This window comes from Mugil cephalus, chromosome 13 (genome assembly GCF_022458985.1).
Source record: "Mugil cephalus isolate CIBA_MC_2020 chromosome 13, CIBA_Mcephalus_1.1, whole genome shotgun sequence".
In the NCBI taxonomy this organism is placed as follows: Eukaryota; Metazoa; Chordata; class Actinopteri; order Mugiliformes; family Mugilidae; genus Mugil; species Mugil cephalus.
Genome location: NC_061782.1, coordinates 1,767,437 through 2,040,012, shown reverse-complemented (window position 1 = coordinate 2,040,012; position 272,576 = coordinate 1,767,437). Strand labels below are relative to the sequence as shown.

The following is a 272,576-nucleotide window of genomic DNA, read 5'->3' as shown; positions in this document are numbered from 1 at the left end:
GGAATTTGGTGATCATTTACTGTTATTGTCTGTTGTCCAGTGTTGGCTTCATGGTGTGTATCTCCCTAGAAAGGTAACTATCTGTCTGATCCAGTTTGTGTGTATCTACGTCTGTGTCTAACCATTTTATTAATCTATAATTCTGATGCTCCTCAAAGACTGTCTATGTGTGTCTGTCTTTCATTACAGGTATCTGGTCATCGTCTGGCCGCTGTGGTACAGATTCAGAAGAACCATCAAGACCTCTGTGGTGGTCTGTGTCCTAGTCTGGATCCTTCCTCTTGTGTTTTTCCTCCCATTGTATTACAGTTTTGGTTTTGTGACCACACAAACCATCGTAGGTGTCTACCTCATCCTCCCCCTCCCTCTGTTCATCTTCTTCCTGGGTGGGACTTTTAAAGCCCTGTCTGGATCCATCAGTGTCTCCTCTGATGAAAAACGAAGAATTGTGGCAGTTTTGGTCGTAGTGCTGCTTATTTACACACTGCTGTTCCTGCCCCCAGTCATTTTTGTGTTTCTGGTAGGAAGCAGACACGGACCCAACTTTAAACTCCAGCTTGCGTCCAACATTCTCATTCAGTTGAGTCCTCTTGCAGACTTGATTTTGTACATTTTCATGATGAAATGAACCACAGACAAGATTTTGGCCTCACTGTGTTGTTGCAGGATGCAGCTTCAGGAATCAACAGATGAACAGCATGAACAGCAGACAGCCTGTTCACAGTCAGATTCATGTAGGCAGGAAGTAGAAGTTTCAGTTTAGTTGTTGTAGTAGGAGGCAGTGGCCAGCAGGTGGTGCTGCTGCTGTCATTTCTGACTGCAGAACACAGAGATCCAGGCATAAGTTTCTATTTTAGTTTAGTATAGTTTACTTTAGTTTAGATGTACACTCAGTCATATCCATACCCAATGATAATCAATACTTTTTTATAATTAGTTTTGTGTTGGACTCTTTAACATCAATCTTCAAAGAATTCTATGAGAACACACAACTTCCTCTCAGTTCATACACACTCCGTCTTTCATGAAACAACTTCTGGATACATAGTGGCAGTAGATTAATATGTATCTTGTACATCAACAGTGATATTTTGAAATCTACAAGTTCATTGAAATCGAGTATTTGACAAGTTATGAATAATTTGTTTGTGGTTTCCTGACAATCAACTCTATTGATGATTCTAATTGCTATTTTCTGAAGCAGATAAATTGGATTAGTGATCAGTAAGTAGTGTATAATAGTATGAGGGGATAATATGATGTTGTAGCAAATTTGTATTAAGAATTTCTTCATATAAGATTGCAAGAGACATTTGATATTTTCTTTTTAATATTTTTTTTTTCATGTTTATCTGTCATGATTTGTACCTTAATATTAATTGTGGATTTCCAAACATCATATATTTAGTTTTATTTACATTTCCTGTCAATTCATTGTTTCAAATATCTAATTCAGTTTCCACAGAATCCAGAAGCAGTTCAACATTTTTACTGGAACAAAACAGTTAGTATCATCTCAGAATGAGACAAAATTTAAGAAATTAGCCACATTACAGATATCATTTATGTACAATATAAATAATCTTGCACCCAGTACTGATCCTTGCGGCACACCACATTCAACCTGTAGCAACATACTGATACCTGTTTACCAGGTTAGTAATAGTTAATTAATCCATTTAGTGCTATTCCTCTTATTCCATATATTTCTAGCTTGTTAATTTTTTTATATCAATGAAGATACCTGCTGTATATTCTTTGTTGTTAATTGCTGTGGACATTTGTTCTGAGGTCTATGGCTGCCATGTTTTTTGTTGAAGTAATCAAGTCTGTCAACAAAAACTTTTTTTTTTAAGATTTTTAACAACTGTGGTAATAAGGATATGACTCGATAATTTGTTAAAGAATGCTTGTCTCCATTTTTGTAAATGGGAATGAACTTTGCAATTTTCATTTGATCTGGAAAAATGCCTGTTTGAATTGATTGATTCGAGATATAAGTTAGTGGTTTTACTATGCTATGGATGATATATTCTACTAAATTCATGCCAATATCATTGTAATCAGTGTGTCCTCTGATTTTATTTCATTGCACAAATAATCTGCTTTTTTTGGACTGCCTGATCTTGAACAACCTATCCACACTGTATATACAGAATGTCCTTATATTTCTATTTACCTCTATATATTTTTCAGATTGCTATAATTTATTTGTATATTATTTCAAATTAATCATTGTGTTTTAGAAGCAGGAAAAGAGAAATGTAATGCTTCCTTGTCTGAAAATACTTTCATTTGCTCATCATCCACATTTAAACATTCAGTCTGTTTCTATCTCTGGGAATAAAGATGAGAACAGAAAACAAACTCAGCACTTTCTACATTCTTTATTCATGCATGTTTGTTAGTTGGATGTTTTAGTAGAAGATCTCACAGACTGATTCATATTGATGATGATGATGTGATATTGATAGTGACATTGTTCAGCTTGATCACTGAAACACAGTCTTAATGTGATAATCACTGACAGCTGATCATGGACTGACATATTATATTTATTCACCTCATATCTGATACCTCACTTCCTCATATGAACAGATTTGCATATATGAACCTTCCTACATGTCACGTTCTGCTGTAGACTGTTTAGATGCAGAGGACAGAACCAACACCAGTGAGATATATTTTAACTTTTAACTTTAACTAAGATAAGGTGATTATCAAGAAATAACAAACGAAAAGTTAAGTATGAGAAAATAAAGGTTGAAAATGTGACAATCAAAGCAGATTTCAAATGTGGGTGTGAAGAATGTGTGGAAGAAGTATTCAGACATGTTACTTATGTACATGTACTATAGTAGAAAGAGACTATAAAGATAATATTCCTGCAGGGAAAAATATAGTTGAATTAAAAAGTTAAAAACTGTAACATGTTACTGTTAAGTTGGCTGTGACCTAGTGGTTAGAGAAGCAGTTTTGTTTCTGAGGTTTATTTGTTCAATCTCCTCTATGTCCATGACTGAGGGTCCTTGAGAAAAACACCTAAAAGCTCCACGCTCAGTGGGATGTGTTCACTGTGTGTGTTCATGTATGTACATATATACAGTGGTGGAAAAAAAATGTTTAGCCCATTTTTTTGTGAAATAGAAGTATTTTTGTCTCCCAAATGTTCTTTTAAAACTGTGACTTGTGTTTACTTGTGATATCTTTGTCTTGTATTTACATTTGTGACAAAACATGCAAGCGAATAAATAAATAAGAATCCAGGAAGGGGCAAACACCTTTTCACACTGTAGGTAATGAGCTGCTGTTTATGTTAATACGGAGTTCACCAGGAAAAGTTGTGATGTATGAACTCTGATCACATTGTGTCTCTGTAATTTATAAATTCACAACACAAAAGGTGAAACATAAACACAAAACTGGAAAGTGATAGAAAGTCTGTTTTAAAATGATTCTTGGAGGATTTTTTGTTGAAATAATATTTGTTGATATCTGTCATAATGATCCTGTGATCATTTTAATTATGTCTGACCTCATATCTCATTTCCTTATATGAGCAGATTTGAATATATGAACCTTCCTACATGTCACATGCTGTCATTTCAGGATTCACTTGCTTTGATAAAGACCCTTTTTTTTCTTTACAAAACATTTGTTTCGGTTTGGACCAACATCATAAATAAACCCACGTGTGTCCCGTAGCTCTCAATCACTGGATAAAATTTATTCAGCCTCACTCAGCCTCAATTACAGGAAATGTCACGCACCCAGGTGAAGTGATTTCCTCATCAGACTGCCAGTGATGCGGTAAACCTGCCTCGCGCATTCTCTCAGCGATTTGCGGTAGACGGCTGCAGGTTTGGTCTTTTCAAACAGCCGTTTATATGCTTCCTATGACCATATATCGGGAGGCAGTGCATCTGTTTGCTGCCACACTTCAACCACGGCCCCATTCTTGGTATAAAGTAGAAATGAATGAATGAATAAAAGCGACGACTTCCGCAATCTTCTTCAGAAAATTTGGCATTTAACAGTAACAATGGAAGCCATGTAATCCAAAAGGGCTATCATTTTGCATTTGATTCTTAAAAGTTGCAGATTGCATTAAACAGAACAAAACGAAGTACCAGGGTTGTTGCGGACTGGTGCGGACCAAACAAGTGAACCGAGTCCGAGCTGCAGAGGTGGTCTTGGTTCACTTGTTTGGTCCGCACCAGAGTCACTGATTTGTATTCACACCTACCCAAAAAGTCTGCACCAGAGAAAAGGTCCGTTTCAAGTTGACTAAACGAGCCTTCAGGAATCACCAGATGAACAGCATGAATAACGACAGCATGTACACAGTCAGCTTCATGTAGGCAGGAAGTAGAAGTTTTAGTTTTATTTGGGTTGTAGTAGGAGGTAGTGGCCAGCAGGTGGTGCTGCTGTCATTTCTGACTGCAGAACACAGAGATCCAGGCAGAAGTCTGCTGCATGTTGCACTTTTAAAGCAGCTCATCACCAACTGTTGTACAGCTGACACTGAGACAGCAGAGATCCAACAAGTAAGAAGTTTCTCTCTAAAGCTGAGCGTTCTGCAGGGTGACAGTTTCTAAACCAGAAGAGTGAATCTGAATGTGTCATTATTCAAGTTGTTTTTTCTTATAAAGTGATAAATAAAACTGCTGTTGATAATTTATTCAATTAAAGGTCTATATGATGTGATCTGTTTCTCCTCCATTGATCCCTCAATGGGGAATTCTTTCTCTCCATTTAACCCATCCACTGGTTCACACAGCAGTTTGTACTCTGATTTTATTTCTTTGCACAAACAATGTTTTTTTGCTCTGCCTTATCTTGCACAATCTATCTCCCTGTCTCTATTTATATGCTTCAACTATATCATATTACCAATTCTTAGCAATTTGAATTCCCATTCCACACTGTATATACAGAATGTCTTTATATTTCTATGTTCCTCTGTATATTTTTCAGAGTGTTGTTATCTCTTTTTATATTCTTTCATATTTGATATTGGTTTTATTGTTTTTTGTTTATATTCTTGTCAGATTCTGCTCAACTATGTGGGACAAATAAACAATGTCTTATGTCTTATCAGTTTCTCATGTCCATTCATTTTTGTCACACTTAAGGGTTTCAGATCATCACACAAGTTCCTTTAAAAACTGTTACTTGTGTTCACTTGTGTTATCTCTACTTTACATTTACATTTGTGATAAATATGCAAAAAAAATAAGAAACCAGGAAGGGGCAAACACCTTTTCACACTGTAGGCAAATGAGTAGAGTGAATATATGAACCTTCCTACATATGACATTCTGCTGTAGACTGTTTAGATGCAGAGGACAGAATCAACAGTGAGAGGAACTCATTCAGTGAAGATCTTTTTAACTTTTAACTTTTTTAACTCAGAAAAAGAGATTATTAATAAATAAATAAATAAAAAAAGTATTTAGATATGTTATTCATGTACATATACTATACTTGAAAGAGACTATAAAGATAATATTCCAGCATGGAAAATATAGTTGAGTTTAAAGTAAAAATCTGTAACATGCTACTGTTAAATTGGCTGTGATCTAGTGGTTAGAGAAGCAGTTTTGTTTCTGTGAGTTCTATGTCCATTACTGAGGGTCCTTGAGCAAACACCTAAAAGCTCCATGCTCACTTGGATGTGTTCAGTGTGTGTGTTCATATACTGTATATACATACAAAATTGTGATGTGTTCATCACAATTTTTCATAGTAAACATATTTCTAAATGTGCTGTTGACATGGAATTTTCACCAGAGGCCTGTATCAGGAAGTGAGCTTAGATTACCCGGGGTTACTCCCAACTTATCCAGCTGAACCTATCCACAACAATGGCAATCTGGATAAGCGGTATCACGACGCTCGTTATCCACTCAGTAACTTAACCCAGGTTTGTCTTGTTGTGAATCGGTGAACATGCATGTATAAGGGCGGGTTCCAAGGCAGCAGACCAATCACATTCATGAGCGTTGGTTCTAAAAGAAAAAAGGAGCAAAGACTGTTCTACTCAAATATGAAGAAAAAGTAAATCTCACCGAAAAGTCAAACACCGCGGCTGCATCGAAGAGACCCCATAAGGCATGGTAAGGGTTGTAGGTTGCATAAATCACTCAGTTTACATTTAACAAAGCCATGAAACCCCACTCACTGCGCTGCATAGATGAATCACGTGTATGACAATTGGTGTCATTTCCCCAGATGTAACTCTGGAGTAAAAAGAACGTGGGAGCAGATAAAATCCAAGCACAAAACATTATTTCATCTGGGGAGTAGGATTTCTTATTTCTATAATGTTATATGTGCTACAATAAAGCTGGAAGCTGATGCCACAATTACATCATATCAATACATCAAGTTTTTTAGCCTGAATGAAATGATCCTGATTCTGAGCTTAGCGGAGACAAATGGCTAAAATCTGCTCTTCTTTGTGTGATTATCTTTGGAAAATGCGTTCACGCCGTCTTCTCATGATTTGGGCTCCAATCTAAATCAGGTCTTCAATGAAAGGACATGTGATTCTTTCCTGAACAGGTGATTGGCCGGTGGGTGGAGCCTTTTATCGGATTCAGATAAATCCTGAAAGGTTACCCTGACACGAAGCAGGTTTGCCGTTCAGAGTAAGTTACCATGGTAACGTAACTCGATTAGAATGAATCCAGTTTCGTGACCAGGGTTAACCCTGAAGTTACCTCGATAAGCCCGTAAACGTGCTTCATGATACAGGCCTCGGGTGTTGGTAACAACTCAATTAATTTACACATAGAAAGTAACCAAAACAAATAAGTTCATAAATGACGTTATGTGTAATACAGAGGGGAAGAATATTGAACACACTTACTAATATTTATTTAATCCTAAAGCCTATGTTGGTAATGAAGCTTCAAGATGCCTCCTGTATGGAGAAACTAGTCGCATGCATTGTTCAGGTGAGATTTTGGCCCATTACGTGGGCCTTTTCTACGAACTCTGATTTTTAGTTCTGTCCATAGATGTCCAGTTGGATTCCAGTCAGGTGATTGGCTGGACCGTTCTAGCAGCTTTATTTTCTCTCTCTGAAGCCAGTTGAGAGTTTCCTTGGCTCTTTGTTTGGGATCATTGTCTTAAAGAAATGTCCAACCTCGTTTCATCTTCATCATTCTGGTAGATGGCAGCAGATTTTTCTCCAAAATGTCTCGGTACATTTTTCCATTCATCCTCCCTTCAGTTATATGAAGTTTGCCAGTAGCATATGCAGAAAACAGCCCCACACCATGATGTTCCCACCTCCAAACTTCACTGTCCGTATGGTGTTTTTGGTGTGTTATGGCATCCAAAGAGTTCCATTTTGCTCTCATCTGACCAGACTAAGTTCTCCCAGTATTTTGTCCAAATGTTGTGCAGCAAACTTTAAAACGAGCTTCAACGTGCTTTTTCTTCAGAAATGGAGTCTTACATGGTGAGCGTGCATACAAGCCTTATGTTTTCTTTGAAACTGTTGTACCTGCTATTTCCAGGTCTTTCTGAAGCTCCACTAGTGCTTGACTCTTGGACAAACTCTTCTGATAATTCTTCTTATTTCTCTGTCGCAAATCTTGTGAGGAGCACATGGTCGTGGCTGGTTTACAGTCGACTGATGTTTTTTTTCCACTTCCAAATTATTCAAAGTTTAGAAATTCTTCTGCAACCAATGCCAACAAAATGTTTTGCAACAATAAGGTTGCGAAGGTCTTGAGAGAGTTCTTTCCTTTTTCCACCTCCCTTTCTGCATGTGTTCAATACTTTTTCCCTCTGCTGTTTTACATTATTACACATAACTCAATTTCTGAACTTGTTTGTTCTGGTTTCTTTCTATGTATGGAATACTTGGGTTGTTACCAACACCTGGTGAACATTTCATGTCAGTAGCACCTTTAGAAATTGTGATGTGTTCAATACATATTTTACTTATTTTACCAGCTGTATATACAGTGGTGGAAAAAGGTTTTTGGACACCCTTGTGAAATAGTAGTAATTTGTCTCCCAAACATTCATTTTAAAAACTGCATCTTGTGTTGTCTTTGTCTTGTATTTACATTTGTGATAAAACATGCAAAAAAAAAAAAAAAAAAAATGAAAAAACAACAAACCAGAAAGGGCCAAACACCTTTTAGGTAACCAAAGGTAAATGAGCTGCTTTGTATGTGTTAACAAAGTTGTCAGGAAAAAAAGATGTGATGTATGAACACTGATCACACTGTGGTTCTGTAATTTATAAATTCACAAAAGATAAAGAAGATGAAACAAAACCACAAACTGGATGTTGATAGAAAGTATATTTTAAATGATTCTTGGAGGTTTTTTGTGGAAATAATATTGGTTCATATATGTAATAATGATTCCTTTGATCATATCTCACTTCCTCATATGTGCACATTTAAATATGTGAACCTTCCTACTTGTCCCATTCTGCTGTAGACTGTTTAGATGCAGAGGACAGAGCCAACACTAGAGTGAGGAACTCATTCAGGTAAGATCTTACAACTTTTAATATATATATACATAGGTGGGGGTTAAGGTGTAAAGGAAAGGGGAACCATAGACGTTAATTAGGCATATTAGGGCTTATTTATCCAAATTTGATGTTATTTTACCTAGTTAACTTTTATGGATTGTTTTGTTGATGTTCATAAAGAAGCTAAACATAATTTCATGAATAACAACAGAAAAGTTCATGTATTCCATCATTTCTCATTGATTGTTCACATATGTACTGGACACCTTCATCCTGCAGTTGTTTGTTTCTTCCTCCTTGTTTCTCTCCAACATTTATACTGAACTAAAGGTATACTGTGTTCAACGTACACCTCAAAGCTTCATGACATCACTGAATGACATCAGACAGATAATCTCTCCAATCTCTCAAACACCAGGATTCAAACTGAACAATGGAATATTTCAACATCAGCACCACATGGAACGAAAGTTATGAAGAAAACAACAACAGCAACAGCTTCAACAACAATGAACACAACAATTTCCAATACTGCACATTAATGGCTGCGATAAACACAAAGCAGCATTCATCTCATATGTTATTACATGGATCATCGTCTGCATCAGTCTTCCTTTGATCCTACTGGCCATCTACTCACTGTCTTCTCTGGTGAGTCCATTATAACAGATGTGTGTATTTATAATGATGTGTTGTGTACAGTCTGTCAGTAAATGATAGTCTTTGACTCGGCTCAGGTGTAAAAGTCTTGGTTCATCTGGTTCTTAGATGGATAAATGTCTCTGACTGCAGTTTCTGCTCAGAGCCACATGTCATATTTGGAGGAGGTGAAGTTCAGAACATGTTAACAACTGCTTTAGTTCCTTTAAACCAATGTTTTCCTGCAGGTCAGAAAGGATCACGGTGCTCCACTCTACGTCATCAACCTCCTCATTTCTGATCTGGTTCAGCTCATCTGCATGATTGCTGGGGTGGCTTCCGGGGAGTTCTTGGCTGCTGGCTGCTCATTATGGTCTGTTGTCAAGCGTTGGCTTCATGGTGTGTATCTCCCTAGAAAGGTAACTATCTGTCTGATCCAGTTTGTGTGTATCTATGTCTGTGTCTAACCATTTTATTAGTCTATAATTCTGATGCTCCTCAAAGACTGTCTATGTGTGTCTGTCTTTCATTACAGGTATCTGGTCATCGTCTGGCCACTGTGGTACAGATTCAGAAGAACCATCAAGACCTCTGTGGTGGTCTGTGTCCTAGTCTGGATCCTTCCTCTTGTGTTTTTCCTCCCATTGTATTACAGTTTTGGTTTTGTGACCACACAAACCATCGTAGGTGTCTACCTCATCCTCCCCCTCCCTCTGTTCATCTTCTTCCTGGGTGGGACTCTTAAAGCCCTGTCTGCATCCATCAGTGTCTCCTCTGATGAAAAACGAAGAATTGTGTCAGTTTTGGTCGTAGTGCTGCTTATTTACATACTGCTGTTCCTGCCCAGAATCATTTGGTTTCTGGCAGGAGAATACAGAAAGAACACTAGCTTCATCACTTTGTGTGACATTCTCCTTGAGTTGAGTCCTCTTGCAGACTTGATTTTGACATTTTCATGAGGAAAGGAACCACAGACAAGATTTTGGCCTCACTGTGTTGTTGCAGGATGCAGCTTCAGGAATCATCAGATGAACAGCATGAACAACAGACAGCCTGTTCACAGTCAGCTTCATATAGGCAGGAAGTAGAAGTTTGAGGAATTAATTCTCTCCATCCATCCATTATATCATGCATCCAAACTCTAACATTTTAATTCCCATTCCACACTGTATGTACAGAATGTCCTTACATTTCTGTTTACCTCTATATATTTTTCAGAGGTTTTTTTTTTTTTTTTTTTTTGTAAATTCTGTCAAATTTGATAGTGTTTTCATAGGTTTTTTGTATATATTTTTTTATAATTCTGTGCAACTGCGACAAGGAAATTTTTCATATGTGGGACAAATAAACAATATCTTATGTCTGATCACTTTAGTGTGTCCGTGCAGTGAGTAGCAGGAAAAGAGAATCCTCATCATCCATGTTCAAACATTCATTCTGTTTCTATCTCTCGGAATAAAGATGAGAACAGAAAACAAACTCAGCACTTTCTACATTCTTTATTCATGCATGAAACGTGAGGAGAGGGAAAAAGGAACCCCACGCTGTGCTCCAGTGGGGAGTGCAGTGTGGGAACACATAAAAACACCTCAGCAACATAAGCACATAGCAAGTACATTTTACAACACGAAAAACTTGGGACTTGCAATGGGGGGGTGCAATGTATGCAGGAGTTCTTGTATGTGTTGGCCTGGAGAGTTGCTTCGCCTGGCATCACAATCTTGGTGACTCAGTCCACAGGATTTTCATAGGACAACACAGCAAGTTGCCATGGAGACAACCTTGATCGGGTCCCAGACAGAGTCAACAATCAGCAGATGTCCGTGGGAAGTGGGTGAAGGAATACAAGAGTGTCTCACTGCAGTGATCTTCAGGGGGAGATGTTGTTCCAGCAACGGCCTTAGGCCTTGACCGAGGCCGGTGCTGTGAGGGCGCCGAAAGCAGATAAGATTGGGATTGTTTGGTCTTGGGGTGAGTAGACGCATTATTTTACATGACTGCTCTGTTTCATACATTCTGGTCTCTGAATCGATCCATTGTCCTTTGCAAAGTCAAAAGCTTCTCCATGATGTTATCCATATTGTGGTCACCATTCTTTGATTTCCTCGATAAACCAGGGCATTGCCTAATCCAATCAGCAAAAGACTTGAAATCATCATGGTTCCGAATAGGTAGATGTCTTCAATGTCCTCCACGGAAAGAACCACCAGGCACACGACCAGCCACCTCTTCCACGTGTCCATCTTCAGTCAGTCAGCTGCGAACGTTCCGGCAGGACAGTCCGGCTCCTCCGAACCCAGGTTTCTCGTCGAGACAATTGTGTCAATAACGTTGAGAGACCAGTTTATTAATTCCATGATTTTTTTAGTATTGAGAGCAGTGCAGACAGAGTCTCTCAAAAGTATAGACAGTAGACAGACGGGACGAGAGGAGCAGGGAAGATAAGGAAGAGGAGAACCTAGTCGTTAAGAACCTAGAGAACATCCCATCGATGATGATAATGTGATGCAGACATATACGATTTATAAATTCACAAATTCAAATATCCAGTGCAAATATTAAATATTCAAAGAAATAAGCTGAAACAAATCCTCAAACTGGATTGATAGAAAGTCTGTTGTATGAATTTGAAGTGTTAAATGATTCTTGGAAGATGTTTCCGTTTAAAAGAATGTCTGCTGACGTTTTTCCTGATTACTTATGTGATATTGATCCTATCTGACTAAATGTATCACTTCCTCATATGAGTGAATTTGTTCATGTGAAGCTTCCTGCGTGTCACAGGATTCAGGATTTACACTGAACAACGGAACATTTCAACATCAACACGTCATGGAACGAAAGTTGGTAGCTGAAACTGTTGTTTTCATCATATGATTACGCCAACTATTTGCAATTCTGCCCTGCTCATAGCTGCTATTTTGGCAAAAGTGCATTGATCTTATATGTTTCTACATGGATCATCGTCTGTATCAGTCTTCCTTTGACCCCACTGGCCATCTACTCACTGTCTTCTCTGGTGAGTCCATTATAACAGATGTGTGTATTTGATTATATGATTGTGTTTGACTCGGCTGTGTGCTCGTGTGTGTCTCATTCCAGTGCATCGGGTTTCCAGCCCAAACTAAGAGACTTGGCTACTCCTCTCCTTCACCGCCACCTTCACCTGCACCGCACATCATGGGAAGCCAGCTCCCTCTCCCCTTGCACTTGATTCACCGTGTCACAAATGAACTTGCTGAACTTGGGACTGTTGTGAGCCTGTGTCTGCTTTTGGGTATGATCGCTGTTGAAACCGTAACAAGTTACTCTTATTTCTTAAGTCGCTCTCAGCCAAGAATAACTTCCTCCTGCCGTCATCTGTTGAGGCAACTGTAGACGACTGCAACGATTGACTAGAAAGAAATTTCAACACAGCATCTTGAGAAAAACAAGAACTTAATCATATTTGTTGTTTGCTTTAGTATTTTCATGCAAGTACACAACTGTGTGTGCTTCACAAACACTCCACACTAAAAAGTAAGATTAATCACAATTAAATATCATTCATTTTTCAATCTATATTAACAGCGTGCACTGCAGACTGAGTATTTTATCATATATCATTATTAAAATGTTCACACCATTACACAGATTCATACAAAGTAAATACTGAAGCTGTATGGTTTATGTTTTCGAGCTATGGTCATCTTTCAAAATCATTCAAAGTCTCAACATCTCAAGTATAAAAGCCACAGCTTGGATATTTTTTATCACACATGGCCAAATTTGTGTATCTTACAAACTGAATGACTTGTCTGCTACTACTACTACAAAAAAGGATCAACTGTGTGGTTACTATGCCGATCAAAGGGTTAAGATCTCTGAAATAATGAATGAACAGCAGTAAGAACTTCAATGCTTCATGTTAACATTTTGTTTAATGTCACATTTATACTAGAAAATCCAAGGACATATATAATATCGTCCTCTTCTAAATACAAAGGTTTCACAGTTTGGACAGAAAACGGCAGAATTGTTGTTAGTTTCATAAGTGTTAGCAACATTGTTAACAACAAAATGCATTACTAACAGGAGAAATGAACACTGTCATTGGAGCTGCTAACTTATTGCAGTCGCAGTGTTTCTGGCAACAAAACTGATGGCATCATCTTATAACCCACCTCTTATGCGTCAACAGTTTAAAAGCATGTGGCAATAACTACTGTCAATGTAACACACGTCCACACTTTTTTTTTCATCCTCTTGTTTTCTTTCTTTTTTGTGTCCTGAGAGGTACGTTGAGGTTCGCTTCATTTTGCCCGGCAGCTGCAGCAAGGTAGGCAGCCCCATTAGGGAGACTCCCAATGTGTCGTCATTTCAGTGTCCAAGGGGGTTTAAAGTTGTGTCATTTGATTACCAGCTGAATGTCAGCAGTCCCCGGGAGGCCCCCTCCAGCCACTAGCAAGCTGCCGCTATAAGGGGGGCCATCATTGACATTCAGTGTCAATGATGGTATTCCTCAGCTTTGTTAACCGTCTTCTTCTTCTGCGACCTGAGGCCTGTATCACGAGGCGAGCTCAACTTATCCAGCTCAACTTATCCACGGTATCACGACGCTCGTTATCAACTCAGTAACGTAACCCAGGTTTGTCTTGTAGTAAATCGGTGAACGTGCATTTATAAGGGCGGGTTCCAAGGCAGCAGACCAATCACAAGCATGAGCGTTGGTAAATCTCACCGTAAAGTCAAACACCGCGGCTGCATCGAAGAGACGCCATAAGGCATGGTAAGGGATTGCAGGTTGCAAAAATTTCACTCAGTTTACATTTAACGAAGCCATGAATCCCACTCACTGCGCTGCATAGATGAAATCGTGTGCATGACAATTAGTGTCATTCCCCCCCAGATGTAACTCTAGAGTAAAAAGATAAAAACATCATTTTATCTTCTTAATTCTATAATTGTTACCTGGGCGACAATAAAGCTGGAAGCTGATGCCACAGTTACATCATATCAATGTCAGATTTTTAGCCTGAATGAAATGATCCTGATTCTGAGCTGTGTTTGAGCTTAGCGGGGACAAACGGCTAAAACATCCTCTTCTTTGTGTGATTATCTCCTGGAAGATGCGTTCACGCCATAACGCTCTTCTGGTGATTTGGGTTCCAATCCCAATCAGGTTTTCAATGAAAGGACACATGATTCTTTCCTGAACAGCTGATTGGCCGGTGGGTGGAGCCTTTTATCGGATTCAGATAAATGCTGAAAGTCATCCGGACCCGAACCAGATTAGCTGTTCAGAGTAAGTTACCATGGTAACGTAGCTCCATAAGAATGAATCTAGCTTCGTTAACCCTGAAATTACCTCAATAAGCCTGTTATCCAGCTTCTTGATACAGGCCTCAGCTTTCTTGGATGTTTTAAATTCATATGCCAGCACAGCATTTTGTGGAGCATGTGCACACTCGTTATCCCATTGTAGTCCGATTAAGCGTATACATGCCGTAGAAAATTGAATTCCAATCTCCTTATCTGGGTGTCTTAATCAGACAAGGAGAACTCTGATTTTAGTCGGAGTAACGTGTTTGCATGCACTTCCAGTTGTCCAGTTAGAGTGACAATAAGGCAAGAATTAGTTTTTTTGTTTTTTCAACGTGCATGTAAATGTACTGATTGATATGGATCAGTTTCAGCTTGTCTCCCTTTCCAGCTGGGGCCCTAAACAATTGCCTCGTTTCCCTGTCCACTTGCGACGGCCCTGAGTGGCTGTCAAGAATAACTCAGAAATCTTCTTTCATCTTTATAATTATGGTCTGTTGTCCAGCATTGGCTCCATGGTGTCTTACTCCCCTTTCTCATTTTCTCATCACCTACGCTTTCTTCTCTTTTCTTTGCTTCCTCTTCCATCTGTCATTACAGCGCAGACAAAACTAAACCACCAGGTTTGAGTTGTGTAACCCTGCACCAGCGTATAGTCTCTGGACTGTCAGTTCAGGGGGTTGAGGTTTTGCTAAAGTCACAGCAGCAACTTATCACACTGATAGAAAGTTTTCCTCCTGATAAATATTAAGAAAACCGAACCACTAATTAGGTGAATAATAGTTTTATTTTTAAAAAAAGGTGCAAAGGAAATTCTCCCACATCTTATTTTAAATACTTCAAGAACAGAAAAGGATAATAGCCGAATATATAAACATTTACAGTTTCCCTTGCTGAAATATTTAAGTTGATTTTTATAAAAACAGTATGACCCCACAGCTTTTAGTTTTGCCCAAGTGCCAATTTGTCATCTAGTTGCTTTCCTGACCAAAAATCTAACTTCCTCATATGAGCAGATTTGAATATATGAACCTTCCTACATGTCACATTCTGCTGTAGACTGTTTAGATGCAGAGGACAGAACCAACACCAGTGAGATTTTTAGCATTTAACTTAAATAAATAGATTAAGAAATAACAAAGTTAAATATATGAAAATAAATACTGAAAATGTGACAAAGCAGATTTGAAATGTAAGTATGAAGAATGTGTGAAGGGAGTTGTCAGGTAGGAGGTGTTGAAGTGAGGACCCAGATGCAGGACTAAAGATGAGGCAGGGAGTTCAACAAAAAGTATTTAATAATTAACAAAAGGCCCCACGCAAGGGAGGAAAATCCAAAAATCAGAGAAAAGAGTCATGACATGGCATGGATACGAAGAATGTGGGCATGGAAATGAGGAACTTGGGTAACATAATGACACGACAGAACCAAGGCAAAGGCAGGGCTGTATATACACAAGAGGGCTGACAAGACACAGGTGAGACGCATGAGGACAATCAACACAGGTGAGACCAATAAGCAATCAACACACATGAGGAAACACAACAGGAAATCAAGTACTTAACAAAATAAAACAGGAAACTAAAAATGTGGCACAAAATAAAAGACAGATCCATGACAGAAGTATTCAGATATGTTACTTATGAACATATACTATTGTAGAAAGAGACTATAAAGATAATATTCCAGCATGGAAAATATAGTTGAATTAAAAAGTTAAAAACTGTAACATGTTACTGTTAAGTTGGCTGTGACCTAGTGGTTAGAGAAGCAGTTTTGTGTCTGAGGTTATTGGTTCAATCTCCTCTAATGCCCCAGGGACTGAGGGTCCTTGAGCAAACACCTAAATTCTCCATGACTCAGTGGATGTGTTCACTGTGTGTGTTCATGTATGTACATATATACAGTGGTGGAAAAGAATTTTTTAGCCATGTTTTTGTGAAATAGAAGCAGTTTGTCTCCCAAACGTTCATTTAAAACTGTTACTTGTGTTTACTTGTGTTATCTTTGTCTTGTATTTACATTTGTGATAAACATGCAAAACAAATGAAAAAGTAAAATACACCGTTACAAAAAAAAAACACCTTTTCACACTGTAGGTAAAATAAAACTGCTGTTTATGTTTTTACAGCGTTCCTGGGAAAAGATCTGATTTTATGAACACTGATCACACTGAGTCTCTGTAATTATAAATTCACACAAACAAAGGTGCAACATAAAAATAAAGAAGATGAAACAAAAACATAAATGGATATTGACAGAAAGTCTGTTTTAAATGATTCTCAGAGGATGTTTTGCTGAAATAATTGTGGGTTGAAATCTATTGTGATGATTCCTGTGATCATTTTCATTATGTTTGACCTCATATCTCATTTCTCTTTTATATATAGAGAAATATATACAGTGTGGAATGCAAATTAAAATAGTTAAATGTGGATGCTGCCTGCCCACTTTGTTCTTGTGTGTATAGGGCTCAGCCACATTTTGTCAGGTTGTAGGGTTAGTCTCTCCCAAGGAAGATACACCTGGCGCCACAACCAGGTTCTGAAATGTTAGCAGCTGCAATTGAGGAAAAACAGATTGAAGCAAAATTCCCCAACTGCTAGAAAGGAAAAAAATAAGCATATTATGTTTGTTCAGGAGGGAGATAAGGCAGACCAGTGAGACTCAGGCATAATGCAGGGCAGCTAATGTGGGCGGAGCCTGGGAGCTGAGGACCGTCCTAGTTTGGTGGCTTGAGCGTCCCACAATCAGATAGCCGTGACCCTCAAAAGACCGGACGTGCTGTTGTGGTCTGAGAAAGAAAGGATAGTGTATTTTGTGTTAGAGTTAACTGTCCCGTGGGAAGACAGACTTGAAGAGGCGAATGAGCGAAAGAGAGAATATATTGCGGATTTGGGCATCAGAAGGGAGCAGCGAGGCTGGAGCGCCCGTGTGCGCCCTGTTGAGGTCTTCTGCCGTGGATTTGTTGCGAAATCCGTTATTACTCTCCTGTGTGAGTTGGGCATTTGTGGAAAAGAACAAATTTCAAAAATAAAAATGAATAAGTCCTTTGGGACTTAGACTTTACGCGACAAACAAAAATGTACAAAAACCAAAGCTCAGGCTAAAAAAGACGACATTTTCAGAACAGATATGACAGATAACATCGATTATGCAAAAGACATAAAGAATAAGGATCTTACTAAAAACCCAAACAAAACTAAAAACTTTAAAACAAAAGTTAACTATTCCCAGAGGGCTCTGGTTAATAAACCCCTGGGGAGTAGTGTTTTGGAGAAACCGGACCTCGCCTCAAGGCAATTTGCATACCGATGCTCCTATCTATCTAACTAACGGGAATTATAACTGAGAGGTTCGATCCACGTCCCGTTGTGGCAAATACAGTTTGGAATAATTCACGTAAAACAAACATTTCATTATTGCTAATGTTAATCAGTAGGCCTATGCATGAAGCATTGATACAAGACAACCCCCAAACTTAGTCTTGACTATTTTAAACAAGGAGGCTAAAAACTAAATAAAAGGGGAAAGTGAAGCATGATTACTAATATTCTCTAGTATTTATCTTGGAGGATGTTTTGTTGAAAACTATATTTGCTGATATCTGTCATAATGATTCCTGTGGTCATTTTAATTATATCTGCCCCTCATTTCTCATTTCCTCATATGAGCAGATTTGATATACGACCTTCCTACATGTCACGTTCTGCTGTAAACTGTTTGGATGTAGAGGACAGAACCATCTCACTCCAGGTAGTCCCGGGCGCCGACAAGTCTCTTTCTCATCTGTGGAGGAGAACAGTACTATCCACTTTTGCTTACGCGCCAAGAAGTTAATTTGTGTTCTTTATGAGCGATTAATTGTTCTTTAATCCCTGGAATGCATCATTTTTACCACCTTGATTTGGGTTCTTCAAGTTTAGGGCAAGCCAACATCCACGTGAAAGTGTGAGAGGCCCCAACCCTCCTTTCTGGTTGCTGCAGGAAAGATTTGTCTCTGCTACACCGGCATCTGCAGCACAGAGGAGGTCATTTGTTACCATTAACAGAGATGTCTCTGCGCTGTGGTGTTCACAGAACCCTGACTGGAATTTTTCAAATATGTTGATCTGATTTAAGAAGGACAGAATTAGATTCAAACTATTTTTTATAACACCTTAGATAAAAAAAAAAAGAAAGCTTAGAAAGTAGTCTAATATCTTGAGGAGTGGCTGAATTGTAATATGAAACCAGGAAGGGCCAAACACCTTTTCACACTGTAGGTAAATGAGCTGCCGTTTATGTTTTTACAGCGTTCCCGAGGAAAAGATGTGATGTATGAACACTGATCACACTGTGTCTCTGTAATTTATAAATTCACACAAACCAAAGGTGAAACATAAAAATAAAGAAGATGAAACCAAAACACAAACTGGACAGTGATGGAAAGTCTGTTTTAAATGATTCTTGGAGGATGTTTTGTTGAAATAATATTTGTTGATATGTGTCATGATGATTCCTGTGGTCGTTTTAATTATATCTGACCTCATATCTCATTTCCTTATATGAGCAGATTTGAATATATGAACCTTCCTACATGTCACATTCTGCTGTAGACTGTTTAGATGCAGAGGACAGAACCAACACCAGTGAGAGAAACTCATTCAGGTGAGATCTTTTTAACTTTTAAAGGTAAATATATAAAAACATCTCACATGTAGTGATTATTAAGAAATAACAAAAAAATTAAATTATGAAAGTAAATGTTGAAAATGCGACAATCAAAGTAGCTTTTAAATGTAGGTATGAAGAATGTGTGGAGGAAGTATTTCACTTATGTACATACACTATAATAGAAAGAGACCATGAAAATAACATTCCAGTATGAAAAATATAGTTGAATTAAAACTGTGACGCGTTACTGTTCAGTTGGGTTCTGCTCAAGGTTTTTTCCTGTTATATTTTAAGATCAGGTTTTGTAAAACGTCTTGAGACAATTTGTTTTGTTATTGAACACTATAAATCAAATAACACTGAATCGTGCTGCTACTCTGATATTCTCCTACTTTGCAACTAACATGTAATGACAATATAAAATACATTAAAACAAAACAATCTTGTCATCACCTTATACAGTCACCCCAGTGACACATACAGTAACATTGCCTTAAGTAACCGAGAACAAGCAAACTGGTGGAGTGGGGCTGTATGGGGTGAGTAGATGGAGTGTGAGCCTGCAGCAGTGCAGAGTCCAGTGCATTGTTCTTGTGGCAGTTGTGTTGAATTGTGGTTGTGAACAGTAGTAGATGTGAGGACGGTGTTTTTTTAAACTGCTGGAGGAATGGGAACAATAGAGGTTAAGTTTTAGGTGTTATTAGGGCTTATTTGTCCTAAGTTGATGTTATTTTACCGAGTTGACTGTTTATAAAGAAGCTAAGTACAATTTTCATAAAAAACAACAGAAAAGTTATTTTATTCATTCATTCATCATTGACTGTTCACATACGTACTGAACACCTTCATCCTGCAGTTGTTTCTTTCTTCCTCCTGGTTTCTCTCCAACATTTATACTGAACTAAAGGTATACTGTGTTCAACCTACACCTCAAAGCTTCATGGACATCACTGAATGACTTCAGGCAGATAATCTCTCTAATCTCTCAAACACCAGGATTCAAACTGAACAATGGAATATTTCAACATCAGCACCACATGGAACGAAAGTTATGAAGAAATCTACAACAGCTTCAACTACTATGAACACAACTTTATCTGTACTGCACCATTGGCTGCTTTACAGGCAAAGATGCATTAATCTTATATGTTTCCACAATATTTCGTTATCTGATCAGCCTTCCTTTGACCCTACTGGCCATCTACTCACTGTCTTCTCTGGTGAGTCCATTATAACAGATGTGTGTATTTTATAATGAGTGTCTGTGTACAGTCTGTCAGTAAATGATTGTCTTTGACTCGGCTCAGGTGTAAACGTCTTGATTCATTGATTCTGGTTCTTAGATGGAAAATGTCTCTGACTGCAGTTTCTGCTCAGAGCCACATTTTCATATTTGGAGGAGGTGAAGTTCAGAACATGTTAACAACTGCTTTAGTTCCTTTTACCAATGTTTTCCTGCAGATCAGAAAGGATCACGGTGCTCCAGTCTACGTCATCAACCTCCTCATTTCTGATCTGGTTCAGCTCCTCTGCATGATTGTTTGGGTGGCTAAGAAGATTAAATTAGAGACAAAATTGTGGGAAACTTTCATGATCATTTACTGTTATTGTCTGGTGTGCAGTGTTGGCTTCATGGTGTGTATCTCCCTAGAAAGGTAACTATCTGTCTGATCCAGTTTGTGTGTATCTACGTCTGTGTCTAACCATTTTATTAGTCTATAATTCTGATGCTCCTCAAAGACTGTCTATGTGTGTCTGTCTTTCATTACAGGTATTTGCTCATCGTCTGGCCGCTGTGGTACAGATTCAGAAGAACCATCAAGACGTCTGTGGTGGTCTGTGCCCTAGTCTGGATCCTTCCTCTTGTTTTTCTCCTCCCATTGTATTACAGTTTTGGTTTTCTGACCGCACAAGCCATCGTAGGTGCCTTGCTCCTCCTCCCCCTCCCTCTGTTCATCTTCTCCCTGGGTGGGACTCTTAAAGCCCTGTCTGCATCCATCAGTGTCTCCTCTGATGAAAAACGAAGAATTGTTGCAGTTTTGGTCGTAGTGCTGCTTATTCACACAGTGATTTTCCTGCCCCCAGTCATTTTTGCGTTTGTGATAAAATTCACAGACATAATCAGCAATGATCTCCAGCTTGCGTCCAACATTCTTGTTCAGTTGAGTCCTCTTGCGGACTTGATTTTGTACATTTTCATGATGAAAGGAACCACAGACAAGATTTTGGCCTCACTGTGTTGTTGCAGGATGCAGCTTCAGGAATCACCAGATGAACAGCATGAACAGCAGACAACATGTTCACAGTCAGCTTCATGTAGGCAGGAAGTAGAAGTTTCAGTTTAGTTGTTGTAGTAGGAGGCAGTGGCCAGCAGGTGGTGCTGCTACTGTCATTTCTGACTGCAGAACACAGAGATCCAGGCAGAAGTTTCTATTTTAGTTTAGTATAGTTTAGTTTAGTTTAGATGTACACTCAGTCATGTCCATACCCAATGATAATCAATACTTTTTTATAATTAGTTTTGTGTTGGACTCTTTAACATCAATCTTCAAAGAATTCTATGAGAACACACAACTTCCTCTCAGTTCATACACACTCTGTCTTTCATGAAACAATTTCTGGATATGTAGTGGTAGTAGATTAACATGTACCTTGTACATCAACAGTGATATTTTGAAATCTACAAGTTCATTGAAATTGAGTATTTGACAAGTTATGAATAATTTGTTTGTGGTTTCCTGACAATCAACTCTATTGATGATTCTAATTGCTATTTTCTGAAGCAGATAAATTGGATTAGTGATCAGTAAATAGTGTATAATAGTATGAGGGGTTTAATATGATGTTGTAGCAAATTTGTATTAAGAATTTCTTCATATAAGATTGCAAGAGACATTTGATATTTTCTTTTTAATATTTTTTTTTTCATGTTTATCTGTCATGATTTGTACCTTAATATTATTGTGGATTTCCAAACATCATATATTTAGTTTTATTTACTTTTTCCTGTCAATTCATTGTTTCAAAATATCTAATTCAGTTTCCACAGAATCCAGAAGCAGTTCAACATTTTTACTGGAACAAAACAAGTTAGTATCATCTCAGAATGAGACAAAATTTAAGAAATTAGCCACATTACAGATATCATTTATGTACAATATAAATAATCTTGCACCCAGTACTGATCCTTGCGGGACACCACATCAACCTGTAGCAACATACTGATACCTGTTTACCAGGTTAGTAATAGTTAATTAATCCATTTAGTGCTTTCCTCTTATTCCATATAATTTCTAGCTTGTTCATTTTTTTATATCAATGAAGATACCTGCTGTATATTCTTTGTTGTTAATTGCTGTGGACATTTGTTCTGAGGTCTATGGCTGCCATGTTTTTTGTTGAAGTAATCAAGTCTGTCAACAAAAACTTTTTTTTTAAGATTTTTAACAACTGTGGTAATAAGGATATGACTCGATAATTTGTTAAAGAATGCTTGTCTCCATTTTTGTAAATGGGAATGAACTTTGCAATTTTCATTTGATCTGGAAAAATGCCTGTTTGAATTGATTGATTTTGAGATATAAGTTAGTGGTTTTACTATGCTATGGATGATATATTCTACTAAATTCATGCCAATATCATTGTAATCAGTGTGGTCCTCTGATTTTATTTCATTGCACAAATAATCTGCTTTTTTTGGACTGCCTGATCTTGAACAACCTTCCACACTGTATATACAGAATGTCCTTATATTTCTATTTACCTCTATATATTTTTCAGATTGCTATAATTTAATTTGTATATTATTTCAAAAATTTAAACATTGTGTTTTAGAAGCAGGAAAAGAGAAATGTAATGCTTCCTTGTCTGAAAATACTTTCATTTGCTCATCATCCACATTTAAACATTCAGTCTGTTTCTATCTCTGGGAATAAAGATGAGAACAGAAAACAAACTCAGCACTTTCTACATTCTTTATTCATGCATGTTTGTTTAGTTGATGTTTTAGTAGAAGATCTCACAGACTGATTCATATTGATGATGATGATGTGATATTTATAGTGACATTGTTCAGCTTGATCACTGAAACACAGTCTTAATGTGATAATCACTGACAGCTGATCATGGACTGACATATTATATTTATTCACCTCATATCTGATACCTCACTTCCTCATATGAACAGATTTGCATATATGAACCTTCCTACATGTCACGTTCTGCTGTAGACTGTTTTAGATGCAGAGGACAGAACCAACACCAGTGAGATATATTTTAACTTTTAACTTTAACTAAGATAAGGTGATTATCAAGAAATAACAAACGAAAAGTTAAGTATAAGAAAATAAAGGTTGAAAATGTGACAATCAAAGCAGATTTCAAATGTGGGTGTGAAGAATGTGTGGAAGAAGTATTCAGACATGTTACTTATGTAACATGTACTATAGTAGAAAGAGACTATAAAGATAATAATTCCTGCATGGAAAATATAGTTGAATTAAAAAGTTAAAAACTGTAACATGTTACTGTTAAGTTGGCTGTGACCTAGTGGTTAGAGAAGCAGTTTTGTTTCTGAGGTTATTTGTTCAATCTCCTCTATGTCCATGACTGAGGGTCCTTGAGCAAACACCTAAAAGCTCCACGCTCAGTGGGATGTGTTCACTGTGTGTGTTCATGTATGTACATATATACAGTGGTGGAAAAAAATGTTTAAACCCCCTGTTTTTGTGAAACAGAAGTAGTTTGTCTCCCAAACGTTCATTTAAAAACTGTTACTTTGTGTGTTTACTTGTGATATCTTTGTCTTGTATTTACATTTGTGACAAACATGCAAGCGAATAAATAAATAAGAATCCAGGAAGGGGCAAAACCCTTTTCACACTGTAGGTAAATGAGCTGCTGTTTATGTTTAATACGGAGTTCACCAGGAAAAGTTGTGATGTATGAACTCTGATCACATTGTGTCTCTGTAATTTATAAATTCACATACACAAAAGGTGAAACATAAACACAAACTGGAAAGTGATAGAAAGTCTGTTTTAAATGATTCTTGGAGGATTTTTTGTTGAAATAATATTTGTTGATATCTGTCATAATGATTCCTGTGATCATTTTAATTATGTTCTGACCTCATATCTCATTCCTTATATGAGCAGATTTGAATATATGAACCTTCCTACATGTCACATGCTGTCATTTCAGGATTCACTTGCTTTGATAAAGACCTTTTTTTTTCTTTACAAAAAACTTGTTTCGGTTTGGACCAACATCATAAATAAACCCACGTGTGTCCCGTAGCTCTCAATCACTGGATAAAATTTATTCAGCCTCACTCAGCCTCAATTACAGGAAATGTCACGCACCCAGGTGAAGGTGATTTCCTCATCAGACTGCCAGTGATGCGGGTAAAGCCTGCCTCGCGCATTCTCTCAGCGATTTGGCGGTAGACGGCTGCAGGTTTGTCTTTTCAAACAGCCGATTATATGCCTCTCCTATGACCATATATCGAGGAGGCAGTGCATCTGTTCTGTGCCACACTTAACCCACGGCCCCATTCTTGGTATAAAGTAGAAATGAATGAATGAATAAAGCGACGACTTCCGCAATCTTCTTCAGAAAATTTGGCATTTAACAGTAACAATGGAAGCCATGTAATCCAAAAGGGCTATCAGATTTTGCATTTGATTCTTAAAAGTTGCAGATTGCATTCACAGAACAAACGAAGGTACCAGGGTTGTTGCGGACTGGTGCGGACCAAACAAGTGAACCCAGTCCGAGCTGCAGAGGTGGTCCTTGGTTCACTTGTTTGGTCCGCACCAGAGTCACTGATTTGTATTCACACCTACCCAAAAAGTCTGCACCAGAGAAAAGGTCCGTTTCAAGTTGACTAAACGAGCCTTCAGGAACACCAGATGAACAGCATGAATAACGACAGCATGTACACAGTCAGCTTCATGTAGGCAGGAAGTAGAAGTTATTAGTTTAGTTGTTGTAGTAGGAGGTAGTGGCCAGCAGGTGGTGCTGCTGTCATTTCTGACTGCAGAAACACAGAGATCCAGGCAGAAGTCTGCTGCATGTTGCCTCCTTTTAAAGCATCTCAATCACCAACTGTTGTAACAGCTGACACTGAGACAGCAGAGATCCAACAAGTAAGAGTTTCTCTCTAAAGCTGAGCGTTCTGCAGGGTGAAGTTTCTAAACCAGAAGAGGAATCTGAATGTGTCATTATCAAGTTGTTTTTTTTTATAAAGTGATAAATTAAAACTGCTGTTGTCATTTATTCAATAAAGGTCTATTGAGTGATCTGCTTTCCTCCATTGATCCTCAGTGGGGAACTTTCTCTCCATTTAACCATCCACTGGTTCACACAGCAGTTTGTACTCTTGATTTTATTTCTTGCACAAACAATTTTTTTTGCTCTGCTTTATCTTGCACAATCTATTCCTGTCTCTAGTTATATGCTTCAACTATATCATATTACCATTCTTAGCAATTTGAATTCCCATTCCACATGTATAACAGAATGTCTTTATATTTTATTTTTCCACTGTATATTTTTGAGTGTTGTTATCTCTTTTATTTCTTTTCATATTTGATATTTGGTTTTATTGTTTTTTTTATTTCTTGTCGGATTCTGCACACTTTGTGGACAAAATAAAAATGTCTTATTCTTTTAGTTCTCATGTCCATATTTTTGTCACACTTAAGGTTTAGATCATCACACAATTCCTTTAAAAACTGTTACTTGTTTCACTTGTGTTTATCTCACTTTACTTTACATTTGTGATAAATATGCAAAAAAAAAAATAAGAAACCAGGAAGGGGCAAACATTTTTTCACACTTGGAAGGCAATATCAGCAAGTGAAATACTGTAACCCTTCTCTACATATACATTTCTGTCTGTAGACTGTTTAGAGCATGAGGACAGAATCACAGTGGAGGAAACTCATCAGAGTGAGATACTTTTTTAACTTTTAACTTTTTTAACTCAGAAAAAAAGAGATAATTAATAAATTAACGAAAAAAAAAAAGTATTCACGAAATGTTAAATCATTAAATATTCTATCTTGAAAGAGACTATATAAAGAAAATATTCCAGCTATGGAAAATATAGTTGAGGTTTAAAGTAAAAATCTGTAACATGTTACTGTTAAATTGGCTGTGATCTAGTGGTTAGAGGAAGCAGTTTTGTTTCTGGGAGTTCTATGTCCATGACTGAGGGTCCTTGAGCAAACACCTAAAAGCTCCAAAGCTCACTTGGATGTGTTCAGTGTGTGTGTTCATATAGTGTATATACAATACAAAATTGTGATGTGTCATCACAATTTTTCATAGTAAACATATTTCTAAATGTGCTGTTGACATGGAATTTTCACCAGAGGCCTGTATCAGGAAGTGAGCTCAGATTACCCGGGGGTTACTCCCAACTTATCCAGCTGAACCTATCCACAAAAAATGGCAATCTGGATAAGCGGTATCACGACACTCGTTATCCACTCAGTAACTTAACCCAGGTTTGTCTTGTTGTGAATCGGTGAATGAGCATGTATAAGGGCGGGTTCCAAGGCAGCAGACCAATCACATTCATGAGCGTTGGTTCTAGAGCAAAAAGGAGCAAAGACTGATTCTACTCAAATATGAAGAAAAAGTAAATCTCACCGAAAAGTCAAACACCGCGGCTGCATCGAAGAGACGCCATAAGGCATGGTAAGGGATTGCAGGTTGCATAAATCACTCAGTTTACATTTAACAAAGCCATGAAAACCACTCACTGCGCTGCATAGATGAATCACGTGTATGGCAATTGGTGTCATTTCCCCGGATGTAACTCTGGAGTAAAAAGAACGTGGGAGCAGATAAAATCCAAGCACAAAACATTATTTCATCTGGGGAGTAGGATTTCTTATTTTCTATAATGTTATATGTGCTACAATAAAGCTGGAAGCTGATGCCACAGTTACATCATATCAATACATCAAGTTGTTGGCCTGAATGAATGATCCTGATTCTGAGCTTAGCGGAGACAAATGGCTAAAATCTGCTCTTCTTTTGGGGTGATTATCTTCTGGAAAATGCGTTCACGCCGTCTTCTCATGATTTGGGCTCCAATCTAAATCAGGTCTTCAATGAAAGGACATGTGATTCTTTACTGAACAGCTGATTGGCCGGTAGGTGGAGCCTTTTATCGGATTCAGATAAATCCTGAAAGGTTACCCTGACCCGAAGCAGGTTTGCCGTTCAGAGTAAGTTACCATGGTAACGTAACTCGATTAGAATGAATCCAGTTTCGTGACCAGGGTTAACCCTGAAGTTACCTCGATAAGCCCGTAAACGTGCTTCGTGATACAGGCCTCGGGTGTTGGTAACAACTCAATTAATTTACACATAGAAAGAAACCAAAACAAATAAGTTCAGAAATGACGTTATGTGTAATACAGAGGAGAAAAATATTGAACACACTTACTAATATTTATTTAATCCTTTGTACAAAGCCTATGTTGGTAATGAAGCTTCAAGATGCCTCCTGTATGGAGAAAACTAGTCACAGGCATTGTTCAGGTGAGATTTTGGCCCATTACGTGGGCCTTTTCTACGAACTCTGATTTTTAGTTCTGTCCATTAGATGTCCAGTTGGATTCCAGTCAGGTGATTGGCTGGACCGTTCTAGCAGCTTATTTCTTCTCTCTGAAGCCAGTTGAGGTTTCCTTGGCTCTTTGTTTGGGATCATTGTCTTAACGAAATGTCCAACCTCGTTTCATCTTCATCATTCTGGTAGATGGCAGCAGATTTTTCTCCAAAATGTCTCGGTACATTTTTCCATTCATCCTCCCTTCAGTTATATGAAGTTTGCCAGCATATGCAGAAAAACAGCCCCACACCATGATGTTCCCACCTCCAAACTTCACTGTCCGTATGGTGTTTTTGGTGTGTTATGGCATCCAAAGAGTTCCATTTTGCTCTCATCTGACCAGACTAAGTTCTCCCAGTATTTTGTCCAAATGTTGTGCAGCAAACTTTAAACGAGCTTCAACGTGCTTTTTCTTCAGAAATGGAGTCTTACATGGTGAGCGTGCATACAAGTCTTATTGTTTTCTTTGAAACTGTTGTACTTGCTATTTCCAGGTCTTTCTGAAAGCTCCACTAGTGCTTGACTCTTGGACAACTCTTCTGATAATTCTTCTTATTTCTCTGTCGCAAAATCTTGTGAGGAGCACATGGTCGTGGCTGGTTTACAGTCGACTGATGTTTTTTCCACTTCCAAATTATTCAGAAGTTTAGAATTCTTCTGCAACCAATGCCAACAAAATGTTTTGCAACAATAAGGTTACGAAGGTCTTGAGAGAGTTCTTTCCTTTTTCCACCTCCCTTTCTGCATGTGTTCAATACTTTTTCCCTCTGTTGTTTTACATTATTACACATAACTCTATTTCTGAACTTGTTTGTTCTGGTTTCTTTCTATGTATGGAATACTTGGGTTGTTACCAACACCTGGTGAACATTTCATGTCAGTAGCACCTTTAGAAATTGTGATGTGTTCAATACTTATTTTACTTATTTTACCAGCTGTATATACAGTGGTGGAAAAAGGTTTTTGGACACCCTTGTGAAATAGTAGTAATTTGTCTCCCAAACATTCATATTTAAAAACTGCATCTTGTGTTGTCTTTGTCTTGTATTTACATTTGTGATAAAACATGCAAAAAAAAAAAAAAAAAAAAAAAAATGAAAAAACAACAAAACCAGAAAGGGCCAAACACCTTTTAGGTAACTGTAGGTAAATGAGCTGCTTTGTATGTGTTAACAAAGTTGTCAGGAAAAAAAGATGTGATGTATGAACACTGATCACACTGTGGTTCTGTAATTTATACATTCACAAAAGATAAAGAAGATGAAACAAAACCACAAACTGGATGTTGATAGAAAGTATATTTTAAATGATTCTTGGAGGTTTTTTGTGGAAATAATATTGGTTCATATGTGTAATAATGATTCCTTTGATCATATCTCACTTCCTCATATGTGCACATTTAAATATGTGAACCTTCCTACTTGTCCCATTCTGCTGTAGACTGTTTAGATGCAGAGAACAGAGCCAACAATAGAGTGAGGAACTCATTCAGGTAAGATCTTACAACTTTAATATATATATACATAGGTGGAGTTAAGGTGTAAAGGAAGGGGAACCATAGACGTTAATTAGGCATTATTAGGGCTTTTTATCCAAATTTGATGTTATTTTACCTAGTTAACTTTTATGGATTGTTTTGTTGATGTTCATAAAGAAGCTAAACATAATTTTCATGAATAACAACAGAAAAGTTCATGTATTCCATCATTTCTCATTGATTGTTCACATACGTACTGAACACCTTTATCCTGCAGTTGTTTGTTTCTTCCTCCTTGTTTCTCTCCAACATTTATACTGAACTAAAGGTATACTGTGTTCAACGTATACCTCAAAGCTTCATGACATCACTGAATGACATCACATAGATAATCTCTCCAATCTCTCAGACACCAGGATTCAAACTGAACAATGGAACATTTCAACATCAGCACCACATGGAACGAAAGTTATGAAGAAAACAACAATAGCAACAGCTTCAACAACAATGAACACAACAATTTCCAATACTGCACCATTAATGGCTGCGATAAAACACAAAGCAGCATTCATCTCATATGTTATTACATGGATCATCGTCTGCATCAGTCTTCCTTTGATCCTACTGGCCATCTACTCACTGTCATCTCTGGTGAGTCCATTATAACAGATGTGTGTATTTATAATGATGTGTTGTGTACAGTCTGTCAGTAAATGATTGTCTTTGACTCGGCTCAGGTGTAAAAGTCTGGTTCATCTGGTTCTTAGATGGATAAATGTCTCTGACTGCAGTTTCTGCTCAGAGCCACATGTCATATTTGGAGGAGGTGAAGTTCAGAACATGTTAACAACTGCTTTAGTTCCTTTTACCAATGTTTTCCTGCAGGTCAGAAAGGATCACGGTGCTCCACTCTACGTCATCAACCTCCTCATTTCTGATCTGGTTCAGATCATCTGCATGATTGCTGGGGTGGCTTCCGGGAGTTCTTGGCTGCTGGAGTTTTCTTCTATCATTATGGTCTGTTGTCCAGCGTTGGCTTCATGGTGTGTATCTCCCTAGAAAGGTAACTATGTGTCTGATCCAGTTTGTGTGTATCTACGTCTGTGTCTAACCATTTTATTAGTCTATAATTCTGATGCTCCTCAAAGACTGTCTATGTGTGTCTGTCTTTCATTACAGGTATCTGGTCATCGTCTGGCCGCTGTGGTACAGATTCAGAAGAACCATCAAGACCTCTGTGGTGGTCTGTGTCCTAGCCTGGATCCTCCCTCTTGTTCTTATCTTCCCCTTGTTTGTTTTTTTCAGTTTCTTTGGAGATCACATTCATCATGTATGCTTTCTTACTCCTCCTCCCCCTCTCTGTTCATCTTCTTCCTGGGTGGGACTCTTAAAGCCCTGTCTGCATCCATCAGTGTCTCCTCTGATGAAAAACGAAGAATTGTGGCAGTTTTGGTCGTAGTGCTGCTTATTTACATACTGCTGTTCCTGCCCAGAATCATTTGGTTTCTGGCAGGAGAATAGCAGAAAGAAACACTAGCTTCATCACTTTGTGTGACATTCTCCTTGAGTTGAGTCCTCTTGCAGACTTGATTTTGTACATTTTCATGAGGAAAGGAACCACAGACAAGATTTTGGCCTCACTGTGTTGTTGCAGGATGCAGCTTCAGGAATCATCAGATGAACAGCATGAACAACAGACAGCCTGTTCACAGTCAGCTTCATATAGGCAGGAAGTAGAAGTTTGAGGAACTAATTCTCTCCATCCATCCATTATATCATGCATCCAAACTCTAACATTTTAATTCCCATTCCACACTGTATGTACAGAATGTCAGAGTTTTTTTTTTTTTTTTTTTTTTGTAAATTCTGTCAAATTTGATAGTGTTTTCATAGGTTTTTTGTATATATGTTTGTCTAATTCTGTGCAACTGCGACAAGGAAATTTTTCATATGTGGGACAAATAAACAATATCTTATGTCTGATCACTTTAGTGTGTCTGTGCAGTGAGTAGCAGGAAAAGAGAATCCTCATCATCCATGTTTAAACATTCAGTCTGTTTCTATCTCTGGGAATAAAGATGAGAACAGAAAACAAACTCAGCACTTTCTACATTTTTTATTCATGCATGAAACGTGAGGAGAGGGAAAAAGGAAACCCCACGCTGTGCTCCAGTGGGGAGTGCAGTGTGGGAACACATAAAAACACCTCAGCAACATAAGCACATAGCAAGTACATTTTACAACACGAAAAACTTGGGACTTGCAATGGGGGGGGTGCAATGTATGCAGGAGTTCTTGTATGTGTTGGCCTGGAGAGTTGCTTCGCCTGGCATCACAATCTTGGTGACTCAGTCCACAGGATTTTCATAGGGACAACACAGCAAGTTGCCATGGAGACAACCTTGATCGGGTCCCAGACAGAGTCAACAATCAGCAGATGTCCGTGGGAAGTGGGTGAAGGAATACAAGAGTGTCTCACTGCAGTGATCTTCAGGGGGAGATGTTGTTCCAGCAACGGCCTTGGGCTTGACCGAGGCCGGTGCTGTGAGGGCGCCGAAAGCAGATAAGATTGGGATTGTTTGGTCTTGGGGTGAGTAGACGCATTATTTTACATGACTGCTCTGTTTCATACATTCTGGTCTCTGAATCGATCCATTGTCCTTTGCAAAGTCAAAAGCTTCTCCATGATGTTATCCATATTGTGGTCACCATTCTTTGATTTCCTCGATAAACCAGGGCATTGCCTAATCCAATCAGCAAAAGACTTGAAATCATCATGGTTCCGAATAGGTAGATGTCTTCAATGTCCTCCACGGAAAGAACCACCAGGCACACGACCAGCCACCTCTTCCACGCGTCCATCTTCAGTCAGTCAGCTGCAAACGTTCCGGCAGGACAGTCCGGCTCCTCCGAACCCAGGCTTCTCGTCGAGACAATTGTGTCAATAACGTTGAGAGACCAGTTTATCAATTCCATGACTTTTTAGTTTGGAGAGCAGTGCAGACAGAGTCTCTCAAAAGTATAGACAGTAGACAGACGGGACGAGAGGAGCAGGGAAGATAAGGAAGAGGAGACCTAGTCGTTAAGAACTAGAGAACATCCCATCGATGATGATAATGTGATGCAGACATATACGATTTATAAATTCACAAATTCAAATATCCAGTGCTATATTAAATATTCAAAGAAAAAGCTGAAACAAATCCTCAACTGGATTGATAGAAAGTCTGTTGTATGAATTTGAAGTGTTAAATGATTCTTGGAAGATGTTTCCGTTTAAAGAATGTCTGCTGACGTTTTTCCTGATTACTTATGTGATATTGATCCTATCTGACTAAATGTATCACTTCCTCATATGAGTGAATTTGTTCATGTGAAGCTTCCTGCGTGTCACAGGATTCAGGATTTACACTGAACAACGGAACATTTCAACATCAACACGTCATGGAACGAAAGTTGGTAGCTGAAACTGTTGTTTTCATCATATGATTACGCCAACTATTTGCAATTCTGCCCTGCTCATAGCTGCTATTTTGGCAAAAGTGCATTGATCTTATATGTTTCTACATGGATCATCGTCTGTATCAGTCTTCCTTTGACCCTACTGGCCATCTACTCACTGTCTTCTCTGGTGAGTCCATTATAACAGATGTGTGTATTTGATTATATGATTGTGTTTGACTCGGCTGTGTGCTCGTGTGTGTCTCATTCCAGTGCATCCGGTTTCCAGCCCAAACTAAGAGACTTGGCTACTCCTCTCCTTCACCGCCACCTTCACCTGCACTGCACATCATGGGAAGCCAGCTCCCTCTCCCCTTGCACTTGATTCACCGTGTCAAAAATGAATTTGCTGAACTTGGAACTGTTGTGAGCCTGTGTCTGCTTTTGGGTATGATCGCTGTTGAAACCGTAACAAGTTACTCTTATTTCTTAAGTCGCTCTCAGCCAAGAATAACTTCCTCCTGCCGTCATCTGTTGAGGCAACTGTAGACGACTGCTGTGGTTCACTAGAAAGAAATTTCAACACAGCATCTTGAGAAAAACAAGAACTTAATCATATTTGTTGTTTGCTTTAGTATTTTCATGCAAGTACACAACTGTGTGTGCTTCACAAACACTCCACACTAAAAAGTAAGATTAATCACAATTAAATATCATTCATTTTCAATCTATATTAACAGCGTGCACTGCAGACTGAGTATTTTATCATATATCATTATTAAAATGTTCACACCATTACACAGATTCATACAAAGTAAATACTGAAGCTGTATGGTTTATGTTTTCGAGCTATGGTCATCTTTCAAAATCATTCAGTCTCAACATCTCAAAAAGTATAAAAGCCACAGCTTGGATATTTTTTATCACACATCTCCAAATTTGTGTATCTTACAAACTGAATGACTTGTCTGCTACTACTACTACAAAAAAAGGATCAACTGTGTGGTTACTATGCCGATCAAAGGGTTAAGATCTCTGAAATAATGAATGAACAGCAGTATGAACTTCAATGCTTCATGTTAACATTTTGTTTAATGTCACATTTATACTAGAAAATCCAAGGACATATATAATATTGTCCTCTTCTAAATACAAAGGTTTCACAGTTTGGACAGAAAACGGCAGAATTGTTGTTAGTTTCATAAGTGTTAGCAACATTGTTAACAACAAAATGCATTACTAACAGGAGAAATGAACACTGTCATTGGAGCTGCTAACTTATTGCAGTCGCAGTGTTCTGGTAACAAAACTGATGGCATCATCTTATAACCCACCTCTTATGCGTCAACAGTTTAAAAGCATGTGGCAATAACTACTGTCAATGTAACACACGTCCACACTTTTTTTTTCATCCTCTTGTTTTCTTTCTTTTTGTGTCCTGAGAGGTACGTTGAGGTTCGCTTCATTTTGCCCGGCGAGCTGCAGCAAGGTAGGCAGCCCCATTAGGGAGACTCCCAATGTGTCGTCATTTCAGTGTCCAAGGGGGTTTAAAGTTGTGTCATTTGATTACCAGCTGAATGTCAGCAGTCCCCGGGAGGCCCCCTCCAGCCACTAGCAAGCTGCCGCTATAAGGGGGGTTCCATCATTTACATTCAGTGTCAATGATGGTATTCCTCAGCTTTGTTAACCGTCTTCTTCTTCTGCGACCTGAGGCCTGTATCACGAGGCGAGCTCAACTTATCCAGCTCAACTTATCCACGGTATCACGACGCTCGTTATCAACTCAGTAACGTAACCCAGGTTTGTCTTGTAGTAAATCGGTGAACGTGCATTTATAAGGGCGGGTTCCAAGGCAGCAGACCAATCACAAGCATGAGCGTTGGTAAATCTCACCGTAAAGTCAAACACCGCGGCTGCATCGAAGAGACGCCATAAGGCATGGTAAGGGATTGCAGGTTGCATAAATCACTCAGTTTACATTTAACGAAGCCATGAATCCCACTCACTGCGCTGCATAGATGAATCGTGTGCATGACAATTAGTGTCATTCCCCCAGATGTAACTCTAGAGTAAAAAGATAAAAACATCATTTCATCTTCTTAATTCTATAATGTTACCTGGGCGACAATAAAGCTGGAAGCTGATGCCACAGTTACATCATATCAATGTCAGATTTTTAGCCTGAATGAAATGATCCTGATTCTGAGCTGTGTTTGAGCTTAGCGGGGACAAACGGCTAAAACATCCTCTTCTTTGTGTGATTATCTCCTGGAAGATGCGTTCACGCCATAACGCTCTTCTGGTGATTTGGGTTCCAATCCCAATCAGGTTTTCAATGAAAGGACACATGATTCTTTCCTGAACAGCTGATTGGCCGGTGGGTGGAGCCTTTTATCAGATTCAGATAAATGCTGAAAGTCATCCGGACCCGAACCAGATTAGCTGTTCAGAGTAAGTTACCATGGTAACGTAGCTCCATAAGAATGAATCCAGCTTCGTTAACCCTGAAATTACCTCAATAAGCCTGTTATCCAGCTTCTTGATACAGGCCTCAGCTTTCTTGGATGTTTAAATTCATATGCCAGCACAGCAGTTGTGGAGCATGTGCACACTCGTTATCCCATTGTAGTCCGATTAAGCGTATACATGCCGTAGAAAATTGAATTCCAATCTCCTTATCTGGGTGTCTTAATCAGACAAGGAGAACTCTGATTTTAGTCGGAGTAACGTGTTTGCATGCACTTCCAGTTGTCCAGTTAGAGTGACAATAAGGCAAGAATTAGTTTTTTTGTTTTTCAATGTGCATGTAAATGTACTGATTGATATGGATCAGTTTCAGCTGTCTCCCTTTCCAGCTGGGGCCCTAAACAATTGCCTCGTTTCCCTGTCCACTTGCGACGGCCCTGAGTGGCTGTCAAGAATAACTCAGAAATCTTCTTTCATCTTTATAATTATGGTCTGTTGTCCAGCATTGGCTCCATGGTGTCTTACTCCCCTTTCTCATTTTCTCATCACCTACGCTTTCTTCTCTTTCTTTGCTTCCTCTTCCATCTGTCATTACAGCGCAGACAAAAACACTAAACCACCAGGTTTGAGTTGTGTAACCCTGCGCCAGCGTATAGTCTCTGACTGTCAGTTCAGGGGGTTGAGGTTTTGCTAAAGTCACAGCAGCAACTTATCACACTGATAAAAAGTTTTCCTCCTGATAAATATTAAGAAAACCGAACCACTAATTAGGTGAATAATAGTTTTATTTTTAAAAAAAGGTGCAAAGGAAATTCTCCCACATCTTATTTTAAATACTTCAAGAACAGAAAAGGATAATAGCCGAATATATAAACATTTACAGTTTCCCTTGCTGAAATATTTAAGTTGATTTTTATAAAAACAGTATGACCCCACAGCTTTTAGTTTTGCCCAAGTGCCAATTTGTCATCTAGTTGCTTTCCTGACCAAAAATCTAACTTCCTCATATGAGCAGATTTGAATATATGAACCTTCCTACATGTCACATTCTGCTGTAGACTGTTTAGATGCAGAGGACAGAACCAACACCAGTGAGAGGAACTCATTCAGGTGAGATCTTTTTAACTTTTAAAGGTAAGTATTTATATATTAAAACATCTCACATGTAGTGATTATTAAGAAATAACAAAAAAGTTAAATATATGAAAGTAAATGTTGAAAATGCGACAATCAAAGCAGCTTTTATGTGTAGGTATGAAGAATGTGTGGAGGAAGTATTTCACTTATGTACATACACTATAATAGAAAGAGACCATAAAAATAACATTCCAGTATGAAAAATATAGTTGAATTAAAACTTTAAAAAACTGATTCAGTTCAGTTCAGTTGGGTTCTGCTCAAGGTTTTTTCCTGTTATATTTTAAGATCAGGTTTTGTAAAACGTCTTGAGACAATTTGTTTTGTTATTGACACTATAAATCAAATAACACTGAATCGTGCTGCTACTCTGATATTCTCCCACTTTGCAACCAACATGTAATTACAATATAAAATACATTAAAACACACAATCTTGTCATCACCTTATACAGTCACCCAGTGACACATACAGTAACATTGCCTTAAGTAACCGAGGAACAAGCAAACTGGTGGAGGGGGCTGTATGGGGTGTGTAGATGGAGTTGTGAGCCTGCAGCAGTGCAGAGTCCAGTGCATTGTTCTTGTGGCAGTTGTGTTGAATTGTGGTTGCGAACAGTAGTAGATGTGAGGACGGTGTTGGTTAAACTGCTGGAGGAATGGGGAACAATAGAGGTTAAAGTTTTAGGCGTTATTAGGGCTTATTTGTCCTAAGTTGATGTTATTTTACCGAGTTGACTGTTTATAAAGAAGCTAAGTACAATTTCATAAAAAACAACAGAAAAGTTATTTTATTCCATCATTCATCATTGATAGTTCACATACGTACTGAACACCTTCATCCTGCAGTTGTTTCTTTCTTCCTCCTTGTTTCTCTCCAACATTTATACTGAACTAAAGGTATACTGTGTTCAACGTACACCTCAAAGCTTCATGACATCACTGAATGACTTCAGACAGATAATCTCTCTAATCTCTCAAACACCAGGATTCAAACTGAACAATGGAACATTTCAACATCAGCACCACATGGAACGAAAGTTATGAAGAAATCTACAACAGCTTCAACTACAATGAACCCAACTATTACCAGTACTGCACCATTGACTGCTTTAAAGGCAAAGATGCATTAATCTTATATGTTTCCACAATAGTCGTTATCTGCATCAGCCTTCCTCTGACCCTACTGGCCATCTACTCACTGTCTTCTCTGGTGAGTCCATTATAACAGATGAGTGTTTTTATAATGATGTGTTGTGTACAGTCTGTCAGTAAATGATTGTCTTTGACTTGGCTCAGGTGTAAAAGTCTTGATTCATCTGGTTCTTAGATGGATAAATGTCTCTGACTGCAGTTTCTGCTCAGAGCCAGATGTCATATTTGGAGGAGGTGAAGTTCAGAACGTGTTAACAACTGCTTTAGTTCCTTTTACCAATGTTTTCCTGCAGGTCAGAAAGGATCACGGTGCTCCAGTCTACGTCATCAATCTCCTCATTTCTGATCTGGTTCAGCTCCTCTGCATGATTGTTTGGGTGGCTAAGAAGATTAAAATATGTAATCAATTGTGGGAAACTTGGATGATCATTTACTGTTATTGTCTGTTGTCCAGTGTTGGCTTCATGGTGTGTATCTCCCTAGAAAGGTAACTATCTGTCTGATCCAGTTTGTGTGTATCTACGTCTGTGTCTAACCATTTTATTAATCTATAATTCTGATGCTCCTCAAAGACTGTCTATGTGTGTCTGTCTTTCATTACAGGTATCTGGTCATCGTCTGGCCGCTGTGGTACAGATTCAGAAGAACCATCAAGACCTCTGTGGTGGTCTGTGTCCTAGTCTGGATCCTTCCTCTTGTGTTTTTCCTCCCATTGTATTACAGTTTTGGTTTTGTGACCACACAAACCATCGTAGGTGTCTACCTCATCCTCCCCCTCCCTCTGTTCATCTTCTTCCTGGGTGGGACTTTTAAAGCCCTGTCTGGATCCATCAGTGTCTCCTCTGATGAAAAACGAAGAATTGTGGCAGTTTTGGTCGTAGTGCTGCTTATTTACACACTGCTGTCCTGCCCCCAGTCATTTTTGTGTTTCTGGTAGGAAGCAGACACGGACCCAACTTTAAACTCCAGCTTGCGTCCAACATTCTCATTCAGTTGAGTCCTCTTGCAGACTTGATTTGTACATTTTCATGATGAAATGAACCACAGACAAGATTTGGCCTCACTGTGTTGTTGCAGGATGCAGCTTCAGGAATCAACAGATGAACAGCATGAACAGCAAGACAGCCTGTTCACAGTCAGATTCATGTAGGCAGGAAGTAGAAGTTTCAGTTTAGTTGTTGTAGTAGGAGGCAGTGGCCAGCAGGTGGTGCTGCTGCTGTCATTTCTGACTGCAGAACACAGAGATCCAGGCATAAGTTTCTATTTTAGTTTAGTATAGTTTACTTTAGTTTAGATGTACACTCAGTCATATCCATACCCAATGATAATCAATACTTTTTTATAATTAGTTTTGTGTTGGACTCTTTAACATCAATCTTCAAAGAATTCTATGAGAACACACAAACTTCCTCTCAGTTCATACACACTCCGTCTTTCATGAAACAACTCTGGATACATAGTGGCAGTAGATTAATATGTATCTTGTACATCAACAGTGATATTTTGAAATCTACAAGTTCATTGAAATCGAGTATTTGACAAGTTATGAATAATTTGTTTGTGGTTTCCTGACAATCAACTCTATTGATGATTCTAATGCTATTTTCTGAAGCAGATAAATTGGATTAGTGATCAGTAAGTAGTGTATAATAGTATGAGGGGATAATATGATGTTGTAGCAAATTTGTATTAAGAATTTCTTCATATAAGATTGCAAGAGACATTTGATATTTTCTTTTTAATATTTTTTTTTTCATGTTTATCTGTCATGATTTGTACCTTAATATTAATTGTGGATTTCCAAACATCATATATTTAGTTTTATTTACATTTCCTGTCAATTCATTGTTTCAAAATATCTAATTCAGTTTCCACAGAATCCAGAAGCAGTTCAACATTTTTACTGGAACAAAACAAGTTAGTATCATCTCAGAATGAGACAAAATTTAAGAAATTAGCCACATTACAGATATCATTTATGTACAATATAAATAATCTTGCACCCAGTACTGATCCTTGCGGCACACCACATTCAACCTGTAGCAACATACTGATACCTGTTTACCAGGTTATGTAATAGTTTAATTAATCCATTTAGTGCTATTCCTCTTATTCCATATATTTCTAGCTTGTTAATTTTTTTATATCAATGAAGATACCTGCTGTATATTCTTTGTTGTTAATTGCTGTGGACATTTGTTCTGAGGTCTATGGCTGCCATGTTTTTTGTTGAAGTAATCAAGTCTGTCAACAAAAACTTTTTTTTTTAAGATTTTTAACAACTGTGGTAATAAGGATATGACTCGATAATTTGTTAAAGAATGCTTGTCTCCATTTTTGTAAATGGGAATGAACTTTGCAATTTTCATTTGATCTGGAAAAATGCCTGTTTGAATTGATTGATTCGAGATATAAGTTAGTGGTTTTACTATGCTATGGATGATATATTCTACTAAATTCATGCCAATATCATTGTAATCAGTGTGTCCTCTGATTTTATTTCATTGCACAAATAATCTGCTTTTTTTGGACTGCCTGATCTGAACAACCTATCCACACTGTATATACAGAATGTCCTTATATTTCTATTTACCTCTATATATTTTTCAGATTGCTATAATTTATTTGTATATTATTTCAAATTAATCATTGTGTTTTAGAAGCAGGAAAAGAGAAATGTAATGCTTCCTTGTCTGAAAATACTTTCATTTGCTCATCATCCACATTTAAACATTCAGTCTGTTTCTATCTCTGGGAATAAAGATGAGAACAGAAAACAAACTCAGCACTTTCTACATTCTTTATTCATGCATTGTTTGTTAGTTGGATGTTTTAGTAGAAGATCTCACAGACTGATTCATATTGATGATGATGATGTGATATTGATAGTGACATTGTTCAGCTTGATCACTGAAACACAGTCTTAATGTGATAATCACTGACAGCTGATCATGGACTGACATATTATATTTATTCACCTCATATCTGATACCTCACTTCCTCATATGAACAGATTTGCATATATGAACCTTCCTACATGTCACGTTCTGCTGTAGACTGTTTAGATGCAGAGGACAGAACCAACACCATGGAGATATATTTTAACTTTTAACTTTAACTAAGATAAGGTGATTATCAAGAAATAACAAACGAAAAGTTAAGTATGAGAAAATAAAGGTTGAAAATGTGACAATCAAAGCAGATTTCAAATGTGGGTGTGAAGAATGTGTGGAAGAAGTATTCAGACATGTTACTTATGTACATGTACTATAGTAGAAAGAGACTATAAAGATAATATTCCTGCATGGAAAATATAGTTGAATTAAAAAGTTAAAAACTGTAACATGTTACTGTTAAGTTGGCTGTGACCTAGTGGTTAGAGAAGCAGTTTTGTTTCTGAGGTTATTTGTTCAATCTCCTCTATGTCCATGACTGAGGGTCCTTGAGCAAACACCTAAAAGCTCCACGCTCAGTGGGATGTGTTCACTGTGTGTGTTCATGTATGTACATATATACAGTGGTGGAAAAAAATGTTTAGCCCATGTTTTTGTGAAATAGAAGTAGTTTGTCTCCCAAATGTTCATTTAAAACTGTTACTTGTGTTTACTTGTGATATCTTTGTCTTGTATTTACATTTGTGACAAACATGCAAGCGAATAAATAAGAATCCAGGAAGGGGCAAACACCTTTTCACACTGTAGGTAAATGAGCTGCTGTTTATGTTAATACGGAGTTCACCAGGAAAAGTTGTGATGTATGAACTCTGATCACATTGTGTCTCTGTAATTTATAAATTCACATACACAAAAGGTGAAACATAAACACAAACTGGAAAGTGATAGAAAGTCTGTTTTAAATGATTCTTGGAGGATTTTTTGTTGAAATAATATTTGTTGATATCTGTCATAATGATTCCTGTGATCATTTTAATTATGTCTGACCTCATATCTCATTTCCTTATATGAGCAGATTTGAATATATGAACCTTCCTACATGTCACATGCTGTCATTTCAGGATTCACTTGCTTTGATAAAGACCTTTTTTTTTTCTTTACAAAAAACTTGTTTCGGTTTGGACCAACATCATAAATAAACCCACGTGTGTCCCGTAGCTCTCAATCACTGGATAAAATTTATTCAGCCTCACTCAGCCTCAATTACAGGAAATGTCACGCACCCAGGTGAAGGTGATTTCCTCATCAGACTGCCAGTGATGCGGGTAAAGCCTGCCTCGCGCATTCTCTCAGCGATTTGGCGGTAGACGGCTGCAGGTTTGTCTTTTCAAACAGCCGATATATGCTCTCCTATGACCATATATCGAGGAGGCAGTGCATCTGTTCTGTGCCACACTTAACCCACGGCCCCATTCTTGGTATAAAGTAGAAATGAATGAATGAATAAAGCGACGACTTCCGCAATCTTCTTCAGAAAATTTGGCATTTAACAGTAACAATGGAAGCCATGTAATCCAAAAGGGCTATCAGATTTTGCATTTGATTCTTAAAAGTTGCAGATTGCATTCACAGAACAAACGAAGGTACCAGGGTTGTTGCGGACTGGTGCGGACCAAACAAGTGAACCGAGTCCGAGCTGCAGAGGTGGTCTTGGTTCACTTGTTTGGTCCGCACCAGAGTCACTGATTTGTATTCACACCTACCCAAAAAGTCTGCACCAGAGAAAAGGTCCGTTTCAAGTTGACTAAACGAGCCTTCAGGAATCACCAGATGAACAGCATGAATAACGACAGCATGTACACAGTCAGCTTCATGTAGGCAGGAAGTAGAAGTTTTAGTTTAGTTGTTGTAGTAGGAGGTAGTGGCCAGCAGGTGGTGCTGCTGTCATTTCTGACTGCAGAACACAGAGATCCAGGCAGAAGTCTGCTGCATGTTGCCTCCTTTTAAAGCAGCTCATCACCAACTGTTGTACAGCTGACACTGAGACAGTAGAGATCCAACAAGTAAGAAGTTTCTCTCTAAAGCTGAGCGTTCTGCAGGGTGACAGTTTCTAAACCAGAAGAGTGAATCTGAATGTGTCATTATTCAAGTTGTTTTTTCTTATAAAGTGATAAATAAAACTGCTGTTGATCATTTATTCAATTAAAGGTCTATATGATGTGATCTGCTTCTCCTCCATTGATCCCTCAGTGGGGAATTCTTTCTCTCCATTTAACCCATCCACTGGTTCACACAGCAGTTTGTACTCTGATTTTATTTCTTTGCACAAACAATGTTTTTTGCTCTGCTTTATCTTGCACAATCTATCTCCCTGTCTCTAGTTATATGCTTCAACTATATCATATTACCAATTCTTAGCAATTTGAATTCCCATTCCACACTGTATATACAGAATGTCTTTATATTTCTATGTTCCTCTGTATATTTTTCAGAGTGTTGTTATCTCTTTTTATATTCTTTCATATTTGATATTGGTTTTATTGTTTTTTGTTTATATTCTTGTCGGATTCTGCTCAACTATGTGGGACAAATAAACAATGTCTTATGTCTTATCAGTTTCTCATGTCCATTCATTTTTGTCACACTTAAGGGTTTCAGATCATCACACAAGTTCCTTTAAAAACTGTTACTTGTGTTCACTTGTGTTATCTCTACTTTACATTTACATTTGTGATAAATATGCAAAAAAAAATAAGAAACCAGGAAGGGGCAAACACCTTTTCACACTGGAGGCAAATGAGCAGAGTGAATATATATGAACCTTCCTACATATGACATTCTGCTGTAGACTGTTTAGATGCAGAGGACAGAATCAACAGTGAGAGGAACTCATTCGGGTGAGATCTTTTTAACTTTTAACTTTTTTAACTCAGAAAAAGAGATAATTAATAAATAACGAAAAAAAAAAAGTATTCAGATATGTTATTCATGTACATATACTATACTTGAAAGAGACTATAAAGAAAATATTCCAGCATGGAAAATATAGTTGAGTTTAAAGTAAAAATCTGTAACATGTTACTGTTAAATTGGCTGTGATCTAGTGGTTAGAGAAGCAGTTTTGTTTCTGTGAGTTCTATGTCCATGACTGAGGGTCCTTGAGCAAACACCTAAAAGCTCCATGCTCACTTGGATGTGTTCAGTGTGTGTGTTCATATAGTGTATATACATACAAAATTGTGATGTGTTCATCACAATTTTTCATAGTAAACATATTTCTAAATGTGCTGTTGACATGGAATTTTCACCAGAGGCCTGTATCAGGAAGTGAGCTCAGATTACCCGGGGTTACTCCCAACTTATCCAGCTGAACCTATCCACAACAATGGCAATCTGGATAAGCGGTATCACGACGCTCGTTATCCACTCAGTAACTTAACCCAGGTTTGTCTTGTTGTGAATCGGTGAATGAGCATGTATAAGGGCAGGTTCCAAGGCAGCAGACCAATCACATTCATGAGCGTTGGTTCTAGAGCAAAAAGGAGCAAAGACTGATTCTACTCAAATATGAAGAAAAAGTAAATCTCACCGAAAAGTCAAACACCGCGGCTGCATCGAAGAGACGCCATAAGGCATGGTAAGGGATTGCAGGTTGCATAAATCACTCAGTTTACATTTAACAAAGCCATGAAACCCACTCACTGCGCTGCATAGATGAATCACGTGTATGGCAATTGGTGTCATTTCCCCGGATGTAACTCTGGAGTAAAAAGAACGTGGGAGCAGATAAAATCCAAGCACAAAACATTATTTCATCTGGGGAGTAGGATTTCTTATTTCTATAATGTTATATGTGCTACAATAAAGCTGGAAGCTGATGCCACAGTTACATCATATCAATACATCAAGTTGTTGGCCTGAATGAAATGATCCTGATTCTGAGCTTAGCGGAGACAAATGGCTAAAATCTGCTCTTCTTTGTGTGATTATCTTCTGGAAAATGCGTTCACGCCGTCTTCTCATGATTTGGGCTCCAATCTCAATCAGGTCTTCAATGAAAGGACATGTGATTCTTTCCTGAACAGCTGATTGGCCGGTGGGTGGAGCCTTTTATCGGATTCAGATAAATCCTGAAAGGTTACCCTGACCCGAAGCAGGTTTGCCGTTCAGAGTGAGTTACCATGGTAACGTAACTCGATTAGAATGAATCCAGTTTCGTGACCAGGGTTAACCCTGAAGTTACCTCGATAAGCCCGTAAACGTGCTTCGTGATACAGGCCTCGGGTGTTGGTAACAACTCAATTAATTTACACATAGAAAGAAACCAAAACAAATAAGTTCAGAAATGACGTTATGTGTAATACAGAGGAGAAAAATATTGAACACACTTACTAATATTTATTTAATCCTTTGTACAAAGCCTATGTTGGTAATGAAGCTTCAAGATGCCTCCTGTATGGAGAAACTAGTCACAGGCATTGTTCAGGTGAGATTTTGGCCCATTACGTGGGCCTTTTCTACGAACTCTGATTTTTAGTTCTGTCCATAGATGTCCAGTTGGATTCCAGTCAGGTGATTGGCTGGACCGTTCTAGCAGCTTTATTTCTTCTCTCTGAAGCCAGTTGAGAGTTTCCTTGGCTCTTTGTTTGGGATCATTGTCTTAACGAAATGTCCAACCTCGTTTCATCTTCATCATTCTGGTAGATGGCAGCAGATTTTTCTCCAAAATGTCTCGGTACATTTTTCCATTCATCCTCCCTTCAGTTATATGAAGTTTGCCAGCATATGCAGAAAAACAGCCCCACACCATGATGTTCCCACCTCCAAACTTCACTGTCCGTATGGTGTTTTTGGGGTGTTATGGCATCCAAAGAGTTCCATTTTGCTCTCATCTGACCAGACTAAGTTCTCCCAGTATTTTGTCCAAATGTTGTGCAGCAAACTTTAAACAAGCTTCAACGTGCTTTTTCTTCAGAAATGGAGTCTTACATGGTGAGCGTGCATACAAGTCTTATTGTTTTCTTTGAAACTGTTGTACTTGCTATTTCCAGGTCTTTCTGAAGCTCCACTAGTGCTTGACTCTTGGACAACTCTTCTGATAATTCTTCTTATTTCTCTGTCGCAAATCTTGTGAGGAGCACATGGTCGTGGCTGGTTTACAGTCGACTGATGTTTTTTCCACTTCCAAATTATTCAGAAGTTTAGAAATTCTTCTGCAACCAATGCCAACAAAATGTTTTGCAACAATAAGGTTGCGAAGGTCTTGAGAGAGTTCTTTCCTTTTTCCACCTCCCTTTCTGCATGTGTTCAATACTTTTTCCCTCTGTTGTTTTACATTATTACACATAACTCTATTTCTGAACTTGTTTGTTCTGGTTTCTTTCTATGTATGGAATACTTGGGTTGTTACCAACACCTGGTGAACATTTCATGTCAGTAGCACCTTTAGAAATTGTGATGTGTTCAATACTTATTTTACTTATTTTACCAGCTGTATATACAGTGGTGGAAAAAGGTTTTTGGACACCCTTGTGAAATAGTAGTAATTTGTCTCCCAAACATTCATTTTAAAAACTGCATCTTGTGTTGTCTTTGTCTTGTATTTACATTTGTGATAAAACATGCAAAAAAAAAAAAAAAAAAAAAAATGAAAAAACAACAAACCAGAAAGGGCCAAACACCTTTTAGGTAACTGTAGGTAAATGAGCTGCTTTGTATGTGTTAACAAAGTTGTCAGGAAAAAAAGATGTGATGTATGAACACTGATCACACTGTGGTTCTGTAATTTATACATTCACAAAAGATAAAGAAGATGAAACAAAACCACAAACTGGATGTTGATAGAAAGTATATTTTAAATGATTCTTGGAGGTTTTTTGTGGAAATAATATTGGTTCATATGTGTAATAATGATTCCTTTGATCATATCTCACTTCCTCATATGTGCACATTTAAATATGTGAACCTTCCTACTTGTCCCATTCTGCTGTAGACTGTTTAGATGCAGAGAACAGAGCCAACAATAGAGTGAGGAACTCATTCAGGTAAGATCTTACAACTTTTAATATATATATACATAGGTGGGAGTTAAGGTGTAAAGGAAAGGGGAACCATAGACGTTAATTAGGCATTATTAGGGCTTATTTATCCAAATTTGATGTTATTTTACCTAGTTAACTTTTATGGATTGTTTTGTTGATGTTCATAAAGAAGCTAAACATAATTTCATGAATAACAACAGAAAAGTTCATGTATTCCATCATTTCTCATTGATTGTTCACATACGTACTGAACACCTTTATCCTGCAGTTGTTTGTTTCTTCCTCCTTGTTTCTCTCCAACATTTATACTGAACTAAAGGTATACTGTGTTCAACGTATACCTCAAAGCTTCATGACATCACTGAATGACATCACATAGATAATCTCTCCAATCTCTCAGACACCAGGATTCAAACTGAACAATGGAACATTTCAACATCAGCACCACATGGAACGAAAGTTATGAAGAAAACAACAATAGCAACAGCTTCAACAACAATGAACACAACAATTTCCAATACTGCACCATTAATGGCTGCGATAAACACAAAGCAGCATTCATCTCATATGTTATTACATGGATCATCGTCTGCATCAGTCTTCCTTTGATCCTACTGGCCATCTACTCACTGTCATCTCTGGTGAGTCCATTATAACAGATGTGTGTATTTATAATGATGTGTTGTGTACAGTCTGTCAGTAAATGATTGTCTTTGACTCGGCTCAGGTGTAAAAGTCTTGGTTCATCTGGTTCTTAGATGGATAAATGTCTCTGACTGCAGTTTCTGCTCAGAGCCACATGTCATATTTGGAGGAGGTGAAGTTCAGAACATGTTAACAACTGCTTTAGTTCCTTTTACCAATGTTTTCCTGCAGGTCAGAAAGGATCACGGTGCTCCAGTCTACGTCATCAACCTCCTCATTTCTGATCTGGTTCAGATCATCTGCATGATTGCTGGGGTGGCTTCCGGGGAGTTCTTGGCTGCTGGAGTTTTCTTCTATCATTATGGTCTGTTGTCCAGCGTTGGCTTCATGGTGTGTATCTCCCTAGAAAGGTAACTATGTGTCTGATCCAGTTTGTGTGTATCTACGTCTGTGTCTAACCATTTTATTAGTCTATAATTCTGATGCTCCTCAAAGACTGTCTATGTGTGTCTGTCTTTCATTACAGGTATCTGGTCATCGTCTGGCCACTGTGGTACAGATTCAGAAGAACCATCAAGACCTCTGTGGTGGTCTGTGTCCTAGCCTGGATCCTCCCTCTTGTTCTTATCTTCCCCTTGTTTGTTTTTTCAGTTTCTTTGGAGATCACATTCATCATGTATGCTTTCTTACTCCTCCTCCCCCTCTCTCTGTTCATCTTCTTCCTGGGTGGGACTCTTAAAGCCCTGTCTGCATCCATCAGTGTCTCCTCTGATGAAAAACGAAGAATTGTGGCAGTTTTGGTCGTAGTGCTGCTTATTTACATACTGCTGTTCCTGCCCAGAATCATTTGGTTTCTGGCAGGAGAATACAGAAAGAACACTAGCTTCATCACTTTGTGTGACATTCTCCTTGAGTTGAGTCCTCTTGCAGACTTGATTTTGTACATTTTCATGAGGAAAGGAACCACAGACAAGATTTTGGCCTCACTGTGTTGTTGCAGGATGCAGCTTCAGGAATCATCAGATGAACAGCATGAACAACAGACAGCCTGTTCACAGTCAGCTTCATATAGGCAGGAAGTAGAAGTTTGAGGAACTAATTCTCTCCATCCATCCATTATATCATGCATCCAAACTCTAACATTTTAATTCCCATTCCACACTGTATGTACAGAATGTCCTTACATTTCTGTTTACCTCTATATATTTTTCAGAGGTTTTTTTTTTTTTTTTTGTAAATTCTGTCAAATTTGATAGTGTTTTCATAGGTTTTTTGTATATATGTTTGTCTAATTCTGTGCAACTGCGACAAGGAAATTTTTCATATGTGGGACAAATAAACAATATCTTATGTCTGATCACTTTAGTGTGTCTGTGCAGTGAGTAGCAGGAAAAGAGAATCCTCATCATCCATGTTCAAACATTCATTCTGTTTCTATCTCTGGGAATAAAGATGAGAACAGAAAACAAACTCAGCACTTTCTACATTCTTTATTCATGCATGAAACGTGAGGAGAGGGAAAAAGGAACCCCACACTGTGCTCCAGTGGGGAGTGCAGTGTGGGAACACATAAAAACACCTCAGCAACATAAGCACATAGCAAGTACATTTTACAACACGAAAAACTTGGGACTTGCAATGGGGGGGTGCAATGTATGCAGGAGTTCTTGTATGTGTTGGCCTGGAGAGTTGCTTCGCCTGGCATCACAATCTTGGTGACTCAGTCCACAGGATTTTCATAGGGACAACACAGCAAGTTGCCATGGAGACAACCTTGATCGGGTCCCAGACAGAGTCAACAATCAGCAGGTGTCCGTGGGAAGTGGGTGAAGGAATACAAGAGTGTCTCACTGCAGTGATCTTCAGGGGGAGATGTTGTTCCAGCAACGGCCTTGAGCCTTGACCGAGGCCGGTGCTGTGAGGGCGCCGAAAGCAGATAAGATTGGGATTGTTTGGTCTTGGGGTGAGTAGACGCATTCTTTTACATGACTGCTCTGTTTCATCCATTCTGGTCTCTGAATCGATCCATTGTCCTTTGCAAAGTCAAAAGCTTCTCCATGATGTTATCCATGTTGCAGTCACCATTCTTTGATTTCCTCGATAAACCAGGGCATTGCCTAATCCAATCAGCAAAAGACTTGAAATCATCATCGTTCCGAATAGGTAGATGTCTTCAATGTCCTCCAAGGAAAGAACCGCCAGGCACACAACCAGCCACCTCTTCCACGTGTCCATCGTGTAGTCAGCTGCAAACGTTCCGGCAGGACAGTCCGGCTCCTCCGAACCCAGGCTTCTCGTCGAGACAATTGTGTCAATAACGTTGAGAGACCAGTTTATCAATTCCATGACTTTTTAGTTTGGAGAGCAGTGCAGACAGAGTCTCTCAAAAGTATAGACAGTAGACAGACGGGACGAGAGGAGCAGGGAAGATAAGGAAGAGGAGAACCTAGTCGTTAAGAACCTAGAGAACATCCCATCGATGATGATAATGTGATGCAGACATATACGATTTATAAATTCACAAATTCAAATATCCAGTGCTATATTAAATATTCAAAGAAATAAGCTGAAACAAATCCTCAAACTGGATTGATAGAAAGTCTGTTGTATGAATTTGAAGTGTTAAATGATTCTTGGAAGATGTTTCCGTTTAAAGAATGTCTGCTGACGTTTTTCCTGATTACTTATGTGATATTGATCCTATCTGACTAAATGTATCACTTCCTCATATGAGTGAATTTGTTCATGTGAAGCTTCCTGCATGTCACAGGATTCAGGATTCACACTGAACAACGGAACATTTCAACATCAACACGTCATGGAACGAAAGTTAGTAGCTGAAACTGTTGTTTTCATCATATGATTACGCCAACTATTTGCAATTCTGTCCTGCTCATAGCTGCTATTTTGGCAAAAGTGCATTGATCTTATATGTTTCTACATGGATCATCGTCTGTATCAGTCTTCCTTTGACCCTACTGGCCATCTACTCACTGTCTTCTCTGGTGAGTCCATTATAACAGATGTGTGTATTTGATTATATGATTGTGTTTGACTCGGCTGTGTGCTCGTGTGTGCCTCATTCTAGTGCATCCGGTTTCCAGCCCAAACTAAGAGACTTGGCTACTCCTCTCCTTCACCGCCACCTTCACCTGCACTGCACATCATAGGAAGCCAGCTCCCTCTCCCCTTGCACTTGATTCACCGTGTCACAAATGAACTTGCTGAACTTGGGACTGTTGTGAGCCTGTGTCTGCTTTTGGGTGTGATCGCTGTTGAAACCGTAACAAGTTACTCTTATTTCTTAAGTCGCTGTCAGCCAAGAATAACTTCCTCCTGCCTTTATCTGTTGAGGCAACTGTAAACGACTGCAACAATTGACTAGAAAGAAATTTCAACACAGCATCTTGAGAAAAACAAGAACTTAATCATATTTGTTGTTTGCTTTAGTATTTTCATGCAAGTACACAACTGTGTGTGCTTCACAAACACTCCACACTAAAAAGTAAGATTAATCACAATTAAATATCATTCATTTTCAATCTATATTAACAGCGTGCACTGCAGACTGAGTATTTTATCATATATCATTATTAAAATGTTCACACCATTACACAGATTCATACAAAGTAAATACTGAAGCTGTATGGTTTATGTTTTTGAGCTATGGTCATCTTTCAAAATCATTCAAAGTCTCAACATCTCAAAAAGTATAAAAGCCACAGCTTGGATATTTTTTATCACACATGGCCAAATTTGTGTATCTTACAAAGTGAATGACTTGTCTGCTACTACTACAAAAAAAAAGGATCAACTGTGTGGTTACTATGCCGATCAAAGGGTTAAGATCTCTGAAATAATGAATGAACAGCAGTAAGAACTTCAATGCTTCATGTTAACATTTTGTTTAATGTCACATTTATACTAGAAAATCCAAGGACATATGTAATATCGTCCTCTTCTAAATACAAAGTTTTCACAGTTTGGACAGAAAACGGCAGAATTGTTGTTTCATAAGTGTTAGCAACATTGTTAACAACAAAATGCATTACTAACAGGAGAAATGAGCACTGTCATTGGAGCTGCTAACTTATTGCAGTTGCAGTGTTCTGGCAACAAAACTGATGGCATCATCTTATAACCCACCTCTTATGCGTCAACAGTTTAAAAGCATGTGGCAATAACTACTGTCAATGTAACACACGTCCACACTTTTTTTTTCATCCTCTTGTTTTCTTTCTTTTTTGTGTCCTGAGAGGTACGTTGAGGTTCGCTTCATTTTGCCCGGCAGCTGCAGCAAGGCCTAGTAGGCAGCCCCATTAGGGAGACTCCCAATGTGTCGTCATTTCAGTGTCCAAGGGGGTTTAAAGTTGTGTCATTTGATTACCAGCTGAATGTCAGCAGTCCCCGGGAGGCCCCCTGCAGCCACTAGCAAGCTGCCACTATAAGGGGGGTTCCATCATTGACATTCAGTGCATTTACATTCACAGCTTTGGCTTTCTGAATGTGGTCCTTGTCCCAGTTCACATGTAGCGGAGAAAATCTAATAACTGATGGGAACATGTCCTCCTCCGTGTTAGTACAGCCTGTTTTCCGGTTGACTTATTACGTCATATAATAAACAAAAGTCATTCATGTGTCTGACCGGCATTTCAAACAACAACCAGATAAATGCTGAAAGTTACACTGACCCGAAGCAGGTTAGATGTTCAGAGTAAGTTACCATGGTAACGTAGCTCCATAAGAATGAATCCAGCTTCGTTAACCCTGAAGTTTCCTCGATAAGCCTGTTATCCTGCTTCTTGATACAGGCCTCAGCTTTCTAGGATGTTTAAATTCATATGCCAGCACAGCAGTTGTGGAGCATGTGCACACTCGTTATCCCATTGTAGTCCGATTAAGCGTATACATGCCGTAGAAAATCGAATTCCGATCTCATTATCTGGGTGTCTTAATCAGACAAGGAGAACTCTGATTTTAGTCGGAGTAACGTGTTTGCATGCACTTCCAGTTGTCCAGTTAGAGTGACAATAAGGCAAGAATTTGTTTTTTTGTTTTTCAACGTGCATGTAAATGTACTGATTGATATGGATCAGTTTCAGCTGTCTCCCTTTCCAGCTGGGGCCCTAAACAATTGCCTCGTTTCCCTGTCCAGTTGCGACGGCCCTGAGTGGCTGTCAAGAATAACTCAGAAATCTTCTTCCCTTCTCCCCCCTGTCTATTGCTGTCTTGTTTCACCTAATTTCTCATCACCTACGCTTCCTTCTCTTTTCTTTGCTTCCTCTTCCATCTGTCATTACACCACAGACAAAACTAAACCACCAGGTTTGAGTTGTGTAACCCTGCACCAGCGTATAGTCTCTGGACTGTCAGTTCAGGGGGTTGAGGTTTTGCTAAAGTCACAGCAGCAACTTATCACACTGATAAAAAGTTTTCCTCCTGATAAATATTAAGAAAACCGAACCACTAATTAGGTGAATAATAGTTTTATTTTTTAAATAAGGTGCAAAGGAAATTCTCCCACATCTTATTTAAAATACTTCAAGAACAGAAAAGGATAATAGTCGAATATATAAACATTTACAGTTTCCCTTGCTGAAATATTTAAGTTGATTTTTATAAAAACAGTATGACCCCACAGCTTTTAGTTTTGCCCAAGTGCCAATTTGTCATCGAGTTGCTTTCCTGACCAAAAATCTAACTTCCTCATATGAGCAGATTTGAATATGTGAACCTTCCTACATGCCCCATTCTGCTGTAGACTGTTTAGATGCAGAGGACAGAACCAACACTAGAGTGAGGAACTCATTCAGGTGAGATCTTACATCTTTAAAAAGCTAAATATTGAACAATGGAGTTTCACATGAACAACACCTCATGGAATGAAAGTTGTAATTCCACCAACAACAGTTGTAAAACTCCTCAAGCCTTTCAGTGCTTTCAAGGCAGTGAAGGATTCATCTTGTATGTTTTTACATGGATCATCATCTGCGTCGGCCTTCCTCTGATCCTACTGGCCATCTACTCACTGTGTTCTATGGTGAGTCCATTATAACAGATGTGTGTATTTATAATGATGTGTTGTGTACAGTCTGTCAGTATCTGTATTTGATAAATATTCTCTGTACATAGAAAACCTTTGTCAGTCAGTCTGTAGCAGCCGTATTGACCATCAATGAAAAGATACTAGCTCTGTTTAATTCTTGCTGACTTTTACTCAATGAACTACTTCTATCTCTTCTTAATAAATGATCAGAGTTATATGACGATTAAAGACTAGACTCTAGTCATTCTCTCAACATAGGTTCAAGGCTTTTTAGTCTCAACATGAAGCATGTTAACAACTGCTTTAGTTTCTTTTACCAATGTTTTCCTGCAGGTCAGAAAGGATCACAGTGCTCCAGTCTACGTCATCAACCTCCTCATTTCTGACACGATTCAGTTCCTCTGCATGATTGGTTGGGTGGCTGAAAAAAACTGCAACAGTATTTTTCTTTATATTTATCATTATGGTCTGTTCTCCGGTGTTGGCTTCATGGTGTGTATCTCCCTAGAAAGGTAACTATCTGTCTGATCCAGTTTGTGTGTATCTATGTCTGTGTCTAACCATTTTATTAGTCTATAATTCTGATGCTCCTCAAAGACTGTCTATGTGTGTCTGTCTTTCATTACAGGTATCTGGTTGTCGCCTGGCCACTGTGGTACAGATTCAGAAGAACCATCAAGACCTCTGTGGTGGTCTGTGTCCTAGTCTGGATCCTTCCTCTTGTTGTTATAATCCTAGCCCAGATTGCTGCTCATGTCGTACCAACCATCGTTGCCATCTACCTCCTCCTCCCCCTCCCTCTGTTCATCTTCTTCCTGGGTGGGACTCTTAAAGCCCTCTCTGGATCCATCAGTGTCTCTTCTGATGAAAAACGAAGAATTGTGGCTGTTTTCATCGTAGTCCTGCTTATTTACATACTGCTGTTCCTGCCCAGAATCATGTGGTTACTGTCAGGAGAAGACAAAACAAGCTCTCGCTCCATCCTTGTGTCTAACATTCTTCGTCAGCTGAGTCCTCTTGCAGACTTGATTTTGTACATTTTCATGAGGAAAGGAGCCGCAGACAAGATTTTGGCCTCACTGTGTTGTTGCAGAATGCAGCTTCAGGAATCACCAGATGAACAGCATGAATAACGACGGCATGTACACAGTCAGCTTCATGTAGACAGGAAGTAGACGTTTTAGTTTGGTTGTTGCAGTAGGAGGCAGTGGCCAGCAGGTGGTGCTGCTGTCATTTCTGACACAAAATCTTCACTGGGGCTTTTCAATCATTACCAGTCAAGGAGACAACAACATCCATAAGAAATGGAGTAAAATCCATCAGATCAGCTTCATGTTGAAGAAAATGGAGAAAAGCCTTTCCACCAGAAGTTCGCCGCGTGAGTTCCTATTGTAGACGAGATGCTGCAGGTCTCTTTGGGAGACCCTACGAGGGACTTCTAGCCCAGACAGCATAACTCCCAGGGTCACAGGGACACATCAACCCCCCCTCAAATAGAACAGGACTATAAAAAATGTGATGTTGTAAACACTGTGTCAATTGTCACATTATTTTTGTTGATTATGATGAAATTTTAAATTAAAATATATATTTATTCTCAGCTACAGTTATACTGTATACTATAGCACTGATCATCATTATGGAAGCTACAGCACCAGACATGGCTGCTATAGAGGCAAAGATAGTTGGATTATAACTTGCATCTTCCTTCCTTTGACCTTAGTGTCCATCTACACAGTTTATGCAGAATGGATTTTTACAGGTTGACTTTGCTGGGAGGTAACAGTGCATTAACCCAAATGTAGTTATTATGACGTAGGTTCAGAAAAAAAGACAACACCTCCATGTCATTCTATTTCAAAACATTGATGTGTGTGTTTCTCTGTCTCTTTTTTCATCTCAGTTGTCACGCTTCCCATCCCTCTGTTTTCATTGCTTCCTCTTCCATCTTTCATTACACCATAGCTAACAGACAGACTCCCACAGGTTTTTATCAGTGTGGGTTAAACTGGTTGAGGTTTGAGTTGAGTTGTGTAACCCTGCATCAGTTTATAGTCTCTGGACTGTCAGTTCAGGGGGTTGAGGTTTTGCTGAGGACACAGCAGCAACTTATCACACTGATACAAAGTTTTTCTTCTGATAAGAATCAATAAAACTGAACCACTGTTTTTCTGTCACTGAGCTCTGAACATGTGAGAATTATGACTCCATAAGTGTGTATATAACAGAATGATAGTTTTATTCATATAAGGTAGAAAGGAAATTCTCCAACATCTTATTGGAATGCTTCAAAGAAAAGAATAATAAGTAAGTGTTAATGCCCGACAAGGTGTCCATTATCTGTTACGTTGTCACTTACCAAAAAATATATATTAGGTCAATTATTAATTTGTAATTTAAGCAATATTACCCAAGAGGGTGTGCTTTAAAGTTTTTATGTGAGTGTGCTTCCCGTTTCCATGGAAATAAATGAGGTCTGACTAATAACTGGAACACAATCAGGCGGATGTTTCTTCAGCATCGCCTTGAAAACAACATTACTTGTCTTGAACACCGTGTCCTAATGATGTTTACGTCTCTTAAGTGGCGATTAATGGCGGCACTCAGACTCCTCACACTGTCAACACTGTATATTCTCCTCCTTCCTTGGTCGACTGGACAGTCTGTGTCTCTGTTGCCACGGTTACCAAAGTGTTTGAGCCAGCGCACCAATTTAGAACTGTCACCGGGCAATTTGACCGGAACGTCTTTATGGGTGTCCATTATCCCCTTTTAATGTACACCCCGCAGCCAATCAGAGTCGAGGATTCACCCGGACCATGGTTTAATTTTTATGCAACAAACACCAAGGAAATTTTATTTTTGTATGTACAAATATACTTCAGAATAAAGTGTTTTCTGATTCTGACATCTTTCATGATAACTCTGTACATTTCATAATCATATCTGACCTCATATCTCACTTCCTCATATGAGCAGAATTAAATGATCAGAAACCTGCTACATGTCACATTCTGCTGTTTAGATGCAGAGGACAGAACCAACACCAGCGTGAGGAACTCATTCAGGTGAGATCTTACAACTTTAGAAAAGTGCATATTGAACAATGGAGGACTTGTACATTAACAACACCACATTGGATGAAAGTTTAAATGACACCAACATCAGCATCAACATTCATCAAGACTCACCTGACGACTTCGGCTGCTTTGGAGGCAACAAAGGATTCATCCAATATGTTGTTACATGGATCATCATCTGCATCAGCCTTCCTCTGACCCTACAGGCCATCTACTCACTGTGTTCTATGGTGAGTCCATTATAACAGATGTGTGTATTTATAATGATGTGTTGTGTACAGTCTGTCAGTATCTGTATTAGATAAATATTCTCTGCACATAGAAAACCTTTGTCAGTCTGTAGCAGCCGTATTGACCATCAATGAAAAGATACTAGTTCTGTTTAATTCTTTTTGACTTTTACTCAATGAACTACTTCTACCTCTACTTAATAAATGATCAGAGTTATATGACGATTAAAGACCAGATTCTAGTCATTCTCTCTACATAGGTTCAAGGCTTTTTAGTCTCAACATGAAGCATGTTAACAACTGCTTTAGTTTCTTTTACCAGTGTTTTCCTGCAGGTCAGAAAGGATCACGGTGCTCCAGTCTACGTCATCAACCTCCTCGTTTCTGACATCATTCAACTCTTCTGCATGATTGGTTGGGTGACAAACAGCTGCAACATTATCATCTTTTATTTTTACTTTCATGGTCTGTTGTCCAGTGTTGGCTTCATGGTGTGTATCTCCCTAGAAAGGTAACTATCTGTCTGATCCAGTTTGTGTGTATCTACATCTGTGTCTAACCATTTTATTATTCTATAATTCTGATGCTCCTCAAAGACTGTCTATGTGTGTCTGTCTTTCATTACAGGTATCTGGTTATTGTCTGGCCGCTGTGGTACAGATTCAGAAGAACCATCAAGACCTCTGTGGTGGTCTGTGTCCTAGTCTGGATCCTCCCTCTTGTTTGTATCATCCCGTTGCATTTTTTAGCACCTTTGAAGGTCACATTCACAATGTATGCAGTCCACATCCTCCTCCCCCTCCCTCTGTTCATCTTCTCCTGGGTGGGACTCTTAAAGCCCTGTCTGCATCCATCAGTGTCTCCTCTGATGAAAAACAAAGAATTGTTGCAGTTTTGGTCGTAGTGCTGCTTATTTACACACTGCTGTTCCTGCCATTCCTCCTGTCATTTTGTTAGTGACAGTGGAAATCAGAATGAACTCTAGATTAACCATTGTGTCTGAGATTCTCATTCAGCTGAGTCCTCTTGCAGACTTGATTTTGTACATTTTCATGATGAAAGGAACCACAGACAAGATTTTGGCCTCACTGTGTTGTTGCAGAATGCAGCTTCAGGAATCACCAGATGAACAGCATGAATAACGACAGCATGTACACAGTCAGATTCATGTAGGCAGGAAGTAGAAGTTTTAGTTTAGTTGTTGTAGTAGGAGGCAGTGGCCAGCAGGTGGTGCTGCTGCTGTCATTTCTGACTGCAGAACACAGAGATCCAGGCAGAAGTCTGCTGCATGTTGCCTCCTTTTAAAGAAGCTCATCACCAACTGTTGTACAGCTGACACTGAGACAGCAGAGATCCAACAAGTAACAAGTTTCTCTCTAAAGCTGAGCGTTCTGCAGGGTGACAGTTTCTAAACTAGAAGAGTAAATCTGAATGTGTCATTATTCTAGTTGTTGTTGCTTATAAAGCGCTAAATAAAAATAATGTTGATTAATGTTTTTTATATTGATTAAAAATTAAAATGATCATTTAATTTATTTATTCTTTCTCTCCATTTAACCCATCCATTAGTTCACACAGCAGTGTTTCATCTGGTTTCATTTCTTTGCACAAATAATGTGCTTTTTTGCACTGCCTTATCTTGCACAACATCTCACTGTCTATATTTTATCATATTATCAGTTATATTCTATTTCCAGTTTTTAGCTATTTTAATTCCCATTCCACACTGTATATACAGAATGTCCTTCTATTTTCTTCTGAATGTTTTTCAGAGTGTTGTTATTTATGTATATATTCTTTCAAATTTGATATTGTTTTTTGTTGTTTATTTATTTATTTTTTAAATCTATATTCTTGTCTTATTCCGTGCAACTGTGACAAAGAAATTTCGTATACATGGGATAAATAAACAATATCTTATGTCTTATCACTTCAGTGTGTCCATACAGTCAGTAACAGGAAAAGAGAAATGTGATGCTTCCTTGTCTGAAAATACTTTCATTTGCTCATCATCCATGTTTAAACATTCAGTCTGTTTCTATCTCTGGGAATAAAGATGAGAACAGAAAACAAACTCAGCACTTTCTACATTCTTTATTCATGCATGTTTGTTAGTTGGATATTTTAGTAGAAGATCTCACAGACTGATTCATATTGATGATGATGATGTGATATTAATAGTGACATTGTTCAGCTTGATCACTGAAACACAGTCTTAATGTAATAATCACTGACAGCTGATCATGGACTGACATATTATATTTATTCACCTCATCTGATATGTTTCCAGACCTCAGCACCTTCAGCAGGTTTCATGAACCATGACTGTAACTCTGACTGAAAACAGGACACGTTGTTGTTTGTTGCACAGGATAGGTAAATGAGCTGCTAGGTAAAATAGATGTGACGCATGAACACTGAACACACTGTATCTCTGTAATTTATAATTCACACAAACAAAAAAAATTGTTGGAACAAAGATAAAGAAGACAGAACAATCTCTCAATATATATATACTCTCAATATGTACAAATAGAAAGTCCTTTTTAGATGATTCTTGGAGGATGTTTTGTTGAAATACTTTGTTGATATCTTACGCGATGATTCCTGTGATCATTTTAATTATATCTGACCACATATGTCACTTCCTCATGTGAGCAGATTTGAATATATGAACCTTCTTACGTGTCACATTCTGCTGTAGACTGTTTAGTTGCAGAGGACAGAACCAACACCAGTGAGAGGAACTCATTCAGGTGAGATCTTACAACTTTTAAATCCATATATATAACTTCTAACATGTAAAGATTTTTAAAAGATAATAAAAACATATATAAGTAAATGTTGAAATTCTAATAATCAAAGCAGATTTGAACTGTAGGCGTGAAGAATAGTTCAGTGAAACTATCGGTGCAGGAAGAATTCAGATATGTTACTTATGTACACATCCTATACTAGAAATAGACTATAACAATAATATATAATATTCCAGCATGGAAACATATGAAAATGTGCCTCTCACCCTCACAGGGTGGTATTTGTGTTTTCCTAAAGCTCGGATCCTCTACCAGAAGCCTGAGGGTTTGAGAGTTCTGCTGGTTTAGTATCTTAGCTGTTCCTAGGACTGTGCTCTTCTGGACTGAGGCTCCAGGTGTTGTTCCTGGGATCTGTTTGAGCCACTCTCCTCTCCCAGTTTGGGGTTTACTGCTCCAAGTGCTCCTACTACCACAGGTACCACACTCGCCATAACCTTCCACATCAGTTCCAGCTGCTCTTTCACCACTTGACTTCCTTTTCATGTTCCTTCTTTCTGATATTGGCGTACACTGCATCGCCGCATCTATCACATCCACATTCTTCTGCTCTTTGTCCACCACCACTATGTCCCGTTGGTTTGTCAGTCTGGAAGCTAAAGTACCACAAAACCTTGGCCCTGCTGTTCTCTTCTTTAGTATGGCCCATTGGGACTTGGTCACTTCTATTCCATACTGGGTATATGAACAGAAGAGAAATCTAAATCAAATCAATGACTGGTGTGACCACCCTTTGCCTGCCAGAGAGCATCATTTCTTCTAGCTACATTTACACACAGTTTTTGAAGGAACTCAGCTTCCAAACATCCTGGAGAACTAACCACAGATCTTCTGTGGATGTAGGCTTCCTCAAATCCTTATATCTCTTCATGTAATCCCAGACATACCCCATGATGTTGAGACCAGGGCTCTGTGGGGGCCATGTCATCACTTCCAGGACTTCTTGTTCTTCTTTATTCTGAAGATAGTTCTTAATGACCTTGTCTGGATGTTTGGGCTCTTTGTCCTGCTGCAGAATAAACCTGGGGCCAATCATCCTCCTCCCTGATTACACTGATGATGGATAAGAATCTCCCTGTATTTCTCAGCATTGATGTCCATTTATCCTGACCAAATCTCCAACTACATTTTTCGAAATGCAGCCCCAAACTTGCAAGGAACCTCCGCCATGCTTCACTGTTACCTGCAGACACTCTTTATTGTAGCTCTCTCCAGCCCGTCAGTGAACAAACTGCATTTTGCTACAGTCAGATATTTCACGTGTTGACTCATCAGTCCAGATCACCTGCTGACATTTTTCTGAACCCAGGGAAGGGAAATAGGTTTCCTTGGCCGACCACTGCATCTACAGTCCTGCAAAATCCCTGACTTTGTGCCAGTGAACCTATAAGGATTGATGCTGGTTTGAAAGCAAAGAGAAGTAACACCAAATATTGATGTGACTACTGATTTCCCTTTTGTTTACTCACTTTGCATTTTGGAAATTGATAAAACTAGACAATAATTATTTATATTTTTGAAGGCATTGTTAGTTTACAGCATTTTTCCCACACCTGCCTAACACATTTTTTGTTCTGGACATTGGAACCTTTGTGCTTTCACAGGGACTTTAAGGCTGGGTTTTGAAAAGTGTCTTGAGGCCATTTGTTTTGTTATTGATGCTATATAAATGAAAAAACAATAATTCATGGTGCTACTCTGATATGCTTCTTCTTTAATGCTACAATTGTTATCATGAAGCCACATATTAATGTTACATTTTTTACACTGTGCCGCTGCTGCTACTGTTTTAAATGTTGATTTATTTATTAGGGCTTATTTGTCCCAATTTTGATTTTATTTTACCTAGTTCGTTTATTCCATCATTCATCATTGATTGTTCACATACGTACTGAACATCTTTATCCTGCAGTTGTTGTTTTTTTCCTCCTTGTTTCACTCCAACATTTATACTGAACTAAAGGCATACTGTGTGTGTACTGAATGACATCAGACAGATAATCTCTCTAATCTCTCAAACACCAGGATTCAAACTGAACAATGGAACATTTCAACAACAGCACCACATGGAATGAAAGTTATGAAGACAACAACAAAACCTTCAACAACAATGAACACAACGATTTCATGTATTGCACAGTTAATGGATGCTATGAAGGCAAAGTTGCATTCATTCTGTATGTTTTTACTTTAGTCATTGTCTGCATCAGCCTTCCTTTGACCCTACTGGCCATCTACTCACTGTCTTCTCTGGTGAGTCCATTATAACAGATTTGCGTATTTATAATGATGTGTTGTGTACAGTCTGTCAGTAAATGATTGTCTTTGACTCAGCTCAGGTGTAAAAGTCTTGGTTCATCTGGTTCTTAGATGGATAAATGTCTCTGACTGCAGTTTCTGCTCAGAGCCAGATGTCATATTTGGAGAAGGTGAAGTTCAGAACATGTTAACAACTGCTTTAGTTCCTTTTACCAATGTTTTCCTGCAGGTCAGAAAGGATCACGGTGCTCCAGTCTACATCATCAACCTCCTCATTTCTGATCTGGTTCAGCTCATCTGCATGATTGGTTGGGTGGCTGACAAAAATAACTCAGAGACAGTCATTTTCTTTGGTCTTCATAATTATACTCTGTTGTCCAGTGTTGGCTTCATGGTGTGTATCTCCCTGGAAAGGTAACTATCTGTCTCATCCAGTTTGTGTGTATCTACGTCTGTGTCTAACCATTTTATTAGTCTATAAATCTGATGCTCCTCAAAGACTGTCTATGTGTGTCTGTCTTTCATTACAGGTATCTGCTCATCGTCTGGCCGTTGTGGTACAGATTCAGAAGAACCATCAAGACCTCTGTGGTGGTCTGTGTCCTAGTCTGGATCCTTCCTCTTGTTTATTTCCTCCCATTGCTTTATTTCGCTTCTTTCAATGTGACACTCGCCATGCATGCTGTCTACCTCCTCCTCCCCCTCCCTCTGTTCATCTTCTTCCTGGGTGGGACTCTTAAAGCCCTGTCTGGATCCATCAGTGTCTCCTCTGATGAAAAACGAAGAATTGTGGCAGTTCTGGTTGTTGTGCTGCTTATTTACACACTGCTGTTCCTGCCCGCTGTCATTTGGTTACTGGCATTTGAAATAATCAGTGGTCATTTCCGGGCTGTATCCAGCATATTTTTTCAACTGAGTCCTCTTGCAGACTTGATTTTGTACATTTTCATGAGGAAAGGAACCACAGACAAGATTTTGGCCTCACTGTGTTGTTGCAGGATGCAGCTTCAGGAATCACCAGATAAACAGCATGAATAACGACAGCATGTTCAAAGTCAGCTTCATGTAGGCAGGAAGTAGAAGTTTTAGTTTAGTTGTTGTAGTAGGAGGCAGTGGCCTTTCATTACACCACAGCTAGACTAGACTGTGGCTAGACTGCCACAGGTTTTCATCAGTGTGGGTTAAACTGGTTGAGGTTTGAGTTGAGTTGTGTAACCCTGCATCAGTGTATAGTCTCTGGACTGCCAGTTCAGGGTTGAGGTTTTGCTGAGGTCACAGCAGCATCTTCTCACGCTGATACAAAGTTTTCCTCCTGATAAGAATCAAGAAAACCGAACCACTGTTTATCTGTTACTGAGCTCTGAACATGTGAATTTATAGAATAAAACATGATAAACTCACAGCTTTTAGTTTTGTTCCAGTTCCAGTTTGTCATCTAGTTGCTTTCCTGACAACGTGTTGTTTCGGCCGCACATAGATCACACTGCATCTCTGTAATGTATAAAATATTTGGTGCAACATAAAATAAAGAAGGTGAAACAAACCCTCAAACTGGATTAATAGTAGTTGTAGAAGTTTGAAGCTCTAAATGATTCTTGGAGGATGTTTTGTTGAAAGGATATCTGCTGCAGTAGCTGAAGAAATTCAACCTGCCAAACACAATGATGGTGCACTTCTAAACTTCCATCAGAGTCCATCCTCACCAACTCCATCACCACCTGGTGGTGCAGCCTCTGCTAAGGATAATGCAGATTGCAGCTTGTCATTCTCTCTGTAGAGAAGGGTAGAGCTAAGATTGTGACTGATCCCTCTCAGCATGGATACAGACTATTTGACTCCCCTCTGACATATGTCTGCTGAACCATGTCAGGGTCCCCAATGAACACATGAAACCACCACAATCCCAGTGTTAATGTTCTTTTTGTTGTATTGTACAATGAATATGTTTTTTGTATATTTTAGTGTGTATATGTTTCTTATTTATTTTATCTTATTTTATCATTTTTATGCAATGAACACCAATTTTTCGTGTATGTACAAATAAACTTGGGAATAAAGTCTTTTCTCATTTTCACATCTTTCATGATGATTCTGTACATTTCATAATCATATCTGACCTCATATCTCACTTCCTCATAGCAAATTTAAATGATCAGAAACCTGCTACACGTCCCATTCTGCTGTTTAGATGCAGAGGACAGAACCAACACCAGAGTGAGGAACTCATTCAGGTGAGATCTTACAACTTTAGAAAAGTGCATATTGAACAATGGAGGACTTGTACATTAACAACAACTCATGGGATAAAAGTTTTAATGACACCAATGTAAGTAACAACAATTATCAAAACTCATCCTACGACTTTGGCTGCTTTGGAGGCAACAAAGGATTCATCCAATATGTTGTTACATGGATCATCATCTGCGTCGGCCTTCCTTTGATCCTACTGGCCATCTACTCACTGTGTTCTATGGTGAGTCCATTATAACAGATGTGTGTATTTATAATGATGTGTTGTGTACAGTCTGTCAGTATCTGTATTTGATAAATATTTTCTGCACATAGAAAACCTTTGTCAGTCAGTCTGTAGCAGCCGTATTGACCATCAATGAAAAGATACTAGTTCTGTTTAATTCTTGTTGACTTTTACTCAGTGACCTACTTCTATCTCTTCTTAATAAATGATCAGAGTTATATGATGATTAAAGACTAGACTCTAGTCATTCTCTCTACATAGGTTCAAGGCTTTTTAGCCACAACATGAAGCATGTTAACAATTGCTTTAGTTCCTTTTAATAATTCGGGATGGCCGATAATATCGGCCAACCGATGATATCGGCCAATATTAGCCTATTTTTGTAATATCTGTTGATATCCTAATCGGTTTTACCACCGATAATGAAAATAGATAACATAATGCCCCTGCTTGTGGTGCTGCGCGCTCCTGCTGCTGCTGCTTGTGGGGTCCTGAGACATTTACTGGCGCACGATTGATGACCTTATCAAACTGCACCCGGAGCCAAAACAACAACAGAGTGTAGCTAGTGTGGCTAACAGGTTGTTTGCTACCTAAAATTAGTCTGGGCGAAGTAAAAAAAAAAAGCCTGCATATTGGTATACCATATCGGTTGATATCGGAATCGGAAATTAAGAATTTGGACAATATCGGCTATCGGATATCGGCAAAAAGTCAATATCGGACATCCCTATTAATCATGTTTTCCTGCAGGTCAGAAAGGATCATGGTGCTCCAGTCTACATCATCAACCTCCTCATTTCTGACATCATTCAACTCCTCTGCATGATTGGTTGGGTGACAACCAACTGCAACAATATTTTTCTTTATTTTTACTTTTATGGTCTGTTCTCCAGTGTTGGCTTCATGGTGTGTATCTCCCTAGAAAGGTAACTATCTGTCTGATCCAGTTTGTGTGTATCTACATCTGTGTCTAACCATTTTATTAGTCTATAATTCTGATGCTCCTCAAAGACTGTCTATATGTGTCTGTCTTTCATTACAGGTATTTGCTCATCGTCTGGCCGCTGTGGTACAGATTCAGAAGAACCATCAAGACTTATGTGGTGGTCTGTGTCTTAGTCTGGATCCTTCCTCTTGTTTATGTCCTCCCATTGTATTTCTGGCTTGATTTAAAGATCACACTAACCATCGCTGCTATCTACCTCCTCCTCCCCCTCCCTCTGTTCATCTTCTTCCTGGGTGGGACTCTTAAAGCCCTGTCTGCATCCATCAGTGTCTCCTCTGATGAAAAACAAAGAATTGTTGCAGTTTTGGTCGTAGTGCTGCTTATTTACACACTGCTGTTCATGCCCAGCATCGTTTGGTTACTGGCAGGAGAAGACAGAAAGAACTCTAGATTAACCATTGTGTCTGAGATTCTCATTCAGCTGAGTCCTCTTGCAGACTTGATTTTGTACATTTTCACGATGAAAGGAACCACAGACAAGATTTTGGCCTCACTGTGTTGTTGCAGGATGCAGCTTCAGGAATCATCAGATGAACAGCATGAACAGCAGACAGCATGTACACAGTCAGCTTCATGTAGGCAGGAAGTAGAAGTTTTAGTTTAGTTGTTGTAGTAGGAGGCAGTGGCCAGCAGGTGGAGTTGCTGTCATTTCTGACTGCAGAACACAGAGATCCAGGCAGAAGTCTCTGCTACATATTATCTCCTTTTAAAGCAGCTCATCACCAACTGTTGTACAGCTGACACTGAGACAGCAGAGATCCAACAAGTAACAAGTTTCTCTCTAAAGCTGAGCGTTCTGCAGGGTGACAGTTTCTAAACTAGAAGAGTAAATCTGAATGTGTCATTATTCTAGTTATTCTTGCTTATAAAATGCTAAATACCAAATAACTATTGTTATTTTTTTGTATGGTGAGATTGTTTCATCTGTGTTTTGTATCTGTCAGCCTTCTTGTGTATATGCAGCTGTATTCAGTATGCTGCAGGCAGCAGTATATTCCTGCTGCCTGCAGCACCTTCAGTTCTGTTTATTAAATACATTTATTTGGAATCCCAGCCTGGCCATTTCTTTGTCCTGTGTTATCTATGTTTTATATTTACATTTGTGATAAACATGCAGAAAAATAAAAGAACAACTTTCACACTGTAGGTAAATGAGCTGCTGTTGATGTTGTTGAGTTCTCAGGAAAAGAAAAGTTGTTTTGCTTGATCTTGGAGCCGTCCATGTTGTTATTGTCACATGATCAGTGACTAGTCCGCTTCCTGCTTAAACTGTCATGATACAGCAGTCGACAAACTGACTGACTGTTCAACTAGTATGTCTGTATAGTTTGTTATAAAAATTTAATAGTATATACAGAATATGTTAAAGACCTTGCGATATAGTGGGCTATACAAATGCCATTGTATAGTGTGTTAAAAATATCATAAATAACATCAGCTGTCAAACTCTCCAACACCTCTAAAACATGACTCCTCTTCTTCTTCTGTGGTGGTCACCTCTACAGTCTGACTGCGACAGAGGAGAGGACACATGCCTAGGGGTCTTCAGTTAGATTAAACTAGAAGTAGTGGTTTAAGTGGTTCGTATTGAGTTACAGTCACTAAAATCCTCCTGTTCAAATATCAGTTATTTTATATCACATAAAAAGTTCTTGCTTGTTCTTGTTTAAACCTCTGGAAAAAGTCTTCAAGTCAAATTTAAGTTATAAAATGGACTGAGTTTGGAGATCTGACATTTAGACACTTCTAGCTTGATTGGTATTAAAGTGCAGGATCAACTATTTCCACATTATTTATATTTAAATGTGGCCTTTCACTGTGATTCTTTTAAGGGTGACTTACTACTGCAGTCGGCATGAAGTTGACAAGATTTAAAGATGCAACCAGATTAAGAAAGTTATTGGTTGTTGGTTTGGGGTCCTCTGCATCGTCTCTTTAGTGGAGACAATGTGGTTCAATTGTCAGCAGGATGAGAGCCAGAACTTCCCAACCTAGACCATGTCTAATTTGTTAGGTCTCAAATGGAAATGTTGAATTTCTGCATGTGTATCTCCAGATTTGTTCACAGTGAAGGTAAAATAACGCTCAGTGACAGGTAGATAAGTTACGGTGTCAGCAATAATGTTGTGGTGGGGAACAAAAAGCTTTACATCCACCAGTCAAGTTATGTTCCAGCCCTCCTGTGTGGTCAGAACATTTGCATGGTGTCTGAAAGCCTGAGATCATACAAGAGACCAAACTGAACAGACATGATGAGGAGCTCAGACTCCCGGAGGAAGCATAGCGTAGTATGATTGCTGCTCCAAGTTGAAAGCAAGATTATACATATACAAATATGATGTAGTGTGTATAATAACCTGCTTATTCTCCTGCCACCATGTTGTAATTGTATTTTAGTTACTGAACCATTTTACTTACTTTTTAATATTATAGTGTATTATTACCATCAAACATATAGTGACAACTGAACAATTTGGTTTAAATTATTTTATCATACATTTAAGATTAAATACGGCATATTAATAATGAAGTATCATAGCAAATAGTCAATTTGAATTAATATTAGCTTCTCTGTCTTTGCCATAAAGGGGCAAATGATTTGCTTGGCAAAATGATTTAGTCTTTAGTCATTTTATTCGTCCTTAATTAAGTTTGCGAACTACAAACATGAGGCCAACAATCACACATTCACCATCACCAACTGGTTCACATTCACCAATCATATTTCCTCTATTGTTGCCAAAAGAAAGCTGAGCCCTGTAGATTTTTCTCAAAAGTAATCTGAGTACTAACTTCTTCACTAAATGAGTAATTCATACTTTTTAGTGTTCTACATTTATTAACTGCAGTAACTGGTCTTTAAGAAAACCAATCATGTTCGAGTTTTAACCCAAACTGTAGCTCCTCCTCCAACAAGCACATCAGTGAAATGCTGCTTCTATGTAAATCTATTGGGAATTCATTCAAATGTTCATATAATGATGAAAGGTCTTAGACTGACAGGGTACAGGTTTCAGGTGGAAAGCAGCAAACTGCTCCAACAAACACACATTCACCATCATTTCAACTGTTTATCCAACAAAACAATCAACATGGGAATATTTACACAAAACAAAAGAAAAACCATTGCAGTCAATGAGGGTTCACTTACTGTGTTACTTCTTCTTAAACTTGTGAAGCTGCTTGCTTTATCAGTATTTGTGTCTGCATTTCTTAACCTGCTGCCACTCCTTCTTCAGGTCACTTTCAACATATGCAGTACTGGTTGGACTACTTTTCTGTTTCTGTCTCTTGTTAACATTGTTTTTTCATGCTCTGATCGAAAAACCTGAAATGGGAACTTTAATTTGTTAAATAACTGTAAATGAACAGTGCACATTATGAAGCATTACTAAAGTATTGGTAAATACTTCATTAATCATTTATGGAAATGAGAATACAGTTGTAAGTTGCTTGAGTTTTAATACATAAGCATCTATGGCATTTAATGAAATAATTTACCAAGCAGCTATTGAGGAGTTATCAGTGGTTTATAAGATCATTAAGAAAGTGTCATCCAAAGTTAGCACATCTAGCCCTCCCAGTCCAGGGCAGATCACCAGCGGGCCCCAGCCAATCGGCGTTCGACAACTATAAAAGCGGCTTGGGCCAGACAGACGCTTACAGACACCCTCCCAGACAACTTTATGTAGTCTTGAGAGTTACGAATATTAGAGACGTGTGTGTATTACCCAGATTTGTGCCAGGGTAAGATTGTTACTGATTTTGCACTCACGGTTAGTTTTCATGATTGTTTAGAAACACTAGATAGAGAGGTGCTGTTCCTTTTTATTTTTGGTTGTCCGCACGCTACAGTAGCTAGACAGTCTTTTGTTTTAGGAACATTTAAGTTTGTTATTCACCAACACTTACATGTTAGTCCTTAGAAAGACAGGTCCAAGTCCTATTTTTGTTATATTTCTTTATTTGATTTAACAGCACTCGGAGGTCCATTTCTGTAATCCACATTGTCAGAAATGACAGCAGCACCACCTGCTGGCTACTGCCTCCTACTGCAACAACTAAACTAAAACTTCTACTTCCTGCCTACATGAAGCTGACTGTGTACATGCTGTCTGCTGTTCATGCTGTTCATCTGATGATTCCTGGAGCTGCATTCTGCAACAACACAGTGAGGCCAAAATCTTGTCTGTGGTTCCTTTCCTCATGAAAATGTACAAAATCAAGTCTGCAAGAGGACTCAACTCAAGAACAATGTCAGATAAAATCCAGAAATGAGCGCTCATTATTCCATCTGCCAGTAACAAAATGACTCTGGGCAGAAACAGCAGTGTGTAAATAAGCAGCACTACGACCAAAACTGCCACAATTCTTCGTTTTTCATCAGAGGAGACACTGATGGATGCAGACAGGGCTTTAAGAGTCCCACCCAGGAAGAAGATGAACAGAGGGAGGGGCACGAGGTGGTAGATGGCAGAGATGTATTTTGTGACCTGAAAATCAACCATAAAATGGCATGGAAGGACATAAACAAGAGGAAGGATCCAGACTAGGACACAGACCACCACAGAGGTCTTGATGTTTCTTCTGAATCTGTACCACAGCGGCCAGACGATGACCAGATACCTGTAATGAAAGACAGACACACATAGACAGTCTTTGAGGAGCATCAGAATTATAGAATAATAAAATGGTTAGACACAGATGTAGATACACACAAACTGGATCAGACAGATAGTTACCTTTCTAGGGAGATACACACCATGAAGCCAACACTGGACAACAGACCATGATTGTAAATATAAAGGAACATAAGGTTGCAGCTGTTTGTCACCCAACCAATCATGCAAATTAGTTGAATGATGTCAGAAATGAGGAGGTTGATGACATAGACTGGAGCACCGTGATCCTTTCTGACCTGCAGGAAAACATTGGTAAAAGGAACTAAAGCAGTTGTTAACATGCTTCATGCTGTGACTAAAAAGCCTTGAACCTATGTTGAGAGAATGACTAGAGTCTAGTCTTTAATCGTCATATAACACAGATCATTTATTAAGAAGAGATAGAAGTAGTTCATTGAGTAAAAGTCAACAAGAATTAAACAGAACTAGTATCTTTTCATTGATGGTCAATACGGCTGCTACAGACTGACTGACAAAGGTTTTCTATGTGCAGAGAATATTTATCAAATACAGATACTGACAGACTGTACACAACACATCATTATAAATACACACATCTGTTATAATGGACTCACCATAGAACACAGTGAGTAGATAGCCAGTACGATCAGAGGAAGGCCGACGCAGATGATGATCCATGTAAAAACATAAAAAATGAAGCCTTCACTGCCTCCAAAGCAGCCAAACACGTAGGATGAGTTTTGATAATTGTTGTTACTGATGTTGGTGTCATTAAAACTTTCATCCCATGAGTTGTTGTAAATGTGCAACTCCTCCATTGGTCAATATTTATCTAAACAGCAGAATGTGACATGTAGCAGGTTTCTGATCATTTAAATCTGCTCATATGAGGAAGTGAGATATGGGGTCAGAAATGATCATGAAATGTACAGAATCATGATGAAAGACGTCAGCAGATATCCTTTCAACAAAACATCCTCCAAAAATCATTTAGAGGTTTGGTCGATAGAAAGTTCTACAACAGACTTTCTATTAATCCAGTCTGAGGGTTTGTTTCACCTTCATTATTTTTTATGTTGCATCAAATATTTTATTCATTACAGAGACAGTGAACGCTACAGAACTTCTTTTATTCCCTACTCTATCCAGCTGTATAACAGCTCATCTCAAGCTACTTTGACCAATTAATTTCCCTTGTGGATTATTAAAGCCTGTCTAAGTCTATACTCACTTAAGGAGTTGTGAATTTTCACATGTTCAGAGCTCAGTGACAGATAAACAGTGGTTCAGTTTTATTGATTTGTTATCAGGAGGGAAACTTTGTATCAGCGTGAGAAGTTGCTTCTGTGTCCTCAGCAAAACCTCAACCCCTGAACTGACAGTCCATACACTGATGCAGGGTTACACAACTCACAGATCAAAGAAGCAAAAAAAAAGAAAAGAGAGAGAGAGACAGAGAGAGAGAAGTGTGGGTGAAGAGAACTGAGACGACACAAGAGAGAAACACACACATCAATGTTTTGAAATAGAATGACATGGAGGTGTTGTCTTTTTTTCTGAACCTACGTCATAATAACTACATTTGGGTTAATGCACTGTTACCTCCCAGTAAAGTCAACCTGTAAAAATCCATTCTGCATAAACTGTGTAGATGGACACTAAGGTCAAAGGAAGGAAGATGCAAATTATAATCAAACTATCTTTGCCTCTATAGCAGCCATGTCTGGTGCTGTAGCTTCCATAATGATGATCAGTGCTATAGTATAACAGCAGTATAACTGTAGCTGAGAATAAATGAAGGTCTGAAAGATGTTACCAAAGTTATCAAACAAGAACATAAAGAGATATAAACAGCTACCTTGCAGGTTTAGTGGTCATCATCATTGACAAAAGTGAGCAATGATGTACACAATGTTTACAAAATCTCGTTTTTGGTAGCCCTATTCTATTTGCAGGGGGTCGATGTGTCCCTGTGATGCTGGGAGATATATTGTCTGGGTTACAAGTCCCTCGTAGGGTCTCCCAGAGAGACCTGCAACATCTTGCCTGCAACAGGAACTCACGTGGCGAGCTTCTGGACAGGTTTTCTCCATTTATTTCAACATGTAGCTGATATGATGTATTTTACTCCATTTCTTATGGATGTTGTTGGTGATGAGCTGCTTTAAAAGGAGGCAACATGCAGCAGACTTCTACCTGGATCTCTGTGTTCTGCAGTCAGAAATGCCAGCAGCACCACCTGCTGGCCACTGCGTCCTACTGCAACAACTAAACTAAAACTTCTACTTCCTGCCTACATGAAGCTGACTGTGTACATGCTGTCGTTATTCATGCTGTTCATCTGATGATTCCTGAAGCTGCATTCTGCAACAACACTGTATTCACTCAATCCTCACTCTACTGTTGGCTCAGTCCTCTGCATCTAAACAGTCTACTGCAGAATGTGACATGTAAGAAGCTTCACAATTGTTCATATGAGGAAGTGATATATTCAGCCAGATAGGATTAATATCACATAAGTAATCAGGAAAGACGTTTCAACAGAAACATCTTCCAAGAATTGTTTAACCCTTCAAATTCAAAAACAGACTTTCTGTCAATATCCAGTTTGAGTGTTTGTTTCATCTTCTTTCGTTTAGTCTTGCACCAGTTATTTTGGTTTCTGTGAATTTATGCATTATAGCGACAGGGCGTGTTCAGTGTACATGCGTTACAGTGTTATTGTTTTTTGCCTGAGAATTTTGCCATTCAGGAAAGATGTCTGATATGTGGTGAATAAATATAATATGTCAGTCCATGATCAGCTGTCAGTGATTATCACATTAAGACTGTGTTTCAGTGATCAAGCTGAACAATGTCACTATCAATGTCACATCATCATCATCAATATGAATCAGTCTGTGAGATCTTCTACTAAAACATCCAACTAACAAACATGCATGAATAAAGAATGTAGAAAGTGCTGAGTTTGTTTTCTGTTCTCATCTTTATTCCCAGAGATAGAAACAGACTGAACGTGGATGATGAGCAAATGAAAGTATTTTCAGACAAGGAAGCATCACATTTCTCTTTTCCTGTTACTGACTGTATGGACACACTGAAGTGATTAGATATAAGACAATGTTTATTTATCCCACGTATGCGAAATTTATATGTATATATATATATATCAGAAAATATAAATATGAGAACATTCTGTATATGCAATGTGGAATGGAAATTAAAATTGCTAAAAACTGGAAATATAATTTAATTACTAAGATCATAAAATGTAAACAGTGAGGGAAGCGGTGCAAAACCAATGGATGGGTTAAATGGAGAGAAAGAATTCCCCATTGAGGGATCAATGGAGGAGAAACAGAATCACATCATATAGACCTTTAATTGAATAAATGATCAACAGCAGTTTTATTTAGCGCTTTATAAGCAACAACAACTTGAATAATGACACATTCAGATTCACTCTTCTAGTTTAGAAACTGTCACCCTGCAGAACGCTCAGCTTTAGAGAGAAACTTGGATCTCTGCTGTCTCAGTGTCAGCTGTACAACAGTTGGTGATGAGCTGCTTTAAAAGGAGGCAACATGCAGCAGACTTCTGCCTGGATCTCTGTGTTCTGCAGTCAGAAATGACAGCAGCACCACCTGCTGGCCACTGCCTCCTACTACAACAGCTAAACTAAAACTTCTACTTCCTGCCTACATGAAGCTGACTGTGTACATGCTGTCGTTATTCATGCTGTTCATCTGATCATTCCTGAAGCTGCATTCTGCAACAACACAGTGAGGCCAAAATCTTGTCTGTGGTTCCCTTCCTCATGAAAATGTACAAAATCAAGTCTGCAAGAGGACTCAGCTCAAGAAGAATGTTAGACACAATGGTGAAGCTAACGTTCATTCTGATTTCTACTGTCAGTAACCAAATGACAGTGGGCAGGAACAGCAGTGTGTAAATAAGCAGCACTACGACCAGAACTGCCACAATTCTTCGTTTTTCATCAGAGGGGACACTGATGGATGCAGACAGGGCTTTAAGAGTCCCACCCAGGAAGAAGATGAACAGAGGGAGGGGGAGGAGGATGTGGACTGCATACATTGTGAATGTGACCTTCAAAGGTGCTAAAAAATGCAACGGGATGATACAAACAAGAGGGAGGATCCAGACTAGGACACAGACCACCACGGAGTTCTTGATGTTTCTTCTGAATCTGTACCACAGCGGCCAGACGATGACCAGATACCTGTAATGAAAGACAGACACACATAGACAGTCTTTGAGGAGCATCAGAAGTATAGACTAATAAAATGGTTAGACACAGATGTAGATACACACAAACTGGATCAGACACATAGTTACCTTTCTAGGGAGATACACACCATGAAGCCAACACTGGACAACAGACCATAATGATACAGAAAAAAGAAAAGGATTTTCTCTGAGTTATTTTTGTCAGCCACCCAACCAATCATGCAGAGGAGCTGAACCAGATCAGAAATGAGGAGGTTGATGACGTAGACTGGAGCACCGTGATCCTTTCTGACCTGCAGGAAAACATTGGTAAAAGGAATTAAAGCAGTTGTTAACATGTTCTGAACTTCACCTCCTCCAAATATGACATCTGGCTCTGAGCAGAAACTGCAGTCAGAGACATTTATCCATCTAAGAACCAGATGAACCAAGACTTTTACACCTGAGCCGAGTCAAAGACAATCATTTACTGACAGACTGTACACAACACATCATTATAAATACACACATCTGTTATAATGGACTCACCAGAGAAGACAGTGAGTAGATGGCCAGTAGGGTCAGAGGAAGGCTGATGCAGATGATGACTAATGTAAAAACATATACCATGATTCCCTCTTTGCCAACATAGCAGCTATGAGCAGAGCAGAATAGAAAATAGTTGTAGGAGTTGTAATCATTAGTGAAGCTGTTATTTTCATCATAACTTCCATTCGATGTGGTGTTGATGTTGAAATGTTCCATTATTCTGTTTGAATCCTGAATCCCCACTCTAGTGTTGGTTCTGTCCTCTGCATCTAAACAGTCTACTGCAGAATGTGACATGTGGGAAACTTTACATGAGCAAATTTGTTCATATGAGGAAGTGATATATTTGATCAGATCAGTATCACATACGTAATCAGGAAATACATCTGCAGATGTTCTTTTAACGGAAACATCTTCCGAGAATCATTTTACACTTCAAATTCATGCAACAGACTTTCTATCAATCCAGTTTGAGGGTTTGTTTCAACTTCTTTCTTTTAATGTTTCAGGGGATATTTGTTGTGTTTGAATTTATAAATTCTATATGTCTGTATCACATCATCATCATAAATCATAAAATGTAAACAGTGAGGGAAGGCAGTGCAAAACCAATGGATGGGTTAAATGGTGAGAAAGAATTCCCCACTGTGGGATCAATGGAGGAGAAACAGAATCACATCATATGGACCTTTAATTGAATAAATGATCAACAGCAGTTTTATTTAGCGCTTTATAAGCAACAACAACTAGAATAATTACACATTCAGATTCACTCTTCTAGTTTAGAAACTGTCACCCTGCAGAACGTTCAGCTTTAGAGAGAAACTTGTTACTTGTTGGATCTCTGCTGTCTCAGTGTCAGCTGTACAACAGTTGGTGATGAGCTGCTTTAAAAGGAGGCAACATGCAGCAGACTTCTGCCTGGATCTCTGTGTTCTGCAGTCAGAAATGATAAAAATCAACTTTAATATTTAGCCAAGGGAAACATTAAATGTTTATACATTGGATTGTTATTCTTTTCTTTGCAACATTTAAAATAAGATGGAGAAGTTCCTTTCAACCTTATATAAAGCAAAAAACTCATCATTCTGTTATTTACTCACTTATTGAGTCATAATTTCCACATGTTCAGAGCTCAGTGACGGATAAAGAGTGGTTCAGTTTTCTTGATCGTTATCAGGAGGAAATATTTATATCAGTGTGATAAGTTGCTGCTGTATGTTTTGCGAAACCTCAACCCCCTGAACTGACAGTCCAGAGACTATACACTGATGCACAACTCAACTCAAACCTCAACCAGATGATAAAAAACCACTGATAGAAACCTGTGGTAGGTCGTGTCTCTTATTTTTAGCATATTGCTTTTAAAAATACTGCTTTTTTTTTCTGTTTTTTTTTTTTTAGGTTTACCAGACACATTGAGGTGTATTTACACAAAGTATCTGTATTGGATCATTATCACTGATACCTGCCTGAATGTTATTGGCACATATATTGTGCCAATAACAGTGGTTTTATTGATTATACAGTTGTTTTGTGTGCAGAGGCTTTTTTGCTGCTGCTAATGTCATTATTATTGTTAACGGTAGTAGTATACAGGAATTGACACATGCATTAGTAGTAATGGTAATAATTATTATTTTAATTTTGTGTACATTAGTTTTGTGTTTACTGTTTATTTAAGAAAGGGACAGTGCAATTTCATAGAACACATGATTACCCATGGTTAAAAAAGCCAGAATTAGCCAGAAGGCTAGTTTTCATCTGTAGTCCCCTGGCCTTGATGTAAAAAAGGCAATAAGCATACAATACATGTACAATATAATACAGATACATAAACAACACTTACTGTATAATTAAAAAAAAAAAAAAAAAAAAACAATCAAAATACAACACAACATTTTATCATAACATCAAAACATCAGAGCATCACAACATATTTTAGTGTTGGCAGCTATAGGTGTTGATAAGCCACGTTTTCAGTTTTTTTGTAAAGCCCTTGTATGTCGTGAGCAGTTTAATCTCCTCAGGTATTGAGTTCCACACACTTGCACTCCTTACTGACCAGGCCGACTTACTGAAAGTGCTCCTGCGCAAAGGAATATAACAGTCACCTCTGACAGAGCCTCGAGTGACACGCTCAAGGCTGTTTCTTTGGCTGATGAACTCTGCCAGAGGATCTGGAGCCAATTTATGGAGCACTTTGTAGGTCAGTTTTAGGTCTGCAAATGTGTGAAGACTGTCCCAATTTAAAATACTATACTTTTTTAAAATTTCACAGTGATGATAGTGCCTAGGTTTTTTATCCATAACTTTAATTGCTTGTTTGTACAAGATTTCCAATGTTTTTTTTGAGCTCTGACCAGCCTGGGACCAGCTAGTTAGGCAGTAGTTGAAATGACTGAAAATCATCGAATGCAAGTACATTTTTGCGGCTTCAGTAGACATTTCATTTCGAATTGCACGAAAATTAACGAGGTTTAACTTGATTTTTTTACACAATTTGCCAATTTTGGATTACACCCACAGCCCAGAGAGTCTGGAGAAGGCCACTGTGAGAAAACAGTATACATCATCTCCTCTCATCTTCTACTACCTCTTATCCTCACTAGGGTCGTGGGGGTTGCTGGAGTCTATCCCAGCTGTCTTTGGACGAGAGGCGGGGTCCACCCTGGACAGGTCTCCAGTCTATCTCAGGGCTAACACAGAGACAAACAACCATTCACACTCACACCTAGGGTCAATTTAGAGTCACCAATCAGCCTAACGAGCATGTCTTTGGAGGGTGGGAGGAAATCGAAATACCCATAGAAAACAAAAGCAGACACAGGAAGAACATGCAAACTCCACCCAGATAGGACATTTTTGGTGGGAGGCATTAGCGCCACCCACCACGCCACTGTGCCTAACGGATTACATTATTATTATCAATATTTTTTATTATTATCAGTATTATTGTTATTATTATTATTATTATTATTGTCAAGTTCAGTCTGATTTTTGTTACCACAGCTCGGCGCAAACTTGAAAAATTGCTTAATCAGCTTCAAAGACTCAGTTCTTCTTATTCTTTGCTTTTATTGCCTTGTGGTTGCTTGAAAAACAGAAGAAGTTGATAACCCGATAAAATAAACAGAAAAAAAAATCTTTAACCATCACATTTTGTCATTTACTTTCATAAAAATCCATTTATCCATTTCAAAATATATTTCAAGAATAAGTTATTACATTTAACTTAGAATCTCATATTTATACTTAAACACCTTTTTTTTCCTCTAAATTTACTTAAAAGATTCAAATTAAGTTCAGACTCAAAATCAATTCAACTCAAAAATTATTCAACCTATAATGCACTTGTTTTCATGAATACACTTGGCACAATCACATTCAGTCCTTTGTCTCCAACCAGTTGCATCTTCTTAGCTGATCAGGAACTCTGGTAATCTCTTCTTTTTTCCAGGAGAAAGTGAGTAAACCAACTTCTCTTTCTTTTCTTCTTCTTCTTTTTTTTTTATATTTCCAGGAGCAGGTGAGAGCAAACATTTCAGGTCATACTTCCTTCCATTAGGTGTGCCAGTTAATATGGTCCCTCTAGAAGCATGTTGGGATCCTCTGACCTCTTTTCCTGTGTCCGCCCCCTGTAGGTCTGGAGCATATTTCGCTGGCAGCTCACTGAACTGTGCTTTGACACAACAAGTATTGTTATTATTATTATTTAGGCCTGGGGTTTACAAAGCCTATTCTGAGCATCAAGCCAGGAAAAATACTGCACTCTTGAATGAAAGTATGTTCACAACCACTGTTTTTATGATGTAAAGACCAATGTCTGAACCAGTGAACCAGTGGGAAAAACAAGCAAGTGGCACACAGCAGGAAAGGAGAACCCTGAGGCAAAGACAACAATGCCAACATTTCTGCAAAGGCAAGTCATACCTCTGTGAACCCCCATTAACTTCAGTAACAACAAATGCTGATTGTTAAACAGTGTATGAAAAGGTCCTAGGAGACAGCTATTCTATTGAGATGACTATTGGCAGCATCTCTACAACCACAGTCACCTCTGGAAGAGCCAAGTGACTGCAAACAGAGGCAAGTTTTCATTTTGTCAGTCTTGAAATACCTCAATAACCCAATGACACATTTTTAAAACATTTATGCGACTAACAGTATAATTGGTTTCTATTTTTGTATTGTAGTGCACATTTCATTATGCAGTACATGAAAAGAGAAATCTAAATCAAATCAACATTTGGTCTGACCATCCTTTGCCTTACAGACAGCATCAGTTCTTCTACTTACACGCAGATTTTGAAGGAACTTGTCTGGTAGGTTGTTTCAAACACCTTGGAGAACCAACCACAGATCTTCTGTGGACGTAGGCTTCCTCAAATCCTTCTATCTCTTCATGTAATCCCAGACACACTCCATGACGTTGAGATCAGGGCTCTGTGGGAGCCATGCCATCACTTCCACAACTTCTTGTTCTTCTTTACTCTCAATATAGTTCTTGATGACCTTGGCTGGATAAACTCAGGGCCAGTCATCCTCCTCCCTGATGGTATTACTGATGAATAAGTATCTGCCTGTATTTCTTAGTGACTGATGCAGATAATGACTAATGTGGAAACATACAGGATGAATGCATCTTTGCCCTCATAGCAGCCACTAATGGTGCAGTACTGGTAATCGTTGTGTTCATTGTTGTTGAAGCTGGTGTTGTTTTCATCATAACTTTCGTTCCATGTGGTGCTGATGTTGAAACGTTTCATTGTGTGAATCCTGGTGTTTGAGAGATTAGAGAGATTATCTGTCTGATGTCATTCAGTGATGTCATGAAGCTTTGAGGTGTACGTTGAACACAGTATACCTTTAGTTCAGTATCAATGTTGGAGAGAAACAAGGAGGAAGAAACAAACAACTGCAGGATGAAGGTGTTCAGTACATATGTGAACAATCAATGATAAATGATGGAATAAAATAACTTTTCTGTTGTTATTCATGAAATTGTGCTTTGCTGCTATATAAATATCAACAAAAGACCAGTGATGGGAATAACGGCGTTTAAATAAACTGCATTACTAACGGCGTTATTTTTTTCAGTAACGGGCTAACTAATTACTATTTCCATCATCGCCGTTACTGAAAATTAAACAGGGGGCATTATAAACTACAGCTGTTGTCATCCGATTGGCTCTTAGCCACGGGAACTGTTTTTTTTGCTGAAGAGAGGAGGGAGGGGCGATACTACAACAGCATAGTTTGTGATGATTGGCTAAGGTGGAGTAAACTTTCACACCCAACCAGCAGAGGTAATCCATTAAGCTCAAAGAATAACTGATCCAAAATCATCCTGTCATATCCACCTCTGTCAGTTTCCCTTGCAGTGTGCTGAAGGCAACTCATTGCATTAGTAAAAAAAAATCCTAATAATAATATGATAATAATAATACTCTCCTCATTACCATTTACTGCTAACAAAAAGTTGCTTTGAAAAAGAACTTATACATAGATAAAAAGTACTTATAAAGTTGCCTTCATGATTTCAGTTGTACCACACAGCCTACATTTAGCTAGCAGTAAGCTCCCAGTGCTGTGCACCAATTGAGGAATGAGACTAAGAAACTATCTAGAAACTAACTTCCTGTTTTAGTAATCGTGACTATAGTAGTGTTTGTGAGAGAGTATAATGTAACATGTGAGAGCAAATATGAATTATTTCCTAAATGGCCTCTCATAGTTCTGAATACTGTGTAATGAAATACAGTGGTATGGCGGTATATTAAAAATATATATCATTACGGAAAAAAATATTCATTATGAACCGTTATACCGCCCATCCCTAGAAGGAATGTAACTCGGGATTAAGAATTCAGGAGCAATATGAGGAAAACAGGAAACTACCTTGGGCCTATGTGCCTCAGGGTATGTAAGGACATGTCAAGACATCATCAGTGGAACATTACAGAAAATGATGCCCAAGTATTGATTAATAAGTCATGAGTATGATATTCTTATTGGGTAGAAATGCTTGTATGATGGTTAGTCATGATGATATATCCGATATAGGATTTCTTTAATATTTGAGAGAATAAAAGAATAAATGCAGAAGTACATTTCGAGATAAAAGCGTTGACACAGACTGTGCTGCATGTGGACTGAGCCACCTCTTGTTAAAATGGTCACAGGAATCATATCAACCAATATTATTTCAATAAAGCGTCGTCATCATTTCAGATAATTTTCAATGAAAACAGAATCATCGGAGAAGAATTTAGCACTATCTATATCACTGTATCAACACTTAACAACAGACTTTCTATCAATCCAGGTTGAAGGGTTGTTTCACCTCCTGTCTGTTATTGTCTCGTCTTGTCTTCGTCCCTCTCCCCGGCCACTTAAAGGGGATTCCAGAGGAATCCCCAGGCGCTTCCAGGCCAGACAGGAGAAGTAATCTCTCCATCGTGTCCTGGGGTTACCCCGAGGCCTCCTACCGGTGGGACATGCAGGTGGAACACCTCTAAAGGGAGGCGTCCGGGAGGCATCCTCGGCAGATGCCCGAACCACTTCAACTGACTCGACGTTGAGGAGAAACGGTTCTTATCTGAGCTCCTCCCGAGTGTCTGAGCTCCTTACCCTATCACTAAGGCTGAGCCCGGCCACCCTACGGAGGAAATTAATCTTGGTCACTTGTATCTGTGATCTTGTTCTTTCGGTCATCAGCCAAAGTTGATGACCATAGTTGAGGGTTGGAACATAGACTGACCGGTAAATTAAGAGCTTCACCTTTCTGCTTAGCTCTCTCTTCACCACGACACCATGACAGAGCGGTTAAGCGCCTGCAACATTGTCCGATCCGTCTGTCGACCTCCTGCTCCATTCTGCCCTCACTTGTGAACAAGATTCTGAGGTACTTAACTCCTCCACTTGAGGCAGGACTTCCTCCCCGACCCGGAGTGAGCAATCCACCCTTTTCTGACTGAGAACCATGGCCTCAGACTTGACTTGACTTACTGATCTTCATCCCAGCCGCTTCACACTTCGCTGTGAACTACTCCAGCAAGAGCTGGAGGTCACAGTTTGATGAAGCTAAGAGGACCACATCATCCGCAAAAAGCATGGACGAGATCCTCTGATCACCAAGTTCGACACCCTCCACCACCCGGCTGCGGCTAGAAACTCTGTCCATAAAAGTTATGAACACAACTGGTGACAAAGGGCAGCCCTGGCGGAGTCCAACTCTCACTGGGAACAAGTCCAACTTACAGCCGGCTGCACGGACCAAACTCGCGCTCCTTTGGTACAGGGACTGAATGGCCCTTAGAAAGGGGCCATCCACCCCATACTCCCGGAGCAACCCCCACAGGATGCCCTTGGGGACACGGCTGTAGGCCTTCTCCAAATCCACAAAACACATGTGGACCGGTTGGGCAAACTCCCATTTCCCCTCCAGTACCTTAGCGAGGGTAAAGAGCTGGTCCATGGTCCAACGGCCGGGGTGAAAACCGCTGTCTGTTAATGTTGCACTGGATAATTTTGTTCGCGTGAATTTATAAATTGCAGAGACACAGTGTGGTCAGTGTTCATGCGTCACTTCTGTTTTCCTGAGAACTAAAACATAAATATAGACAGCAGCTCATTTACCTATCTGGTGCATCCAACAACAACATGTTCCGTTTTCAGTTAGAGTTACAGTCATGATTCACAAAACCTGCTGAAGGTGTTCAGGTCTGGAAACATATCAAATATGTGGTGAATAAATATAATATATCCGCAGCCCTGAGGCAAAAGCAGCTTTTCAGTTTGTTAGTTCTGGCTTTTATTGTCCTCAACCATTTGCCCGACCACAGCAGTTAAAATACGAAGTGTTTGTAGTTTGATAAGTTTGAAAAACTGAAAATTTCAAAACAACTTTCTAACATAACGTCCAATAAAACCAATCACCAATCTGTCTCGGGGTCTGACTTTAAATTTCTCAAGAATAATCTAAATCAGGCTAATACAGGCCAAACATTTGGAAGCAAAAGCTCAAAAAAATTGGACCTGTGACAACTGGACAAGTTCTCTAGACTGACAAAAGCAAGGTTGAACTATTTGGTTCAAAACGCAGAGTCAAAGTCAACGGACAAACTGGTGAACGTCTCAAAGCACCACGTGTAAAAGCACAGTAAATCAAGGAGGTGGTAGTGCTATGGTATGGGAATGTTTTGCAGGAGATTTGTTTGAAGTAAAGGGTATCACGAAGAAGGAACTGTACCACTCCATCCTCCAGCATCATGCAGTTCTATCTGGACTAAGACTTGTGGGTGGAAAGTTTGTTATGCAGAAAGATAATGACCCTAAGCATTCTGCCAAGTTCTGTCAAGTTTACCTAGACAAAAAAAAAGAAGAGAAAGGTGTTCTTATAAAGATGGTTTGCTCCCTCATTCTTCAGGCCTCCATCCAATCGAGCCTGTATGTGATGAATTTGATTGATCAGTCAGAAAAGCTCGTCCCATGAATCATCAGTCTCTTCTTGATGGACTTCAGAAAGCTTCGAATGCATTTTCTGGCACATACCTTAAAAAACCTGTGGAATATTATTTTTATAGTCTGTTTCTAGAATAGTATGTGTACATACTGTAAATGACATATTTGATTTCACTGATGCATTCTTCATGCCTAAAGTTCAAAGCAGTTTAGAAATTTACTTTTACATGTGTAACTTTTTTTTTTTGTTATTTCTTAATAATGACTGAGTTAAAGTTAAAAAGATCTCACCTGAATGAGTTCCTCTCAGTGGTGTTGGTTCTGTCCTCTGCATTTAACAGTCTACAGCAGAATGTGACATGTGGGAAGGTTCATATATTCAAATCTGCTCAAACGAGGAAGTGAGATATGTGGTCAGATATAATTAAAATGACCAAAGGAATCATCACGATAGATATCAACCAATATTATTTTAACAAAACATCCTCCAAGAATCATTTAAAACAGACTTTCTATCAATATCCAGTTTGAGGGTTTGTTCCATATTTACTTGTATGTTTCACCAAATACTTTTGTTTGTGTGAATTTAAAATTATAGAGACACAGTATGATCTGTGTTCATGCATCACATATTTTTTCTTTTTCCTACACACACAGCAGCTCATTTGCCTACAGTGTGAAAAGGTGTTTGCCCCTTCCTGGTTTCTTATGCATATAATTTTGCATATTTATCACAAAAGTAAACACAAGAACAAGAGAATACAAGTAAACACAAGTAACAGTTTTTAAATTATCTGTGACTGGTATCTAAATTTATTTGATGATCAGAAACATTTAAGTGTGACAAAAGAAATGCAAAAAAGAAAAAAGTAAAATAAGAAGAAGAAGGAAGGAGGCCAACACTTTTTCACACCACTGTATCTGGTGCATCAAACAACAATGTGTCCTGTTTTCAGTCAGAGTTACAGTCATGATTCATGAAACCTGCTGAAGGTGTTGAGGTCTGGAAACATATCAGATATGAGGTGAATAAATATAATATGTCAGTCCATGATCAGCTGTCAGTGATTATCACATTAAGACTGTGTTTCAGTGATCAAGCTGAACAATGTCACTATCAATATCACATCATCATCATCAATATGAGTCAGTCTGTGAGATCTTCTACTAAAACATCCAACTAACAAACATGCATGAATAAAGAATGTAGAAAGTGCTGAGTTTGTTTTCTGTTCTCATCTTTATTCCCAGAGATAGAAACAGACTGAATGTTTAAACATGGATGATGAGCAAATGAAAGTATTTTCAGACAAGGAAGTGTCACATTTCTCTTTTCCTGTTACTGACTGTATGGACACACTGAAGTGATAAGACATGAGACAATGTTTATTTATCGTACGTATGGGAAATTCCTTGTCACATTTGGGAAGAATTAGACAAGAATATGTACAAAAATCAATATTTCAAAGAATATACAAAAAAAAAAAAAAAAAAAAAATCAGCACAAATATATAGAGCGAGATATAAGGACATTCTGTATACACAGTCTGGAATGGGAATTAAAATTGCTAAGAATTGGCAATATATAATTATAAAATATAAATTGTTAAGATTATAAAATGTAGACAGTGAGGTTGTGCAAGATAAGGCAGTTTTGTTTTTCCATTTACACTATAAGCAACAACAACTAGAATAATCACACATTCAGATTCACTCTTCTGGTTTAGAAACTGTCACCCTGCAGAACGCTCAGCTTTAGAGAGAAACTTGTTACTTGTTGGATCTCTGCTGTCTCAGTGTCAGCTGTACAACAGTTGGTGATGAGCTGCTTTAAAAGGAGATAATATGTAGCAGAGACTTCTGCCTGGATCTCTGTGTTCTGCAGTCAGAAATGACAGCAGCAGCACCACCTGCTGGTCACTGCTTCCTACTACAACAACTAAACTAAAACTTCTACTTCCTTCCTACATGAATCTGACTGTGTACATGCTGTCGTAATTCATGCTGTTCATCTGGTGATTCCTGAAGCTGCATTCTGCAACAACACAGTGAGGCCAAAATCTTGTCTGTGGTTCCTTTCCTCATGAAAATGTACAAAATCAAGTCTGCAAGAGGACTCAGCTGAATGAGAATGTCAGATAAAATCCAGAAGTGAACGCTTAATATTTTACTTGCCAGTAACCAAGTCACTATGGGCAGGAACAGCAGTATGTAAATAAGCAGCACTACGACCAAAACTGCCACAATTCTTCGTTTTTCATCAGTGGAGACACTGATGGATGCAGACAGGGCTTTAAGAGTCCCACCCAGGAAGAAGATGAACAGAGGGAGGGGGAGGAGGAGGTAGATGGCAGCGATGGTTTGTGTGATCAGAAAATTAACCTTGTAATAAAATGGCAGAACATAAACAAGAGGAAGGATCCAGATTAGGACACAGACCACCACAGAGGTCTTGATGGTTCTTCTGAATCTGTACCACAGCGGCCAGACGATGACCAGATACCTGTAATGAAAGACAGACACACATAGACAGTCTATAATTCTGATGCTCCTCAAAGACTAAGAAAATGGTTAGACACAGACGTAGATACACACAAACTGGATCAGACAGATAGTTACCTTTCTAGGGAGATACACACCATGAAGCCAACACTGGAGAACAGACCAAAACGATAAATATAAAGGAACATAAGGTTGCAGCTGTTTGTCACCCAACCAATCATGCAAATTAGTTGAATGATGTCAGAAATGAGGAGGTTGATGACGTAGACTGGAGCACCGTGATCCTTTCTGACCTGCAGGAAAACATTGGTAAAAGGAACTAAAGCAGTTGTTAACATGCTTCATGCTGAGACTAAAAAGCCTTGAACCTATGTTGAGAGAATGACTAGAGTCTAGTCTTTAATCGTCATATAACTCTGATCATTTATTAAGTAGAGATAGAAGTAGTTCGTTGAGTAAAAGTCAACAAGAATTAAACAGAACTAGTATCTTTTCATTGATGGTCAATACGGCTGCTACAGACTGACTGACAAAGGTTTTCTATGTGCAGAGAATATTTATCAAATACAGATACTGACAGACTGTACACAACACATCATTATAAATACACACATCTGTTATAATGGACTCACCATAGAAGACAGTGAGTAGATGGCCAGTAGGATCAGAGGAAGGCCGACGCAGATGATGATCCATGTAACAACATAATTGATGAAATCTGTCTTTTTTCCAAAGCAGTTGGATGAGTCTTCATGTGCGTTGACACTGAAGTTGGTGATATTAAAACTTTCATCCCATGAGGTGTTGTTAATGTGCAACTCCTCCATTGTTCAATATTTACGTTTTTAAAGTTGTAAGAGTTCACCTGAATGAGTTCCTCACTCTAGTGTTAGTTCTGTCCTCTGCATCTGAACAGTCCACAGCAGACTGTGACATGAACGAAGCTTTATATTTGTTCATATGACGAAGTGACATATTTGATCAGATAGGATCAATATCACATAAGTAATCAGGAAGGATGTCAGCAGATATTTTTTTTAAACGGAAACATCTTTCAAGAATCATTTAACACTTTAGATTTACGCAACAGACTTTCTACCAATCTAGTTTGATGATTTGTTTCACCTTCTTTCTTTTAATGTTTCACTAGATATTTGTTGTGTTTGAATTTACAAATTCTATATGTCTGTATCACATTATCTGTCAGGCCGAGACTCAAAGCAGGACTCAGAATGTAGAGATAAGAAATGACAAAAGGCTTTTATTGGATTCTCCAGAGATCCCTCACTGAGGGACAAACAAATGGCTATAAAAAAAAAAAACCTAGACGCTAATCTGACCACTGAAAACGAAAAAACTCTCCAGAAGGAGGAAAACTCAAATTAAAGAAACAAATCAAAAAATAACACAAAACACTCCGAATGGAGGAAAACCTCAGGACTAAGGATCTAACTAAGAAAAGACTTAAACAAAACTCTCTCTTCGAGAGGATTCACAGGCTTACTTGAAACTTCTTTGGTCGAAGACATGAAACAAGGCACGAGAACAGGTTGAAGACGATAACACTCTGGCACAAGACAAGGGGAACACAGACTACTTAAACACATGGAGGGAAATAGGGGACAGGTGGACACAATCAGGAATCAGGGAAGACAATCAGACTGGTGACACATGAGGAAGGGCAAGTGACCTGAAATGAGAGGAGAATTACTTTTCAAAATAAAACAGGAAATGACAGGACAAAACAACCCCAAGACAAGACACCCTCACCACGGTGTGACATTATCATCATCATTATGAATCAGTCTGTGAGATCTTCTACTAAAACATCCAACTAACAAACATGCATGAATAAAGAATGTAGAAAGTGCTGAGTTTGTTTTCTGCTCTCTTCTTTATTCCCAGAGATAGAAACAGACTGAATGTTTAAACATGAATGATGAGCAAATGAAAGTATTTTCAGACAAGGAAGCGTCACATTTCTCTTTTCCTGCTTCTCACTGCATAGACACACTGAAGTGATCAGACATAAGACATTGTTTATTTATCCCACGTATGTGAAATTTCCTTGTCACATTTGAGTGGAATTAGACAAAAATAGATACAAAAGTTCAATAAAAACAACATAAAATTTGAAAGAATTTACAAAAAAAAAAAAAAAATAACAGCACTCTGAAAAATATATGAAGAGAAAAAGAAATATAAGGACATTCTGTATAAACTATGTGTGGAATGAAAATTAAAATAGCCAAAAATTGTTAATATAAGATTATTGCTAAGATTATAAACTTTAGACAGTGAAATAGGTTATGCAAGATAAGGCAATACACACTTCTGTGTGAACCAGTGAATGGGTTAAATGGAAAGGAAGAATTCCCCACTGAGGGATCAATGTAGGAGAACTAACAACTAAACTAAAACTTCTACTTCCTGTCTATATGAAGCTGACTGTGTACATGCTGTCTGCTGTTCATGCTGTTCATCTGGTGATTCCTGAAGCTCCATTCTGCAACAACACAGTGAGGCCAAAATCTTGTCTATGGTTCCTTTCCTCATGAAAATGTACAAAATCAAGTCTGCAAGAGGACTCAGCTGAAGAAGAATCTCAGACACAGTAGTGAAGCTAATGTTCATTCTGGCTTCTCCTACCAGTAACAAAATGACACAAGGCAGAAACAGCAGTATGTAAATAAGCAGCACTACGACCAAAACTGCAACAATTCTTCGTTTTTCATCAGAGGAGACACTGATGGATGCAGACAGGGCTTTAAGAGTCCCACCCAGGAAGAAGATGAACAGAGGGAGGGGGAGGAGGAGGTAGACAGCAAAGACGATTCCTGTGATCTGTAAATCAACCCTGAAATAGTATGGGAGGAAATAAATGACGGGAAGGATCCAGACTAGGACACAGACCACCACAGAGGTCTTGGTGGTCCTTCTGAATCTGTACCACAGTGGCCAGACGATGACCAGATACCTGTAATGAAAGACAGACACACATAGACAGTCTTTGAGGAGCATCAGAATTATAGACTAATAAAATGGTTAGACACAGACGTAGATACACACAAACTGGATGAGACAGATAGTTACCTTTCTAGGGAGATACACACCATGAAGCCAACGCTGGACAACATACCATAATTATAAAGATAAAAGAAGATAATGTTGCAGTTGGTTGTCACCCAACCAATCATGCAAATTAGTTGAATGATGTCAGAAATGAGGAGGTTGATGACGTAGAGTGGAGCACCGTGATCCTTTCTGACCTGCAGGAAAACACTGGTAAAAGAAACTAAAGCAGTTGTTAACATGCTTCATGTTGAGACCAAAAAGCCTTGAACCTATGTTGACAGAATGACTAGAGTCTAGTCTTTAATCGTCATATAAGTCAGATCATTTATTAAGTAGAGATAGAAGTAGTTCACTGAGTAAAAGTCAAAAAGAATTAAACAGAGCTAGTATCTTTTCATTGATGGTCAATACGGCTGCTACAGACTGACTGACAAAGGTTTTCTATGTGCAGAGAATATTTATCAAATACAGATACTGACAGACTGTACACAACACATCATTATAAATACACACATCTGTTATAATGGACTCACCATAGAAGACAGTGAGTAGATGGCCAGTACGATCAGAGGAAGGCAGACGCAGATGATGATCCATGTAACAACATAAAAGATGAAACCTCCACTGCCTTCAAAGCAGTCACACACATCGGCCGAGTCTTGATGAATGTTGATACTGACATTGGTGTCATTAAAACTTTCATCCCATGAAGTGTTGTTAATGTGCAACTCCTCCATTGTTCGATATTTACCTTCATAAGTTGTAAGATCTCATCTGAATGAGTTCCTCACTCTAGCGTTGGTTCTGTCCTCTGCATCTAAACAGCAGAATGTGACATGTAGCAGGTTTCTGATCATTTAAATCTGCTCATATGAGGAAGTGAGATATGAGGTCAGTTATGATCATGAAATGTACAGAAGCATGATGAAAGACGTCAGCAAAACATCCTCCAAGAATCATTTAGAGCTTCAAAAGTCTACAACAGATTTTCTATTAATCCAGTTTGAGGGTTTGTTTCACCTTCTTTATTTTTTATGTTGCACCAAATATTTTATACATTACAGAGATGCAGTGTGATCTATGAGCGGCCGTAACAACACGTTGTCAGGAAAGAAAGTAGATGACAAACTGGAACTTGAACAACACTAAAAGCGGTGAGTGTATAATTGTTTATTCCAGTCATTATAAAAGTCTACTTAAATTTTTAAGCAAGGGAAACACTTAATGTTTATACGTTACATTATTATTCTTTTCTTTGAAGCATTTAAAATAAGATGTTGGAGAATTTCTTTTCGACCTTTGTTCAGGTCTTCTGATATGTGCAGCGAGTTACTGGATTCTACCAATCTGTTGCAGTGAGTGAGAAAGTGGGAGGAAGTAGTACCAGCAAAAAAGACATCAGTAGGATCAACAAAATGATCTGGAAGGCTGGACATTTGAGTAGTAAAGAGTTGGAGTCTTTGTCTCAGTGAGGAACAAGACGACACAGGATAAACTGCTCTCTGTTATGGACAATCCATCCCATCACTACACTAAACACTAGAGGGTAAGCGGAGCTTGTTCTCCAGTAGACTGATTCTGCTCCACTGTCATAGTGAACACTCCAGAACTTCTTTTATTCCCTACTCTATCCAGCTGTATAAAAGCTCACCTTTCTGTAACAATTAAGCTACTTTGACCAATTAATTTCCCTTGTGGATTATTAAAGCCTGTCTAAGTCTATACTCACTTAAGGAGTTGTGAATTTTCACATGTTCAGAGCTCAGTGACAGATAAACGGTGGTTCAGTTTTATTGATTCTTATCAGGAGAAAAACTTTTTATCAGTGTGATAAGTTGCTGCTGTGTCCTCAGCAAAACCTCAACCCCCTGAACTGACAGTCCAGAGACTATACACTGATGCAGGGTTACACAACTCAACTCAAACCTCAACCACTTTATGGTTAATGCATTGTTACCTCAAAGTAAAGTGAACCTGGCAAATTCCATTCTGCATAAACTGTGTAGATGGACACTAAGGTCAAAGGAAGGAAGATGCAAATTGTAATCAAACTATCTTTGCCTCTATAGCAGCCATGTCTGGTGCTGTAGCTTCCATAATGATGATCAGTGCTATAGTATACAGTATAACTGTAGTAGAAAGATGTTACTATGTCAAATGAGAACATAAAGGGATATGAACAACTACCTGGCAGGTCAACAATGGATTTCATGACAAGAGCCTGACTGCTTCTGTAGACCATGCTTTTCTCCATGGGGCCAAATGAAGTGGATTTGATGGATTTTACTCTATTTCTTACAGATGTTGTTGTCTCGTGCGTGTGCGAGCTGATAAATGCTACCGTTTCTGGCTTGTTGAACCTTGATGATTTGTTTGTTTCTGCTGAAACATGGGACAAACACATGGAGCATCTGCACACTTTGTTTCTCAGCTTGACGGAGGCTGGTTTGACGATTAATTTGTCCAAATGTGAGTTTGTGAAGATGATAGTGACCTACCTTGGCAAGATGTTGGGTGGAGGTCGGGTTCATCCTGTTAAGGCAAAGCTGGAGATCATTGTGGCTTTCCCTAAACAAAAACCTGCACTGAGCCTTGCCACTATTTTGCAGTGGTAAGTTATTAGAGGGGGTTTTATAAAATAAATAAATAAAAATAAAACCACATAGTCTCATCTTTGTCTGACCTGTTTGCCAGTCATTTAAACTAACAACGTTTTCTATGACATGCACCTGTTCTTAAGCCCTTCAAGTTAACTGTGGATGATAGTGATAGCAGAGGGGTCTAATGGGATTGAGCATCCAATTTCTTATTTTTCGAACAAAAACTTGATCAAAACTGTGACACCATCAATTAAAAGGAGACCTAGCCACTTTGACCCGAGCTCCCCCTGTAAAGGAGGCTGAGTGAGATACGTGTGCTATAGATGATATAAACACACAATAGCTTGCACCATTCCGAACATGTAATACACCCAAATGACAGGGAGAGACTTGTCTAAAAGCCTCTATCAGACATTGCCACCTAAACAAAACACAAATAAAACCCCAAGCAATTGTATGGGAACAATTGACAAAAACACAAATACGGTGAATGTGTCATTTAGTGCTTCTGGTAACCTCACCAATTCAAGATAATCACAGAAATCATTACCATATGAAAGCAGAGGTGCTGCCAATTACAACAATGTCTGTCTCTTCACTGTGTGTCAAAAACTCAGAGAGCTAGAAGCCAAAGAGTCACGAAAACAGCATTCGCAAAATTCATAAAGTATGTCTCACCTTTCCTGTTTTGTGATTAAAGTTAGATTCCAGCTCCAAAAACGCTGATAATGACTTCTCCTATGACTCTGTGTCAGTTTGAAATGAATCATGAAGCTCCCGTTGGTTTACATAAAAAGGAAGAGGTTTCTAGTGTTGGGTCTTTGCACAATGCGACTTTTGGGTTAACTTTGGTCCGGATCATCATTGGTGGTTGTAAAGATAAATTTGGACATGGCTTTTGATTGTCTAGACTATGATTGGTCAATAGAGGTGTCAATCGTTAAAATGCTTGTCGACATATTCTCCTGTGAGTTTCACTGAAGGCCTCCTTTTACACACGGTTTGGGTGAATTTTGAAAATGAGTCAAAAACACTGGTTGCACATATGGTGGCAAAATGTGACAAAGCACAATTGGTGGTTCCGCCTGGACAAACCTGGGCTAAAGCATCTCTAAAAATGTTCAGATTCACCTTTTACCATGTACTTTTGCGCAGTTACTCATCAGATTTTACATTTCTAATTAATGTTTGAATTAAGTTTTGATCCCACATATCAGGAGTGGTTTTTATTCTAAATAATGTGGGTTTTTTTAGGCAAGAACAGAAGCTTATGTTTTGTATTTTGTTCCAGATTAATTTTCTCTGACACAGTAACGTATATCTTTATTCTGACACTTTTGAAGCAATCTCACAGGTGTTTGTGTCACAGGTGTATTCATACAGCATTATACACATTACACTATAATTCAAACAATATGTAAACTACATAATCAATTCCACTTAGATTAAAAATAAATTAGACTCACCGGTGCCTCTTTACGAGTTCCTGTTTAACCAAGTTTTCCCTTTTAACCGCTCCTGGTTGAATGACCTAGTTTTGTCCTATCCCTCTTAAGAAATGATGAAATCCTCCGGTCAATGTTTTATCTCCAACTTCTGCTCAAGTGCTAAGGTCCTAAATCTCACATTAGAAAGGGCGCTTCAAATCTGCCAATGTGAAGGGTTAGGCTTACTTCAGGCCCCACTGCCTAAACAGAAGTGTGCACTGTACACACACATGCATGTGCAGCAGTTCACCAGTCCTCAGCACTACAGGCCATCTCAGCTGGGCTCCACCAAGCAGCAACAGAGGAGACGCAGAATCAGGCACAACAAACTATTTACACACACAAACACTACAAAAATAGTCTACGGAGGAACTTAATTACTTCATCAAATGAAAACTGCGAACATTTCATTGGAGACAGAGTTTAGTACTTATTATTATGTGCAACAACATTTTTGACATGTGTACATGCTGTTGTTATTCATGTTGTTTATCTGATGATTCCTGAAACTGCATTTTCTATTCGCTCACGTTCTCTCTGCATCTAAACAGTCTACAGCAGACTGTGACATGAACGAAGCTTTATATTTGTTCATATGAGGAAGTGATATATTTGGTCAGATAGGATTAATATCACATACATAATCAGGAAGGATGTCAGCAGATATTCTTCTGAGAAATATCTTCCGAGTGTAATCTAACACTTGAAATTCATACAACGGACTTTCTATCAATCCAGTTTGATGGTTTGTTTCACCTTCTTCCTTTTAATGTTTCACTGGATATTTGTTGTGTGTGTAAATTTATAAATTACAGGGATGCAGTGTGATCAGTGTTCATTCATCACAACTTTTTAAAAACATACACAGCAGCTCATTTACCTCTCTGGTACAGTCAGAGTTACAGTCATGATTCATGAAAGCTGAAGGTGCTGAGGTCTGGAAACATATCAGATATGAGGTGAATAAATATAATATGTTAGTCCATGATCAGCTGTCAGTGATTATTACATTAAGACTGTGTTTCAGTGATCAAGATGAACAATGTCATTATCAATATCACATCATCATCATCATTATGAATCAGTCCGTGAGATCTTCTACTAAAACATCCAACTAACAAACATGCATGAATAAATAATGTAGAAAGTGCTGAGTTTGTTTTCTGTTCTCATCTTTATTCCCAGAGATAGAAACAGACTGAATGTTTAAACATGGATAATGAGCAATGAAAGTATTTTAAGACTAGGAAGCATCACATTTCTCTTTTCCTGTTACTGACTGCATGGACACACTGAAGTGATAAGATATAAGACAATGTTTATTTATCCCACGTATGCGAAATTTCCTTGTCACAGTTGAGCAGAATTAGGCAAGAATATATACAAAAAACAATAAAAAACAATAACAATTTTGAAACAATATACAAAAAACAACAGCACTCTGAAAATGTATATATATGAGAAAATAGAAATATGAGAACATTCTGTATATGCAATGTGGAATGGAAATTATAATAGCTAAAAACTGGAAATATAATTTAATTACTAAGATCTTAAAATCTAAACAGTGAGGGAAGGCAGTGCAAAACCAATGGATGGGTTAAATGGAGAGAAAGAATTCCCCACTAAGGGATCAATGGAGGAGAAACATAATCACATCATATAGACCTTTAATTGAATAAATGATCAACAGCAGTTTTATTTAGCGCTTTATAAGCAACAACAACTTGAATAATGACACATTCAGATTCACTCTTCTAGTTTAGAAACTGTCACCCTGCAGAACGCTCAGCTTTAGAGAGAAACTTGTTACTTGTTGGATCTCTGCTGTCTCAGTGTCAGCTGTACAACAGTTGGTGATGAGCTGCTTTAAAAGGAGGCAACATGCAGCAGACTTCTGCCTGGATCTCTGTGTTCTGCAGTCAGAAATGACAGCAGCAGCACCACCTGCTGGCCACTGCCTCCTACTACAACAACTAAACTAAAACTTCTACTTCCTGCCTACATGAATCTGACTGTGAACATGTTGTCGTTATTCATGCTGTTCATCTGGTGATTCCTGAAGTTCCATTCTGCAACAACACAGTGAGGCCAAAATCTTGTCTGTGGTTCCCTTCCTCATGAAAATGTACAAAATCAAGTCGGCAAGTGGACTCAAAAGACGAATAACGTAACACATATTATTGAATAAACAACTCATTTTATCTTCTCCTATCAGTAACAAAATGGCAGTGGGCAGGAACAGCAGCGTGTAAATAAGCAGCACTACAACCAGAACTGCCACAATTCTTCGTTTTTCATCAGAGGGGACACTGATGGATGCAGACAGGGCTTTGAGAGTCCCACCCAGGGAGAAGATGAACAGAGGGAGGGGGAGGAGGATGTAGACAGCAAAGACGATTCCTGTGATCTGTAAATCAACCCTGAAATAGTATGGGAGGAAATAAATGACGGGAAGGATCCAGACTAGGACACAGACCACCACATAAGTCTTGATGTTTCTTCTGAATCTGTACCACAGCGGCCAGACGATGAGCAAATACCTGTAATGAAAGACAGACACACATAGACAGTCTTTGAGGAGCATCAGAATTATAGACTAGGAAAATGGTTAGACACAGACGTAGATACACACAAACTGGATCAGACAGATAGTTACCTTTCTAGGGAGATACACACCATGAAGCCAACACTGGACAACAGACCATAATGAAAAAGACAAAAGAAGATTGGGTTGAAGTTGTCAACCATCCAACCAATCATGCAAATTAGTTGAATGATGTCAGAAATGAGGAGGTTGATGACGTAGACTGGAGCACCGTGATCCTTTCTGACCTGCAGGAAAACATTGGTAAAAGGAACTAAAGCAGTTGTTAACATGCTTCATGTTGTCGCTAAAACGCCTTGAACCTATGTTGACAGAATGACTAGAGTCTAGTCTTTAATCGTCATATAAGTCAGATCATTTATTAAGTAGAGATAGAAGTAGTTCACTGAGTAAAAGTCAACAAGAATTAAACAGAACTAGTATCTTTTCATTGATGGTCAATACGGCTGCTACAGACTGACTGACAAAGGTTTTCTATGTGCAGAGAATATTTATCAAATACAGATACTGACAGACTGTATACAACACATCATTATAAATACACACATCTGTTATAATGGACTCACCATAGAAGACAGTGAGTAGATGGCCAGTAGGATCAGAGGAAGGCCGACGCAGATGATGATCCATGTAACAACATAAAAGATGAAGCCTTCACTGCCTTCAGAGCAGCCAAAGTCGTCGGGTGAGTCTTGATGAATGTTGATACTGATGTTGGTGTCATTAAAACTTTCATCCCATGAGGTGTTGTTAATGTGCAACTCCTCCATTGTTCATTATTTACCTTTATAAGTTGTAAGATCTCATCTGAATGAGTTCCTCACTCTAGTGTTGGTTCTGTCCTCTGCATCTAAACAGCAGAATGTGACATGTAGCAGGTTTCTGATCATTTAAATCTGCTCATATGAGGAAGTGAGATATGAGGTCAGATATGATCATGAAATGTACAGAATCATGATGAAAGACGTCAGCAAAACATCCTCCAAGAATCATTTAGAGCTTCAAAAGTCTACAACAGATTTTCTATTAATCCAGTTTGAGGGTTTGTTTCACCTTCTTTATTTTTTATGTTGCACCAAATATTTTATACATTACAGAGATGCAGTGTGATCTAGAGCGGCCGTAACAACACGTTGTCAGGAAAGAAAGTAGATGACAAACTGGAACTTGAACAACACTAAAAGCGGTGAGTGTATAATTTTTATTCCAGTCATTATAAAAATCTACTTAAATTTTTAAGCAAGGGAAACACTTAATGTTTATACGTTACATTATTATTCTTTTCTTTGAAGCATTTAAAATAAGATGTTGGAGAATTTCTTTTCGACCTTTGTTCAGGTCTTCTGATATGTGCAGCGAGTTACTGGATTCTACCAATCTGTTGCAGTGAGTGAGAAAGTGGGAGGAAGTAGTACCAGCAAAAAAGACATCAGTAGGATCAACAAAATGATCTGGAAGGCTGGACATTTGAGTAGTAAAGAGTGGAGTCTTTGTCTCAGTGAGGAACAAGACGACACAGGATAAAAATGCTCTCTGTTATGGACAATCCATCCCTTCACTACACTAAACACTAGAGGGTAAGCGGAGCTTGTTCTCCAGTAGACTGATTCTGCTCCACTGTCATAGTGAACACTCCAGAACTTCTTTTATTCCCTACTCTATTCAGCTGTATAAAAGCTCACCTTTCTGTAACAATTAAGCTACTTTGACCAATTAATTTCCCTTGTGGATTATTAAAGCCTGTCTAAGTCTATACTCACTTAAGGAGTTGTGAATTTTCACATGTTCAGAGCTCATCGACAGATAAACAGTGGTTCAGTTTTATTGATTCTTATCAGGAGAAAAACTTTTTATCAGTGTGATAAGTTGCTGCTGTGTCCTCAGCAAAACCTCAACCCCCTGAACTGACAGTCCAGAGACTATACACTGATGCAGGGTTACACAACTCAACTCAAACCTCAACCACTTTATGGTTAATGCATTGTTACCTCAAAGTAAAGTGAACCTGGCAAATTCCATTCTGCATAAACTGTGTAGATGGACACTAAGGTCAAAGGAAGGAAGATGCAAATTATAATCAAACTATCTTTGCCTCTATAGCAGCCATGTCTGGTGCTGTAGCTTCCATAATGATGATCAGTGCTATAGTATACAGTATAACTGTAGTAGAAAGATGTTACTATGTCAAATGAGAACATAAAGGGATATGAACAACTACCTGGCAGGTCAACAATGGATTTCATGACAAAAGCCTGACTGCTTCTGTAGACCAGGCTTTTCTCCATGGGGCCAAATGAAGTGGATTTGATGGATTTTACTCTATTTCTTACAGATGTTGTTGTCTCGTGCGCTCGTGCGGGCTGATAAATGCTACCGTTTCTGGCTTGTTGAACCTTGATGATTTGTTTGTCTCTGCTGAAACATGGGACAAACACATGGAGCATCTGCACACTTTGTTTCTCAGCTTGACGGAGGCTGGTTTGACGATTAATTTGTCCAAATGTGAGTTTGTGAAGATGATAGTGACCTACCTTGGCAAGATGTTGGGTGGAGGTCGGGTTCATCCTGTTAAGGCAAAGCTGGAGATCATTGTGGCTTTCCCTAAACAAAAACCTGCACTGAGCCTTGCCACTATTTTGCAGTGGTAAGTTATTAGAGGGGGTTTTATAAAATAAATAAATAAAAATAAAACCACGTAGTCTCATCTTTGTCTGACCTGTTTGCCAGTCATTTAAACTAACAACGTTTTCTATGACATGCACCTGTTCTAAAGCCCTTCAAGTTAACTGTGGATGATAGTGATAGCAGAGGGGTCTAATGGGATTGAGCATCCAATTTCTTATTTTTCGAACAAAAACTTGATCAAAACTGTGACACCATCAATTAAAAGGAGACCTAGCCACTTTGACCCGAGCGCCCCCTGTAAAGGAGGCTGAGTGAGATACGTGTGCTATAGATGATATAAACACACAATAGCTTGCACCATTCCGAACATGTAATACACCCAAATGACAGGAAGGGACTTGTCTAAAAGCCTCTATCGGACATTGCCACCTAAACAAAACACAAATAAAACCCCAAGCAATTGTATGGGAACAATTGACAAAAACACAAATATGGTGAATGTGTCATTTAGGGCTTCTGGTAACCTCACCAATTCAAGATAATCACAGAAATCATTACCATATGAAAGCAGAGGTGCTGCCGATTACAACAATGTCTGTCTCTTCACTGTGTGTCAAAAACTCAGAGAGCTAGAAGCCAAAGAGTCACGAAAACAGCATTCGCAAAATTCATAAAGTATGTCTCACCTTTCCTGTTTTGTGATTAAAGTTAGATTCCAGCTCCAAAAACGCTGATAATGACTTCTCCTATGACTCTGTGTCAGTTTGAAATGAATCATGAAGCTCCCGTTGGTTTACATAAAAAGGAAGAGGTTTCTAGTGTAGGGTCTTGTCACAATGCGACTTTTGGGTTAACTTTGGTCCGGATCATCATTGGTGGTTGTAAAGATAAATTTGGACATGGCTTTTGATTCTCTAGACTATGATTGGTCAATAGAGGTGTCAATCGTTAAAATGCTTGTCGACATATTCTCCTGTGAGTTTCACTGAAGGCCTCCTTTTACACACGGTTTGGGTGAATTTTGAAATGAGTCAAAAACACTGGTTGCACATATGGTGGCAAAATGTGACAAAGCACAATTGGTGGTTCCGCCTGGACAAACCTGGGCTAAAGCATCTCTTAAAATGTTCAGATTCACCTTTTACCATGTACTTTTGCGCAGTTACTCATCAGATTTTACATTTCTAATTCATGTTTGAATTAAGTTTTTGATCCCACATATCAGGAGTCGTTTTTATTCTAAATAATGTGGGGTTTTTTTAGGCAAGAACAGAAGCTTATGTTTTGTATTTTGTTCCAGATTAATTTTCTCTGACACAGTAACGTATATCTTTATTCTGACACTTTTGAAGCAATCTCACAGGTGTTTGTGTCACAGGTGTATTCATACAGCATTATACACATTACACTATAATTCAAACAATATGTAAACTACATAATCAATTCCACTTAGATTAAAAATAAATTAGACTCACCGGTGCCTCTTTACGAGTTCCTGTTTAACCAAGTTTTCCCTTTTAACCGCTCCTGGTTGAATGACCTAGTTTTGTCCTATCCCTCTTAAGAAATGATGAAATCCTCCGGTCAATGTTTTATCTCCAACTTCTGCTCAAGTGCTAAAGTCCTAAATCTCACATTAGAAAGGTCGCTTCAAATCTGCCAATGTGAAGGGTTAGGCTTACTTCAGGCCCCACTGCCTAAACAGAAGTGTGCACTGTACACACACATGCATGTGCAGCAGTTCACCAGTCCTCAGCACTACAGGCCATCTCAGCTGGGCTCCACCAAGCAGCAACAGAGGAGACGCAGAATCAGGCACAACAAACTATTCACACACACAAACACTACAAAAAGAGTCTACAGAGGAACTTCATTACTTCATCAAATGAAAACTGCGAACATTTCATTGGAGACAGAGTTAAGTATTTATTATTATGTGCAACAACATTTTTGACATGTGTACATGCTGTTGTTATTCATGTTGTTTATCTGATGATTCCTGAAACTGCATTTTCCAACAACTCTATTCGCTCACGTTCTCTCTGCATCTAAACAGTCCACAGCAGACTGTGACATGAACGAAGCTTTATATTTGTTCATATGAGGAAGTGATATATTTGGTCAGATAGGATTAATATCACATACATAATCAGGAAGGATGTCAGCAGATATTCTTCTGAGAAATATCTTCCGAGTGTAATTTAACACTTGAAATTCATACAACAGACTTTCTATCAATCCAGTTTGATGGTTTGTTTCACCTTCTTCCTTTTAATGTTTCACTGGATATTTGTTGTGTGTGTAAATTTATTAATTACAGGGATGCAGTGTGATCAGTGTTCATTCATCACAACTTTTTAAAAACATACACAGCAGCTCATTTACCTCTCTGGTACAGTCAGAGTTACAGTCATGATTCATGAAAGCTGAAGGTGCTGAGGTCTGGAAACATATCAGATATGAGGTGAATAAATATAATATGTTAGTCCATGATCAGTTGTCAGTGATTATTACATTAAGACTGTGTTTCAGTGATCAAGCTGAACAATGTCATTATCAATATCACATCATCATCATCAATATGAATCAGTCTGTGAGATCTTCTACTAAAACATCCAACTAACAAACATGCATGAATAAAGAATGTAGAAAGTGCTGAGTTTGTTTTCTGTTCTCATCTTTATTCCCAGAGATAGAAACAGACTGAATGTTTAAACATGGATAATGAGCAATGAAAGTATTTTAAGACTAGGAAGCATCACATTTCTCTTTTCCTGTTACTGACTGTATGGACACACTGAAGTGATAAGATATAAGACAATGTTTATTTATCCCACGTATGCGAAATTTCCTTGTCACAGTTGAGCAGAATTAGGCAAGAATATATACAAAAAACAATAAAAAACAATAACAATTTTGAAACAATATACAAAAAACAACAGCACTGAAAATGTATATATATGAGAAAATAGAAATATGAGAACATTCTGTATATGCAATGTGGAATGGAAATTATAATAGCTAAAAACTGGAAATATAATTTAATTACTAAGATCATAAAATGTAAACAGTGAGGGAAGGCAGTGCAAAACCAATGGATGGGTTAAATGGAGAGAAAGAATTCCACACCGAGGGATCAATGGAGGAGAAACAGAATCACATCATATAGACCTTTAATTGAATAAATGATCAACAGCAGTTTTATTTAGCGCTTTATAAGCAACAACAACTTGAATAATGACACATTCAGATTCACTCTTCTAGTTTAGAAACTGTCACCCTGCAGAACGCTCAGCTTTAGAGAGAAACTTGTTACTTGTTGGATCTCTGCTGTCTCAGTGTCAGCTGTACAACAGTTGGTGATGAGCTGCTTTAAAGGAGACAATATGTAGCAGAGACTTCTACCTGGATCTCTGTGTTCTGCAGTCAGAAATGACAGCAGCTCCACCTGCTGGCCACTGCCTCCTACTACAACAACTAAACTAAAACTTCTACTTCCTTCCTACATGAAGCTGACTGTGTACATGCTGTCGTTATTCATGCTGTTCATCTGTTGATTCCTGAAGCTCCATTCTGCAACAACACAGTGAGGCCAAAATCTTGTCTGTGGTTCCTTTCCTCATGAAAATGTACAAAATCAAGTCTGGCAAGTGGACTCAGACGAATAACAGTAACACAATATTGAAGTAAAAGAGATTCATTTTATCTTCTCCTGTCAGTAACAAACATGCAGTGGGAGGAACAGCAGTGTAAATAAGCAGCACTACACCAAAACTGCCACAATTCTTCGTTTTTCATCAGAGGGACACTGATGGATGCAGACAGGGCTTTGAGAGTCCCACCCAGGAAGAAGATGAACAGAGGGAGGGGGAGGAGGATGTGGACTGCAAAGGCGAGTTCCTATTGTAAAAACTGAAATAAACAATGGGATGGAATAAAACGGGAAGGATCCAGACTAGGACACAGACCACCACATAGTCTTGATGGTTCTTCTGAATCTGTACCACAGCGGCCAGACGATGAGCAAATACCTGTAATGAAAGACAGACACACATAGACAGTCTTTGAGGAGCATCAGAATTATAGACTAAGAAAATGTTAGACACAGACTAGATACACACAAACTGGATCAGACAGATAGTTACCTTTCTAGGGAGATACACACCATGAAGCCAACGCTGGACAACAGACCAAAACGAAAAATAAAAACATAATGGGTTGACGTTGTCACCCAACCAATCATGCAAATTAGTTGAATGATGTCAGAAATGAGGAGGTTGATGACGTAGACTGGAGCACCGTGATCCTTTCTGACCTGCAGGAAAACATTGGTAAAAGGAACTAAAGCAGTTGTTAACATGCTTCATGTTGTTGCTAAAACGCCTTGAACCTATGTTGAGAGAATGACTAGAGTCTAGTCTTTAATTGTCATATAAGTCAGATCATTTATTAAGTAGAGATAGAAGTAGTTCACTGAGTAAAAGTCAACAAGAATTAAACAGAACTAGTATCTTTTCATTGATGGTCAATACGGCTGCTACAGACTGACTGACAAAGGTTTTCTATGTGCAGAGAATATTTATCAAATACAGATACTGACAGACTGTACACAACACATCATTATAAATACACACATCTCTTATAATGGACTCACCATAGAAGACAGTGAGTAGATGGCCAGTAGGGTCAGAGGAAGGCAGACGCAGATGATGATCCATGTAAAAACATACAAGATGAATCCTTCACTGCCTCCAAAGCAGCCAAACACGTAGGATGAGTTTTGATAATTGTTGTTACTGATGTTGGTGTCATTAAAACTTTCATCCCATGAGGTGTTGTTAATGTGCAACTCCTCCATTGTTCGATATTTACCTTCATAAGTTGTAAGATCTCATCTGAATGAGTTCCTCACTCTAGCATTGGTTCTGTCCTCTGCATCTAAACAGCAGAATGGGACATGTAGCAGGTTTCTGATCATTTAAATCTGCTCATATGAGGAAGTGAGATATGAGGTCAGATATGATCATGAAATGTACAGAATCATGATGAAAGACGTCAGCAAAACATCCTCCAAGAATCATTTAGAGCTTCAAAAGTCTACAACAGATTTTCTATTAATCCAGTTTGAGGGTTTGTTTCACCTTCTTTATTTTTTATGTTGCACCAAATATTTTATACATTACAGAGATGCAGTGTGATCTATGAGCGGCCGTAACAACACGTTGTCAGGAAAGAAAGTAGATGACAAACTGGAACTTGAACAACACTAAAAGCGGTGAGTGTATAATTTTTTATTCCAGTCATTATAAAAATCTACTTAAATTTTTAAGCAAGGGAAACACTTAATGTTTATACGTTACATTATTATTCTTTTCTTTGAAGCATTTAAAATAAGATGTTGGAGAATTTCTTTTCGACCTTTGTTCAGGTCTTCTGATATGTGCAGCGAGTTACTGGATTCTACCAATCTGTTGCAGTGAGTGAGAAAGTGGGAGGAAGTAGTACCAGCAAAAAAGACATCAGTAGGATCAACAAAATGATCTGGAAGGCTGGACATTTGAGTGGTAAAGAGTGGAGTCTTTGTCTCAGTGAGGAACAAGACGACACAGGAAAAAATTGCTCTCTGTTATGGACAATCCATCCCATCACTACACTAAACATTAGAGGGTAAGCGGAGCTTGTTCTCCAGTAGACTGATTCTGCTCCACTGTCATAGTGAACACTCCAGAACTTCTTTTATTCCCTACTCTATCAGCTGTATAAAAGCTCACCTTTCTGTAACAATTAAGCTACTTTGACCAATTAATTTCCCTTGTGGATTATTAAAGCCTGTCTAAGTCTATACTCACTTAAGGAGTTGTGAATTTTCACATGTTCAGAGCTAGTGACAGATAAACAGTGGTTCAGTTTTATTGATTCTTATCAGGAGAAAAACTTTTTATCAGTGTGATAAGTTGCTGCTGTGTCCTCAGCAAAACCTCAACCCCCTGAACTGACAGTCCAGAGACTATACACTGATGCAGGGTTACACAACTCAACTCAAACCTCAACCACTTTATGGTTAATGCATTGTTACCTCAAAGTAAAGTGAACCTGGCAAATTCCATTCTGCATAAACTGTGTAGATGGACTCTAAGGTCAAAGGAAGGAAGATGCAAATTGTAATCAAACTATCTTTGCCTCTATAGCAGCCATGTCTGGTGCTGTAGCTTCCATAATGATGATCAGTGCTATAGTATACAGTATAACTGTAGTAGAAATATGTTACTATGTCAAATGAGAACATAAAGGGATATGAACAACTACCTGGCAGGTCAACAATGGATTTCATGGCCTGACTGCTTCTGTAGACCAGGCTTTTCCCCATGGGGCCAAATGAAGTGGATTTGATGGATTTTACTCTATTTCTTACAGATGTTGTTGTCTCGTGCGCTCGTGCGGGCTGATAAATGCTACCGTTTCTGGCTTGTTGAACCTTGATGATTTGTTTGTTTCTGCTGAAACATGGGACAAACACATGGAGCATCTGCACACTTTGTTTCTCAGCTTGACGGAGGCTGGTTTGACGATTAATTTGTCCAAATGTGAGTTTGTGAAGATGATAGTGACCTACCTTGGCAAGATGTTGGGTGGAGGTCGGGTTCATCCTGTTAAGGCAAAGCTGGAGATCATTGTGGCTTTCCCTAAACAAAAACCTGCACTGAGCCTTGCCACTATTTTGCAGTGGTAAGTTATTAGAGGGGGTTTTATAAAATAAATAAATAAAAATAAAACCACGTAGTCTCATCTTTGTCTGACCTGTTTGCCAGTCATTTAAACTAACAACGTTTTCTATGACATGCACCTGTTCTTAAGCCCTTCAAGTTAACTGTGGATGATAGTGATAGCAGAGGGGTCTACTGGGATAGAGCATCCAATTTCTTATTTTTCGAACAAAAACTTGATCAAAACTGTGACACCATCAATTAAAAGGAGACCTAGCCACTTTGACCCGAGCGCCCCCTGTAAAGGAGGCTGAGTGAGATACGTGCGCTATAGATGATATAAACGCACAACAGCTTGCACCATTCCGAACATGTAATACACCCAAATGACAGGGAGAGACTTGTCTAAAAGCCTCTATCGGACATTGCCACCTAAACGAAACACAAATAAAACCCCAAGCAATTGTATGGGAACAATTGACAAAAACACAAATATGGTGAATGTGTCATTTAGTGCTTGTGGTAACCTCACCAATTCAAGATAATCACGGAAATCATTACCATATGAACGCAGAGGTGCTGCCGATTACAACAATGTCTGTCTCTTCACTGTGTGTCAAAAGCTCAGAGAGCTAGAAGCCAAAGAGTCACGAAAACAGCATTCGCAAAATTCATAAAGTATGTCTCACCTTTCCTGTTTTGTGATTAAAGTTAGATTCCAGCTCCAAAAACGCTGATAATGACTTCTCCTATGACTCTGTGTCAGTTTGAAATGAATCATGAAGCTCCCGTTGGTTTACATAAAAAGGAAGAGGTTTCTAGTGTAGGGTCTTGTCACAATGCGACTTTTGGGTTAACTTTGGTCCGGATCATCATTGGTGGTTGTAAAGATAAATTTGGACATGGCTTTTGATTCTCTAGACTATGATTGGTCAATAGAGGTGTCAATCGTTAAAATGCTTGTCGACATATTCTCCTGTGAGTTTCACTGAAGGCCTCCTTTTACACACGGTTTGGGTGAATTTTGAAACTGAGTCAAAAACACTGGTTGCACATATGGTGGCAAAATGTGACAAAGCACAATTGGTGGTTCCGCCTGGACAAACCTGGGCTAAAGCATCTCTTAAAATGTTCAGATTCACCTTTTACCATGTACTTTTGCGCAGTTACTCATCAGATTTTACATTTCTAATTCATGTTTGAATTAAGTTTTGATCCCACATATCAGGAGTGGTTTTTATTCTAAATAATGTGGGTTTTTTTTAGGCAAGAACAGAAGCTTATGTTTTGTATTTTGTTCCAGATTAATTTTCTCTGACACAGTAACGTATATCTTTATTCTGACACTTTTGAAGCAATCTCACAGGTGTTTGTGTCACAGGTGTATTCATACAGCATTATACACATTACACTATAATTCAAACAATATGTAAACTACATAATCAATTCCACTTAGATTAAAAATAAATTAGACTCACCGGTGCCTCTTTACGAGTTCCTGTTTAACCAAGTTTTCCCCTTTAACCGCTCCTGGTTGAATGACCTAGTTTTGTCCTATCCCTCTTAAGAAATGATGAAATCCTCCGGTCAATGTTTTATCTCCAACTTCTGCTCAAGTGCTAAAGTCCTAAATCTCACATTAGAAAGGTCGCTTCAAATCTGCCAATGTGAAGGGTTAGGCTTACTTCAGGCCCCACTGCCTAAACAGAAGTGTGCACTGTACACACACATGCATGTGCAGCAGTTCACCAGTCCTCAGCACTACAGGCCATCTCAGCTGGGCTCCACCAAGCAGCAACAGAGGAGACGCAGAATCAGGCACAACAAACTATTCACACACACAAACACTACAAAAAGAGTCTACAGAGGAACTTAATTACTTCATCAAATGAAAACTGCGAACATTTCATTGGAGACAGAGTCAAGTATTTATTATTATGTGCAACAACATTTTTGACATGTGTACATGCTGTTGTTATTCATGTTGTTTATCTGATGATTCCTGAAACTGCATTTTCACAACTCTATTCGCTCACGTTCTCTCCTGCATCTAAACAGTCTACAGCAGACTGTGACATGAACGAAGCTTTATATTTGTCATATGAGGAAGTGATATATTTGGTCAGATAGGATTAATATCACATACATAATCAGGAAGGATGTCAGCAGATATTCTTCTGAGAAATATCTTCCGAGTGTAATTTAACACTTGAAATTCATACAACAGAAATTCTATCAATCCAGTTTGATGGCTTGTTTCACCTTCTTCCTTTTAATGTTTCACTGGATATTTGTTGTGTGTGTAAATTTATTAATTACAGGGATGCAGTGTGATCAGTGTTCATTCATCACAACTTTTTAAAAACATACACAGCAGCTCATTTACCTCTCTGGTACAGTCAGAGTTACAGTCATGATTCATGAAAGCTGAAGGTGCTGAGGTCTGGAAACATATCAGATATGAGGTGAATAAATATAATATGTCAGTCCATGATCAGCTGTCAGTGATTATCACATTAAGACTGTGTTTCAGTGATCAAGATGAACAATGTCATTATCAATATCACATTATCATCATCAATATGAATCAGTCTTTGAGATCTTCTACTAAAACATCCAACTAACAAACATGCATGAATAAATAATGTAGAAAGTGCTGAGTTTGTTTTCTGTTCTCATCTCTATTCCCAGAGATAGAAATAGACTGAATGTTTAAACATGGATGATGAGCAAATGAAAGTATTTTCAGACTAGGAAGCATCACATTTCTCTTTTCCTGTTACTGACTGCATGGACACACTGAAGTGATAAGATATAAGACAATGTTTATTTATCCCACGTATGCGAAATTTCCTTGTCACAGTTGAGCAGAATTAGGCAAGAATATAACAAAAAACAATAAAAAACAATAACAATTTTGAAACAATATACAAAAAACAACAGCACTCTGAAAATGTATATATATATATATATATATTATATATATATATATATATATATATATATATATATATATATATATATATGAGAAAATAGAAATATGAGAACATTCTGTATATGCAATGTGGAATGGAAATTAAAATAGCTAAAAACTGGAAATATAATTTAATTACTAAGATCATGAAATGTAAACAGTGAGGGAAGGCAGTGCAAAACCAATGGATGGGTTAAATGGAGAGAAAGAATTCCCCACTGAGGGATCAATGGAGGAGAAACATAATCACATCATATAGACCTTTAATTAAATAAATGATCAACAGCAGTTTTATTTAGCGCTTTATAAGCAACAACAACTTGAATAATGACACATTCAGATTCACTCTTCTAGTTTAGAAACTGTCACCCTGCAGAACGCTCAGCTTTAGAGAGAAACTTGTTACTTGTTGGATCTCTGCTGTCTCAGTGTCAGCTGTACAACAGTTGGTGATGAGCTGCTTTAAAGGGAGACAATATGTAGCAGAGACTTCTACCTGGATCTCTGTGTTCTGCAGTCAGAAATGACAGCAGCTCCACCTGCTGGCCACTGCCTCCTACTACAACAATTTAACTAAAACTTCTACTTCCTGCCTACATGAAGCTGACTGTGTACATGCTGTCGTTATTCATGCTGTTCATCTGTTGATTCCTGAAGCTCCATTCTGCAACAACACAGTGAGGCCAAAATCTTGTCTGTGGTTCCTTTCCTCATGAAAATGTACAAAATCAAGTCTGCAAGAGGACTCAGCTGAATGAGAATCTCAGACACAATGATGAAGCTAGAGTTCATTCTGTCTTCTCCTGCCAGTAACCAAACGATGCTGGGTAGGAACAGCAGTATGTAAATAAGCAGCACTACGACCAAAACTGCAACAATTCTTCGTTTTTCATCAGAGGAGACACTGATGGATGCAGACAGGGCTTTAAGAGTCCCACCCAGGAAGAAGATGAACAGAGGGAGGGGGAGGAGGATGTGGACTGCATACATGGCGAGTGCCACATTGTAAGAAGGGAAATAAAGCAATGGGAGGAAATAAACAAGAGGAAGGATCCAGACTAGGACACAGACCACCACAGAGGTCTTGATGGTTCTTCTGAATCTGTACCACAGCGGCCTGACGATGAGCAAATACCTGTAATGAAAGACAGACACACATAGACAGTCTTTGAGGAGCATCAGAATTATAGACTAATAAAATGGTTAGACACAGACGTAGATACACACAAACTGGATCAGACAGATAGTTACCATTCTAGGGAGATACACACCATGAAGCCAACACTGGAGAACAGACCATAAAAGTAAAAATAAACGATGATAATGTTGCAGTTGGTTGTCACCCAACCAATCATGCAAATTAGTTGAATGATGTCAGAAATGAGGAGGTTGATGACATAGACTGGAGCACCATGATCCTTTCTGACCTGCAGGAAAACATTGGTAAAAGGAACTAAAGCAGTTGTTAACATGCTTCATGCTGAGACTAAAAGCCTTGAACCTATGTTGAGAGAATGACTAGAGTCTAGTCTTTAATCGTCATATAAGTCAGATCATTTATTAAGTAGAGATAGAAGTAGTTCGTTGAGTAAAAGTCAAGAAGAATTAAACAGAACTAGTATCTTTTCATTGATGGTCAATACGGCTGCTACAGACTGACTGACAAAGGTTTTCTATGTGCAGAGAATATTTATCAAATACAGATACTGACAGACTGTACACAACACATCATTATAAATACACACATCTGTTATAATGGACTCACCACAGAAGACAGTGAGCAGATGGCCAGTAGGGTCAGAAGAAGGCCGACGCAGATGATGATCCATGTAACAACATAAAAGATGAAGCCTTCACTGCTTTCAAAGCAGCCAAAGTCGTCGGCTGAGTCTTGATGAATGTTGATACTGACGTTGGTGTCATTAAAACTTTCATCCCATGAAGTGTTGTTAATGTGCAACTCCTCCATTGTTTAATATTTACCTTCATAAGTTGTAAGATCTCATCTGAATGAGTTCCTCACTCTAGTGTTGGTTCTGTCCTCTGCATCTAAACAGCAGAATGTGACATGTAGCAGGTTTCTGATCATTTAAATCTGCTCATATGAGGAAGTGAGATATGAGGTCAGATATGATCATGAAATGTACAGAATTATCATGAAAGACATTAGCAAAACATCCTCCAAGAATCATTAGTTTTTTATGTTGCACCAAATATTTTATACATTACAGAGATGCAGTGTGATCTATGAGCGGCCGAAACAACATGTTGTCAGGAAAGAAACTAGATGACAAACTGGAACTGGAATAAAACTAAAAGCTGTGAGTTTATACTGTTTTATTCTAGTCATTATAAAAGATGACTTGTGACAATGTTTATATGTTAGATTATTATTGTTTTCTTTGAAGAGAATTTCCTTTCTGCCTAGTTTTATTGATTTTCATCAGCAGGAAAACTTTATATCATGGTTATAAGTTGCTGCTGTAAAATGGTTAGACACGGACGTAGATACACACAAACTGGGTCAGATAGATAGTTACCTTTCTAGGGAGATACACACCATGAAGCCATATGGAGGGAACCATCTGCCAAAGGCCAGCCGAGTAGAAAAAGAGAGGATAGAGAGAAAAGCAGGAGAAACAAGATAAACAATCTTCTGTCATAGATACATATACTGAACTGAAGGAAACATGTAGAATTTAATAATACAATATATAGCTGGTGATGTTATGTGAGAGTACAAGAAGAATCATGGTCAGGCATGGAGAATGGGGGGAAGAGGGAGACACAGTAGTTAGTAATAGAAAAGAAATTCTAAGACAGGAGGTCAGAGACATATATCCATCTAAGAACCAGATGAACCAAGACGATCCTGTCAAGTAGGGGGGAGGTTGTAGGTGAGGACCCTGATGCAGGACTATAGATGAGGCACGAAGTTCAAACAAAAAGCATTTAACAAACAAAAGGCCCCACAAGCATGGCAGGAAAATACAAAATCCAAAAATCGAAAGAAATCATCAACATGACGTGGAAACATGGAACATGGCATGAAGACATTAAGCTAACATTAATGACGCGACAAGGAACAAAGGGAAAGGCAGGGCTATATATACACATGAGGACTGAGAGATGACAAGACACAGGTGAGACGCATGAGGGCAATCGGGAGGCCGGCAAGACGCGTCGGGCCGTTCAGGAACGCAGGTGTGGGCTGCCAGTGCGGCGACTAGCTCAGGATCGGGAACGTAGACATGGGCTGCCGGTGTGGCGACCGGCTCCTCTGGAACGTGAGCGATGGGAGCAAGCAGCTCCTCGGGAACGTGGGCGATGGGAGCAAGCAGCTCCTCTGGAACGTGGGCGATGGGAGCAAGCGGCTCCTCGGGAATGTGGGCGATGGGAGCAAGCAGCTCCTCTGGAACGTGGGCGATGGGAGCAAGCGGCTCCTCGGGAACGTGGGCGATGGGAGCAAGCAGCTCCTCAGGAACGTGGGCGATGGGAGCAAGCAGCTCCTCGGGAACGTGGGCAATGGGAGCAAGCAGCTCCTCTGGAACGTGGGCGATGGGAGCAAGCGGCTCCTCGGGAATGTGGGTGATGGGAGCAAGCAGCTCCTCTGGAACGTGGGCGATGGGAGCAAGCGGCTCCTCGGGAATGTGGGTGATGGGAGCAAGCAGCTCCTCTGGAACGTGGGCGATGGGAGCAAGCGGCTCCTCGGGAACGTGGGCGATGGGAGCAAGCAGCTCCTCAGGAACGTGGGCGATGGGAGCAAGCAGCTCCTCTGGAACGTGGGCGATGGGAGCAAGCGGCTCCTCGGGAATGTGGGTGATGGGAGCAAGCAGCTCCTCTGGAACCTGGGCGATGGGAGCAAGCAGCTCCTCTGGAACGTGGGCGATGGGAGCAAGCGGCTCCTCGGGAACGTGGGCGATGGGAGCAAGCAGCTCCTCTGGAACGTGGGCGATGGGAGCAAGCAGCTCCTCGGGAACGTGGGCGATGGGAGCAAGCAGCTCCTCAGGAACGGGAACGTGGGATGCTGCGGGCGGCCGGGACTGGGTGCGCAGGCACTGGGTGCGCAGGTGCTGGGAGCGCTGCTGGCGGCCAGGTCCGGAGCTGCCTTACTGCAGGTCTGCCTCCCTGGCAGCCAAGAGGGCCATGCCTCCCAGTCGGGGTCCTCCTAGCCAGGCGAGTGCCCTCAAAATGGGCCTGGAAATCCCACATGAGCCAGGGCTTGTATTCAAGCAAGAGTTCTTGATAATACGAAATCACTTGCCTTTTTGCGTGTTCCTCATCAAAAATGAAGTCTGCTGGGTCCATACTGGTCGCGTCGTTCTGTCAAGTGTAGGAAGGTTGTAGGTGAGGACCCAGATGCAGGACTATAGATGAGGCACGGAGTTCTCCTTGGTCTTGGTAACCATGTGCTATGCACCGGGGGGGTGGTTCTCGGGGGCTGGGTCTCCTGACCTGACTATGGCCCCTGGTAATGGTCTCACTCATGTTTAGGGATTGCCCACATGCATGTGTGATGTCACCTGCCAGCTCATGCCTCACGCCTGCTCTTTCACTCTGTCACTATATGTCCTATCGTTGCTCCTATTAGCTCCTATATTGGGACACACTTTCCCCTCCTGGACTCTCCCATCTCTCCAGAGACCTACACAGCACCACCCTGTGTAAGGTGTCTTGGGAAACACGGAACTTTACACCCCACCAGTTCCTACTAGCGCCACACGCCTCTCTTCCACTGTCCATCCTTCCACATCTTCGCAACCTCATATAAAGTTGACACCTTGTGGTGTTTGACTATGTAGACAAATACAGACAAAAGAAAAAAAAAAAGAGTCTTCAAGAAAGTCCAGTTGCTCTAGTTTCAGCTTTATTTTTTGGATGTACCCTGACTTGGGCCTAATTTAATTTATCCCTTTACTGGTGCCGAAGTCCAGGATATTCCTTTTTGAACTACAAAATACTTTTTAAAACAGTTTTTCCATGATGCATTAGATTATATAAAAAAAAAAACTAAAAAAACAGAAGAGGATGTGGGAATAATGATGCCACCAGCATCCCCTATTGCAGGGATGCATGTCAGATCTCAACAATCTCATATTTCATAAACAACATACACCTCATCTGCTTTTCAGAAGTCGTTTATGAGGAAACTTCAGCGTGTTCTTTCTTTACTTTACCGTAGGCTTCGCGCAGCGTACAGAAGTCGTTCTGTTGGTCATCCAGAGGCGTTGAAAGGTAAATTTGAATTCTTCATTAAGATCTCAGTACAGCAACAAAGATGGGAACGCAAATTGTATGGAAAATGACTTTATATTGCTACAGAAGTCGTTTACTTGAATGTAAATCCAAGAATAATTAGAAAGATTGTATTTACATTTAATACCTAGATGATAATGTTACAGTGATGTTAATTGTATGTGCCCCATGGTTTTATCACATAAAAGATGTTGTGTTGTTTATGTATTATTTTTGCAGCTTACTGATGTATGTAAAATAACAGCGGTGGGCTGCAGAGTTTTCAGTGACATTACTTAATTGAATTTAGAACAATATTATTTACCGTATTTAGTTTTACAGTGCACTGTGACTAATATGGTACATAAAGTGCACATACACTGCAAATATAATACAGAGGTTTAAGTAAATAAAGAAGCGAGTGTGGCTGCAGTGAACATCTGTTTTCTAATTGGGCAAAGAAAAAAACAAAATATGAAACTGAATACTACTAAGACTGTTCAGCAATGTGCTCATATGATCTTTGTTTACTCTTTTCTGCCTCTCATTAATCCACTGAGAACTTCTGCTTATACTCTTCAAGGCTTCAAGGAAATGATGACAGTTTGGTTATATAACAGCGCTGTGTGTTGTGACAATACACTTACAACGAGATCTTCCACTGAGATGGGATCACAAAAATCACAGAGTCAAAGAGTCAAAGATGGGGTCAAAAAAAGTTTCTTTCCAAGAAACTTTACAGCATAACTGCTGCGAATGCAATGTACGTGTGAATCTGTTTACTATGGGACAATTCCAAGAATGAATGGGAAAGATTTTCATGGCTTCCACGACTCTTATTTCAAGTGTGGCCCTGACATTCATGATCTGAAAGTGACCTCTTTCAAATCTTTTCCTCAAGGTGATACAAAAAACTAAAAGAGGGAAGGTTTTCCACGGCATAGAAGTATCTGACTGGACATGTTACCAGATCAGTTGGTTGAATGTACTACCTTCAGTAAATCCCCAAAACGGATTTAAAGTAAAAAAAAAACAAACAAGAAACTGTTGTCCCGGGCAGGACCTCATCTTAATATTTTCAACACAGTGTAGCAGCTTAGTTCAGTAGTTTCCAATCTATTTTTCCAAACGTTTTCTATGGAATCTCAAAGGTTAACCCTAGGAACCTTTAACTCTTATCAACTGTGACTGTCAGGTTTACACTTCCTGTCGACACACACATCTAACACCAGCAGTCTCACAACCCTGAAGGTTACTTTTATACAGCAACACACGTGTAAGTCTTATCATAGTTTTTATACCTCATAATGTGTGCTGTTATCAAATATGAACTTATTTTCCACATCCATGAATTTTGTGTGGTAGTGTTGTGTTATCACCATCAAAATAATACTCTGCACTTAACTCAGGAGACAGAGCTGTTGTCCTTAACCCACCTTTCCCACCCAACTCAGAGACAGCCACATTTTCGTCAGTCTGCCCCAGGATGGCTGTGACTACTGAGGTAGTTTACCACCACCAGGGTGTGACTGTGCAAGCAGATGAAGGGCAGCTGTGACTGGTGGTGGGAAACTACCTCAGTAGTCTTTGACTTTTTAGTAAATCGATGAATTATTATTATCATTTTACCTTTCTAAAAACGGTCTTACGATATAATGTGAAAACAAAAGAACATGTCAAACATGAAATAATGCTTTTGTTGACAAAAATATAATAAAAAAAACATTATGGTTAACCAAAATGAAAGAAATGTCTTAAGTTTACGGTATAAAATGCATTGATTCTAACTGGGGTCATTTTTGATCTAAGGAATAAGAGGAATCAATTATTTAAAGATAAAGAGAAACAAAACACCTAAAGGTGTCCCTGAAAAAAATGTGACTATATGAATTTGGTTAGTAGATCTTAAGTAAACTTTCCAACCACAGGTCACACGTTGAAGAATGGAGGAGGTCAACACCACCTCACCGTACAGCAGCTACAACACCACCACACCGTACAGCACCTACAACAGCAGCTACAACACCACCACACCGTACAGCAGCAACAACAGCACCTACAACAGCACCTCACCGTACAGCAGCAACAACAGCACCTACAACAGCAGCTACAACAGCAGCTACAACAGCACCTCACCGTATAGCAGCTACAACGAGAGCCACCACTTCTGCAACATCAGGAACTTGTGGAACGACTTTGACCTTTTCCACATCTTCGACTACAGCAGCATCACCTTGCACAACGGTTCTGAAACCAACGAAATGGAGTCCCACATCGAGTCTGTTTTATACGTGACGAGGTGGGTCGTCATCTGCATCGGCCTTCCTTTGACCATGGTGGCCATCTACGCCTTTTACACCATGGTGTGTATTTTAATGAACGTGGTGGTGAGTGATATCAACCAAGCAGGTAAAAAAAAAAATAAATAAAAATGACTGTCAATGTTTGATCTGCAGGTGCGGAATGATCACATCGGTCCGATCTACGTCATCAACCTCCTCATCTCTGACCTCATTCAGCTCTGCTGTATGATTGTCTGGGTGACGAAGATCAATTCTCGTCGATCCTACAACATCACGTACTTCATTTACGTCTTCGGCCTGCTGACCAGTGTCGGCTTCATGGTCTGCGTTGCTCTGGAAAGGTAGACATCCCTCCTCCAAGTGTACATGCTGCACTGCATCAGATGTTCACAGTAATTGTGTGTCTCTCTTTGTGCTGCAGGTATTTGATCATCGCCTGGCCGCTGTGGTACCGCTTCAAACGGACCATCAAGGTGTCTGTGGTGGTGTGTGTTTTGGTCTGGACCATTTCCTTTGTCACAATCCTTGTTGTGAGTCTGGCCAATGACTTTATTTATCCATTTATCCTCCTGACCATCTCCCTCCTCCTCCCCTTCCCCCTGCTCGTCTTCTCCCTTGCCGGTACCCTCAAAGCCTTGTCTGCTTCCATCTCGGTCTCCTCCGAGGATAAACGTCGAATTGTGGGCGTTTTGGTTCTGGTCCTGCTCAACTACACTCTCATGTTTCTGCCCACCATCATCTTGTCCTACTGCAGACGAGATGACTCGGCCCTCCACAGCGTGTCTTTCACCTTAATCCAGCTGAGTCCACTTGCAGACTTGATTCTGTATGTTTTCATGAGGAAAGGAGGAATAGAGAAACTTTTGAGCGTATGTAAGATGGATGTTATAAGATCATCACTGGGAGGTAGATTTCTGCTTCATGTAGGCAGATGAAGCAAAGAAACAGAGAGACTTAAGGCTACAGATATGACCCCATGAGATATGTGTCTGGCAAAATTAACAACAAAAGAACAAGTGAAATCAAAGTCCAAAACAGGGTTAAGGTCATTTAGCTTGGGCTGCAGATGTTCTGCAGAGGTATGTGTTGTCTTCTTTGCTGATGAGTCAGTTTTGGTCAAGTTACTTCAAAACGTAATGCATTACTTATTGTTGTTACTATAATTTCAAAGTAATTAGTTACATAACAATATTACTGTCTTTGGATTGTAAGGCATTACATTACTTTTAAGTTACTTTCACCAAAATAACTGGGAACATAGATTTTGTGTTCTCAGTAGATCTTATTACATTCAGTGTAGCTCATTTCCACATCCAGTAGAAGGTGATGTAGAATGACATAATGGCTAAGCTAGGCTAACGCTAACAACAGTACAATATAATGGAGCAGTTATGACTCATGGTTCAATACATATTCTGATAGAGATATTGAAGACATGTTGAAATCAATAGTGCTAGAAGCTACTACTGTATATTGTAACCAAACACCTAAAGAAAGCTGCACCTTGCTACATGTTTCCTTAAATTACTTGTGCTATTTCGTGAGAGATCTTTCGGTTTCGCAACGTAACCGTAATGTTCTTCGTATCCTCTGAGCATCTATCTGAGCACATATCTGGTGAATGTAGAGTCTGACTCTACCGCTGCAGACATCTTCTCCCCAATCAGCTGTTCTCTAGCACTAACAGGAAGTTAATGTGTGCAGGATTTTCTTTTTGTCCTCTGTTGATCTTAAATTTGTATAAAACCACACAATTAATGTAATAAATTTCGTGTTTAAAAATCCATTGTAACATGTGTTACTGACATTTGTACTGGGCAAAATATTACAAAATTTGTAATGCCTTACATTTCCACGTTACAGCAAAAAGTAATGCATTACATTACAGTGTCTGCATGAGGGTGACATGAGGAAAAGCTGGAGAGGAAGTCCACCTCTGCAGATGGGGACGGGACAGTGTGGGGGCCGTGATAGAGGACAGGATGACAGAGGTTGTGGTTTCAGATTCCCTCTTATCATAGACACGCTACAAATCCAGTTACCTTTCCTTCAGTCCTGACTGAAGTGTCGAGTTGAAGTTTAAATATGAACCTCACATGACTGGTGTCATAAAACTCACCTGTAGTTGGACGACACTTGTCACCTGCCTCCAATGAGTGGTTCTCTGATGTTGTCAGAGGCTCCAGACTCAAGGTCAAACCATGCATTACCACTGAGCAAACCTAGGATGTGCAACATAAAAATAAAGACCTTTTAAATTCATCCTTGTACAATTGTCCCTAAAAATAATATGTGACGATGTTCATCTTGATAAATGCGTTAATTCTGACACACATTACGCAGCCACGTCAACCTTTTTTCATACTTAGGTAGTTTAAAGCTTTGAAATGACTCTTGGAGGGGGTTTTGTTTACAGAATATCTGCTCTCTTATCTCTTCTTTACTCTGGTGCTCAGACATTTCATGATCAGATCTGATTCCATGTCACTTCCTCATATGGGCAGATTAAGATCATCAGAAACCTCCCACATGTTACATTCTGCTCTGGACTTTTTAGGTGCAATAAACTTATTTTTTCCTTTCATTCTACTACTACTACTATTTTTTAGTACAATAAATTGCACAATTTATATTATATTTAGCCAGAAATCATATCAAGTTGTGCTAACTGAATACACCTCTATGTTGAGTTAAAGCAGAAATGTCTGTTGATTATTCGTGTACTGTTGCGTTAAGACTACTTCTATTCACAAACACATTTTTTTGTGTGTGCGTGTATAAAAAGCTGATTGATTTGAAGCTATACTGACTAACCCCATGAATCATTTTTTGCATATTCTGCAGCAAGCTTTTAGGATTGTGTCAGATTGTTCTCTGTAGGATGACCCTTTGCAAACTGGTGTGATTCCTTAGTGGTTAATTTCATACATGACAACTTGATTATAAAATAAAAATGATCCTCTCAGTCTATTCAATGAAAGTCCTACTAAAAACTACTAACGATTCTGTCTGTTCCATGATTTGAGTTTCCTGTTTTATTTTGTTTCTTGTTTTTATGTTGGTGTTACTCCCTTGTTTACCTTTAATAGCTGATTGGTTTCTTCCTGTGTGCTCCACCCTCATTAGTTTCACCATGTTTTTCATCTCCATGCTTAAGAGTTTGATTACCTGTCGCCTGAAGGCTGCAGCGCTTTTTGTTAAATTCTGTTCTTCATTAAATACCTTTGGCTTGAACCCCGGCCTCATCGTCTTCTGTCCTGCACTCGGGTTCTCCCTTAAAACCCACCACCCTGACTTGTGCCCTGCTAATCAGTTTGAGTTTTTGCTAAAGAAGCGGCAGCATCTTCTCATGCAGATATAAAGCTTCCTCCTGATAAAAATCAAGAAAACCAAACCGCTGCTTATCTGTCACGGAGCTCAGAATGAATGTGGGAATCATGACTCTAAATCTGCGATTAACAACACGAAACTTTATTTCTTACATAAAATAGAAAACGAATTATGACAAATCTTATATTACATGTAGCAAAGACAAGACTAATAACTTTTCCTTTTTAGAGTTTTATAATTACTTCAGCAAAATAATTTAAACGCACAACCTTTAGTTTTACCATGATTACAGTCTGTCGTGCAGTTGCCTTCGTGACAATGTGACAAAGTTTGAAATTATTACTATTTTTGATGAAGTCTATGTGTCTGGTCTGATGGAAGGACTAGGAACATGTTTACTAGTCTGCTACAATATTTCACACTTACAACTTTGTTTTTGTTTGTTTGTTTGTTTTGTTCTGTTTGTTTTTGTTTTGTTAATGTATTTTATTTACTATTAGTTAGTTAGTATTAATTTTATTATTATCAATGTATTTGAATGAGACAATGAATGAGTCTTTATATGTTTTTTTTATTTTTATTTTTTACAAACTTGATAATTTCAATAATTTGATAATAACTGCTTTCTTTCAAAACTGGTCTCTGTGACAGTCCATCAGTTACGTATTTCTATTTTTAAGTGTGTTCTTTATCTGTGACATTTATTATTCTAAAGGATTAAGATAAAGGAAATAAATCCGTACACTTGAATTTGTGCATTGGTATCACTTTAATGTTGAGCTTTCGGTCATAAGACCTTCATCAGAGCATGCTCTGTTGGATTTTTTTCTTTGCATTTTGGATTTGTCCAGGACCTGGACAAAGACTGAGCTGCAGTCCTCTTACAGTTTATATCTAAAGGCTTAGCGTGTGTTTTAAAGCAGGACACATGTTGTGATTCTGCAGTGCATTGAGCTTTCAGGTTTCCCCAAAAAACATCCAAAGCAGCTGCTTAATGGATCGTGTGATTATCTATGTCAGACATTTATGACTGATTCTGTTTGTTAGTTTTGTCCTTTCTCCTTTCGAGTCCAGCTCGGGCCTTTCTGTGTGGAGTTTGCATGTTGTCCTTGTGTCTGCGTGGGTTTTCTCTGCATACTCCAGTTTCCTCCCACCTCCAAGGACATGCTCGTTAGCCTTGGTGACTCTACAATTGACCCTAGGTGTGAGTGTGAATGGTTTTGTGAATAGACTCTAGTGAAGATAAGCAGTATGGACGTGACGATGAGATGAGCTTTTTTATGCGTCATGTCTTTCTTTGTACCTCTGTTTTCTCCAAAAAACACAATTAAACCAACTCATAGTGATGTAGTTTAATGTAAATGAGGTTCCTGTTAGAAGAGGTAGTACATGTGTTTAGTGTCGCATCTATGATGCACTGGGATGTAGTTCAGTTTTTCAACATGTTGATTCCAGCATTGGATCTGAGGCTCCACTGTTCTCACACAGAGGCTGTGAGTTCTGGACTTCCTGTCTCCTGGTGCCGCCTGCAGACATCCGTGCTTGTTCTGGGAGCTGGTCTTTAACCCGAAACACGTCCCACCTCTCTGGTATCAGCCCTTTGTTGAAGACAAGGGAAGCTACACAGGAGACGCCCACTATGGTGGCAAAAACAACCAGCACACAGATGGTCCTGATCGGGGAGTACTGAACGTAAACGCCGTCTTCAATGGTGCATCCTGGGAAGTGGATAGCAGGTGGTAGCCCTAGCAACGGCTCCCCGCACAGAAGCCTAAAAACAAACCCTGCCAGGAAACCGGAAGTGGCACCGTAACCGTTGGACCTGCGAACGAAGAGCACGCAGACCAGCTGCGGGAACATCAGGATGTAGGCGATTTCTCCTCCTAGGACCCAGAAAGCCATGACACCGGTGTGCAGGAAGGTCAAGGATGTACCTGCAAGTCCAAACAGGACCACGGCCATACGAATCACCCACCGGATCTCATTCTCTGAGGCCTACGAGCAAAGAAAAAGAGGTGCAGCAAAGGGTGAAAAGAGAGACACCCTTTATTTTCCACTCTGTCCTTCTTGCTTGTGCTTTCAGCTTCCACACCAAAGACTTTTCAGCAAAGCCTGGAGAGAATACACTGACATATGAGGAGGGAAACAGCAGTGTTTAGAAAATGTTTAGAAAAAGTCGCTTATTTGGAGTCAGGAAAATGGAGCGCGTGGTAAACAACAGAAACACAGAAGAAAGCTTGAACTCTTACGACGTTGGTGTCTCACTTTGCTATTCCTTACACCGTATTTAAGATGCCTGATCACTTTAATACGTCCATGTCGTGCCGATCCTATCTGCTTGAGGTTTTAATACTAGTTGAGCGGAAACTAGATCACATGATGCGGCTCAAGGAGCTCGCAACCTTTTATTCAAAGATCTTTGTCTGATCTAAAGTTTCACAGCCTGAACTGCTCTGAAAGAAATAAGGCAAACACAGAGGGACTGTGGACTGATTGGCTCAGAGGAGGAGGTAGGCAAAACACGATTGGGTGAGAGACATAGATGTTGTGAATAAAGTTACATTGGCAGTGTGAGAGAGAGGGAAACGTGAGGAACAAGAGCAGTCACCATGGATGAAGAGAAGCAGCTTGATTTTAGGTTTCACAGTCTCTGTGCCAAGTGAATGAAACTTCTTTTACTCTTGCGCAACAACGTTCACCTCCATTCATGAAAAAGAGAAAATTTTACAACAGCTGTCAGTTCATGTGCAATTTATGGCATAGAGTAAGATTGATTGAGGGAAAACAACTGGATCAAAACACATCTTTGCAATAGAAGCAGGTATCAGGCCATGAACGGACTTTTCAGGGGCAACACCCACCAATGTTTCTACATTTAGATTTTTAGCCTTGGCTATACCGTGACCTGGATGACGAGAACCTGCACGCTCGTCTTTGCACCTCACCGTGGGCCTCAGGATGTTCTTGTAGATGTTTGAGGAGAAGATGGAGGCCGAAGACAGCAGGGCGGAGTCAGTCGATGACATCACGGCGGCGGCCACGGCTCCGATGCCAATAACGGAGATGTAGGGTGGGGTCAGGTGGGTCAGGGCAAGGGGTAGGATCAGACCAGTCTGACCTCGTTCGAATGGAGGCGGAGAGCCGTACGAGGTCAGGTTCCAGTCTAAGATGGGATGTCCAAACATGAATACACAACTGGTGTCTGCTGTGTGTTTATTTATTTACCTTTATTTTTGGTCGTCACTTATTGTTTGAAATATAAGTAAATGAGCATATAATAGGAATAAGCTTATAGAATCAAAAATTTACAGCATTTATTTATAAGTAATAATTATTATATTACGAGTACAGTATATCAGGAGTACAGCCCCACCAGAGGGCGCTGCTGTGCAGGGGAGGAAGTTTTACTGTGTCAAAAATGTTGTTTCACATAATTAATAAATAATAAACTCTCTACCCAATGAAATGTCCACAGTTTTCATTTGATGAGCAACTCTCTTCATAGACCCTTTTTGTCGTGCATGTGTGTGTGTGAATAGTTTGTTGTGTCTGATGTTGTGTTTCCTCTGCTTCTGCTTGGTGGGGCCCAGTCCAGATGTCCCTGGCCTCCAGAGAGCCTCTAGTTATTTTTAGAATTAATTTTTAATCTAAATGGAATTGATAAGGTCATTTAAATATTGTTTTAATCATAGCTGAATTTGTGTAATGTGTAACTGAAGTGTGTCAGCGCTGTCCGCCTGTGTGTGGTGCTGAAATGGCTGTTTAGCTGCGGGACATTGTTTGTGCTGACTTTGTATATTTATTGCTATTTATTGTGTATTGGGTGTGCACTGTTCACACCATGAGCCGTGCATTGTGTTCTTATTGTTGTCATGTTATAGTTTCAATCATGAGTATTTATATAGTGAGACCTTGAACACTGCCATTTGGTGGCGCTATTGATATGATAACACATGTCATCAGACTGGCATTGCTTGTGTGATGACATTTTTATTTTTAGTATTGTGCATTTACTGAGGAAGCTGGATAACTAAATAAATTATACTGATTTATGATTTATGAGGGGTAGGATTAAATAAGTTTTTAACTTCACTCCTTTTCAGGAATGTGAACTCAAAACTGCCAAGTGCATGATAAAGTTTGGATTTTGTTTGACTTTGCATTGTGTATGTATTTACATGTATGCCTGTATACACATATCTAGTGTGCAGGTGCTCTACCTGTGGATGCAGCCGTTGCACCAACAAGCACAGGAGGAATTCCAAATGTGGGGATGAGAACTGCAGCAGCATAACATCGGAGCTTTGCCGTGGCTGAGGAAGACGCTGACAGCGTCCTCTGGTGGAAGTCCTGAAAACCCAAGTCTCCCACACTCTTGGAGAGAGAATGACAAAGAAATTACACATTACATTAATATGCATGTCATATATCGTTAGCCCAATAGCATAATCGCCTAAGTTACTATTAACTTAGTTACTACAATTTTTTTTCCAGCCTGACAAGTTTCTGCATGGGGGTGTGCAGATGACAGGAAAAGAATCCCTCAAGGTTCCTCCAGTGGATTTGGAGGAATATGCTTTAAATTGGATTCCCCAATAAATGGTACTAACACCCACAGAGCTTCAACAACTCAGAAAAATATGTCTCTGTTCGATTTATGGTGTTTAAATTTACCTATTGTTGTAGCTATTGCTGGCAGACTGTCAAATAATAAACAATGATAAATAATAAAATAATAATCAGGACATAAAATGTATGTATTGTCGAAGTCAAATCTCAATTTAAAAACCTTAAAACTTCCTCTCCTGTCTTCAACCCTCTACCTGCTAGATTTTGATTTCTTTTTACTATTCTTCAACAGCGATAATACAAAACATCAAACAAGGCATTTCTGTTCAATAAATCATTAAAACACATGATTTATTGACTTACTGTTGCACAGATGAGAATGAAACAAACTGCCATATTAGCGATCGGTCTTTTCTCACCAGCAGTAAAAAGATATCGATCCACCTCCAGACTTGGTCTGCAGTGAGAGTGCCGACCCAGGGGGCCTGGAAGGTGTGGTTGAAGGACGTGGTGGTGATGTCGACAGTTGCCGGACTCGTGAAGAGGAAAGGAACGCACAGCCACTGAACAGAGGAAAAAGAACGAAAGACAGAGTGTGACAGCCCTCAAGCTCCTTCTTTAGTCAAAATATGCGCTGTCCTGTCCTCCTTGTGCTTGGTCTCCTGCCATAGTCTACGAATGATATCAGGAGCTAAACTAACCTGGATGCACTTCGTTCTGTGGGCCAAGTTCTAACTGAATGTCTCTTCCCTTTTCCCCATCAGAAGTATGAGCAAAGAGCGGCCAGAACCCAATAAACAGACACCAGAAAAGAGTCCTGAGGGACCTCCAGAGAAGACGAATGGTTCGACGCCTGGAACCAGGAACCAGGAACCAGGAGCCAGCGTCCACCCAGTATCTGAGCCTAGGAACAATAACTTGCTGCTAAATAAATTAGGTGTATGCTTGGAAGTCAGAAGGCTCCCGCTGCACGGTGCTTTGTGCCTGGTTGGTACATATCAGCATTTTAGAATTTGCACTGATACGAAACGGAGATGTCATTTGATGCTCGTGACGTCTGAAATATAGAAAGTGATCAACCGAGAAACGGATTGCACTGGTTTCATTTGAAATTTCCTGATTTGTATGAGTGGATTTTTACAAACAACACCACTGGAAAATATGCGTGTTTGCTTGACTTACAGAGGTGATGAAAATGAGAGAGAGCTGAATGATGTCGGTGTACGCCACAGAGTAGAGGCCTCCCAGCAGGGTGTAGGTGATGGCCACAGCAGCCGAAATCCAGATGCACACAGCGTAGGACAGGTCCAGGATCACACTCATAGTCACACCTATTCAATGCATACATGCAGATCTGAATTCAGCACAGAAACCTTTGGTTTCTAGGACCGTAATGCTGAGAAACCTTATTATTTATGAAATCAAATCCTGATCATCACCTAAGCTGATCAGGGTCGACGTCACCCAGATGATCTCGGACATCAGCGGCGCCACAGACAGGAGTCCACACAGCCGCTTTCCATATTTGATCTGGAAAGGGTCCATCATGGTCACGTACTTCTTGTCTCTCATCGGCTCGGCGAAGAAAAATCCACCTCGAGAGGAACGACAGAAGAATTCCACTTTTCTTTCTAGCGCACCAACACAGCTCAAGTCTTTCATGTATTCTTAACGTAATTGAGGAACGAGGAATGTAACTGAACCATAGTGAACTTAAAGTATGAAGGGAATTGCAGCTTAACTGATCACTACAAGTCTACTATACAAGAAATTTTATTTAACCCCCAAAAAACAACATCAGTCACTGCAGCACACTTCACATAGTAAAGGTTAAGATATCTGTGAAGATTCTCAGCCATCCAGGTGAAGGTCTGTCCAAAAATGAAGCTGAAACAAAGACAAATCGACCTTTCATCCCCACGGCTGGTTCTCAGTGTTTCACAACAGTAAATCTTTTGGTGACAGATAAATGGCATCTCAGTCTGGCTGCCTCGCTTAGAGAAAGGTTTTCCAGTTTGACATTGATGTCTTCCTTTAAGGAGTTTCTTAATCTATCTATCTATCTATCTATCTATCTATCTATCTATCTATCTATCTATCTATCTATCTATCTATCTATCTATCTATCAAGCATAAATTAAAACAAGACACAATTTATTTTTCAGATATTAATTTAAGAATCATTTACACAGAAATATGAATTTAACGTTTTCCTGGCCATAATAAAGAATTAAGAATAAAACTTGTGTTTTTTCCCTGGACTGTTTTAACATGTGAGGCCGATAAGGTGATAAGGCGATAATGCGCTACGTTTCATTGTGAGATTAACAGTCCTCAGTGTCCGTCTGGTGTTTACTTGTGTTCTCATTTATATTTTAGTTACTTCTTTGTGTCAGAATCTCCACTGACATACTTCAGTATTTAGAGCTCTAAAGCTTGTAACTTGTGGAGCTGATTGACACACCTGTCCGATGCCAAAAGTTTAACAATTGCAATGTAGTCTGGGATTTGTAGTACCAATGGTGCACATACAAAACAGCGTGAGAGAAGCAGAAACGCGTGCGAATGAAAACATTCAATCAGTCAACACTGAACAGGTTGGTGCTGCAACAGTCTGACTGCTTGTTTAAGGGAGGTGGAGCAGAGTTTAACAAGTCTTACCGAGAGTGAAGGCCAACGTTGCTGCCAGTGGCATCACGGCCCAGATGAGTCCCAGCTTCGGATCGTACACCGTCTCCGCTGTGCCGATGATGAAGGTTCCTCCGACCCACGTAGCTTCATGACACACATTTCCAGACGGTCAAATAACACTGTTTTATTCACTTTGAGTGGCCTAACAAGATATCTGTGCCAAATAAGGACAAACTATACGGACGGTCTTGTCAGGTTGTCTTCTAGTCACCAGATTAGAAACTTCTTTTAACGGATGAATATAATGAGCTCCTATAAAAGTCGATCTATCTATGAAATGTTTAGACATGCATTCATGCTGCGGTGGAATGTCCTTTCCTCCTAACCACTAACCACAACGTTCATTCGGTTGAATTGATGAGGCCTGTTTAAGTCCACCCCCGCCCCGCCTCACCCGCCTCACCTGTCGTGGTGAAGATGCCGACCACCAAGCTGATCTTCCTGTCTCCCAGCAGGGCCATATCTGCGTGACGTGCCCGCGTCCTGTCTTCAGCCCTTTTGGATTTGACGGAGGCCCAGATGCCGATCCCAAGCACCAGCAAGTAGAACACGAGGGTGGCCACCAGCCCCGGGATGTTGAGAGCCATTTCGGACGGTCAGGGAGGAAAGAAGCCGGGCTGCGTGCAGCCTCGGTATAGGGACTCAGTGTCTGGGTGGAGCTGCTTAAGAAGGCCCCAGGCTAAGCATGTTGCTTCACCCTTCAGTTGCTGGTATTAGTGTCTCCTGGCTGTGGGGAGTTTTGTCTGAACGGTTGAGTGACAGACTGGTCCAAGTAAATCTCAGTTGTGTTTGCATAACTTTCTGCTGACAGCTTCTGTGGAACTGATGTTACTTGTTGATCATTAATTCAAAGGAAAGGTTTGCATTTTGTCCTTCTTACTGTTATTTTCAACCACAAAGACAGCGTTTCTGTTCAGGTAGTCGTTTCCCCCCCTTTTCATGATTTACAGGACCCAGACTAGGTATATGGCATCATGAAAAGAGGCCTTTTCCCATTTTTGTATTACAGGAATGTGATTCAGTTCCGTTCATCTCCATGACGTGTCTTAACCAACTGCACGACAATCTCTGTCTTTGTGAACACTATAAGAGACGAATGTTTTCCTGATCTACCTTCATGTGGTGAGGTGTTGTACTAGTCTCCTACTGTAATTACAATATACTCGAACACTTTGAACATTTCAGTTTTGTGCGATTATTGTGTGTCCAGAGTTCTAACAGACAATTTCCACCACACTTCTTGGCTGCTGCCACACCCACAACTCACAAAGAGCTTAACTCTTTGGCGTCAAGCATTTCTCTGTTGAAAGCTATTAGTTGAGAGAGGTCCTCAAACACAGATCCTAAAGATAAGACACACACTGGAACCCCCTGAAGGCAACTGGAAAACAACTGGCAACGGGGACATTTTTAAAGAGGGTGTTTCTTCAAAAATTGAGGAGAAGACCAAGAGAAACTGGTTACGCAGGCTCACCACATGTCCCATGTCACACATCTCTCCCTGTGAAGCAACACATTTGAGTCAAGCTGTAAAAAACAATCAGTATAAACACTCACTCAGAACCATGTGGATAGTGTGTTACAGTCTGGTGAGACCAAGCACGAGTTCCTTCCCCAAACTGTAAACAAGTAAACAGCATTCGAAGTCTGAGCTGCCTCTCTTCTTTCTCCTTCCAGCATCAGAACGGCTTCAGCAGTAAGAGATGGATGTGCTGGAACCTCAGACCTGAGTCCACTAGGAAACCTGCAGGAGAGCACCATCGATGTCCTCGCGATGAAACAGATCAGGAACATTTTTTGCAAAGAAGAGTGTGAGAATAATCTCAGGCCAAGATGTGACCACTCTTACACAAACAAGGCTTTAATCAGTTAAGTGTGTGAAGGTTCTCAGTCATCCAGGTCATGGTACAGAAAAAAAGCGTTTAAAAAGGCAACTGAATTTTTTCAGAATACATTTCGCCACTAGAACTGAACTGACGAAGCTACTCGGATGACACATCTTCTCAAAAAATTACAAAAGTCCAGATGCCTCTTTAAATCATTTTTAGACATTTAATCCACTGAGTATCAGTTCGGGCGTGTACACTTTGAGATATGAAAGGTTTGTCTTCCATAACATTAAAAACTTCAACTGAAAAGTTTGCCATGCTCTAACCTGCAGGCCTGTACATGACCCCACCTCTAACCTCACCTGTGTTCTGTTGTTATTAAATGTGAGGAAGAAAATATCATCAGACACTATCAGAGAACGTTCCAGTTTATTGTCAGTCCCTGCAACCAGAGGTCAAACAATGAGACAATAACGAACTGTAAAAATAAATACAAATATCAGCTTATAAAATAAAGACTTTGATGTTTGTGTAGGGGCTGATTGGACGTAGGAACGTACTATTCTACAAGGATGCTACAACGGTCGTCTTACTGATAAAATTCACAATAATAATAAGAGTAAAAAAAAATATATAAACAAAATAGATGAGTGGCATTTTCTTTCCTGTTTACTGAGAAGGAATGGATATGTAATGACGGACAGATATCCTGGAACTGGAATATCGACGCTTTGCTTCCTGTTCCTGAGCAGCGCTGCTAAGAGAAGCAGTGATTCTTCAGAGGCATGAGAGTTTAAGAGTTTTTATGTTAAGAGGAGATTCTCTCATCCAAAGGGAGATTTGCAGACAGATATAATGTGTTCTGGTTCACAATTAACCAAATCACACGTTCAGAAAAAAAACAGATAAACAACATCTTATTGCAGCAGACTAGGGCCAGGTCACCTCTTCTTCCTTCTTCACATCTTTACATCTCTCCAGCTCTGGGCTGATGCTCAGTCTTGGTATAATTGTGGTTTCCTCGTCCGTCCTCCATCTCTCTTTCCTCCCCTTTTTGCTTTTTTTTCCATTCACTCTTCCTCTGTGATCATTACGTCGTCCATCCTCATCACATCCTCCCCCTCCCTGCTGCCCGTCTCCGGCCCCGGGCTCGGAGGCAGGAGCTCCACGTCCTTGGAGCTGCTGCTGGTGCTGGCCGCCCTGGCGATCCTGGTGAGGGTCTGCTCATACGGCGAGGGCAGGTAGACCATGAGGAAGACGCCGTCCGTCACATCCTGCTCCGAGCTGGAGCTGGGAAGCGGGTGCTGCCTCCTGGTGCTGCGTCGGATGGAGGAGAGCAGCTCGCTGTTCCTCTCGGGGTCCTGCAGGTCCTCCAGGGCGATCACGTTGGTCAACCCCAGCTTCCCGTCGAGGACGAGGGCGCGTCTGCGACGCCACGCCAGGAAGCCGAGGACGCTGAAGAGGAGGAGGAGGAAGGAGGCGGTTGCTATGGCGATGTAGGTGATGGACGTAGCGCTGATTGCCCCGCTTGAGCTCTGGCCCTGCACATCAGAAAACAAATATTAACACATGAACACTCTGGAATATGTCACTTAATCTTCTTTTTCGTTTTTTTTCCTCATGTTTCAGTAAAACATCTAATGTGCATAATGTGTGCACAATGTCTATGAATCAATGAAATACAGAGAGATAAGAGAACAAAGGTAAACAGAAATACTGTAAGTCTGTAAAAAAAAAAAAGATGGAATAATATGTGATGAATTTTATAAATAGGACATAATATAATTAAGACTGTCCTCAAAAACACAGATTTCCCCAATTTAACATTTCTATTTTGTACTTTATTTTTCTTGCATGTTTTACTGTTTTGCAAAAATAAAGATTAAACTCTGGTGATAAATGGCCTTATATCATGAAAGTTAATCCGAGTCTGAGAAAAAACAGAGAAGTTGTGTCTAATAGTGAAGAATTGGAATATGAGACAACATGTGGCCAACAAAAGTCAGAATTAGAATAAAATATCTGTGCATTTTCATATCCACATAAAAGCTTTAGTTTGGTGTAGTTGGTGCAGGTTCATTGTCCAAAGCCTCGATTTGCTAAAATTGATTCATTCATTCTAAGAAAAAACACATTATTTGGTCTTTAGAGGAGACCAATCCGTTTAATACTGGAGTCACAAACTAAGACGCTTCTGAAACATCACAAATAAATTGTCGTCTTTGTAAATGTATTGTTTTATTTTTATTAATTTTTATCTTGGTAGATTTTTTTTTTTATTATTATTTCTCAGTTTGAGATTTGTTTTTAGCACAGCTTTAGGAATGAAGTCCCTCTTAAAAAACACTGGAATTAGTCACATTCTGTGTTGTTGGTGCAGGTTCATCGCGGAAAGCCTCATTTCTAAAGTAAATCCACATTTTATTTAAAAGCTTTGCTGAAATTTGCAACGGTAACATTTAGAGAAAAGCTGCATTAAAAATAAGAGGAAAATATCAAATTTGATCTTTTTTACTCTAACGTTCATCGTTCAGATCAGGACTTTCACTCGACGTTGTTACACGTCTCAGTGGAAAAATGCCAGAGTGTGAATCTCTATAGATGCATCTGCAACAACACACGCACCTGTTCTTTAAACTCTGCAACTATTTTCACGGTCGCTGCTCTGATTTCTGCTGCATTTCTCTCTTGTTTTAGATTAAAAGATGAATTACGAATGAATGAAAGTGATCACACTGGGATAAACTCACTGCCTGTCTGTCGGTGGAGGGCAGAGCCGAGGATCCAGGAGCCCAGTCCAGAGAGTCCCGGCCCGCCGGTCCGAACTTCATCCAGCTGCTCTCCAGCAGAGACCGCATGGTGGACGGATGGTGGAGCTGAAGGCCCAGCCGGAGCCAGGGGTGGGGGGGCCACGGGGGCCGAGAGCACTGAGAGAAGGCTGCCCGAGGACGGAGAGGACGAGCGGCACGGCTGACAGCTCAGAGGGACAATGACTGCAGGAGTGTTCAGCCTGGAATAATGACTGAGGAGGGAGGAGGGAGGAGGGAGGAAGAAATGAGGACAGCAGACAGCGTCCAGCAGAGAGGAGACGCGTCACTGGTCCTGATGGGAGGATTTAGAGCTCTGCAAGTGCACACACGTGTTAACCTCCTGCACACGATCAACATTTTAACAGTCCTGCAGCAAAATATGTCCCACTGCAAAGACTAATGCTTTGTTTTTGGGTTTTTTTGTGGAGGTGATGTTGCCTGTGGGGATTTTTCTGCACGTCTGCACAACTGTAATCGAATTCAGCAAAAATTGGCTTTTCATTATGAGGATGTGTGACTCTGTTGTAAAAAATATATTTTTTAATTGCTTATAGGACCTTAAAAAATATTCATTACCACACCTGATTTTTGTCATACGTGTCATCGTTATTTTGTTTTTGTGGCAGGAAAAACTGTTTCTGCTCAAGGAGATGGACTGAAAACCCAATGAATCATATAGGATAATTAGGATTTAAGTGTTAGTGAAAACTGAGGACAATGATTAATAAATAAAAAGACAATAATTACCGAGTGTTCCTCTGCAACTTAGAGAAATCACACATAAATATCTAACATTTGGAATAATATGGAATAAATTAATGCACATTAAGCACATCATATAAATGAAAAGCGTCATTGTGGTGCTGCTGTTTTTTTTTTATTAGATACACAACTTTTCAACACAGTTTGACTATAACATAATGTATTGATTATGTTGATGGTGCAGAGGTCTATGAAACGCTGGCTTAATAGGGCTAAAAGAAATAGTTTTATATGCACATCTCAGTGGAGTTAACGCTAATACAGTTCTTTTTGTTAAGGTTAATATTGTACCACTTCCAGCCACTAGCTAGCTTGATTCTGATCTGATTTTAGGATGTGACCTGTACAGGTTCCACAAATAATTAAAACCTCAACATTTTTAAATTTGGTCTGGATTTAAACACGTTTAATTTGAGAGTTCATCCCGGACACTGTGAATAACGTGAGTCTATAGATCGGATGAAAATGTTTCCACAGTCACTTCCTGATACATTTGAACAGTGTTACAGATGTTATAGACACGGTGACAAGCGTGTGGGACAAACTGCTTTTATTGTGCAACACACGGAGCAGACAGGCCTGCCAACACAGCGCTTAGAAACACTCAGCAGTTACATGAGCGAGGGGAAGGAATGAGAAAAGCCAGAGCAGGAGGGGGCAGGGAGTGGGGGGCGGGGGGGGGGCTGTTACAGGTGCTCTTCATCGATATCAAAAGCAGAAAAAATGCACTATTAGAAATCACAGTCACAACGTTAGCCAAGATGCTGATGTCATCGAGGTCAGAGCAGAGGGAGAGAGGGAGGCTCCTGCACCTTCATCTTTTTTTAATACAGTTTCCGAAAGCACCCTCACCCAAACCGTTCACAGCTTCCAACAGTTGTGAGTTTAAAGTAGCGCTTAAAAGGCACACAGACCGCTCTTCCTCTCTGACTGGAACAATAATTAGGTTTTAAACTTTCTGCAACGTGTATAATTAGTCACCTTTAGAAAACACCTCGTCTTTGGATTAATGTGACATGTACGACCTCAGTGGTTCAGGTTCCAGGGTCCAGAGATGCACAATACCTGGCTGAGACGGATTAAAAAATAAATAAATGAGATATATGAAGCTTGGAGAATTTGGTTTTCTACTGATAAACACGTTACTACTATGAATTTGTAGAAATTCTAGAGAGACAAACTTGAATAGTTGTAAAAACTGAAACATTTCAGAGGGAGTTTGTAACACATGTTGGTGTGAAGCTTTAGAAAACTCCCCGAGAGCCACAGATGGGTTAAAACTATTCAAAGCTCCTCATGGTGACCAAACTAACTCTGTTATCTTCACTGAAACGGCAACTTTAGTTCATTTTCAGCGGTATTCAGCAATCTCAACAAAACATATCCCACAAGACCACAAGGCATCAGGCAAAAGACGCAGCCAGAAGCTTGAAATGACGAACAAGGTTACAGTTTTGATATAAACGTGGCTTCACTGGGCTCATTGGCGCTGGAGAATTTAAAGTTATCTCTTCGTATCAGCAGCAGAAACGCTTCCCTCTATTCTGACCTCCGGAGATAAAGCGTGACCTGGATGACTGAGAACCTTCCCAGACATGCAGCTTGATGTGAGTTTGATATTTCCGGCCTCTGTGTCATTTGTTTCGACACCCTCTTGTTGTGTGAGCTTCAAATTTAGAAAGTGTGTCAGATGTCTGGGTCATGTATAGACTTTCTCCGTCCAGCAGGACAGCGTGGACAAAGCCGCTTTGCTGTGTCACCGCTCTCTCCCCAGCTCCAGAACGGAACTGTCACAAATGTATTCATCAGGCCAACAACGCTGCAAAGTGTCAACAGTAATCCCTCAATAAACTATAAATGATGGTTACTGTGAATTATTAGTAGAAATGTCCTTAGACGTTTCCGACATGAGGAGCAGCTGTCAAATCTGAGAGCAGCGAGAGCTTAAAACTCAAACAAAGACTGGATATGCCGCATGGCAACCGGGCAGATTTAAGGCCACTCGTTCGTAGTGAGGTTTTCCCAAGTGCATCAAATCTGCTTAGATGAAGTGTCCAGAGATGGAGATGATCTTCAGTGGTTCAGGAGCTTTTAATCTCTGCTGTTCTGTGTCATATGTGCATTAGTTGCAAAAGACAGAAACGCTGACAAAAAGATTTATGTCATGCTACCGCAAGAAGATGTTAGAGACTAAAAGCAGGACAATCATCAGAGTGAGGGACACAAGCAGACGGAGAACTGTTGCATGACACGTTAGCCAACTGCTTTTTTTTTTTTTAAGACTTAACACCACCTAAATCCTTTCCCGTCACTGCTGCTGATCACACTGATGGCTGACAACATCTGTCCACTCGCTGCTCGCCCTCAAACCACAGGGAATAAGGACGAGCGGGGAAGAGTCTGGGACACTGTGGGGGAGGGGGCTGTAGGACACAGCGGCAAGACAAGCCGACGCCATTCGTCATTTATCAGACAGTCGCAAAAATTGCTTGTTCCTGGAAACAACAGTGCAAAGCAGAGACCATGCAAGATGGATTTCCAAGTAAGAATTAGTGCGACGAAGATTTGTTTTCTGCTCTCAGCCTGGAGGAGGAGGTGGGTTAAAGCAGTTGAACTGAGATCTGAACACGCTGCACATGCTCTTAAGTCAATCCCGGCCCTCGTCTTGGGTAATGGCGTGCAATGCAGACACTCGTGTGCTCAGGTGAAGCCTCAATGAGGAAATGAAAAGCTACTGGGGGCCCATGTGTGGGCCGTGCTGTGCTGTACATCACCAGGAGTCACTTTCCTCTGCACCACACAGCATCAAAGATCTGATCTGGATGAAAGGCTATTACAACGATGGGGTTTTCTCTGGGAGCACCACATCATCTGTGTCTGTGCATGTGAGTGTGAGTGGTTGTTTGTCTTTCTGTGACAGACTGGCGACATGTCCGGGGGCCTAAACATTACCCAGTGGAGAGTCTGGCTGACTTCCAGTCAGCTTCCCGCACACGTAAACCGCGATAAAATACAACGTTCAAACAGATGCACAACACTTCTGTCGTGCACATGTGTCGTCTGGACCCAGCATTAGTCCCGTAGATCACGACATGTGGTTGGAGGGAGTTGCAGGACGAGATCAGCCACTAATGCACGATCAGATATTAGTTAAACATCCACCACTTTTTGCAGGAACAGACCTCTCCGATGTCTGGAGGGATCCGCTGTCACAAAGGCGGAGGAGAGTCTGTTCCCCGTCCACTGCATTAATTTAAATTATAGATGCACAACTACTGATGCAGATTGTCGCATCAATAAATACTTGACAAATCTCTTCAAAGCAATGTTTAATACAATTCTCCTGCATCACTTTGGCTTTGAAGGTAACTGACGCTGTTGATAGAAACACCATTTACTGAAACTGAACTGAGCCTGAAGCCCTAGAGAACCTAGAGAGCAACACATCTGTCACAAAAGACTGAATGAAGCGACAAACTCTCAGCTGTTGACAAAGTGGGTGAAAAAAAATAAAGAGCAAATCCTTCTTAGGGGAGCTTCAGAAGCCCTCCCCTCCCCGACCGACCGACCTGCCCGCTGCCCTCAATATGGTCCGAGCTGGTCACATTAGCATCGCTGCGTTCTTTCATTCATTCGCTCATAATCCATCCTAAAACGCACACGAGCGTTAACAGAAGTCAGCTGCTGCAAACCAGAGAAAGAACAGGAAAAAAAAATCCTAAACTTGGCAGGTTTTCGATTTAAAATGAAACTATTTTTTCAGGCTGAAATTACGCAGTTGCAGTTGTCTATAAATACTTGAATGCTCTTTTAGCATCCAGGACAGACGAGTTGGAAATAAACACACAGATCGAACATGAAACTGATTGTCTTTAAAGTAAAGTAACGAGAATAAAGGACAGAATTCACTGACATCCACCAGGTCACTCATCGCCTTTGGAGCAGGACTGTGTTCATTTATTGAATGATAATGTATCAGCCACAGATTGTTAGATTTCATGTGCTGGTCTGATGTTGCTGCCAAAGGAAAACTCATCAAGTATTTGAGGATTTGAGTCAAATAATCTGTTTTCAAAAGTAATAATTTATTTTGTCTGCCTATGTATTATAAATAGAATTGGAAGCAGTCCTTGAAGGCATCATCTTGGGCTCGGAGAAACTACAACTGCACTACTTTCTCAAATCAGATTGAGCAGATTTAAACTAATAAATGAAAAGATGTGAATGAATCCTACACTCGTCTTTGGTCGCGTTATGAAATTTAAGATGTCGAAGACACGGTGCATCTCTCGAAGCGTCACCACTGCCATTACTTACGTAATTATGGTTATAAACTCTAAGAAATACTCTCCTCAGTGGCACAGAATCAGCAGAACGTGTGGCACAGACTGTACTTAGTGTTGAAAACAAACCTTAAAAAAAAAGAGGAATATTCTCAATATGACACCTTAAATATTTAAAATAATTTACATAAATACAGGTATAGATACTGCTTAAACGGGAAAATTAAAATAAAGAATATAAGATTAGGCATCTACATAGATATACTGTATATGTCGTATTTGTTTAAAATAAATACTTGTGTGTTCCAGAAGGTTTTGATGTGAGTGAATAATATAATGACATTCAGTTACAGGTGAATGATGCTGCAGAGTATTTAGCAGCGATGCACATTTGCATTACAATCAGATTAAACAAAGCGTACTCTAGACTCTCCTGGATGGTATGAGGCTCCTCTAATTATAAAATAATTAAAATAAGTTGCATCGTCAGCTTTATACTGTGACCTAATTTCAATCGGGATTTATTCTGTTTAGTTTTTTAACTTAACTGATCCTATGGTTTGTTTTGGTATAATTTGCACAAGATTTGATTTGAGAGTTAAAGTCATATCCAGAAGTGCTGATAAATGACCAAAAATGAAATAAATACATGTGTCAGGTTGGGAAATAAATAATAATACGTTCCTTAAAGGCACCCTGTGGAGTTTTTAACTGCTCATGGAGGCACAGAGCTGATGAGCTGGATTTATTAAGATCATGCTCTATATTCTGGATAATAGCATGAGTAAGGAGCGCTAATGCATAGTGCATGATTGATGGTGTGAAACGATTACTATTAAAGTAAAAATATTTCTTTGGACAGCAGCTGATTACTGCAGCGAATGAAAATAAGACTGAAACCTCACAGGGTACCAAGAAGAAAAGATGTGTTAAAACGATAAAGGAAAAATAACGAATGCACATCACCTACCACTTAAGAGATAGTTGCATTGGCATTTGATGACTTATTTATGATGAGTTATGAGCGATTCTGCTGTTCTGTAACTAGGAAATCACATTTAAAAGCTGTCTGTTTCGTTGCATGTTCAGGGGTCTAGAGAGGAACGTTTTCAACCAGGGAACAGGAGCACAAATGGCACATTTACTGTTTGATCATTCATATAAAAGATCTAAATGCCCTCGTTGTTCTCATCATGACAATACGACACCATACTGCATTGCATCATTGGCCAAGCATCGAGCCCTCCATCAACCTCGTTCTCCAGTGACGGCGTCAGAGAAGTTTACTGCAGAAAACTGAATTCCTGTTTTTACGCGTTCTCATCCTTCACTGACCGACCAGTCTGCACGCTTTCCTCGCAGCGACGTCACATAATGATGTCGTAGAGCCTGCCGACCCGACCCAGCCACTCGCGTAGCGCCTGGCGGACACGAGCGTCGGTCACGTGGCAGGAGAGCTGGCTGAGGCAGGGGTAGAGCGCCGGCTGGAGCGCCAGGAAGGAGGGGTCCGACAGGAGGAGGACCTGGTTGAGGAGAGTCAGGACCATGTTGGTCCACGCCTGCAGAGGGAGGAGAGAGGTCAGCGCACGAGCGTGTCCCTGCGTTTGCTTTAACCGCGTCAACACTCACCTGGATCTGAGCCTCGGAGTCCCTCAGCGAGATGCCGTGGGAGCTGATGGTGGATCCCGACCGCGGCCTTTTCTCTTGTCTCAGGACCTCTGGCCCCGCACTGACAGAGTGCCTCAGAGGGGGCCCCTGCTGGTCCACAAGCTGCTGGGGCCTCTGCGGTGGTCTTTGCGGCTCCCCCGCCGCCCTCCTCTCAGCGATGCCTCCCACCCCTCCTGGTGCAGACGCCCGGCCCTGCTCCTTCATGAACAGGTTGACGTGGCTCTGCTGCGGCTGCTGCTGCTGCTGTTTCCTGCGTTTGTACTCCATCATCAGTTTGCTGATGGTTTTGTCCGTGGCGATGGTGTACAGTTTGTTTCCGGCGCTCTCCCACCATTCCTTCCTCCGTCCCGGTCCGGAGCTGACAGGAGTTCCTCCCACCGAGCTTCCTCCTGCGATGCTGGAGTCCCGTCTCTCGCTGCCGGTCCGGAAGTGGTGTGGCAGGCTGCCTGTGGAGCTGAGGAGAGAGGAAACAGCTGATCTCATCTGTGTCCTCCAAGTCAGACTGAGGACGGGTCATTAAGACTGAGGTCAGACCTGAATCCTGGGCTGGGAGTGGGCGTGTCTCCCGGGGACGTTGTGTCTGTTGTCTGACACCTGTACCCGCCGTCCTCCGAGGGCGTCCCTCTCGCTGAAAGCCCGCCCGCTGACGTCGGGGTTGAGGTCTCAGACTGGAAGAGAGGCAGGAAGAAGACGTGATCTCCTCCTCCTATACCCCCCCTCAGCACTGCCGCCTCCTCCAGGGTGCTCTCCAGGTCCCGGTGCATCTGGATGTAGCTGTTGCACAGATCCACACACAGCTTGTAGAGGCGCTTGACCAGCCAGGCCCAGTCGGCGCTGCCCAGCGGCTGCACGCTGAGGGACGGGACAGGAGGACGCCACGGGTGGCGCTTATCTCGGCCACGAGGAGGGCTGACCTGCCGCAGGAGATGCAGAGAACCTTTTAGCACAACATCTTTCCTGTTCCGGTTAGTCGGTGAAAAGTTCACAAAAAAAACAAACTCTGAGGCCTGTCCTCATTAAACTAGGACACATAAAAAGGAAATGTCTAATAATCCGACTAATCCGGGGGAAATCTTTTATTTTTTGCTGCCCAGTTTTCATGACTAGCACACATTGTCCAGACAGAAAACAAAAAACCCATGATGTTCCAGGCAGTGTATATTTTGTCCAGATCAGAAGCCGTTTGTGAGAGTGTGTGTCTCACCTGTGCCGTTTCTTCAAAGATGTCTTCGTCCTCGGAGGAAGCAGAGCCGGGATGAGAGGAGTCAGAGCTCCCCTCCTCTTCCTCATACAGGATCCTCTTCACCTGAACACAGCCAAAAGGTTCAAATGTGAAATGAGAGCCATGACCGTCAGTGACCTGTTAGTGGAGCTTTTAGGTGGGAGATAATGTGTTGCTCTACACGGTTGTCACTCAGATGTTGTTAAGATGTGACTGATCTTGATGAGGGAGGCGTCTGAAGGGTTTGCAGGTCGGATAAAAATGTTAATAAATCCAATGAAGTTGTGTTAATGTGTTATTTCTGTGATGCGTTTATTCCAAATATTTAAAATACCTGCTCTGAACTCTGCTGTCATTACACCTATCAAACAGACACAAGTACAGATTCACAGACTGAACATAAAAAAACAAACTGTCACTAGGTGAGATGTAACATTAAAGCAACAACATCAGAATTTATTGGATTCATGTGCATGTTTCTTTTTTAGTTTGTTTATTCATTTTTTTTTTAGCACCACTGGTGCTTGGTGCCAAGAAGGTAGAATAGAGTGAGTTTCCTGATAACAGCTTCCTTCCTTCTCAAAACCGTTTAGGCAGGAACAACTGTGCACTAGTATTCCACTAATAATCAGAATAATAACCAGAAATGGAGAACCTCATGTAACCACCTCAGCATGAACAGATTAGCCTGACAGGAAGGAGTTATAAATCAGATGGAGAGGGGTGGTGTAAACCTCTGATAATCTGTTGAGTAGGAAAATAATAGCTCCTAATAACCGTGCACTTGATGTTTAAATGTGATTTTCTTTGATTGATGTGAGGTGAACATCAGATGATGTGAGGAGTTCCCAGGAGAAACCCAGAGGTAGGAAAACAACCAGTTGTTGGAACAAGTGTTTGAAAAGATTAACCCAGCTGGAAATGAATTCACTATTTTCAATTAAATTTAAAAAAAAAAAAATTTTAAAAATTCTTCTTTGATGCTCCAAAGCAGGAGAACCATTCTGTCAGGGAAGTTCTATAGTGGGTGACTTTTTGGGGCATTTAAATACATCTGATCAGAATGACTTCAGTTGGGTACATATACTGATCAGCCACAACATTATGACCACTGACAAGAGAGGTAAACAACATTTAAACCATCCGTGACAACTCAGTGTTCTGCTGGTAAACTTTTGGACTGGGACTTGATTGCAAATTCACTAGATCCCAAACTGATCAATTATCTGTGGGATGATCCACAGAGGCCCCTCCACACAAAGACCCCCCCACTAACAACAGGACCTCCCTAGAAGGCCCATTTAAGGCCCGTTTTGGAGGCACAAGGGAGACATGGGATGGGCGATATACTGGTTCATACCAAATACTGGTATTTTTATTTCTTTAGGATATGAATTTGCAATATACTGGCATACCGGTGTACTTGATTACACAGATAGTGGAGCTGGAAAGGTCCGGAAATGAACCAGCAGAACGAGAAGACCATGGAGTCACAGACGAACTTGTGCCAAAAAATGTTCAGTGTTGGTTGTTTGGGGTTTTTTAGGTTTACAAAATCCAACTTGGACCAAAAACATATTTTTTGCAAGTCTTGTTCCATCCAAACCTGTTTTTTATTACTAGTGATAAAATAAATTAAAATATTTGAAGCTAAGAGCAAAAGTTAATAAAAGAGTACAGGGAGGTTCTGCTGCTGGTTTCCCACCTGCTGAGCAGTCATGCCGTCAGCCTGGCTCAGTATGGCACACAGCAGTGCCTGGAAGTACAGGTTGAAGCTCATGGCGGACTGGCGGTAAAGATTGGCTGCTCCACAAACACCAGACACCTTCATCAGCAGGTACTTCAAACCCGGCCGAGTGTCAAAGTCCCGCGCCGTCCTGCAGAGAGGAGGTGAACAGTTTGAGTTGGAGATTCACAAGATGGTATCGTCTGCATATGGGTTGACTGTGTTGTTGCAGTAACCTGTAGGAGTCGAGCAGCAGGTCCAGGATGATGGCTAAATTTGTCATGGAGATGTAGCGCAGGAAGCCAGCTGTGGGTCTGCTGGGGTCAGAGGTCACCGGCGTGACCCTTTCCTGACCCTCGGGCTGCTTGACGAACTCCTCCAGTAGAATGTCGTAGAGGTTTTGGAGCAGCACCTGGTGGGAGAGCAGGCTCACCACGATGGTCCGGAACGGGATCCTGAACACAGATTTAAAATGAAGATGTATTAATCTGTAGAAAATAATTAAGCTATAAACGTATGAGTTCATTCTCTTTTATTCATTACATCAAGCTACCATCCTACTTTGATGTATTTCTTTCTCCAAAATTTTTTAAATTATCAAGAATTTTATGCCACAGGATTAAAAACTATTAACTAGCCACTCCAACTCCCCTAACCACAACATTTTTGTATCAGAAAGTTGGTCTAGAGTCTTTCCGTTGGGAAGTGATTCTGCTCCAGCAAAGATCTGCTCGGCCAATCGGATAGATTTTTTTTTCTCCATATCGGCTGAAACACGCTCCAAATCTGGTAAGAATATGGCTACACCCAGCCAGCCTTTGACCCAATATCTCCAGATGTGTAACAAAACTCTTAAGGTTTGAATGTAAATGATGAAGCATTTGAGTTCTAGCTAATACTTACACAATAAAAAACAAAAATAAATCAACAGTGATTTAGTTTTTTATGTGCAAAGAGCAAAGTGTTGTACTCCACAACAAGCAATTACAATATGCAACAGAGCTGCACAATGTCTGACAAAGGGGTGTGTGAACAAAAACCATGCCTTCAGTGTAATATTTGATATTAAGGATATTAATATTACATAGTATAGAGATTAAGATACATTGTCTTTTTAGGAAGTAGCCCTCAGGGATTAAGGTTACCGAACCAAAAAATACTTGACCCAAATTTAGCAGATAAAAATGCAGAAACAAACTGGGAATATCTTGCATCCAATTTGATTTTCAAGAAACCAAAGCACAGTTTATTCATCACACACAGTGCAGCTCTACAGGAGGTGGGTTTGATTATGGCGATCATGCAGAGCCGTGAGGTATCTGGGCATCGGTCGCACTGTTAAATTAACATGAGCACACAATGCCTTACCCTATTTTCCTGTGAGCAGAGCAGCAGAAAGACAAGCAAAGACAGTTATTGAGACAAAAGTTCAGATATAAATAGATTTGCCTTTCGATATGTAATCAGTAACTTTCATGCCTTCATTACTTCGTAGACCAAACCATGCTTTCGGTGTGTATGTGTGTGTTTTTTGTGCACCTTTTCTGAGTGTGTCCGTTTGATTGCTGATCTGACGGCAGCTCGATGATGAGAACACAGGACTGAGCGTGCTCAAAGCCGTCCTTGTTGTTGGGCGTCTTTGGAGAGCACTGGGTGTCCAACATGAAGACCTAGGACACGAAGAGGAAACAGAAACAAGAGTGTCAAAAAGGCAAATTTAGGAGTGACGTAGCAGTGCTGAAGTATGAAGTTGTGCTGATAATGCTGCAGCCCAGTCACATTGTTTGGGCGGGGCTTTATTTTGTGATGAGAGAAACATCGATGCAGAGCCTCTGAGAGCCATGTAGAATTAGTCTGCATCTAAATGTCTGATCTCTATTATAATATTTGATTCCAGTTAACCTCAAGATGCCACTAAAGATCATAGATGTCTCTTTTTTTGGAACAGCTTTGGTCAAATTTATTATATAATTATGCAGAATGACATAATACACCAATCAGCCTCAACATTATGACCACTGACAGGAGAATTGAATAATTGAAAATTCCACCTGTTAAAGGACAGATCAAGGATTATGATTCATTTTAATGACAACAGCCTGTAGTGAAAAGTGTGACTGACCTGCTGCGCCATCGCTTTGATCCTCCAGTACTCTGCTTCGGCCGAGGGTGAGTGAGACGGAGCTGCCACCTTTACCTCGCAGGCGTCTCCGGGAAAACTGTCTGAGCCACTATGAAAACAAGCCAGAAGGTTCTGGAAGAGACAAAGGAAGAGAGATGAGTTAAGGGCCTGGCCTGAGAGATAAATAAACAAAGACGCTGTGACTACCATGCAGAAACAGGAGCAACAGTGATAGAAAATTTGATTATAAGACTAATTATAATGCTGACGGGTGTCTTCATCAGTGTCTGTTGTCAATCTGTCTGATCTTCATTCATTCATTGGCCTGATGTGTGGAAAAAAACATCTCAGTTCAAATAATACACACATTTTAGCCAAACAGCCATTTTCATTATAACAGTCCAGTTTTCAGCAATTAAATTTCCATCTCTGAACTGCATATATGTGCAGCAGATAAACCTTTATGAACTCCAGGACTTATAGTTTAACATGGTACATACTATACGGATGTGATCTGAATGCATTGCTTAGAAAATTCTTTTAAAAAAGCAGCTTTTCTGTGAAGCTGGTCAAAGGTCACGTTCATATATGTGAAAGCATAAGCTACATGTTAAAGATTCACGTCTATACAGTTTAATCTGCGAGGTAAAGACAGTCAGTGTCCCACAAACACGTCACATCCAGGTATTTGAGTCAATGAACAGCTGCAGAGTGAAATTAAATATCACGTTTAAAACATTTGATCCATGTCTGGATGAGCAATTTTCAAACGTAGAGAAGCCTGGTAAAGAATGTCGAGCTCTCTGGTGCAGATGTGTTTGATTCTATGTTTCTGGGCCAAAAAAGATCAACAGTGAATTAATTGGCTCCAAAAATCCCCAAAGAAAATTGCAATCAGAGAGGAGTTATACTGAAGGGTATGTAAAATATGGGTCAAATTTTCTTCACAGCCTCCAAACAGGTTTTAAAAAGGGATTTCATCTTATCCTTCTGCTTATAAAAAGTCACACATAAGTTTAAATAGATTACTTGGATCAGTCTCAGATGACTGTGTTCATTTAACAAAATGCAAATGACACCATGTTATAGTTTCTATTAATCGTAGTTGGAAACTATTTTCCGTTGCCTTGCACTCAAGTTGAATCTAATCTAATCTCCAGCCATGGCCTTTAGCTCTGACTTTAACTCTGCCTGCAGCACTGGTTCTGTCCGTGCGGTTTAGGGCTGATTTTTAATCATTTATTTTACAGTATATTAAACTGGGTACATGCCAGAGATACGTCGTTTCTATTTACGTTTAAGAATGTGGCCCAGCAAATAACCACAACCCATTTATTTTCTGTTAAGAATCCTAAAGTTATTACTATTTTCTGGAAGCACAAGCACAAATCCCTCAGCAGCGGTAAGATGATCAACATCATCATCATCATTTCTGAATGATGCACACACACACAAACACGAACACATACAGATGTGGGTCTAAGCCTTAAAGCTGCTTAGCTGCATTCAGGCAGGCAGCTGACTGCAGAGACACACAACATCCACGAACATAATGCCTGACGATGTCACCTCTGCTGAACACACACACAGGGGGAGAGGGGGAGAGGGGGAGAGGGGGAGAGGGGGGAGGCAGGGCTGCGAGTTACTCTTTGTGTGGCTGAAATGGAACAGAATGTGTCGGATTCCCGCTGAGGTTGTGCTCTCTAAACCACCTCCTCGCAGCAGGTACCCCCATCAACAAATTAACACTCACAAAGCCACGCAGGCCGCCACGTCTCACGCACAGCAAAGACACAAACGGTATCCTGTTTTGCAACAAAGTCACTTTTGGAAATAAATTTAACGCAATTAAACAAGATGGCAGCGTGGGCGGCTGCAGCGGATATGTGGCGTGACTACGACCTCCCAGGACGTTCCTCGCTACAAAAGTACAGTCGGGAGAGTCTTCCAAACATCTGGACAGGCACTGCTGCCGATATTGCCGAGCTTAAGTCTTTCAGTATTTTGAACTGAACTTTTACCTATTAAGCCTATTTACAGGTCAAAAGTTTTAGACCAGCATCAGTTTCCTCTGGTCTAGTTGGTCAGAGCTTCGTCCTACAGCAACATAATGACCCAAACCTTTAGTCCAAGCTCTACCAGAACTACCTCAGGATAAAAACAAGATGGAAAGCTTGAGAACATGGAGTGAACCATGGACCAGTCTCTAGACTTTAACCCCATGGAGCTGGTTTGTGATGAACTGGACAGAAGAGTGAAAGCAAAGCTCCCTACAAGAGACACACATTTCGAAAAATATTTGATTTGCATTTTAGAAAGAAAGAATGTCACAAGTCAAATATGGTTACTGTGATGAGTGCAAAGGTTAGAACAGATTCTGGGTTATATATTGATTCCATGATTATTATTTTTTTTAACTTCAGTTGTTTATTTGGTCCATGCTTTTCTTTCAGAGTGGAATTAAACTGCCCACATATCAAGAAAAAAAAGACAGAAATATTGGAGTGTTCTTTTCACTGGTAGTGTACGTCTGCACAGATCTCAGAGAGAAACGCAACTTCATTCTGTCTGAGTGTTGCAAAATAACATTTTTTAAAGCTTGATTTGATTTGTTAGTGAATGAGGAATATTCATCACTGAAATTCAACTTCTAATGAACTCAGTGGTTACATTTAGAGTGATCACAATCCGGGTGTTGACATGTTAGATTTTAACTCCCTGTGAAGAGGAACTCATACAGCACAGTTGTTGAGCACTTTTTGGGTTGTTTTTCATGCTACAGTGTAAATTAATTTTTCTACAAGACTAAAAAGTGCACTGTGCCACGATACCTGACCTGATTTGAAGCCTTGGGTCCTAATTTCTTTGTATATTTTAATTTCTTTCTGCATATTCTGGGGCAACATATAATAAATCTAAATATTTCAACTCTAATATCTGAAAATATCCGGTCAGACAAAGACTTAACAGAAGCTTTTAAGCATTTTCTCCGGGTTAATCGTGAGAAGAGAGGTCGGACAGGCAGAAAATAAACTACCTGACACAGTGAGGAGACAAACAGTTGTCGGTCGCTGCTGCTGCTGCTGCACGAGAGTCTATCTGAGGTTAACTGGGTTTATCGAGCTTAATGTGAACTGCCAGCATGTTGCCAGTATTAACAGCAAAGGCTTTTAGATTACTTCCAGCAGCTTCAGATCGGGGGGGGGTGGATTATGAGGTTTACTACGGCGGGCTGTCCTGTCGGAGTGTGGGTTCGTATTTGTTTGTGTGCCGTTTTATCTCTGTGCAGCGCAGAGATGTTTGTGTTTATGTTTATTATGAGTGGCATGTGTATACCTTGACAGGCTCTAGCGTAGCAGAGAAAGCGTCCTGCAGAGCGCAGCAGGCCAGCCGCCACATTTCCTCTGTGAACACTGGACCCACTGTGACCAGCACGTACCTGGGAAGATGCAGAAGAACAGATCAGACTGAGAAGCTGCATTCACTTACTGGCACTAATCTTTGAAACTTAAATTAGCTCCGAGCCGTTAGCCTGACGTATCTGGATTTCATTGCATGGCGTGTTGATGCAATGAAAACAAAACACCCCTGCATGCCATTGGATGGTCCTCCAACCAATCAGAGCTGTTTTGTGTATGATTACTGTTACTCTTCTGTCCATATGCGCCACATAAAGCCATGACCCAAACGATCTTTGCAGGATCATAATCAGTTCCCAACAGAGAGACTTCAGACCAACTCACTCTGGCTTCCGGGGTCGTGGTTCTGCTTCTCAAACTGCAGTCGTGCATTTGTCATGAACTACTTCCAGGAGCACATTTCAACCCATTATTTAGCTCTAGTGAGATTTTCATGCAGTAGGAAGGTACATGTGAGGCTGAGCGTTTTCATGGTAATCTCTCTCACTCACTAACACGTCGCTCATATTTTTGGGTCAGGCTTAACAGGGTAGGTTGTGCTTACGCAGCTGCAGCCCCCAAACACCGGAGTAGTCTACCTCTTCATGTTAGGCTGACCCAGACACTGCCGATTTTTAAAGCCCTTCATTCCTTGACATTTAATTCAGTTTGAAAGCTGCTCATATTATTGTGTTTTAATCAAATATTTTTCTTCCTCTTCACTGTCTTTGTTTTTGTGTACAACATTATGAACACCTTCCTAATATTGTGTAGGTCTCCCTTGTGGTGACCCATTAGAGAATGTTGTTAGTGGGGGGCCTTTGAGGGGAGGGGCCTCTGTTTTTTTTGAGTTGTTCCTAAAGTGTTTTTATGTGTCTATCAGTGCGTTTACATGCACAGCTTAATTGAACCATGCTTGAAATTCAACTTCCTGAATGTGCTTCTTGTCCCAGTTTACATGCAACAGAGAAAATCGAATAACTGCAGGAACATTTCCTCCTCTTCCACACTAGGTGGCGATATGTGGGTTTTCATGCAGCAGACCAGCATTTCAAACAACAACCAGATGGATAATAGTTCCACTTTTTAATCTTGAACATAATGTGTGCGCGACTTCTGGTGCAGAGAAGATGGCGCTATCCTTCAGACGGTTCTTCTACCGGCTCTGTTTATCTACTTCTTCTTCTGCGACCGGCTTCCTTGGATGTTTTTGTTCCGGGGTCACACACCAGCGCATGTGCACACGCGTTGTCCAGTTAAAGTCTGACTAAGCATGTACATGCCGGAGAAAACCGATTTCCAGTCTCATTATCTGGGTGTCTTAGTCGGATTAGGAGAACTCAGGTTTTAGTAACGTGTTTACATGCACTTAAGTTGTCCATTTAAAGTCGGATTAAGCTGATCTGGTCTAAGTGGGTGCTACATGTCTAAGTAACGTCACCTGATGCAGGAACAGCCCACTCTGGAGATGGTCTCTGCAGGCTCAGACACACAAGCCACCAGTAGCTTGAAGAGATCCTTCAGCATCAGGTTGATCAGTGACTCGTAACCAATGTCTGCAAAGAAGGAGGAAGGAAGCAGAATCACAACACAGTGAGTGCACGGGACAGAGGCGGAGTGGCCACGATTTCGTCCGACTAAAGAGGAACGACGTCATCAGTTACGCTTCAGTTCAACGCGAGACAAACAGCAGCCATTCAGAAGCACACCTGAGTGTATGAAGCTGTTGACGTGCTCCACCACCAGCTCACAGGACAGGCCGATAGCATGCTTGAAGTTTGCCGCCGCAACATCCCAGTAGGAGTGGTCGCCGTGGCTACGCTGGAGCCACAGCGACATCACAGGAAGCAGCAGCTGAATGGCGGAGAAGATGCCAAAACCTGGACCTGGAGGGAGGAGATGGAGGTCACACATGAAGTAGGAAGAGGCAGCCGAAGGTTTTTTTTTTTCTTTCTCTTCAGCAGGTGAGACATGAGACACAGCACCTGGTATGATGGTGACCTCTCTGAGAAGAGTGAAGAGCAGATCCAGAGTGGGAGGTTGGTGTTGTCGGGGGCAGTTTGACACCGCTGCCGTGAGCTGCTCCAGTAACAGAATCCACACCTGGATCAAACCTGCAAGACGAAACCCAGTTAGGAAGATTTGAAAAGACAGAGGAGCAGATATTAAGAGAAAGTAACAGAATAAGCAGCTCGTCTTTACCCGTGTCGTCATCAAACTCCTGGAGGATGCAGTCCACCCCGTCCTCACTGCTGATGGAGCGCTCCTGCGTTCTCATTGGCAGGCTGGCGAGCCGCGCCCCCAAGAACACTGGCTTGGACGGCATCTTGTAGATCTTTGCCAGCAGCTGTTAATTAAACACAACACATAAAAATATGCTTCTCCTGTATATAAAGAACTGAGACCCCCCCACCCCCCAAGAGGAAAAAGTGATACTGGTGAAAGTTTGAGTGCAATAAATGAACAAAGGGTCACTGATTAGAGAACTTTAAAGTGTGAAAAGGTGGCGGCTCCTACCTGAGAACATTTGCGGAGGTAGTCGAGAGCCGGAAGGCAGAGGTCAGTGGAGCTGTAACCGGACACATGGACACAGTCTCCGATCTCCTTGAAGTCCACCTCCCCTAAACACCAGCACACAATCACATAGAAAATATATAATAATGTATTTGTGCATCAAAACTCAATATTTTCTGCAATATTTTGCCACAGATTTAATTAGATTAGACAATCACAAGGGAGAAAAAATACAATAACGTCATTTCACACAAAACTTAAGCTCTCAAATAAATCCCCCCCCCCCGCCACTCCCCTCCTCCTCCTTCTGTGTATTAAATATGTGACGTAAACACAAACCCTCCATGTATGTCATGAGCATCTTACATCAAACCCCAGCCTGATTCCAGGAAATATAAAATAAATTAAAAAAAATCCCCGGAGGCTCAAAAAGAAGAATTTAAAAGCTGGGAAAGCAGCATTCACAAACCTAAGCCTTTGACAAACTTCATGAGACACATGATGTAGTCAGTGGCAGCGTTGGCAAAAACTTGGATGTTGTCAGTGTTGATGAAAGCCTCAAAGACGTCGAACACCGGAGCCTGAGACTTCCCTGAAGGAAGGAAACGGAAAGAGAGAAGGAAGAAACGTGTTAGCAGAATTTATTTCACTGCAGTAAAAAGATATTTTCATAAAACAACACGTACCCATGGAGTATTCTCCCAGCAGATAGTCCTTAGTGTCGGTCTTGCTGCTGTGCACCGTCCTCAGAGCGCTGAACAGAGGCCTCCACCCCGACAGGATCTGAGGGGAACACATCTCCACCAGCTCTCCTATCGACGTGACCACCTGCAGCAGAGGAGCATCTTCAGAGGCCAAATAAAGCAGCACCATGCGACTGATGTTCACATGTCGACGTGGCTTACTGGTCTGGACCCTCTCTCACAGCTGCTGACAGATGTGCTCAAGGCCCGACAGACTCAGGTGAAGATGGAGCTCGCCCATCGTCAGCACCTCCTCAGGAGTGGGAGCATGAAGAGACGGCCTATAGGACACGTGAGCGCTTGACACGCACCATGCAAGAAGGAACGCTTTCCTGGTCTGACTGATCCCTTATGACAGCTAATACAATGTTAAAGGCGAACAAGATAACGGCTGCAGCGTAGCCTCGTCGGCTTAAGAATTAATGATTTTAAGTGAAAAGACGCGGAAAAAAAGGTAGCTACAGCAGGGGAAATAGAAGAGAAACCCGCGAAACAGGAAAACAAATAAGGAAAGGAAAACTTTATTTGAACAAACTCTGCATAAATGTAGGAGGTTAACAATCTGGTTTGTATGCAATGTAACAGCCTTTTATTCTATTTCACCTAAACACAACACTGAGTTTGCCTTAAAAACATTTCTCGAAAAAAACATTTAAATTGTACTTTTAATTTAACTTGTTACTGCGGTAACAAATCCATTTTACATCCTCCCTACCTCCACCAGGTGAGGCGCCACCACGCTCCAGGCCCTCATCATGTGGAGAAGAGGTCGGTTCTTGTTCCTGACGATTCGCAGCATGGACTCGCCGAGACGGAAGAGATGCAGAGCGCTGCGGCGGTCCAGCGTCGACTTGGCCTCACCTACGGACGCACACGGGGAGGACAAGGACGTCTCAGTTCCAGCTTCATCCGCGTCTTTAGTCAATCTGACATTCACTCATTAACTGTGTCATAATTAAATCAGCTGTGGTTCGGATGAGAAGTTTCCAGGCAATTAACACAAGTCAACGTAACATCCTGTGACTGAAACACAGCGGAGTGTGTGTCTGTACCTGGCATTGCCAGAGAATAGTCTCCGGTCTCAGTGACGGAGTCGAACAGCTGAGACTGAGAAGCTTTCCTCAGCTGCTGCAGGAAACCGACCAGGCCGACCAGGTTCAGCTTGGTAGCGGCTTCTTCAAACAACCTGAAAACACACACACAGTGATTCACCGCATCCACAGGAGCATCTACTCTCTAGATTATCACTGCAATGGTAACAACAGAACACATTTTACATCAAAATCAATGTTGCCACTGATCATTGACATGTCCAAGGCTCTAATAACCCCCATGAAAAATTCACTTTAAATTTAGATTATTGGATATATTTCAATTTTTGTGGGTTTTTTTTCCAAAAAATTGTGATGCCATCACAAACACTGGCATATAAAGGTTTAAAAGTCAGGAAATAATCAAGCTTTTTGTATTTATGATTAGATTTATGTAAAAATATTAACATGTTATTTTTTGTCCCTTAATGGTAACAATGTAACAATTTTAAAATCAGGTATGAGGGTTAAGAGACAGAGAAATAAGATTCATTTAGCTTCATTCATGAGAGAAAATAAAATAAAATTAAAAAAAGATTTAATCTGTTGGTAATTTTGTAATTAAATATCGTGCATCAAAGTCCAGGCAATATGCGTGTTTTGAGGCAATGTTTTTTTGGGGGGGTCAGTGTGTGGTTGGGGAGGATGTATGTTCTGTTGTGTATTGTTCTCCTGTCCTTTGTTTTCTACCTATTGCTGTTGTCTCAGTTTACAGTTTGTGGCACATGAATTTATTTTCATTATTAATATCTCATGCATGGACCATGTGCATATAAACTTACTGTAAAGTTGAAATAAATAAAAAAGGAGATCATGGAAAAAAGAACATAAACAGTATATATGACAAAAAGATTCTAGGGAATGAATTCAAGGCTGAACGCAGCGGCGCGGCCTCTTTAAGTCGCGTGGTTTTTTTGAATATTTACTATGTTTTGGCACCACTTTTTCTTTTCAGCTTATAAATGTGTTCAGTCCATCTGTTCCAAAAGATATTTGCTCCTGAAAGCAGCCTACATAACTGATTACATAAGAAATGATCCATGCAATAAAATAAATAAATAAATAAATGGCATGTTTAGTGTGTGTGTGTGTTTGTGCGTCGAGGCTGAATGAATGCTGTGTATGTGGCACGCAAACATCTACTCCTTTATTCGTACAAACCTGATTTAAATCTTAAAGAAGTGATGATATAACGTCCTTAAACTTCTCTTTGGATCCAAAGATCTAATTAATCATCAAAGACAGAGGCAGCGCCACAGCAGCTCTGGACTGATGCTGCCACCTAGTGGCTGTATGACTAAAAGTCTTTATCATAGTAAAATTTAAATGACAACGAAGAGCAGCAGATATTTTAGTTGAAAAGTGAACTTACTGATTGTTATTTATCTATATTCGCATACATATTTTTTTTTACATGCCAGTGCTGGTTTGTAAAGTTACCCAGGTCATATTTATTCATCATTTCAGATACAGAAAAAATTTAATCTTACATTTAAAATAAATAAAAACATTCAGACAGTTTGGCTGTAATGAAAATAAAATGGCTTTTGTCCACTTTGCACCTTCTGCACAGAATAATAATAGTATCATAATAGTTCAAAAAATAGTTCATTTTTAAATCTAAACTTCAACTCCACAATGTGCACTAGTTCTTTTGTAATTTGCATGTAAATTTAATCTTTTATTATTATTATTATTGGTGTTTTATCTATCTTATCTAACTGTGTCTTGTATTTGCTGCTGCTCGTCTCAGCCAAGACTCTTTTAAAAAACAGCTTCTTCAAATATTTTCCATTTGTTGTGTTGTACAGTGAACTTCATTTCAGTTAATAGATTTAGTCCAAACATTGTTCACATTTTTGATATTGTTGTATAAGATAATTGCTATATATGTTTGGAAATGTTTTCTAAATGTAGCCAGCCCAACTCCCTGACAGTCATAAGATGAATCTACACTGTGACATTCATTCAGTGTGTTGTCTCAGTCGTACCGGTCGGCCTGAGTCGACAGCGTGCACACGGCCTTGGCGGCGCTGGTCCCCGTCATGAGGCTGCCCGTCTTCAGGTCCAGGCCTCGGCCTCCTCGGCTGCTCTCCCTCAGCAGCTCCTGGATGGACAGCGGCTGGATGACCGGCTGGCTCAGGCTCAGCTCCGACGCCTCCGGGCTGGGCTCACAGCTCAGCTCCAGGCCGAGGTCGATGGGGGCCGCGTGCTGGCTCTGCTGGGTGATGGTGGTCAGGGAGGACGACTGCGAGGAGCCGTCGCTGAAGTGGGTGTGCTCCAGTGAGCTGATGTACTCGGTCACCCTGACAGACAGAGACAAGGACTCCGGTGAACACCTGTTAGCTCTGTGTATTACAATATTGTTTAGGGTCCAAGCACCAATTTGTTTATTTAAAAGGATCTCTGTTAGAGACGTCCTGAGGTCCAGACAATAAAATATCAAAGACAAGCATTACAGTCTCACAAATAAATAAAAATAGGAAATAGGGAATAGGAACATTTCTTAAAAATAACGAAAAACACGATACATGTCATGCATCACATGACCCAACCTCTCCTGGTGGAACCCGACTGTTTTTGTTCCAGTTTTATATAGTATTGTTTTATTCTGACGGGGCAAACTGTAGGTCAGGGCTCTCCAAAGTTTTTCAGGACGAGGACCCACAAACTGATGAACAGATTAAGTAGGAACCCTCTACCTACGATATGTGTTCTATATATATATTCTATGGACTATATATCACTATATATATCACTATTTTTAAATGTTCGTACTGAGTCTCCTCCTCCTTTCATCTTCTGCAGTTTGCCTCAGTTATCGAATTAATGAACGGGGGTTTATCGGAAGTCCAAACCTCCATGACATTAGAAGCAGATGGAATAAAAGTCTTTCTAGCTTGTAGTGCCCCCTTGTGGCTGACGGCTGCACTTTCTGTGATGCCACATCCACTATTTTCCATATTTACATGTTTTCCTTTCAAAACATCCAAATATGCAGATAACGCCTTCGTTGTGTGACATTTTCCACAGTTGTGCATGTGATGAAATAACTATTCATGCATTAAAAACACAAAAATGACAGAAAGACAAGGATGAAAGAGACAATACAAACCTGGACTTCTTTATAGTGGCTTGTATTTCTAGTTCAAGGTTTGAAATTGTCCACTGACTTCCATTAATGCCCAGATCTGCTCTAAATGTGCTGCCGTATTTTGCGGTGTGGTGTTTGTGTTTGTACCTGAAGACGTGCGGCCAGCAGTCGTGGTTGTGGCTTCCCATCTCCAGTCCCACGTTCAGGATGGCGTCCATGCACAGAACGTGAGCCGTGTGGAGACGGACTCCCTGAGGACGACTGATCTGCTCCAGACGCTGCTCAACGCGCTGCTTCACTGCAAACACACACACAAAATATTCATTCACAGGTCACAGTCAGGATGGTTTTATATTTATCTGAACAAAACCAGATTCAGATTTTTCAGTCTCAATTTCCACCTTTTGTGCGTCTGACCTGGCTGAGGAAGATAAAATGATAAAAAAATAAATAAAAAAAAATACTGTGCAATCAAACATTTATGACTGAGCTGCACACAAATAAATAGAATGTTATCCACAGTTGCCACTAGGTGTCAGCACAGACCCACTTCTTCATGTTAGCAAAACTCCAGATCAGAACATTCTCCTTCTCCTGGTTATATACAGTTAGACCCTTTGTGATGAATTTGCATTGATAAAAAAGTACTATGAATTTTGGGAAAGGGCTTTCACCATCTCCTTTTATTGCACTTTTCAATGCAGCCCAGATGGGCTCTTGTCTTGAGACGTGGGAAAGAACTGTGTTGGCTTTCTGCTCTCTGCTAGCTAGGAGACTAATACTATTGAAATGGACATACAGTCACTGGGTTTGGGAAGTTGGAGAAAATCAGGGGATATACGAGGATATTTTGTAATACTTGGCCATCTTTCTTAAGTTTTGTTGAAGATGTGGAGGCAGATGACATAAAATGTAAACCTTTGCTTCTGCTCACTGTTATTTCCCCCTTTATGTCTCGCTTTGTGATATTCATACTTATACTAAGTGTAAAAACTAAGTAAAAAGAAGAAGTGTACCTTGTGTTATGGCATCTCCAGTTTCTCCTACATCCTTCTCCTCCTTCTCTTCCTGCACACAGGAGGCTGCAGCCATCTGGGCCAGGGCGGAGGCACAGTTGGCAGCCACACCTGACACACAAACACATTCACACGGTGTAAAGACACGCCACAGAGTTTCATTCATTATTCCATCCCAACAACATCCTCTGTGCACGCTGGTTGTCCACAAACCGGCAGGTTAGTTTCATCTCTGGCGCATGGACCGTATACGTCAGCATCTTTGAACCTCACGCCGCTGCCAGGGTTTGGTGCTGGTGTGTGACTGTGTGACTGCAAAACCCTTTCAGGTTAAAAAGCTCTAAATAAACTCAAGGTCTGTCGTGGTTTTTGATTCCTCTGTGACTTCTGGACACTAAGTGCACACAAACTGTCCTCCCTTCAGAGCTGACATGTGGTCATTCATATTCATCAGTCCTCAGTCAGGACTGCGCCAGTAGCTGCTGTAATATCCGATGCAGTCACACGTCTGAAAAGAGTTCATGATAAAACCCTGACACCCTCCGTGAAATGTGCACTAGTCTTCAGAGGAGCTGTGGTATCCGGCGGGTTCAGGATGTTACTGAGCAGCCGACAGGATGAAAGCCACAAACTTAATGAATCTGAGACGGGATTAGGCCGAGGAAGAAAATCAGCTGCTCTGACAGGATAATGAAGAGAAAACCGCAGCAATGAAACGCAAAAGTCCTTTGACTTAAAAATGAAATAAATATTGTTTGTTGTTGTTGAACATTGTGCATGTATCTATCTGCTGTTAAGAACAGACGTTGCACATAATTGTCATCCTGACCTTTGACCCCGGTAAAAGAAAAGATCCCCATCAGGGACGAGCGTCGTGCCCTCGTCCTTTCTTGTTGACACACACGCGTGAGACATATTTCACCCACCCAGGGCGCAGCTGAGCGCCGCGGCTTTGCGTAGGCCGTCCAGGCTCAGGCAGATGGTGTCTCTCTCCCTCTGGCTCTGCTCCTTGACCCCCTCCGCTCCCAGGATGAAGGCCAGGCCCTTGGAGCTGCCCGCCATGCGACCCGTCAGCGGCGTGGACAACACGTCGATCAGGTTCTTCCATACGCCCGTGAGGATGAAGCGGGAAAACACAGCTCCTGGAAAAAAAAGAAAAAAAAAAAAGTTTTTATACAAAATGGACAGAAATTTCATGGAGGGGTTGTCTTGGAATGAGTAACCATGGCAACTCTGGTTAAGCCTTAGTCCTCCAGGGGAGCTGCAGAGGGGGTGTGCCAGACTCATTTTCAAGTGCACCGCGACACGTTCAGTTTGTGAAAAACTACAATCATGTCTACATTAGATGGACACAACCCAGACACATTTTTAGGTCTCACAACAGTAATCACATTTCACTTCCCATCGAGGGTTGAAGAAGTCGGTTGGGCAGAATGTTTTTTATAACTGTGTGCAAGGATATTTCTTTCCCTACATGTGTTGAAACTCATTTAAATTCAGATGGAGAGTTGCCAGACTCCAGGCCGGTTTTACTGATTAACTGATTAACACAGCAGCTTCAGGGGAAGTGAACTCCAAACTGAAAAATGCTAAACGTGATTAAGAGGTTTATTTTCTCATAATAAGTCTTCAGGGGGGAAATGTGCAAAAGACCCATCAGAACACGGAGTGAATGAGTCCGTGAGTAACAGGAAGCTACTGACCTGCCATCACTGTGTCACTGCGAGCCTTGTCACAGCTGAGCGGCGACTGGCTCGACGCCCTCCTGATCAGCTGACCTCCGATCGCACTGCTGCCCAGCCCGTCGATATCTGAGGGGAACATAGAGGAGAGGAGATGAGAAGGGATGGTGACTGTGATAATTACAGATGACGTCTGTGTCCAACTGAGAATTTATTTTGCAGATCAGAGCTTGAACTAGTTTGGTATAAATGTGAATTTGATGCACAAGGATTAACTGAAGTATGTAATAATAGACTAGCCACCGTCCCCAGTGCGCTCACATGCATGGGTTACATGCAGAGAAGAAATTCCTTGTTTGTGTGTAGACCTCACATTAACGTCCAACCCGGGTAATCCATAAAGTTCCTGTGTTCACATCTGGTGTTAATTAATTAAAATGCGTCATCCATTAATTCATCCCCAGCCAGCACTTGAGATCTGATCTCAGTTTGTGTGTAAATAAAAAGCGGTAACATCCAGGTCTGAGCAATGGCAGTTCATCGAGTGGCCACTAGAGGCTCCAAAAAGGACTAAATCCCCATAGACCCCCATGTGAAAAAGCCCAACTTTACAGCATTATTAAACATGTTTACAGCCTGGTATGAAAAAATATTTTGGTCTCAATAGTTTATTTTTTTAACTGACAACTGTATAGTGGGTGAAATTTTTAAACTCATTTGTTTAGATTTTATTAAGGTTTAAAATTCTGCGTAATTAAGGGTGTTGCCGCTTTGAGTGACAGGTGGTAGCGTGAGCTAACAGGTAGCAGAGAGTTGGGTGGGCGGGTCTCAACGTCCAGGCTGCTTTAGCTCCGTTCCATTCCCCTCAGAAATGTGCAAAACTGGTAATGGAAATACCTACATTTCAAAAAAAAAAAAAAACTCTCAAATATCACTATAACCTCTCTACAAGCTGGAAAGTTCTAATTTATTTTAGAGACAAAGACTCAGTGTTGATTCTTGTTTAGTTTGTTTCTCAGCTCCAGGTCCAGAATCTTTTAGACGTCCCTTATTCAGGTCCGTTTCTACCACCTGGTCTTCAGGTGGTCTTTGATGGGACCGGGACTCATTATGTATTCACATGAGGTCACATGTGTCCCAGACCACTTCCACCAGACCTGGACTTGAACCTGGACGGTCGTGATCATGTTTCACAGGACGAATGTTGAGGAGTGAATGTGCATGCACCTGTCAGCATGGTGATGAGCGGCAGCTTTTGGTCCTCCGTGGAGCCCCAGTACCCGGCCTCGGCCAGCAGGTTGCGCTCCAACACCTGGTGATAAAGCTCCTCGATCCAGGCCTGAGACAGGACCACGAGGACCCCGCTGCTCTGGATCAGACGCCCGAACTCCTTCTGCACAGACAGAAAAAACACATATGATAAAAATCTAGTACATACAATATAACTAGAAGAGTTCAGATCAGCGCAAGTTTCTTCCATCTCAGGTTTGTCTAGAAATAAGAAGTGGAGCTCTGCTCACCAGGCTGAGGACGGGAGTGAGCGCTCTCCGTCTGTAGTAGTCGCAGCAGCAGAGTTTGAGATTGAGCAGGAGAGCGTAGTAGGACACCAGGTAGAGGCCGTCAGCGTTCATCAGATACTGGCAGCTCAGACTGTCGCCTGCTTCGAAACCTGGAGAGTGAATCCCACCTGGAGAGACGCAAGATTTGGCTTTAACCGACACAGAAGGATCAAGGAACAATAAATATTCAAGTCTAAAAGTTGGTGCTTCTGATCCGCAAAAGAAAGAAAGGAAGAGGGAGAGATGGGAGCATCAATGAGTGGGAAGGAAGGAGAGAAGAGGAGGCTGAAAGAAGAGAGGAAGATGGAAAACGCAGGTAAAAAAGGTAAAAGTTAGATAAAGAGGATGAAAGTAGGAAAAGAGTGGAAAGGTGAGAGGAGGCGGGGAGATGGAATCTGTGAGCTGATGGAGACTCAAGTGTTTTAATCAAAAACTCACTCTGGGGATTTTAACGTCCTGACCAAATTCATTAAGTCATTTAACCGTGGAGTTTAATTTGAGTCGTAATTCTGCTCTGCTGACGTGGGGAGGTCCCGACAGGCTCGCTGTTTTCACCGACGGACCGAGAGCTGTGCCTCCGGGGCCAAACGTTTCATTAAAAGGCTGCTGCTTCTGAGCAATGGACCAAGAATCACTGTAGCGTATACATGCGGATAATTGAGCTAAATACCAGGGGTCAGGTTCTTTAGGTGATTATTTAAGGAGCCAAAGGAGCTGTCGGGAGGAAAAGAACCATAAAGAAATAATAGAAAGCCTCGAACTCGGGAATAATACTCTGTATTTGAGATTTAAAAAGACTGGAACTGTTATTGGACCTGTGGTAAAACTGCAACTACAACATAGTGCAAGTGGAAATAGTTGATTAATTTATTCATTTCCTGTATCTGCTCGTACTCTGGAGGGTCACGGAGGACTGGAGCCTATTCCAGCTCTCACTCGGTTATAATATAACTTCATACTGGTATATTTGATTACACAGCGTTCAGAACGTTGCACCGTGAGAAACCGTTTCTAAACACACACTGTGTCACTGTGGTGAAGGTGGAAAGGTCCAAAAAAAAGCAGCAGAACAAGAAGACTTGTTCCAAAGAAAAGGTCCCATGTTGGTTGTTTGTTTGTTTTTTTTAGAGTTTTAGAGAAATGTTGCGCGTAGACTACAGTTATTATGGTAGCTGGTCATGCTGCTATTAAATTTATATAAATGAATAAATGTCAAAATAAAATTCTTTATTTTTTTTTTTATCTCCGAGCTGTAAATGTCCCCAGATTTCCACATCAGCAGGCAGTGCTACCACAGGTCCATGCCATCTTCTTTTACTACTACTAGTGCGGGATTATTCTACAATATTAGATCCATCCTTAGTCAATCTACTGCATTAATTCCTCTCTCGACCTGTAGAAAATGTTGTGAACGCCTGAGTGTGCATGAGTAAGAATAAAACAATGATACCGCCGGGCCCTAAGTGCTAACCATAACACCACTGTGTTCCACCGGACGTCTCTTCAGGTCGTCCAGATGTCAATTAAAAGATATTCTTACTTATTTACCATGCAGCGAGGGAGCACATCCGTACCTCTAACACTCCTTAAAGGCTTCCATAGTGCTACTGAGCAAAGGAAGGCAGCATAAAGATACAGAGGAGGTGACTTCATCTCTTTCTCTCTTGTTGCGCGCAAAGTCATCTGGTTCCGATTGTGTATCCCCACCCTGTCCTGTATTTGTTCAGGTATAACACTGCGCAGATCACTCCTCTCTCGGCAAATACACTTTGTTTGCTTAGCGTGCACAAATATACGCAAACACAGAGATATATATTCTCTTCCCACTCTTCAAACATGCACCCTCCCTCCCTCCCTACCTCCCTCTCTCACCAGCCTGCAGTCCAGAGCAAAAGGTGGAGGTGAAGTTCTGCAGAGACAGGTCCACCTCGGTGGCCGTGGCCAGCCCCAGCAGGCGGGGCAGCAGCGCGGCCAGGGACTGGACGAAGAGCCGGGCGCTCTGCTGGTCGGCCTCCTGGTTGCGCAGCAGCTTGAGGGACAGGGCGGCGGTGCGCAGGGAGCGGTGGCCCGGGCAGTCTCGGGGGGTCTGCTGCTCCTCCTCGGCCAGAGAGACGTTGTCGGAGCCGATGTCGGACACGTCGGAGCGACCCGAGTCCTTCTCGGCCGCCATGGAGTACTGGTCGCACGAGTCGAACTCCGTCCGCGACAAGTCCTGTTCGTCCATACTGGTTCAACAACAACAACAGGCGGACTCACATACACTGATAAGACTGCACTGACAGGCATAACATTATGACCACCTTCCTAATACTGTGTACGTCTCCCTTATGGTGACTCATCAGGGGATGGACATGGGTCGTCTGAGGGTGCTGAATGTTGTTAGTGGGGGGGTCTTTGAGGGGAGGGGCCTCTGAGGATCATCCCACAGATACTTGATCAGTTTGGGACCTAGTGAATTTGGAGGCCAGGTTGACACCCTGTGCTGTTCTTCCTGTTTTCTTGATTTGTACCTAAAATGTTTTTTTTGTCAGTGGTCATAATGTTGTGGCTGATCTTTACACAGTTCTGTGAATGTCTCTGCTGTGCACATACATGCTATAATGTCACCAAAGGTAGAAATGACTGAAGTCCGTAAACACCTGTACCTGAAGTTGCTCTCACTGTATCTGGACCCTCCTCCGTGGTGCGACCTGGCCCTGGACTCCACCGACAGGAAGTTCGTGATGTCGGGGTAGACGAGGCCGTGACTCCTCTGCACCACATCTGGAGGAACCACACCTAAATCACACCCCCTGTCTTTCTCTCCTTTTCCCTCCATCTCCTTCGTGGCTCCTCCTCCCTCCTCTCTCTGGCGTCCCTGATCCGGCCTGAGGACCGGCTCGTGTTTGCTCCCCTCCTGACCCACGCAGGATGAGGGCGAGGGGAGGCGTCCGTCCTCCGCGCACTCCTCTGGAGTGGTGTGGCTCATACCCAGGCCGAGATCCCCCGCCTCCAGGTCCAGGGTGGTTTGCCCCGTTTCGGTGGTGATGCTGATGCTGATGTCGGGGCTGCGGTCGGTGGCCCCGGCGGTGGCCATGTTGGAGGAGGAAGAGGCGGGGTCCCACTGAGGCTGCTCCGAGGACAGGATGTGTCTCTGCCACCTGAAGTCGGCCTCGTTGATCTCCATGGACTCACGCGTCGACTCCGTTCCGTCTTTCAGATCATCCAGTCGTCTGAGGAGGAGCTGAGCCTGTGAAACGCAGCTGCTACGTTACAAAACCGCCCTAGAACTCACCGTGTTCTCCTGTGCTCCATAAACTCCTGTTATTTAGGAGCCTTGGTTTGTGTTTCTCGCTGCTCACCTGCTCCGGCTGGATGCCTCGGCCCTGGGACAGTTCATCCAGGGCACCGAGAAGAGCACAGGCACAGGAGACGGACGAGTAACACGCCTCGATGCCTCCCTTCATGCAAGCCTCTGTCATCCCGTCCATCACTCTGCAACACGAAGGAGAAACAAACACTATGTTAAACCTAGACTTTTATTTTCATATACGCACATACACTTATAAACACACGCAAACATATATTCAACCAAATAAAACAAGGAACCCCATCCCCACCCACGCACCAACATCTCAGAACATCCAAAGGAATATCAAGAAAAGAAAAAAGGTACAACATATATCTAATATACATCATTCTAATGAAGTCCAAATTTCAAAATAATCCTCCTCATTATTTTCCGACCTAAAGGCCACTTTTTCTAAATAAATAATATCCTTTGCCTCAGTGACCCTTCTCTGATGGAGCTTTTGAACAGATCCAGCTGTTCATAATTAGGTGTTTGCTCGCTGGTGTGTGATTGCGAGTGAGTGATGATAGGCCAGCACCTTTTCCGTCAGTCCGCCCCAGGGCAGCTGTAACTACTGAGGTGGTTTACAGCCACCAGGGTGTGACTGTGTGAGTGGATCAATAATCGACTGTGGTAAAATGGAAACAGTGCAATATAAAACCAATGCATCATCATTATTATTTCTATGTGATCATGCACAACGAGAGGAAGCCCTTTTTATCCTGGGCTGAGACTTTATTAAAATGATGTAAATCTCTTAATATACATGACTCTGGTGTCAGTGGAATAGTTTTATTAATATGGTCCATAGCCTGGTTTATACCAAACCAAATTTCTCTTATTTTATGGAAATCCCAGAGTAGGCGTAACGAAGTTGCATCAGTATTGCCACATTTTGGACAGATACTATTTTCTTGTAAGCCCATTGTAAATAGTTTTGGCAGCATGTATTTTGAATTTTGAACTGTCTGAATTAGTTTTTTATACATCGATATATGTATATATAATTTTTGTTTTCAATTGATCACAAATGCTATCATTTAGAATCAAATGCCATGATTTAATTGCATTTATACTTAACAGGACATGACTATAAAGACTATTTCTCAGCTTATCTATTAACTAACCAGACTCAGTTTTTATCAGAATAAGAGTCTGGTAACATTTGAATCGACCAATTAAAGCATTCCTGCTCACTCCACAGCACTCAGGTAACGTGTATGACTACATGGCTGTTACTCTTTTGTGTCATTTTGCAGGAACATGATCAGTTCCCGACAAAGAAACTCCAGACCAACAAGACACCACTAAAGATTTGTCAGTGAGGAAGTTAGTCTGGCTTCCAGGTTACGTCTTACAAATGTGTGCACTCCAGAAACGTTTAAACCTTTTCTAAAACAACTCAGCTAGAGAACAAAGACAGGCGGGTGGGGGTCTGGGGTGGAGAGGTCACTAACAGTTTTAGCAGGTCCAGGTGGGACTTCCTCTTTGAGAACGAGCGTTTTCTGGTTTCAGGTTCAACCACACAGGGACCGGCCAGGTCAATAAGCCGCTGAGGACTCCCCAGAATCTAGAACAAACACAGACACAGACAAATACATTAGAACATCTATGTGAAGTCTAGAAATGTCCATAAAGGCCTGAAGTCACGTTCCGCTGCATCAATGAGTCCTCCCTCTACCTCCTTCATGATGCGGATGGCCTCGGTGCGGTGCTGGGGAGGCGGGTACAGCAGGATCCTGTGGTAGAGCGACTGGAGCACAGGTTTCATCGACTCCACGCAGCTAACCAGGCGAACCAGCTCTGCTGCGATGTAACACACCGTCCGCACGACCGGCGCAATCCTGGCGGGGGCGCTGGAGGAGCAGCCCGAGCCTCTGCCCTGGTCGGATACACCTCCGCTGGAGCCGTCCACCTCCTGGCCGAGTCCTGGAGGAGGAAAACTAAGAGCTGAAAGCCTTCTCCTCACATTTAGAGTCAGAAACATGTCCTTACAGATGGAGCTAATGATTATTAAACACAAACTTTAACCATCAAATGAGTTTCTTTCTTGTGTGAATGGTCAGCAGATCCAGTTACCGAGGCCGAGTCTCTCCGAGAGCCGATCTCGGTCCGAAGCCCCGATGAAGCCGTGGTGGGAAGTGATGGTTTTATCGTTGACAGGGTTTCCCATGATCGCCACCAGGGATGGACACAGCTGCTTCCTGGGAGAGGGATTCATTTTCTGAATTACAACACATTAAAATAAATCTATTCATTTCCAGCGAGGGACTGACAAAGAAGGACAGCTCCCTCCTCAGCGGTTATCTGGAATAAGTTGAAGTCAGAGGAGATAGATGTTGACCCTCTGTACGAGACTGTTGCTCCTTCAGCCAGAGACCGATGTACCCACAGAGGAAAAAGGAGTCGGACTCTTTAACCTCCTGAGACCAGAGCTTTTATTTGGTCTGCATTTTTAATTTCTTTAAGGTATCTGGGATCAGTAGGACTTAAGACGTATAAAAACCTAACATCATCTTTTAGCAGGAAGTAGTAGTTTTTGAAAAAAACAATGTCCTCATATGTGGACTCTGGGATTACTTCATTATTTATATTTAAAGTTGTCACCAGTGTTTGACAGAAAATAAAACTTTTAATTTAATACCTGAACATGTCTGAATTGCAAACAATTAAGTCCCAGCGTCCTCAAACGAGTACTTGCTAATTAGCAAAAGAAATGCTATTTTTTTAATTTTGTGCATTATATCAAACTAGAAAGGTTAATAAGCATAAATAAGTAAGGTTTTGCTACCACTAGATGGCAGACTAAAGTGTCCACTAATGAGGACAATGGATTTAAATTAAGCTGAATAAGATGCGATAAAACCTAAAACTTAACGTCCCCATATGAGGACACAGGGTCTCAGGAGGTCAATATCGGCATCTCTTAGCTCTGCTGCTGAGTTTCCTCCATATCTGAAGAACCACAAACATCCTGTGGACAATAAATCTCTGTATCTCAAATTTACGTAATTTACATATTTATCATTTCATTCTGTGGTCTTTTCTCACATGCAATACATATTGTCGCAGGTATTTTATTACTCATCAACCTTATTACTTATCACCACTGGCGCGTTATGGGTGGAAAAGTTAGGACAATTCCAAGGACAGGGGCCTCAAAAGAAAAAATATAATTTTAATATAATAATAAATAATAAGTAAGTACCCCTGCTTATCACTAAAAAGAAACGTCCCTATTGGAGTTGTCATTATTCATGATATTAACTAAGTCCATGCAGCCCTTAGTATTTTGGTACTAGCTCGCCCTGCTACTGTAACGACCAAAGATCTACAAAATTAAGTCTTGTCTTACATTGTCCTACTTACATCCCTGTTCACAGCTAATTAATTATTATGTATTTTTTGTGTGGGGCTACTTTAAAGGGTCACAGACTCATTAAAATAATCTTACCAAACGAGGTCAGTGAAACTTCTGGACAGGTGCATCGTGGGAGGGCAGCTGCTCAGCATGGACAGGATGCACTCCAGGTAGAGCAGCTGCAGGAGCTGGTTATCACTGGGGGGTGGAAACCCACAGTCAGTTACGCTGCTTTGGCACATTTGTCCCACACGCCAGCGTTCAGTGGGACTGGGATCCTTTATTATAACATTAATACGTAATAATGATCTGAGAGGCGGCTCGAAGCCGGTGCTCCCTGTTCTGCTGAGCTGCTTTCCTGAGGCTATTTGGCACTTTTTCACTTCCTTCATTTACCAACGTAAGGCAGCAGAACAAGTTCAGCTAAACCGAAACTGAACTGCACATAATTTAACACGCAAAAGCTAAACTTAAATCTTCTTATATGTCAATTTTACTTTCTTAAAGAGGCAGCAACCCAAACTGCTCAGGACTCACAGAGGCTGTGAAGGAAATATGAAGACAGTCGGAGTTAGCTATCAAGTCTCTTCCTGCGCACTCCTTACTCAGACTGACCTCTGATTAGTTGCTGCTGCGAATTAAAAGCCTATTAATGCTTCTGACCGTCTGAATTATCTGTCTAAGCATCATTATGGCCGTCTGCACAGTTTACCTGTCTACTGACTCCAGCTTTTCACAGAAAACTGTCAGAACCGTCACCACGTCTTCACACAGCGCCTGGCTGGTAGGAGAGATATCTGCAAACACAGTAACAAGGTTAATTCACAGCGTCTACTTTATCTTTTGTCTACGAGCACAAAACGTGATAAAGAACTCATTATTTCCTTCTCTGTAATAAATAGAAGAAATGATTGTGACCGTGCTTGGCTCTTGAGTCTTTGTGAACGGTTCATGTGTGTGTCAGTGTTTATAGTATCATGAAGATATACAGCATCGCCAGTCTCTCCGTGTGAACGGGTTCCTTACTACCTGCAGATCGGTCATTACATTGGCTTTATGACACGACATAAAAGAGTCCGTGGTGCACACTAAACATGACTGAAAGTGCACAGCCACTAGAGACGGCATAAAGCTTTAATGTTCAGTTCACAGAAGAAGATAAACACACACTGGATAGATGAAATCTGCAGAGTCACACCATCAGTGAGGAATAAAAAAGAAATTACGGCCTCTTCTCTGCAGGTGGAGTTAAAGGAAAAGCTGTTTTGTCCTCTAAGTCAAGAGGGATTATGGTCTGGATGGTGGCCATGTCAGAGCCCAGCGGTCCTGCTTCAGTCTCCATGAGTCTACCCTAACCTTTCCTGGTCTCAACTGAAAGCAAATGAAAACTGAGACTCCACCAGGGACGTCTTGACCAGTATCAGGGCTGGATCGTACTGTGATTCAACCAAGCCTAGTTATTTATTTTAGGTCTGCCATAAACCTAAACTACGTCCCTGTAGCGTCACAACTTCGCCTTCTGTTTTAATGGCGGCTGTCTAGTGTCAAAGCTTCCAGAAAATAAAAAATAAAAACAGGAAGATGCAGAGTCCACTCAGGAAAAAGCTGCACTCAAACAACAAACACTGAAGCAGCGTTTGAAAGAAAACTATTCCAGAGGGTCAGGGAGTTTATGGCATCGTTGGAGGAACAGAACATTTCTGCAGTAGAGCTCCCCTCTCCACACTACATTAACTTAGACTTAAAGAAACATTTATTGTTTCTAGAGGGACTATATTAACTGGCACACCTAGTGGAAAGGAAGCATGTCATGAAATGTTTGCTCTCTCACTTGCTCCCGGAAAAAAAAGGAAAAGACAAGTTAGTTCCTGGTCGGAGGCAAAGGACTGAATGTGATTGTGTTAAGTTTCTTTCTGCAAAGAAGTGAATTATGGGCTGAGTAAGTTTGAGTTTGATCTTTATTTCAAACTTTAAAGTTAATTTAGAGGGAAAAAAAATGGTGTTTGAGTATAAATATGAATGCATGACCGAGATTCTGAGTTAATCGTAATGACTTTGAAATGAATTAATAGATTTTCATGAAAGTAAATGTCAAAATGTGAAGAACAGAATTTTTTCCTGTTTATTTTATCAGGTTATCAACCTGTTCTATCATTCAAGCAACCAGAAGACAATGAAAGCAAAGAATAAGAAGAACTGAGTCGTCCTTTCTTCAAAGCCGATTAAGCAGTTTTTCAAGTTTGGGCCGAGCTGTGGTGACAAAAATCAGACAGAACTTGACAAATATTAAAAGACTGATATTGGATCAGAGGGGAAAAAAAACCTGATCCGGACATATTTAGAGTTTACTGCAACAACTCTGTCACTGCATAAATCCACACCTTGTCACGTCAGTGCTGGACATCCAGATCATCAGGAGACTTTTAGTCTAAAGCGACTCAAATGTGCATATTTTTCCTTCTAGCTAAGATAAAGGAGACTAAAATTGGATATGATGTACCTCTCCTCTGCAGCGGCGGAGCAGTCACCTCGTCTCCGTCCGCACCCTGGAGAGGAGCACACATCAGACAGAAACATATTCATTATTTCCTCCTGGGCCGCGCTGTGTTACAAGTATAATGTGATGTGTACATGTGTGCGTGTCTGTGTGACCTCCTGTCTGTGTCGTAGCTGCAAGGTCAGATCTCCCAGTATCTGGCTCAGCGTGGCTCTGACTGCCGTGTTGATGCTGCGCTGGTGACAGCTGGACACGTAGGTCCCGATGCACACCTACACACACGCGCACACACACGCACACAGACACACAATAACATCTGTCATGATCTTTCCGATGTGGGAGTCACAGAAACAGGAGAGCGGTGACGCACAAGTCCCAAGAAGGCATCACAGAGGCGCACCAATCGCTCTCCCAGAACACTGAAACTGTCCGGGAGACCGATGGGAGGTTTCCATGGCGTCATGGGTTGCTACGGTAACTAGACTAAGGAGCGGCGTGGGGGGGGCGGATGCATTGTCAGTGTGTGTCAAACATATTTCAGGCAGATTAGAAGGTCAAAGAGTGAATACTGTGGAGGGCTAGACAGCAGGTAGTCAGAATCTGAGCGCACACACACACACACACACACACACACACACACACACACACACACACACACACACACACACACACACACACACACACACACACACACACACACACAGACACACTGCCACGCTGTATCTGGAAAATACACACATCTGAACACACATGGTCGTGGTTGTGCCACGACTTGAATTCTTCCTGCAGTGTTAGTTATTAAATCTGTTCTAAGATGCTTAAAGTGATAATTATAATTAGCGCCTGGTTCCAGACTAAAAGATGCCAAAGAGTCAGTAGCTCCAGGTACCAGCTCTTATCAGAATATGAGACCCCGTTTGGATTTTAATTATGGACACAACTGGACATGTTATTATCTTTACGTGTCAGGACGACGGTAAAAGGAGGTGAAGTTGGGAGCGTTAAAATCTTCCAGCAGCAGGTATGAGAGGAGGGATGTAAAGCAAAGAACATATTAATTGTAGTTGTAATAAAGTGTGGATGCACATCTGTATTGATGTTGATTGTAAGTGGCATTAGACGCCTCAGATCACTTCTTATCAGAATATGAGTCTGGTAGCATGGCACTGGGATGTCTGATTCAGTCATATTATTATTATTATTATTATTAAATTATAAGAAAGATAGAAATGTCTCTGCATGCAACTGCAGCCATTTTGTTTTTAACAAACTCAACTCCACATCTCCATGGAGCAGAATCAGCTCCCAACAGAGAGACTCCAGAGTATCAGATGAAGATATTTTACATTCAATATTAAAAGTGATTTTCTAATCAGTGCTGTATGATAGCTGTCGCTTATTGTCAGTAAGAATGAGACTGGGATGAACATGTAAGCAACAGCTACATAAAGAAAGACGCAGAAGTAATAAAGTTCCATGTATCTAGAAATGATCTATTATTGTTCATCCTTAGAGCCGACAGCGGCAAAAACAAGTCAAGCAAGTTTTGTGATGGGCTACACCCACTTATGTTCCTACTGAAGTAGGAAGAACTGAAGATGCTACTTGGATGAGTGGCAAAATAAATGTCTCTAACAGACCAGTTGCCTTTCTGAAACGTTTTTTATTTTTATTTTTATATATCATGACCTGGATGAATGAGAACCTTCTCAGACAGAAACCTGACACAGACACATAGAGAACATGTCCAAGAAAGTCTTCCTGCTCATCGTTCCACCCAGTGATAAAAACTTGCTATTAATATTTGCACATGGTGATGAATTACTATATCGCTTTCCATTTCTGCAAGCACCATCCACGGCAACAGCCATTTCTGTAATTTCTCCAGTCAGTGCATCACATGTACATTTCCAGGTTTATATGTTTTTTTCTTCTTTCTTGAAGTTAACTTATTTAATGTATGTGGCGCTAAAGAGATTCTGATCTGATTCTGATATCTGCACCTTTAGCTTCTCTTCCTCTAGGTGGCGCTAGGCAGCTCACCGCCGTGAAGAACCTGACATTTACTACACATGAATGGAAGAATTTGTCTCTGTCCTGTCAAAGTGGCACACTGGCACCCCATAATCTATAGCTATGGCCTCCAGTCCCAGCCTTTACATCACATCATTACTTTCCGTCTTTCTCCAAGGACAAAAACTATCCACAAAATAGGTCAAAAATAATGAACTTTTAAAATAAAATTCAGCACGTTGCCGGCTTGGCTTCACATCCAGACCCATACTTTAAGTTTCAGAGATATTTCAAGGTAGTGATGTCTGATTTGTGGCTATAATATCAGATGTCTGAACAAACGATGTGGTGTCTTCAGTCTCGCGTGTCTGTAGCTGCAGACATCAGATCTGTTTTCATGTACCTGGTAATTACATTAGAAGTGAAGTATAAACCTCCAGGTCCCAGTGTTTGAAACCGAGTAAATCCCTCAGTGCTGCCAATCCCTGCATTAACAACCTGCGCTGACGTTACTGATAATAGAGTGCTGCTGACAACCTTTGCAGCCACGCTGAGTTATGACCCAACGCAAACAGAAGCACACACACAGAGCAGATGGCCGGGGCTGGCGGCACAGAGCCCATTAACGCAGCACGTTGACCAGGTTTTTATGAACTGTTAATGGGCATCAAACAGGAGCCGCTGCTGCTCTGCTGCTTTCCTAAAGATAACGCTCAGGAATTAGGAAAAATAATCAAATCAAACGTGGAGATAAACAGCGATGGCTCCAGGAGATTTATATCGGCACGTCTGGTTGGATGCTTGTACTTGAACATGTGCAACGGCGACGGAATCTAATCTAATCTAAATGTTTGAACGTGGCTTGACCACAGTGTTCGTTATAAAGGCGAAATTCTAATGTGATCCAGTTTAATGGAGAAAGAAAGAATCGGACATGACAAACCGAGCTTTTTCCTCAATATGCTCCAAATACTGAAATGAAACTGAAAGTTCAATTTTGTGGGTTACTAGATTTCTTTAAGACATTCTGAACTGTGGTAGTGAAGTTTACGTAGCCGCAAGAAATATTTGAGCAGTTTGGATGTTTTGGAATATCTTCATCTCAAAGGCTCCACCTGTTCTGTGTTTGTGTTTTCCAGTAAAATGTGTGTGCACCCTCTGGAAAATTCATTTCACTTGTCTGAATAATGGATGAGATTACAGCATGAGACAAGGCCGTCGGGACAGATTAAAGCTTCAGGGTTAAAAATAAACTGAGCCCACGTTCCGATTGTGCTCTTATTCCTTAAAAAAAAAAAAAAAAAGAAACAAGTGAGGCCTTCTGTCTTTGACTCACTCTGAGAGGATCCAATCGATACTGTCACCATGAAGAAAACCCTGTTTTACTTGAAAGAACTGCCTCACAAACAAACAACAATGAGAGGATGTCAATGAGCTGCTTCCACACAGCTTTTCTTTTCTTTTCGTTCCAGAGCTCATTAAATCTCAACTCAGCCTTTAGGTAAATAATTAGGAAGACGCAAACAACCAGATCTAAATGTTGCAGATGCCTTTTCAAACACTGCCGTCTTACCTCAGCTATCCGCAGGATGGAGTCTCCATTAATGTCAAAGTTTGGGGAGTAGGTGATGCACAGCAGAACCTGCACAAAGAACGGGAGAGAGGAGTTCACTCTGTGATGGATGAATGAGGGAGACAGAATTAAAGGATCAGAGTAAAGGTCTCCTAAGCAAAAAAGTGTTAAACCCAAATTGGAGAGATCTGTCAATTAACAACAAAGTACCACGAGGTTAGAAGCTCCTCATAAAAAGGACAAATTACTCCCAACTATCAAAGAAACTGTCTGCAGGGAGGGTTTCTTCTTGTAGACCTTTCAGCTGCCACACAGTTTAATTTGGGCTCGGTGCACTGAGCCTCAGGGTGCCGGAGTCCCCGGTTCTTACCTTCATGACTTCCACCTGGAGGTCTTCATGCAGGGATGGGGTGACTCGGACGGCCTCCAACATCTGGCTGAGCAGCTGTTTCTCCAGAACCTCCACCTCCACCTCCACGCCGACACCACCCACGAACCTGTCCTCACACAGGAGCTTCTGAGACGAGGAAATAGGAGACGTAAAGAAAGGAAGAGCAGCGGCCGCTAATGTAAGATCGTTTATTTAACAGTTCGGTTGTGTCTTCCAGTACCTGCATGCCGGTGAGAGCAGTCTGTCCAGTTTGGTGTTTCTGGACTCCAGAGCCATCTGCAGAGGCAGCAGACAGCGCTCTCTGGAAGGACACAAATAAAAAAAAGAAGTAGCTGTCTTATCATTTTCAACTCAAACAACATTTAGCATACAGTCGACACAATGAGCCACAGGCGCATGTTTGAATAAATACAACCAGGAAACATGCATCTGGAAGCAAAGTTTACAGAAAAGATTCACGTATGTGATTAGTGGCAGGAAGTGTGGATTTTGAATACGTCTTACAAAAGTTGAAACCTGTGGTATCTGATAGTAGAGCTGTACAGTAACTGCAGGACTGAACAGAAAACACATCAGCAGAATATGAGAAGCTCTAAACATCCGACCTGCTCGATCCATCTTTAAGCACCTGCGGTCAAACCTGCGATTAAAATGTGTCTCCACATGCGTCCAAACAACACCTGAAATCTGATCTCAGTTTCGTGCTCTGTATGCAAATAAACCCCAACATCATTCGGTGAACAGCAGAATATTGATCTCTATGTTATCTTCATTAAAGCATTAAGTTAAGAAGGTAGATTAATGTCTCCGGCCCATTATTAGTTGTCATGTGGTCAGAGTTCAGATCTTCAACACATTCTAGACGGCCACTTGTGATCCGAGTGCACAGCACCGAGGTTAATGCAAGATCTGAACAAAGCCTCACACTTCACCTCCCCCTCTACTCTTCTTCATGAGACTTAATAAAATAAAATAAAAATAATCCAAATGGGACATGACTTCTCATTTCACTGATCACTGGATAAAATCAGTGGCTGGTTATTGGCCATTTTTGCATTTAAGAAAATTAAGAAAAGAGATTTAAATCAAAGCGTGACTGAGACTGTGATGCAATGCTACAAGCTAACAGAGAATATATTTTACACCTATATGCTGTCAACTGCAATAAATAAACAAAAAAAAAAAAAAAGTCTTGGCCGTCACATTCAATGAGCTGTAAACGTTGTGGTTTAAAAAAACCTCAGCGTCCTCTGTCTCAGCGTCCTCTGTCTCAGCGTCCTCTGTCTCCGTCTCCGTCTCCGTCTCCGTCTCAGTATTTGTGCTTGGCTGAGTCACTGCTCGTCTCTGAACACTCACATCGGGCGGGCGCGGCAGTCGACAACATTTGCAGTAAATAAGTCTAAAAGCTAAAAGACCTGAATGCGAACGCTCAGAAAATTACAGCAAATGACTCATTCCTACTGTTTGGTGCCATTTCAGCGTCGTTTACTTCATCAAAAAAAAAAAAGAAAAGTAAAACTGTCCATGTTTGTTTTATTTCATGTGAAGGAGGATTCATTAAACTATCAGAAAACTATATTGGTTCAGCTCAGGATATTAATAATAATGACTTTGACCATTTTTTGAATGTGAGAGACCAAATGTTCACCCAGTTACAGGACGTCCTCATTTCTATCAATATATGGTTTCAATTGAATGTACTGATGCACTAATAAATACAAACTGAGTAATGAGAAATGTAGAATTTATTTGACAGGGCAGTTTAACCTACTTATCTTAAAATTAGAGAAATCATTTTAAGTTGAACTAATCCTGCAAACATATGATTGTATTCTATAGTAGAAGCTGTTAGAAATAAGCATTACCCCAATTTTTACCCAAAATGCACCACACTGTGTCGTGAACTCAAATGGCACCGAACGACCCAAATAAGATGCTTTACAAAATGAAAAGTGAGTTAATCTTGTACTTTCCCAAACTAAAGGATCCTCTCTTTGTTTTTAAGGACGTCCCACGGGGCCTGTCTTCCATCTTTGCTGGAGGGGCTTTAAATTTTCTGTCACTGGCCGAGAACTTCTGCACTATATTACCAGGACATTATTATCAATATTTTAATTAATAATCACAAATAAAACAACTGTGGTTACTGGATGAATAATTCATGAGCTGCAGCAGCACTCAGAGTTTATGGAGACGTCATCACAGCGGCCACAAGCAGCAGCAGCAGCAGCAGCAGCTCTACGTTCACTATAAAGTTTACATTTAATACATTAAAAAGTTTCCAGTTCATTTTCATTTTTAGATTAGATAAATAACGTGGTGTCACGGAAAGAAATATCAGACTTTAATCTCTTGCTGCAGTCACTGTGAACAGTTGCCTGCATTTTTTTTTTAAGATTTTTTACATGCACACCTAATGCATGATTAGTATAAAAGGGTGTGGCCTCAATATTAGGTACATAAAAAAGGTAAAATCCAAACTGGAAGCAGCAGCACAGCAGTGAGTCGTGAGCTTTGAGTTTCGGTTTTGGTTTTGGTTTCCTCCTGTTGTCACTGTCAAAGTTGAGCATGTGTTGCTTTGACAGTATGTGTAATTATTAAATTCAAAGGACAAATAAGTTTAATTGCAGATTGTGTTCTGATTTTGATTGATTGATTCATTCATTTCTTTTTTCTGTTGTTCAGTTCACATCTCACAGTCTGTCTCCTTCTAAAGACTGAACACTACTCATTAAAATGAATAAAGTTTAACTTAATCCCTGACAATATAATGGAAGTGATGTTCAAACAGAGCGGAGCATGTGATGTGTTTGAAATCAAGGAAACACGGAGAGAGCAGAAATTTAATATTTGCATTAGAAACTTGATTTGAATGTGCAAAGTTAACATTCAAATTATTCTCCTGCCGTTAAATAGATGAGTGAAACGGTTAAATTTCAATATTTAGTTATCTGGTTCCAACAGCGAAGGCTGAACTGAACGTGGAGCTGTAATCTTCAGTTTCTAGGACACAAAAACAAGGACAAGTGTTCAACTCACCGAAGCTGTGACGGGGAAATCTTGGCTGATCCATTCAGAGACTCAAGAGTTTCTGTAATTTAATGGGACAGAGAAAAGCAGACGTTGAGATAACCAAGACCTGACAGATATGACACCAAAAGAAAAAAGAGCAGGACAGGAGGACGAGCCTGAGGTCGTTCTTGACTCGAACCAAAAATATATTTGATACAAAGGAAAACAACGAATGCACAGAGGAGGTACCGAGTTAAAGTAGAAGCTGCTGATATTATATTATAAAACAAAGGGGTATTTTCTCACACCCTCAACTCTAAATTCTTGCAAACACATTTTTATAATTTCGCAGGAAAACTTAAATTTACCAGCAGGGAGTGAGGTCACGGGCCTGTGTCTGGGAGCAGCACTGCTCCTTCTCATCATATATAAATAAAAGCTGTTTTCTTTGCACAGCCTGGAAGCTACATCAAACTGAACACGTTGTTCATTTGCAGAACTCTGGTGCATGAACCACAGCAGGGCCGTAAAAGCCGGTGCCTCTCACTCGCTGCTGATGCTCCACTTTAAATTTGATTACTTCCTGGTTTCAGGACCTAAAGTGTTGTTGAGGGTTCATCAGAACTTCGTCTCGATGGCACTGTAAATACGAACCGAACCGAGGTTAATGTGAAGCGTCTGCCAACTGTCTGTTCATCCTCTACACTACGGCTCCATCACCGAGACACGTCAGTGACAGATTTCTTCATTGCCACCGTTTATTTTGAGTCAGTCACACAATCACAGCAGCTGATCAGTGCCCAAAAAAATACCTCCTCTTAAACCTCCTGACTAAAACTAAAACTTAAAATACGACACTCATTTCTTTAATTTACTATCCTCCTGAGTCACTGAGGACAAAAACATCCACGTCCAAAAAACTGCTACAAAAACTTAACTGATTAATATTTTTTATGCTTTTTTTCAGCACTTTATGTAACTACAAAAAATACAAAATCATTTCAAGGATTTTAACACTTTAAATGCCAGTTTGGTTACCTAAAGTCACTGTTATCTGTAACAAAAAGAAGTCTTTATTGAGATGGCTATTTCATGATGACATGGTTTAAAACATTAGTGCTAAAAACGGACACTGGGATAAACAGTCGTCTTCAGGGTGTAACCGTATGAGCACAGAATCCTCTTAAGTAGTAGGTCAGGTAATTACACACACCTGGTGGGCAGGCTGTGGGTCCACGGGTGGAAAATACCATCCCTCATCCATAGATGGCTCGTCAAACATAAAACAGAGATATCTGTTTTGTATATTTTGTGTTTGATGGTATTTTTCAGGAGTGGACTCTTCTTTCAAGCTTCTTTCATGCCTCTTTCCAAAGAGCACCCTCGTTATAAGCATAAAACTCTTCCTGAGCACCCTGGACCCTGTTTTACAAGAAACTGTGCCACGTGCATTAACACAGACAAAACGATGGGCACATTTCTCCTCTTCGTCTGGCTAAACATCAATCCTCTGTTTTATCAGATTTACAGTGAACAGCGCATCCTCGTGCTGAGACGGCATCAAATAACTGGATCTCTAAGCCTCAGAAACACAACATTTCTCCTGGTAGAAACTCGAAATATGAGACATTGTTCTGACATCTGTAAAAACTGAAATCCTGTCCTGCTGCAGACGTGTTTCAAGCTTCAATCTGCCACAGCGTGTGCTTTGTTTACATCTGTGTGTGTCAAAGGTGTTTGACCTCCTTCGCATTCAGATAAACTGCTCTCTGATTAACATCATGCATGTCGGGTTTTTGAACTTTTTTCATTTTATAGGTCAGTGAAATAAAATCCATGTGTTTAGATTGAGCACAGTTTGCATCTGTGTGTGTGTGTGTGTGTGTGTGTGTGTGCGCGGGTCCATGCAGTGCACTGTGGTCATGCCCAATTAGGCCTCTACTTGCCCTTGGACAGTGTGTGTGCATTAATAGCGTGCATGCGTGGGCACAATTACACAATTCTCCCTCCATCAGCACAACCTGAAGCCATCCTTTTCCTGCTCCGAAAGGTCAGTGGCTGCTAACGGTGCTGCTACTGACGTCAGTGGAAACCGATTTACTTCCACACACTTAAAACACATTTTATATATCCCCTCTCATATAGTTTCTAACCGGCGTAGTGCAGCTTCTCCAGGCTTCTTTTCGATTCACTGCGAGCCAGAAACATCACGCTTGAACAACCTGTAGAGAGGACTAATGAGTCAGCAACAACTCCAGTCTTTCAGCTGCTACCGTGCTGCCATGTTTCTGCTTCTCTCACTATTATACTATAAAATCTCTCCCGTTTTTAGGCAGAAAATCCTCAAATACAAGGGTTTAAAACGTGTTTTAGTTCGGGAGCTACACATACAGTCCAATCTGATCTCAAGTCGGCCAGACCAGGGACATAACAGAATGATAAGTAACTCAGCTCCAGACTCTTTTCTGTTTGTTTTTGTGCAAAGAATAAAAAGTATTTTTTAAATTCGATATTTTTTAAAAATGAAATTTCCTAAGAAAAAATAGGTGCATATTACTGTCTCCTGTTTAGTCTCATGTTGTGTTCTGTCCACTCTTCTTTCTAAAACGATCGACAAATTAGGAATACAAGTTATTTTCACTCACAATGCTTCAGGCCACATTAGAGGCTCAGGTGGGCTGCTTATGGCTCGTGGCCCTTATGTTTGACACCTCTATTCTAATGGCTGTAACAATGTGGAGCAAACCATACACTGTAGTATCCTCTAAACATGTATACATAGGTCATGAATACATGTTAAAACCTCCGTGCATGCATGGAGCAGCATCTGACCTGTGACCTGACGCTTCACCTGTATTTTTACACAGCGACTGAAAAACCTGTTGGTGACTGAGACTAGCATGTACTAAAAAAGGTTTGTGCCGACGGGTTCCTAACAACATTATGAGAGAGTCGCATCCAGCATTCATTCTATTGTTTATTTGGATTTTTTTAGGCTGCAGATTTTAACCTGTTTTGGGTGATGACGCTCAGGAACAGGAGACACGGTAAAATCCGACCTAACCCGAACTACCTTCACTAACACAGAAATGTGTAATGTTCTTAAATTTGTCTTAAAGATTTGACGCTTTCCTGCTTGTGCGTCGTGGTTTCAGCTGCAGGCCGGAGTCAGTGGATTGGAGCAGCTGTTTAGTTTTTGCCATAGTCTCTAGCAGGTGAACATCCCTCCCCACCATCCCCTGCTGGCCCCCCTTCCCTACAACCAGAGAACCCGACGGGAGGTGGGGTGGAGGGGGTCGGCTGTGGTACACTCACCGCAGGCGAACACGCAGGCATCGCGGATGCCTTTGTGCTTGTGGCCGGACGCGTCTTTCTGCAGCTTTCGCAGGATTTCCTCCATGCTGGCTCCCGGGGAATGGACGGGCGCTAAGGAGTCAGTGCCTGGCTGGGTGGCTGCGTTTGTGTACGTGCGCGTTTTGTCTGTGGTATTTTTAAGGGTGCCGTGGCAGTGACAGCATCCCTGGACCCCCCCAACGAAGACGATGATTCATCCCAGCCACACCACAGGCCGGCGATCAACCCCGAGAGAGCTGGAAGGAGGAAGCGTCTCTTTCCCTGGGAATAAACCCGCGGCTACGGCCTCCAGACACAGCAGCGAGGATCACCTGACACAATAATAATCCGAGCAGCGACCATCACACACTGTCATCCGTGCAGTGGTGGGGGAATTAAACGAATAAACGCCCCTTCTCTCGTCTACGTCGCTCGTTTAATTCCTGGTTTTCAAAAATCCGTTCCAGCTGCTCCTTGTGTTCTTCCCTCAAACCAGATCCGGTTCCTTCCGTCCCTCGCACCAGGCTTCCTGTGCACCTCCAGGAATACGCCTCAGCGCTGTGGCTGCAGCGGCGACGACAGCGACCTCCGTCTAAAAGGCGGATTCCTCTCCAACCTGGCAACACAGTATTTACACGGTCGTTCCTTGTGGGGACGCGTGAAACTGTGGCCCGGGTTCCTGGAGTCACTGGATCCGGACTCTCTGCCGCTGCCGGGCGACAGGTGGATGAGGCTCCGCCTTCAGTAAACACCCTTCAGACACCAAGCGATGGATTTAAATAGAAACGTTTTTGACAAAATAATATTCAATATTTGGTTAATTCCTTTGTATTTTCTGAAAAACCTGAAAAAAAAAAAAAGATTTGGGCCATTATTGTAACAGGGTGTCGATATATATAAAATGAATAAATGTACTGGATACATTTAATGTCAAATTAAATTAAAATTTCTGCTCTGTCACAACTGTTGAATATTTTCAACACGCAAACTCACTCACAACCTCATGAACCAGGGAATCTGGTCACTAGCATGCTAACATGCTAACATGCTAACACATTATCCCAAATGTCCTTATTGTACCTACAAATTGTCCCTGAAAAACAAATCAATAAATGAATAAAGATAGGAAATGCTAAGTTATATTTATACTACTAATAATAATCATAATAATAATAATGATGATGATGATAATAATAATAATCATAATAATAACAATAATAGGGTCATTTAAGAGTATTTACGAGTTAGTATTCTTATACTTTACAATTAGAATACAGTGATTAGCATGCTTGCTGATTAGTGTGCTAAACATGCTGTCATGTCTAAGATTAGCATCATAACATTAGAAAGTTTGTTATATATAGTGGTTTGCAAAAATGCTAATATTTTAATAGTAAACACATACGATGGTATTTTCATGCTAAATACGGTGGAATGTGTTGAATATTAAAACATTTGCATTTTTGCTATTTAAAAGACTAGACATTCTGATGTGTATAAAGATACCGTTAGCATTAGCCCGTTAAACTTGTTAACAGGCTAAACATACAGATAAAGGTATCGTTGATATTTGCATGTTTGCTTGACATCATGACATTTGTAAATTTGCTGCTGGTTCTCTTTTAGCACCGGTCAGCACAGACTCAGACCTCCCATAATCCCCTGTGCAGTTCTTAACACCCGAGCTAAGTCCTTCCTGTCCTGTGCCGTGCAGCTCCTGAGGCAGAAGAGCCTCTGTTGGACCTTCTTCACCAGATGTGCAGGGTTTACAGACCAGATCAGGTCATATCCTAGTCCACAACGACCTCCCTGGTCTTACTGGTGTTCGGAACAAGGTTGTTGTCTGAGCACTACTCTGTTAACATCAGTATTAGATGGTTTGCTTGTTAATATGCTAAACATATTTGTATTAAAATTACCATTAAAATATTAGCATAATAAAGGACGTAATAATAATATTAGCCTGTTTTCTAAACACAATGCTGTGTGTCAGTGTAGCACAATAACTGTTAGAAACTACAAGTTTGCTTCCAAAAACTACAAAGTTCACATTTCCTTAGCTCCACAAGGTGGCGTAAGTGTGGACAATCTACCTGTCAATCATTGCCTCCCCTATAAATCTAGACCTGGATGGGCCGAACTTATTTCAGTGTAGTTGATGAGGATTATGTTTATGTATTAAGCTAATATTAAGTTTAATGGTTTGATTTGATTTATTGTTTATTATGAAGTTTTACTAGATATTACTTGAATTATCTACTTTTAACATAACATGTATTATGATTGGAAAGCTACATATTTTACCTTGGCTAACATACCTTACTCCTGAAATGTTTTTAACGAGCAGTAAGTGCTTTCTAATTACTTGCCAGACAGTTCCATTAATCAAAATTTTATAACTAAGGACTTCCAAACAAGAACGCGACCTTCATAAATATACAGCCACGTGCGCTTCGTTAAGAGTCTGTAGCTGTTCAGGTAGGAGGGAGATGATTGATGCGTTCCCGCATGCATTCATTACCTGGACACACCTGTTCCCATTAGGGTCATAGCTGCGACTAAAAAATAAGGCAACAAAAGGATGGTGAGTTAATAAAGTTGATTTATGGATCGCAGATGATTAAAAGGTCATTACATTAAACCTCAGCAGGTGTATTAAAAGAAGAAGAAGAAGAAGAAGAAGAAGAAAAACAGAATCAGACAGTGAGATCTGCAAAGTAATGAGAGTGATGAACTGGAAGCCTGACAGGTTTTTACTCAGACGTGTTATTGTCTGACCAGGACTTTAATTAGGAAATTAATGAGATTCTTACAAAGACAACAATCAGTCATTAATTCTAAGAAGCCACACTTGTTCTTTTTGCTCAGACACATAAACACAATCTAAAAACAACATGAAATATTTTTTCTTTTTTATCCGGGAAAGCAGATATTCATCCAGAGTAACCATTCATCCATTATTTTAATAATATCAGCTTTGAGCAGATGCTTCTTCTCTAACAGATGTTTTCTTATTGTGGCCTATATTTGGTGATTGGTGTTAGAAATGTTGCGCTCATGTGTTTCCAGTCTCCAAACCTAATTTTCAACAATAAATATTAAAGAGCAAAAGAAAAGACGTAGACAACGATATATTCTGCCAAGATCTAATATACTAGAAACAAGGAAACACAAAAAAATCCACATAAAGTAAAAGGCATTGATGAAGCTGGCTAATGATTTGTCCTAAACTCCAGTTCATTCATCTAAAAGTGTCAGGAAGGATTTGTGGAGGCTGGAAGGTTGTGGAGTAATGGTTAGAGAAGCAGCTCTGGGGCTGAAGGGCCACAGGTTTGCATCCATGGCCGAGGTAACTCGAGGACGCACTTTACCCCACAAAGTGACAGCTGCAAGAATGCAGAAAAAGAATTTCCCCATGTGGGATAAATACAATAAAAAATATTATTGTTATTGAACATTAAGACAAACAGAAGGTTTACGTAACAGGATTTCCAGTGTGGTGCCGAATCAGCAAGAACCTTGACCCCGGAGGCTGCTGGCGTGTCAGGCTGTTGCCTTTGGTGTTTTTTCTGTGTAACCGTGCTGCTGATGTTGATTAAAATAGCCTTTTGAAGTTAGACGTCCTCTGAAGCCGTCTGACCTGTTTAAAGACTGAGTCTTGTTTGTGTAGCGGGCTATTTTTTGCAGCTTTGCACTGATTAAATGTGACTTTGTAGGGTGATGGCAACAATCTCGCCCCCTTAAAATAATACTTTAAAGTATATTTTAGTACTTTCATCTTTGTAGAATATGATTAACCCATATCTGTTAAGAACACAAACTCCCACTTACACACAAGCTTCATAAACAAACTGCTTCTCATCCAAGTGGTCCCAATATAAATGTGAAACCTCACAGCACAAATCAAGGCGTATTGCACATTGTTTGAGCAGTTTGATTCTGTTTTTGCCGCACAAAGCTTTAGTTTAGCTCTTTATTCTTTCCAATTAAAGTGCCAGACAAAGAAATTTCATTTTACTTCCAGACTTGACCAGCAATCACTGCAACAACATGCAGTTCAAGCGTGTGGCCGCTTGGAGGCGCTAGTATCCAATGGTTTTCACTGCATTAGTATCATGCCCACGTATGCGGCGATAATTGGGCTTAGATTGGAGGATGATGAAAGGCTTCGAACCCAGTTTGGGGTCCTGTTCTCCCCTCCAACAACGTAAATCTCGCAAGATTGAGAAATGAGAGGAAGCACCTCTTGTCCTAACATTCATAATTTAATGGCAGGACTGCAAATAGCAAAAAATGATTGAATAGGGAATTGTGGGAGATCAATCCGCTCACATTGATTACACAAGGACCAACCAACCTTTGTATGAAGCTCGCCGTCATGAGAAAAGTGGTTTTACCCTACCGTGCCTTCCTCTGAGAAGTGCATTAAAAAATCTGGTCCTAAGAATGTAGATACTCCACAGCTGTCATACATCAAAATATCATACAACGTTCATTTTCAAATCGTTCATTTTAGCCACTGTTTTTACACACACACTGATTTTACTTAAAAGCTCTGATACTACCCATTCTTCCACCTCATTATTTAGACCATTCACGTTCTGCAGATCATCATTTTCATTGTCTTGCTCCAGTGAGTGCGCGTGTGTGCGGGTGGAGATCAATAACACAGGCGACTCGAAATCTGCAGGACATTTGCTCATTCTGCGCAATTACGCACGCTCATCCAGTGGCAGAGTTTGCCCATTTTCAGTAGAATAAATTGGAAAAATGGCCCAGGGGACGTCGTGTGTTGGTGGTGTATGTTTAATTCGCAGCCTCCATGCAACCCAACACCTCTTTTGACGTCACCCATCAACTTTTGTCATATATATGTGCGCGCACGCCGTGTTTTTTTTTTCTTTCTTTTTTCCCCCGTAAGTTTCTGTCTTTCTGCACAACGGAGCGAAAAGTCTGATCTGATGGTATCCAGATAGGCCACAGACATCAGGAAATAAAATAGTATTTTATAGGGCAGGTATTTTGGGATTATGCCCGCGGCGCGCCACGTGCGTAATGACGAGTATGTCCCTAAATAGGCGAATTAAGGCGTTGAGCCTTTGTGAACAGAAAGAGAGCATGTCAGCGTAGTTTTTTTCCTGAGGGGGGCTGTGGAAAGGAATTGCTCATTCCTCACACCAACAGTGGCACATCTGTGCGCGTCTATGTCACCACCGGACGAGTCTCCAAGCCCATGGATAAAAAGGAACCGAAGGCAGCAGAATGGTTGTTGTGGGAGCGAGTAACGGAACTTTCGGTAGTGGAAACATGAGGTCGTCCTTCATGATTGAGGATAGAGTCGGTGGCGGAGATCCCGGGGGTTCCACTAACATGATGATCTCGGAGGCTCTTGCGCCCCGGCTGCTGAAGATTGCGCAGGACGCCGCAGAGGCTGCAGCAGCAGCGGCAGCAGCCACTTCTCCGTCCACCTCCAGTCAGCCGCAGGTCATGGAGACGAACGGGACCAGGTGCGGGGAGCAGATACTGAGCTACGGACGTGTGGAGAAGGTCCTGATCGGCGGGGTCCTCACCATGCTCACGCTGTCCACAATATGCGGGAACTTACTGGTGGTCATCTCCGTGTGCTTCGTCAAGAAGCTGCGCCAGCCGTCCAACTATCTGATTGTGTCTCTGGCCCTGGCGGACCTGTCCGTGGCTCTGGCCGTGATGCCGTTCGTTAGTATCACGGACCTCATTGGTGGTCAATGGATATTCGGACAGTTCTTCTGTAACGTTTTTATCGCCATGGATGTGATGTGCTGCACCGCGTCCATCATGAGTCTGTGCGTAATCAGCATTGACAGGTGAGAGCAACTTTTTCAGACCTGCAGAAAGTAACATCAGAACAATATGTGAAACGATCTATAAAGCAACTTGATTATTATTAGCACGAAAGACCTTCTGTACAATATTATAAACCTTGTGGATATTTGGAACAATCGTCTCCAGTCAGAGGCTGCCACATTATGGACTTGCCCCATTCACACCCTTTAATCTCACATATGATACATTCTGTTCACTGATAGTCCAGTCCACTAGCTCACAGTGTCTCCACAGCTCCACAGCACTGAGACACGGAAATCACAGCTGTGAGATTTCAATTCGTACATCAGGTTTGTATCATTTAAAAGGTTCAAAACGAGTCTAGAAAACACACAGAAGATGAAAATAACTCAAAGATTTTTAATTTCTTCCTTTTTCTTGATTGTTTTCTTGCCACATGCATCTCCTCCATAGGCTGCTTGATGAATTTCAGTGTTCGTACTTTGACTCAGATACTTCACTGTTCTGTAGTTAAACTTAAGACATAAGCTTTACTAAATACTTAAAGGTTTCGCTGACCACATAATGTCTCCCTCGGCATCCTGGAGCTTCACTCTCCTAGAATTGCCCGGTCTCCACCTGGGGGCTGCATGTGGCACCCACAGATTATCGATGAGCACTCTGCTCAAGGGCACCTTGTTCAGGGGGATGAGAGCATCTTTTACTCACGGTCGAATGAGGCAAGAAAACACCTAAAATGTGTTGGATTAGAATTAAAAGTAAAGTTTAAATTGTACTGTGTGTTTCATTTTTATATATTTATATCTGTAGGTACTTGGGAATCACAAAGCCCCTGACGTATCCTGTCAGGCAAAACGGCTGTTGCATGGCCAAGATGATCCTGTCGGTGTGGCTCCTCTCTGCCTCCATCACCCTGCCCCCTCTGTTCGGCTGGGCACAGAACGTCAACGACGGCAGAGTCTGCCTCATCAGCCAGGACTTTGGCTACACCGTCTACTCTACAGCCGTGGCGTTCTACATCCCCATGTCAGTGATGCTGATCATGTACTACAGGATCTACCGAGCAGCCAAGCTCAGCGCAGCCAAGCACACCATCACTGGCTTCCCCAGGGAAGGGGAGCAGCGTGCAGGGGTGGCTCTTCGAGGGGGGAGAGGAGGACATGACGCTCAGCTGCCGGCGGAGTCAGGAGAGACGGGAAGCGTTGAAGGGACGGAGGCGGAGCAGGACGAGAGAGCTGAGGATGAGGATGAGGAGGAGGAGGAGGAGGAGAGCTTGGACTGCGTGGCAGCGGCGTTGAAGCTCCAGCGAGAGGTGGAGGAGGAGTGCAGCACCCGTGTCTCCCGCCTCCTCAAAACCGGTGAGCACTACCAACGCCGGAAGAGGAAAAACCAGTCCATCTTCAAACGGGAGCAGAAGGCTGCAGCCACTCTGGGCATTGTAGTTGGCGCCTTCACCTTCTGCTGGTTGCCCTTCTTCCTGGTGTCCACCGCCAGGCCGTTTGTCTGCGGCGTGGAGTGCAGCTGCGTGCCGCTCTGGCTGGAGAGAACTCTTTTGTGGCTGGGGTATGCCAACTCCCTCATTAATCCCTTCATTTATGCATTTTTCAACCGTGACCTGAGGACCACCTACAGTAACCTCCTGCGGTGTCGCTACAGGAACATCAATCGGAAGCTGTCAGCAGCTGGCATGCACGAGGCTCTGAAGCTTGTGGAGAAGCCAGACACTGATGCGTAAAGCTGCAGCCAGTCTGTGCAGAGAACAACAGGGAAGACACCCAGTGGGGGCTCGGGCTGTGGCTCAAGGCCACGACAGTGTCACACTGGTTATTTCCCCAAATTTGTGCGATGATTGCTGAGGCAAGAAGAGGCAGGACTGCTGGAACTGAACGGATGCACGTGAACGTGCACAGAGGAAGCCAAACATGTTTCATCTGGAGCAGTGACAAAATAACTGAGGGACAGTTAAGGCCACTGGGGTCTGAATAGTGGCTGCAGTCAAAACATCTGAATGACTTTTAAGCACACTGTAACGTCCGACAATTGTAACGACTGAGTTTATTTTGGTACTGTTCTGCTAAACGGTGTTTTGCACGTGATATCGTTGCAAACGTTGGTGGAGTCTGTCCACACTGACTGTGCTGTGGATGGAAATCTTCAGCAGCCAGTGTATTTCCATTTTGAGCCAAGGAAGACGTGTCCTCGCCAACAAAATAAAAAGGAGTTCTTAGAGCTCGGCTGGTCCACTATATGGCTAAAACACCAAATGTTTTCACTTCTGGTCCTTGGTAATCACAGTGACGCTATTTTACACTGCTAAATGTTATGTAAAAAAAACAAAAAACAATCAATGTACACAAGTCTAGAGCCACGCTGGAACAAACCGTTCGTTGTCAATATCACCATGTGTCAAATGAGCCACATCGTGCTCCCGTCTCCTCTGCTCATGACATTAGTTGATGAACTATTAACAGATTAATCTTTTTTCTTTGTGATGGGAGTTTAACTAAGACCTAGGACGTGTCGGTACTGAAGCCAACGAGCTGTAGATAAAGACGAAGGGAAAGACGTGATCATTTAGTGAATGTGCCTGTGCCTTTTCCTGCATTTCATTTAGAGTTTGACGCAGGCTTTTATCCTTCTAGGACATTACACCGAAGAACAGAAGGATCTAATCTAACAAGCAGTGGCATCACCAAACAGCCACGGAGGAGCTGATCAGAGTAAAAGCTTTATGTCTTTTCGGTGACGTAACTGCAAGTTACATCTATTCAACTTGTGTAAACTTTATTGATCTGATTCGACTCCAGCTTTGACTCAACTGTTGTTAAACTCTGATTGGTGCCCCGGGCAGGGGAGTGGGAACCTATCCCAGCTGTCACCGGCCGCCCAGAAACATTCACTTTCAGTCTAATTTAAATAGTCTCAAGACTCTTAAAAGAACCCAGAGCCTGACACCCCCTCCCTCATCCGATCCGCTTGAAGCCAACATGAATAAATAAAGTTTTCTTTGGCTGGGAATTTTTGCTCTCTCTTAATTGGTTTGTATTAATTATGACTTCCAGGTTCACCTCTTCCCCTCCTGCTACGTACAGATCTGTGTACAACACTAATTACAGGGACACAGAAGCTAATGTGGCTGTCTGTGGGATTATTCATCTCAAAACCAGAGTCTGATGTGGACGTTGAAGGGAAGAGAGCGTTGCTGAGATCAGCAGAGTTTAATTATTGGGGAAAAAAACACAGTTTCAGCTCTGGAGGAAAGTTCCTATAGATGCTCTGCTGTATGTGCACATTGAAATATTAATGAATTTAATGTTAATGAGATACGTGCAAGTACAGAAATAAGAGCAGGCAATAAATTGTGTGGAAGTACTGTGGCTTACTTTCTAGTTCTGTTTTTTTCATATGTGTAGAGATATTAGCAGCAAAGAAACCAACATTTCTCTTTTTTTGTTGTAGTTTTTAATACTTTAAAGTTTTTTCCAGTATTACCAGGGTCCTCACTGACTTGAAATGGTACAGCGGCTAAGCTCGAAAGAGCAACAGTTTCGGAAAACTTTCTTGTGAGCAGAGAGAGAATGAGTCAAGAATAATCCACTTTAATTTGATCTGTCGTGTCGGTAGATGTGACTGTGCTAGATGTGCATCGGTAAAAGCTCTTTAAAAACTCGTGGTTCGCTGAGGACTGAATTTGCCTGAAAAAAATTCAGGTTCAAGTGGGTCAACTGCTGTCATAACTCGTGCTTCTCCGTGGACTCGCCTTCAGCCTGGTACCTGGAGGACTTCCTTCTCTCTGGGGTCTGTGAGCTGAAAAGGTCGAGAACCACTGAACTGTGCTCGTTCTGGGCTCGACTCCATTTCCCGTCATATATTACGTGTTGGGGGTGGGGGGGGGGGGGCACGTGTTTCCAAAAGAGCATCCAAAAAAGCCTCTGAGGAGCAGAGTGTTATATAAACACACAGGGAGAGTTAATTGGGAAGTTCAGCTTCTTCTGATGGAAACCCGAGAATAACATGAACATCACAGACAGAAGAAAAATAAAAGTATAAAGCTGCCTGTTTTATATGTGGGGAAGACAGAGGAAGTGTGAGATGTGTTAAATGAAAGGTAGGGGCGTATCTAACTGGCATTTAGTGGCTTTCAGCTGCAGCTTCAGACCAACTGTGACTGAGTCTGTTCCTGCTGAAAGAAAGTTTTTTTTTTTTTTTTTTTTGCAGAACTGGAAACACTGTTGTGCTCAGATGAAAGTACCTGTTATAACTTGTCACCTTGGCAGATATTTAACTGTTGCTACTTTCAGTTTTTCTTTTAGTGCATAAAATAAACACTCGACTTAAGCTTTTAGCAGCTCTCAAGTTGTAGATCAGCCCATCAAACAACTTCCAAGATAAAGCTTCGAAGGCATTAGGAAATGATTTAGGAAGCTTCTTAGAATTTATGTTTTTCTAATGAAACCGTTCATTTTAAACATTAATACAAATGGTGGAACAAATCATAACACATGCACACGGCTTGAGATGAGTAGTAAGGAATAAAGTGACCACTTAGAAAATGACCGAAAACATAAAACATAAACCTGGAGTGTGCCATGTGGTTCTGAACAGCTGCTCTAGAAATGTGCCAAATTAGTTTCTAGCTTTGTGCCAATAAATTTTCCTTTTCTTTTCTTTTTTTTTTTTTTTACCCGGGAGGTCAATCTTAAACCCGCGGGGCACCTATTCATGCAGAGCCAGAGCTGATCTCGCACAACTTGTTGCTTTTCTATGCTGTTTACCATGTACAGTGTAAAAAGATGTTGTAAAAATGTGATGATATGAGGCGGAGACAGAGAAGCAAGGTGGCAACAGTGATGAAGCACAGGAAGAGCTTTATGGGATTCATCCACACACGTGCGTTGTATTTTCAACCAATCAAATTGCTAGATTCCTTGTATATTAGCAACAGCTGCCCCAGCGGGCGCGACTGTAGAACACGTTGTGGGGGTGAGTTCTTGTTGTTGTGGTTATAGACATTTTCATATTTTTACTAGAATGGCAGGTTTTCCAAAAAAACAAAAAACAAAAACTTTTATAAGCAACTTATAACCATGACACTGAAACCACGTTCACACGTTACCACAAAAAGTATGAAGACAACATCTGTGTGCTTTACCATCAGCGCTGTGGGGAAAGTCAAAGGTTTTCTAGCTGAGGGAAATGTAAAATATGTTGTAATGTCTGTACAGTTTTATCATGACTCAAATGAACCATTAAAAACACAAAAAAGAAATGGTTTATATTTCTTTCTGTGTGGTTTTTACTGTTCTGATCAGCACACAGACAAACTTTCATCTTTTACATTTGTGCGTTTTTATTATTTTTTTAGTGCTGAAATCATTAATCTGAGCAAACAGTGACATCTTGTCCTCATCTTAACCTTATATCACAAATCTTTAAATAGAGATGAGAAAACCTTCATCTTTTATTGACTTTTGCAAGAAAGTATCTTTCTTTCTTTTTTTTTGAGAAACTAAATAATGTGAAAATAGCACAACTGAAGAATGTATTATTTTTCTCTCTGCCCTGAAGCCCCACGTAGTGTTTGATTAGACTAAGAATAAACCCGCTCAAGGTTGCTGCGAGCGTTTCTAAAAATATAAGCGAAAGCATCAAAAACCTTGAATCTCTGATATACTGTGACATTTATTGGTGGTATTTTAAAGGTGTGTGTGTGTGTGTGACTCTCTGTCACGCTGCAGGACAGGTACGATGGTGCCCAAAAGAAACCAGAGACTTAGAGAAAAGCATCCACGTACAAGAAGCTGCCGATGGAACTGACGAGAGCAAGTGGTCTGTTTAACCACGCCGACTGTTCTTCCTTCATGTGCAGGATGTGTGTCAGCCTGGAGACATAAAATGGATTTAAAGATTCACATTCATCTGCAGAAGAATCTGTGGACACAGTTGTTTACATTGGATGAAGATGTATTTTGCAAAGACAGCACAGATGGCTGACTGAATTTCTCTGATTAGATTTGTGGTTATATAAAGATCTATGTGAAGCACAGCTGTGGCAAAACACAAAAATAATTAACAGCCATGGGAAGAACTGACAAATAACTCATTAGCTAAGTAGAAGCTTAATGAGCCGAAGAAAGAGGCAAACACATGTGTGACGCGCGGAGGCCGAGCAGCTCAAACCGTGAACCCTCTGCAGCTGAAGACGTCTCCGAGAGACTCGCAGCTCGTCGTTAAATAAACCAAACACCAACTCTATTGTAGCAACATGTAGCGCACTGCTGTGTTCAGTCTGGCTGTGAACGGGAAGGGCGTAAAGCTACCGCTGCAAAAGATGTGGAACACGTGTTAAACAGTAGCTCTCAAAGATGATGAGGTGATCATTTTCATTTTCAAGACGACAACACATTCCTCTCCCAGAAGATTTGCAAAGACAGCTCCTCCGTGAAGGAGCAGAGAGTCCCCTCTTTGAAGTGAATTAAATCTGGGTTATTGTTAAATCAAATGAGATCAGATTTAAAATCTGGGAGGATTTTTGGGAGAAGGCACTAAAATGTCTGAGAAGAAGGGTAGAGAGTGACTGATTCACAGCTCTGTGTTCAACTCATTATATTTTAAATGTTCTGTAATTAACCGTCACTCAGTGGGTCTCTAAAACTGGGACATCACTTTTTACTCAAACCACAAAATTCATGCTGATCTGCCCAAAAGTCGCTCCTGCAGATAACAACCAAGACGTTAATCAGGAAAGAGGTCACATTTCATTTTCTCTTTGAAAATGAACTGCTTGAGGTGCAAAATGTCATAAAACTATGCTGCTGTTGTTGGGTTTGTAATCGCTCTTGGGTTATAAAATAAACCATCATCATTTAAGATCACAGAGACAAACTCAACTAACTCATCCATCCATCCAGACCAGGAACCACCGAGTCGGCAGGAGACGTAAATAACATTAAAACCATCTTGGGAAAATTCAGTTGAGAGAACCAGTGATGAAGAGCCTCTGAGAGCCATGTAGAATTAGCTTGCATCTAAATGTCTCTGATCTTTCTTTAATATTTGATTCCAGTTAAGCTCAGGATCCACTAAAGATCATAGACGTCTCTTTTTTGGAACTTAACCTATTTAATGCCACTGTTTTATCACGAGTTACAGTCACATCTCTTATGAGCATGCATGTGTTTTATGTTGCCTTCATGCTGCCAAAATCTAGGTGATAATAACCCTGCAAGTATGATAGAGCCATCCTGTTAAATTCTATTCTAATTTCACTGTCATACGAGCAGAAGACAACAATATGCCTCGACATATTTTGACTTTTAGGTTTTGGGTAATAAAGCTGCAGATTGACCCTCACTGGGTCCAGTTAACTGCCAAACATGTATTATACTGCAACTCAGTGTGATTTACTGTGAAGGGTCAAATGAAAAGAAATTCTGTCCATCATGTTTTAGAACTGCTTTACACATTGGTTTTTTGATACAAGCATCAAAAAGACATGGAGGTTTTTCTGCACAGACACTCTCAGGAAGCTGAGTGCTCAAAGAACAAAAGGAAACTGTGTTTCCTTTCCACAACAGAGAGGAGACCTACACACTGTTGATAACTGACCTGGCCTCCAAATTCACTAGATCCCAAACTGATCAAGTATCTGTGGGATGATCCACAGAGGCCCCTCCCCTCAAAGACCCCCCACTAACAACATTCAACACCCTGGAAAGTGACCATAGGAAGGTGGTCATAATGTTCCGCCCTGTCGGTGCACACATGCACACACAGGTGTGTAGGAAATGTTACTTTCAGTTTGGTGTGGAGGAACTAACCTGGCGCGTCACGTGTAAAGAAAGTGCAGCCACTTTCAGAAAATCGCTGGCAGGCGATTGGTTGTATCAGCTGATGCAGTAGGAACGTGTTAAAGAAGGAAACACAACTAGACGCAGCCTGAGGAGCTTTGAAAAGGTAGCGAACAGTCAGTGACAGTGTCCTCGGCAGTAATCGTTAGCAACTACGTAACCGGTCAGTGTTTCCTCACAGGACGACCCTGGCTTGAATCCTCGTGATCTCACAGTCTCATAAATTCTCCAGCCGTCTCGCGAGGTAATGGAGGAACTGCACACAACCTTGACCTCCAACTCATCGAAAACCTCCGGGTGAAGTCGTAGACCTGATCGTCCGTCGCGCTGTTTGACCTCAGTAAAGAATGAGCTTCAGAAAACATGGAACCCAGAATGAAAATCCATCTTACAAGTAGGTAGGTCTCAGTGGGATTCCTGCTATTCTTTTCTATTTGCAATGAGTGTGAGCGCACCCTGAGGCCCACACAGCACACAGGCAACTGCAGGACCACAATAACAAAACAAACTAGAAGGCGACTTTTGACTCACTCACATCAGTGAAGGGTTCTAATAATGAAGAATCTGTTTTTGCCAGAGTTCGGAGCGGCCGCCGGCAGGTGTCTTGGTCTCAAACATCTGGACGGTCGAGGACACAGCTGGCACGCACAGAAAGCGGAAAATGTAATTGACAGAAATAACAACACGCAGCGTTACAACTGTCAACCGTTAGCTTCCTGTGTCAGAGAACGTTGGATCGATTTTGTGTTTTCTATCGATCACGGTGCACTTGTGATTGATGTCGGCATGACGCAGTTTGTTGTTTGACTCATTTATTTAGGTGCCCGCGGCAGCATTAGCATGAGCAGCTGCTATTGATTCAGCTTTCTCCCGTTCACACTCACAAAAAAAAAACAAAAACAAACTAACAATAAACATAAAAAGTCAATTCAACTTTCTTCAAAAATGCAGCAAACAGCAGGGGGAGGAGGGGGCTTCACACCTACCCTACTGTACTTCTGCACAAAAGAAGATTCTGTGCTTGTTTACATGTCATTTCCCTGGCACTGTTTGGATTTGTGAGCTCCAACGTGAGAAGTTTGTTTCCCTCGATTCAAAAAGCGAGACGAGGAGGAGTGAGAAGGAGCGAAAGGAGGAAGAGGCAGAAAGAAAGAGCGGGGATGAAGAAGCGAAAGACAGAGTGGGAGGTAGAGAGAGGAGAAGTGAAAAGGGTGATGGAGGGAGGGGGGAGGGAGGGGGGCTGCAAATGAATGAAAGATGGATTGATGAAGAGGGAAAAGCAGCAGCTGCAGGATTGGGCTGTCAAACACGTTCAGCACTGAATCATCAGCTCTTAGTGTTATTACCGTGACGTGAGCCAAGTCGCCATGCTAATATGATGAGTCAAAGACATGTTGATTGTGATGTGTCAGTGTGGGAGGAGGCGGCGGAAAAGTAGCGGTGACTTCATCCGGGCGGCCATCACGCTGATTATGTCCCGGAGGAAGGGGCGGTTTAACCTTTGAGGGAGGAAATAGACTGACCCCGGTCTGTGCTCTGTCAGCTACGCCCCACCGTTCATGTTCACACCCGGCCGAGATGAACAGGAGGCAGGAATGAACGTGGGCGAAGACTAGATCCCGTTTGTGTCTCTCAGGTTTTAGGGCGACACTGGCTGAGACATCACAGCCTCAGGAACTTATGGGAACGTTTGTCTTCTGACAAGTTTTAGATACTGAACTCAATGTTATATTAAAAAGTTGCATTTTTTTTCTCTTAGGACTCATAATGACCAATGTTATCAGTTTCATAGTTCAATAAATCTCCTGAACAAACATATTTAAGACTCTATAATCCTGTATTGGATATATATGTATAAAAAAAGTAACTTGGCATCCTTGAAATAATAGTATTTACTGTCCAGACGAGACTCTACTGCACCAACGTATTTAAAAATGAATATACATTCATTTACTATGTCATAATTGTTTAAAAAGTTGCTTTAAAAAAAGTCTGCTCAGACCTGCTGATGTGACCAGAAGTAAGTCTGTTATGCAAACAGGAGCATGTTCGACCACATCCTAACTAAAATACTACACAGACTTCCTTAAGGTCCTCGAGTACGAAGGAGGAGAGGTTACACAATATGAATGCTGGGAAATTTGGAGGCTGCCGCTGCCATTTTTTAATTAGTATAAAATGGCTCTACAAAAGAGGATTAGTAAACCACTTCAGCAAAGATACTGGCACCATACGCGTGATGGATGGGCGGATTTGATTTCCAAATTGGCTGTCCTCCACTCTAAACAGCATTAAGTGAGGGCACTGTTTCAAATGCCAAGACCAAGACATCTTTAATTTATGAACAAACTAGATGTGAGATGAATCTGTCTGAGGTTTAGGTAAAGTGTAAAACTGTAAAGCCATTAGCTGTCACCATGAGAAACATCGAACACTGGAAGGTGAACATTTTCAAAGTGTCAGTGTATGAGACTCCCAAAAATGTTATTAAAAAAATGCACCAGTCGACTCCAAAATGGTCTGAAATGTGCCTCTAACAACATTCTCAGGGGAAGATTTTTCATCAACACCTTTTACGACTTGGTCACCTTCAGAATGGTTATGCCTCAGGAATTTGGAAGGTTGTCATAGAGACTTGATTCTTTAGCATCCCTTAAAACACAGTTTAAATTTGGGGCCTCTAGCTCTTTAGGAAAGCCCACAAAAACCGCACCAGTCGACTCCAAATCATCTGAAACATGTTCCTATCACATTTCTGGGGGCGACTATTTTGGCCTCGACCCAACTAAAAATGACACTATGAGTACAGTATAGTTGTTTATGTGAGTTAGTTTGACACAATAAAATTAGTTTCTTCAAACCTAGTAAGTTTTTTTTGAGTTGAAACAGGTTTTCCTCAAGTTGACTTCATTTGCATTTTTAAGGCAACAGGTGAATTTGGGTTTTAAAGTTTCGAAAAAGTGTTGTTAGTGTTCAGTCAGGTAAGCAACTAAACTTATTTTCCAGTTAAACTGAGGAGCTCACATATTATATCCAGTTCTAAAATAAATAAATAAAAATAAATAAGGGAGGATATTAGCACATACTGGCGTCAGTTGGGTAGTTTATCTGAGAGGTGACGGACATGACAAAGTATATTGGCAAATGTTCTTGTGTTTTTTTTGTTTTTAAGGTGGTATTTTTTTTATTTCCACCATCTTACAAACAGAAATCTCATCTCAAGTGACCCTAACCTTAACCCTACCTCTTTACCAGGACATGATGCTAAGCTATGCTAAAGCATATTGGAATGACTGAGATAAAACTGTGTGTTCTTCTTACTGTCTTGATATTAACTCTGTTTCCATATCACTGAGGAATCTGAATGAGTTGCTCCAGTTAGATAATTGAATTCACTGCACTTTGAATTAGTTTTATTTACAGAACCCAGAGTCTGGATCCCTGGACCAACAGGAAGAAACCTGGAGCGGAACCAAGTTCACATGTCGGACCCGTCTTCTTGAGGGCGGCCGAGTAGAGAGACAGAAAAACGGAGAAGCAAGCAGATCAACGTGATACGTGGCAGATTGATAGTGGATGAAAAGGAGGGATCAAAGCAGCGATCAAAATACATCAGTGACTTGTTGTCAAGGCTGCTATTTACTCTCTAATTCACAGCAGTGATTACACCGGACCACAAAGCATTTTCAGATCTCTCTCTGGCCAAGCGATGGAGACACAGAGACTGATTGTTTGAGTGTCTCTAATCCACGGAGCCCAAGATTGGCCTCAGAGTTGTTGACTGAAAATGAGGAATGATTTTCAGGTGGAGGTCTCAAAAAAAAAAAAAAAAAAGCAGAGGACTTAGAGGGGTTCAAAGAAGGACTCCAACTGGATGTAGTGGCTGCACAGCAACAGATGGCAGATGGCTCTTATGAATCAACCTAAGATGTAGGCAAAGCGAACTCATTCCCACGAGCTTACGCCTCGGCTCCACGGTGAAGAGAGAGTCACTCATTGAAGCACCATCCAAGACCTCAAGAGTTTCCTCCAGTTACAGGTGAGTATCAGGCCATTAGCAGGTTTCTGATGGGTGACACCCAGAGATGTTCAAAATCGAACCCCAACTCCCAAACAGTCTCTTAGAAACAAATATTTCCTTGTTTCAGCTTCTTGGATATATCGCAGTGCAGGAGCACGTGATGGGACGATATGAAGGAAACTTGCAGATTACTCATGTTTCAACTTAAGATGCAGGAAGCACAAGATAATTCCCATCAGCCTGGGTCTAGGAATCACAGTAAAAGGCCACGAGGGGAAGAAATCCTCCAGAAATCTTAAAAACAGAGCTGCCCAATGAGACAGTGATACAGGTTCACATCTTCACCACTGTTGCTCTTACATCAGAAGTGTGATAGATGCTCAACAAAGCGACCCCCCCACTCCCCCTGTGGTCTTTCAGTGCTGAAGACTTGGAAGAAACGTTTGTCCAGTTGTTCCAGCTTTGTTTTTTTTGGCCGGACCCTGACCTGAACGGAACTGAAAGGAGAACCTTCACATTAGTGATGTGCAGATCGATACTGAAATATAACTTCAGTCGTTGGTTTATTGAGTTGTGGCAACACAACAAACCTTGTGAAACACCTCAGGTTGAACCACAACACAGAATAGGAGGTATTTATGATGAGGAGGACAGAAGAGGAGAGAACAGGGTCACATTCAAGATGAAAGCTTTCATTTTAAAGTAGTTCTTAAAAGTTAAACAATCATTTATTTTAATGGTCTTATTGTTTTACTTATTCCTTTTTTAATGTTTTCACATATTTTGTATGATTGTGTCTCTGTTTGGTCTGTTTGGCTCAACTATATAGTAAATGAGGCCACTACCTCAATATACTTCAGAGTTTATAATAAATAAATAAATGACTCTGATGTCTTGTATTCTCTATGAAGCTTTTCTTGGAGTTTACCAGACATATTAGAGTGTATTAACACAAAGTATCGGTATCGCATTGGTATCGCCAATATCAGCTAAAATTTTACTCAGTATCAGAAATGAAAACGGTCAAACGTGCTCAAACGATGGAAAAAATCTAAAAATTTAATACAGGTTTACGTTTTACTGTTTGAAGCCAATCTGAGGTTACACATTTGAACATATTTTAAATTTTATTAATGCAGCCAAGTGCTCGACTCGTAGCCATCGGGGAAGTTTGTTGCTTTGTACTCAGAGAGAGAGAGAGAGAGGGCTCAAGTGCAAGTAGATGGATTGTGGATAAAAGAATGTGAATAACTAAAGATTAGGAATTTCCATACTCATCCACTTTACATACAGTGTGAAGTACAATGTTCCCTCTGTCCATTAAATCTCATGCAGAGCTAAAGCACCGTGCATGAATTTAACTTTGCCTGCACTAAAGTTTTTAAATTGCCACCTCAGCTTTTAAAGAAAGAAAGAAAAAGCAGAAAATATCTGTCTTTTGCTTTCTAGTCAACCAAACATTCACTTTAACTGCCTGTCTCTCCTAATTCTGCTTTACAAAAAGAAACATTTACATACTGAATCTGACACAGCAGCCTGTACCAGACACTGTGTCTATGCCGCCCCAAAATAAACCCCGACAGGAGCCCTCGGAGGCTTCCACTCCCATTGTTTAGTTAAATTGCGACCTAAATAAAAATGCGCCGCCAGTTCAAAACATTTTGCCTCCCGTCACGTCTGCCTCTCTCTAGGGTTTCGCCTCCGTTTTAAAGCTTCTTACATTTAATGATCAGATATTCACCAATCCTCATTTCCTCATTTGGTCCCTTGTTTTCTGTCTCTTTCACAAACTCGCTCTTCGGTCTCTTGCTTCTTATTTGTCAGATTTTTGAAAGGGAATTTTCCTTGCTCTCTTTGAGGATTTCTTTCTTTCTTTCTTTCTTTCTTTCTTTCTTTCTTTCTTTCTTTCTTTCTTTCACACAACCCAAGCCACTTTTCTCGGCCATTTATAAGCTTTGGTTTCTTCCACGTGAAATCCATCCCTGCGTCTCTTTGTTTTCAGCTTTCACACGCGGGTTTCTCCCGTCTCTCCTGCTACAGTTCGTAGCCTCTTTGCATATTCAGAAGCCGCTGGAAAATTGCTATTTTCCTCGCTTTCATTTCGGCGTACACGCTCTTTGCCCGTGACTCATTTCCACATCCTGTTCACCTCTTACTCGTCACGTGGAGCGGTCGCAGCGGCAGCAGGTCGGTGTTGACTGGTTAAAAAAAAAAAAAAACGATATGTTGGATTCGGTTTGAATAATCCCATTAACTCGGCCTCAGGAAAGAGACTTCATTCTCATAAATAGCACCGTACCATAATAAAGGAGGGAGGGGGCAGCTTTCCTAGAATAAATGCTCCGTGTGAAATAAATAAATGCATAAATAAATCCTAAGTCCACTTAAATCAGTGTCTGGCCTTCCCCTCTAGACGGCTTTAAGTATCTGGGGCGAGTGGACATTGACATAGAGACAATCCCTAAATAAATTTGCCGTTTGCTGCGGCCTCGAGGAATTTTTATCGCTCAGTAACTGCTTAGGGGGCGACGCCGCTCTTCAGAATCCTTCATAAGGCAACGTTTCCAATTACAGGACAAAATCCTTTCATGTTTTCTCTCTCAGCCTCTTCAAGTGATGTGGGTTTGAAAGGAGGCCTCTCTGATGCCTCTGTGATGAGGCAACGAGTCAATAAGGAGCTTTGCTCGGAAACAAATTTAAATTTGTCCCTTCAGAGGCACGCGCGGTTTGAAATGCTGATTTGAAGCCGTCAGGGGAACGTGATTGTGTCGTGTTTGCTCAAAGCAGAAGACGGCAGAGTTTATACAGCAGCTGGAAATTCTCCACAGATAAACAGAGTTTTGTGAAAAGGTACACCACATCTCCTTTCACACTAATATCACACAACTGCACATCTTCGCCATCTTACTCTGCATCTGCAACAAAAGACAAACCAGCTAATGGAAAAGAGCTTTCAATTAAATCTCAGGCGGCGCATTCACGCTATCAATGACGTGACCTGGGGTTAAGTTTTCTGGGATGCTAAAAAAAAAAACACTGCACAAGCCACCGCGGTAACCTTTTATAAATCCACTCAGGATTTAAAACATCGCTCCTGTCTGAAAACTCCCACCTTGACACGGAGCTAAACAATACACCCGAGCCATGCTGCGGGCGGCGAGAGTTTCTCCTTTTCTAAAACGCTCATTTGCACATGAACGGACTCTCAGATGCATTCAAACAAATCATGTGTGATTACCTGCCTCTCCGCTGGATGAGAGCTTCTGAAAAGAGGCTCGCGGGGAGGAGAGGGAGCTCATAATGGCCACCGTTTCATGTTTGCTTTTGTGCGGCCTCATTAGTGGCAACATTCAAAATATGAATCCCACTCACCGTGGGTTCCACCAAGAGGCAAATTATCGCACGGCTGATGAGATGCAGATTGGAGGGAAACTATCTGATAACTTGTAGAGTCTGAAGAGTGTTTGTTTCAGGGCTATGGAATGTTTTTTTGGGATTAACACTGACTGTATATAGACAGAAGTACTGTATACGTCTGCATACCGTTATTCTCAGACTCAGAACCACTGATGCTGTGATGAATCTGTGTTTTGGAAGCTTTTTTTTGTACAATATTGTGACTGGTTTCGTCTTGTGTGCTATTCCCTCAGTAGTTGTACCTGTGCCTCATTAACATTTGTGTGTATATATATATATATAGTCCCCTGATTCACTTTGTCCTTGGTCGGTTCCTTTGTTTTTGTCTGTTCCCACCATATTTGGTGGTGGATTAAAGGAAGCGCAGGATAAATGCACTGTAAGAAGTTCTTCAATGGTGCTGTGCATAGGAATTTATTTTAAAAAAAGTATTTATTCCAATAAATGAATTATTTTTGGAATGCATTTAAGTTTCACATAACAACTTTTTGAATTTCCCCAATGGGGATCAATAAAGTATTATTTTATCATCTTAAGTAAAAAGTATGAACGTTTTGGGATTGTTTTGATTTTACTGAACTTCACAATTAATTTGCTTTTACAAAACTTCATTTAAAGACTTCTATAGAAAGTAAAACGTCACGACCGGCCACATGCAGCAACAAAGGCACAAGTCGATCCTCGGCCATTTCTTTGGTCTGTGAGGGCTTCATACGATGCACAACACATGGAAATAGCTTTTTACATTCTATTTACATTTTAGCTGAATGAGCACATTTCGCTCAACTTAACGTAATAGCGTTGCCCTGTTTCATCCAGTAACGTTTTAGCGAATGTCTGATGTTAGCAATAATTGTTTGAGATCAATGTTAACTTAAAATGGGTATGTGAGAGGTTTATTGCCAAATGCTGTTTCTATATAGTTTGTACATTTAAAAAAAAAAAACAACAAACGTTGTTTAACAACCTTTTGTTCATTTAACAACCCTGACATTTCTGTTAAATCTGCTGTTCTTCCTGTGGCCATAATGTCTGGACTTCTGAGGCAGAGTAACGACAAGATAACTGAAAACATTTACACCACTCATCTATCCAGTATCCAGTTGTTTGTATGTGACAGGAATTATACAGTGACATTTCTGAAATGAATACGTCTCTCTGGAAATGCTAACTAATTAGCCTTTCAGAACATGCAGTAAAATTAGAAGAGATGAATTAATTCAAATCAATATTATTAATTCTTACTTTACATGTCACTTCTTTTAATGAACTATGATGTGGTTAATATGCTGCCCTTTGCTTTGTCTTGTAGACGTTTTTTAGCATACAGTAAAATTAATAATACTGATTTTTCCAAAGTCAAAATATCAAGAAGTTTTTTTCATTATTATTATTTTTGTAGTTGGATCTAAGCAACAGTTTTTTACTGTGTGTATTCTAATGTATTTTGCTTTGCATGCGTCCTCTGGATCACCTGCTTCACACTGACAAATGCATGTTACCCTGAAGATAACACACTGAGTGTAGACTACAGCTTCCTCAGAATTGTAACAGCACAAATAAGACACAACAAACCCCCAAAAATCATGTTTTATCAGTTCAGGCTTCTTGTGTCTCTTTTTATGGTAAACATGCTGTTGTGAGTCTCAGTAATTGCTTCCTTTCCAGAAACAGGCATCTAATAAAAGTCCCTGTTCTATCTTTATTCTCACAGAATGAAATTTGTTTCAGTCTTCAGTTGTTGTTTTGTTTTTATCTCTGTCCTGATCCATTCATGCATGTCCCCATGCTACAGCCTCATAGCATGTCACTAACTATCCATCCCACCTCCTTTCCACACTTTCTCTCCTTATTCTGCCTCTGTCCGATGTGTCCACCCGTTCAAGCTGCTTTAAGCTGAGTTCTGTAAAATGTCTCGAGCCAGTTTGAATTATTATCTATGCTATTTAAATAAAATGAAAGCTGATATGATTCCAAACAAAGACCAGGCTCCAAAAATCTGCAGGAAATAAAGAGACTGTAAGGGGTGTCCACATACTTTTGGCCATATGATCATTCCGTCATAGTGTTTTCGTGGTCTCTGGGTTTTTTTTTTTTTCTTCAAACATACCAGTGAACTTGCCCTTGAACAGGATCCTATTTCCAGAGTATAAAGGCTCAACAAAGAAGAAGAGTTCTGGCCTGAGACCAGAAGAATAGACTTCTTTTTTCTCCCCCCTCTATCTCTTTCTTGCCGCTCCTTCGCTCACCTCTCCACTCAATTATTCTATACACAGTAGACAGTGAGATATATATAGTGACGGGATATCTGTTCTTCAGCGAGTGCTTTCCCACTCTCCTTCTCTGTGGGAGTTTTCTGTGCGTTATGATATTATCTCAATCTGGTCCATGATCAGTTCGCAATAATTCTTTAGGTTTAATGAAACGAACCAAAAGAGGAAACATGAGAAAACTTTCTGATGTGGATTTCTGTGAATCTGCATCTACTCATCCTCTCTGCTACAGGATTTAAAGGATTTACAAACACAAGGGTAAGACTACACAGGAAGCAGCTGGTTGATTTGACTGATTTTAATGTTGATGAATCCACTCAACAACCAAAGACACTGCTCTCTGTCCACAAAGAACATCTGGGCCAATGTTTAGTGGACAGATGAGACCAGAGTAGAATAGTTTGGTTTAAATGTTTGGGCATCGTCAGGAAGGAAGGAAGGAAAAAATACACAATTATACCATTTCAGTTTCTTTTGTTTGATCTTCATTTTGATTCAATAAGTAGCTCCACTTCTAAAGTACAGTTGTCGTTGTTCACGGCCCGTCTGCCTGTTCACCCACAGGGGAATCACAGCGGACACAGAGCAACATGAAACCAGACTGTGGTCGGGGTGATTGTTCCTCTGGTCGTATCTCTAGTGCTCAGTAAGTGTTTAGTCTCAAAAATAGATGGTGCTGCAGGATTAAACGGCATTTGACACGAGAGACTGAAATCTTAATATAAGGGACATGCAAAGGCAAAATAAATAAATAAATAAATAAATAAACAGGCTGGAGTGTGTGTGTTGGTTTAAAACGTTCAAAGAGACAAAGCTGAGTCATAGGACGCGTCTCCACTATCACTTTTGTTGTTTCTTGCCAACAACGGTCCAGATGAATCCGCGCAGCGGGGCCATCTCTTCCCTGTCATTGTCTCCCAGGAGCGTCTTGAGGAAATGACAACACGATAACAACCCAACTGTCACATTTTTTACTGTGTTTGTGTCCTTGAGAAAGACACTGACTCAGAAAGAAATCGATTTCCTTGACAAATACAGGTCAGCGCAGCACTTTCCTCGGCCTCTCCCCCGTTCATCTCCTCCTCATGAAAACGTCTTTTGCAAGAATTTAAACCTAAACTGTTTGTCAGCTCCTCCACAAACTGTCAGCGTGAGTGTTCCTGTTTCTGTTCCGCAGCCACCGAGCGCCGCTCACATTTTCTCAGCCTGAAAAACTGTCACTTTTCTGTAAATCTGTGAAACAGACGAGACGAAAACAAACAAAACATCAGCGGAAATGCTTCGCAAAAACGTAACAAAGTCACAGGATGAGAGGAGCGATCTGTCACCAGGTGCTTGATCACTGAGCGTCTCTGCTGCCTTTACAGAAAAGGAAGCAGCTTCTCATCAAGGACCTTTTCAAGTAAAATGAGGCACAATAAAAGCGTCTCTTGTTGCTGGTACATCAGGCTTCTACCACCACATTAATTAGTTATAAAGGTCTTCCTCTGTCGGCCACGTGCCTGAGTTAAAAGAGTTCTCAGATCTCATGGCGGATTAAGTAAAGAGAGCGTGTTTGATGTGGAGTTCAGGGTCTCGCCGTCCTCTGAGGATTGCGTTTTCATTGATTTCGGAAAAACTGTAAAATAATTTCCCAGAAGTTTCAGACGTCCTGCTGTTCAGCATAATTCACCCCACACGTTAAAAGCGAGGCTGGAAAAAGTTGCAGAATATAAGAGCAAAGAGCAAAGCAAAGACCCTGGTGAAGATGGAGTTTGTGAAGAGGACGTGTCACCACAGAGAGACTCAATAAATGAAACATCAGCTCAGACACTTCACACTTTAGCAGCTCCGGAGGTGTGAATGTGTGTGCACTGTATAAAAGTGAAAGAGCCGTTAAACCCCGATGAAATGTGCAAAATAAAGCTGTGATGCAGACGCACTGCAGCACATGCACACGTGACGTCTTCCCTCTTTGACATTTCATTCTGTTTTAATGACAGACTTTAGTTACGTAATCTCCAGGACGCTCCAGCTGATGTGTCTGTGAAATTCAAATGTGCTCCAGTCTGTTACAGGATCAAATCCTGTTTCAGCTCCAGTTCTTACCACATGGGAGGTGCAGGTGTAAACTTCTTTTCAAATAATATTTCATTGTTGATTCGAATTTATTGCACATTAATTATGAAACTGACTGAAAGATGCTGCTGTTTCACCTGATGGAATATTTTCAGAGATTGAAACAAACTGGCGCACAGTTCTGATTCTGATCATGGAAATATTTTCAGTCCTTGTCCGTTTATTCAGATTTTTTTTTTTTTTTTTGAAAGACGTGTCTGCAGTCATTTTTAAATTCTTGGGCTATAGCATCAGATACATCTCTCTCTTTTTAACCCATCATGAATTTTTTTCAAGGCAGGAGACTGATCTCTTAAAACTTTTCTTGACACCAAGGAAAAAAAGTATTGTCTATTAAAACAAAAAAGGAAACTGGAGAAAGATGGTGTGTTTTGTATTTTACCAATACAACACAGCACTTTTTCTTTTCTTTGGAAGTTTCAGTCTCTGATTACAATTGTTTTAGAAGCCAAAACTGAATAAAAATGCTTCATATAAACACCTTATTTGGAATAAACAGGCCGAAACTGGAGTAGATGATTCCTTTTTTTCCTTTCCCCAACCCGATTGAAAGTCAAATAAACGGTGAATCGGAACAAAGTCGGCTCCGTTCTGTCTGAACATGCTCTGCTCTTGACGTAAATGCGCAGTGATGTTTCCTCAGGTGAAAATATGGCAGCATCTAAACAGAGCACACGGAACTTTCTGGTCTCCAGAGGGGAATGAAAAAAAAAAGTCCATGTAAATCTGGTTAATGTCCTTAAATTGCACCTGAAGCCCTGTGCTTGTAGGAGCAGTAGTGACCTCACACAGAGATAGAGTGAAATATAAAGAAAAATGGATAAATTATGGAAACGGGAATAATTGTCCAGGGCTGATTCTAGGGTCAAAGCTTTAGGCTTTTAATGTCACACTAGTGTGTCACAAAGCTGTCATATGGTTCAAAAAATGAAAAAAAGCATTTCAATGAGATGATGAAGAAGGAACTATACGTGCAAAACAAACCTAAAAAGATATGAAGGCCAATAAAGAGGAAACATCATTTTAGACTCTCCTCTGTGTTTAAACCACATGCTTTCTACTATTGTACTGTTTTTTTGGCAACTTATCGTAGACAAACCTTTAAAAATAAGTTCAGTTCTTATTTTTAACGGGTGCTTGAGTTCCCCTAAACGGCCTAGACACACCTACGACCTTATCTGTGTGTCTACTGAGGATGTTTGGATAATAAATGATATACGTGTGTGTTGACATGACATACATGTGATACATTAAAAGCCTTCAGCAATGTCACCACTGGAGTCAGATGAGTCATGAACTTCTTCTTCTCTGTTGCCATAACATGTGTTATAGTGGCGTGCAGATATTTTTAATGCTCTTTAAGCTGCTGCGTACGTACATGCAGGTTCTCATGAGCTCTGCTGGCCCTTTTCTTTCTCTGTAACATATCTGTACAGTTTACATCGGGGAAATGAAGTTTCTTAACGTGTGGGTCACTATAAGAACGGGCCATGCCTCGTGGGTGATTAACTAATGTGATGCATGTTGAGGCACATATGTTCAGTCATTCTGCTGGAGGCCCTGTGGGCCGAGGAGGAGGAAGAGGAGGAGGAGGAGGAGGAGGAGGGAGACAGGGTGGGTCATGTGACCACTGGTCAGAGAATAAACTCCGTCTATACGACAAACAGCCTCTCGTCTCGTTCTCCAGTGGGAAGCCAAGTGTGTGACGTGTAGTTTTCCTGCTCTGCTTCAAAGGAAGATGATGAAGAGGCAAATGTAAGTCTCTGGTCTTTGAGGCTTGAACATCTGTGGAAAAAAACAAACAAAACAAAAAAAAAACAAGCTCCGTTTTAACAATAATGGAGGTGGAGGAAATAATTTCATTCCCTACTGTTGCTGCTGCTGATGATGTGGCACCAAGAAAAAGGATGAGGAAAAGGGTTTGTGCCAGTGAGTCTGGTCTAAGATTTATTTATTTTATGAGTAAAATAATAATTGAAGGTTGAAGTTCAGAGAAAAGGATACGAAGAACATTTTAGTTGTGAAACCAAAAGATCTCTGAAACCTCACAAATTATTACAAGTGATTTAAGGAAACATGTAGCGTGGTGCAGCTTTCTTTAGGTGTTCGCTTACACTGTTGTTAGCGTTAGCCTAGCTTAGCCATTATGTCATTCACTTTCTACTGGATGTGGAAATGAGCTACACTGAATGACTACGATGAATGTTTTAGTGAAAGTAACTTAAAAAATTATGCAGTTCCTGACAATTCTATGACAGTAATATTAATATTAATAATGTAACTAATTACTTTGACATTACATTAACAAGTAATAAGTAATGCATTACATTTATGAAGGAATTTGCCCAACACTGGTAGTTAATGAAAACCTTCCTTAAATTACACTTTTTACAGTGTTTCCCTTGTGGTGTCTCAGGCATCCTCTGTCTTTTCTCCTCCTCCCTCCTTCCCTCCCTTCCTCCCTCCCATGTTCACTTCCAGCGTCACTCTGTCTGCTCTAAACTAACCAAGTGAAACCCACATGTGCTAGCTGAGCAGATTTACCTTCCCAGTGGCCGACATCTTTGAAATACACGCAAACATGCAAACGTTAAAAAAAACACCCAAAAGTCACAAAGACACGAGGGAGTCACACACGACGCTGTGAATGCACTCACACACGCTCCCTGCAGAGCGGCCAGCTGTCCGGCGTCTCTGCGCCCGACACTTCCTGCCCGCGCTGTCAGGCCACATGACCAGCAGCCATCGCTAAGAGACATAAAACACAGCAGCCTTCGTGAATTAATTATGGCTAGAAATAGCAGAAGTCTGTGTTGTAGCAGACGCTGTGTCGGGTCGTGTGTGTGTGTGTGTGTGTGTGTGTGTGTGTGTGTGTGTGTGTGGAGGGGTTTGGGTAAGGGGGAGAAAGGATTTTGCTGCAAGGTGGATGAATGATTGCCCAGATGGCCTGTCAATGGTTTCTGCGGAATGAATGAAATCATGAACTCCAACCCTGTAAGTCTTCTTTCAAGCAGTGCAGATTTAAGATTATTGGAATATATTATATTGAGTCCACCTTTTTTTACCTTTGGAAAGTGAATTTATTTTTTACTTTATTAGGGTACCACTTTTTATTACACCTGTTTTGTGTAATGTACTGTTGTTTAATTTTCATCTCGCATCGTATCATGGCTTAAATGGTAGTATTGTATCGTATCGTATCGTATCGTGTCGTATCGTATCGTATCGTATCGTATCGTGTCGTATCGTGTTGTATCGTATCGTATCGTATCGTATCGTATCGTATCGTGTTGTATCGTATCGTATCGTATCGTATCGTGTCGTATCGTATCGTATCGTTTGTATCACTTGTTGTTGTATCGTATCGTGTTGTATCACGTCTTGTCTGTTTCCACTGCACGGTCATAAATCCAAGCCTTCCCCATAAAACTTGATGATTTGGATTATGTTAAGTCTCTCAGAACTTAATGTGATGTCCTCTTAAGCAGTGTGTGTGTGTGTGTGTGTGTGTGTATGTGTGTGTGTGTGTGTGTGTGTTCGTCCCACAGAGAGCGAGAAAGACAAGGAGAAGGGCAGATACAACACAAGCTGACAGCTACGTTAACGGGAGCACCAACACGGCTGCGACGTGACCACAACACGGCTCAGACGTGTCTCCGGGTCACTCGGCTCGGCGTCACATGAATGTTTCAGCGCCGGCGCCGAGGGATCACATGCTGCCAGATGTGACACGGATTCCCAGTGGCAACCGCTGCATGTAATGAATTGTTTTTAAAGGACAAGGACCGCCGTGATATTTAACATTCCTCTGCCATGGAGAGATGAAAAGTGACTTGCTTTAACAACCATGTAAAACCTGCCACATCTACCTCTGTGCCACGAATCTCTCACATGGTTGTTCAATGCCTGAAATCCCCCTGAAATCCCCTGATACAGTGTCTGGTAGTTTTAGTCTTTTCAGAAGAAAATAATACAGACCGAACAGAATGAGCCTTGTTTAATCCCAAATTTACACCTAAATCATTGTTTCTCTCGTTTCAAGCATCAGTGGATTTTAGACCATTAATACATTAAGTACATCCATGCATAACTAAAGCACCTGTTGATTGTTTAATTCATTCAGTATCATTCCTTCATTCTAATTATTACGTAATGCTTAGGGCAGGAGTAAGAGAGAACATCAAGAAAAACTACAGCAGCCATTTACAGCCGACCCTGGTCAAGTTTTTTGAGGTTTCGTCCCCCTCTGAATGTCCTATTGATCTATTGTTGTCTCCTCCAACTACAGGTGAGTATCTGCTCATTAACAGACTCGAGTCATGTGAGTCTCTGATGGTAAAACCCCAACTCCCCACCAGTGCCTTTAGAAGAAAAGAATTGGATGAAACAAAATCATAATAACACTAATAACCTAATTTGTAGGTGCTAATTGGAAGCAGGGGGTGCAAGTTTCAGACATAAAAAAACTGAACATAACTAAAAAAAACAAAAAAAAAACACAAAATAAAGAACTAAGCACCCAGTGACATTTCTTTTCTTTGTGTGAGTGTGTGTTTTAGGGAAGCATTGCGTCCTTTTGCCCTTTATTTTTCTTCAATATTCAGGGAAAATGTTTGGAGGGACACTGAGCCACTGTGTCCTGTAAATAATAGATGCCGCCTCGGTTGTTGGCTTCTAAACAGCAGCCTGGAGGCAACTTTCATTAATGCTCCTGGCTCAGAGCAGCCTGCATCACATCCCCTCTATTTTATAAAAGTAAATCCCGAGAATCTGTGGTCAGAGGCTTTAGTGGGACCTCAGAGGATCCTAGAGGGGTGATACGCTCCAGTCCACATTTACTGCCACGACAAAAGCCTTTCTAGTGTATTTTTAAAGGTCAGAACCTCACACAGACCCTTTATTCTTTATTATCCTGACTACATGTGATACAAGGTGTAAAACCTACAGTAACTTAACATACATTGAGGGGACCTATACAGAACACAATGTGTTTCACATAAAAGACACAGGAGGAGGAGGCAGGAAGAGGATTTTAATGAATGTTGCTAAAAAGAAAACAAAAGGCGGCGCTGTGACGAGCAGGGACAAAGAAAGAAGGAATCCAAAGGAGGGAAAAGTGCCAAGACACATTAAACCCTGGAGACACAACCAGAGAACACGAGATGACAAGGAAACAAAACGGCCAAAGAGAAAAGGAGATGAAGGACTTTTGGACCTGGTGTTCATTCATGTGTATGTTTCTTAGACATGTAGCTTCCGGCTAGACCAGACCAGACCGGACACCCCTCCCCATATCAGTGACACTCCTTGATGGCAGCAGGATGCAGCCTGACACAGACACACAAACACTTTAGGAACAACTAAAAATAAAAAGACATGAAGAACAGCGCAGGGTGTTGACCTGGCCTCCAGATTCACTACATCCCAAACTGATCTCTTCTTAATTTGTGTGTTTATATATTATCTTGTCTCATTATCTCATCTGTTCACCATCGATCAACCTGTTGAGCTTCCCTAGTGTCTCCCTGGTAATTGTCCTTGTCTCAGTTTATCTTTCATTGGATTCAGTTTGCTTCTGTTTTCACTCCGTTTCACTCGTCCTGCTTGGTTTTCTAGGTTCTATTAAAACTGTCTTTCTGTATTTGATCCGGTCTTTCCTTTGTGTGTCTTCATTCAGGAAAAAGAGAGACCTGACTTGAATGGTGCAGAGGCAGGCGGTGAACTTTAAAAATGAAAAACTCTTGAATTTATGATGCTCCACACTTTAAACTCCTAAATGAGTCAGTGAAGCATAATACTGGTGAGAGAGACTTTCGTTTTGTTCAATAAACATCATTCAGTTTTCCGCTAAGACTAATCTCCATTCATACTTGCATTAAATTTGCATCAGTTCAGGAGGCGTTAGCTTTAATTTCCTGCCACAACAAGAAATGAAACCCTGAACGCCTTGAGGAGGCAGAAGTTTTCCATTCCATCTAAATCTCAGGTTCATAACTCTCCATGGACTCACGAGTGACTGAAACATATGAGTTTAACACCAACTTTTCCAAGATTCACAACGTTCTGCTGAATGTGACTATTCCAGAGATATCAACCTCAAATAAATCTGCTTTAGTTCCACTCTACTCCACTCTTCTTGATTACTTTCATTCGTATAAATCAGATTGTAGAGTTTGTGTTGCAGGCCTCAATTTTCATATGACATATTTCAGTTCAAAAATGAATTAAGAGAACATTCGGTCTGAAATCTGAAATCAAAGTTCAGAAAGTTGTCCGCTCTGTCTTTGTGTTGGACAGAAGCCATTGTTTAAAACACCTTCTGAGTAACCCATTTCAAATATTAATTACACCATCACAATCAATCTCAGTGACACCTGAGCAGAGCCGCGATGACGGCTGACGTCTGTCGCGCCCCCCGACTGTCAGAGGCCCAATAAAGATCTCCCTGCCTCTCGCTTTAAATGACCTTGTCTCAGTGATGGACACAAAGCAGAGATGATAGTGAAGAACAATCTGACTCTCTGTCAGTGACAAAGGACTTTTAATTTTTCATTTAATCATCAGGAAGGTCATTTGTGTGAATGTGGGAGGAAACGTAAAGTGATTCAGTTTAATGGGATCCGGTCCCCGGCCTCTGGGAGCTGTCCTTGGTGCTGAACTGCAAAGCAGAAACTATTTTACAGTTCAGCACCAAGGACAGCTCACTGCCTTTGACCTCTAGTTAAAACTGTTTTAAAGACTTGTTGACTTAAATTCAGCTCAAACTGAAAAAAAAAAAACAACTTTCAATTTTCAATGAAATGCCCTGAATGAACTCTACAGACTGAGGCACCAGGGAGACACCGAGATCACATTTTTTCCCTGTCCTGACAGCTGATGTGAACATAAACTGACACTCCTGACCTGTACTTCATGGACTTCAGGACTTGCTTCGCTGTCACATGATTGGCTGGTCGGACAATTGAATAAATGAGCAAGGAGGTGGTGAACATGGTGACTGGAGAGGGCCATGTCACCTGAATGAATAGCTGAAGGAAACAGGATGCGTAGACCTGGATGATCACCTGATATGAGGCAATGTTTTCATAAGATCCGGAAGCACCATCAAAACAAACTGTCATTACAAAGCACAGTTGACTTATTCTGTTGCTTAATTTGAATTAAGACAAATTCTGAAAAGTCAGTTTTGTTTTTCTCCTGTTTTTGTTTGTTAAGTTAGTCAGAAGTTGTGTTTCTTCCATCATTTTGTTCATTGTTTTGTCCATGCTCACCCTGAAGATCTGATGTGATAATCTGACGACTAATCTGATGACAAATAAAGATTATTCTGAACTACAACTTCACTGAAGCACCGGTTCTTCTTGGGACGGAGTCAAAAACGAATTAAAGAAATTAAACTGACACTTGAACATGCACCAACATTATATTAACTACATAAAATGACAGAAAACATCCTTACAAAAAAAAAGGCGACGTGTATTTTAGTGTTTTAGTTTGTCGTAAATCTCACTATGATGAGACTATGATTTCAGCCACATGTAGCAGGTTCATAGTGAAATGAGACAACGTCCCTCTAAGACCACGGAGCTACATGAAAACAAAATAAAATTCACTGTGGAGTAAGTGCAAGCTCACGCAGACGCTACAAAACAACAGGGAGTTATGAGCAGTTGATGAGCAGCAGTTCAGCTCCATAGTGAAGCAAATGGTTGAATATAGTTCAGGATTTGATTGTGAGTGAGTAAACATTGTGTCTGTGTTCAGTGCCGTTCCAGTGAATTTGAGTCTGATGGCTTGAGAGGACGACAATAAATCACACTTTCATCCTTCTCCTGAGTCCTCAAACCAAACTGCACCTGGACACATTTATGTTTGTCAAATCTGAACAAATGCAGGCGGCTTATAATCTGCAAAGTGTTAATAATGATAATAATAAAATAATAATGAAAGGGTGTTAAATTCAGTCTTGGGGCTTTCAGGCACTTTCATGGCCACGTCTGCTCCTCCAGGAATCAAACCAGTGACCTTCTGGTGGCACAATGCCTTCTCACAGTAATTATAATTATAATGGAGGCATTAAGATGCCACTATGAGACAGCAAGTCTTAAAAGCTCAAATAATTACTGCAGCGGAATAAGCTGCCATATTTCTGATTCCAATAATTTCTCCGTTGCCTAGCAATCAGCACATACAAAGGACGAGCAACACAATGCTGAGCAGTGGCGAAGGGGACTTGTTTTCAAGTCGTCCTCTCTCATTTAAAAATGTCAGTGTTTGACTGAAACCCTTTAATGAGCGTTGATTCAGACGGCACCCTGAGGATTCAGAGGACTGAGGAGAAGATGTGTTCTTCTGGGGGAAAGGTTTTTGTCTCCGCACATTTGTTTTCACTCCTCCAGGGTTTGGTGTCAGGCTGCAGAGAGCTGATGGCTGTTTGCCTCTAGCTCCTGGAATCTATTCAGAGAGGCTTGGATCAGACCTGGCAGTGCTCTTTCACAACTGTCTCAGTGATAAGTGTTTCAAATTTCACGGTAAATTTCATTTTCTATTTGACTTAATTTCATTCAGATTGACAGCGTGTTTATATTAGCTGATTGATTTTCTTTCCCTTCCAGTCTCTGAGTGATGTATCTGTTTTCATTTTCAAGAGGCTGCAGCTGCCAGGTGGAGTTGTACCTTGAATATAAATGCTACCCTGGAAGACCAACTCCTAAATCTGCAAACCTATCCATAGAGGTAACCCTGCAATGATGGAATTAGATTTTTGGGGCACTTTGATGCAGAAAATCATCTTGTAAACATCTCAGTGTCCAACGTCCAGTCTCCTTGATGGAGCCTCCCTTTGGTCTCCACCAGAAAGCAGTAGGCAGCTGCATCTGATAGCGTCACGAAGCTTTGTTCATGCAACAAGAAGCAAAGCTAGGAAACAGTCAAGTGTGGCCAGCTACCATCAAGTTGCTGATGTAGTGTTGCTCAACCTCTTTCTCTGCATCTAAGCCATGAGTGGACAGGGGGCAGGAGCTGGAGGTTAGGAGGTTGCTCACCCTACTCACGGTGCTGTTATTTTCTGTAACCGTTAACACAGAAAGAAAGGCCCCAGTCGGCCTAGATTCAAACCCAGAACCGTCTCGCTGCGAGGCGTAAAAGTGACAGAATGAGAGAAGAAGTGGAACCGATGAAGCAAACAGACGCAACAATTTTTCTTTCTGGCTCTTTCTCCAGATCTCTGAACTCCCCTTGAGGGAGAACCAGTAACTACACAGTGAAGCTCAGCAAACACTAGCTGAGCTGCAGAGATAGATGTTAACACTCTGCAGGTCAGTGCAGCTTCCAAACCACCCAAACAGACTCGGCTCCTCTGCCTTCGCCTGAGAACACCTCCAGCTCCCGATGCCTCCGCCGAGCAGAGAGCGTCCTCATCCAGGACATGAACTCTTCTTTCTGCTGCCCTCCGGCTAAAGATGCACGAGTTTTAACACAAACAGACTTAGACAGAGTCTCTACCCATCGGCCTTCAGCCTGACAAAATCATTCATTCGCATTTACATTATTTATTAAAGTCTTTTTATGGCATGTGGTCTGTCTTTTGTTTGTTTTCATTGATTATGTGACTCTCGTTCCAGTTGTAGCGCTCTGCATGTTGCTGTGTGTTTTCTATCCATCGATCTATCTGTCACTGGATTCATCGTTTCTCCAACAATAGAAACAGCCTCGCAAACAAAAACCTCTTTATATATAAGGAGAAGAGCTGGATTTGTTCAGTGCCTCTTAGCGTTAACTCACAGTGTTGGAATAAAAACGAGGTGTAAAATGTAGGATCAGATGTTGTAGGTGGTCCTCACAAATACAAATACATTTGTGTGTCTAATCAGCAGCATGTGTGTGCATCTGTTTCTCCATCCTTATGTCTGATTTTATGCGTCAGTGCACACTCAACACAAGACACACATCCCAAATTTCAATCTGTGCTCTGGCTCCTCAGTAAATGGGCCACATTTGCATCTCTCGGCCGCCTGGGCTCGGCGCAGGGAGCTCTGCGGCCGCCGGCCGTCGATGTATTTGTGTTGTGCTCACTGCTCGCTGTTGGATTGGTTGTTAAACAGCTCCCAGCAGCGTCCTCTCGGCCCTCATTCACTCCCAGCAGCCGTTCATTCACACGCTTGTCGCTCCATCTCTTTCCTCCTTCACTTTCCACACTGTCACTGTCGCTCTTCTTTCTCTCCTCCCGACTTGTCATTCGGCTGAAGTGTGTCATCCAGTGTTCAGCCACAGGTACAGTTCAGCTGATTTCCTTTAATCCGAGTCAACATGTTTGGCTCGGTGCATTTTAGGATTTAGTTTGTGTCGCTCAAAAAACATTTTTCTTGTTAATATTTTCTCATCTGTCACATATTTTAGAGACTGTTACAGTCTAGTCATTTCTGTGCCTCCTCTGCCTTTTTCCCTCCTTCTTCTTACGTTGCTACCTCACAAATGTCATGTTTCATTTGAATTTATATTGTGTCTCGTGCAAGTTATGTTTGTTAGTTAGTTAGTTAGTTTTTTGTGGTGGAAAATGTATCTGAAGTTTCTGCCCCAGGGAAGATTTTGTTGACCAATCAGATCGTCTGGGCGGGGCTTAAAGTGCCATACGCCGTGATCTGAGTCATTGGGTCGAATTTGTTTAGTGATGTTCGATACCGGATTTCATTTCTGATCCGATACCGAGTAGAATTCAGGCTGGTATCCACGATACCGATCTGATATTTTGTGTTAATACACATTAATGTGTCTGATAAACCTAAATAAAGTAGAGTATTTCAAATCATAGCTTCATAAAGAATCCAAGACATCAGAGTCATTTATTTATGTGTTTTAAACTCTGAAGTATATTGAGGTAGTGGCCTCATTTACTATATAGCCGAGATAATACAACAACAGAAAAACCAGAGACACAATCATACAAAATACGTGAAAATCCTGTATCAAACAATAAAAAACTAATAAATAAGACCATTAAAATAAATGATGAAACCTTGACTCTTAATTGTGACCCTGTTCTCTCCTCTTCTGTCCTCCTCATCATGAATGCCTTTAGTTTAGTTACTTTCCACTGTGTTCTACATTACCTCCAATGACTGAAGTATTGAAAGTATCGCTATTTTGAGTTGAGAATCGACTTTAGAGCATAAAGACCAGGTATCGGAAGTATCGATATTTCAGTATCGATCAGAACATCACGTGTTTATAACGATGTCGCCCACGCCAGAGAACGAGATGTTAAGAGTCTGTTGTTGCATCTGTTGCAGAAGGTATGAACAGGAAATAACTTTACAGGACAAACTATGACCAACCAAAGAATAATTCCAGTGTGTGTTTGAAAGTTTGTTTTTCCAGCCGGTAAATCATTTCCTCAGTAACACTGAAGCCTCTGGGCCGAGGTTTCTGGTGTGAGAGAAAAGTTTTACTTTTCTATCCTTAAAGTGGTGACCTTTTTTTGTCATTTATCTGGCTGCCTGGTTGCAGCAGGCGTTAACAGCTGTTAAAGGAACAGTGACTTATTACCTTGTTGTGGGACATGTTTGCACACACTTTCCTAATTATGCATCCAGCTCACACAGAGCAACACAGGAATTAATTCGCCTTCAGTTCACTCTCGTTTCAGCTCCACCGAAGAAAAAATATGGACCTTTCTATTCATGCATCATCCTGCTTTTTTTTTTTTTTTTTTTAATCTAAAAGACCATACAACTCACCAGCATCTTATAAATGGAGCATATTTGTACAGTCCAGCCTTTAATGTACTTCAGAAATTCATATTACTCCGAAAGCCATTCACCTGCTGAGATGAGCAAGAATCACAGAATAATTAGTGGACTTTGGTGTGTGGGTACCTGCTGTGTCTCTCATTTACCAGCACCAGCGTATCGGCTCCTCTCGGTAGCCTTAACTTTACTACTGCTTCAGGTTCGCCTCAAAGTTGTGGGCAGTAAATCAAACTGGTGTGAATGAAAGTTAAATAAGGAGGATCTGTCCTCTCACGATCCGTTCCCCTCTGGTGAATGTGGGCTGTTCCTCCGTCAGAATCAGAATCAGAATCAGACGGGCAGCACATAAAATTAAAGAGCAAGAGAAGGAATACAAAGAGCATTTTGTGTGCAGTGGCAGACCTGTTGCCAGTAACAGTGTGGTGTAGCATGGATTAAAGAATGACATAGCAGACAAAGGGTAAATCTTAAGTTATTATAACCCTTTACAGTTCAGGAGGAGAATAGTGTTAGGAACAAAGGTCGCTCTCCTTCTCTGGGCCTTGGACAGACTCTATAACATACGGCTCTGAGGTTGACTCGCTGTTGGCGCCTCTAGTGGATATTAGAGGAACTGCGTGTTCACTTCCTTCTTGAGTTCATAAGGTTTGTTTCTGTGGAAGAACAACCCTGATTCTGTGTCTTTAGTGTGAACCATATCACATTTTTTTTTTTAAATAAATTTGCGATTTAGATTTTAGCATTTGTGATTTAGCAACACCGAAGTGTATATACCGACAGAGCCATTCAAAACGCACTCAGTCCAATATGGTTTCTAAAGCACCTGTAACAATACAAACTGTCTCCTGACGCTTTAAAGAACCCAGCTCCTGAAACCTCCCCCAGGAGGAAGCACAAAGGCGGCTTTGGAAGCCAAAAGCTCAAAGAAACCTTGAAGAGAAGCCAGCTCACGTGAGAGGGGGAGAAATAAAAGACAGGGAAGTGAGGAGGAGAAGAGGCAACGTGAAGAATATGAATTCATGCATGCATCTGGATAATAGACGCGCGTATAATTCACCCGTTAGAGTGACAAACACACCTCCACGAGCAGCTGGGGGAAAACTATCAGGTCTGTGAGCTGACAGCAAAATGAGATTCAACACATCCTCAAAGACAGTTGCATCACGTCTAATAACGGCACGTCGCCCTCATTCTGAATTCTTTTTGTGCCGATGTGCTGCTTGAATTCTTTTCTTCTTCCTGTGAGAATAAATATTATTCTATAAAGAGGTCGAAATTTTAAACTATGCGATGGAAGCCATAAGTCTCATTGAAGGTGGATTATAATATGAAATGATGAAATAATATTTCACCATCAGACCCTGATTGAAACAGACCCGAGTGTCTCCTAACAGCAGAGACCCGACAAAGTGTCAGTTCAAAGTTTTTCTTTCTTCCTCATCTCTGTCATAGATCTCATTTTCTCCCCCTGGGAGATGGGAACTCGTTCCCATTAGAGCGTCAACTCATTCCCACAACTGCATTCCAGTGTGTGGAGAGGATTAAGGTGTGGAGGTAAAGTGCAGGAGAGGAATACCGAGCAGAAGCCATTCACACTTCTGACTCGTCTGTCATTTAGAAACCTGCATTTAGGTGTTTTATTGCACGCCTGCTGTAATATCGCGCCCTATCTGAGACGATTTGTTTGCTAAATTAAATTCAAATGTGAAACAATCCCGCGGCTGCAGCAGCTTCTTCTCAATCCCCCGGAGAACTGTGGGGAATCTGAGCAATGCAGGCTCAGTGCAGGTTTCCAGAGAGGCCGTTTAGTGCTACACGGTTCAGCTGCAGCAAGAACAACGTGTTTTTAAGTCAAAGCACTAATGGAGAACGAAGCAGAGGCCGGACAATTACTTTGAAAAGCTGCTACGAGGTAAAATAAATCTCTGAAGGGCGTTTACTCTGTAGTATGTAAGAGGGGAACTGCAGTAGAGAGCTGTAAACACACAATCTGGCCAAAAAGCTCCAGAGTTAACGGGAGATTTTAGTCGCTCTGAGGAGCTGCAGCTGATTTGACGAAGGGCGTCGAAACAATCACAGCACAGCGCAAAGGAACAAACATGGGGAGGATTAACGGTTTCATTCAGCATTTGGAGTTGATCTTAAATCTCCTTTCAAACCATTTATCAGCTGATTGTCTGTCAACGTCTTTAGAATAAATGTATCTCAACTTATGAATCTTTTATATCTGGTTTCTGAATAGTTGCTGATTGTCTGATGAGTTTGTCGTTTGTGCGACAGACTCATGAATCCATAACAATTATATATCATTGCATTTATCCCATCCATTCGTGTGCACGCTCAGAGCAACATAGCCAGCACCTGCAAAGTAGTTTGGGGTTTAGGAGCTCTGTCCAGACACCTCAGCCACGGCGGGAGGTAATTCAGCCACTTCTCTAAATGCATGAGTCACCGTGAGACAGTCCTCCAGCACATCCCTGAATCTCCTCCACTTAGCTGAAATAATGGATTCATGAATCAGCAAAGAGCTTTCAGTCAGGCTCGCTAAGAGAAAGTGACACTAAATAGCTCATGTTTTGATTCATTGTTTGGTTAAGGAAAGAGTTAACGTCATCAGAACATAAATTATCATCTGTCCATTGAGGACGGATCTGGTGTCAGTCCACATGTGCAGGTTGTCTGGAACACGTGTGACTTCATTCCTTTTGTTGGGTCCTGGGTCCCTTTACCCTCCTGAGACCAACGCTTTTATTTGGTCTGCGTTTTTAATTTGTCCAAGGTATTTGGGATCAGTAGGACCTAAGATGCATAAAAACTGAGCATCATCTGTCAACAGGAAGTAGTAGTAGTACAATGTCCTCATATGTGGACACTGGGATTGTGTCATTATTTATGTTGTAATAAAATCACCAATGTGTTACAAATTATAAAACTGTTTATTTTAATACCTGAACATGACTGAGCAATGAGGTACGAGTACTTGCTAATTAACAATGTTGTAGCTTGTTGCTAATGATAAAATTTGTTAAATTTGTCGTAAACTAGAAACATTAATAAGAATAAACAAATAAATAAGTTTCAACCATGAAATTCACTTTTGTCCTGTGTTCGTGTGTAGAATGAATCATGTTTTTACACCGACTGGTGTCCTGACCTTTTGCTACCACTAGATGGCAGACTAAAGCGTCCACTAATGAGGACAATGGGTTTCAATGAAGCAGAATAAGCTCCAATGAAACCTAAAACTTAATGTCCCCATATGAGGACACAGGGTCTAAGGAGGTTAAAGGCAGCCTACACAACTCATTCATTCATCCACTGGTAGAAATTATCACCTGAATAAATGACATCTGTTAATTAATAATGAGTCTTTTAGAAGAGTCTGGCCTCGAAAACTAAACAAGAAATGAATCTAAACTAGCTTGTCTCTAAAATAAAGAAGGACTTAAGAGACTTAGAGGCAGCAGCTGTTACACTGTTTTACTGTATCACAGATTTTGTCTGTGTAAATTTGTGCACAGAGGGATTTTAGTGCCATGTACAAACACAGATACTTAAAGCCGGCCACTTGTCATCAGATTGTCCAGGACGAATGTTAATTTAGGTCTGAACGTTGACTGAGTACAAGCAGCAAGAATCTTTTCTGCAAAGAAAAACAGGAGCAAAAATGAAAGATGAAGAAGAGAGAATATTGTGCTTGCATTGCACCGAGCCCCGGAGCAACAACAGACTATCTGCAGACGCAACAAAGTGAAATTATGCAGCGTGACAGGATTACTCAGCAGAACAGTTGCTGGCGAACATGAATGGATCAGAGGCGTTTACTCACGAGGTGCCAGGTCAGGTTTTTTCTGGCAGACACCAGCTCGTCATTTTTCCAACACGAACTCCCACTTTAATGCCCCCCCCCCTCCCCTCCAAAGTCAGATGTCATCGCTCCTTGAAGTGTCGTGTAGACAGGAAGCGTCTGACAAACATGATCACAGCGTGAGTGACGGGGGCTCAGCAGGCCGGGATTAAGACAGAATTTAAATGAAAGGAAACTGACTTCTGCTCAAAAGAGACAGAAACTCATGTAATATGAAAAGCAGCTATATATATTTGATCGTATTTTCTAAATATTACCACCGTCGTCACCGCTTCCAAATGGATTCTGGGTGGAAGGAATGTCCTGAGCCGCGAGGCACGAAAATCCACTCAAAATGCATGTCCTTAAATAGACGTAAAAAAGGAAAGGCAGCCATCTGATGCAAAAGAAAGTGCTCCATTTGCATGAAACAAAATGTGCACACATACACTATCTACTGTAAAAAAGAAAGATCAGAGCACAGCAATGGAACAGATGAGTTGATCTCAGGTAAGAAATACAAAGTACTCGGCTCGCTGACTGGACGTTTTAATCAGACTCGGATGGGTAAATGAAGCGAGAGTGAAGTCTTCTCAATTCCCCCCAGCTTCCCTGTACATCTGCTAAATTAGACGGGAGACAGTACGCGGGATAATGGAAGCAGCAGAGACAGAGTCAGAGAGAAAAGGAAATCCATTCGCTTCAAATGGCGCAGGATCCTTTTCACTTTCGCATGGATGCCAGATATTAAGGCTCAAGTCTCTACCACACATTACAGGCACAGCTGAGCCCTGATGGCGGGAGGTTTTGTGAATCTTTGTTGTCCTCAAAGGCCAAGTCAGGTGCAGCATACGAGACCCAAGTCAGATAATAAGAGCAAATGATTTCAGTGAAGATGGAGATGGAGCAGGAAAAGTTTGGTCTGAGTCTCAGCTCTGCTCGTTTCAGGCCTCCTCATCGAATGTTCTTTAAACGATGTTACAAGTGAAAGAAATCAAAATGATTTCATTGTAAAAATGTTAACGTAAAAACAAGACCTGATTAGATACATGAGCCTTGTTGTTGTTAAAACAAAGATGGAGTTAAAGTAAATATATTAGGAGCACAAAACAACACAAAACGCTAAACTAACTGACTACAATTTAATAAGAAACCAGGTAAAGTTAAGTGGGAGACAAAAATAGTTGAAAAGATACTTTATTCCTTCTTAGTATCGCTCTTAGGATTTTTTAACATTTTATTTTACTTGCGTTATCTCTGTGCAATATCTGTTTTTTGTTCTGAGATATGATGTGTATTGCATTTGTGAAAAGATCCAAAAGTATTGCACAGAATTAATTGAGAAATGAGTGAAGCTCAGACACAGATGCATTGCACAGACGCCTGTGATCCTTTAGTTGTGGAGACCGAAGACGTGCTGAGATTAGAGCATCTGACTGAGGTTGGGATGAAGGACGTCTGGAGGAAATCCTTGCTCCACTGTGGCTGCAGCAGCGTGAGGCTGGAGGAGCTGCCTCAGGTCCCAGCAGCCTCACGCAGACGCTGAAGAAAGGAGTTACTCAGGGTGTTTGACAGTTTGGTCTGCGTCATTAATCTCAGCACACATGCAGCATAATGAAACCCGTGTCCTTTACTATAAATATAACGGTTCTGGGGGTAATTTGTTATTTTCACACTAAAGGAGGAAAAAAAAAACAGCTAAATGTTTAAGGCAAAAGTTCACTTGAGCGTTTGATCCTCAGGAAAGACCTCTCAGGCGTCCACAGCACAACAACCTGGAATGACCGCAAAGTTTTTAAACACAACTTTCAGAAGAACTAAACTTTCTGTTCTCAGTAAACATTTATTCATTAAGCCGTGCATCCCTCTACATTAAAGTGCAATGATATCTGAACTTGTTCACTTAAGTACCTATTATTGTTTGAGTGTACATTTGTAAATATTATTTTTATTTTTTAAAAGTTATCTCTGTATTTCTATTTTACTACCCCAGGCATCTAATGGGTTTGACCCATCTCCATTTCACTGTACTTGTACATTGACATTAAGGATCTCTGCATCCCTCCATGGACCCGTCATGTCGCTGTCCGAGGTCCTGGGAGTCTCTGGGCTGCAGGAGCCGTCTGTGTCTGTACCACTACATTCTCCTGTTTGTTAATCCATTTATCAGGACGACCATGCTGCTCTGTCACCGTGTCAGGTTGTAGCTGTAGATTATAGTTTGCTGCATGATGTGTTCGCTGGACCAAAAAATAAAATAAAATAAACACAGTGATGTGCACGCTGAATACAAAAAGGAGAGTGTGTTTATTCTACAGTCGTCTTAGTAGGTGATGGTTCGTGCTCTTTGCTGGGCTGAACTCTGCAGAGTTTGGGGCAGCTAATGGAACAAAAGTCGTGGAAATAAAAAGCTTAAAGTTGGAGAAGCTGACACTGTGCAAAGTGGATTCCTTCTCCTTTATGAAAAGAGGTGTGTCTAAACGTGGAGATAATGGAGATGAAGTGCAGAGAAGAGGAGAAGAAAGACCAATTTTATTCCACTTTCTCTCAGAAGGCGCGTTTGACTTTACTGCTCAGTGAAAGTGTTACATGAGTTGTCGGCCAAGGTCCAGCACCCCCATCTCAGACTTTCATTACGAGGTACTCAGAGCCTTATCACAGACTAAGATGCTCGCAGCACATTTAACATGTGCAGCAGAGCGGCTGGTGCTCCAGCGGAGGTCTGCGGATGAAGAGTAAATCACTGAGGTGCGTGACGGATGCTGAACGGCTGAGCTGGAAACAGATACGGGAATAAACAAGCGGTGAGACATGAGTACGTAAAAGTCATCCAGAACTTCAAGGCTCATTCACATTCTTGGCAGGACTGGATTTAGCCAGTAATAATGTTTTAGATCGAGCACTCATGGCAGCATCATGTAACTGAAGGGTTGAATCTGTGTTTGCCAACATGTGGGACGCTTCATCATTAGATTAAACATCTCCCCCTCACCCCTCCAGCTATTCTGAGTCCAGGTTAATTACTTTGCATGTGCTGCAGTGGCAATAATACACCACGGTCATTAAACTGAGGTCCGTAGTATTCACCTAGTTTAGAGTGCGTTATTTTCTATTTGCCCTTCACTGGACAAACTCTTCGTTCCATTTCTTGCTGCACTTCTACAGTGGACACCCCATGCATTTGTGAAATATCGCATTATCACTCTGAGGTCTCAAGTGCAATTTCTTTTAGTACAGTCACAGAAAAAATGCTAAACAAATGCCAAAACATCCATTAACAACTTAAAACTGATTGGCTCCATAAAAATACATGAAAAATGTTGAGTACTGGGTCGTTTTGGTTCCAGTGATTCACTAATGAAGGCTGTTTTTTTTTTTTAAAGCAAGTACATCTGAAAGTTGAGACAAAATAAGGAGGATGAAGATAAGGAGTGTTTGAGTGAAAAAGGAAACAGAAGGTGCTGCACACATGGCAGGAAAATCCAAAAATGGAAAACCACAAGAACACTGACAGATGACAAAATAACTGATCCACAGGACAATGAGGAGGCGACTAAAAGATGGCTCGGAAATAACATGAATGACGCGACAGGGAACAGGGAAGGCAGAGCTATAAATACACACAGGTGAGACAAATCAGGGCAATCACACGGGGAGAAACCAATAAGCAATCAAGGACACAAGAGGAAACACAACAGCCAGGAAACAAAGAAAATACAAAGTAAAACAGGAAACTCAAAACATGATCAGGAAATAAAAGACAGACACAGAAACATGACATCTTCAGCAAGAAATGACCTCATCCTGATCCACATGTGCAGAGAAAACCAGCCAATGACATCACAGGAGCTCCAGCAGCAGTGGTCAAACCAAACGGGTGAACGTGGTCGACTTTTAGATCACGGCTTAAGGTCCTACAAGGCTGATCAATGAGAGACACAACGACTGGACAGATTCTGTGGTCAGATGAGTCCAGTTTCCAGCTTTATCTTCCTCCTGCTAATGTTCTGCTACGCAGAAGGCCAGGCCAAGCATCATCTCCAGCATGGACAGTAGCTACTGTCAGACATGGTGGAGGCATCATCATGGTTTGGATGCATGAGTGCTGCTGGTGTTGCTCTAACACTGTCTGTGATAACACATTCAGCTTGTTCTCCAAACCCACATGGTCCCCTCTGCACCTTCTTTGTTCCGTCCAGGTCCAAACTGGATGTTTCTACCTGATAAAGCCCCTTGACTCACATCCAGAACCAGCAGAACTTGGCTGATGATGGATTATCAAAAGGTCTGTTTGAAAGCGCAAACCAAAGAATTTAGAAGAATTAAAAGTAGAAATTCAAGAAGAATGGGACAAGTTTAACTCTCAACAATGAGCCGGGGTTAGAGCTCTACTGCTGCTAGTGGCAGGAGGACTAAATATTCATTTGATGATGTGATGGTTCATTTATTTTTTGTTCCGTTTTGAACACATTCTCTGTTATTTGTTGACTTTGATGCCGACAGTGTTGAGAACAGACATATTGAAACTGTCAGTAATTTAGTTTTGTTCATTTTTATTGTAAATAACAAACAATAATAATAAACAAAATTAATTTAATTTGTATTTGTTTGTGTCTCTCTAATGCAGCCACAGCGTCTGAAAACAAAAAAGATTTTTCCACAAATATTTTATGATAATGAGATGTTTAGATTGTGTAAAATTGTGTCCAAGAAAAAAAATTCCACCACTGTGCTTGTTTTGCAATTAGCAACAAAGCTAAATATATATATATAGACAATAAAATATAATATAATATATAGTACCAGTCAAACGTTTTCTTGCAGTAAAAGTTAATTTTTTATTTTACCGACTTTGCAAACCACAACCTCATTTTCAAACTATATTACAAAAGCAAACCCAGCCAGTTTAAATCATCTGTTCATCCAGTAAACTGTTATCAGAAGGTTTAACAGGATTACACATATTTACCTGATCCTCTTTTCATGTTCCTCATTTTCCTTTTCTCACCACATTTTGTTCGGTTGCCGTTTGGATTTTACAGAAGCTTAAGGTGCACAAACAGGATTTCCCTCCTCTCCTCTTTTTTTTTTTTTTTTTATCTCCCTCCTCATCAAGAGTCAGTAAATGAACCGTGAGATGAGATGAGACAGCGGAGGAAATCTCACTCCCTGACAGTTTTGCAGGATATGAGGCTTGTAGGGAAAACATCAATTAATGCATCAATAATTACGCATTACAAGAGCGTGTGGGCCCTTCCCAGAAGGACTAAGTGAATAATTAGATGATTGCAGGCAGGAAAGCCACTGGACAGTCAGTAGTATCATGCATCTATTTCACACTGAATGGAGCTGGGACTCTCGCTGTACAATAAACCTAAGAAGTCTAGTTTGGACCCAGAGTCACTTGCGGGTGATGAATTTAATTAAAGTTTAGAGGCTTTGAGGAGGAATCAGTTTTGAACCAGGAAACGGATTTACATGTAAATGTGAGGTTCATTCTGTCAGCGTGAAGCTTATCTTCGGTCAAACGTCCTGTTGATGATGAATAACAATTTCCCACAGCGGATATTGCTCCTCGCTTCAAGCTTTGTCACAAACCGAGCGTGTGTCTTTGCACAGTGGAGGTTCTTCACGGTTTGCTGCTGCTCTGGTGGATAAATTTGTGTTTGAGACTCTTTGCCTCTGGCCAGTGCACAAACCTAATGAACAAACAGTATCCTTTTGTGGATATTTGGTTCCGTTAACAACATCGGTAACATCTAATTAAAGTGCTATCGAGTTGTCACTTGAAGGAATCTACTGCTTCTACTGAATGAGACAGAGCAGGAGCACGTTCTGACTTTCACTTACGTAAGACTCATTATACGGTCATGAATAAACCCAAAATCTCCTGGAGTAAGATGAGGGTTTGTTTGTTTTTTTTTTAGCCTGATATAATATTTAAACTGGAGCATGTTGTTTGTTTGCTTATTCCTCTTTTTAATGAGATTAATTAATAAAGACTTGTTGAGATTTTAAAGTTTTCATGGGATTTAAATAAAAAAATAGTCAAGTTCCCTTTGTGAAGGAAAATTTAAAAAATGGCTGATCAACCAAAGGGGGTGGACCTGTGCCTTAGGATCCTCCTGTTCCATGAGTAGAGGTCACCTATCGGTTCAGAGATGTGCAGAAATCCTCTGAAGTAGAAAAGGATTTCAGACATTAGAGAAACAGGACGAGCGGCTGAGAGCTTGGAGGTCAGGGGTCGCAGGACGACTGACCAGGAGCTTCTTGTAAAACTTCAGAAATAACAAAAACACACTTTTGAGACGCGGGTGTGATCTGTTAGACCAGCCTGTGTTTGCACAGCGCCGGGTGACAGATGCAGAAACAGAGATACAATTTACAGTCCGATATCAGCCTGACTACAGACATGTACAGTACTGAAGCCTGCAGCCGCCACTCACTCCTCACACATCTCACAGCGCAGATATTCTCAGAGGCGGCTTAACCGAAGTGCACGGTGAAAAATAGTAAAGGATTCAATTTCAATTTCTTCCAGATCAGCCAGGTCACATTCCCTCCCTTCCTTCCCTTCCCCCGTAGCTCGGCGGGTGCGCGATGGAAAGGATTTAAAGGTATTAATGTACACCGCTGATGTGTTCCACAGCTCCCCTGAAAAGGACGGGCCACGGGACGTTTGCATTTTGGTGTCAGTGCTGTGAAATACCTTCTATTATTATTATTGTGTGAGGATCAGAGGAGTCAGGGACAAGCCAGAAAAGAAAAAAAAAAAAAAGATATTTACAACTTCCCTGATTTACTAAAGCTAAAGTTTAATTCCGTGTTCCTTTGAGACCTTCCTCTAAACTTTAAAGAGCTAGGGAGTGTTAGGGTTAGCAGGAAGAAATAAATTCAGCTGAAGAGACAAATAAAAAACTCCAAAAAGAGCGTGGCGGTTCAGACTTATCCAACAACTCAGTTCACTTCATTTTTATTTATATAGCATCAGTATCACTGAAACATTGTCTCATGACGCTTTACAAAGTCTGGTCTGAACCGTCCAGAGCCTGAAGCCTGAAGGCAAGAAAGGAAGAAACCTTGAGCAGAACCAGCGTTGTGTTGTTGTTGTTGTCGTTATCATTTTGTTATTTTTACAGTGTTATAGTTGTTATCATTTTGTTCCTGATATTGTCATCATTTTGTTGTTGTTGTTGTCATTGTTTTGTTGTTGTTGTTGTCATTTTGATGCTCAGTATATTGCGCTCCAATGATCTATGAAAAGACGGAGGAAAACAACTCATTCTTCGTGTGGTTTGGAGTCAGAATGGACACTATTACTCTGCCTCATTATTAGTGAAATTAAAACAATCCTTTCATGCATCACATCATTCCGCTACAATAAAGCTGTGAATGTTTCACCCTGAATGGCTTTGTGTCCGTCTGCACATTAACATGGATCTCTGAGGGCGCCCAGGGCCGGCCGAGTGTTTCCAGTCCAGCAACAGCAGCCAGTCACTGCCCCCCCTCCACCCCCCTCCCCATCTCCACGGCTGCTTATCTCTGAACTAAACCCTGCCAAGAAAACCCTGGCGGGATCACAGCGACGCACACTCTCAGGTCTGTTGACCTCTCGTGGCTCATCTGTCACTGAACACACAGATATTAAAATTAAAACGTGAAAGCCAAACTGCACCTGGATTCACTTTCTACCCCCACTTTGGTTTTCATTTCAGCGTTTTTTAATAAGCCAAGTATCTCCATCACACTAATCCTTTTTTTGTTAAATCACAGATTTTGAAATTCATGGACTTTGTTTAAGTTAGACCATCATTGCTATTATTTAAAGCAAAAAAAATGACGAATTTTAACAATAAACAATAGGTGAAAATGTTGGTGACCACTTGAAAATGTTACTGTTGATTCCACAGGTTCTCCTCTCCTCTCCTCTCCTCTCCTCTCCTCTCCTCTCCTCTCCTCTCCTCTCCTCTCCTCTCCTCTCCTCTCCTCTCCTCTCCTCTCCTCCTCAGACTCTTGACAGAAGGCAGGCGTGAAGCTTCAGTCGAATAAACATTCCCCTGAAGCAGCAGAGCGGCTCTGGAGGCTGAGATAGACCTCATTAGATAGAGATCATTGGAGCCTTGCCAGCCTGGACACCAGGAACACCTGGAGGACATGAAAGGAGGTCTGGTCCAAACTAGAATTGAACTGTCAAGTGTCAGAGACCGGCTAACCTAGAAAAAAGTTAGTTGTTGTCAGTGGCATTTTTGTTTTGGAAATTCTGGTGGGGCCATGCAGGAAAATATCATATTGCAAAAATTGCATGACAATCTGACGACATATATTGTCATATTAATAACGCCACCAAAATGGCAGTGTTCAAGATCTCACTATATCAAACACTCAAGGTCGAAACTATAATATGACAAGAATAACACCCAATACACAGCAATTAATATACAAAGTCACCACACACAATATACCACAGCCAAACAGCCATTTCAGCACCACAGACAGGAGGACAGCTCCATGATGTTGTGTCCCACTTCATATGTAAAGTCAACAGCAACAATGGTGAGCGTGCTGGCTCCTGTTCAAATGTAAGATCCTGATTGCATATGTAACGAAGAAGACTATACCAGTTCCTGTGTAGGTGAACAATCCGGGGCTCAGCAATAAATCACAGGGTCCTTTGAAGACCCCTGGAGGTGTCACCTGAGAGCTGTCATCCACCCCATGAATGTGGACCTTGGCAGAAGCTCAGGGTCTTTCTTCACAATCACCGCTCACTGACCTTTCTTTATAAAGAAATAAAACCCTTGTCGGCCGGCAAAAGTCTCTATTTCTTTATTCCTCTTAAACCGCTCCTGGTTGAATGACCTGGTTTTGTCATTTCCCTCTTAAGAAATGATAAAATCCTCCAGTCAATGTGCTCCCAAACATTTTATCTCCAACTTTTTCTCAAGTGGTAAAGTCCTAAATCTCTCACTAGCCAGGTAGTAAACTCGATTCAATGTGCAATGAATGGATGAAACATGGATTAGCTCTATTACGTTAGTCGAGCTAGTGAGACCTGTGCAGTCCCCATCCTCACTTCAAATCTGCCAATGTGAAGGGTTAGAGTTACTTCAGGCCCCACTGCCTAAACTAAAGTGTGCACTCCTCAACACTACAGGCCAAGGCCATCTCAGCTGTGCCCCACCAAGCAGAAACAGAAGAGACACAGCATCAGGCACAACACACTATTCACACACACAGACATTACAAAAAGTGTCTACAGAGGAAATTGCTTCATCAAATGAAAACTGCAGACATTTCATTGGGAACTCTGTCCTCAATGAAATGTTTGCAAGATGATTCCACATCTTCTTCCTTACTGTTCCAAGGTTATGTAAAATGGAACAGAACACAGATCCAGATGTTTGTGTTGAAAAGTGATATTTACTTTAAGGTTTCAGGTTGAGAAGAGTCTGAGGCCAATAATTGGAAGCCAGGAAATTGTTTCCTACTTACAGAAGTAAGTACCTTTTACAGAAGTACAGTTGAGAGTGTCAAGGCTCTGCATAAAAAAACAGCTTCCTATCAACTACAGGACATCAGGAGAACCCACAGCACAACCTCCTCACTCCTCCCACTGAGGAGACGCTGCAGGAGTGTGAAATAAAAGGCATCTAGACTCACAAACACCTCACACACTGCCTCACATCCCCATCACTCCCACTGACTGGATCTGTATCTGCACAACAACCCACAGAGCACTTCTTACACTCAGAGCTTTTAATTTAACAGATTTCTCCTGCACCTGTTTGTTGTTTGTAGATTTTTTAATTTATTTAGGGTTGTTTACTGCTGTTAGTAAGGGATATGTTCAAAGAAAGAATTTTATTTTATGGTCTAAACTGCTGTTTTTAACCGATTATAAGGCAAGAAGACACATTTGAATCTTAAGAGCAGTTTGAAAAAGGCAGGCTGGGAGTAAGTGGGGTGGTGCTGAGCAGGGCTGGAGATCTGGGAAGTTGATGGGACAGATTTTTATCTCAGTCTCCACGCTTTTTATAAACCGTCCAAGCATCTTTATCTAAGTGTTGGATGTCAGAGATTAACCAGATACCACAGAGGTAGACGGGTGGATATATACTACAAGGCACAGACTCACCTACACACTCACAAAGACAAGAGACAGGACACTGTCCTTTAACCCGCAAGCCCTGATAAGGACAAATGTGTTTCCATTTGTTTTTATTTATTTATTTTCCAAACTCAGTGGTAGTTATAGTTTTTGCTCTTTTTGCTGTATTTTTTAGCAAATTCTTTTGATATTTCAAACTCAAATCCCATAATGCTCCAGTTTTACACTGTGTAACCTAAACTGACACATTGTTACCATTAAGGGACAAAAGTATCCTCTTCAAAAATGACCAAAAATAGCTTATGTTATTTTTTTTTTTCTATTTTCTTTACATAAAAAAAAAAAATCATCAAAATACCAAAGGTTTGAGTAATTTCTCACCTTTAACCCTTTATATGCCAGTGTTTGTGAGGGCATCTAAATATTTTTGAAAAAACAAAACAAAAGAACAACGTAACAATTTTTGTAAATTGGGCAAATAAATAAAAATCGATGAAGAAAATTCCACTCTGCATTTAGATTATTGAAAAATGTATTATTTTTTTTTATTTTCTTTGAAAAAATTATAATGCCTTCACAAACACTGGCGTACGTTGAAAATCAGAAAATAATCAAACTTTTGGTATTTGTGATAAGTACTGAAGTAGATTAAAAGATGTATGTTAAAAAAAAAGTAGAAAACAATATTAACATGTGCTATTTTTAGGGCGTTTTTGAAGAGGACACTTTTGTGCTTTAATGGTAACAACGCAACAATTTTAAAATCAGGTATGAGCGTTAAACACACTGGTATCCCTTCCTTTTTTCACAATAATGAGCTGCCATGTTTCTACTCTGAAGACGATGATGCAGATTAGTTCATTATCTCCACACAAAGTCTGTGTAAACACTCGTCTTCAGACATCAAGGCGTAAAAGAAAGGAGCTCATGACGTTTGGTTTCTAGACTCAGTCATTCACCTCCATCATTCTGTGGTGTGGACAATTTTTGTATAGTTTATCACAATCCTGAAGCAATAAATAAACCAATAAGAATCAACATGCTTTTAAAATGAGAGATAACTGTGAGTGTGTGTAGGAGGGAGGATGACAGAGGTATCATCTGGTACAAGTATTAACTGAGGTGTCAGCAAAATGTTGTTTATCATTTTTACTTAAGAGGGATGAACGTCACACACACACACACACACACACACACACACACACACACACACACACACACACACACACACACACACACACACACACACACATAAACGCATGTTTCTATCCTCATGAGGGCCTTCCATTGACATCATATATTCCTCAATCTCAGCTCTAACACTGAAAATGTTGTGAGACCCAAACAGAGACAAAACGTCCCACAACATTAGTTATATGTGGTCTTGTGTTTATTAAGTTGTTTTTATTATCCCATTCTTCTTTTAATTACTAATGTTCATAGTGTTGTTGTTGGGTCAGGCCCCACACATTAGATGTTAAGACTTGGTTTAAGGGTAAAGGTTGCATTTGGGGGCTGGGGGGTCGGGGGGTTAGAGTTACATTATGTCCACGGAAGGTCCTCACAAAGCCAGAAACGTGAGCTTGTGTTCGTGCTGCCACGGTGGGCCGTCTGTTCTCTGTGTGGGTTTCTATAATCTCTTCGCAGGATCTCAGTGATGCGGCGGTCCTGCTGCTCCTTTTTTATTTTTTTTTTCCCTTATTTTCTTGCTGTTGAACATGGACGCCAACAACTCCCCAGGCCAAACAGAGATGTTGGCACTGCGACGTGTGCGAGTCAGGTCCTTAATAAAGCCCGAAAATCCTGTTCCACTTTGTGTATGAATCTAGGTTTAAGATGTTTTTACCCAGTTACTACATCACATTATACATGTGTATATACAGCCACAACATTATGACCACTGACAGGAGAAGTAAATAACATTAAAACTATATTGTGACAATTCAGTGTTCTGCTGGGACGTTTTGACCTTGTATTCATTGGTGTGGATGTTACTTAGACATGTAGCACCGCCTAGTCCAGACCAGTGGCCATTGATGATGCTCCTGACGTAAGACAAGATTAGCGGCGCATGCACGAATGTTTTATCTTTTTATTAACCATTTAAAGCCTGTAGGATCCATCAAAGCACGCCGACTTTGAATTACCGTAACTCACAGTTGTTTACGCTACTGACAATATTCAAAGTGTAGCTGAACACTGGGAGGTTGTGCTTTTCTCTGGAAGACCTTCGTGACATCTCAAGGGAAGAACTAACTTTGTTTTTACCAACAAATTCCTCCAAACAACTCTCTCTTCCTGGGGCTCCGCAATCGTTTCCATATACAGACGTCACCAACAAGCTCAAATTAAACAAGGATTTCGGGCCATTGCCAGATTCCCAAACGTAATTTGGAGCCAGATTGCACCCACATCGCAATAAAACCACACAATAAATTCAGTTACGTGAATGGGGAAGGGTTTCATTCAATCAATGCACAAACAATGTGAGATGCAACTATGTCTCTATTAAACGTTGCTGGAGGAACGCACTCCAGTGTAAACCTCAAAAACTCAAACTAGAGAGAGGATCATACAGAGATTTTAGGTCAGTCTGTCTGTTAGCTGATCTTTGAAGAGTGAGAAAATGTATTTTTTAGTTTAGTTTAGTTCTTTAGTTCATTTATGGATTTGGTGGTGTCTTGTTGATTTTGCACCACCTCCTCCACCTCCTCCGGCTCCAGCGTTGCACAGTCAGGACTGACCCTCTTCACCATGATTGCAGTGACTGTAAAAAAAAAAAAAACAGTTCTTGCATTTTTAAAGTGATTGTTGCTAACATATATGGTCAATTTGGGGTGTTTCTGAATGCAAATGACCTGAACCATGCACGAGCCTGATAGTTAAGAACCGATTACTTATTATTGTGCGTGGGACCGGTGACCGCACGTTTCTTTGTACTCATTCTAAATTTCATTCCTGCGGCAGAATCTAGAACTTTTTTTTACGCACAGTTTGATAAATGAGCCAGGCCTGAATATTTTCTCTTATTTGACTAAACTCCAGCTTCCCTGTTGAGTGTTGCTCTGTCGGATCCAGAACTTGGGTTCTTCTTTCCACCAGTTTGGTGCTAAACTCTTTTATAGTGTTCATCACTTCAGCGACATGAGACCGGTTGGAGGTCAGCGGAAAGTTTTAATTGGAGGAAAGTTTAGTTTAACGCCAGTGTTTTACTCTGCAGAGGATGTTTGTTCTCCTTTCTCTCTTAGTGATGTGTGTATAATAGTGGAATTGTTGTCTTGATGTTATGGGGTGAGTACATGACATATGTGGCTGTACAGACTGTGGAATAAAACATCTATCTATCCATTTCTCTCGGGTCCTCCCTAGTCGCGACCTCCGCTTTCCATCCTTCAGAGCTCTTGTTGGATTTGTCAAATGGGCCTCACCGCCGCCCTCTCCCATCTGATTTGGACTCTAATCTTATTAGTATTTCAAGCAAACAGCGGTCGTGTCGAGTCTTATCAGCTGTGTCAGTCTGTGAGCCGCAACTTCAAATCCTGTTCATGCAAGTTCCACTCACGCAGTCACTAAGAAGGTGTGAAAGTTGAAATCTCACTGGGAGAAAATAATCGGTATCTGCCAAAATATGTATGTTTATTTTCTCCTCAGTCGAGCATAGTAAATAAATACAGTGGTGGTTTAATGGTAAATTCTGTGTTGATTTGATTCGTTTTTATTAATGAGGCCGAGTGAAAAAGTTACTGGATGTAGACAGATATCTTGTTTACACATTTACTCAGCAGAATAATGCATATTTGGTCCTTTGCAAAGATGGATGAGGAGAATCTCCAGCATCTTTGCTTGTTAGCAAAGAAAAAAACCATAGTGGGGCAAATGCTGATGAGGAAGTAGACAGAAAGAGGAAACACTATAGTGATGCAACGGAGGGGTTTATCTTCTCATCCCCTCACATCCAAATTGAATCAACACCATTTCTCATCATTAGTTCTTCCTCTTCTCCCTTTAGATCAGGCCCACTACATCCTCCCCTCATAGCATCAATCTCCTTATCAGATGGACCCTGAACCTCAGCCTACAAGACCCCTTCACAGTTTGTTAACAATGTGACGTTTTTTTGAGGGGCGGGGCTTAGCTGGAGGCACAACATCACTATCTCCAACACTATAGCCTGTAAACAGCAATTAGCATATTTCAATGGACAGTTTTGGCATATTTTAGAGAATATACTAATACACTAACCCGTAGCGTTATGCTGAAACCGATGATGCATTACACATTAATCTGATATGAATGTGTTTTAACCGCCAAAGCCAAACCATAGTTGTCTACGACTGGCAATGGCTGGTATGTTATAATACTTGAAGTAAGTGTTTTTGATTCGGTTTTGTCCCCCCATCCATCCCAAAATAATCCCGGCCACTGAAGAGGCAGTGACACAGCTCTAGCAGAATAATGAGTGAAATGAATGAAAGTGTGAAGCGTCACTGGGAAAAGAAGCATCGATTAATGAATGGGGAATGAGACGGAAGAGAAAGAGAGCAGCTGGATAATTAACACTCCTCTACTCTACACTCTTCACAACTCATATTTCCTACCTTTTTTTTTCTCCACTAGCTCCACTTTATTTTCACGGGGCATTTCATCTAATTTAGTCTTTAAAGTCCCACTGCACCATGGTTATGCTGCAGAAATGAGCCTAAAACCATCATGTGTGGCTTCACTGAAGAGGAAGGGGGGAAAAAAAACTGTTTCCACTAATCGACACAAGAGATTTCACTCTTCATATTAAATTTAGTTTAAGTGAGTCAAAATAAATGACTGTCCAGTAAAGCTCGCCTGGGTTTCTTCCTCAGAGTCCGTCATCTTCTTATGTTTTTATGTAAATTTGTTTGGTTTCAATTGATTTAATTCAGAGCCAGAGTCACTTTGTTAAAGCCAGCAGCTGATGTGAACACTGGATTTCCACGTGGAAAAAAACAAAGGCGCCACTAATGTATAAAGTTCTATTCCCTTAAAGGCAAAGAATCAATATGCAGTGATTGGAATGATGGAGTCTGATTTTCTTGAGCTGGATCTGCATAAAAGTGAGTTAAACAGGAAGAATCGAGAGTTTTTATTGTCATTATGATTTAAATTTGGTTTAATCTGTTGGTAGAGTGATAATTTTGTAGATAAATAACCTGTATTGAAGACATTGACCATGTGTATATTGCACTGCATCCTGTAAAGTTGAAATAGATAAAAAAAATTGGATCACAAAAGAAAAGTCATTATGAAAACATAACATAATTTTGGTTCTGGTTCTGTTCTGAGGAATGGGATCAGACTTCCCCATCTGATAAGAAGTTACCACAAACATTTAGTTCCAAGGAGCTCACAGCAGATACTGGAGACAAAGCTTCTAGCATCTCACTGATATGTAGAAATGATTCATTTTCATTTTTCAAGTTTATTTCTGTTTCATTGCGTTCTCTTTATCTGCTTCCAGGACAGTTAAAAAAGACATGAGCATGCAATCATTCATTTTAAACTGATGTAAATGTCGGCTGGTGACTGACTCAAGCCTCTTCTGGAGAAAGCAGCACCCTGATATCCTTTTGAGACACACAGAGAAAGATAGGGAATGAAGAAACGAGGAATGAAACAAAGACTTTTTAGTATTTTAGCAAAATTGATTCATTTTGATGGAGCCGCCGCGGCCAGTTGATCCCCGCTGGTACCGACTGGACACTGATTTGTGGCTGAAATGCGATTTCTCCCGGCTGTTTGGCCCAAATATTATCGTGTGATGCCTCATTGAGAAACTGGGTCGTGACAAGTCATCTGTCAGTAACAGATAATGGGTGTAAAAATACACCGGAACACAAAACCGGGCCGCGTCTTCTGGTTTTTCTACCTCAATCAGATTTGGGCCAAAGTTTCAATGTCACCAGAAACAACAGGAGCATGAAACACATACAAATATGACCTCAAGTGCCAGAAGACCATCCAATAAGACTCCAGCGGGTTTTTAAACCCGCTGGAGTCCACATCCATTAAAAGTCCACATCCATTAAAATCCTCTTCACTCACCAGACACATTTCAGTCAGAATGACACAGTACGACCCATTCTGCAAGTTCAGGTTGTAGGATAGACTCCAAGCTATACATAGCATCACCTGCCCCTTGATTTTTTTTTTCCTGCCATGACGTGCATTCAGATTTCACGCCGTTGCTGGAAGCCGTCCAGGTATGACTCAATCAGCCGAGCAGAAGCCACCATGAAATAGTCGCACCGAAGATGGAAGAAAATCCTCGGCCTCTTAAAGGAGCATGGAGGACTGAAACTTTGAACACATTTCCAGTCACTTAGAGAGTAGCAGGAATATTTTTAGAGAGAGGAACTGAAGAAGAGTTTGGTGTGATTTCTTCCTTCAAAGCAGCTGCAGCTTCATTCATGCAGAGCAGAGTGCAGGTGCCGTCAGACTTGTTCAGACAGGGCAATCATTTACGGGAGGCTCAGAACAAAAGATTTATTCCTTTCACGCTGCAGATCTGGAGTCCAGCACACGCATCCCTTCTTCCGTGACTGGAGGCAAAATGAAAACAGAAACAAATCGCTCCTGACGTTTTAATTTGTTTGTAGGATCACTAAACTGATCTGAACCGTCTCCCATATTCAGGAAAAACACTGAATAAGTTGTGGTGGATTATTTTTCAAAGCACACTCACACAAATCATCTATGATGATGTGATTTTCAGCCACAAATTACTGCAAATCTTCAGCTTCAAATTCCCCAGTAAATAATCCCTTTGAGCATGTCTGCAATCTGTTTTGCGATAAACGTCTTTGAAACTAAACCTCTGAATCACAGTAAACACGCATGAAATACTATAACTACACATGGCAGCCATTAAATTAATCACTCATCGTATCATCATGAAGCAGATGTAGAACAAAAGCTTGTCCTCTTGCAGCACCTGCACTGCTCTAAACAGCAGGAAGATCCTAAATATGATGATTTGCATCATCGGAGATATTTTGGTTATTTTTAATCATTCATTCATTTTCTCTTGTCCTCTGGAGGTTTACGGGGTAAAACCTTTTCCCCCAAAATAAAAGTGATATTTCTGAAAAATGTATTCGTGTTCCCGTTAAAAGGTGTTTTGTGAATCAGCTGTAACTCTGGTAAAGTCTCGTCTGGTGATATCCCATAATTTACATCACTTTGAGGAAGATGGATTCAGATGAACTGGTCACATGACCCCCTGCATCTGTTTCCATTTGTCTCCTGTTTTACCTTGTAGTATGTTCGGTTGTGTTGCTGTTAGTGTCACGATTCTGTGTCTTGTTTTAAGTTTCCCGTTTTATTTTGTTAAGTTCTGTGTGTTCCCCCTTTTGATTGCTCATTGGTTTTTCCCGTGTGATTGCCCTGATTTGTTTCACCTGTGCCTTGTCATCCCTCTGTCTTTTCCTTTTGTTCCCGGTCATGGAGTTCAGTCTTATTGTTTAGTCTTGTTTCAGTCACCTCGTCTTCCTTCAATGTTTTTGCCATTTTTGTCGTCCTGCCGCCTCTGCAGAGCTTTCTGTTTTTGTTTTCATCAAATACCTTTTTGTTGGAGCATCTGTCTCACCTGCCTTTGTCCTGGACTTGGGTTCTACCCTTTAAGCCACCTTCACATCACAGTTAGTGTTGCTTCCTGTTTGGTTCCCTCCTCTGTGATCACTGTCTCCGCCCTGATGTGTTTGACCTGTGTCTTATTTCCCAGTTTATTTGAACCCTGTCTCTTCGCCCTCGTCTTTGTCAGTTAGTGTTCACACTCTCTTGTCTTGTCTTCCATGTATAATCTGTTCTGCTGTTTTTTTTTCAACTTTTGGGTTTTGCTTTTTCTGCCTTTCAAGCTTCTGGACAAAGTGGTTCTGCTGCTGTAAAGCATAAAATCTCCTGGACTTCAGTACTTTTGTGATGCATTTTGTATCGATACATCTGAAAAAACACCTCATGAGAGAGTAAAAATGTTTTGGAGATATTTGAGAGTTGTTTCCATCACCAGTTTTTATTGCGATATGTAAGTTTTGTACATTTCTAGGAGGAATGGAAACGTGATACGTCCAGGCTTTCTTAAATCTGTGCAGTAGTAAAGAAAAGTCCTGAGACGTCTTTCTGCCTCATCCCCTGAAAATGCACCCACAGCGAATAAAAGTGAGACCACGTGACCTATTTTAAAAAAATAATAAGTCTGGGTCTCTCTCAGTCACTCTAATGCTTAAAGTAGTAATGCCTCTCTGGAGACGTTCCTTCTCTTTCTGATAATGACTGAGCAAAGTGGTCCGTGGTTAAGTCTCATTTCACGGCCGGCAGCCGAGCAATAAACTCCAAACCCTCTTCCTCTCCTTCTTCTTCTTCTGGGGAGGTTTAATGGAGGAATTCAAACCAGACTATATCAAATTTGACTCGCCGTCATAGACGTAACAACTGTTGACTTGTATTCTGTTCTGCAGACGAGCGCCGGGGTCTGAAGAGTGGATCCTAATGGCCCCAGTGTGACAGCAGTGTTAATTACCAATCTGTTCTCTCCTGCGACTCCCTTGTTTTCTCCTCCAGGGAATCACACTGTCAGGGCTCCGACGGCCCAACACTAATGGGAATTTAAATTTCGGTGAAGTGCTCTGGGTCAATAAAATGAGTGAGGCTGTTTAAAAACCTGATTCATGTTTGCAGGGAACTGCCGAACATTTAGAGGGATTTAAACCCATTGGTCTGAGTGAGTGATGTGCACTGTGTGTTGATGTCTGACGGCACACTTGCCGGCATCATTTTCTCTGGTTACTGTTGACGAATTGCAAGTAGTGTTCAGTCATAATGTCACAGCCTGCAGCACACATGGAAACGGTCCAGGAACTAGAACATGATTCAATCTTCGACGACTCTTTGCATCTCGTCTAATTTGACTGCTCAGCTTGTCTCTGGAGATTTGGCGAAGACTTGACCTAACGGGTGAGTAATCACAGAGGAAGAGGGGAAACAATTCAACAATGACACGCAAAGCACAACCAAAGGAAGACTCGGAGCTACGTGACATCCATCAACGCTGCAGGGGTTTAAAACTGTGGAGCAGAGATAGTTGTCAGAAAAGAAACATCTCTGATGGCCCCCCAAAAATAATACTCTTCCATGACTGACGTCTATGATTTCTTTTAATTTTATTAATTCAATTAAAACATCAAATGAGCTCATTGTTTGTTTTTCGTGTTCTGTATATTTCCTGTTTTATTTTTATGGTGTAATCGTACACTGTATATTGGTGCAGTTGATTAAATATCAATGCATTTTCACTGCACCTTAATACTACCCACTGTGACATGCAATGTATGTGCATTTTATTTATCCATGTTGTGCAGACTTATGCCATAATTCACTTCTTTAGATGGATGAAATCATTAAATCAATCATTAATGTGTTCATCCGTAAAAGTGCAGCTGATTTAAATGCTGCCAGGTTGTTGGTAGTTTCTTCCCTGGGATAAATAGTATCAAAAATATGTTTTTATTATCCAGGGTAATTAAAACCGTCTCTGACACGCAGTGGGACTAGATGGAAAGTAGCAGAGCCACAACAACAGAATGCAAATTTGACTGAAACACAGAATTTGTTTATCCCGTGTGAATGCACCACATGAAACACAGACGTAGGGGGTAATATTTGAGACACATGACGTCCTCAGGTAAAAATAATGAGGGTTTTTGCTAATAAATTCAGAAATAATAAAAAACAACTTATCTGTTTATCGCTTTGTGCAGACCTGTCCAAAAATATCCAACTGTCCTGTGTCCAAAAAAAAAAAAAAACATACAAACAAGGGAAACTAGACTAAACTAAACATCTCATCAAAATCTCAAAAGACTCATGTATGATCTTATGCAATGTTTCTGCAGACCTATGCCTCACATAGCTACAGGGAGCTCGTGAGATACATCTACTTCATTAACATGATTCATTGTTGAGTTTTGAGAGCAGCCCTTGTCTCTGCAGCCTCTGAGATTTTTCTGAACACCAGCAGGTCGGTCCACATCTGAGCTGAAGTTTTACAGTCTGCTCTGTAGATCAAGAAGTGCAGTCCAGCACCTGAGGGATCAACATTTACCTTTCCCGAACATTTAAGGATCACAGGAGGTCTCAGATGAATCTCGTATCAAGCACAGCTCAGTAAAAACAGCTGTTTGAGTATGAAACAGACCCATGACTACACTCTTATTTAATACGATCTCTCTAGATTTAATTGTTTGCAAGTGTTTATGAACTCTAATATAAATTGCCTTTCATGTCTTTGTCTTTCAACAAAACTATCAGCTTAGTAAATAGGTTAAACCCATCAGCTCTGGTGGATTCAGTTGGCCGCCCTCTCTTTCTTGGCCTGTAACTGGGTTACTCTGTAAAAAGCCAATTCATTGTGCCCAGTTCCAGCCTGGTCTGTCTGCACACACACACACACACACACACACACACACACACACACACGGATGCATTAGCATGGCGGAAATTAATGTTTAATGAGTGATTCGAAATTCCATTATGGGTCAAAAGCCTGAGACACGAGTGAATGCCGGAGACTGAACTCTGATCAGAAACTGAAGATCTTAGCTTGTGACCTGGTTAAGTTCAGCTGAAGCTTTAACACAACCTGCAGAGCGACGTGCATGCGTGCAAACAGACAGCAGGTGAAGAAACGACGCTGAGATAAATGCTGTTTTCCTGCTGCACATTAATTTACCTGAATGGAGCGATCCGTCCACATTGTTGTTGCTAATTTGCACCTGGATAATTGGGCATAATTGTTTTGCATCTGTGAATGCTCAGTTTTCCATTAATCTGACTGTCGGTTCATCTGAGGAGACCGAGTGCACCTCGTTATTTCTGATGCAAAATCTTTTTTTTATAACGTCTAATCTGTGCCTTAAGTTATCTCCAGGCCTTTATTCATAACGTTGCACATTTTATCATATTTTAGCAGAACGGCTGCTGGTTTCCTGATGTGCGGCTTTAATTTGATGAATTGTTACAGAAATTCTACAGAGTCTCGCTTCAAGTTTACTTGCAGCAAAAAGCCGATACATGTACTGCAAGTACAGAATTGACTGACGATAGTGACGTTGCATTCACTTCTATAAAGTAGATTCTGTCCTAGGATGGAGACAACCTAGTTAGAGAGACAGACTGTCAGTCATTACAAAGGAGCTGCAGGTTGGATGACTCTGTGCTGTATCTCTGGGACCTTCCTCCTGCTATTTGGTGAAGAGGATAAGAGAGAACATCTTGTGTGACACTTTAACTTTTGCATTTTTCCAACATTTATGGAACTTCTAGCTCACACAGAAAAACTTGCTGCTGCTACGTCCACATATACACTAGGAACTCTTCATGTTGTTGCATTTTAAACTGTTTTAATGGGATTCGATTTACCAGGGGACCCCTGGTAATTTCTAATGATCACAGAGGTTGCCTGTGATCTTAATCCCATACAAATTGTCCATTTAAGTAAGTAAATTACACTGCAAATTACCTGAACCATAACACTGGTAACACAGAGGTCCTCTGATAAATCCAGTGTGAATCAATATCTCTGTGGTGTTGGGGTGAGTATTTACTTTTGTTTCATTTGCTGCTTTTTTCTGCCTTTTGTCTTTTAAGAATTATGGAGGATGTGTTATAATTTAAAATTTGGACAGATGTGAGAGTGCAAAGTCGAGATGCTGCTATTCACCCCGCAGACCAGGGATGAAACTGTTAAATCAAGAATTAATCTGTTCATCTGTAAAGGTGGGTTTGATTAAAACGCCATCAGGTCAATTTCTTCCCTTTGATAAATAGTATCAAAAATATATTTTTTAGGTAATTAAAATCGTCTCTGACAAGTAGTGGGACAAGATGGAAAGTAGCAGAGTCACAACAACTGAATGTAAATTGACTAAAACACAGAGTTTATTTATCCCGTGTGAATGCGCCAGATGAAACACAGACACAGTGGGTAATATCTGAATCACGTAAAACTAATCCCGTGTGAAAAAAAAAAAAGAACTACTCAGCTCTCACTAACTCTAATCTTGTGTTTGCATTTTCCATGAAGGGCATTGTCTGTAGATACGTCTCAGGCTTTTATTGTGAAACATCAGCAGGAAGTAGTTTGTTGATGATAGAATAGAAATAGAATAGAGTAGAAGACATTCAACTGACAGATTAAATAAAAATCCATCCTCCTTTATGAGAGCGTTTTCACGTTTTCTCATCAGTGCAGATTAATGTCAAAATGATTCTGGACTTCTGTATATTTTAGTTTTGCTCAATTTGTGACAAATTGAAGTCATTTAATAAACTTAAAGAAAACTGTAACACTGTACAACAAATGTACAACTAAACTTAAGGTCCAGATATGAGCAGCAGAGAATCCCAATAATAAGAGACTCATTCCATCATTTGAATCTTTCCTCTTTAAAATATATCAACATTTAAAATACACATCAACAGCATCAATATACAAACTCTGTTTTCAGTTTGCACACTTGTTCATCACATTTATCATCACTGGTCTCTTGGTGTCGGCTCCATCACATCACAGGCAACACTTTCTCTTCTTGGCTTTTTTGATGCCTTCCTGTCCCAAATCCCGTTGTAGGTGCCAGATCTGCTCAGGTGAGTGTCCGGTGTTTCCAGATGACGTCAGCTATGTGTTCGGCTCCATTTCGCTCAGACTCGGGGATCGGTTCGTGGACAAAAAAAAAGGACAAAATAACATTGCTAAGTTGCTCTGCTTTGATAACAATAACTAAAACTGTGAACCTCTCTTTCACTTCTTCCTGTTGTCCAACCAATTCTAAAACTCGATGTCAACATCCCCCTACATCGTGACGTAACCTGGAAGATCTGGTTCCTACATCATCCCTCATCTAATGAATGACTGCATCCATGGTGGAACATCTGGTGGAACATCTGGTAGAACATCTGACACCTGTAGCATATTTGTTTCTAATAATTATGTTGAGTTGAGCTGCAGGCCGCGCCCCTCTTTGGCTGCATCAGGTTTGGGTGTGTCTCCCGGCCTGAAGGCAGCTGATGAGGTGCACCAGGTGGAGACAGTCTGGAAATCAGGGTCGTTTGGAGGCACTCATTCACAGGACAGCGAGGAGCGAACAGTGTGTGAAGGAAATGGTTGGAGAGTCAGTGCTTGGGAAAACGAGACTGCAGGACTAAAGCTTGCAAAGTGTCTTGTGTCTTTGAAGCCTCGCATTGGGGTTGAGTGGTGGAATAGTCATGTGACCAAATACAAGTTAAAAATTGCTGTGATTAATTATGTGATGTTTAAATATGGATATTTTCTACTTATTTTGAGGTTCATTTCCGGCTCATTTGCGGCTGCAGTTTAAACCTCACATAAGTAAAAGCCACTTGACAATATGACGATAGAAATACTTTGGATTCAACCCTGACGTTTTGTTCCTTCTTACTCTTCAGGGCACATTTATTTTTAAATCATCCCTTTCAATCAGAGAAGGAAAATTACACCAATTGTTCAAATTACGTCACCGACGCAGCTTAAACTGCGAAGTTTCTACAATCCATAATTCCTCCATATTTCCTTCTCACCTGGGCTTTGTGCTTGGAAGAGCCAGTTACGTCCACATACTTTTGGCTAAACAGTGATTGTGAAAAGAAGAAATCTACAGATATTAATCTCTGTAGGTTTCAGTCTCCTCTTCTATGTTTTAAACTGGATGATTTAAATTAAAACATGTGGCAGCGTATTTCAAGTTAAAGGCTCCAGCATCATGAAAAGAGCTTCAGAGTGTCAGACATTGAGGTTTATCAGAGTCAAAGACGGATTTCTGCACCAGCCGCTGACATTTGTGGCTTTCAGCCGCCAGACAGGGGTCAGATTATTTGATGCACTTTTAACGCTCAGCGATACGAACGAGACACATGAGACGAATCGATGCAGAGAAACTGAAGAAACATTCGGTTATCGCTTTGAATACGGCCCAAAGTCGACATTTAATGCTTCTGTCTGGTTTGTTTAAGCCTGTTCACTTCCTGCAATCTGTCCCGAGGCGGAGGAGACCGTACCGCTGTCCCAACAGAGCAGGGAAAAAGGACGACACAAACACAAGACGCAGCCAGGGAAGAAGAAAATCAATTTAAAGAGGATTTACAAAAAAATAACATGAAACAAAAGAGAAGTGAAAACTAAGGCACAGAGAATGTGGGAACTGAGGCAGAGACAACAGGACAACATGCGACTTGATAAGAGGAAAGAAGATAAGGAGGGAGGAGGATCCAAAGGCAGACACAAGGGGAGGCAGAAGAACTTTAATAAAAACCAAATCCAGAAACCAAAAGCTAGAAAAGACTGAGATGAGGAGCTGAACCGGAACACACGATGGATCAAACAATCAAAGAGGGAAAACACAGACAAGAAGTAACAGCAGGACAAGAGGCACCAAGGAAGATCTAAGAAAAGAGAAACCAGTGGAACATGAAGGGAGGAGCACACAGACAGAACATGAGGTAGAACAGTTGTGAACATTGACGTTCTGACTGGACGTGGTTGATTCTGAAATACAGAGGAACAGGAACGTACTACTAGAAACCCACTGACACTTTTCAAGAAGACTAAATGATCAATGGCAACAGACCAGGCAGCATCTCTGTCTCCATATGTAAGGTCTCTATATGTGGAAAACCCAAATACCGCAATAAAAAAAGTAGGGAAGTAGGTAGGGAAGCCCTAAGCGGCCATGCATTCATACATATTATTTTCTCAGTTTTTAATTTCCTTGTTGTTGTTTTTCTCGAGATCTCGAGTTGTTTATCTCATTATCTTGGGAAAATAAAGCTTTATTTTCTCCAGATCTCCAGAAACTTAATCATTATCTGTCAAACATTAAAGCACAAAACATTGTTATTTTACTACCTTATAGTGTTGAGGGCATCCATCAGTCAGCGAGGCAGGTCCTCTAGAGGAAACAAAGCTTGTTTTCCCGAGACAACGTGATATGTAACTTTGAGAAAACGGAGGAAAATTAACTCGTTGCCACAGGAAAATGGGGAAAAAAATGTATATAATATGTGAACACATGGCCGCTTAGGGCTTCTGTACAAAAGAAAAACTTTTTTTCTCATTTCCCAGGAGATGATCCTATGCTTAAGCTTTTAATTCAGATCAGTGGAGCTTCTTTCTCTGTCCACATTTAAAAGATTGGTCAGAATATCTTGGATGTGAGGAGACGCGTGTCTTTATCCATCGCAGCTTGGATGTTTTCACTAGTTCTACACTTCTGCACTGAGCATGTGACTCTGAATCTTGAATTAACTGAGTCTTTAATGGAATTTAGAGGCACCTTTCTCCTCATATCCACTGACATTTGACTCTATGTTGCATCTATGTAAGAAGAGATATTGTGACTTATTGTAGTTTTTAGGGGGACGGGAATTAGAAGACTTCAGAAGTTTCCTGTACATCAACCTGTACACATCAAAGATGAGCTGTTAAAAACTCTGCACATGTATCTGTGCCAACATTATACTTTTAGTTTCTTCTTCACATCTGTTTCCACATGTCCTCTCAAGCTAAGAAAATAATATTGATAATCTAAAGGTGAGTTGGTGAATGCAATGACATGTGTAAGGAGTCCTGAAGTCAAACAAACCCACAGTGAAATAATTCCAGTTTATTTATTCGAGTTAAGGCTGAAATGTGAGTCTGGCATAAACAGAAACTCCTCAGAGACAAAGAGGGAAAATAAATAAACGTTGACAGGTGTGCTAATGTTAAACCGAGATAACAAACGCCTTTATTATTTTATTTAGTTGAAAGTGTAACAATTCAAAGCCACTGAGAGCTACTGTTAATGGCCTCAGGCTTCAACAGAGGTTTGTGTTTTCAATTCAGCCGCCTCTTCGTCTTATCTCCCGTTTGCCACCAAACACTTCCCCTCTTCTTCTGTGGTATTTCTTTCTTTAACGTTTCGGTGTCATTCAGACGTCATGTGCTAAAAGTGCATCTTTGTGTTTGTACCTGTGAAGTATTTGAGCTGCTGTGGCGTCTGGACGTCGTCCCGCGGTGCTGCTGTTACCGCACATCTGATCTCTGACGACCAATGTAATTAAAAGACTCATTAATCATGAATGAAGACGTCCTCCTAACAAGTGCTGCTGTGTTGCCTCATATAGCCGGAGCGTCTACGTGGGAGAAAATGAATAAACACAACGCACAGTAAACACCAGATGTGCACATCTGCACCAGCACGAACGTTCAGGCTGCTCGTTTTTACAGCGCTGGCTGATAATCAGCAGCCATGTACAGAGGGTTTTATTCAGCCCGTCAGTCTGTGTGTGCGTGATGCTGCAGAGGGAACTATTGTGAAGCCAGATTTGAGTCCCTGGTGTTCACGTTGTCCGTGAAAAGAGATTATTAACATGAGAGAGTTACAAGATGCAGTGACGAACCTTTCAAGTGTAGTTGAGATCAAAACGAAGGTTTTGTGAGTCATAACATCTGTGGCGTGATCCCATCGTAAGAGGCTTTGTTGATTTTATCTTTTAGAATTTCAATAAAAAATATTTTTAAAAAAAGGCTGAGACACTACAACTAGAAAATGCTGCAGTATTTTCATATGTGAGTCACGCGTGCATGACCCATTTTTGAGTAGTGCTTTTCTTTATCCGGATGAAGGGTTGAGGGCGGTGGTGCGTTGGAGCAGCGGTTAGCACTGCTGCACCGTAGCAAGAAGGTTCTGGGTTCATAATTGACGGCCTATGAGTTTGCATCTTCGCTCTGCACCTGCGAGTCCAGAGAAAACTCAAAGAAAACAGTTCTTTTTACCAACGTCGATTCCACCACAGTGTGTGTTGTAAGACTGAAGTGTGTTTGATTAATGGGGGCATGTTTAGTCACATGTTACTTTGCCTGTTGCACTAAATGTCTTTGTATTTGAAGGTATGCAGCAGATCTAAGTAATGATCCATGTTCGTTATATTTGTTTCAATTATTTTTATTTAAAGAAGCCAGATAGATGGTCAGTCAGTTTTTGAACATAAATGTGAAGCAAAATAACCAGCGTCATTCGTATTTTTCAAAATGAATTTGTGATAGGCCTCCCAGCGAGAAGGTTTGGGTTCGAGTCCAACTTGGGTCTTTCTGTGGGGGAGTTTGCATGTTCTCCTTGTGTCTATGTGGGTTTTCTCCAGGTACTCCGGTTTCCTCCCACCCTCCAAAGACATGCTCGTTAGGCTGATTGGTGACTCTAAATTGACCCTAGGTGTGAGTGTGAATGGTTGTTTGTCTCTGTGTTAGCCCTGAGATAGACTGGAGACCTGTCCAGGGTGGACCCCGCCTCTCGTCCAAAGACAGCTGGGATAGACTCCAGCAACCCCCACGACCCTAGTGAGAATAAGAGGTAGTAGAAGATGAGAGGAGATGATTGGTGATAGTTTATTTTGCACATGCATGTTGTATATTCAAGGATTCAAGGGCTTTTATTTGTCATTCGCAACCACACAGAAGCATGAGATGGAACGAAATGTGCACTCAGGACTTGGATTATTACCCACAGTCACTATAATATATAGATACTAAGTAAATAGTTTAGAAGTGAATAAACAAGATGAATAAAACAAAAGATAACTTAAGTAGAAATATAAATAAAGTGGCAACAGAGCAGCATAAATAAGTGTGCAAATATTAACTTAATATATTTAATTTAATGTGCTGCAAAATTAACATTTTGCTACACAACCCTCCCCCCTGGATTAAATTTTGGCGACTCCTCATATAGATGAAGAATGGATGGATAGATCATGACATTATGACCACTGACCGCTGGACCAGACCTGTGCTCTTTGGTTTGTGTGACGAGTCTGAAACCTGGGCCACGCTGCTGCTGCCTCTGACTCTCTGAAGGTGTTTGTGTTGTGTAATGTCAGTGTGTGTGTTTTAAAGCAGGATTAAGTGCAATTAATCCTAATGAAGCTGCAGTTACTGCAGCAGGTGATTGACAGTCGTAGCGTGGGCACATTTGTCACATTCCTGGCTCCTTCTGTTACGTGTTTTCTTCGTGTGCATTTCAGACGCTGCTCTCCTTCTTGCACCAGACGGATGAAGCGTCTGGATGAGGCACAGTTGTTGTGTTGCTGTGTTTTTTTTTTCCTCTGACAGTCATGAACACTCACACAGAGCATGAGTGAGTTTAAGCAGAGATAAATGTTTGCAGAGGAGAGATTGTCTCTGGGGTTTTAGGCAAATTACCTCAGATCACAGCGCTGTGAAGTACGTCTCCACTGATAGAGCTGTCGGCTTTCACCAAACTCCAGATGACTTCAGCTAAGTTATTTTTTGCCTGGTCTACACCTGGGAACACTGTGACAGCATTCAGCTCTAATATAAGAGAACATAAAGTCATTATTTCAGTTCAGAGCAGAGTTATTGATAAAACAAGGCCAGTTCATTTGCAGAAACAAAGATTTTTTTGGATCTCTGACATAAAACTGACTGAGACTCTAAAGAGTCTGGAAGCCACAAATAATCCACAGAGAGTCAGACAGATTGAAGACGACTGTTCCCCTCCACAGGAGTGGTCCACCAACAAACATCACTCCATCATAGTGGGAGAGGAACCAGAGGAACCCAGGGGAACTTCTAAGCAGCTAAAGGCCTCTCTCACATTGGCTGATGTTCATGTTGATGAATCCACTCAACAACCAAAGACACTGCTCTCTGTCCACAAAGGACATGTGGGACAATGTTTAGTGGACAGATGAGACCAGAGTAGAATAGTTTGGTTTAAATGTTTGGAGATGAACCAACACTGCATTCCAGCATCAGAACCTCATCCCTCCATGACACATGGGGGCGCTAATGTCCTGGTTTGGGCCTGTTCTGCTGCATCTGCTCATCATTGATGGACCAATGAACTGTGAATTCTACCAGTGAACTCTGAAAGAAAATGTCAGGACATGAGTCCATGAGCTGAATGTGAAGAGAAACTGGGTCATGGAGGAAGACAAGGAGCCCAAGAACACCAGTGGTTCTCCAGAAGAACCAGATGAATGTTTAGGAACAAGTCAAAGTCCTGACCTTATGGAAAGAAGGATGGAAAGAAAAGACAAGATAGGAAACTGGATCATGCTGCAAGGAGCCCAAGAACACAAGTGACTTTTGCACAGTTCTAATAATAGTTTTGTTGCGTTTGTTTGATTGGATTCTCTTTGTCTACTTGCAGGATTTTTATGTAAATATTGTGTGTTTACAACAGGACAGAGGATTATTTTTCTTGATTGCACTAAATTTATTCAGTACAAACATCTAAATTGATCTGCAGTTTGAAATGTTGTCTCATGTAGGATGATGGATTTTCTGTGCATTTGTGTGTTAAAGACTTGAATCGACATCTGTCATGATAGATTTATTTGACATGTAAATACACAGCTGTATTTTACGAGCTTTGCTGCCTGTTACAGAGGAGATAATGAAAGTTTTCTTCGTGTTCCAATAAAAGTCTTGACATCTGTACTTTAAGAATCCTGTGGCGCTGCAGTCCAGACGAGGTGACATAAAGTCCAAACAATTAAAGGGCATTTTTAGATTTTTAACATTTTATTGTATGAAAAGGACTTTAGATGCACTTTAGGTGAAAATTTCCTTCAGTTTAAAGGTTCTTTTTTTGAGGTCTTTTTAGTCCCAGAGTCTGATGAAGACCACAGGCTGTTCAGTCTCTTTGTCCTCACATGTCACCACGAGTCTGAAAATAACCAGGTCCCTGAGGGCAAAGAGAAAATACTTTGAACATTGATGAACCTGAACTTTTTACACCGTCTGTTCTGGATTTTTGCACATTGCAGTTTCTTTCTTTAAGCTTTTAACAACCTTTATTGATAGAAACGACGCTGAAAATGAATAACAATCATCAGAACATGTCAATCCATCAGTGTTTTTCAGTAATCTCCCAGTCACTCAGGTGATTTTAATGAAGCAGAGTGCAGGTTGTTGATTGTTCATTAATGTTCATTCTCTGCTCACAAAACGGAGTCCAGCGCACTCTGATCATCAGGAAAATGATGTGCGCTGTGATTTCAGAGGTTCCTTTTTACAAATCCAGCAGCAGAGCAACAATAAATTACTTTTTTGGAGAAGTGCAATAGTAGCCCTCCTTTTATACTGTGTGGGGGGAAATATTTGCCCCAGTAGCTGTAAAACCCTCTGTTACTGTCATCTTTTACTTTCAAAGCTTCTCTCTTCACAGTGAAATCTAATCCATAAAGATCAGTGGAGCTGTAATGTGGATGATCACTCGTTTTATGTTCATAGCTACAGGCAAACTCCTTCTCATTGTCAAAGTGTTTTCAGTTTTCAGTTCCTGAGCAGCAGGAACGGTTATAGACGCTTTCACATACGAAAAAATGAACATTTTCCTTCCATGAAATCTCTTCTGATGAGTAAAAGAAGTGGAGCGCCTCCAGTCTTTTTGAGAGAAAGCGAATAGACAGAACACAGTCCAGTCCCCACAGCATTCTGTGGATCTTTTTTGGCAAAAAATGTTGGATTTTTGCAGGAGCAGGTGCAGCAGTCTCTCCTGAAGTATAAAATAAATAATTATAAATGGCTCAGCCTTCACATAAGAAATAAAAAAACAATCCTAGTTCAAAATGTGAACAGAACCTCAATGCTGACGACGCCTCAACAGTGGAAAATAAAACACAGCTTCGGCAAAATGTTGCTATCCATTCATTTCTTGTGTTGTGTAGAAAATAATGTAAAGTGAACGCAGCCCTGCACTGTAAACATGAAACACTTTTAGTAACATTATAGAGATAAAGAATGGGGACCAATAAAGAGTTATCTTATAAACACTGACGTACGCCAATGATCGGTCAATGCGGCGAAAAGTCGAGAAAGCAGAGCAAATTCACTTCTCTGAATTTGCATTGAAGCTGCAAATTGTAACATCATGAAATCCTGAAGGGTCTGATGGTAAGAAAACATCAAGATGTTCAAGCTCTGCAAGACTCCACATAAAATAAATTAATAAAAAACAAGCTGAAACAAAAAGAGAATATGATGTTTTCTCAAAGATGTTTCATGCAAATAGTTTGTTCAGTTCTAAAAGAAATGTGAGGAGGTTTAAAAGAGGAGCATCTCTGTGAGTATCAAATCATTAACAGACCCAACAACGAACAGTTCTGTTCGTCCGTTATCACCCAGAGGCTCCGGTCTCAAGGCGTAGATTATATCTCCTTCCACCTCCGATCTTCAGAGGGTAGACGACTTCCCTTACACTCCATTCAAGTCTTTCAGAAGTCTTCATGAAACGAGAGAAAAATTAAGAACCTGCTCTTATTATTAACATCCAGATGTCACGATGCCGCCTGCGTTCTCGTCCATCCCCCAGAATGAGGAGAGTAATAACGTTTAAACATTTATTCTAAGAGTTTTTTATCAGAATAATGTTGCCGTTCATGCTACTTGCAGCTTTTCTTTGAGTGTGTAGTTCTGGAAAAGAGCTTTAGTTTAGAAACAAAACGTGGAGGTGGAATAAAAAACTCATGAATAAAAAAACTAAATGATAAAATGCAAGAAAGATGGAGAGTAGTAGAGGTGGTGAATATTTTGAATATTTATTACAGTTGATTAGACTTTATGTAGAGCAGGGACTGTTCATTATTTATTCTATTTATTCTTGTCTGTGTTGATGTTTCTTGTCTTTTTCCAAATAGATGCTGACTGTAAATCCCTTTGCTTATCTTTTATGCAGTGACAAAGACATTCTGATTGTGCTTGTGATTTAAAACGCTCCATCCGTCCCTCTGTCCGTCTGTCTGTCTTCTGACTGGAGATTCTCCAGTGACACTCGTACTGCACATAATTGAACTCAGCATCTGAGGGTAATGTGTGTTTCCTGCCTGTCTTTATTTATACCCTCCTCCTCCAGAGTCCTCCACAGCTGCTGAGGAGACGTTATTCAGCCCGACGCGGCGTAAATGAGGCACACCTGAGCTTCCTCGCGTCTTCTTATTAAATCAAACGCCTTTTCCTGTTGCACATCTGTGAGCGTTCAGGGGAAACTGTCGCTGTCGCTTCTTTCCGCTGAGGGAAACGGACTCATGTTGTGATTCAGGTCAGACGTTAACGGTGCTGGATGATGGTGATGTTCTACATGGTATCGGCCGAGTCAGTACTTTGTGTAAATACACACTAATGTGTGATGTGTCTGGTAAACCTGAATAAAGTTTCATAAAGAATACAGGACATCTGAGTCATTTATTTATTTATTTTAAACTCTGAAGTATATTGAGGTAGTGGCCTCATTCACTATAGAGCCGAGATAACACAACGACAGAGAAACCAAACAGAGACACAATCACACAAAATGTGTGAAAATGTTTCAAAGACTAAAATAAGAAATAAGTGAAATAATGACACCATTAAAATAAATGATTGTTTAACTGTTAAGAACGACTATAAAATGAAACCTTTCATCTTAATTGTGACCCTGTTCTCTCCTCATCATAAATGTCTCGTATTCTGAGTTGTGTTTTAACCTCAGTTGTTTCACAAGGTTTGTTGTGTTGCCACTCTGTTCCTACATTACTTCCTATCAGAAGTATCTATATTTCGATCCACACGTCACTACAGGATGAAGGAGGAACGTGAACAATATGCGACTCAGAGGCTCCTCCAGAAACCAACAGGTGACCTGCTGTGGTTTCTTCAATTTGGCTGATTTGTGCGAGTTTAAGGCAGATTTTGTGTAGAACGTCGTCTCCTCCTGTAACTGGAGCAGCGTGAACTAACCACTGCAGAGGACAAACGTTTAGTTTGAGGCTGAAATGCATTTACACTTAAATAAACGCAGCTTAAACAAATGAAAAGCGAAAGGAAACGTGCTCACACCTGAACGTGTCGGCAGCGATTCATGGGTAACGATTAATAAATAATGGAGGCGTGTGGATGTTGTCAACACGGTCAGATGATTGATCGGGGACACGTCAGACACATGTCGCTTTCACTGTTTTATTAAACTCACACCGTTGATTTAGTCTGAAAGAGACGTGTTAGAAAACGCCATCGAATATCAGCAGAATGTTTCCCACTGGAGAAGATGATCAGGAGCCTGTGTCTGTATGTGCTGCACGGTTGGGATCTGAACTCTGTGCATGTGTTTTTAAGGTTCATTGATTCATTTTGGTGGTTACTGTCAGTGGCACTGGTCCATGTCTCTGGTCTGTCTCTGGTCTTTTGTCTCTGCTGCAGACGATGAACAGCGTGTCTTTAACCGAACGTCACGTTTCTCCTTGTAGCTGATGCTGTCGTGTCGAGCAGAGACTCGTTTTCCCAGATGATCTTTCTGTGCACGGCTCATTCCAACATGTTCGCTCTCTGCTTGAACTTCTTAAGGAACATTGTTTGGTTAAATTAGCTTAGTTCACATAAAAAAATAAAAAATAATAAAACAATTAAATGTACAAAATTAGCATATGAACAAATGCACATGAAATAGAGACAGAAGTAAATATATATTTTATACATTAAGGATAGAAATGGTGCAGAATGTTCATTAACAGTAATAACATTATGAGTTAATTTCTCCTTCTAGCAGCAGGTTCCTACTCTCAGAAAACTTAAAGAAACAAAGTTTTAATTTGACGTTTGAAGGGAAAAACAAACATGAGGATTATTTGTAACGTGGAAAGTTTTAATTCTAACGTGAGGCTCTCATGAAGGCAGACGGCTAAAAAACTAAACTTATTGAACAGATCTCACTCTGAACGTGTTGTTAAAACACTGTTTTAACTGCACCTTTAAAGTTAAAGAGCCTGGATCACCCTAGGATCTCTGAAACCCCGTGGGACTGACCTGGGAGCAGCTACGTGTCACACTGGTTCCTGTATTAATGTGGACACTTGGTCCTGTTGTTTTTATCCTCCATCGTGTGACTTGTTTGTTTCCTCGGCTGCTGTCTTGAACCGTGCATCTCAACGGGATCAACCTAGTTAAATAAAGACTGATTAAAAACTTTTTTCCACCTGTGACATCCACCTCTCTCATCTTAATCCACCTCTGAAAAGAAAAGGTGACAGGGTGTTTGACAGTCGAGGCCTCACGACTCTGGAATAATTCTTCTTCCTGAGGAAATCGGGTCAATGACGACTGTTTGATCACATTTAAATCTCTGCTTTTATTGGTGGAGACTTTCAGATTGCATTTATGTTTATCTGGTTCCTTCTGCAGCTTAAAACGTTTAAATAATGGAAACAAAGAGCTTAATAATCTAAAGGTAGATGCATCAGACAACAGATCCAGGCAGGAATGCAACATGTGACTTTATGAGAGTAAACTTCAACCCCCCCACTTTGGTCTTTATTACACATTCACGTACAAACAGCTACGACTCTGAGGGCCGGTCGGTCCAGACGCCGTTTTGTTTTGTTATCGCCCTCCAACAGATTCACCTCGTTCTCTCACAGCCTGGAAAGGACGGAAGCATCTAAAGCCGTCGCGTTGATTCATTCATTCGTGCAGAGACTTTCTGTGTTATTCCAGCGTCCAGCTCTGCAGAGGCTGTGGTGAAAATGTGAGTCCACTGCAAAACGAAAGCCTTTTCAGTGTCTGTCTCCACGTAGCTGCCACATGGACGGAGGTCGGCTGCTGCCGTCCTGGATTCAAACACATTCACAGAAATGACTACGAGGTCCAGAAGCTGGATTATTAGTCTGTGAGTTGTGTGACTAGGAGTTGTTGTAAGTGAATTCTCCTTCGTGAGGAGCGCTGAGTGAACTTGTACGTCGTGGTGGGAAAAAAACAAAAAAACATTCCCGTTCCTCTTCAGCAGACTGATCCACAGCTGAGCTCTGCAGGAGAACGAAGACAGGACGAGCTGAGCCGAGGCTCCGACCGATCAGTGGAGGCGTTAGAGACAAATCCGCGTCTGATGCCTGTGATGGAGGGTCGGCTCGGGTCACATCCCGACTCAAGGACCGATGATGCCTGAGCTAACGGGGCGGCCGGCGCCGGCCCGCTCCAGGTCACCGTCAGGTTAAAGCGCTTGCAAGGACCTCCTGATCCCCCGCCATCGAGCGCTCCTGTTGCTGCAAATAAAGCCGCCGACAAAAGGTTCTCAGCAAAGTTGTGTGAGGAGAGAGCTGAGAAAGAGAGGGGCTCGGTAAAAGTTTACTTCCAGCGTAAGAGGCAAAATATTACAAACGTTAACAGCACCGACAACTCAAGTCACCAAGTTTTAATGTTTGAGGTCATTAACCCTCCTGTTGTATTAGCATGTTTGATTATAAATTCACCTAATGTCTCAGACCTGTGCTCCATATTATACACTAGCTATAGTCTTTACTCATTCATTTACTTATTCAGTTTTTCTTTTCATTCATTGATTAAAACAAAACAATTCAATAGAAACACAAATGTTCCTGAATCTGAATGAAAGAGCAGAAAGAAGAAAATTCTGATATAATCTGAACCTTTACCACAAGAATCAATTTACAAAGAACTTAAACTTGTTATTCTGTTCCATTTCAGCTCCCAAAATACAATTCGATCACACCAACAAAACAAAAAGAATCTGAAATGTTTGCCTTTACTTTCCCGTTACCTTTCATTACTACACAGTTATACTTCCTTAACATAGCGGCTGTAATTGTTCTTTTAAATGTAAATCCTGATTCAGCCCAGTTACCTGTTGTTGGGTAACCTGCCTGGTCGCAGTCCACAAAAAGAAACCGGAAATATTTCAGATAAATGATTCATCTAAATCGATATGAAGCGTTCCCACCTGAGCATCTTTACTCCGGCTGAGCGTCAGTGTAGCGTGAACATCAGGCCGTGGTCTTCTGCTCTTCCCTTTTCCTCAGCACTGACCCAGAAACTCAGAGACATTTTCAGGCGTCTGCTCTTCGGCCGGAGTCTCAGTGTGACGTGTAAACGTGCTGCGTGGTGATTTATGCCTCGACGACGCGCTTTCATGAATCTGTTTTTAATGGAAGAAAGAACTCGGCTGTCAGGGACGATGTTACATCACATTTAGACTCAAATCAGTTTTTTCTTTTCTGGGTCAGAAACATGTTTCTGTGACTCATTAGAGTCTTTAACACTGAAGGCCGTCCTTTTACCTTTTACCTCAAAGACTTTAAAGACGCCTCTGAGAGGATGTTTCTTCTCTTTATATTTGTTCAAGCTCAGCATTAAGTGTCTATTATAGGGCTGTTACTGAGGCCTGGTAATATTCATGCAGCGACTCAAATAGAATAAACGTGTAATTGGACCTTATTTTGTGACTTTCACTGTCGTGACATAATCTCATTTCCATGGACGATGTGAGAGGCTGATTCATACCATCCTGCAAATGTTGAGTCAAGCCTTTGACCCACATTGTAATAAAAATAAGGCAATAATGAATTTGGAACAAACTGTTGTGGCAATAAGCAGAGACAAGGAGACAGAGCTGTCCTCAGTCTGTCCTTTAAGGAGCAGCCACAGTGTTTGAACCTTCAGGTCTTTATTTTTCTCCTAAAACAAAGTGAAAATAACATAAATGAGAACATTAAAGAGCCATTTTTTAATAGTTTGAGTAACAACAATAAAGCAGATGAGTCCAGGGTGGATTTTTGAAACTTTTCTTTTTTCTTTTTCGGGGCTAAAAGTCATTAATTAAAAAGCTTGCGCCCGTCGTGCTCCATCAGAGGTGAAAACTCTAACGCTCATTATCTCAAAGCTTCTCTGAACCCAGCTGGAACCTTGTAATTACGACGCCACGCAACTCTCCTTTTCCCTGTCTTTGTCTCTTCTGCGTTCGCTGTATTCGCTGCTGCTGCTGCTGCTGCTGCTGTGGGAGCCGGAGTAAAAACAGCAACAACAAAACTCCACAACCACCACGCGAGTAATTTAGCTAAGCGTGAATGAGAGCATCGGGCCACAGATGGTTGGAGCAGAAAGTGTGGATGCACGTGATTCAGAGATAAGACGAAACCTCTGAGAGAGAATGAGACATCGTTTCATTACCGTCTGGGACACGTTGTGTCTGATACAGACGTATTATGAAGCCGTCCGATGCTCAGGGGACTGAAACTGCAGCGAAGCTCAACTTGACGTCTCGTAGATCCATAAAGAAACGAAGCTGTGGAGAAACATGAAGGTTGATTAATAAAGCAAAGACTATTCCTCACATACCAAAGAATTTGGGGGACAGTATCACACAGTGTCAAGTACATTTTAGTTTTATTTGACTGTGTCAAAACTTATTTACTATTCATTAATACACAGGATGAGATGTTCCACTCCCTTGTGCCATGATCTGAGGCAAAACTCATTTATAACCAAGTGGAAGTGGAAAACTGGTAATAGAGATGATGGGACATGAAACTACACTTAAACCAACACAAAGATCAGATCACTTCAGTTCCCAAATACATCGTTCTAATACACGGTCAGTGAATATTCTCCATCCTTATTTCATTAGGACCGATCTCTGAGTTTTCTATTAGATTCAGGCTCCTCATTATTACCAGCTCACATTAGAAACAGCTCTAGTGTTAATTCATTCAAGGGTCAAACAATACAAATTCTGCAAACTCGTAATCCATCCACTTCCATAATATCTCATTTTATCTTTTCCTTTACATACCTCCATTCCTCTTATGGAACTATTTTTCCTCTCTTCTTAATGTGCTGCATGCTTTGTAATGATCTGTTCAGTATTATTTTTACTTATGGGCTAATAAATAAATAAAGAATAAATAAATAATTTGTTTTGATGCATTGAAAACATGAGTTTGTTCATTGCTGAATTAGTAATTTGTTTTATTCTCTTTGGTTTATTGCACATTGTTGAATTCCAACAAATGTTTGTTTGAAAGTGAACAAATATGAAAACAGCTGTGAGGATGTGGTGTGTTAGTGACGTCATCGTTTTCCTCTCTGGAGTCGAGGACGCGCCGATGCGTCCACATCACATGACCAATTTAAGATGACGTAGCAACAAGACGTAGCGTCACTGGATCTCAGTTTCAACCTTTGTAGAAAGTTCTAACTTCAAACTATCGACCAGCTTTTAAATTGTGTTGATGGTAAAAGTAAAACTAGACTTATTAGAAATAATTTACGCCCCACTGAATAAATTATAATGTCATATTCTTATGAATAATATTACTGTCATGTTGGTGCGCGTCTGGCGCAAAAACGCAAAAAGCCAGAAGAGATCGCAAAAATAACAGCCTCCTTCCTATTGGTGGAAAAATAGATTCCATCAACCAATCAGGTAATGATGTGTCAGTGGTTGCTAAGGCTAGTTTTATAAATGATTGTTAATAGTTGCATTTCCTGTGTTTTAATGGAAACAGTTCTGTTGTTTGCTAAATTTGTTCTTAAGCTTTTGAAATTTACATTTTTTCATTTGCATTCTAAGTTGTAAAAATGGTTCTTTAAACATGTTTGTGGTTTTCATGGACAAAACTCGAACTTTTTCCTACTTGGTTTTAGTCTGGTTTTAGGTCCAGTGTGTTAATACAGTTCGTCAAAATGAAAAAATAAAATAACTGTAAAATGACACAGGTGAGGTTGAGCTGAAAAGAAACAGCTTCTACGGTGAAATATAAAGGTAAAACCAAACGTAGTCAGAAACGGCCAATCATCATCTGGACTCCAGAGGGTTAAACTCTTATTTGAGTTAAGTCTTCGTTGTCTTATAACATAATCTCAAGGCAGCGTGGACACTCAGATATTTAAGCTGAGGTTTACAGTGAACAAATGAGCTGGTGTTTTATCATCACAGACAGACGCTTTATATTATACACATTAGAGCTGTGTGGTGGGTTTGGCCCTGAGGCTGAGAACCTGCTCTGGATGAGTTTCCTCTCTGAACAGGAGACATTTATCAAAGTGTTGCGATGGTCTCCTGAGGCGAAGCTCAAAAGTTTTCCCCCCTTTTTTCTTTTTTTCCCCCTCTTCTGTCACCGTTCACAATTCATTTGAAGGTGGGAACACCCGCACTCAAAGAACGAATCCACCCGGGACAAATGCGCCGCTGTCATCTGGCTAATATGAGCCACTCCACTGGAGGCTCATTAGTGCTTGGTCTCACCGGGTGAATAATGATTCCCTTTAAGTGCAGGATTTAAATATTCAAGAAAAAATCAGGACATATTCAAACATTCTCCCCACAAAGCTTCTGCAGACGGTGAAATATTAAAGAGTTAAGAGTAATGATTTGACTGTGAGAAATGTCCCAAACTTTTGAGTCCTAATGTGGGAAAAGACTTTTAAATTAAAAACTGCTTGATATAAGATTTTAGTTGCTCAGCATGAACTTGGAGACTTAACCTCCTGAGACCCGGCGTCCTCATACGGGGACGTCACTGCTCATTCTGCTTCATTTAGACCTGTTGTCCTCATAAGGGGACACGTTTATCTGCCATGTACCGGTAGTTAAGGGTTTCTAGGTCGATATGACATGAAAATTTAACTAAGTCACACGTACTTGCTTGAGGACGTTGGGATTTAACCATTTCCAATTCTGCTTTTACATTAAAATAATCTGTTTTATATTTTGGTTCACATTGGTGAATTGCAAAATTGCAAAACACAGTGAAATAATCCCTGTGTTCAAAGATGATGCTTATTTTCTGTACGTCTTGGTTCCTACTAATCGCAAATACCTGAAGATCTTGATTTTATTTAGTAGAAATTAAGATTCATTCCAACCAAATGCTGCGATTCCAAACCTTGTTTCCAAGAGTCACAGATCAAAATCTCCACCTCTTAATGACACGGTGTGGACGAGGCAAGCAGACCCCACAAACACACACACACAGACACACACACACACACACACACACACACACACACAGGGCACACAGTAATAACCAGCTCTGGATCTCTGTACTCGTCCAGAGATGCTGCGTTCACCGTCACTCCCACTTTCAAGCGACCAAATGAAACCTTTTCATCCCTCTAAATTACACGGCTGCTCATGTGCAGAGCTCGTGTGTTTTTCGTTCCGGTCGGAGGTTAAACGATGAAGCCTCGGAGGCAACGTGGAAAAAGTTTTAACAGAACAACCAAAGAATATTAAAATAAAATGATCGCATGTCAGCGGCCTGGTTGGACGGGCTGGACCTGTTCACGTTGACTCATGATGATAATAAAAGCCGTTAGAAGAGCTTCTGTGTGAGTGGCTTTTTTCCCACTTGATTCGTGGTTCTTGAAAGGAACCTCTGGATCTCCCTGGTCCTGAGTTCAGTTATTCTTGGCTAAAATTAAATTGTGCCGTCGATCTGACCCTGTCAGTAACTACAGCCCTGATGCATCTGATCCCAGGCGTTTTCTACGGGGTGGATGACGTTGGTACAAGTCAAGGCTGGTCTGGTCTGGGTTCTTCATGTCTAAGTAACATCCACATGAATCAATGTCGGGTCTGAAAGTTTCCCAGCAGAACACTGAATTGTCACAAGATGCTCGATGTTATTTACTGTCAGTGGTCATAATGTTGTGGCTGATTGATGTATATTTACTTGTTTTAAAGACTCATGACAAGTCACATTTTCCTGTTCTATTACTCAGATCATTTTGCCTATTTTTAAGTAATAAATCCATCTTATTTTTATGCAAGTTTTAGCACAGAGAAATATGAGATAATCTTCATCAGGTTTACGATGCAAGACTCTAGAATATAACACTGGAGACAACAAGTGGCAGCAGCTGCAGCATGTTGTTGTGCAGGAGCACGACACCACCATGATGCATCAACAATAAACAAACTATTTCAATTCTTATTTAGTTTAAAGCTGAACTTTCCCAGACTAGCAGCATGTAGGCATCACAGAACACATACATGCTCGTAACAGATGTGTGATGTGTTATGAGCTCAAGAATCTGAGAGCTTGTGGGTTTAATCTGTTTGTGCTGCAGAAGTTCTTCCAGTCTGGCCTCCCACTTTGAAAATACAGAACAACCAGTTCCTGGAACTTGTGGCTGATATCATCGGACCATTGTCAGACTCGTACTCGCTGCAGGGACTGAGAGGCCGGAGAGACAAAGCCCTCGAGAAAAGTCTGCAGTGAAACTCAAAGGATGTGATTTGACCTGAGTTCTGGTCCCAACGGACCTCGACTCCATCGCAGCTTTCCTCCACAGGAGGAAAACGGAGGGAGGAGCGTGGGGCAAAGACCCGGGGTGGATGGGGAGGGGGCGACACCAAACGGACTGATCCAACCTGACTGGAGTCTATTGAACTGATCCTTGGAGGAGCTGTTGAGGAGAGAGAGCGGAGCTGATGTTTGACCACCAGGCCTCACATCTGAGACGAGGGAGGAGAAGAACGCTGTCGAGTGGGTCCGGCCTCGAATATTGATTTGTGGGGAGCATGTGAGAGCTCAGCAGCCTAGAGTCAGGAGAGAGGCTTGAAACATGTCTTTATTTCATCTCATGGGCCAGAATTGTCTAACCTTGTGAACAGGAGCTTCTCTCAGGTTAAAGGACGACTTCAGGGATGTCGTGAGAGAGATGTTACATGACAGAAGTTGAACGCTCAGGGTGAAACGTTCATGTTAAAGATGCACGCTGTCATCTATGGACACTGCAGCAGCACATCGTTTACTTCCTCCTCTGGAGACGGGTCCAAAGTCTCAATGTGTTAACACACAGTACTGACAGCTAATTAAAATGAAATGCAATTAATCTCCATGTTGTGCTGAGTGCCATTCAGTTTTACACATGTAGTCAGGGAACGTTTGTGAGGTGTGTTAATGCAGCAGCTCATTGAGTTTATAAAATGTTCAGCTTCAAACTAAAAGCTAAATTGTTGATGCTTCATGGCTGCAGACTCCTGCAAACAGACCTGCAGCCTCAGCGCTGCACAATTTCTCTGTGCAAAAACTTGCATAAAAATATGAACAATTTATTTCTTAAAATAGGCAAAAATTATCTGGAAAATAGAACAGGAAAGGGAAAACTAAACATACCCCAATCAGCCACAACATTATGACCACTGACAGTAAACAACATTGACTTCTTGATAGCAATTCATAGGAATGACACTCCTTGATGGCAGTAGCCATCTCCAGCAGGATGCATTATACTTAACCTATTTCATGTTCTCTCTTATGAGCATGGATGTGTTTTATGTTGCCTACATGCTGCCATCCTGGTAAGCAACATTATAATTTCAGCAGAAGACAACAACATGCATCCACATATTTAGACTTTTAGTTTTTGGATAATAAAGCTGCAGATTGACCCTCACTGGGACCAGTTAACTGCCAAACATGTGCCATACTGCAACCCAGTGTGATTTACTGTGAAAATGAAAAGAAATGCTGTCTGTTGTGTTTTAGAACTGCTTTACACGTGAGTTTGTGATGCAAACAACAACAAAAAAAAAGAAGTGTATATAGAAGTGTTTCTGTACAGGCACTCCCAGGAAGCTGAGTGGTCAAAGAACAAAAAGGAAACTGTATTAGACAGTGTTTATAACTGTGTCAGCGGCCACAGAAAATGAATGAATGAATTAGACTTTGAGTAAAACTCATGTGTTTCCAGAAAGAGAAGTATTCTTTTTAATTTATGCACGTCTGTAAGTCTGTTTGTGTATCAAAGTTTGCAACATACATTATTTTATGTTGAATAAATGCTAATTCAGCCGTCCGGTTAAATTACATTTTTATTATGTTGTCAAAAGTGGCAGAAAACTTTGTATTTTTTTGCAGCTTTCTTCTGTTTTCAGGGGAATAAAGCTGCAGACTGACCTTTATCAGGACCCGTTAACTGACAGCTATGTTCCAAGCTGCAACTCACTGGAGTAAAGAAATGAAAAGTCAGCAGTTTGGCACTCGGAGCTCTGCCGCGACTCATTTCGTTCTCTGTGAAGCAAGAATTGATTTTAAATCAAGTTCTGATGTCGGGACGAGAAGTGAAATGAATGGAGATGTTTTGCTGCTTTTAATCCATGAAAACATTTCAACGCTGATGACACTTGGCTTTGCTAATATGCGCTTTTCCTCGAGTGAAGAGCTTTATGTGTAACGTACCAGGTTTAAGTTTCAGTCCATCCCTCCTCTCCCTATTTTTATACGGCCTCAGTGAAGCTCGTTACGGATTCTTTAAGAAGAAGCCAGACAATTTAAAAACTAAAGCACGCCCCTGAAATAGCCCCGAATGGGGAAGGAAAGCGGTCCACACGTCAACGCTTTGGTGGTTTGTGTTGCAGTGCTCAGAGAAAGGAAAATGATTAATTAGCAGTAGCATGATTAATTACAGGTTACACGGAGAAAACAAAGAAGGAATGCAGATTGAAAGCTCACAGCCTCCACACGTCTCCTTAGGAACAAGGACCTTCTTTCTTTGTGCGTTCTGTGTCTTTGTGCTCGTCTTGTTCTTCTTTCTCTGCCCGATGAATGCACGGAAGCATTTGTGGCTTCTGAAGCGTGCAGGTGTGTGCACAGGTGCATGGACATGCGTCTGGTTTGTGTGGACTCTTCTAATCACTGACAATGTGTTTGTGCGTCACCGCTGATAAGAACGTCCGGGCTCCCCCTCCGGGCACGTGTTGATGGACGAGTTGTCGGGTTGGTTTAGAGATCACAGGCTCAGATACAGTTAGATGCACCGATTGCTGAGCTTTGAAAATGATCCTCAAAGTTCTCGTTAGAGAGCGACAAATTCTATCAGGCCTGATCAGAGACTGTGGTTGGACTACAAAGAGAAAGAGTAATTGCTCACAGAGGGAAGTGGCCTTGCAGTGGTTCTGCAGTCAAATGTCTGCCATGGAAACCTTTATTCCTCATCCACATTAGCTTAGATTTCCCGTCCTGATTCAGATTCTCAAAGGGAAGTTACAAGAGAGTGGAGCTGAGAGAAAAATGGGCTAATGGTGACGTCTCCAGAAGCTCCAGGATCCTTGAAAGCTTTCTGCTCAGTCGGCTAATTGTCGACCACGTTATTGAAGAGAGAAGAGTTCCCTCTCTGTGCTTGATCAGAAAAGCTGCACCATAACCTGCATCGTGGACTGTGTTCTCCATCGCCTGCTTCCTAGCGGTGTACGGTGTGAAAGGTGGGGGAATACAGACGTAAACTCCAACGCGAGCATGCTCTGTGTCGGTGTAACTGAGAAAAATTAAGGTTTGTGGACCTTCTCAAAACCTGAAGATGCTCTGCATCTTTTCTGTTAGTTCTTCTACATTTTAATGTGCTTTAACTTGTTCCCATGTGGCTGCTGTAGAGCATCTACAGCTTAAATTAAAGAGGTAAACCTGGATCCTATTTGCACGTATGTGGTTTTCCATTCCGTTTAAAACCAAAGAAGCACGTGTAACTCTCTCTGCAGCTGTGTGTTTTTTTTTTTTTTTCACAAGATAAATCTGCAGATGCCAGTCTTAAAGCTGCTAAATCAGCACTGTTTAAAATTTAACTCATTTATTTTTTTCTCCGTTCAGGTGAACCATGTCAGAGAAAATAATTCACTTCATTACTCCGTTGCTGTCGAGTTGCATTTGAGGATCTGGTTCTGGGAGGACAGAGGGGCTTGAACTCAGCAGGGAGAACAAACTGAACCCAGGCCACAGACTCTAATTAAAAGATATTAAAGTGAATACGTTTGATGCTCACAGTCAGAAAGTCTCAGTTCTCGTGTGACTTTCCTCCTCCTCCTGAAGTCACAGGAGAAAATTCTTTAAAGGCATCTATTGTGCACAGACCTTGCTGTGCGCTGATGAGAGTAATGCATCACTTTAAGAGAGGAGGCTGGAAGTTTTTCCTAAAATCTTCATAACTTTATGCATCAGAGTCACTGGAGCAGCAGTGTGGGGTTAACATTAAAATCACATTAACAAAACAAATAAAGAAGATTGCTGTTTGTTCAGATACCTAAAAGTACCTAATGCGAAAAGTTTGTATTAAAGAAGTAAAAATGGAAGTAAAGCTGATTTTATCCCTTCGAGAGCTTTCGCTCCTGCAGCATCCGGCAGGTTTGAGTCTAGAATGTGTTTGACTGACTTCTGACTTCCCTCGGTTTCTTTGGGAAGGTGTGATCACAGCAATTGCACCTGGGTGCAAACCAAGATGCAGAGGCTCCCTGAGAGACCCGGTCCAGTACTTAGACAAAGACTGGAGCCTTTAGTGTGAACAAGATCTGACCTGGATCAGACTCAACTACGACATCAGTTCCCTTGTTGGTGGCCTGAAGGCACAGCCATATCTTTCTAAAGAGTGAGGCAATGTTTCACCCAGTAGTAAAGACATGGACGGAGTCAGACTGAAGCAACTGAGATACAGGTGTGAGAAGACCCTGGTGTATGTGTTGCTTTGACATAAGAAAATACAGTTTCCAATCTGTTTCCTCTGAATATTCAGGTTGTTTTTTTTTAACATATCCTTTTAGCATTTTTTTGGAAGTTACTGTCATTTTGCAGATAAAAGAATCTGAGGAGAACATCTCTAAACGTACCAACAAGCAGCATGTCAGGATGTTCAGTCTGGAGGACGCGCTCTGATGTCGGTGGCAAAGAATAAAAAATATTTCACTGAATTTAAATCCTTTTTCTCTTCCAGATTCTTGGAAGCTGTTTATGTTGTGTCATTCTGTCAGGTGTTCCTCGACTGGTAGCCTGTAACAACATATAAGTGTCAGAGTACAAAGGAACAGATTAGAGCACCTGTTGGTAAAGTAGTTGACTCAGATACATATGCTTGTGCTATTAGGGAAAATAGGAGGAAAACAGATGAACAACCAGAGGTATCTGACTCAGGTGAAGGATCAGGAAGTTCTGGACAAGCTGTAAGGTTCCCTCCGATCAAAAGTTAAGAAGGATGGAGAGCAAACTACAAGGTCAATGCTTCCCAGGATTGTTATTGGTGATAGGGATGTGTGCAGACTCTGGCTGAATGAAGACATATGGTGCTAAGTGCCCCTAAATATTACTCCTGGCTTAATGTTGCTGCTAGGTTGTATAATGTTCTCTCTCAGAGGGAACCACAACCAAAAAATAAATAAATAAATAAAAAGAAATGCTATAATTACCTCCCATGCCTGTAGAGTTTTAATGCTGACTTCATGCATTCGGTCGACACAACACTGCGTCAAAGCTATTTCAAGAAAGGTGTTGGTCCAGTGCTGCCAGGTCAGAGAATGAGGTGGTTGGATTCTCAGAGCCAACATTTGTTTGGCTGCAGTGAGATCAGCCAGTAGAATACGTCTCTGCTGCAAAGACAGATCTAGAAAGGACAGTGGTGAGAGTGGGACCAGGACTCCAAGGATCTCTTTCACATCGTCAACGTCATCATTACACATTCACAAGTACACTACACTACGAGGTAAACAATGGACAGTATGGGTGTATTTTTTTATTTATTTTTTCAGTTTGTTGATGACCTGAAGAATGGAGGGCTCTTTTAAAAGTCTTCTTATATTAGAATAAATCACTATGTCCTGCACAGAACCCGATATCTGCCGTCAAATCTGCTCTTCTCCTCGGATGCAGAGCAGCTCACAGATCACACGGTCGTACCAGAGCGCTGCCATGATCGACATAAAAAATGTGAGATGTCGCTATACGAGCTGTATAGAAGCACAGTCGCACATGCAGTTAAATTTCGGTTAAATTTCCAAACATGACTTTGAGCTTATTCAAACACATTTGATTTGTTTGATTGGACAAATGGACAAAAATCCCTGCCCTGGACAAACCACCTAGTGTGAAGGAAAATCTGGTGCCAGTTGTAGAATCCCCTCCCATTCCAACGCTCTCCCTATACATGTATCTCCAGAAACTCCACAATTATAAGCAAATTAAATTAAAAGAGACCTTGACCCCTTACATCACACATTTTAGAGTCGACAGATGGTATGGACACGTGATTATACAAAGCAATTATTATCAGTGGTGACGTTGTAGTGAGTAAACTTTTAACCTTTGAACAATGAACACGCTTAATTAAGCCAGAAATAGAAAGAGGGAAACTACAGAGGCTTTTGAGATACTTTTTTCCAGATTTTGGTGACCCTCCGGCCACATGCATAAAGGACACCTAATGAACATAGTTGGGAGATGAAATGACAACTGTAGTGCATTAATAGATGGTGTCGGATGTTAATTTCGTTCCAACTATTGTGTATATGTGTGAAATGTGATGTTTTTCAGCCTCCTTACAGCCTCTCTGTTCATCATCCATTTTACTGGAACACCAGTGAAGTCAAAGTAGTTTATTAATAACTGCAGAACCTACTCTGGGATTGAAATGTAGTCGGCATTAATAATTCCTGCTGTTTCTAAACTAATGAAAATGTTCTCAGTGACTTGAACCGAAGTGTTTTAATATTCATTTCTTCATCCTTGTTCTTCCGCCCCTTGGATTATGTGCAAACCCAGAACTACATCGTGGAAATGACACAGCATGAATGAGGGGAAAAAAAGAAGCAATTTCATAACTTTTCTTAAGTGAAGCGTCATTTAACTGTGATTTAGCTGAGGAGGTGCAGAGGTCTGAAAAGTCTCCTCAGCATTAACAGATATGTGTGTATGGCAGCTCCGGTCTGGATTTACAGTCCAAAGAGGAGTACAGTGAACATTAAGGTGGATATATGAGGGGAGCTTCACACGTTTTCATTAGATTCAGATGTCTGGCCTCTTATTAAGCCAGACAGCTGCAGCACTTAAACACACACAAACACACACACACACAGATCCTCCTTAAGCTGCGAGAAAATATCCCATCTTTTAACAGGCCAGAGGGGATGTTGGTTTAACAGCCGGTGTTCAAACAGTAAATGATGATTGCACCGTCGTGGTTTTGAGGACTGGAGTCTGCAGGTGAGCTACTTTAATGTGGTAGCATCAGAAGTGTTTTTGCTGAAAACATGGTTCTTACAACAACCAAATTAACAGTAAACACCAGCAAAATTTCTGTGTATTTTTTGATAAAATACGAAGATTCCAATGTATCTTTTCCTTCGTCCAAGATGTTGAAACTGCTCTTCGTGGGTTTTTATGGGACTAAAAGTAGTTTTTGGATTAGAAATATGACTGAAGTGGACAGTTTGGACCCCTGTCAATACAAAAGGGGCGTTTTGACCAGAATGATACTGATTGTTGAATCGATATGAGGCTTTTCCAATGTGTTTATGCTTGTTTCTGGTTTTTATTGTTCTGAACAAAATGAGTAAGTTGGAATCCTATAATGGCTTCTATCAGTGAAATCAGAAGAAAATGAGCTTTGCAACAACATATCACATTATGCAGCATTTACTCAAACCCAACTTGTGTACAGAGCTCTGATTTGTTCAAAAACCCCACTGCCTATACGACCCAGGGGTTAAGGGGTCTTCTTCTCTCATGCAAACTAAGCTGATAGAAATATACATGTTTATCTGCAGACTTTAAACCCTTAGCCACAATGTACGGGTGCTCCATAGAGCATAAATACATGTGAAAGTGGAAAATTAATTAAAGCGTCAAAAACTGCAGTTCCGCTAATGTCCACTTGAGGCTTTCTGTGAAATTGAGTCGATCTGCATAGATTTTCCTTTTTTAACTTAACGGAGGAATTCAAATTTCTGCACAAAAATTAGTCAAGATATCAGTGGATCTTCACAGCAGTTGTCAAAGTGACCAAAGAGAATGAATCAAACCGATCAGCCACAACATTATGACCACCGACAGGAGAAGTCAGTAACATTTAAACCATCTTGTGACAATTCAGTGTTCTGCTGGGAAACTGTTGGACCTGACATTCATTCATGTGGATGTTACTTAGACATGTAGCACCCACCTAGACCAGACCAAATGAGACCTACACAATATTAGGAAGGTGGTCATAATGTTTTGCCTGATCGTATTTCTAGCCTGTTACTAAAGGGTAGCATTTAGTGTATAAGTTTACCTTATTCGACTTCCTCTTACATCTACTTTTACTACAGTCTGATGAACTCACATATGTTCGAGGCTGGAAAACCAAGTGGACAGCTGCTCTGGCTCCTTAAAGCCTCTCCCGTACCACATGTTCTCTTTTTATTTCCTTTTTTATTATTATTTTTTATATTTAATCATTCTCAGATGTGTTCAGAGGTGCATTTACAACTCATTTAAAAGCTTTATTAGTTGAGAAATATCAAGAAACTCTCTTCAAGGTGCGTCCTTTTTCCACTGAAGGTCGCAGGAAGGCCCCTGGAGACAGTTTCCCCCAGTTGACAAGCTTTATTTTGGATATTTTTATTTATTTATTCATTCATTCATTCATGCCCCCAATTCCCGTCTGTGCTGCTGTGTTAGAGCCAGATGTGGCAGCTGTCAGATTTTTTATTTTTTATTTTTGTTCCAGCTGCAAATTGACTCATTTTCATGAAACAAAACAAAAGGAACTCAGAAACCTTTGACCCAGAGGAGGAACATGACGCAGACAAACAGCAGCGCGTGTGTCTGTCACTTCAGTAAACATGAAATTAGACACAATCGCTTAATGCTGCACAAAATAAATAAATAAATAAATAAATGAGGTCATTTTGTCTCGTCCATATTTGGTCTTAAATAAAACCATTGTGCAGTGGAGGTGTTGGTTTGGTTTGTGTTCACAGGGAGACAAAGCTCTGACATGACTTCAGCGCTACATTCTTGCAAATAGTTTTGTAACTGGTCAATATTTTGGGGGAAACATGGATTTGAGGTTGGAAGACGCCTCCGAAGGAGCAGCTGTTCTGTCGGATGAGCACTCATCCAAAGACTCATCAGGTAAAACTACTTGGCTGAATCATTTTTGTGGTCATATCAGTCAGTGCCAAAAGTGTGGTTTCCATTTTCAGGCTGGACGAACGCTCCAGGTTTCAGGACAATGACCCCAAAAATGTGCCTTAACATGGGAAGTGTAAAGTGCTGCCCTCTCCTGGCCCGTGAGCCAACTCATCAGATGTTTTTAAAGTGGACAATTCATTCATATTTGCCAGAAAACACATTTTGCATCGTAGAATAAATATTTGAGTCTGTAACTTGCAGAACTTCCTATGAAGTAGAAAAAAGAAAAAAAATAACCGATCTCTGACAAAGAAGTGTCACATGGTTTGAATTGTCATCCTCCACCTTTCCCAGGAGTGTTGTGATGCCATCACGTGTCTCTTAGACCTAAACACAACGACAGCAGAGCTGCTGTAAGGCCGAGTTTAGAATTTGATTCTACAATAAATCTAAAGTGACTTTGCAAAAGCCGAGACAGTCCCCATGCAGGAAGCCCTGCAGGCACTGATCTTTATCCATGTGTAGATCTTTCTCATCGTGGTGTGGGTCTGCTTCTTTGTGGATGTAGTATTGCTCAAATATGTTTGCTTGTCCAGTGGTGTCCTTTGGTTTTGTATCTCATCTGCAGGTAGCCTATAGAGTGGAGTTCCTTGGCTAAGTCTGGAGGAGAAGTTCTGGTCACCAACAGTCTTCCCAACCTGACTCCTACACACTCACCAATCTCCTGGTAACTGACCCTGTGGACGAGCCTTGAGCCGTACCTACAGTTTTCACCACAGATCAGAATGAATCCATAGCGTAATGAATTCCTCATTACTGTGTATAATGTTAAAATTTATTTTGAACTTGTGTGAATTTATGATGTACATCATGATGTTGGACGACTCTGGCGCTCCCAAATACCGGCCCATGTCTCACTGTTCATGAAGTTGATCCATTTGAACGATGTTTGTGGCTTAAAGTGAATACCCTTCTAAGTTAGGTCAAGAAAATCCCGTCCTTTGTATTCTGTGCAGCCGCTGCACCCCAAGTCCTTCATGGAAACAGAAGCTCTGTTCGTGATAGCGACTGGAAGCTTTACAGAGTCACTTGGAGTTTAAAAGCGTTCCTGACAGTATATCTGGCCTGATTTCGATGTTGTTGTTTCATTTTGCTGTGAAGTGACTGCACTGGGAAGTAAACAGGAAATTAGTTTGCTGATCTCTGGAAAAAAAAAAAAGGAAAATACGTGACGAGGCTTGTGCACGGAGGCTATTTTACTGAGTCAAAGGACTGACACAGTTCTGTTCACGCCATCCCTCCACACTGAAGACAAGACCGTCTAAACCTTCATGTACTAAACCCTTAAAGGAGCGGAAGAAAAATCAAAGCTAAACAAGCACTGACAGCAGGATAATGTGTAGTTTTAATTTTATCAATTCATTTCAGACAAAGTCCTGCTGACTAGTGCCAACAGTTTGTCCTTCACTCTCCTTCATGAAAGGGAGATTTTACATGTCTTAGTCTAATTATCGAAGATAAAATTACTGTTTAATTTAAATCTTGATTGGCTAAATAATAAGGAATTATTCAGCTTCAGATAAATACTATGGACTGTATGAATGGATGTAGATTCCAAGCCTTATTAAAAGAACCTTCGTCATTATCGCTCCACAAATAGTTCTTGAATCTGGCTTTTATTACGCATTCCTCCCTGCAGGTTATACAACTCTGAGCTCTGCTCCCCCCTCACCTTCCTCCTTAAAGCCTCTTTCAAGGTGAGCTCTGTTGTCCCTGGAATGTAAATTAACACGAAATCTGCTTTTGGGAGGCGACTTTGATCCTGAGCGTCTCCTCCCCCAAGAGCTAAAAATGCATTTAAGTTAATGTGTTAATCCACTTGGAAAGGAACTTTGTAGCCCTGAAAGTTTTGACGCTGTGTGCAAGAAAAAAGAAAGAAAGAAAGAAATGCAGAATGTGGTCCTGCAATTTTCAATAATCTCAGCTGAAATAAATTGAGCCGGCGGAGGTATGAAGAAATGAAAGAAACTTGAAAGTGAAAGCCTTAAATTACTTGTTCATTCCACATTCTGTCCATCTATCTGAGGCCGGCCTTAAATAATAGGCGGCGTGTAGGAGAACAGGGGGAAAGGGAGTTTTAACTCAAAGAAAAACCGAAGGCCTGTTGTCATCCGTGTGACGTATTCCCACTGCATTCAGTTTCCTTCCAGTTCAAAGCTGTAAATCCAACAGAAGGTGCAGACAGAACCGGATTTTCCCTCTAAGACTGATACCGTAGCTGCATCTTTATATGTCATCTCCGAGAAACGCCGTCTTGCTCAAGGACACGTCGGCGATCCGGCCATGATTGAGTCCATGCAGGTCCGTCTACCCATCGGATCAACTCTCCGCTGTCAATCACTTTAAGTACAAGTTTACCTGAAATCCGCCGGCACTGAGGACGCACTTAATAAAAACTAGATAAATCTCAAAATTATTGCTACCTTATTGAAAATCGTCTTAATAAAGGTCTTGGAGCGCGGTCTCTTCTTCAAGGGCACAGACGACGAGCGCAGATGATTTACACAAAGCCGGGGCAGATAAGGATGCACGCACACAAACACACACTCTGCCTGTAAATCCTGAGGCCTCGGGGGCCGACAAACCGAAAACCGCACGAGGAGCTGGAAGTGAGCTCACAGCAGTTTGTTAGGATTATGCAAGATGAAGTTAGCGGAAAATATCAATAGAGCAGATAAGGTGGTGTCATCCCTCAGGGGAAAGTGGGCCGCATCAGCGGTAGGTGGTAATGGGATAAATCAAACTAGAACAGGAGATGAATAAGAGCTTTAAAATAGCTGCTCTAATAGTGCGTGAATAAACACGAATATGTAGACGGTCACATCAGCAGAGAAGAACACAGGACACACCGGCATTATGAAACAAGGAGGAGGTGGAGGAGGTGGAGGAGGAACCGGCTTTAAGGCTGATAAAACACTGGAGAGCACAAAACACAGGCAGCTACAATGAAACTAATTTAAGAACTTTTTATCGTTATTATTTTACGATCGAGAGTCAGGAAGCAGAGAAGTTTGTCACATCAAATAAAAGCCTGAATATCTAAACTATTTTATTTATTTATATTATTTTATTTCAGAACAAAAACTAAATTACATTTCAAACATTTGTCATGGTTTAGTTGTGTTTTTTTTTTGTACTCAAACAGGATCCTTACTTTTCGAAACGCTGGACTAAAATCAAAGTGTCGTTGTGAATCTCTTCTCTGAAATGCTTAATATATATTTTACTGGTTATGGTAGTGGTATTTATAGGTTATTTAGTTGTGTTAGTGAAATATGAGAATGACAAAATGTTCAGGCTCAAATAAAAAAACACTAATGTGGAACAAATGAATTAAATTAATTAATTAATTGAACTAAATAGTTCAATTTAAGTATGAAGGAGCCTTATTATAGGTTGCTTTGATAAAGTTAATATTCACAATATCTGTGATATTCTTAATGTAACCTTTTAAAAATGAGAAAAAAAAATATATAAAGTTGATGGAAGCAGACATTTTGGAAATGGCTGCCAAAAGCTTCTGACTGCAGAGTATGGATAAATCCAGCAGGGGGCAGATGACATGTCTTAAACTTATGCAAAACAGGCTTTTCAGGGAAGTATTGACTATGTTGATGGTAAAAAAAAAAAAAAAAAAAAAAAAAAAAAAGAAAGAGAATCTAATGGATCAGTTACGAACCTTCAGTCATCTTTACATTACATTGATGTTGTCACTGTGCACAACAAACATCCCCATGTACACAACATCTCTGGTAGACGGTGCAGTGGCTGTGGAAGGGCAGATGGACACACAACATCATCTGTGTAAGTGCGACCGTGTGCAATCTGTCTCCTATAAATATGAAAATATACAGTATCTAAATAAACGAAAGCGTGCAGAGGCTGCGGTAAACACAGCTGAGGAAACAACAGTGTCGTTAAACAGCGAATCTGAAATATGTAAAGATTGTGTACATATTGCAGCGTGAGGCAGGTGGTGGTGAGCGGAGGCAGCAGCCTGCTGGTTATTGATGAGGAACAGCCTCGTAAACGCTTTGAGGCTCATGACTGGATGAGTCTGAGGCTGAATCAGCTCCATCAGCCTCAGAATCATCGTACAGTTTGTTCATGTTCGTCCTAGTGAACACGTTAGGGTTGGATGTTGTTAAGTTGAGTTGTGGATGTTGGTGGTTTCCTCTCATCAGCTGATGCTCCAACATTTCTACTGGATGAAGGTCAGGACTTTGACTTGTTCCTAAACATTCATCTGGTTCTTCTGGAGAACCACTGGTGTTCTTGGGCTCCTTGTCTTCCTCCATGACCCAGTTTCTCTTCACATTCAGCTCATGGACTCATGTCCTGACATTTTCTTTCAGAGTTCACTGGTAGAATTCACAGTTCATTGGTCCATCAATGATGAGCAGATGCAGCAGAACAGGCCCAAACCAGGACATTAGCGCCCCCATGTTTCATGGAGGGATGAGGTTCTGATGCTGGAATGCAGTGTTGGTTCATCTCCAAACATTTAAACCAAACTATTCTACTCTGGTCTCATCTGTCCACTAAACATTGTCCCACATGTTCTTTGTGGACAGAGAGCAGTGTCTTTGGTTGTTGAGTGGATTCAACATTAACATCAGCCAATGTGAGAGAGGCCTTTAGCTGCTTAGAAGTTCCCCTGGGTTCCTCTGGTTCCTCTCCCACTATGATGTGTCTTGCTCAAATAAATACTTTTGAAGATGTAAACTGTGATCTGTGTTCATGGTCAAATGATCTGACTTCATCATTGTGAAGATTTCTGCAAATCGTTGGTCCTGAATTAGACCATTAAACCCGTGGCTATTTTTGGTCTCTTTTCATTTGCCTGCTAGAAAATAAAGAAAGGATAAGCTGTGGTTGACAGTTTTATAGCCGAGGAATGTGTTTATGGTTTGCACAGAGCTCAGGAGAACCAAGCCAAAGGCTACGAAATAATAAAAAACACAAACTGGACTTTTATTAGTTTCCGGGGTTTTGACAGAAGCAGTGCAGTGGAAAAAATAATCAGAGAGACAGCTCAGATGCTCGT

The 272,576-nt window shown here is 40.7% G+C and overlaps 14 protein-coding genes, 2 long non-coding RNA genes and 3 pseudogenes across 19 annotated transcripts; 11 read left to right on the top strand and 8 right to left on the bottom strand.

The window, feature by feature from the left end:
- LOC125019028 overlaps window positions 1-10,417 on the top strand; it is a 25,054-nt pseudogene extending 14,637 nt beyond the window's left edge.
- Window positions 10,418-11,320: 903 nt separating this feature from the next.
- LOC125019027 (mas-related G-protein coupled receptor member A4-like) lies at window positions 11,321-21,307 on the top strand (the record flags this gene model as incomplete). Its single annotated transcript, XM_047603531.1, has 4 exons — window positions 11,321-11,445; window positions 12,059-12,164; window positions 20,565-20,758; window positions 20,875-21,307. Coding segments are annotated over exons 1-4 (858 nt in total), but the record flags the coding sequence as incomplete, so codon positions are not given.
- Window positions 21,308-35,787: 14,480 nt separating this feature from the next.
- LOC125019026 (G-protein coupled receptor 4-like) lies at window positions 35,788-38,344 on the top strand. The gene is made up of 4 exons (XM_047603530.1): window positions 35,788-36,226; window positions 37,241-37,465; window positions 37,701-37,894; window positions 38,011-38,344. Exons 2-4 carry the CDS (start codon window positions 37,256-37,258, stop codon window positions 38,342-38,344), a joined length of 738 nt encoding a protein of 245 aa, XP_047459486.1. The 5' UTR covers window positions 35,788-36,226; window positions 37,241-37,255.
- A 7,936-nt stretch (window positions 38,345-46,280) lies between these two features.
- On the top strand, window positions 46,281-48,347 carry LOC125018601 (proteinase-activated receptor 2-like). 2 transcript variants are annotated; one of them, XM_047602622.1, is made up of 4 exons: window positions 46,281-46,345; window positions 46,743-46,983; window positions 47,219-47,397; window positions 47,514-48,347. In XM_047602622.1, the coding sequence occupies exons 2-4, from the start codon at window positions 46,765-46,767 to the stop codon at window positions 48,076-48,078; spliced, it is 963 nt and encodes a 320-aa protein (XP_047458578.1). In that variant the 5' UTR covers window positions 46,281-46,345; window positions 46,743-46,764; the 3' UTR covers window positions 48,079-48,347. The 2 variants fall into 2 exon arrangements, with proteins under 2 accessions (XP_047458578.1, XP_047458579.1); XM_047602623.1 differs by having other exon boundaries at window positions 46,317-46,345; window positions 46,750-46,983.
- A 471-nt stretch (window positions 48,348-48,818) lies between these two features.
- Window positions 48,819-50,548, top strand: LOC125018631. The gene is made up of 3 exons (XR_007113977.1): window positions 48,819-48,950; window positions 49,758-49,992; window positions 50,076-50,548. It is a non-coding gene; the product is annotated as an uncharacterized LOC125018631 (long non-coding RNA).
- Window positions 50,549-52,697: 2,149 nt separating this feature from the next.
- On the top strand, window positions 52,698-55,214 carry LOC125018608 (G-protein coupled receptor 4-like). Of its 3 annotated transcripts, none has more exons than XM_047602632.1 (3): window positions 52,698-52,800; window positions 53,372-53,545; window positions 53,662-55,214. In XM_047602632.1, exons 1-3 carry the CDS (start codon window positions 52,730-52,732, stop codon window positions 54,164-54,166), a joined length of 750 nt encoding a protein of 249 aa, XP_047458588.1. In that variant the 5' UTR covers window positions 52,698-52,729; the 3' UTR covers window positions 54,167-55,214. The 3 variants fall into 3 exon arrangements, with proteins under 3 accessions (XP_047458588.1, XP_047458586.1, XP_047458587.1); XM_047602630.1 differs by having other exon boundaries at window positions 52,710-53,027; window positions 53,367-53,545; XM_047602631.1 differs by lacking the exon at window positions 52,698-52,800 and adding an exon at window positions 52,818-53,027 and having other exon boundaries at window positions 53,341-53,545.
- Window positions 55,215-56,277: 1,063 nt separating this feature from the next.
- Window positions 56,278-63,456, top strand: LOC125018620 (annotated as a pseudogene).
- A 228-nt stretch (window positions 63,457-63,684) lies between these two features.
- LOC125019025 (G-protein coupled receptor 4-like) lies at window positions 63,685-66,439 on the top strand. The gene is made up of 4 exons (XM_047603528.1): window positions 63,685-63,888; window positions 64,645-64,820; window positions 64,937-65,410; window positions 66,406-66,439. Exons 1-4 carry the CDS (start codon window positions 63,685-63,687, stop codon window positions 66,437-66,439), a joined length of 888 nt encoding a protein of 295 aa, XP_047459484.1.
- A 2,427-nt stretch (window positions 66,440-68,866) lies between these two features.
- On the bottom strand, window positions 68,867-70,361 carry LOC125019024 (G-protein coupled receptor 4-like). Its single transcript, XM_047603527.1, has 3 exons — window positions 70,158-70,361; window positions 69,643-69,818; window positions 68,867-69,526 (listed from the first exon to the last, which is right to left on the bottom strand). Exons 1-3 carry the CDS (start codon window positions 70,359-70,361, stop codon window positions 68,962-68,964), a joined length of 945 nt encoding a protein of 314 aa, XP_047459483.1. The 3' UTR covers window positions 68,867-68,961.
- Window positions 70,362-73,293: 2,932 nt separating this feature from the next.
- Window positions 73,294-74,535, bottom strand: LOC125019023 (G-protein coupled receptor 4-like). The gene is made up of 3 exons (XM_047603526.1): window positions 74,320-74,535; window positions 73,900-74,084; window positions 73,294-73,783 (listed from the first exon to the last, which is right to left on the bottom strand). The coding sequence occupies exons 1-3, from the start codon at window positions 74,533-74,535 to the stop codon at window positions 73,294-73,296; spliced, it is 891 nt and encodes a 296-aa protein (XP_047459482.1).
- Window positions 74,536-84,738: 10,203 nt separating this feature from the next.
- On the bottom strand, window positions 84,739-86,154 carry LOC125019022 (G-protein coupled receptor 4-like). The gene is made up of 3 exons (XM_047603525.1): window positions 85,920-86,154; window positions 85,405-85,580; window positions 84,739-85,288 (listed from the first exon to the last, which is right to left on the bottom strand). Exons 1-3 carry the CDS (start codon window positions 86,112-86,114, stop codon window positions 84,739-84,741), a joined length of 921 nt encoding a protein of 306 aa, XP_047459481.1. The 5' UTR covers window positions 86,115-86,154.
- A 1,470-nt stretch (window positions 86,155-87,624) lies between these two features.
- Window positions 87,625-89,165, bottom strand: LOC125018604 (psychosine receptor-like). The gene is made up of 3 exons (XM_047602626.1): window positions 88,896-89,165; window positions 88,381-88,556; window positions 87,625-88,264 (listed from the first exon to the last, which is right to left on the bottom strand). Exons 1-3 carry the CDS (start codon window positions 89,097-89,099, stop codon window positions 87,697-87,699), a joined length of 948 nt encoding a protein of 315 aa, XP_047458582.1. The 5' UTR covers window positions 89,100-89,165; the 3' UTR covers window positions 87,625-87,696.
- A 5,285-nt stretch (window positions 89,166-94,450) lies between these two features.
- On the bottom strand, window positions 94,451-95,827 carry LOC125019021 (annotated as a pseudogene).
- Window positions 95,828-107,984: 12,157 nt separating this feature from the next.
- Window positions 107,985-109,329, bottom strand: LOC125019019 (psychosine receptor-like). The gene is made up of 3 exons (XM_047603521.1): window positions 109,126-109,329; window positions 108,612-108,787; window positions 107,985-108,495 (listed from the first exon to the last, which is right to left on the bottom strand). Exons 1-3 carry the CDS (start codon window positions 109,327-109,329, stop codon window positions 107,985-107,987), a joined length of 891 nt encoding a protein of 296 aa, XP_047459477.1.
- Window positions 109,330-112,413: 3,084 nt separating this feature from the next.
- LOC125018598 (G-protein coupled receptor 4-like) lies at window positions 112,414-118,132 on the top strand. Its single transcript, XM_047602618.1, has 4 exons — window positions 112,414-112,595; window positions 114,524-114,958; window positions 115,052-115,239; window positions 115,320-118,132. Exons 2-4 carry the CDS (start codon window positions 114,539-114,541, stop codon window positions 115,831-115,833), a joined length of 1,122 nt encoding a protein of 373 aa, XP_047458574.1. The 5' UTR covers window positions 112,414-112,595; window positions 114,524-114,538; the 3' UTR covers window positions 115,834-118,132.
- A 1,433-nt stretch (window positions 118,133-119,565) lies between these two features.
- LOC125018590 (high-affinity choline transporter 1-like) lies at window positions 119,566-126,691 on the bottom strand. The gene is made up of 8 exons (XM_047602609.1): window positions 125,892-126,691; window positions 125,459-125,572; window positions 124,237-124,392; window positions 123,980-124,128; window positions 123,217-123,360; window positions 122,449-122,602; window positions 121,174-121,391; window positions 119,566-120,223 (listed from the first exon to the last, which is right to left on the bottom strand). Exons 1-8 carry the CDS (start codon window positions 126,073-126,075, stop codon window positions 119,666-119,668), a joined length of 1,677 nt encoding a protein of 558 aa, XP_047458565.1. The 5' UTR covers window positions 126,076-126,691; the 3' UTR covers window positions 119,566-119,665.
- Window positions 126,692-130,982: 4,291 nt separating this feature from the next.
- On the bottom strand, window positions 130,983-177,600 carry arfgef3 (ARFGEF family member 3). Its single transcript, XM_047602653.1, is given in 42 exon segments — window positions 130,983-136,731; window positions 136,802-137,294; window positions 137,375-137,754; window positions 138,045-138,146; window positions 139,768-139,939; window positions 140,025-140,243; window positions 141,157-141,165; window positions 141,328-141,458; window positions 141,911-142,042; window positions 145,247-145,349; window positions 146,750-146,864; window positions 147,018-147,194; window positions 147,294-147,422; window positions 147,511-147,655; window positions 147,826-147,929; window positions 148,292-148,414; window positions 148,509-148,815; window positions 149,281-149,426; window positions 149,618-149,751; window positions 151,648-151,962; window positions 152,898-153,048; window positions 153,767-153,877; window positions 154,693-154,908; window positions 155,470-155,577; window positions 156,676-156,841; window positions 156,969-157,135; window positions 158,880-159,232; window positions 159,653-160,236; window positions 160,349-160,481; window positions 161,796-161,908; window positions 162,020-162,267; window positions 162,418-162,542; window positions 163,793-163,897; window positions 164,412-164,496; window positions 166,200-166,245; window positions 166,352-166,468; window positions 169,783-169,851; window positions 170,153-170,299; window positions 170,394-170,419; window positions 170,422-170,474; window positions 173,213-173,264; window positions 176,501-177,600. Coding segments are annotated over 42 exon segments (6,888 nt in total). The 5' UTR covers window positions 176,586-177,600; the 3' UTR covers window positions 130,983-136,539.
- On the top strand, window positions 176,030-177,446 carry LOC125018632. The gene is made up of 2 exons (XR_007113978.1): window positions 176,030-176,232; window positions 176,341-177,446. It is a non-coding gene; the product is annotated as an uncharacterized LOC125018632 (long non-coding RNA).
- A 3,868-nt stretch (window positions 177,601-181,468) lies between the features above and the next one.
- On the top strand, window positions 181,469-186,220 carry htr7a (5-hydroxytryptamine (serotonin) receptor 7a). Its single transcript, XM_047602613.1, has 2 exons — window positions 181,469-182,361; window positions 183,152-186,220. Exons 1-2 carry the CDS (start codon window positions 181,781-181,783, stop codon window positions 184,074-184,076), a joined length of 1,506 nt encoding a protein of 501 aa, XP_047458569.1. The 5' UTR covers window positions 181,469-181,780; the 3' UTR covers window positions 184,077-186,220.
- The last annotated feature ends 86,356 nt before the right edge of the window (window positions 186,221-272,576 follow it).

Excerpts from the sequence above, each read along its gene's own strand:
- LOC125019019 (XM_047603521.1), bottom strand. The coding sequence starts at position 109,329 with ATGGAGGAGTTGCACATTAACAACACTTCATGGGATGAAAGTTTTAAT. Across the intron at positions 108,788-109,125 it reads TCTGCTCACTGTCTTCTGTG|GTCAGAAAGGATCATGGTGC; the intron begins GTGAGTCCATTA and ends GTTTTCCTGCAG. Across the intron at positions 108,496-108,611 it reads GTGTGTATCTCCCTAGAATG|GTATTTGCTCATCGTCAGGC; the intron begins GTAACTATCTGT and ends CTTTCATTACAG.
- LOC125018601 (XM_047602622.1), top strand. The coding sequence starts at position 46,765 with ATGGAACATTTCAACATCAGCACCACATGGAACGAAAGTTATGAAGAA. Across the intron at positions 46,984-47,218 it reads TCTACTCACTGTCATCTCTG|GTCAGAAAGGATCACGGTGC; the intron begins GTGAGTCCATTA and ends GTTTTCCTGCAG. Across the intron at positions 47,398-47,513 it reads GTGTGTATCTCCCTAGAAAG|GTATCTGGTCATCGTCTGGC; the intron begins GTAACTATGTGT and ends CTTTCATTACAG.
- LOC125019022 (XM_047603525.1), bottom strand. The coding sequence starts at position 86,114 with ATGGAGGAGTTGCACATTAACAACACCTCATGGGATGAAAGTTTTAAT. Across the intron at positions 85,581-85,919 it reads TCTACTCACTGTCTTCTATG|GTCAGAAAGGATCACGGTGC; the intron begins GTGAGTCCATTA and ends GTTTTCCTGCAG. Across the intron at positions 85,289-85,404 it reads GTGTGTATCTCCCTAGAAAG|GTATCTGGTCATCGTCTGGC; the intron begins GTAACTATCTGT and ends CTTTCATTACAG.
- LOC125019026 (XM_047603530.1), top strand. The coding sequence starts at position 37,256 with ATGGAACATTTCAACATCAGCACCACATGGAACGAAAGTTATGAAGAA. Across the intron at positions 37,466-37,700 it reads TCTACTCACTGTCTTCTCTG|GTCAGAAAGGATCACGGTGC; the intron begins GTGAGTCCATTA and ends GTTTTCCTGCAG. Across the intron at positions 37,895-38,010 it reads GTGTGTATCTCCCTAGAAAG|GTATCTGGTCATCGTCTGGC; the intron begins GTAACTATCTGT and ends CTTTCATTACAG.
- LOC125018608 (XM_047602630.1), top strand. The coding sequence starts at position 52,839 with ATGGAGTTTCACATGAACAACACCTCATGGAATGAAAGTTGTAATTCC. Across the intron at positions 53,028-53,366 it reads TCTACTCACTGTGTTCTATG|GTCAGAAAGGATCACAGTGC; the intron begins GTGAGTCCATTA and ends GTTTTCCTGCAG. Across the intron at positions 53,546-53,661 it reads GTGTGTATCTCCCTAGAAAG|GTATCTGGTTGTCGCCTGGC; the intron begins GTAACTATCTGT and ends CTTTCATTACAG.
- LOC125018604 (XM_047602626.1), bottom strand. The coding sequence starts at position 89,099 with ATGGAGGAGTTGCACATTAACAACACTTCATGGGATGAAAGTTTTAAT. Across the intron at positions 88,557-88,895 it reads TCTACTCACTGTCTTCTATG|GTCAGAAAGGATCACGGTGC; the intron begins GTGAGTCCATTA and ends GTTTTCCTGCAG. Across the intron at positions 88,265-88,380 it reads GTGTGTATCTCCCTAGAAAG|GTATCTGGTCATCGTCTGGC; the intron begins GTAACTATCTGT and ends CTTTCATTACAG.
- htr7a (XM_047602613.1), top strand. The coding sequence starts at position 181,781 with ATGGTTGTTGTGGGAGCGAGTAACGGAACTTTCGGTAGTGGAAACATG. Across the intron at positions 182,362-183,151 it reads TGCGTAATCAGCATTGACAG|GTACTTGGGAATCACAAAGC; the intron begins GTGAGAGCAACT and ends TTATATCTGTAG.
- LOC125019025 (XM_047603528.1), top strand. The coding sequence starts at position 63,685 with ATGGAGGACTTGTACATTAACAACAACTCATGGGATAAAAGTTTTAAT. Across the intron at positions 64,821-64,936 it reads GTGTGTATCTCCCTAGAAAG|GTATTTGCTCATCGTCTGGC; the intron begins GTAACTATCTGT and ends CTTTCATTACAG. Across the intron at positions 65,411-66,405 it reads TCACTGTGTTGTTGCAGGAT|TCTGACTGCGACAGAGGAGA; the intron begins GCAGCTTCAGGA and ends TCACCTCTACAG.
- LOC125018590 (XM_047602609.1), bottom strand. The coding sequence starts at position 126,075 with ATGGCTCTCAACATCCCGGGGCTGGTGGCCACCCTCGTGTTCTACTTG. Across the intron at positions 124,393-125,458 it reads AACGTTGGCCTTCACTCTCG|GTGGATTTTTCTTCGCCGAG; the intron begins GTAAGACTTGTT and ends GTTCCTCTCGAG. Across the intron at positions 122,603-123,216 it reads TCGATATCTTTTTACTGCTG|AGTGTGGGAGACTTGGGTTT; the intron begins GTGAGAAAAGAC and ends TCTCTCTCCAAG.
- LOC125019023 (XM_047603526.1), bottom strand. The coding sequence starts at position 74,535 with ATGGAACATTTCAACATCAACACCACATCGAATGGAAGTTATGATGAA. Across the intron at positions 74,085-74,319 it reads TCTACTCACTGTCTTCTCTG|GTCAGAAAGGATCACGGTGC; the intron begins GTGAGTCCATTA and ends GTTTTCCTGCAG. Across the intron at positions 73,784-73,899 it reads GTGTGTATCTCCCTAGAAAG|GTATCTGGTCATCGTCTGGC; the intron begins GTAACTATGTGT and ends CTTTCATTACAG.
- LOC125019024 (XM_047603527.1), bottom strand. The coding sequence starts at position 70,361 with ATGGAGGAGTTGCACATTTACAACAACTCATGGGATGAAAGTTTTAAT. Across the intron at positions 69,819-70,157 it reads TCTACTCACTGTGTTCTATG|GTCAGAAAGGATCACGGTGC; the intron begins GTGAGTCCATTA and ends GTTTTCCTGCAG. Across the intron at positions 69,527-69,642 it reads GTGTGTATCTCCCTAGAAAG|GTATCTGGTCATCGTCTGGC; the intron begins GTAACTATCTGT and ends CTTTCATTACAG.
- LOC125018598 (XM_047602618.1), top strand. The coding sequence starts at position 114,539 with ATGGAGGAGGTCAACACCACCTCACCGTACAGCAGCTACAACACCACC. Across the intron at positions 114,959-115,051 it reads TCTACGCCTTTTACACCATG|GTGCGGAATGATCACATCGG; the intron begins GTGTGTATTTTA and ends TTTGATCTGCAG. Across the intron at positions 115,240-115,319 it reads GTCTGCGTTGCTCTGGAAAG|GTATTTGATCATCGCCTGGC; the intron begins GTAGACATCCCT and ends TTTGTGCTGCAG.